At 42.3% G+C, this 288,358-nt stretch overlaps 3 protein-coding genes and 1 long non-coding RNA gene across 7 annotated transcripts in view; 3 read left to right on the top strand and 1 right to left on the bottom strand.

The window, feature by feature from the left end:
- The window catches only part of DYNAP (dynactin associated protein), a 12,915-nt gene extending 6,839 nt beyond the window's left edge, over nt 1-6,076 (top strand). Inside the window, exons 4-9 of the mRNA XM_075932646.2 lie at nt 989-1,222; nt 1,784-1,937; nt 4,028-4,137; nt 4,273-4,386; nt 4,683-4,832; nt 5,722-6,076. Of these exons, the coding sequence (XP_075788761.2) occupies nt 989-1,222; nt 1,784-1,937; nt 4,028-4,137; nt 4,273-4,386; nt 4,683-4,832; nt 5,722-5,856 (897 nt within the window). The 3' untranslated portion in view covers nt 5,857-6,076. The remainder of the gene's footprint in view (nt 1-988; nt 1,223-1,783; nt 1,938-4,027; nt 4,138-4,272; nt 4,387-4,682; nt 4,833-5,721) is intronic.
- Nucleotides 6,077-27,790: 21,714 nt separating this feature from the next.
- On the top strand, nt 27,791-35,640 carry LOC142829985 (uncharacterized). Its single transcript, XR_012904979.2, has 4 exons — nt 27,791-27,987; nt 28,223-28,354; nt 30,899-30,984; nt 35,334-35,640. It is a non-coding gene; the product is annotated as an uncharacterized LOC142829985 (long non-coding RNA).
- Nucleotides 35,641-55,874: 20,234 nt separating this feature from the next.
- On the top strand, nt 55,875-235,090 carry RAB27B (RAB27B, member RAS oncogene family). 4 transcript variants are annotated; one of them, XM_075932644.2, is made up of 7 exons: nt 55,875-56,022; nt 56,151-56,233; nt 211,926-212,097; nt 216,771-216,856; nt 218,819-218,922; nt 221,308-221,431; nt 225,241-235,090. In XM_075932644.2, exons 3-7 carry the CDS (start codon nt 211,945-211,947, stop codon nt 225,428-225,430), a joined length of 657 nt encoding a protein of 218 aa, XP_075788759.1. In that variant the 5' UTR covers nt 55,875-56,022; nt 56,151-56,233; nt 211,926-211,944; the 3' UTR covers nt 225,431-235,090. The 4 variants fall into 4 exon arrangements, with proteins under 4 accessions (XP_075788759.1, XP_006116659.1, XP_006116660.1 ...); XM_006116597.5 differs by lacking the exons at nt 55,875-56,022; nt 56,151-56,233 and adding an exon at nt 183,765-184,007; XM_006116598.5 differs by lacking the exons at nt 55,875-56,022; nt 56,151-56,233 and adding an exon at nt 184,014-184,149.
- Nucleotides 235,091-240,260: 5,170 nt separating this feature from the next.
- CCDC68 (coiled-coil domain containing 68) lies at nt 240,261-264,560 on the bottom strand. Its single transcript, XM_014570231.4, has 11 exons — nt 264,392-264,560; nt 260,809-260,953; nt 260,042-260,074; nt 258,118-258,261; nt 257,382-257,507; nt 257,086-257,214; nt 251,821-251,903; nt 250,635-250,740; nt 246,312-246,395; nt 242,166-242,242; nt 240,261-240,806 (listed from the first exon to the last, which is right to left on the bottom strand). The coding sequence occupies exons 1-11, from the start codon at nt 264,427-264,429 to the stop codon at nt 240,743-240,745; spliced, it is 1,029 nt and encodes a 342-aa protein (XP_014425717.3). The 5' UTR covers nt 264,430-264,560; the 3' UTR covers nt 240,261-240,742.
- Between the last annotated feature and the right edge of the window lie 23,798 nt (nt 264,561-288,358).

Below are 288,358 nucleotides of genomic sequence, written 5' to 3'. Positions count from 1 at the left end.
ATACAGGTTGTGCCTCCTTGAACCAGGACTCTCTGGTCCGGCAACATCCGTTGTCTGGCAGGACCAGGGATGTTCTGGACCACAGAGCTCAGGTATAGGGAGGCAAGGCCGTGGTTGCAGGAGTGCAGTGGAGAGGGTGGCAACTCACCTGGGAGCCCCATGTGGGGTGGGAGACGCAGAGAGACGAGTGGCTCAGCAGAAAGTTCTGCACCCTATAGCCAGGAGGTAGCAGGGGTTGGCAGCAGCTGCAGAGCTCTGGCCCCAACTGCATCCAGGGAGCATCAGACCCAGCCGCAGAGCTTGGGGTCCAGCAGCAGCTGTGAAGCTTTGGCCATGGAGCTCAGTGTCCGGCAGTGGCTGCAGAGCTCCAGCCACAGATCTCAGGGGCTGACTGTGGAGCTCTGGCTATGAATCCCGGGGTCTTGCAGGGACTGCAGCTGCTAGGGAGCTCCAGCCTGGGGATCCACAGCCAGGCAGGCAGCAGCAGTGTTGGACTGGAGCCCTAGCAGGGGGCAGGAGTTCAGCACAGGCCATGTTGGGGAACCTCCCCTGGTATGGCAAATCCCCTTATTCGAGACTGGTCAGGTCCTGAGGGTGCCAGATGAGAGAGGTCCAACTTGTACAGGGGGTAGTGTGAAAATAATTAGAAACTATATCTAATTTTGAAAACAAATTCATATGTACTTTGAAGAATTGACTCTTGAATATACTTAGAATAATAACATTTTTATTATTAAATATTTAATATTTATGTCACATTCAAACTCAAAGGCGCCTTCCAACAATTTATTGCTGAATGCACTGTTCTTGATTTGGTCTCTCAAAAGCAGAGTAAGAGTGGGACTATCACCAGAGTGGCTGCCACAAGTCACATGTATACTTGAATTATTAGAATGTAACCAATATCGTTTATGAGCTGACTATGGAAAAAACTAATGTTTGCTTCTTTCTTTCATGACTAAGTTCTACTACTCTGCCTGTATTTCAGGGTAGTGCCTGGATTGGCATTGTTGATGCTGGTGGTAGCATAGTAACCACATACAATGTTACAGCAGGCCAAGTGATTTTCTTCCCTAAAAACACATTGCATTGGGTAAAGAATGTGGGAGAAGATGACTGTTTGTTCCTTTTGTTTTTCACAACACATGAAGAACTTCAAACCTTGGATGTTGATGATGTATTTTTCTCTACACCAGAAGACATAGCAGCAAGATCATTAAAGGTTTGAACAGTAGCTTACACAACCCTGTCTTGCTGAAAATAATCCCCAGAGGGTCCAACCTTGCCCCTTATCAATTTCTGGTGGATTCCCTCTTTTCCTGGGTCCCCTGTCTCCCACCTGCAAGGATGTGTATGCCCCCAGTGTAGCAGTGTCCTCTCATCCTTAGAACAAGTCCTTGTCACAGTGGGGCAAGGGTCAATGGAGACAGCATATAGGCTCACAGTATCTTCTGGATCCATGGGAATCTTAAGGTTATCCTGGTGGAAACTGCATTCCATAGGGAGGAGGCAAAACCTCCCTCCTTCATGGAACAATTTGTAACATCTACCCAGGAAAGAGAGAACTTGCATTTTGTTTTAGTTTCCAGTCTCTTTAGGATTGGAGTGAAGTATACAATCCACTTACAATATGTATAGAGCTAGGAAGTATAAGGGATAATGCATGACAGATCAGACCTTCAATATGTCTTAAAATCAGAAGCACATTACTTGATCTAGCAGCTCTACTTTTCCTGTTTGCTTCCTGCATTTGCTAACATAACATTTATTGCATGTGTTTTAGCCTCAAGATGGAGTGCATTTCATTAGAACATTCAAGAAACAAACTGAAGATCAGGCCATTAACCTTCCACCAAACTTAGTAGAGCTCGTTCAGAATGCCAGCTATGTGCAGTCTCCAGCCAACCTAGTGTGGCAATACTTCTATAACCTCAAAGGTACAGACCTAAGAGCTTGGTGTATAAGGGTGGGGGGATGTCTCTCTGTTTTGAAGGAAGTACTTCTTCACAAAATGCACAGCCAGTCTGTGGAACTCATTGTCAGGTATGTTGTGAAAGCCAAAACTATCACTAGGGTTCAAAAAAGAATTAGATAAGTTCGTTGAGGATAGGCCCACAAATTGGTTTTAGCCAAGATGATCAGAGATGCAACCCTATGCTCCTAGTATCCCTACCCTTCTGACTGCCAGATGCTGGGACAGGACAACAGGAGGGGTCACTTCATGATTGCCCTGTTTTGTTCATTTCCTTTGAATCCCCTGGCATTTGCCAGTGTTGGAAGACTGAATACTGGGCTAGGGGGATAATTTGTCTAACTTGGTATAGCCATTCGTATGTTCTCATGCTGATAAAATGTAATAAAAATTAAATATGATAGAAAGGAGAAGTAGTAATATAATAGTCTAGAAACAATCTGTACCTTAATAAAAGAGACAGTATTGAGCCGGAATTACTAACATCGTCTTGTACATAAATGATGATATACTCTCTGTAATTGCTGCTGTATGAAGCTGTTTTACTCCATTGATTTTAGTGGTTTACTGTGAAAGGAGAATCAGTAAGTAACAGTGCACCAACTTAGGTACTGTATCCATATAAGACCAGGCAGAAATTTCAAACATAAAGTTCTGTGGGGTTGTCTTTATCCTGAAGTATAACATGCCCAGTGCTACAGTGGGACCTAAGAAATAGCTAACATTTAACCCACCTGTATTTTTCATACAAGAGATAATAAATTCTCATTAAAGGGTCTGTGGCCTTTGAAATACAGGATAGGGTTGTTGAGAGGGAAGGGTATTGTGACTCCGATTTTTAGAATTTTTTGCATAGTTTGCATGTGAATTTGCAGTGAATAAGCACTATACAAACAAATACCTGATAATTCTCTTCATACTCATGAACAAATAGCACAACCTATCCAATGACTATAAACAGAGTTTAGTTGGCTGTCACAAAAATGTTAGCAAGTCACTTTTTTGTGTTAAACAATCAGCGCTATTGCCCAGGCCTATTAATGTCAAAGAGCTAATTGACATAAATGCAAGACTTGAGAAAGTAGATTTCCAGACACAACCTGTTGAGGTGGCCATGGATATTAGAAAGAGGAAGATGTAAGCCCAAATTCTCAGCTACAGGCAATGCAACTCAGAATATTTGTATGTATTGGTGATCTTGGCACTCTCTTGATTCTGTGCCATCTGTTCTTTACTCTAATTCTCTACCATAATTTAGAGCAGCCTAAATTACACCATGTCAACTTCTATGTAATATCTCAAGGGTCTATTATTTCAACTAAGAATTGGCCAGATTTCACAGACACCCCAGACATGAGTATGCACCTTCCATCGACATGGCCTTAGGATTGGCACTCACTGTGAGCTCAAATGAAAAGTAATTGTTCTGGTGGCAATGATTCCAGCTGTCCTGAATTCTGCCAGGTGTTTAATCATCAGGAGTGAAGGGTGCTCAGCATCTCCCAGGAAATGCTCTAGTATTCTACCTTGAGCATACTAAGGGTATGTCTACACTACAGGACAAGGTCGAATTAAGACACGCAACTTCAGCTACATTAATTGTGTAGCTGGAGTTAAAATACCCTAGCTCAAATTTTGACACTGTCCACACTGCAGTAAGTCAAAAGGAGCACAGTTGTCAGTAATATCAATGAATATATTGCTAGTTATTAATCTTAATCTAAAATAAAGTCTGATTTCAAATTTCTTATTATTTGTACAACTGCTGCTTGCATGTGTGAGAGTGGGGTACTATGCAAGTATAAACCACTGGTCAGTCTGTGTTATACATCCCCTACTGGTGACTGTTTCACAAAGGATAGGAGTCTGTTACTGGCTAAAGGTAGATGCTCACGCTCATGCTTTTAGCATCAGATGTCACAAATTCAGTTCCTAGTGAGGATCCATGATCTCAATCAACTATCAGAGTAGCTTTAGTACATCTTCAGGCAATTAATTACTAATCATATATGGGAATATTTTCTAGTAATTTGCATTTAACTGCCATTCATTCAGATTCAACAGAATTCAAACTTCCAGGAGGAGTAATTCAATGGGCTCGCTATCGCAAAAATGGAGCTGGTCTAAATGACAATGAGAAAATCTTCAGTGACTCACTGCAAAGGGTATGTATATTCAGTAGGGCATTCTAGTTGCTGAGACAAAGTAACATGCAAAGCATGTGAGTTCATCATCACTGTCAAACACAGCTAAGATGTTGCCATACGGGAGGTTGTCTGAATGTTGTGCTTACTTTCCAGCATGAAAATACTCTTACCTTAGCAACTATCAGGATATACAGCAATGGACTACGGCAACCTCATTTCCATTTCAATGCTAACGAGATGGGCTATGTCATTAGTGGCTGTGGAAAGGTAATTTGCTAACTCACATATTTCCAAAATGTATTATGTTAATCCTTTCACCAAGGCAAAGAAGTTGAAACTTTTGATGAATCCCTTTTCCCTATATGGCGAGTTGAATAATAGTAGCTACAGTCCTCCCTTGTGGATTCCTGTCTGGTGCTCCACTCAAGCCAGTGGATTTGTGCTAGCAGATCTCAGTGTAGAACAAGGGCCGAAATTCTTATTAATCTGATGATGACTGGGCATGTACTGTTCAGTATTTGAACATTTTCCAGCAAGGAATAACTGATGCATCTCTTGTTTAGGTGGGAATTATTGTTTCATCTAAAATTACCACTGATTTTGACATTGGCATTGGTGATGTTGTATTTTTCCCCATTGGCACACAACATTACATTAAGAGCACATGTGATGAGGATTTGCTTATGATTCTAGCATTCAGCACAGGCAACCAGGTAAGAATTCATAATGGTAAGTACTGTATAAGTAGCGGGAAAAAGAATAAATTGGGCTTATTCCCTGATTGTATAAGCATAAGATAATCACTTACCTTACACATACTAACTTTACATACTCAGTTGCTCTGATTCAGTAATCTACTTGTTGTTTTACCATTAAAAACAATTGTTTTTTAAAGAACACAATCATTCTTAAACAGAAATTTGTCTTTGCCCAGTCCACAAAAAATGGTGTATCTGGAAAAAGAGTTAAGATTTTAATAGCTTTGATGAAAAGTACTATGCAAATGCTAAGTTTTTTATTGTTTATGATATTTTTATGATGTGTGTGCTCATTAATCACGTGGGCTTTGTCTAGACTGGCAAGTTTTTCTGCAAAAGAAAGTGCTTTTGTGGAAAATCTTGCCAGCTGTCTACATTGTCCACTTGAATTTGCACAAGAACACTGACAATCTAGTGTAAGATTGTCAGTGTTCTTGTGCAAATACTATGCTGCTCCCATTCGGGAAAAAGCCCTCTAGCACAAATGTATTTGTGCAAGAGAGCCAGTGCAGACAGCTAAAAAGTGTTTTGCGCAAAAAAGCCCCGATGGCGAAAATGGCAATTGGGGCTTTCTTGCGCAAAACTGTGTCTAGATTGTCACGGACACTTTTCTGCAAAAAGTGCTTTTGTGCAAAAGCATCCATGCCAATCTAGATGCTCTTTTCCGCAAATGCTTTTAACGGAAAAACTTTTCCATTAAAAGCATTTGCGGAAAATCATGCCAGTCTGGACATAGCCATGGTGTTTTACTCAATTTATTTTAATGTTCTGGACTGTTAATAGGCTTACAAAATGATCATTTAATAATTAATTATTTCTATTTGAAATACGTTATTTCCTATAGCTGCAAACCCTTGATATGGATGACTACTTCCATGCCACAGCAGATCATATTCTCGCCCAGCTATTCGTCAAGAAACAACAGGAATTTAAGAAGATCCCAAAGTTTAGTGAGGATCAGGCAATTAACCTGCCATAGCCACTAATATTGTCAAATATAATTACATTTCACTGCCTTTTTTAAAAAAAGTATCTTACCTTTCTTGCTGTTTATCTGGGAGAGCAGTTCAGAAAACAAAGTAATCTCATTTTAATATTTGTATGTAGTTATTTTAGTTGGTATTTGAGACACAGTATTGTTTAAAGTATTTTGCAAGTAAAGGTGAGGCCTGCCCTTCAGATTAAATTTTTAAAATTTGCTTTGTTCCATTTATTAATTCATACACTTTGTCTCACTTTACTTTTCCCATCAAAGTACTTTAATTTACATTGCTGCACACATTCACTGTGTTTAAACTCCACACCATTCATATACAGTGTGGACATCATTCTTTGATCTCTTGATTGAAATTACTCCACAAACGCTAGTCAAACAAACAGGGCACTGGATATGGACTCAGGAGACCTGGCTTTTAATCCTGGTGCTGCCCGCAAACTGCTGTGTGACCTTCATCAAGACACTACATCTTTTTGTGCTTCTATTTCCCCTTTTTCTTCTCTGTCAGTTTAAACTATGGCTCTAAGGCACTGACTGTTTCTTACCATGTGCAGCACCTAGCACAATGCAGTCCATTTCTCAGTTAGATGTTCTCACCTGCTACTAAAATAGAAATAGTCATCTCTGTCTGAATGCAAGTTCATTTGTTCAAGAATTCCTCTTAAATGGTAAGTGCTAGGCCTACAAAATTTGGTATGCAGCTAACCCTTCTCCTTACTTAAAGCAAGGTCAGGGTTTGGTTGTGCCAGGAGAACCGGAAGCCCCAGGAAAGGGACAGTTTTCCATAACATACAGTGGGGGGGACTGCTGTTTGGAGGAACGTGATACAACAGTGGCCACTAGAGGCAGCAAGCCCACATGGGAGACCAACCTGGGGGCAGCTGTAGCACCAAGGGAGTGGCCAGCAGGGTTGGGACTCTGCCATTTTGCCTGCCAGTAGTTCAGGTAAGAGAGGCCCCTCTGCCTGAAAAACAGCTCCCGACAGCTCCCCTGTACCAGGTCGAGCTACTGAGGGGTGGAGAATGAGAGAGCCCCATTGGCCGGCACCAAGCCAAGAAGGGGAAGAGAAAGAGGCCCTGCTGGCTCCCCGGGACAAGCCGGTGGGCGGGCTATGCAGTCCCCATGTCCTGGGCTGCCCCTGGGGGAAGCCGATGGCTACTCCCACCCCCTGCCCTGAGCCCCTCCTCATCCCCTCCTCACTCCTGCAGCCTCCCATGCCTCCTGTCCTGAGCCCCCCCCCCACATCCTCAAGGCTATGCCCTGACTCCTGCACCCCACCAATGCCAGCCCCCTGCTCTGAAAGACCTGGGTAATGCCAGGTAAGTCTCCTAAGTGATGTCTACATTACAGAGAAGATCAAAGCAGCTGCAGTCAATCTTCTGGGGTTCAAATCAGTGGGTTTAGTGAAGACACACTAATTCAAACTGAGAGGGCACTCCCGCCGATGCCGGTGGTCCTGTTCCTACGAGGTGTAGAGGAAGTCGAAGGGAGAATGTGCTCCCTTGATTTCCTGCAGTGTGGACAGCACCAAAATTCAATTTAATATACTTTGATACAAGCTATGCAATTTACATAGCTCAAGTTGTGTATCTTAATTCGAACTTATCCCCTAGCGTAGACTTAGCCCTAGTAATTAATAGTGATAGATGGCTGCTATGATATTTTTTAGAACAATTTGAAAGCTCAAACCACAAATTGATTTTGCAGGACCCCAAATTTTGAGAGGCTACAAAATTTTGCAACATTTACTGTAAATTTTCACTTGATTTTTTCCACGAGTTTTCTGTGGCCTTACTAACTACCCTATGGAGACATATAATGATGGGGTTTATATACACAAATTTTTTTGGGATGTGGATATTTCCATTCTACTTCCTTTGCCTTAGAGTCAGCCTGGCTTAAAATAGTCTCTTTTCGAAGGTATTGTGAACATATTTTGGTGTTAATCCTGTAATGACTATAAATTGAACTGTACTGTTGCCATTTACTGCATTGTAATGAAGTGATCATTGCCTTACATTATGGAGTAAGTGGAATTAACAGCCTGTGAAATGCATTTGTAGGGAAAAAAACGTGATTATCCAGTCAGCTACAGTTGTGTATAGGCAGATGAGTCTTACATGACCTTTTTTTGACTAAATAATTAGCTTATTTCCTGACTTATAATTTTGAATCTGAGTTTAAACAAACTAATATACACAGAGCAAGTCCCCAGTTCAGCAAAAACAAACAACCAACCCCACCCCCAGGAACAATGTATGCATGTGTTCACCTTAAAGCGCATTTGTAGGTCCACTGAAAATAGCAGAATAAAGACAATGGCAAGAAAACAGGGTAGCAAACTGAGATAATTGTTAGGTAAGATCCACTAAGGGGAAAAAACTGTTCAGGACAGTTGGCAATTTTTTAAAGAGACATTATTAAAGGCACAACAACAAACTATCCTAATAAATAGGAAAAATAGGAAGCATGATAGGAGTCCACCTGGCTTAACCAGGAAATCTTCAATGATCTGAAATTCAAAAGAGGCATGCAAGAAGCAGAAATTGGTCAAATTACAAAGGATAAATATTTTAAAAATAAAACAATCATATAGGGAGAAAATTATAAAGACTAAGGCACAAAAAATTAAACTACCTAGTGAGACAAAGGGTAACAAGAAAGCACTTTATAAATACACTAAAAACAAGAGGAAGACAAAAAACAAGGTAGGTATATTAGTGAGGAGGGAAGATAACAACAGGAAACAGCAATGGCAAAAGTGTTAAATGCCTTTTTTGTTTTGGTTTTCCCCCAAATGTTAGTAGTGATCAGACATTAATACAGTGAACATCAGCATAAAGCATAAAACAGGCCAACCTGTTACAGATGAAGAGCCAAAATAGTGGTAGATACAGCACAAAGAGCCGAGAGATAAAAGTTGTTGAGCAAAAAAAAAACCACCGCAACTTTGTCTCTTTCAGACAAACACACTGCCCCTTTAAGAGGTGCGGGTGCGGGAACCACAATTTTTTCTTTGAAGAGCCGCATGTGGCTCGCGAGTCACAGGTTGGCTACCCCAGCATAAAGCATAACAATGCGAGTGTCTACACAGCCATTCCGTTATTGTGAAATAATTTTGAAATAATGGATGGCTTATTCCGAAATCTGTAAACCTCATTCTATGAGGAATAATGCCTATTCAAGAAATAGCTATTTCGAAATAAGGCATATGTAGACGTTCCACTGCTGATATTTCGAAATAGCTCCTCACGAGGGCCATTCTGAGTTATTCCTCCCCTGTGCCTCCTTAGGCTCTAAATCGAGATAGCATGTCTGCATTAAGGAAACCTGCCTCCAACTAATTTTGAGGCTTCCCTGCAGTGTAGATGTGCTCTTTCGAATTAAGCTATTTCGGAATAACTATTCTGGAATAGCTTATTTCATAAGAACATAAAAACGGACATACTGGGTTAGACCAACTGTCCATTCAGCCCAGTATTCTGTCTACCAACAGTGGCCAATATCAGATGCCCCATAGGGAGGGAACACAACAAGTAATCCTCATGTGATCCTTCCCCTGACACACACCTCCAGAGAAACAGTCTAGGGACACCATTTCTACACATCCTGGCTAATAGATTCATGGAGGTTAGGTCCATCAATGGCTAGCTTTCTCTTTTTTGAACCCTGTTAAAGTCCTAGCCTTCACCACATTCTCTGGCAAGGAGTTCCAGAGGCTGACTGTGCACTGAGTGAAGAAAAACGTCTTTTGTTTGTTTTAAACCTGCTGCCTATTATTTTCATTAGTTCTTACATTGTGGGAATAAGTAAATAATTTTTCCTTATTCACTTTTTTCCACACCAGTCATGATTTTATAGACCCCTATCATATCCTCCCTTAGTCTCCTCTTTTCTATGCTGAAAAGCCCATCTTTTTAATCTCTCTTCATATGGGACCCATTCCAAACCCCTAATAATTTTGGTTGCCTTTTCTGAACCTTTTCCAATGGTAATATATGTATTTTTTTAGATGAGGTGACCACATCTGTACGCCGTATTCAACATGTGGGGGTACCATGGTTTTACAGAGAGGCAATAAGATATTTTCTGTCTTATTCTCAATCCCTTTTTTAATGATTCCTAACGTTCTGTTTGCTTTATGACTGCTGCTGCACACTGACTAGATGTTTTTGAAATAAACGTGCAGTGTAGATGTACCTCAGACAAGGTAGGTGTCTTCAAGGTGGCAAAGCCTGACAAAAACCACACTCTAGAACTCTTAAGGAACTAGTTGAAGAGATCCTTACCATTAACAATTACCTTTAAGGAATTATGGTTTATGGAAGAGATACCCAGGGACTTTGAAATGCTGACCCATCCAGGGGCATCAGCAATGGGGACCTTTTGGGCCATGTTAAACTTAATGCATGATCCTCCCCATCTGAGTGAAAAGACACATCTCTCTTCGTCAAAGCTGTAACACACTCATCATCTCTAGTGCCACAGACAGCAGGCATGGGTTACACCTAGAAAAGGGCAAACATATTAGCTATCTATGAAAAGGGGAATAAGAACAACTCAGGGAATTATAGGCCAGCCATCTTAGCTTTGGTACCTAGAAAGATAATGGAATAATTTAATAATTATGGGCATTTTCAGTTTTGGCTTTGTATCATCTGAAGTGCACATATATTGAAATAAAAAATAATTAATGCCTGTTTTCATGCCTTTTACAAATCATACAGGTATTTTTGTTTGATTTGTGTCATCAGTGTGCTGTCCCTAGGCCTATATAAAAATGAAATAGTTCTAATTACATCTAATCAAATTTTATGACAACACTTAAAAGGCACTTCTGCTTATTGAGGGCTGTTTTCAAGCCAGTTTTTTTATTCTTATTCCTAGCTGTTTCAGAAAAGCATTTCTTTCTATTCCTCTTGTACATTTTTTAGAAAAAAAAACACCTTTTAGCTCCGACTTTCAAAGAAAAATTCTTTTTTGACAGACACTGCTGGAGATACAATTAGTTCCCTGTCTTGTCATTACACAGTCTTATTTTTTGCTTGAAAGTATTCCCTTCATGGAAAAAAATCCTTGCTTGTGAGTTGCAGAAGCAACACTCTTCCTATTTAGCTCCTCAGTACAATGTTGCATGTTTTACCTGGATGAGTACTGCATCATACTCTCATACCACAAAAATAATATTCTTACGTTAGATAAAAAAATCAATCTGAGAGTTTGTCTACACTGCAGGGAAAAAGTCAAATTAAGATATGCAACTTCAGTTACGTCAATTGCATAGCTGAAGTGGAAATAGCTTAACTCGGCTTTAGGCGCTGTCTACACAAGCAGGAAGTTGAAGAAAGAACACTCTTCTTTCAACTTCCCTTACTCCTTGTGAAATGAGGGTTACAGGAGTCAGAGTAAGAAGTCCTCCAGCTTGACATATTCTGAAATAACAGCTTGCTGTGCAGACACATACTATGTTATTTCAAAATAACGCTGCTGTGTAGGCTTAACCTGAGATACTGGAGTCTCTAATCAAACCCCTACTTCCTAGAGGCAAATAGAGTAGAGCTAGCCATATTGGTATCCAAAGATTCCCATGTGCAAAGAGCTTTAGTGCAGCTTTCTGAGTGCTTTGCACTGAAGTAAATGGAACAACACCTATTTACTCCTGTAATCAGATCTTTGGCTGTGCGTGTGTGTTCTCTCTCTGCACCATCCCAGCTCTGTGAAGACACCCGGCACAGCAGATCTTGAGTGACTCGCCCAATGACCACAAGATCCATTAAGGTAAGACAGCATCTGGACAGGTTTATTGTTGACAAAGCATAGTAATAGCACCCAGTGGATTTTATGAGGATACTAAGAGATAGGACAATGGACACAAATCAGTGAATGGCAGGACTTTCCATTCCCCCTAAGCTGGCCAAACACACTTCCTTTGAAATTCCATTTTATACGCTGGGTCCTGTGCTTCCTGGCAGTTCTTAAGAAGCCTTAGGGGCTCACAGAGACCCTCCCACTGCCTCTCAGTGTGAGGGTTCCTCAGTTAACAAGCCCTTTTCATCATTGACCAGTCATTAGCTGGGAGGGAAAAGCCTCTTCCATGGTCCAAAAGTTCCCCTTTTCTCCCAGTGGCAGTCCACCAGACATGGGGGAGGGTTGGGCAGAACCTGGGCCCACCCACTTAGTCTGGGTTCTGGCCCAGGGACCTTAGGTAGCAGCTACCAATGGGGTTCTTGCCCCATACCCACCATAGGGGAGCCTTTTCCATGAGCCACTTTCCCCAACCCTTCCCACAATACCTTCTCCCTAATGCCTTGGGAGAAACCTCTCCTGTTTTTGTCTGTCTGTCTTCCTCACCTGCAGTCCATCTCCTCTTTCACCATCCTCACTCCTGTTTGAGAGTAAGCCTTTTATAAGGGACCAGCAGTCTCTAACTGGCTGCAGATATTCCCATGGTCTGCTGCAGGCCAGCCCAAATGAGCTCCAGGGGCCTGCCTGACTTAATTGCTGGGGCAGCAGTCTCCAGAAGTCTATTCCAGAAACAAAAACTGGTTCACCCAACTGCCTGTAAACCTTTCCTCTATCAAACCCCTGTAACCGACAATCTTTGAACTGCCACAATGCTAATACAAACAAGTTACCTATTGCCCTTCAGATGTGGCTAGGTGCAACCCTCTTACATGGCTAGGTGCCACCTATTACCTTGTGCATGTTGGTTGAATTAAAACATCTCTATCCATCATACTGTCATTGTAACCTTATCTTTAAGATGGGTCAGCGTGTTCCTCTTATCTTTGGGGAATGCCTTGGTCGTGAGGTGTGCTGGTATCACTCTTCTGGACAGTGTTTCTATGTGTTCAGTGCTGAGCACTTCTTAGGAATGTGTATTTCTGCTATTTCAGCCCTGTTCATGCCAGATTCTGTGAACAGGGCCTGCCTCTAGTTCACTGTCTGACTTTGCTTTATGTTAGTAAAGCTTTGACCACTGCTTTAGCTCAGGTCTCACACCAGGCCTCTGGCCTCACAGAAGACTTCTGCTTCAAGGCCTTAAGTCTCAGGATTTCTTGCTACTACAACACCAGCTGAGACCAGAGTCCTCCATCTATAGGAGAGTTTGGGGTGGTTGCCCCAGGTCTCGTGCTTTGGGCTGCCTCAACCATCCAATAGATGGGATGGGCCCCCATGTTAGCTGTGGTCTCCACAATGCATGCCAATTCATGGTATTTGGATTCCAAAATAGCTGCTCAAGACATGCACACCAATAATCTGTCAGCTCAGTATATGAATCCTCATAATGTAAAACACATTAATGGAGGGATTAAATTAGAACACGTCAGAACAGTTTGTTTCTCTAGGTACACATGCAGGTGTGATTTTCATTTCAGTGAGAAGTTTTTTTGCTTATCAGCGTATGAAGGATACACACCATCAAGGTATGCACACAGGTTATTTCAAATTGTTAGCAGAAGGGCAATTGGAGAACATTCTAGGGAAATGCTCAAAGTGAAATGGCGAGAGAGAGAGAAATTGTCACTGTTCAGTCTCAGGTCAGATGGTATTTTCCTTGAGTATCAGTTAACTAAGAAGATTATACCCTGTCTTTGTTCAGAGCTGAAAGGAGGACCTGGTGAGCTGGACTATACAGGCAGTCCCCGGGTTACGTACAAGATAGGGACTGTAGGTTTGTTCTTAAGTTGAATTTGTATGTAAGTCGGAACTGATACATATTGTAGGGGAAACTTTAGCCAAACATTTCTCCAGAGCTCAGTTTTATTCTCCCACACCTCACTTCCCTCAGTCCTTTATTCTCAAGCTGAGGTGTCTGCTGAGAAAAGCCGCTCCACGTCTCCCTGGTCTGCGGGGGGGGGGGGCGGGGGGGCGCTAGCTTCGCGTCTCCCTGGTCTGCTCGGGGGAAGCAGCTAGTGCGGGGTTGCCTCACCCCGTTTGTAAGTAGGGATCCGATGTAAGTCGGATCCATGTAACCCGGGGACTGCCTGTAAAGTCAAACTTTATGTGCATAGGTGCTAAAAGTTACTGCTCTGGGTTTTCTAGCCATAAAAGCTCATCAAAGAGCCACAGATAGTACCACAGGTATCAGCCATCTCTTATTGCATTAATCTGTTCTTTATAAATACTTCAGGGGACTAGGGGACTGGACAGTACTTTTTGCAGGCTGAGGTGTGCTGGAGAGGTGTGAAAGGACTGCACTGTACCTGGTTAACTCACTTCTTGTGAGTATCTTGGCAGAAGCTGGGTTTAAAGATGCATTTAGGTTAATTTAGAATGGTGGCCTGGTGAACCAGTCTGGAGAGGTCATTATAGTGTGTAGGGGCATTCTGGAAGATGGTGTGAAGACGGTTGTGGGTGAGGCAGACAAATATAGCATCAAGGCTGGCGGGATGAACTATGTTGGAACTCTCTGGTAAGGGAGGTGTGAAGTAGTAGGCAGGGAATAGAGTTAAGATGTAAGAATGTAAGGACAAGAAGACTGAGATTGATGCAGTGAAGTACAGGGAGCTAGTGAGAGGGATTCAAAGAAAGAATAGGTCATTGAATCATATCAACAGACTAAGAGGAGGACCCTGGCCAGTTGCAGGAGATGTGTTTTGTGCAAGTTATAGTCTGATAGGAGAAAGTTGCATATATCAAAATAGGAGATATGTAATTGGAAGAGAGTTTTGCTGTTGGGACAGTGAGAAAAGGACTTTGAGATATTGCACAGGAAGAAGTAAATGATTTTGAATTCTGTGAGGTTTTAGTAGTATTTAGGAGAGGGAAAAGTTAAAGATAATTAGGGCCTGATTAAAAAAGGGACTTCAGAGGCTGCATACCAGGGCCCCAGACTAGAGAGGCCCTGCAAAAAGATCTCTGGGCTGGCAAAGGTGCAGATCTTTTTGCAGAGCTCCCTTAGCCTGGAGCTGTAGTCACTAAACCTACTGTGTTCCCATTCCCACCTGAATCTCCCCCTGTGCACTTCCCTCGCACATAGGCTCCCCCCTACAGCTCCCATTGGCTGAGAATCAGAGGGCATGCACAACCTATGCTACCAAAGGAGAATTGTTCCAGGGAATCACCCCACATTCCAACTCATAACCCAGCCCTGAGCCCTTCATGCACCCTAATGCCCACCCAGACCTCCTGTACTTTGATTCCCTTATTTTTGGCTATATACCAAATCCAGGCACCCCCACAAAATCTAATCCAGAAGATTTAATCCAACCCTGAAGGTAACCACTGGATTTTTGGACTTACATGTCATGGGGTTTGATAATGACATCAACAGTGACAAGGAAAGGGGAAAAGAGAAGAAATTCTGGAGAAAAAATAGGGAGCTCAGTTTTGGTCTTGTTCAGTTTAAGTTTTCCATGAGCCATCAAGGAAGAAATGTCAGCGACACACTATGAGCTCAGGATTTAGTGCAGGACTGGTTTTGTGCCTATTATTTCAAGAAGAATGATGAAACTAGAATAAATAAAAATATTCTGTCTGTGGACAATGACAGATCAAAACCACAAAGATCCATATGTGTAAGCTATTATTGCCTGATTTTGCAGTTATACTAAGGTTGATTTATACCACTCTGGTAGTGAAGAGAAGTGTCAAAGTGGGTATATATGTAATGTACATCCACATTAAGACCCTTTTACACTGACAAAGCAAAACTCCCATTTAAATAATGGGAGAATGCAAAATCAGATGGTTACTGTACAGTGGCTTTAATTCCCAAACCCTGTAGTACAGTAATATAATTAATTAAAAATAGGAAATATTTTAAACAGAGAGGCAATAAGACCAACCCTTGACTTCCTTAAAAAATTATTGCATTAAAATAGTGATTGAAAAAGGAAACAGGAAATTTAGCTAAAGAGAAAGTCAGCAATGCCCCCCTCTGGTGAATGTAAATTATGGCAGAAAATATGTTTTTAAAATGTAAGTTTATTAAATATTATATAGAATATTAAATAGAAAAGACCCCAGCAGCTACAGTTAATTGTAACTAGAAGCAATAATGAGTTATTGAAATGCTAACTTCATTCAGGGTGTGTGTCATGGGATTTACTGGAAATGTATGATTCATTAAAGGTTTCAAGCCACATGAGAAGAGGAACACTGTTCCCCAATGAGTGAAAGTCACTCTCACAGAAGGGACATGTGCAGATGTTATGTGACACTTAAGGGACTGGTGATTCATGGGGCCAGTGTATAGAGGTGACATTCACCCAAAATAAATTATCTCAGGTCTTATATTAAAGAGACAAATCCTACCCTTGGTAATGTCACCATAAGACCAGGGTAACTCTGGGTGCACAATCTGACCATGTAATGGCATGAGGAAAGTCTCTACTGCAGACATTTAGAAAAGCAGTGTTGTTTGGACTTGATTAGGAGGTCTTTTAAAATAACCAACCAACCAAACTCCAGCTACTTCTGATCTAGCACTACACCAGCACCAGGGCAAGAAAGAGAGGTGTGGCATGAACCTGAACTTATGCTCAGTGTTGCAATGTCTAGATTTTGGGCACCTAGAAAATTACTGAAACAATAAAGGAATGAGCAACCCTTAGCTGGGCACCTACGCATCCTATACAACGCATGGAGAAAGATGGGTGCCTAAAAATAGAATTCACACAAGTCGGCATGCTCAGCCGCCTAAGCTAGCCAATGGGAGATGCTGAGGAAAGGGTTTTGACCTAAGCCCCACCCCTCCCAAAGAATAAGTGCCTAAGTCTAGACATGATCTAGAGCAGTGTTTCTCAACCAATGGTACGAGTACCTTTAGGGGTACTCGAGAGAAGTCTGGGGAGTACGTCAACATAACTGACATTTGGAGAAAACTGAATTTTTACAATGGTTTATTATTTTTGTACTTTTTATACCCAAAAATGTCATCGCCCGTCCGGCTACAATTAAGTTGTTTAAACAAATGTGTTGCAATGGTAGAAAAAAATTGTGTGTGTCTGAAAACTGTAGGTACTGGGGGTACTTTAATTTTTTTTTTTTTAAAATGGGTATTTTATTTTAAAAAAGGTTGAAAAACACTCTTCTAGACCAGTTTTTTGGTGTAAAAAGTACAAAAATAATAAAGCACTGTAAAACTTAAAACAAAAATTCAGTTCTCCAAATTTCAGTTGTGTTGACGTATCCCCCCCAGACTTCTCTCAAGTACCCCTGGTTGAGAAACACTGATCTAGACAATGCTTGGTACTGCCATGAGGGCAAGGAACTGGACTCGATGACTTCTCGAGGTCCCTTCCAGTTCTAGTGTTCTATGATTCTATAAGTCTGGCTGGACAAAGGTGCCCATCTTGCTAAGGACTCTCTTTCTTGCATCAGATGGCTTAGGTGCCTAAGGCATTTCTTGTGAGAATGAATTGGGTACCTGTCTCATTTCATATAAAATGGCTTGAGGGAGGAGACCAAAGCCTTTAGCCCTGTTATTAGAGTGCTCACTCAAGATGTGGAAGAGCACAATTCAGTTCTCTCACTTTCTGATGGGAAGAAAGTATTTCAGCCAGAATTCGCCACCACTCACTTGAGTGCTTTAACCACTGGGCGGAAGAGTCTCATTCTCATTCTCTCTGCCCTGGTACGTAGATTGCTCTGGGTCTTAGGTCTGTGGGGATGCAGCAGTGCACACACCTCAAGACAGAAACAGAAAGAGCCTAAGGAACTTTTACAGCACTAACTGAGTGGAGGTTTAGTGGAACCCTTTGTGGTCTGGCCCACAGAGTTAGGCCATGAAAGAATTTACTAGAGCATAGCTGTAGGAGAGAATCTGAGCATCAGCTGCAACAGCCCATCTATGATAACTCTGCCTCCAACTCTCATTCTGACAAGGGGTCAGTCTTTGATGGCAGCCTACTACCTATTTTGCCCTTCTCCCCTTTTGTAGATAGGCCAATTCCCCCTTCTTTCCATTGTGTGGGGCACTGTTATAGATGTCAGGTGAGACCTTTTCTCTTTCCTTCCTTAGGAGGCGAAAGACGGTCCATTGGTTTGGTTGCTAGTCTGGGAATCTGGAGACACAGTTCAATAGCCTGCTCTATCACAAGCTTCCTCCATGACCTTGGATAAGTCACTTGGTCAGTCTGTAGCTCCTTCCTTGGGTAGGTCATTGTGGCAAAAGTGGTAAGAGTCTGCCCCAGAGTCTAAAAGTACTATAAGTACTAAGAAAATTCCCCCTGCTCCAGCTGTGACATCAGTTGTGGTCAGGGAGTAGAGAACAGTTATACAAGTCTCTGGAGTAGACCAGTGGTGGGAAAACTATGGTCCTAGACCCAGTGATAGGTGGGGGGCAGCACAGGGCTGGTCAATAACTCCGTTACACCCAGTGAACGAAATTCTACAGGAATGAGTTATCACAGAGCTATTATTTAGGCATTGTGTGAGTTTAGGAGCATACAGGATTTAGCAGGAGTTTTGTGGGTTGTAGTGGAGCCTAAATCTGAGATGTAGGCACCTAAACCCCAGAGTTAGATACCTATTCACAATGGTACATATGCCTCTCAGGGGTTTACACAATTAGGGCTGGGCATCAACAGGTGCCTAAAGTTATGCACATGATTAAGACCTTTTGCTGAGTTGTGGCCTTTAAGAGATGAACCCATGAGATATTAAATCAATGCCTATGAGCCTTGCTAAAGAAAAAAAAGCAACTCTACAAACTCTTAAGAACATTAGACATATAAAATTAAAGTTAATATTTAAGTATTCTGCATCAGAAAGACAGGAAGTGAGCATTTAAATACATTTTTCAACAAAGTCCAAAAGGACTCAATTATGAGGAACTGAAGAAACTCACCTAGAAAGAATTTAGCAGGAGCAACTAACAGGCAGGCTCAAATCAAAAGGAGCATTGATTAGGTTCCCTGGAATCAGATAACTTTGCAGGATTTCCTCCAGCAGGTGGCATCAGACATCAATGAATTTAACCGATCAGTCTTGTCAGTAAAATCGCTCATAAAGTAATTGGGTTGAAACAGCCTGAAGAAGTCAAGACTGCAAAAAGTCATGGAAATAATATGAATATATTACCTCCCAGGACAGATCAAAGAGAAAAAATAGTTGGGAACACTCAAATGTTATATAGAAAATCACAGGAACCAATTTGAATCGGTGCCTCAAAGTGCTTTAGAATTCACTCTTTGAACAAAAGCCATGAGATTGGAGCTTGAAAACCACTAGAGGCTGGCAGAAAGGACTTTCACTTAATTTCTTTTCCCAATAGACAGCACTTCAGACAAGGTAGCTCCTTCCCAATCATCAGCAATAGTTCCTAGTGCCGGGATGGGCAATAATTTTTGAGGGAGGACCACACCAAGATTTTGGTAAGTGGTCAACAACTGCACTTTTCTAGGGGGGATGTGCAGGTTCTGGGACAGAGATTGGGTGCAGAAGGGAGCTCAGGGTAGGGGGTTGAGGTGCAGAAGAGAGTGTGAGCTCTGAAAGGGAGTTTGGGTGGAGGAGAGGCACCCTGTACCCAATCCCCTGCTCAAGGTGAAGCTGTGTAGTATAGACATACCCACAGTATTTCAGAATTTTGTGGAAATGCCTTCTCTGTAATTTTAACTATGGTGAAAACTTTCATTTGTATCGCCCCCCCTCCCCCCGCCGCCCCCAAAGTAAAAGTTAGAACTTGCTTTTTGGCTGCATGCATTCCCACCATTCAAGATAGTTGTACTTGTATAGAGTTCCCCTAGTTGGGAGTTGAAGACTCAGCCCTTCAAGGGTCATGCATTTTGCAAGTTCAGATTATTGTCAACAGAACTCAAAGGTTTTTAAAGTGAGAAATTTGTTCGGGGTGTGGGGGGGGGGGGCGGGGAGCGATCCAGCACCACTGAAGACACAGGGAATTTTCCTATGAAATGTGTTGGGAACAGGAATGGGGTCCATTAATTACTGGTTACACATTTATGTCAATCTGTCACCTAGCCAAACCCAACAAAACTTCCTTTTGTGCATGCTCACTATACAGTTTGCAAGCTGTTGCATTTTATACAAAGCTACTGTAGTTCTTTCAAGCCAAATAACTACACTAGTCCTCAGGAACCGCTGTGTCCATGTCCAGTTTCAAACGTCAGCTAGCTTTGCCTAATGGCCATGCGAAAACAGTGTCCTGAGAAAAAGTATGTATCTGTGTCAATATATATAGTTATGAGAAGGTTATATATTTTCCCTGCCCTCTCATAACTCAAAAGCAGTAAAAAGGAATGTGCTCATATTTAAAAAATTACAAAGAACCTTATTTTATGATCAATGTTAAAGCAGAAATTAGAGAAAATTCGTCCAAAAAATCAAGGACATTGTTTGAGTCAATATATAGAGAACTTAAAACCAAAAGATGGAAGCATGTGATGGAATGGGTGTAACTGAAACTGCGTTGCAATCTTAATCATAGTAGTTACTATGATTACTCACTGTAATGTGATGCCATTGTAATGTAAAATACCTGCAATTATGCCAAAGTTTGTCACCCCTTTTTCATAGACCTGTTATAGTCTCACATGCCTCCAGTGTAGATGTAACTAAAGATATTTAAAGTTACTGTGCTTTCAGAGTTAGCTTAAAAAAATCAGAGTTTAGCTACGGTTAGCTTAAAAAAATCAGACTAATGCTTTTTAAGATATTTCCAAAATGACTTGTCCTGAAAAGAGTAAGTTATTTTATTGGTCTCACTAAGAGAAGTGTCAGTTTTGCTTTGATAACACATTTAAAATTAAACATCCTTTGCTATGTTGTGTAAGACCAGCTGTCTAGTAATGTGTACAAAGTGCATTGAAATCTCATTCAAACACTGCTGCAATATACACTTAGCACATTAGGTACATAAGCAGCCCTTAGTAGTTCTTGCTGATTTTGCTTTAGCTGATTAGTAGGTGAATGGATAATGGCAGGTTTGCAATTTGTCAAAGAAAACAATAAAATGATTACTTTTGCACAGAAATGTCATTGAGGCTACATCTACACTGGCAGCTTCTTGTGCAAGAACTCTTTTGCGGAAGAGTTCTTGTCCAAAAACTCTTCCAGAAGAGAGCGTTTACACTGGCATGTGCTTTTGCGCAAGAGAGGTGCTTTTGCGCAAGAGCATCCATGACAGTGTAGACGTTCTCTTGCGCAAGAAAGCTCTGATGGCCATTTTAACCATACGGCTTTCTTGCGCAAGAAATTCATGTTGCCTGTCTACACTACTGGCCTCTTCTGGAAGAGCTCTTGCGCAAGAGGGCTTATTCCTGAGCAGGAGCTTCATAGTTCTTGTGCAAGAAGCACTGATTTTATACAGTAGAACGTCAGTTTACTTGCGCAAGAACACACAGCCAGTGTTGACAGGCATCAAGTTTTTGTGCAAGAGTGACCGCTTTGGCGCAAGATCGCGCCTGTGTAGACACAGCTTGACTGTTTCATGTAGCCTCAGGTGTCCTTGGCTCAGATATTATGGAGATAAGAGGCAGAATAAAACTCTGAGGGTACATCTACACAGCAGCTTTATTTCGAAATAACTTAGTCTGCGTCTACACAGCAGACAGTTATTTCGAAATAATGTTGAAATATTGTCAAGCTGGAGGACTTCTTCCTCCGACTCCTGTAACCCTCATTGTATGGGGAGTAAGGGAAGTCAGAGGAAGAGTGCTCTATTTCAAAATAAGTGCTCTATAGATATTCCATATTTCGAAATAAGGTATTTCAAAATAAGATACACAATTGACATAGCTCAGTTTGCATAGCTTATTTCGAGTTGAGCCCTGCTGTGTAGACATACCCTTTAAGATACAGTCCATGCTCCATATAATGAGCCAAGCAGTATCTGCTGGCTATAAAGCAAAACATGTAATTAGTGACTCTCTCTTTTATTTCTGCTAGGTATTTGGATAAGAATGAGATAGGCACAAGTTCACACAAAACCATTAATGCCAGTAGCATCTCTCAGCATAGGAATACTTAAAATAGGATTTTCAGATGCACTCAGCATTGGTTTACCTCTGGTCCCACTGAAGTCAAAGTAATCAGAGTTAGGCTAATGCTGAGCACTTTTGAAAGTCCCAGTCTTGGTTCACTACATAATCCTCTTTTCCCTCAAATCAAGAAAAAGGGCAAACCCTTGTTCTAAGTTGACAACAGTAATCCACTGATTCACTGGGATGAAGTGTATGTTTGGACAGAAGAGGGCCTAGATTAACTAAAATTCCCATCTCAGTATGTCTACATTACAGAGTTTTTTCAGAAAAATGGCCGCTTTTCTGAAAAAACTTCAATTATGTCCACATTGCAATCATGTTCTTCTGAAAGAAAATCGAAAGAACAGAGGGTTTTTTCCGACATTGGTAATCCTCTTTCGGAAAACAGCATGTGTGGATGGGGAAGAGAGTGTTCTTTTGAAAGAAGAGGAAAGAGGAAAAAGCACAGGTGCTCTGGTCCATAGTAATTACAGCTGAAATATGAGAGAGTGTCCATTCAGTGTGGACACTATCTTTTGAAAAAGCAGACTGCTTTTTCGATGACTTTGGCTGTGTAGACACTCTCTTTTGGAAGAAGTTTTTTCAGAAGATCTCTTCCGGAAAAGCTTCTTCCGAAAGAAGCCTGCAATCTAGACATAGCCTCAGAGCTTTCATATGGAAAGCAAAACCCAGAAAATCTGGGCTTCTTTCCAGTTCCCAAACTGAAAGCCTCTTCACCAAGTTACTTTTCATCTGATGCATTTCTGCTAATTTTCCCTTCAGTGAAATTTAGTTTTTGTGTATGGAGAGCAGATTTTGAATCATACAGCAGGTCAGAAAGGACATGAATATTAGGAAGTAAATTCTGCTCTTACCACTTGTTTCCAGAACTGAATTTTTACTGCTTGATATGCACTGTCAACAATCACACAATGCAGGACTAGGTGCAACCCCCCCGATAAATCCTCAGAATAAACTGCGAACAGCTGCTTAAAATCGCCCACATTCATATTTCTTCCATTTTAATTATACTTTTAAAATATAATTTATAGTGGTCCGAAGGACAGTTAAGTCCTTGGAACACAGAGGTTATATTCTGTAAGTTGATGTGGTTGATGTACAGCACCTATAATCAGGTACTACAGTGATAAGAGCCATATTATTTCCTGAACAGTTATACTTAAATTCTGCCATGATGTGAAACTGGTATCACTATTTTAAATAACTTGATTATAAAGTTCGTATTGTGAACTGCAGATATCTAGTGAGTAGAGAATGTTGAGCAGTGTTCTATGCTGATAGCATCCCTAGTTATTGTTAGCCCTGCTCAGCATGCCTGCAACAAGAACAGAACATATTCCGCTACAGCCTATTCTATTCCCCTCTACTCTGCTATGTCTCATAGGCAGGTCACAGATCAGAAGTGACAATAACATATCCATCCGGTCATTGTCATGCTCACTGGTCTGAGATGATATTGGCAAATGAAGGTTCCTGACTGTGAGTGGGCCTTGGCCCCACAGTGGCCTCTAAAGGGTTAATAGATGGGAGGCAGCCAATTAGAGAGAGGCTGATAGAAGCAGCCAATCAGGACCTGGCACTGGCTCATATAAAAGAGCCCGGGCAGACCAGGGTCAGCTACTTCTTTGAGAATGGAGTTCCTGACAGGTAGAAGGAGCTATCACTCTGGACAGAGCAGTGCTGCTAGCTGGGATGAGGTGGATCTAGAAGGAGCTCCTGGATATCTAGTGGGATTTGCAGGCTGAGGCCCTGGAGGGAAGAGGGTGCTAGTGCCAAGAGGAAATGGCCAGACAATTGGCTGCAGTCACCACTGGGAAAGTGGCAGGACAGTTAGACTGCAATGCTTGCCCTTGGAAGAGGGAAGCATGGATCATGACATGGATGACGGGCTGCATAAGGAAGAGGAGACTGGTCCATGGAGGAATGTGATTCTAGGAGCATAAGTGACGGTGGGTGAGGCACCACCAGGATAGGGCATAATGACTGTAGCATTAATCCTCAAGGTGGCCAGCAGGAGGCACCTGCATGATGAGTGGAGCCCTGTTGCTGACACAGACTTGTGTTTTTATTGCATTGTGTGCTAAATGGTAGTCCTTTATCTGGTGTACAGTCCTGTTCCATAACATTTTTTTCTTGTACCAGGCATAATGTGAGGGATGTGATTCATTTCCTCTCTTCACTAACGTAGTGCTAGCGCAGTTATATCTTTGTTTCTTGAGTCTGTGTGGGTGCTTTTTGTTACACAGTAAACACCATATTGATTTGGTTGGCTTTTCTGTTCAGTACTTGAGGACCAAAGCAGGGTACGGACAATCTGCATTTAGCAACATGTGAGCACAACAGTATGTTCTGTGACAGCTGCCTTTTGCAGATGCTGGTGGTTAGTGCTCAGCTGGAATGTGTGTCCATACAGCTTGAATGTCAAGATCAGGGGCTACATTTTCAGAACTTCTGTACCCAGGCCAGCCAATGTGGGAGGCAGAGGGGGCAGTTGCCCTAGGGTCCAGCGATGCAACGGCCAGAGGCCTGAGCTCTTAAAATTGGGCTCTGAGGGGTGGGGGGCGGGGGCGTGACAACCACAAGGCAGTGTGGAGACCACCAGGCTGACCCAGTCCTGCCCCTTCTACCCAAAGCACCACCTCTCCTGGGAGCGTGGAGCCACTGCTCCCTCACACCTTGCCCAGGGGCTTGTGCAGGCTCTTAGCTCCCCTGTCTGTAGCAGTAACCCTTGGCTTTGAAAATCCCAATGACGTTTTGAGCACTCAGGACTGAATGCTCATGCTCTCTGCTACATAGCCAGTTACCCCCTCTGAAAATTCCTCCCTCCTGTTATATTCTTTTTTTAAAAGTGCCATTTGGTCTTTACTTCCCATCTAAGCACTCACCATCCACAGAGATAGTGGACATTAAATTAACATCTCATCTTAAGGACAATGCTTCTGGCAATACTATATGGTCCTAATACTACCCCATCAGCATGGTTTATTTAGTCAAGTGCAAGTATGGAACTTGAATGTGTGACCTTTGAGTGCTGCCATGACAAAAACATCATTATGTACTTTCTGTATCTGCTGTGATTCATATGTAACATCACTCTAAAAACCACTTTCCATAGAGAAGGATACAATACTATTGTAACCAATTGTCAAAAAGTATCAGTTTTATGATCTCAATAAGCAGTGTATGGTTTTAGTTAGTGCGTAATAAAGACTTGCATACTTCCAGTCATTTAGTTTCGAACCTTTTGCCAGGGAGTGTGTCTAGGTATGCCATTATTAAACAATAACACATCCTCTTTTATTGCTTAAGGAAGTGAAGGTCCCAGGGGAATTTGGGCACAATTCCTTTATGCACCAAATAGCATACCATAGAAAACTGAAGGCTGCAACAAGATTAATACATATTATTATTGAAAATTTTCAAGGCATTTAATAAGTTTCTTCCATCCAGATATCATTGCTCATGCTCTATGGACAGACCGTTAAACTAGCGATGAGAGAAACACAAAGTTTAAAGGTTCCATTTTGTTTAAATATGCAACCAAAAATGGAGATGCAGTGTGTCCAAATTATGTAAGCCCCTTTTGAAAAGGAAGGAAATCTTATGTCCAATCTTGCAACACTCTATTAATGTGAATATTTTTTTTCCTTATGCAAGTAAGGGTTAGTAGGAGTGTGCCAAAGAGGGAGAGGCAGTCACGAGCTTTCTATTGCATTCTGATCTCAGTTGAGGTAGGAATTACCAGCAATATTTTAATTCTGTATTTTACCCAGGAAGAGCAAATTCCCACACAGGTTAGTAATAATAATTTTTTATTATCTAGTCAATTTAAACTCTTTTGAATCCCTAACACGTTTATTTGATTTGTCTTTAGTTTGTTTTGGTTGATGGTTCTTGTTAGTTTGCTCTTTATAATGTTCTTAAAAGTGTAAAAACTACTCATATTCCTATTTATCCATACCTTTTCAAGGAAGTTTCTTAGCTTCTCTTGGGAAGGCACATACCAATCAATGTCTAACAATTAGGACGGGGTAGAGAACTTTTTTTGGGTTGAGGACTGCTGATCCACAAAAAATCAGTTGGGGGCTTCACACAGGTGAGAAACAACTCCTCCCCCCCAAAAAAAATCAACCCTTCCCCCACCCCGATTAACATGGCCCCTGAATGAGGAGAAAGACACTCCTGATATTCCCCTCACACACCAGAGCTTGAGGGGATGGGGGAGCAGGTTAGTAGACAGGGAGGTGCCAGGAGGGCTGGAGCACCAGCATGGGCTCCTATGCTGCGAGGGTTGTGTGGGGGGAGGGCAGCTTGAGGCTGGGAGGCCTGAGATTTCCCATCCCTGAATTAGGAGATGTATTAGTCCTCATTACCTGGGCTAATCAAGAAAGTGTTTCATTCACAACTGCAGGGCTGCAAGGCACTCTTTGCTTTGGTTTAAGATAAGCCAAGGAATCATATTGCTAATACAAGCACTTTAGAATCCATCTGGACATCAGTAATTAGCCACAATAGGTTATATTTTGGAATCACTAAATTGGAATGACAAGCTATCACTTTAAGAGGGGTTTTCCTGGTCCTGCTTTCATGCTGTGGGGATTTGTAGGCCAGCATGCCATTCTGGAGTCAGACAGTCTGGAAAAAGACAGTCCAGACTACTAAGAGCTGCATTGCACGCCTCTGCCTCAGGAAACAGCTTGCCTTGTTTTCAGGTTCTTCTTCATGTTTTTGCTCTTCATTCTAAGGAATAAAAGAGGGTTATGTTGCAACTTTCTAGCTAAAGCATTTATGTGTTTTATCTAACTTTCTTTGAACATAACATAGCTCAAAGGGGAGCATTGCACAGACATGAGATTGAGCCAGCTGAGAAATGTGTTATCCATACAATATGCTGTCACAGACACCAAATACCTCTAGAGACTTAAGTGCATACAGCTAGTAGGATGAAAGCTGGCAAGAATGGGAATGTGGCACTAAGTAGAAAACCCAGATGCAGGAACAATCATAAGACTGTAGTGTCATAGGGTATGTCTACACTACCACCCTAGTTCGAACTAGGGTGGTTAATGTAGTCATATGGAGTTGCAAATGAAGCCCGGGATTTGCACGTAGTCCGCATTAGCGGACATTTAAAAATGGCGGCGCCCGGCTTTATGCAAATGAAGCCCGGGAAATTCAAATCCCGGGCTTCATTTGCAACTCCGTATGACTACATTAACCACCCTAGTTCAAACTAGTTCAAAAATACCCTAAGCTATTAAAGACCCGCTTGCTGCAAATAGTGTTGTGTGATATAAATAGTGTTTAGGATGGAAGGTGATTAGGGAAACCACCTTCTACTACGTTAATGGGGAAGATATTAATGAACTACCAGTTGAACCTCTCTAGTCTGGCACCATTGGAATCTGACCAGTGCTGAACCAGAGAATTTGCTGGACCGCAGGAGGTCAATATCATCTAGCAGCATTACCAACACTTCCACTGCTTACTAGACTCTTAGAAGACATTTAGCGGTAAATTACAGCTAAATAACACTAGAGCAAGGACTGGTGGCTGTAAACAAATTTTATGGAACCATAGGAAACTTGCCCACCCCCACTGTAAGTAGACATCTGGTTAACTAAAATCATGCCGGACCAGAGAGTGCCACAGTAGAGAAATTCGAACTGTAGAAGTTCATGCATAGTGCTAATTAGGCCACATACCTAATAGAGAGATTGTTTTAGAGATCTAGAGAGAAGACAATGGGCCACAGGAATGAGTTGCGCTGAGTCACTGTTGCTCTGTAGATGCAGAATTAGGATTCCATGCCCAGAAGTTTCTGGATTGTGTGTGGTAGTTTTGGGCATGCTTGATAGGCTCCTTGTAGCTGGAGTAAGACTCCACTGAGGTCTAATAGTCAGGAATGATACTTTGAGGACATGCTCAATGTTCCCTCTAACTTTTTCCATCTGTGTGTGGAATACATTTTGTCATGTGCACAAAGGCATGTGCAGATGTGCACCACAAATAGACACACATACTGCCAGCTGTGAGTGCTCTGCTAATCATCTGGGTGGCTTTGAATCTCTCATGGATGATCACCGAAGTGCTTAGCTTACAGGGAACACTGGCCACTTTTCTAGCAACGGGTTGGGAAAAGCTCAGCTATAGGAGTAAAAAGCAGGTTGGTTTTGGCTGCCCCTGAATCTTTTGTGGCAGGTTAATGATATTATTAACTTTCCCAGAGGGAAGCCCGGGCAGTGTTAGTTTATAGAAAGGCGAATTCTATTCCTTGAAAGTTTGACTTTAATGAAATTGTCTTAGTCTGGTGTATGAGCTCTTTTCTCATTTAAATGTGGTGATGAGGAAAGAGTCATTTGTGTTGTGCTTGTCTCAGTTTTATATTTTTCTTGTTACAGAGTTATTTATTTATACAGTTAATTAATTAGCTGAGTGATTTCCACAGTCCAGCAAAGGAGAAAGATTTGTGTGGGTTCCACTTGCAGCAGAGAAGATGGAGCTGATAAACAAAGATTCTAAATGAGACCCAGGTGAACTTCATCTAAGCTTTCAAGTTATTTCTCACTGGGTTTTCTGTGGGGACTGACCTGTTTAGATCTACTTCATTTATACTTCTATATAACTCTGAAGGTAACATGTATGCATTACCAATCTAGTCATATTGTGTCTTTATAATTATAGGACTTTACAAAGTTGATAATTAAGAATTTAGTTAATTCATTTTGGTTTTTTTTTACTTGATCTTGGGGAGGTTCACCCTGTGGAATAGATACTGAAAATCCTTAATCACTGAATGCTGACTCTCTGGTGGTGTTCTATAGGAGTAGTGTTGAAAGGCTAGGAAAGAGGTTTCAGTGCTTAAGTTCTAAGGGATATGTATGTCATCCCTGATCTGGTCCAACATACTTTTCAAGGAAAAAGATAAAGCCCAGAGCTATATTATCTCTTCTGGAAAGCACTATCTCCTCCTTCACAAGGAGTCCTAGAGGCAACTGTAATCAGAGCATGAGATCTACCATGGGACAGAGCAGCTGCAGAAAAATGCATCCTCCTAATGAAATTGTTTGGGAGGAATGATGCAATGGGGCTCTCCAGCAGAATACTTCCAGGGCATGATCCTAGCTCATTGAGTCACTGGCAGTAACAAGGCTAAAATCCCACTGTCATATTTGGAAATGTAGTGTTAAATACAGCAAAGATCTGGGGAGGCCATTGATATTTGGCTTCCCTATAGCCAGAAAAGTGACCTAGTCAGTATTGCAGGAATCTAGAATGCACCCCATAGATTATAAATTTCCAAGACACGTGCATTTAAATCCTCAGTGAAAAATTGAAAATGATACATTATTAATTGGGAACCTTAAACTGTGATTATTTTAAAATGGAAACAAATATTCTTCCTCTCTGCTTTCAAAACTACAGCTTATTAAGAGTCAATTTTTAGTGCAACTATTTGTTATTTGCATAACTGGATTATATTTAGTAGCAAATGCAGCATTGTGTGAAAATGTTTCTTTCATTGTTTCACCCCAGATGTCCAGTGTTTTGCTGCATACATATCACACATGTGCAGTGAGGCTGCCAGTGGAAATCAGTGGAATGCTCATGATCACAATAGGTTGTTATAATGTCCAGAGAATGATAATTGGTGGATAAATCATTTAAGTATTTTCCAGTGCTTTCCTCCCTGGTCACTTTCTGACAATTGCTTTAGCTATCTTCAGCTATGACCTTTTCAAATAAAGACATCTGATTTGTCTTTGCAAGTCTAAAATCTATGTCTTACGATTCTTTAGTTATACTTTAGTGGATGGTTTGAATAGCAGTGGGTTATCTATTCATTGGACTATAATACAATTGTTAGCTATCCTGGTACTTTTCACAAAAATGCCAGTCAAATGTAGGTCAAGAAATGTGGTTAAGAAAATGAGCACATAAAACAAGATTCATCATCTGAACCAGATTAAAGAGTCATGATTTGTTTGCATTCAATCAGAAACCCAATAAACAGACTAGCAATATTGGATTTTAAAATCCATCAGCATTCATCTTTAAAAAATGTTTTTGCTTCTTTTCAATACATTCACCATGGGAAATTCTTACAGAGTTTAATAGGTATTAAACCAATAATGTTATACAGAAATGTATAATGTTCTATTAACTTTATGCCAATGTGTTATGGAGTCCTGCAGCAGAGATGCCATTCTTAAATTCTGTAAGACCTAAATGTCCTGTAGAATAGCTATTCTTCCTCTTTAAGTTTATGTGACTGTCCCAAAAAGTGAGGCTTTTTGAGCAGTGTCCCTTTAAGATACTGTTTTAAAATTAAATCTAAGTCTAGTGAAGAAAAAAAAATTGATACTTAAATACTTAGCCCAGGTGTTCATGACATTGTACATAGAAATGCAGTGGAGATTTTGTTTCGTTTCAGTGGTGTAGATAGTTGTGATTTGTTTTCGGTGAAGTGCATATTTAAGAGTAAGAAGTCTTCCTGCTGTGGGACAGGACCATAAGTGGATTAAAGATGTCTGTTTAACAGAAGGAGAGACGTATTGAAACCATAATGGAGATTTTGCCATTCATTTCAAATGGGCCAATGATTTCACCCTAGTTTTTCTCATGGAGAATTTTTATTTATTTATCCTTTATTAAAGAGATTTGTTTTGCTCTTTGTGCATGGAAAACCATCCCTAATATACTTCATTTATTTTGTGAGGTGTGGGGGGAGGGGTGTTCATTACCTCGTGATGAAGGACAGCTTGTTCTATGCAGCCACATGTCCCTTCAGTCTGATTTTGCTTTATGTGGTACCGAATCTAGTGAGAAATTTCTCTCTCCATATTACAAGCATTTCATGGCTAGTGTTATGCTGTTGCTAAATACATCCAGATATTCATAAAGCCCTCTTTTTGCTTAGTGATAACATGGAGAAGAGATTTGCTCCATCTGCAGCAAGCCTCACCTTACTAAGAAGAACTGAATTTCTCTTTCAGCTGTGCTGGCCTCATGTCATCTACACTGGTTTTCATTGCAGCAGACATACACTAAAAGTTCCCTCATTTTTTTTCCCCAAGTGATATAGAGAAGAAATGTACTGCATAGAGAAGAAGCAGGCATTACTAAGGTCTGGGTGAGAGGGTGTGAGAAGAATACCTAAACGGTGAGTTTTGTTCAATGGTTGAACAATGTGCTCAGTCAAGGAAGATCAGTAATGGAAATTCATGTAGGACCTTTCCAAGAAGCTGATTGAAAGGGAGAATACTTACTAGATAGGTGCATATAAATGTAATAGCTAGTTATGCATATGTGTTATATTTATATATGCAGCATTTCACTTGCTGTGTGGGTCTTAGGATATTTATTAAAGAGAAAAAGTGAGGGAGATAATAGCTTGAAAGCTTGTCTCTCTCATGGTCCAATAAAAGAATAACTTCACCCACCTTGTCTCTTTTATTTATGTGGGATTCTCTTTAATTTGTAACAAAATACAGGAGATCCTTCAGTCTCTTTGCTTAGAGCACAGGATGGCATTAAGCATCAAATGTTTTATAACTGTGCTTCACCATAGAAAAAGATGCTTAATAGTTTCTCTCCCACTTTCCCTAATGCTAGAGTTAGTACCAGGAGACTTGCTTGTGGTGGCATGGAGCAGAAGGCTATAATGCAGCTGCACTCATGTACTTTTGCTATTTGTGCCTGTGATAGCTATTCTAGGCTGGAACTGCATAGAACTTTTCTTTCCTGCTGGGAAGGGCTGAGTGTTCTTGCATCTTTAGGAGAGGGGCATTATCAAAAAATCTGAGAACACAGAGATGTGGGCAGATACACATTTAAGTAGAGATCCAAAAAAACACTAAACCATGTGCTTAAAGTTGTGTTTCTAAACTGGTGCCTGGGGGAGGCATAGCTCAGCGGTTTGAGCATTGGCCTGCTAAACCCAGGGTTGTAAGTTTAATCCTTGAGGGGGCCATTTAGGGATCTGGGGCAAGTCTGTCAGGGATTGTGCTTGGTCCTGCTGTGAGGGTAGAGGGCTGGACTTGATGACCTCTCAAGGTTCCTTCCACTTTATTAGGTAGTTATATCTCCATAGAATAACTGATTTTCATAAGAAAATATGTTTATGAAATTTCACTGTATGATTATGTAAAAATATGTTTCCAAAGACTTTAGGCATAACAAAGGATTTTATATATTAGTAAGGTACTGATTTTGGTGGAGGGTTCTCTGTAAACTAGATAATCAAATAGTCAGAAGTAAAAGGGAAACTCAATTGGCCAGCTATCTGGAAGAAAAGGAATGTTGTCTTGTTAAGAGCGCTCTTCAGCATAGGGGTGAAAGGAAAATAGGGATGGAAAGAAAGGACAGGAAGACTTTAGAAGCAAGTTTTTGTCTATAGCCATGGTTTATCCACTTGCTTCTGAAGCAGTAGCCACTATAGGAGCTACTGCTAAAGCGAACTAGCCACACTCAATGGGCCAAATAGCCAATGGTTTCTTTACAGCCTAATGGTTCTTTCACAGGTTCAGTATTATGTTAATAGATCTGGCAAGCTAGGGGGCTTTCACTTGTAAGTTAACACATCCACTTGAGGGGAAGAGTCACCAGTCTGCCACCAGCAGCAGCCTATTGTGGGAGCCTTCTGGAATGGTCAGAATAGATATAGGAAGAGGGAAGTAGTTGAGTACTAAGACCCAGGGAAGACATTACCTCCTCATGCCTCTTATACCCATCACCCATGACTTAGCCCTACTTAAAAATACTTTTCTTGAGGGAGGAGAAGGTCAGTTTTTATAGGATCTCAATAGTATCAAATAGGAATCAATGCATGTAGGAAGCCCCTTACAGAGAAGTGGTGAATTTTCAGTTGAAAGTAACCGTAAGTACAAATACATTATTTCAAACTCTTAATCTCTTTGGAATTCTGACTGTGGCAGGATCAAAAAACTTTTGCCCATCTGTATTCATTATTGAACCTGCTTATTACTGTTACATGTCAATCAGATTCTTTTCCAAGTAACTGATTGCAGTCACTTTTCACTTCTTTAAAAATAGCTCTGAGTAGTAGTAATATGATGTCAAGGTAGTCATGGTACCCAGTATAGTCAAAGACAACCTCAATGGATGAAGTATATACAAAATGCATGACTCATATTAATCTGAGACTGGAGAGCCAATTCTCATTAAAGGTTAGTGGGAATATTTCAATTGCTATGAATGGGAGCTGGGCCAGATCCCCTAAGGCAGCAATCCACAATCCTTTTCATATACTCTAACTGGGTATTTGTAACAAGTTACTTTTTTTGTAACCACTTCAACCTATGTTTTAATCCATCATTGTACAAAATGGCATTACATGTGAGGGTATTACATGCTGTTCATTTTAACACAAATCCAACAAGGAGGCACCTTAAAGATTAACAAATTTAATTGGGCATAAGCTTTCATGGGCGAGAACTCACTTTGTCAATTGCAGGAAGTTGCAACTGCACTTTAGTGGATATATATATACATGTAACCCCTCCTGTTGGCTAGCCCAGTGTGAGGTTATTCAGCATAGGAGAAGCCTTGTGAGGTCTTACACCACTGTGGGAGGGTAGGCCTGAGTGAGTGTGTGTGTGTGTGTGTGTGTGTGCGCGCGCGCGCACGCGCACCTCAGACCAGACCCACTCACACAAGCCATCAGGAACAGGCTTTATTCTGTAAAAAACATAGAACAGGAAAACAGTTCAGCAGCCCCTCCTCTCAGCATGCAGCCTGTGTGCTGCTTCTAGCACAGTCCTTGCTGAGACCCTTCTGGGGGCCGAGGGCACATCCTGGCAGGAACCAGGAAGTTCTCCCAACATGCCGCAGTTTGTAGTCCACAACTTGTAGTTCCCAGGGCTGCTGCTGAAACACACTGGACCTTGGGCTACACCCACATGCACACATGAGTATGTTATGTCACTATGAGGCGGACTAGTGCTAACAAGGTCAATTCAGTCATGGTGGATGTGGCCCACTCCCAACGTTTGATAAGTGTGAAGACCAAAAAAAGGATAACTATTTTGTTTTGAGCTAGCCACTTTCACTCCCTATTCAGACCCAGTCCAATACTAGCAACTACACACCACACAACAGAAACACTAACCCAGAAATCAATCCCTGCAACAAGCCCTGTTGCCAACTCAGTCCACGTATTTGCTCAAGTGACACCATCATAGACTTAATCACAGCAGTCACATCATCAGAGGATCATTCACCTGCACATCTACTAATGTAATGTATGCTATCATGTGTCAGCAATGCCCCTCTGCCATGTATAATGTCCAAACCAGCCTGTCGCTATGCAAAAGAATAAATGGACACAAATCAGACATCAAGAATGGTAGCATTCAAAAACCAGTAGGAGGGTACTTCAGCCTCCCTGGACACTCAATAACAGACTTGAAAGTTGCTATACTTCAGCAAAAACACCTAACTTCAGCATTAAACTGCAGACCTGGAATTCATATGCAAACTTTTATATATAAAATATGTACTGTCTTGAGGGTTAGGTTAAACCCCTGACGCAAAGTGTAACAACTACCTACATTTGTAAGATGCCATTAAGCTCCTTCATGTAGTTAAAACAAAGAATCCTTCTATTTCAAAAAGGGATTAACTGGCTACAGTTTTGTGAATGTCTGTGACAGAAATAGCAGAAAGATCAGAGACTCTGAGAGAAAGCAGAAAGGAAGCTTTCAGCACATGATAGCATAAATTATATTTCTGGATGCGCAGAAATATGTTTTCTTGATCTTATAACTCACTTGGTTAGGTCCAATAATGGTATCGGCAGAGTGAATATGTGGACAAAGCTGGCAACGAGGTTTGTTGCAAGGGAAGGTACCAGAGACAGACCCATAGTCTCCTGTAGACAACCACCTAACCTCAAGATGATTCTTACCAACAACCACAGGACATACCACACTAATACCAACTCTGGTACCTGGTGTCCGTCTGCTATGTACATTGGACAAACGTCTCAGACACTTCACCAAAGGATCAATGCCCACAAAACAGATATTAGACAGGATCACAAAGAAAAAACAGTTTCTTGCTATTTCAACCAGAAAGGACATTATCTCAACGACTTGATTACCTGCATCCTGCTTCAAAGGCCTTTTAAGACTACACTTGAAAGAGAATCCTCTGAACTGTCATTCATGCTTAAGTTCAACACTTTACACTTAAGTTTGAATAAAGACTCTATCTTACCCATTACAAAGATAGCTTCCCCAATTATCACCTCTAATATCATTAGCTCACAGACATCTACCTCCCCTCCTCCCCCCACCTTCTGTTCTGAAATTTGATTTGTCCTTTTCATATGTATTCATTTTTTTAATTGTATCCTTTGGTATATATGGTTGTGACAATTTTCTTCCACTATTTGATCCAAGGAAGTGGGTCTGGCCCACGAAAGCTCATCACCTAATAAACCATCTTGTTAATCTTTAAAGTGCTGCATAGTCCTGTTTTTTGTTTCAGCTTCTTCTCAGGGCCACACTGTCAGTGCTGCTCTGGCTAAGAGATACTGGACTGAGTGCAGGTTGAAGAAGGCTTGGAACTATGAGCAAAGATTCTGTCTCCTGCTGTTGGATTTCTTCTGTGTTCAGGGAAGCAGGACATTGTACATTCTTTTTAAAATGTCATCAATTTCTCCTCTTGGTGAAAACAACCTGCCAGACCTGTACTTTGACTAACTACTTGGGTAAAATGGGTACAATACTGTAAGATTGTATGGGTATGTGGCACTTCAAGGCCTACTGTAAAGCACCTTTATAGATGAACATGAAAATAAAGCAATCAGTAATAAATAACTTCTGTGTGAACATGATGACTCCTCCAGAAGTTTGTAGGAGGGAATATATATGTATTATGTAGCCATTTGTGCCTGGGAGTAACAAGGCCTAAGGCTATCCATACGACAGGGAGCAGCCCTGGAAGAGCATCAAGCTGTGCACAGCCACTATGCCTCCTTCATTCATTGCTTACCTGGGTGGGCAGGAGGGATAAGAAGGGTGTACATAGTGGCTTTGTGCCTCCAAAACGCAATGCTCCAGCTAGGAGAGCTGTGCTGAACACAGGGGTAACGTGCTCCACCCAGCACAGATTTGACTAATCATCATCCCTCTTGGGATTCTCTAGAGCCAGCATAACAGCACATTGCCCCAAGCCCGGGGAAGATTGTAGTTCCACAGTAGCACTACATGAGGTGGCTGAAGGTCTTTTGAAGAAAATAACCGGAGCCATTTTGGCTGAGTTGAAAAGGCAGCCTTACTAATACAGCCTGTAGATGTCTTTGTTATGCTTTTCCATTGCTTTAGTCCTTCCAGGGTAAAGAGGTTGTGTTCAGGACTGTCCCAGTGCACAGTGAATGTTAATGCTGAAGAGTCAAAGTGTAACTGGAGAAAACGCCAGGAAGTGTCCTAGGTGTGCAAGCCTTTCTTGTTTCTTTAAAGATGTCTGAGAAAGGGAACAAGTGTTAGACAAAGGGCTGGGCTTGACCAGCTGAGTTTGTGCCACTAAGGCTAGGTCTACACTACAGAGTTTTTGTGCCAAAACAGCTTTTTGGTGCAAAAACTCATGGAATGTCCACACCTCAAGCGCATTTTTGTGCAAGTGAAACAAAAGAACGGAGGTTTTTTTTTCCGGTGTAGGTATTCCTCCTTCTATGAGGAATAACTCCTTTTTGCACAAGAACTCTTGCACAAAAAGGTGAGTGTGGATGGGGAACAGGTTTTTTTTTTAACAAAAAGAGGCAATCGAAAAAACACAGGTGCCCTGGTGGCCATTCTGTAAATAGCAATCAGAGTTTCCTTTCAAGAGAACGTCCATGCAGTCTGGATGCTCTCTTTCGCAAAAGCACATCACTTTTTCTATGCGCTTTTGCAGTATGGATGCGCTCTTGTGCAAGAAGTTTTTGCAGAAGATCTCTTCCACAAAAAGCTTCTTGAGCAAGAAGCCTATAGTGTAGATGTAGCTAGAATGTGTGATGAACTGAACCCAGCTGTTTAATTCTGAGGTGTTGGAGGCAAATCAACACTTGGACTATTAGGTTTGATTTAGATAAATTTGAGCTACTAAAACTGCACCTAGCAATTTTTGGGATGTTTTACATTCTTATTCTGCTATCAGTTTAGTCGGTGGTAGCAACTTCAGGATTACCTACTCTCTCAGTGTGTGTTGAATTCTGCCATCTTTGATTAAAGCAATTGGAGCCATCCTTTAGTAGATCTCAATGTTGTAAACTGTAGGTTGAGTGAAGAAACTTAACAAAGAAAACCAATCCTTATTTTATGTTCTCCCTCTCTCTCCCAAAAAAATTCAAGAGGTCTTAATTTCAAACTAAGCCATTTTCTTTATACTAAGAGGTTGTTACTCGTTTGTGTTACGGGAGCACTTGGAGGCTTCATTCAGGGTTAGTGCTACCTCCCATGTGTTACATGCTGTCAAAACATAGAGGAAAATGTCATTCCTTATACTGAGTGCTTTACAAAATAATCTTCGGTTTTCTTCTTCCTTAGCTCTCACTGAATCCTACCAAATAAACTAAGGTTGACTGAAATTTAGTTCTTTTACTCGTACCAAGATTGCTATCCTTCCCATTGCACAAAACCAAATGCCTTTGTCCTGTCCCTTCTTCAAGGCCCCATTCCTGATTGCTGTCTCACATTCTCAGGGAAAACAACAGCTTCTGCGCCTCACTGGACAAGATGTGGGGGGGATCCAGCCCAATGCTCCTGAAAGGGACTGGGGCCTCAGATGGAAGGTATGGGACTAGGAGAAGCCAGGCCTCTGCACCACCTGGACTTCAGCCTTCAGAGCTGCTTGGTATAGTAGTACGGTGCTCATATGGCAATTTAAAGGTCTTGGAGCTCCCGGCCACCACAGCTGTGGCTGGGAACTCTGGGCCCCTTTGAATCACTTTTAACATGCTGGAGCAGAGGGTTGGGGTGTGGGAAAGAGGTTTGGCTCCGACTGGGGGTGCAGGCTCTGGGGCCGAGTTGTTAGGAGTGCAGAAAGGGCTCAGGACTGGGATAGGATGTGTGTGTGCTGGGCTGGCTGAGACAATGGGCTCTGGGGTGGGGCCAGGCAGAGGGATTTGGAGTGCAGCAGGGGTCTCGGGTTGTAACATGGGGCAATGAGGGGTGCAAGCTCTAAGGGAGTTTGGGTGTAGAAGGGGCTTCTGGATTGGTGCCGGGTATGGGGTGCCACACACTGGAAGTGTGAAGTCCTGGCAGTGTTTATTGTAGCTTCCAGGGAGCATCCACCAGATCCTGGCAGTCCATAGGTACAGGGAGGCTCCATCAAAGGTGCCATTTATGGGGAGCTGGGGGCGGGCAGTAGCCCTTCTTCCTGAGTTTGAATCCCTGGATTTCATTCTTGAGGTCTGCTTAAAGCCCATGTCCTGGCTGGAGAGGCAGGTCTTAAATGCAATAAAGTTTGAGCTGCTTGTGGCTTTGCCTTTGGGGCATGGAGTTTGTTTTTGAAAGGAGGAGTCAGGGTGGTTAAGAATAAGAAAAGGCTGGGCATTCAAGCAATTGAAGGCTCATTAGATCAGTATGAAAACAATGCCGGGTACTCCACTTAAAAGATAGGGGGAAAAGAGTAGGAGTGAGTGTTGTGCTGCAGGGATATGAATTTGGGTCGCGGTGTTAAAATTCTCATAAATGTTCTTGAAAAAGGGGTAAACAGTGACTAATCCAAAGCTGACAGCAAAGAGTTACAAAGGGATCTCACAAAACTGGGTGACTGGGCAACACAAGGACAGATGGAATTCGGTGTTGATAAGTGCAAAGTAATGCACATGAACAGGGGCAGATTTACAATGAAACATACTGTGCCCAGGCATGGGTCCCCCCAACGACATGGGCTCCCCAGGGCTGGGCAGTGCAGCACTGGGTCTGGCAACTCCCCCAATCCTGTGCAGGGGATGGCCGTTCTGTGGGGTGAAGCAGTCCCTCAACAGAGAGGGCTGTGGGAGGAGCAAGAGAGCCGGGAGGAACATTTGACAGATTCAGCAATATTGACAACTGAAAGTGCCTCTCTACAAAATATTATTTAAATGTCTTAATTGATTTTGTAAAGAAAAAATGTGGAAAGAAAGCTAGCTAAATTTTTTTTTCTAAATTGAATAACTTCCACTGAAGAAACTTAACTGTTGTTTTTTCCATTCATGTGTTATCTATACATTTTATTTTTACACATTTTTCATGTTGGCTTAATGCAAATACAAGATTTCATCTAGACCAGAAGTTCTCAAACTGTGCTCTGAGAATTCCATTATGGTGGACTGAGGAAAGGTTATGTTTTTTTTATAAAGCACTCTTATCCAAATCACTTTACAATAGTTAGCTAATGGTGTAAACAATATTTGGAAAGATCATTAAGAGGTCCATCGAGACCATCAGCAATTTTCAATTGGTCTGTGAAAGAAGTTAGACAACAAAACAATCAAGGAACCTCACTTTATTTTCATTTATTTCTTATTACTTATTATATAGCAGGAGGATGAAGAAAAAAGAATGAAATATGGGAGGGACAGGACGAGTCCAAGCGGGGGGCAGGACAGCAAAAATGAAGCTGACCACTGGGCCCCATTATCTCTAGATCTGCCACTGCACATGAGAAAATATAATCCTAATGATGGATAAAAAAATGATGGGGTCTAAAATAGCTATTACCACTCAAGAAAGAGTTCTTGGAATTCTTATGGATTTCCCTGAAAACATCTGTTCAATGTGCAGTGGCAGTCTAAAACCTAGAAAGCTAATAGAATATTGGGAATCGCTGGGGGTATGTCTACACTACCCCGCTAGTTCGAACTAGCGGGGTAATGTATGCATACCGCACTTGCTAATGAAGCCCGGGATTTGAATTTCCCGGGCTTCATTAGCATAAGCGGGGAGCCGCCATTTTTAAATCCCCGCTGCTTCGAACCCCGTGTAGCGCGGCTACACGGGGCTCGAACTAGGTAGTTCGGACTAGGGTGCCTATTCCGAACTACCGGTACACCTCGTTTCACGAGGAGTACCGGTAGTTCGGAATAGGACCCTAGTCCGAACTACCTAGTTCGAGCCCCGTGTAGCCGCGCTACACGGGGTTCGAAGCAGCGGGGATTTAAAAATGGCGGCTCCCCGCTTATGCTAATGAAGCCCGGGAAATTCAAATCCCGGGCTTCATTAGCAAGTGCGGTATGCATACATTACCCCGCTAGTTCGAACTAGCGGGGTAGTGTAGACATACCCTGGGAAAGGAATAGAGAATAAGACAAAATACTGTATTGCCTCTATGTAAAGTCATTGTATACCCACATCTTGAATACAGGATGAAGATCTGGTCACCTCATCTAAAAAAAGATAGATTGTATTTGGAAAAGGTATAGAAAGGGCAACAGAAATAATTAGGGAGTAAGGAGCAGCTTCCATATGAGGAGAGATTAACAAGACTTTTCAGCTTGGAAAAAAAAATTACTAAAGACTTGGGGGGAGATGTTAGAGGTCTAGAAAATCATGAATGGTGTGGGGAAATAGAATAAGGAAATGTTATTCATTCCTTCATTAACATAACTCAAGAAACTGACCCAATTATATTTATAGGCAACAGATTTAAAACAAACAAAGTAGGTGACAGAGGATGAATCTTGATGATTGCCTCTTCTGTTTATTCTTTCTGCCCCTATTGGAAGACAGGATACTGGCCTAGATGGACCTTTGGTATGGACATTCTGATGTTCTTATATAGAGCTAAAATGTTTCTGCACCCTGCTGTAACCCACTAGATCACACTCCTCTCCCAAAGATGAGAGAGAGCCCAGAAGTCCTGACAGGGTGTATTCTCCACAGAGTTAGTAACAAAGTAAGAATATACATTAACATTTTAAGACTAACCAGTGTGCCTTAAGTGACTTGCCACAAGATGTCAAAATATATTAGTGTAGAAATCTGATGAGGTTCAACAAGGATAAGTGTAGAGTCCTGCACTTGGGACAGAAGAATCCCAAGCATTGTTACAGGCTGGGGACCGACTGGCTAAGTAGCAGTTCTGGAGAAAAGGACCTGGGGATTACAGTGGATGAGAAGTTGGATATGAGTCAACTGCGTGCCCTTGTAACCAAGAAGGCTAATGGCATATTAAGTTGCATTAGGAGGAGCATTGCCAGCAGATCTAGAGAAGTGATTATTCCCCTTTATTTGGCTCTGGTGAGGCCACATCTGGAGTATTGTGTCCACTTCTGGGCCCCCCACTACAAAAAGGATGTGGACACATTGGAGAGAGTCCAGTGAAGGGCAACCAAAATTATTAGGGGGCTGGAGCACATGACCTATGAGGAGAGGCTGAGGGATTTGGGTTTGTTTAGTCTGCAGAAGAGAAAAGTGAGGGGGGATTTGATAGCAGTCTTCAACTTCCTGAAGGGAGGTTTCAAAGAGGACAGAGAAAGGCTGTTCATTGTAGTAACGGATGGCAGAACAAGGAGCAAGGTCTCAAGTTACAGTGGGGGAGGTCTAGGTTGGATATTAGGAAAAACTATTTCACTAGAAGGGTGGTGAAGCACTGGAATAGGTTACCTAGGGAAGTGGTGGAATCTCCATCCCTAGAGGTTTTAAGTCTCAGTTTGACAAAGTCCTGGATGGGTTTATTTAGTTGGATTGGTCCTGCCTTGGGCAGGGGGCTGGACTTGATGACCTCCTGAGGTCTCTTCCAGTTCTATGATTCTAATATGAGTCTAATATGTATTTAATTTTCTTTCTGATAGGAATTAGATACAGTGCTCCTGTCAGCTAACTACTAAGCTGTCTGCCAAAAACATAGAGTTTTCCAATGCCTTACTAGCCCTTGGATAGAGGTGGTGTGTGGGAGGGTGAATGGGGTTAGGACCGCCCCCCTCCCATCTGGTGTTTGGCTTGTTCTTAGCATGCTCAGTAACATTGATTAAGCCTATGTCTTGGTTTGCCCTCCTCATGCTCTCACTTTCCTTCCCTCATCACGGCATACACAAGTTGTCCCCACACCAAAATCTGAAATGGCACCCCTAGGCTCCATCCATGTGCTGTCCTTTTACCTGCAGGCACTGCCCTGCAGCTCCCATTGATCATGATTCTTGGCAAATGGGAGCTGCAGAGCTGGCACTCAGTACACTGTTTCCACCCCTAAGTGACAGTTCCAGAGTTTCCATTGGCCAGGAAGTATAACAAATGGGTGCGGTGGGGGCAGGGCCTGTAGTCTAGATGACAGTGCCCAAATGGAGCCTCCCTGTGCGTAGGGACCACAAAGTTCTTGGCAGCCATTTCCAGGAGCTGTGTGCAGCCAAGGAAGGTAGGGAACCTGCATTAGCCTTGGACCCCTACTGTGCCACCAACCAGACTTTCAGGGTGTGTCTAAACTACACCCCTCTGTCGGCAGAGGGATGTAAATTAGACACATCGAAAGTGCAAAGAAGCGGGGGTTTAAATATCCCACGCTTCATTTGCATACTGGTGGCTGCCGCTTTTTTTCAAAATGAGGAGTACAGGATCTTTTGAAACGGGGCATTTCTGTCAAAAATGCCCTGTCTAAACTGCTGGGTTTTTTAAAAAAAGCCCCATTTTTTAAAAAAAAAAGCGGCGGCCGCCATTATGCAAATGAAGTGCAGGATATTTAAATCCCCGCTTCATTTGCACTTTCAATGTGTCTAATTTACATCCCTCTGACAACAGAGGGGTGTAGTTTAGACGTAGTCTCAATGGCTTGGTTGGCAGTACCAACCAGAGCAATCAAGAGTGCTTTTCAACCTGGAGTTCCTGGGCACCTGGCAACTGGGCACCTGGCAACCCTAAATTGTATGTGCATGGTGCTTCTGACCAACATTTGGAATTCACACCTTTCTTTTTCTTCTTAGAATTCAAAAATAACTGAGCTAATTTTGCCAAACCTTTTTTTTAAAAAAAAAAAAAAAAAAAAAACTCTGATGGGAGATTTAGCATAGACCAGTTCTGTCCTGAAAAAATTTGATCAGAAAACTACTATACTAAATAAGAAATAAGGTAGAATTACAGGGAATGGTGCATTTTACATTAAACTCTTGGAATTGCTGCTGTAACTTTTGCAGTACTATTGCTACTATCAATTCTAACCAACCCACCTTTATTTACAGTATATAGGTCAGATTTTCCTCAGTCCCAAGATCCACTAAATGCTTCTGTAATTTATATCACCTAGTGTAGCTAGCTCCAAAGGGACCTTATGACATCTGAGAATTGGCAAGGCAGAGCAAAACTCTTCCCGACCTCAATAGTCTCCTTCTGACCCTCAACATAACCTCCCATCACAGGCTGAGAGGCATTTGGCATAACAGCCAGATCCACTGGCTTTGTGCCAGCTGAAAACCCTGCAGACATATTGAAGGAAATTTTAGCTGAACAGCTGTGGTTAGATGCCAGCGCCACTGCACCACTGAGGCAGAAAGAGCCTTGTCTTCTGTATAAACAAATACATCACGAGTCAAATTGATCATTTGACTGTTCAAAATCTGTATCTGAAACAAAGGACAAAGGGGTTTTTTTCTCCATCAAGAGGAAAAGGATAATCTGAGTGGGGAAAAGAAATGTCTATATTTTTAGGCTAGTGACAGCAGAGGGCTGGAAAAAAATAGGAATGGTTATAAAATACTTGGCAATGTCATTCTGAAAACAAATGAGTAAGGACAAAAATCTCAGGGCCGGATTCTGTGACCCCCCCACACCTACCCTCAGTCTGTCAGTAAGAGAAATCACACATTAATTAAATTAGGTGTCTGTTTCTTTTTGGTTAATTACATGAGTCAAGTAAATGATACATATATCTGTTGTTGGGTAACAAGCATGTGACCATAACTCATCATTATAAACTGGAATTTGAAGATCATAGCTCAAAAATTTCTGTTAGAGGCAATACTACTGCAATACTTAACACCTTGTTGTAATGACTGGGCTGGATTAATTTAACCTACTTGTAGTCTACTGATGCATGCTGAATTAGTTATGAATTCTTAGGAAAAAAAGACTAAGGTATCATGATAGATGTCCAGGGGTAATGTCTGCTCAATGTGCAATAGCATTAAGAAATGACGAGGAAAAACCAAGGAAAATACAACCGAATTTTATTTTGGTCACCTGTGCAATCCCAATGAAAGCTTTTCATGCATTATAATTGTAACCCGAAACTTGCACTGAACAACTGCTCTTGTACTGGGCAGCCTGTGCACTCCTCATATGTGTGTGTTCATGTAATTAAATACTGTTATGATGCATATGCACAAGGGGGAAAATTAGATTGCACAACAAAACCTTAATTCTGGCATTTTCCCAACTTCTAAGTGCTTGAATTTATTGAGACAGCAATGTTCTTTTTATTTCGCATTTTTTGTATAACATTGTCATAGCCTCCAGGCAAATGTTTGGACTTCAGGTAAGGGATCCTGGCACCAGTGAGGTTTAATGGTAAAGCTCTCAGGGTATGTCTACACTACCCTCCTAGTTCGAACTAGGAGGGTAATGTATGCATACCGCACTTGCAAATGAAGCCCGGGATTTGAATTTCCCGGGCTTCATTTGCATAAGCGGGGAGCCGCCATTTTTAAAACCCCGCTGGTTTGAACCCCGTGCAGCGCGGCTACACGGGGCTCGAACTAGGTAGTTCGGACTAGGATTCTTATTCCGAACTACCGGTACACCTCGTTCCACTTGCAGAGCGGCCACACTACAAGCCCGTTTTTGTGCAAGAAAAGGTATAGCAGATCGTCAGAAGACAGAGCGTTTTGTGCAAGAGTTATTCCTCTTTCTATGATGAATAAGCCTTTTTGCGCAAGAGCTCTGGCACAAAGAGGCATGTGTCCACGGATAACAGGGGTTTCCTGTGCAAGAAACCCCTATCAGAAAAAGCACAGGTGCTCTGATGGCCATTCTGTGAATTCTGTGGATGTTCTCTTGTACAAGAACCTTTTGGGGAAGATCTCTTCCACAAAAAGTTCTTACACAAGAAGCCTGCAGTGTAGATGTAGCCTTAGAGAGGGTTAGTTTCTCACTTGGAGAGAAGTGAGTAGAGCTAGTTCAAGCATATCTTTTCCTGAATTATTCCTATTTACAGTCAGCATATAGGCTCTGTTATTGACCTATGCAAAAACGGATTATCAACCAAAGCATAAGACAGCAATTCTCAGGCAGAGATGTAGATTTAGAACTTAGGTTACGTCTACACTGCAGGCTTCTTGCGCAAGAACTGTTTTGCGCAAGAGTTCTTGTGCAAAAGGTCTTGCGCAAGAGCATGTCCACGCTGCCATGTGCTTTTGTGCAAGAGATGTGCTTTTGCGCAAGAGCATCCATGGCAGTGTGGACGCTTTCTTGAGTAAGAAAGCTCTGAAATCCCTGTTGCCTGTCCACACTGCCTTCTTGCACAAGAGCTCTTGCGCAAGAGGGCTTATTCCTCGTGGATAAAGGAATAACTCTTGTGCAAGAAGCCCTCTTTTCTGATGCCTTACTGTAAATTTACTTGTGCAAGAATGCATGTGCGGTGTAGACGCTCCGCGAGTTTTTGTGCAAGAACAGCTGTTCTTGAGCAAAAAGCCTGCAGTGTAGATGTAGCCCTGAAGTGTGGGGAAGGAAGAAAGAAGGGAGAATCCAATTGCAATCAGTGAGCCAACTATATCATACAAATACACTATGGCTACGTCCACACTGAAGGCTTTTTGCGCAAGAATGGCTGTTCTTGTGCAAAAACTTGTGAAACATCTACACTGCATGCACAAGTAAAGTTCTTGTGCAAGTAAATTTACAGTTTAGTGTCAGAAAAGAGAGCTTCTTGCACAGGAGTTACTCCTCTACCCATGAGAAATAAGCCCTCTTGTGCAAGAAGGCAGTGTGAACAAGCAACAAGGGTTTCTTGTGCAAGAAACCCCTATGGCTAAATGGCCATCAGAGCTTTCTTGTGCAAGAGAGAATCCACACTGCCATGGACACTCTTGCACAAAAGCACATCTCTTGAGCAAAAGCACATGGCCGTGTGGACACGCTCTTGTGCAAGAATTTTTGCACAAGAACTCTTGCACAAAACAGTTCTTGAGCAAGAAGCCTGCAGTATAGACATAGCATATAGATTTTGTGCTTCAGTACATGTATCTATCTATTTCTCTCTGTGTATACAAACAGCCTCGCAGGAGTAAATACCAAAGTGGGCATTCAGAATTTACAACATACCAACATTTCTCTAATACTTAAATATTTTTGCTGTTTGTTTATTTGTATGGTAAGAGAAGGGTTAACTACCTAGTTAGATCATAGAGTTCTGAAGCTAACAGAGGCATTCCATGATGTGATGCAAGAATTAGGTCAAGTTAATTGTTGATAGGATTCTAGCTTTTCTGTGCTTTCTTTATGTCATTTCATAAGTTGCACTAGCTCTGTATCTATAACAATAAACCAAATAAACCCAGATAATTTTTCTGTCTTTGAAAGCTGTACCAGATTGTCAGATGGCTGGGTGATTCAGGGACAGACTATTTGTGATCTACTCTACAATGAAAGTGCAGTAGAAAGCTAATTAGAAAAAAATAGGACAAATTCCTCCCCATGGGATTGTCTGAGAAATGGAAGTCAAGTGTACCCTTAGACAGATCCAAGCTGTGGGAGAGATGGATGCCAATTGTAAAAAGAAGAAAAAAACAAAATGAATGGCCAAGTTAAGGGAATGTTCATGCAAATGCTGCTCCGAATTGGTTGCATGGCAACTAAAAGTGGAGGAACATCTCCACAGCAACAAGGAGTAGCAACAGCTCTAGAGGTAGATGAATTGTGAGACTGACAAAGTTTTAAAGGGGAAAGAACCAATGATTGAAAACCAAATGAAACCTCCCCCAAATCCAGCCATTACCCAATAGGAACACCATTTCCAGCAACACTAGAATTGTTGCCAAAACAAATTCAGCTTGGACGGGTTAAAAGAGTGATCGCTTATGGATAGCCTCACGTCTTTGACCAGGAAACTCATGAATGAAAGGTAATGCTTTAATTTTGGCAAAACAATGACTGACAACCCTATTGATGTTACAAACAACTATCCTCCACAAAAATGACCAAGTGTATATAAGTTATATAGTAGCTTGTCGGCCTACAAGAGTGGATTATATAAGGGATCCTGAATCTCAATGACGAACCAGTGAGGTTTCTCTCCATAGACCTAATCTGGTCCCTTGCTCTACAGTTCACTTCTGGTTCTGTGCTCCTTTCCCTCCTCTTCATAGGAGAAGTCAAAGCACCTCTCAGCTCAACCCTTAGCACAGCTCCAAGAATCCTCCCACTGTTACTCCTAGCTCATTATCCAGCTTTAGATACTATTCCACCTTTCTAGCTTCCCCAGTGGGAGAGCTCCGTATGCCCAATCTTCCTCCAAAACCTCCCCAGTTCTTTCTGCACAGCCAAATATTTTTCTTCCCATGAATACTGATGAATTTATCTACACAGAGCTGTTGTGTATTATTGCCATTTTTCAGCCGAGGACCTAGAACAAATTCAGACCAAAGTTAGTAGCAATCTCCAAAAGTTCTGGCTTCAGTCACTTGTCCAAGATCTTAGAAACAGCCTCTGGCAGATGCAGAGATAGCAGCTTTTGAGGATACCACTTTGTTGCCTGAAACTTTGGATCCGGCTATTTCTTCTTATAGCTGCCTGCCTCATTCACTGCACAGACGTTCCACTTTATGGAACTATTTGCTAGGCAAATTCATTGATGCACCTCCCATTGCTTTGGAAGAAAACGCTCATTGCACAGAAAGTATGGCACTATGTGGAGATTTCACCTAACCTCTGAGAATTGGTTTTGCTCTATATACAGTAGTACCTTTGTTCTATTCCTGGCTTTTCCGGGAATGCACTGGTGGCCTTTCTCTCAGGCTCCTGATCGATCAATTTCTCAAAAATTGTTGGTTGTTTTTTCCTCCTAGATTTTTAAAGAATATGGCATATTAGAGTTTAAAGTTAACTACAACTTTATTTAAATTCTTTCTTTTGAGCCATAGTGACCTCTGCATTAGCACCTCAGCAGTGTTTGTGAATGAAGAACCTTCAGATTCTCTCCACCTCCTCCATCCTTATAACTAGAAACACAGTTTGTCAAGAGGATATAACAGCTGTATAGACAGCAGTCCACTAGTGGAAATTGGGAATCTGTGTTCTGTTTGGCCTTGGGTTTGGGGATCAGCATCTATTAGTCAATAATGGTAACAGGTTAGCCAAGTCCTTAACTCTGGCATTTTGATTGCCAAAGATAATGTGGTTAAGTGGATAAGAATAGGTTCCTTCATATTAAAACAGTAGTGTTCTATTTCTAGCTCTCAAAGTCATCTTGTGCAACCTCCTCATTTTGTTTTACAGATAAATAATGAGGTGCAGAGAAGGTTGCCTACCCCTGATTTGAGTATGAGGTTTTGGGCAATAATAAAGATTGTAAAGCATTCAGAAATATGAGCAGGAGTTATTTGAAGATGAGTCAGGTGAGCCTAGAACTCATGAGCTTGTGGACTGTAATTCAGTGCATCTTCCTTTATGAAAAAAGGTATTTACTAGGGGAAGGAAAAGGTGGGACAGTCTGGGAAGGTGCTGTATCTTGGGCACATCTTTAGCTATATAGAGGTGATAGCTACTCCATAATGCCTGCACTCCCATTACAGATTAGAACAGAGGAACACAGAGGTTGTGACTTGTTTCAGGACATTCCGGATGCTTGTGGCAAACCAAGGAATAAGAGCAACATCCCTTTATTTTCAGACCACTACTTCAATCACTTCAGTTGTTTTGAGGTTAAATTATTTTAGAGAATATTCTGCACTAGAATATTAGCCCCTTATTATGGTGATCTGTTCATTAACTGATTCTGTGTTGTTGTTTTTTCAAATATTTACTGAACAGTTTAGGCAAACCTTTTTTTAGATTACTGGTCGGTTGTGACTGCTTCACTACAGCTATTGGTTATGCAGTATGTATTTGGTCACATGACAAGGATTTTGTTTCCTGACTGGATGACTGAAATATTTTAAACAGGACAGTAATGAACATGTTTACTCATATGAACATTTGTATAAGAAAAAGATCATCGTACTAGCCATGACGACATTGGTATTTACAAATTCCTTCCCAGCAATTGTTTATAGAGCAAAGCAGCAGGACCTGAACACCAGTGATTTTATTTCTGAAAATATTCATGAGTACATTTGTTTTGAAGCTATTTGACTAACAGCAATTGGAACCCTTTCAAGCAAATCAGATATTGCACATCTCCAGCAAATCCTCTTATGGGTGTTTTCAAGTCTAAGAACTTCTGAGGCTACAATTATGTCTGCTGCTGCTGAAGGCATAGAAAAGAAAGAACCTCGCTGTAGATAAGACATACTCGTGGTAATTTTTGATTTGCTTACAAGACAATAGGCTGTATTCTGTCAGTTACACTAAAATAGTTTCATTGGACATCACTGACTTCCTGTTCTTAATTAAGAAGAAAGAAAATTCTTGAGAAGTGGGTTGGAAAGCTGAAAGGGTTAACAATAAGTAAAAAGCCAGGTAGTTTTCTGGGTCCCTGGCTCAAAAGTGTTCTGGGATGTGGTCTAAAAGTTAGAAATACTAATCCCTACTTTCAGTTACCCTCAGACTATTCTCATATGATCTTGTTCTCCTCATATTTTAGAAACTAGGTGGCTAAGGTAATGTCTATTATTGGTCCAGCTTCTACTAGTGAGGGAGATGAGCTTATGAGCTTCTTCAGGTCTGGGAAATGTACTTAAAGGGCAAGGCAGAACAGATTTTTTAGCATTACTAGTTAACACAGTCCAGGGGAATACTGATGAAAGAACCAGTTGACACATCTCTAGTCATAGATGGAAAGGAGAGAAATACATACACATTTATAATTTGTAGTTCTGACAAATATATTGATGAGAGTCTGGGGGCTTTTATACATTCAACTACTCTTGTGTTTTATTTTAATATTTTGAAAGATTTCTTGTGTATTTTATGTAGTGAGCTATCTATCTCTGGAATGGATTGTCATATTGATTGGAACAGGAGTAGAAGTGGTCAAACTTTATTTACAAATTTTAATGGAAGATAGCTTTAATGAAAACATGAAAATTTTCAAAGAAAATATGACAAAAATGAAAATTTCTTTCATAAAAATTTTCATGAGGGCCAAAGGATAGGAAGAAATAACTGTTCATCTAGAGAGACAGGAGCCATGTGTTTGTACAGTGCTGGGCGTACTGGGGATGCTTAATAAAGAAAAAACAATAATAAGAATTAACAGTAGCCCTATTCATGTCTACATTTAGGGGAAAAAATCTACAGAAATTTCTACTGCCTCTGTTTGTTTAAAAATTTCACTTACTATTCCATTTAACATGTTCTTTTTTTGGAGTAATTCAGTGTTGTTTGTGATACTGAATTCTGCCATTACAATAGTGGCTGAGTAAAGTGGGTAAAATAAAATACAGAAGCCATAAAAATTCCAGTGAGTTTAAATTGAACTCCATAGACTTTAGAGAATCAACATATCTGCGAGGGAGGAAAAAAACAATATATATTTGGGCTTGAATTCCTATGTAGATATTTGTTATCCCTGATCCCCATTTTAAAAAAACAACAGCAAACCATGGCTGGTCTTCTGATTCATTTGCAATTATTTATTTCTGTTGGTTTGTTCTAAATCACATTAGAATAAATAACACAGAGTAAAGTTTTAATGAAGGCCTTCTGGCACGCCTGTATCCACCATCTAACAGTTTACCTCCTCAGATCATCCCTGGCAGAAAGGATTTATCCTTGAGACTCATAAAATGAGTTCTGAAAATCTTAAGAGTGCACTAACTTAAATCAAAAGTCAGGTATTTTAAAATGTTTTCCTCAGAGGGACTTGCCATTTTCCCATTACACAAGCCAAACACTGTGCTCTATCATCAACATATTCTAGTACATTTTTTCAGGAACAAATTCACGCAGAGTGCTCTTAATTTAAATGATGTCAGAACATTCACTATAAGTAGTGGTGTCTCCCTTCTTGCTCAGGGTTATAAGAAAGTGTATTTGTTTGCAGAGTCAATTCAGATCCAAGCCATGAAGGCTCTATCGCATCAGAGCCAAGTGAAAAGATGGTGGAATATTTACTGCACCTCCTTCAGTGCCATGTGGATAGGAGCATGAGGGTATGTCTACACAGCAAAGTTATTTCGAAATAACAGCCATTATTTCAAAATAACTTTACTAGCATCTACACAGCCAAACCCTATTTCAAGATTAAATTGAAATAGCAGAGGTCTTATTTTGAAATTGGTAAACCTCATTCCATGAGGAATAGCGCCAATTTTGAAATGGTTACTTCGACGCACTGCTGGCCACTCTGGCCCCAACCAGGAAAACTCCTCTCCTCCCCCTCCTCCCCAGAGCCCTTAAAGGGGCAGACTCTGGCCACAGTGCCCGTGCTAGCTCTAAGCCTGCCAGCCCAGAGCCAGCAGTAGATGCACCTGACCCAGTCAGTGGCCCCAGCATGAGCTAGGCAGCCAGTGCAAGCCAGCCCGCCACCACTCCCCAGGACCAGTCTGCCAGCTCCCAGGAGTCTGCCAGGGGACGGAAAAGCAGTGAGGTAGTAAAGCTTGTGGATGATACTAAACTGTTCAAGATAGTCAAGATAGAAGCAGACTGAAGAACTTCAAAAAGATCGCACAAAACTAAGTGATTGAGCAACAAAATGGCAAATGAAGTTTAATGTGGATAAGTGTAAAGTAACGCGTTGGAAAAATAACTCCAATTATACATGTAGTATGATGGGGGCTAATTTGGCTATGACAAATCAGGAAAGAGATCTTGGAGTTATCGTGGATAGTTCTCTGAAAACGTCCACACAGTGTGCAGCGGCGGTCAAAAAGGCAAATAGGATGTTAGGAATTATTAAGAAAGGGATAGAAAATAAGACAGAGAATATCTTACTGTCCCTGTATAAAACTGTGGTACGCCCACAACTTGAATACTGTGTACAGATGTGGTTTCCTCACCTCAAAAAGATATTTTGGCCTTGGAAAGGGTTCAGAAAAGGGCAACTAAAATGATTAGGGGTTTGGAACAGGTCCCATATGAAGAGAGGCTAAAGTGACTGGGACTTTTCAGTATGGAAAAGAGGAGACTGAGGGCAGGGCTGGCCCGAGGCATGCATGCACTCTGGGAGTGTGGCACCGCCCACGGGTGTGCGGCGCCACCGGGCGCCTGATGCATGCACGGCCCTATCCCCGGGCACCTGGTGTATGCCCCTGCCTGGTCTGGCAGCCTTGTGCTGCGCCCACTTACAATGGGGCGCCCCGGGCAATAGCCCGGTCAACCCCTGATGTGGTGGTTGGGGGAGGAAAGTCCCGGCGTGCAGCCTTTGGCACACGGAGGAGTTGTGGTAAATCCGCGCATCATGTGCTTTGGGCCAGCTCTGACTGAGGGTGGAATATGATAGAAGTATATAAAATCATGCGTGGTGTGGAGAGGGTGAATAAAGAAAAGTTATACATTAGTTCCCATAATATAAGGACTAGAGGACACCAAATGAAATTAATGGGTAGCAGGTTGAAAACTAATAAGCGAAAGTTCTTCACATAGCGCATAGTCAACCTGTGGAACTCCTTGCCAGAGGAGGCTGTGAAGGCTAGAACTATAACAGAGTTTAAAGAGAAGCTAGATAATTTCATGGAGGTTAGGTCCATAAAAGGCTATTACCCAGGGGGTAGGAATGGTGTCCCTGGCCTCTGTTTGTCAGAGGCTGGAGATGAATGGCATAAGACAAATCACTCGATCATAGTCTTTAGTCCACTTGGCGCTGGCCACCGTTGGCAGACAGGATACTGGGCTAGATGGACCTTTGGTCTGACCCAGTATGGCCATTCTTATGTTCACTAAATGGAGGAACGCAACCGTCTACAGGCAGATGGCTTTCAGCCTGGCCACCAAAGGCCACATGAGAACCCAGGAGCAGGTGAGAATGAAAATAAAGGAGCTGTGGTAGGCCTATGCCAAGACCACAGGGGCAGCTCCAAACCAGGGGCAGACCCAGACCTCTGCCCCTATTTTGATGCCCTGGACCGCATCCTGGGAGGCAGGACGGTCCGTGCCCCCCAGGTGGTCATTGACCCTGGGGCAGAGGGCCCTGAACAGGAAATGGAGGAGGGGCGCCAGGAGCCACAGGAGCCTGGAGGGACTGTGCAGCACACCCAGGACCCCCTGAGGCATTGCAGCGGGCCTGTCACCGATGTCATCTGAGGCTGGGGAGGCAATGACATGTGAGTGCCATCACTGTCCCATTTTGCGGGGGGAGGGTCGGAGGAGAGGGAGACCACGAACCGCACACATGGCTCTTGCTGACCATGGATCATGCAGCAACCTGTGCATGTGCTGTGCCACCCCTGAGCACGTGGCTCCAGCTGGCTGCCACACAGGGGCCTTGGCCTGTTACCCACACACGTGTATGTATCAAGGCACATGCCATCCTCCTGACCCCGGGGTGGGACACTGCACAATACCCTCCCTCCAGAAGCCCCCTCTACACAGAGGTAGCGCACATCTCCCGCCCCCTCCACCCTCACACCATATACAGCATAAGGGCATGGGTGCAGTCCCGACCAGCTCCCATTCCGAGGGATAGCAGGACATGCTGAACGTGGCCTGTGGTCAAGCAGATCAACTCCGATGCTGTGGAGACCTACCATCCTTGCCTTGAAGAGGGGGGCTGGGCTTCACCCACTGTGTCCCCAGGGATAACGGACCACTTCTCTTGTTTTTCCACAGCCGCAGCAGCTTGGAGTGCAGGGTGCACCACCCCACCCAGGATATCCTCCCGCACCCGGGCCAGCAGGCTGACCTGTAACCAGGAGGAGTACTAGCAGCAGCACCTGGGAATCCTGCAAGGCCAGCACCACACCCTGGACTACTGGGTGCATGAAGACCTGCAGCTGACGGGAGCTGCTTGCCCAGAGCCATGCCATGTGCAACCACCTGCAGATCCCGGTGCACAGATTGGTGTCTCCTGCTGCTCCAGCCCCTGCTGCCTCCCCAGCTACCTTTGTTTGTCACTGGGGAAAGTATTTTGGCTCCTTCTCCCACTCCTGCTCCCCCTCCCGCTTCTTCCTCCCCACTCTCTCAATCCTCTAGGAGCAACCCCTTCTGTAATCCTGGCCACCCCGGGCAATCCTTAGTGTGGGCGGGACAGAACAAACCCTCCCAGGGAGGGGACTTTCACCACCTCCCCTCCTTTTCCTTAAGATGTAGCCCATCCCCTTCTTACACCCGCCCCTCCACCCCCGCCTCAGCACAGTTGCCGGTGAGTGGTGTACCTGCATGAGCACTGTACTGAGAGTGGATCTCCCCATGCCAAACTGGTTCACCATGGATCGGTAGCTATCTGGTGTGGAGAGCTTCTGGAGGGCGATGGCCACATGCTTGTGGAGGGGAATGGCGGATCTCATGTTCATGTCCCATCACTGCAGAGCAGGGGCAAGCCACTCACAGAGCTCCATGAAAGTGCCCTTCTTCATCCTAAAGTTCTAGGTCCATTGTTGGTCTCCCCAGCACTCCAGGACAACATGATCCCACCAGTCGCTGCTGGTGTCCAGATGCTGGATGCGGCGGGGCACGCTGGCATCCAGGAGCTGCAGCTGCTCCTCCACATACCCCAGGGGGGTCCGGATGATGGCCTGGGGGTTGGGCTGCAGCTGGTGCTGCGAGGCAGCCTGCAGAAACTACTTCCAGGCTTGCAGAAACTGCTGCCAGGCTTGGAGCAGCACATCCAAAAGAAATACCAGAGTGCCCAGGGTCAGCTCCAGCTCCATGGTGAAGAGTGCTGTGGTGTCCCGAGTGAGGGCAATGAGAGCACACAGAGAAAAAAATGCTTTGCTGTCCTTCAGCGAGGTAGGCAAGCAAACATGGAAACCTGAGAACCAGCTGCCCAGGGAGGTCCCTTTAAGTGACAGGCCTCAGATAGCCTCAGGCAGCAGCTACACAAAGTAACTCCTGACCTGATGCCCTGCCAGAAGTGGTTTCAGCTGCCCTTAAATGCGATTCAGCATCCAATCAGCGTGGATGCACTATTTCAAAATAGCAAAATGCTATTTTGAAATGCATTTTGTGTGTAGACGCCTTATTTCAAAATATCTTATTTCGAATTAACTATTTTGAAATTAGATATTTTGAAATATCACTGTAGTGTAGACGTACCTTCAGCTATTTCCTATGGAGTGAGGGATCCCAGGTGATGAGTGGTGATCCATAAGGAGTCAGGGCACCTTTCATATTATATATGAGCTTGGAGCACTTAACAGGTTCTTTTGTCCTCCTGTTTAACAAGAGCCCCAAATCCACCAGTTCTCTAGTGCGATCACAAACGCATGGAGTAGTTCTGGACACATTCCCTTTTAAGTTATGTCTAGACTGCAAGCTTCTTTCAGAAGAATCCTTTTTACATAAAAGATCCTCCCAAAAAACTTCTTCCGAAAGATAGCGTCCACACACAAAAGCGCACTGAAAAAGTGATCTGCTTTTTTTGAAAGATAGCATCCACACTGAATGGACACTGTCTTGCATTTAAGCTGTGATTACTATGGATGGTACGGCCACCAGGGCACCTGTGCTTTTTCCTCTTTCCTCTTCTTCTGAAAGAACTCCCCTTTCCCTATCTACTCGCTTTTTCTGAAAAAGGTGCTCTTTTGGAAAAAGGCTTCTTCTTTGTAGAAAGAGGATTACCAATGCCGGAAAAAACCCCTCTGTTCTCTTGATTTACTTTCGGAAGAACGCAATTGTAGTGTGGACGTTTTTCCGACAATGTGGACAGCTGTTTTTCCAACAAAACTCTGTATTGTAGACATACCCTTACTCTCCTGTATCTCTCCCACTCCCTCACAGCTTGCGTAGCAGAACAGTTTGGAGCAGGCTGATGTATGGAAGATTCTCATGTACAATACTAGCACCAGGGCTGTGAAACATGAACCTATTTGAATATTACATGGAATAGAAATATCTTGGGTAGGCACTAGGACCCCACGAATGCCTATATGAAATGCTGCCTGGCAGCATGTCAGTGGCACAGAGCTTCCTTAGCTGTTACACAAGACAAGGAGCAGCATTTGGAGCATCATTTTCCTCCTGAAACCTGCAAGGTATTTGTCTACCAGTCATCATTAAGATTCTTAGATTATGAAGGCCTTCGAGCTGCTTAATTCATCCTTAATTACTGCCAGCATCTCAGTCAGTTATGTTCTTGTTACATGTTTTTATGTTTCTGTAGATCAAATGAGAGCAACAGTGCCATAAAGAAATGGGCTAGTTATTTCCAGCTAGCGAGACCTGGGAGTATTGTACACCAGAAGTGTAAGTATGTGTTTTACATCTTTATTAGGCTGCTTTATCAATGCTTATTTCTTTGGTTTACATTGCATTCCCCCTTCAGAGAGGGGAGGGAAGCCGTTGATAGGCTGATCTAGGAAGAGAGAACCTGGATCTTCTGTTTACCCATTGTGGAAAATGTACAGCAAAGACTTGAAAAATCCTAAGTACTGCGGATTTGTGCATCTTCTTCTAGCTTGTGAGATGGTCGATTTTAAGGGGCATAGCCAATTTTTTCCCCATTGTGACTTTCTTCCCTGCCTCGGTTGGAAAATAGATTTTGCTGAATGCTGTGAGCAAAGCTCACAACTGTTTTGTGTGCTCCATCCTCAGGATTGAACTATTATTGTTTTCTTAGCAATTGCTGGCGCGATACAGCATATTTTATTAACATCTTTCTTGTTTTCCAGTTTTAAATAGTCCTGTTAGATGTGTCATTTATTCATTGCTAGAAGGGTATAGAAATATTCATGAATCGTAACTATGAAGCTAATGGAAGCTTCCTGCTTATGAGCTTCACACTCAAAGCTAACAATATTCAAATGTAATATTGGAAACAGATCATAGATAGTTATTCCCTTTTTGTTACAGTCAGCAAGCTATATTTGGTCTAGATGTCCACTTTTTTTGGCCATTAAAAGGTTTATGATAATCTTACAGATTAAATTGCAATTTCCCTTTAACTACACTGTCTGTATACATATTACTATCACACACCTGAGATTACTCAAGGGCATACAGAGTATTGGATTCTAGTTGGAATAAAGTTTCATGAAAGAAGTTTTGACTGCAGCAGTTTGATTGGATGTGACTACTCTTTGTCAAGACACTATGCATATAAGTAAGGAGAGTAAGATTTGGTCCAATCCCAATCTATGCTAGAAACATTAACTTCGTTAAGAGCAAAAATAATTTTATTGGACTTTAGAGAAATGCAAACTGCCAATATGACTTCTAAATAGCATTGCACGCCAAAGGAGAATCAAGTTTTATAACTTTAAATTGATTGATTTATAAAAAGTTTTTAATTGTAATGGGCCAAATTCATATGTAAGTCCAAGGATGTGAAAAGGCTGTAATTTATAACAACTGCTCATCATTGCTAAATTTGGGCCCAAATTTAAACAATATAAAATATATTTTTGCAGAAAGGGGTCAATTAAAGCATTCTCTGCAGAGTGAGGGGAGTGGTGGAATGTTCCATTCCATGGTAATTTCTCTAAGAGTTAGAGCACAATTTAGATGTAACCCACATAGATATGTCATCTTTTTCCAAGCAAAATTCCCATAGATCTAAGAGTAAGATGTCACAATGAGAACTGAAGATTTCTGGCTTTTTATAGTGTTACTGAGAGCCATTTTAAATACAGTGAATAGTTTCCACATGATTTGATTTAATGGCTAGATACAATTCAGATTATGTGCCATTTGGTAATAAAAGTCCATGAGCTAATATTTTCTGCAGAGAGGATGTAGTAAAGTCAGAATGAATGCTCCAGTGTAATACAGTGGAGATGCAATGAAATAATAACCTGTTCAACCTTTCATGTTTGAAATATCTGAACTCCTTGATGCTAGATAATGGATTTCACAGATTAACAAACAGGAAGAAAAAACAGACCTAGAATACTTGTTGACTATACATCATCTATATATTTCTATATTTGATAGTATATTCACTCGGAATTTCTTTATGTGCAAACACGATACACAAATGCACATTGAAGCAGCAGAAAACACCTGGCACTGATGCACAGAACCAAGACTGTTTTGGCTTCTGCACTATTATTCCATCCCCACTTTACTTAGAAAGTGTAGGTATTGCAATTAGAATTGTGCAAATAATGAATTGTTTGGTTCACTGGCAATTCTGAAAAATACAAAAGAAAATAATTGTGGGAAAAGCTGATGACAAAGTTGTTTTGTTTTTTTGCCAAGTAAACTATTTCAGGTCAAACAAGATTTATTTTAAACAAAGTATTTCATTTCAGTGTTGATCATTTTAAAACTTTTGATTCATGTTAACATTTCTTTTCATTTTCTTAAATCATTTTAAAAATCAAACATTTTGAAGGGTTTTTTTCAAAGGATTGTTTTGAGCAAAACTATTTGGTGAAAATGACACAAATTTGCTAAATGTTTTGGTGTCATGGAATCTTTGTTTGTCACTGGGGAAAGTATTTTGGCAGAAAAATATTGCCAAGCATATTTAGGTTAGGCATTGATTAGAACCGTATAGTTTAATCTGGATCTAGATCTCCATTTCAACCCTTGGACTCCAAAAATCCAGGAATGCATGAATCCCAAGGTTTGGCTTTATCTTGTTATAGCCAACACCCTAATGTAAAATTTGGATCTGGGTTCAGATTCTTACCCACTTGCCCCAGCTGCATCAAGAGTCAAGGCCTTGAGTTTTCACTTCAGCCTATGTGTATCTCATCCTATACTTACACTCACATACACACAAACTATGTTCAAAAGAACATTATTAAGGGTGCACTATCACACATTCAAAAGTTAGCACCTTCCGTGTAACTTTAATTCAACCCCTTGTGCATTATCATAATGTCTTATATTATACGTTGCCTCATTGAAAACACAGGATGGAGCTGCTCCGGAGGGAGGAGGGGCATGTCTCAGGGTTGTGCAGTGAAAGAAGCCATTGTCTAGAGCAGGAGTTCTCAACCAAGGGTCAGAGTCCCCGGAGAGGAGGGGGGGAGCACAAGCAGGTTTCAGGGGGTCCCGCCAACAGGACCAGCAATAGATTCTCTGGGACCAGGACAGAAAACTGAAGCCTTGCTGAAGTCAAAACCTGAGTAGCTTCACTTGATGGAGCCCCCTGTGGCATTTGGCTCTGGGCAACTGTGCTTCTTGCTAACCCCGACCCTGACTTTCATATGTGGAAAAACAGTTTTTATATCGGGGTGGGCAAAAAATGGCTTGTGGGTCAGACACCCAGGGTTTGCCACTGGCGGGCCACCGGATGCTTTTTACCTGTGGACATACTGGCAAACAAAGCGTCTGGTGGCCTACCAGTGGCAAACCCTGGCGAACTATGTTTGGGCTACTGATTGCCCACCCCTGTTTTATAGCATGTTTTGAGGGAGTCTCATAAAAAGTTTGAGAATCCCCTAATATGTAGGACCCTTGTTTCGTTTACTGCAGAGGTTGAAATGTGAGCAGCGATAAGGCAGGGGACTGCACGAAGAGAAAGGATAGCCTCCTGGCTGTTTGAATGCTGACCTGGAGAACTGGATTCTATTGCTGCCTCTGCTATGGAGTTCTTGCGTGGTGCTGGGCAAATCACTTAAGCCACATTTTTTAAAGATGCTCACTATCAGTGTGTTCTTTATTTTCTGGGTGCCCAGCTTGAGACCCTGGCATCTGATGTGTGGCAGTGCTAAGTACTCACTGCTACAACTGGACTCAGTGGAAGCTGTCTTTTGGATATATAAAGTGCTATAAAAGTGCTCTAAAAATTCAGGTCCTAATGTGTCCAATGAGGTGCCCAAAGTTAGGGGATACTTTTGACCCTGATCTTTCATTGCCTCAGCACCTCATATATGAAGTAAGTTAATGCCTTCCCACACCCCATCTCTCAGGAGTGTTGTGAAAATAAATGAATGTTTGTGAACCACTCATTTGAATCGCTTGAGAGATATTAGGGGTTTTTTATGTGAATTTATTACTCTGAAATATGCCAGATTAATACTCCCAAAGAGCCTCACTACAAATTACCCATTCCAATAACACTCACATTGCAAAATGTCATAACTTTACATACAGTGATAGCACATACAACCCAACAGAATATTATTGTTCTAAAGATCAAGAGTTTTATAATGATACCTTCCAAAGTATCCTTTTTACAAAACGTATCATTATTATATCACTGTGGTATGTATGGGGTTACCAAAGTATTTCTGTGAGGTACAATGTTTCACAATCAGGCCTCCAAAACAGAGATGTCAACATCTAGCTACAACTAAATCCTCTAGAACAGTAAGGTAGTATTCATCTGCCATTTATTTCTAGTCCTTCATGTTTTCCTTCGCTGATGATGACAAACACAATTTCCAGAGTACTTTTCTTTGTATATGAGATTAGAATCTGAGTGCCAGCTCAGGAAAACATGTAAACATGGTCTTAACTTTTGTCATGTACTGAAATCTCAAAGGATATATGCAGATGCTTAAAATTAAGCACGTGCTTAAATGCTGTCCTTAATAGAGATTTCCTCCTGACAATGGGTGAAAATTTCAGATCAAACTATGTCAATTTATATGAAACTAGAGAACTTTGCTACAAATATCACTGACAATGTGTTTGGGAAATTAGTCAGGATAAGCACTAGATGTTTTAGTGTTCAAGCAAAAGTGGGGAGCAGTATTAAAAAAACCTTCAACAACAAGGAGGAAGAGAGTGATAACACTCTTGTCACCCTTATATTTGCAAGATGTTCTGATGTTGTGATTGTGGGGTCTAAGGACCTAGGTAGGCAAAAGGGGAAAGCATGTTCCCATTGAAATCAATGGGATTTTTTGCCTTCGAGGAGGCCAGGATTTTACCTACTGCCTGAACTTCCTCAATTAATGTTCCCATCACTTATTTATAGGCTCTGATAATAAGATACTACTATTGTTTTGAAAGGAAACACACTCTAAGCAATTTAAACATATCCATTTTTTCCCATAAGATTCACAAAAATAGTACTGCCTTTCCCTTAGGAACAAAAAACAAGTCAAACCTATAACTGGGAGCCATGAAACTGCCCTTTAGTAGTAACAGTTCTTTAGTGGGTTTTATGGATAAGATCTCATTTTTAACGGAAATGATGATTGTTTTTAATGGTAACTTTTATCATTAAGTACAGTTTGCAGGAGGGAAGATTTATTTAAAAAAAATATATATATGTAATAACGAAAGTTATCTTCCTGCAAAATGTATTTAATGAGAAAAATTATCATATAAAATACCACTAAGCTAAAAGCACATGAGTATGAGAAATCATACTTTACAATCTAGCTCCTTAACAAAAAAATATCCATGTGTTTGGTTACATAAATCCCTTTAGTTTCAGGGGGACTACATAACAGGCTTGTGAATTGAGTTAGGACTATTCCCCCATGTCTGCATTCTTAAATTAGTATTCAGGCATAGAGACCCACAGTGCAATAACTTAGCTGATGTTAATTTTAGTTTATTCTCCCATTCCCCAGAATAAAATAATTACCACTGAGATGGCTTTATCACTTAACACCAGAGTTCATTTTTGCTGGAGACACAAAGCTGCTTTAATAATCCACATTCGTCTGTGTTTTTTTTCTCGGACACTTGACAGAGATAGCTAACAGATATACCTAGGCTATGTCTAGACTTCCCCCTCTTGTTCAAGAAAATATGCAAATGAGGCAAAGTGGTGAATATCTCCATGCCTCATTTGCATACTTAATGAACTGCTATTTTTGCACAAGGGGCTTTTGTGCAAGAGCCATTGTGCCTAAAAAAGCGGCAGAATGGCTCTCGAACAAGAGGGGTTTTGTGCAAAAAGGAGCTGTATAGACACAAAAGCCCCTTGCGCAAAATGGCGGCTCATTAAGTATGCAAATGAGGTGCGGCGATATTCACTGCTTCGCCTCATTTGCATATATTCTTGCACAAGAGGGGGAAGTTTAGGCATAGCCCTAGTGTATAACTAGTATTAGATGCTCCAGGGGGTAGCTGAGTTAGTCTGTACAGGATAAACTTAAAAAAGCAACAAATAGTCTGGTAGCACTTTATAGACTAACAGGACACGTAGATGGTATCATGAGCTTTCGTGGGCACAGCCCACGAAAGCTCATACCACCATCTACATGTCCTGTTAGTCTATAAAGTGCTACCAGACTATTTGTTGCTTTTTAAAGTTTATTTAATATTAGATGGTATGGGCCAGATTCTGATCTTACGTAAATTGGATACATCCAAAGTACTTTCAGTTTGACCATCACACCCTGCTACACAGTCTTAAACATTTTTTAGAATTTGTCCTGAGCTTATTCTGTCCATTTCATATGGATTTAGATTCTCAAACTGTTTACAAGCTCTCATGTGCTTGTGTTTATGCACACACATTCTTGAAACCATTTTTGACAGAATGTGGCTACCCTTTGACAGGAAATAGAATTTATAATTTAGCTGGACAGATTAAACTTAATGAGAAGGCTGTCACTTGAATGGGGTGCTCAGAGTTGCTGTAGTTGCTTGGTAAAAATATAGTTTGGCATTAATTGTCTTGTCTATCACAATGAAAGGTGATACAAATTGCTTTCAGAATGCTGCTCTGTGCCATGTCTCATCTGTGCACACACTGTAGCATCCAGGAGTTACCAATCCCTCTTGGCTGAGAGTGTTTGCTATTCTGCTGATTTTCCTTTGCCAAGCCATTCTGGAAACACAGAAGTTCAAGCTGTTCAGATCGGAACTTAAATATGAGTGGCTTTCTGAATGAATGTTATTATGACCGGTGTGGCAATTATGGGGCCAGCCAAGGTTGTTCCTGGCTCAGTGCTTGTACATATACATACTGATGTGCTCACGGTTTATATGGTCACATGGACAGTGAAGCCACAATCTTGCATGTTGCTAATACTCTGAATTTTATTTTAAGGTTGGGTTAGAGGTGATGATGGGTCAGCTGAAAATGTTCAGTCATGGTCACCACATGTGAACTCAGAACTGTAGCATCTAAATGTATACAGTTAGAAACTCCTTCCCTCACTTAAGGCTGAGATACAGAAATCAACTTTCTTGACAGTGTGGCTGCCGACTCTCATCAAATTGGGTTCAGTGATGTTTTCTTGCTGGCTGGGGGCAGGTGGGAGAAATTCACAGACATCAAAGTCATATCTTCCTTGGAGAAGGCTGTTTATTAGTGAACACAACTAATTCAGAACATCTGGCTTGTTCTGGAAGCTATTATTAAAGGCACTTGCACTGTCTACATCTTTGGGTTTTCCTTTCTGAAAGGAAGGCAGACCTCAGACATCGGTTATGTATTGTGACAGGGTCAAGCTGGAGGAATACAGCAGATAGAGAGAAAGGCAGCTCTAAGGCAGCAACAGCCCTGGACAATCAGGAGCAAAGGAGATAGGGCTGCTGTAAATCAATCAGAGCAAGCTGATATCACCTGAGGCTGCTGGTGCAGCCTTTAAAAGGAAGCCCTCCTTGCAGGGAGGGAGGGGAGAGAGAAAGACTGGCCTGAGAGATAGAAAGTGGGGGGTGAGGAGCCCCAAACAGGGTGTTTAAGACTTTCCTTCTCCTTGCAGCCTGAGAGCCCAGCTGGGAGCGGGAAAGGATGATTTTTGCTGCCCAGGCTAACCCTGGGCCCCAATGCCTTTGTGGCTGAGAGGCTAGAGCTTGAACCCTGGTACGGGTTAATAACATAGGACTGAAACTTTTAGAGGAAGGACTGGGCAGGGTACTGGGACCCAGGAGGGGGGGTTACCCTGCCACAGTATTTAAAAGATGTTAATATTTTTGATAATACAGTTTGAGTCTTAGGTTAGTTTGGGTCACTAATCGTCCATTTTCACTGGAAGGCCCCAACTGTTCTACCCAGTTCCAGTGATGCATAATAACAATAAATCTGTTTTTAACAGGGTAATTAACTTGGGTTTTTGGCTGCTTTGAATGACTGGAGCAGCACAATCAGCCAGAAAAGTACTGGTGAATCTCATCCATATAGGTCTGTAATTTAAAAACCACATAATTAGGAAACTCGGGTACACTTACCTTTGTACAAAATATGCAATCATCTCACATAAAAGGGTTCTTCAAAATGGAACCAAGGGCTACGTGTTCCCCAGTTAGCTAATTTTGAGGAGTCGTTTATGTGACATGCTCAATAATAGATTCTCTATATTTAAGGGAAAAACTGCTATTCATGCTATTTATAAAACATGGCCTCATACTCAACTCTCACAAATACTCTAGTCATTACATTAAGGAAACCCAATCATTCTGCTCCGTGTTAATTCAGAAATGGCTATTTTGTAAAACTGTAATCTCGCCAGTATACCAAGCAGGTCTTTGTCATTCACCCACATTACTGGCGCTTCATTGTTGTGGACAAGCAGTAAATTGCTTCAGCTGCGTGCTTGGAGCATTAAGTCTCCATGTCATTTTCATCCATCTCTTGTCTTCTATCCTCTGGAATCTCTCCTTGCTGCCACTAGCACTCTTCATCTGTCAAATCCTCCACTGAGGGCTTGCTGGCATCCATGCTACCAAAATCTGTTAAGTTGTTCTTACTCACAAAGAAGGCTTATGCAGTTAAAATCCACCATTAAGCTGTGCAGTTGTTCAGTTGCTTTGTAGAGTAAAAAAGAGGTGGCTAGATGGCAAGGGAGATTGGCAGAGAGATGAGATGGTGAGAGATAATGGAGGGAAGAATCTCCTTCTTTTCACATGAAAACTAATATTCCTTCCCTGCTGTTGCTGTTTCTCACTGGGTCGCAGTTGAGGATACCGAATTCAGTACAAACTGCTGAGAAATAGGGCAGACTCACCCCAAACTTCTGGCTATTCTATCATTAGCTTATACCAAACCAGTAAACTTCTGTCTCACCACTAGATAACAAGAAGCCAAAAAATGCATATTCAGTAGGGATTTCTCCCCTCTTCCTTATTTGTATTTCCTTCCCTTACTAATGTTAAGGAGTCCACTTATAGGTTAGTACTGGGGATGTAAAATCCCATTTAAAAAACTAACCATTTCAAAAGTGAACTGTTTCACCCCAGCTGGGCCCATGTAGTTACTAAAGTATTCCTCCTTAGATCTCCGGTGCTTCCATTTTCTTTTCAAGACTCTAACGTGTTAACATACCTTTAATTGGTCTTTCACATAGTGAATTTCTCCAGCAGGAAGTCAGTATCTGTGTGATCTAAAAAGCAGAAGGCCAAATGATATGACAGGTGGGCCAAATCAAAATGTTTAGGGCTTTGGTGGGGGGTCAAAATTCAAACATGAATCCAGGTCCAGATTTTGCAAATAGCTCTTGTTTTTATAATGAACTGAACTGAAAGTGCTGTTCTGTCTAACTTCACATTGGGGTGTTCAAAATTCAGATCTAGACCTTCTTTCAGTGGGAACATGTAACAGTTCAAGTTCATCTTTAATATACAGCATATCAAAATCAAAAGGCCTACTTGCATGATATGAAACTGGTTATGTCACTCTTCTCTCATCCCAGTGGAGCTCTGTGACAGCCTCATTGAAATTCTCAAAGTCCATCAGCAACTTGAGGAATAATGTCCTGAAATAGGTCTGAACGCTTATGTAAAATTATCATTTTTATTGGGTTGATTCTGCCAGCATGAAAAAAAGAGAGGAGATGAGTAATCCAGGTCTCCAATTCTAAAGGAAATTGGGTCAACAGCAGCTCAAAATGAAAGTCCTACTCTGCCTATTAAATCAGGAATAATAAGAATCACAAAGTAATAAAAGAAGTTGACCAACCATGAAGCACCCTAGAAAAATGCTATGTGTGACTGAATTGTTTGTGGGCAATAATCCAAGCTATTGTGGTCATGAGAACCATTTTTTGTTCTTGTTGGATTGTGAGCTGGAATGCAAGACCTGCATTATCCTAGAATCTAGGACCTAGGTGCTTGGGGCAGATCTGCATTCCAAAGATCTCCTCTATCCTGCAGGAAAGGAATGTAACCATTGCAGTAACTCAGTGGCATACACCTGGCAAGCAAGAAAATCCTCTACAAGAGCAGTGGAATTTTAACACTCCAGGTTCCTTAAGGATTTATGTTGTTTTGTATTCAGAGCAGGGAGGAAGCCCCTAATGGTTAAGACAATCCCTTCAAATTGTCAGCATTTTATTCAGCAGCACAGATATTTCTTTCCTATTTTGTTCTGCCAGTAAAGGCCAAATTATTATTTTCCTATTGCTAAGCAGAAGGAATTTTTGTGAACAGCTTAATGTTTTTGTGGGCTCCTGTAACTAGTACAGATTTTTAACTGAAGAGCAGAAAAGCAATGCTAAGAAACCAAGCAATACGATTGGTAAGCTTGAAACCAACCCTATACAGAGCATTTGACATTGGTTACTTTTAAAGTGGTAAGAAGTTCTTTACCAAAACTCCTTGCTTCTGTATAACAGGATCACTACCACCATTCTGATTCCTTCTGTTACGATGCCAGCCTTACTCTTGCTACAGCTCCTTGTCTCCCCTCCCTGGACAATGATACAGATTTTAGCAACTTGGTCTCCTTCCAAGCTTGTTCCTTTTTAATGCTGCTCCAGTTCCCCACTGACTCCTCACTGCACAAATCTTTTCTGCACAAATCTCAAGTCCATTCCTGGCCTCCCACTGTCACCCTCCCGGCGACTTGTTGCTTGCTAACCCTTCTGGCTGCAATCCTCTCAGGTCCTTGTGTAGTGCCCAGCAGCAGAATATAAAATGAGTGGAAGCAAGAAAGGAATGACATTATGCGTGGTTATAGAAGTTCTGCTTGACTGATTGTAGAGGTAGTTAGATCCTGGAGAAATGCTTTTTGTTATTTGTGATGTAATTCTTTTGGGAAATTGTGCATACAGTAAAGTCTGTGTCCCATCTTGGAGCCAAGCCAATTCCACTGAAATCAGTTTTGTCTCAGGTTCCTGCTGGGCTGCTGGCTGGGAGCCATTTACTTAAACGCCTCCCAGCCACAGCCTGCCTTTGGCACCCCCTCCCTGCCCAATTACCTGCCCCATGTCACCACCCAAAGCCTCCATATCTCCTCTCCCCCCCCTCCAGGTCACAACTTCCTCCCAGATCCTGCATCCCCTCTTAGAGTCCCTTCCCAGGCCAGAATCCTCTCCTACATCCATACCCCCTCTTAGGCCCTCCTCCTCCCCCAGGTAACAACCCCCTCCTTCACTCAAACTCCTCAGACTCCACACCCCTTTCTGCATCCCAGTCCTCTATCCAAAACTCCCTTCTGTACCCCATGCACAATCCCAGACTCTGTGCCCCCTTCATAGAAGTGTGGCCCTTGACTACTTATGAAAATCTTGGAGTAGCTCCCCATCAAAAACTATTGCCCACCCTTAGTCTAGCCCCAAACATTGAGTGGTCTATTTATCAATATGTAACTCCTATTGAGGCCAATTCTCAGCTAGTGCAAATGGACACATCTTTAAAGTTGTCTCAATGAAATTAGTGGAAATACATTGGCTTACGCCATCTGAGAATCTGTCTGCATGAGATAAAAAAATCAAGCTGTTACTTGAGCACTTGTGGAGGATTACAGGAAGTTTGGAAGGTCCACACATGAGTGTTGCACCTGGTCTTATGGATTTCAGGTAATTGAACATATTTTACTGGTGTCTGATATCATACTAGAGCAGGGTTACTCAACACGTGGGCTGCATGCAGCCCACAGCCTGTTTGTTTGCGACCCATAGTGCAGTTTGGGTTTACGCGGGGCTCAACATGCGGCCCATAGGTGGGATACTTTGAACATGGTCTCCACTGGGAACATACTGGTGTGGTATCTCCCAGGCAGGGTGAGCACTGAAAGACGTACGTGGATGGGCTGGCTGGAACAGACGGCATTTCTAGTCCCCTGGGAAGGAGGTGCCGAGAGCACTGGGGCATTGTGGGAAGTGCTGGCTGCTTAGCCTTATGGGCAGAGCCTGAGAGGTGCTGACTGGCCACGTTTGGGTCCAGCGCCACAGCTTAAGGCTTAATCTTTGTATTCATGCCCATCAGTGTGAAAGAAGCTATTTGCGTATATTTGCATATATATTTACATGTATATGCAACCATACTTAAGTTGTGACCCTCGGCATGCGCTGTGAATATCATTGTGGCACCAAGTATCATTGTGGCTACTCAACTTCCAAAGTTGAGTAGCCCTGTACTAGAGCATATAGCTCAGCTTGCTCCTTGATGCATATGGGCACTGCATATTCATTTTGGTTAACAAAAAGAAAGCATCTTAGCTTACTGAAGTTTGCTGGGATTTTGCAAGTACTGTGATGTCTGAGGTTTACGGGGCTTTTATAAGGAGATGATTATGACACACATTCTACCCTACTGAGGTAATGATGGTTATTAAATGGAACTGAAATCACAGTGGAACTGTGGCACTACTGAGGTCATAACCACTGAGGCTACTGAAGGACATCCCTAGAGAATGATCACTTTATAGTAAACTAATAGTGTGCCTCAAAGTCCATAGTTCTGCAGCTTCCATACATCTTAAGTCTTCTCCTCCCTCCCCCCCCCCCCCCCCAAAAGTAGCTAAAGTGACTATCGGCTTATTTTTATAAGGTTCATCATCTATCCTTAATGCTTCTAGATTTGGATTTCAATAGAAAGGGATATGAATAGGCAATCAATTCAAATTGTATAAAATGTGAACCATTAGTTATTCCTGACTGTCTGTCCCCTTACTTTTCCTTTTTAAGAAAGATACTACAGCCAATCTTCTATAACAATGTTCCAAATGTAATAGTAGCATTTTTTTTTCAAAATATAAGATTTTGAGCCAATTCTATAGTACTTTCCAACAAGCATCAAGGTTGTGCTATTTATGGCCAGTTTTATGCTTTGAATTCTTTAATTTAGGAAATCCCACTGATGTCCCAATGAGTTTTTAATTTGTATTGGGACTGAGCCTGAAGACTTGCAGACCTGAAATAATAATATAATGTGTTGAGCCTTTTTGTATCTCTAATTGTTGGTTAACTTGCCCCTAAACTTGTTGACAGAGTGTGATAATATTTTTTTTAAAGAAAGCTTAAATGCCACAATAACACCTATGGGGATTTTTTTTAACATGGCATGTGTTTTAAATTGCAGTGTTTAGACTTAAACTCAAGTTTACTATAATTTCTGAGGAACAGAAGGTGGAAATTGTGAATTGTGGTGGAGGACAATATGTTATTGTTCCTATTTGTGTTATTAGCACATTTTCTATTGCTCTGAGTTCCTGCTCAGTTCCAATTTAAACAAACTCGTTTTGTAACTCACCTGTGCAAGAGATTAGATAATTAGATATTTTACAGTTTGTTGAGTTTATACATCTAAAACACCACATAAAAGTCTCTTGATTAAGCCATTTCTTTTAAAGGGATAGCAGTTGGTAAGAACCATATTTAAATAAAACATTTCCTTTTCTGATTAGGAATTAGATTATTAGCATTCCTTTTAGGAATATATTTTGAATATTGAGCATTTCTTTTGGTTTAGATTTAAAAAAACATGCAATTTACTTTTCATCATTCGTCTTATTTGTTTAACTGAGCATCAGTAATTTCCAGTGCCTTTTTCTATGCTGTTTCCATGGTTGAAAGAATCTCCTTTTCACATGAAAACTAATATTCCTTCCTTCCTGTTGATGTTGCTCAGTAGGTCACAGCTGAAGATACTGAATTCAGGGCAAACTGCTGAGAAATAGGGCAGACTCATCCTGGCTATTCTATCAAGTAGCTTATATCAAGCCAGTAAACTTCTGTCTCACCACTGGATAACAAGAAGCCAACAAATGCAATCTCTATAGACATCCAGCCTTTGGCTCACCACCCAGACACTGGGCTCTATGATGAATAGTTACTGAAAATCAATTTAGTCAAAGATAGCATCCTTCTAATCTCAAGCAATCAGCAATCAGGTCATATACATACAAATATTGTAGTGTTGGAGTAGGCAATAGTCTGTAAACTCTCTCCTGTAACTTCCAAAAGATAAAAGGTCCTTAGTCCATCATTCAAAATCCTCCCTATAGTTGTAAACTTACAGTCCAGAAAATTAGGGCAGGAGAGACAAAACAGAGATCATCTGCCACTCCTAGAAATAGCCTTGCTTCATCCTCTTTGAACCTCCTCTCCTCCCCCATCCCCTTACACACTTCAGCAAGAAGCATGTAGTGTAGACTTAGCCTAGGTGAGGCCTCACCGGTGCCAAACAGAGGGGACTAATCCCTTCCCTTCTGCTGGTAGGGCTCCTAGTAACAGCAGCCCAATATGCTGTTAGCCTTCTTGGCAACAAGGGTATATTGTTGTCTCCTATCCAGTTTTTCATCTACTGTATTTCTCAGGTCCTTTTCAGAAGAACTGCAACTTATCCAGCCAGCCCCCAGCTGTATCAGTGCATTGGATTCTTCTGTCCGAAGTGCAGGGCTCTGCTCTTGTCCTTGTTGAACCTCATCAGATTTCTTTTGGCCCAATCCTCCAATTTTCTAGGTTACTCTGGGCCCTATCCCTTCCAGCGTTCTTTATCTCTCTCTCTCCCCGCTCCCTCCAGCTTAGTGGCATCCGCAAACTTGGTGAGATGCAATCCATCCCATCAGCCACATCATCAATGAAGAATTTGAACAAAACTGGCCCAGCACTGACCTATGGGGCATTCTGCTTGATACCAGCTGCCAGCTACACATTGAGCCACTTATCACTATTGACTGAGCCTGACAATCTAGCCAGCTTTCTATCTATTCTATAATGCATTCATCCAAGCCATACTTCTTTAACTTGCTGGCAATAATACTGTGGGAGACCATATCAACATCTTTGCTAAAGTCAAGGTATCTAAAAGGGTGTCACAAGGAGAAGGGAGAAAAATTATTCTTCCTGGCCTCTGAGGATAGAACAAGAAGCAATGGGCTTAAACTGCAGCAAGAGAGGTTTAGGTTGGATATTAGGAAAAAGTTCCTAACTGTCAGGGTGGTTAAACACTGGAATAAGTTGCCTAAGGGGGGGTTGTGGAATCCCCATCTCTGGAGATATTTAAGAGTAGGTTAGATAAATGTCTATCAGGAATGATCTGGACACTACTGGGTCTTGCCATGAGGCCAGGGGACTGGACCCGATGACCTCTCGAGGTCCCTTCCACTCCTAGTATTCTATGATTCTAAGGCAGTGGTCTCCAACCTTTTTACACCCAAGATCACTTTTTAAGTCTCAGAACAGGCAAAGATCTACTGCCCCGCCCCTTCCTTGAAGCCCTGCCTACATTACATGAGGCAATCTAATGTAAATGCACTGCACTGGTGCGCAGTTCAGAGAGGGCTCAAGAGCTACTCTTGGAGCCCCTGAAATCTACCGGTAGATCGCGATCTACTGGTTGGTGACCACGGTTCTAAGGTATAGCACATCAACTGGCTCCCTGGATATGGGGAAAGTGGTGATCTCATAATAGAATGCAATTAGGTTGGTCAGGCATGATTTGCCCTTGGTGAATCCCAGTCACCTTCTTGATCACTTTTCTCTCCTTCAAATGTTTCAAAACGGGTTCCTTGGGAATATCTACCATGATTTTTCCAGGGACCGAGGTGAAGCTGACCAATCTGTGGCGAGGAGTCCTGTGGCACCCTGTAGACTAACTGAAGTGTGGGAGCATAAGCTTTCGTGGGCAAAGACCCACTTCGTCAGATGCAATCTGTACTGACCAATCTGTAGTTCCCTGGATCCTCCTCTTTTCCTTTTTTTAAAGATGGGCCCTACATTTGCTTTTTTTTCCAATCATGCAGGACGTCCCCCCCACCCCAGTTGCCATGAATTTTCAAGGATAATAGCCAATGACTCTGCAATCGCATTAGCTAACTCTCCCAGAATCTTCAGATTCATTAAATCTGGCCCCATGGACCTGCTTTTCTAAATAGTTCTTACCCTGTTCTTACACTACTGAAGGTTGCTAATCAACTTCCTATCCTGAGTGTATTAGTCTGGGAACTGACCTTGTCTGTGAAGATGGAGGCAAAAAAGCATTTTTCCACATCATCTGTCACTAGTTTGCTTTCCCGGTTCAGGAAGGGCCCCACACTGTCCCTGACCACCACCTTCTTGCTACCATACCTGTAGAAACCCTTCTTGTTATCCTTCACAGCGCTTGCTAGCTACAACTCCAATTGTGCATTGGCCTTCCTGATCACACTTGTGTATGCTCAAGTTATGTTTTTATACTCCTATCTAAGTCATCTGTTCACATTTCCACTTCTTGTAGGCTTCCTTTTTGTGTTTAAGCTCACCAAAGATTTATCTGTTAAGCCAAGCAGATCTCCTTCCATATTTGCTATTCTTTCTGCACATTTGGATGGTTTGTTTCTGCACCCTCAAAAAGGCTTCTCTAAAATACAATCTATTCAGCAAGATCTCCTTAAAGCTGAGTTTCTTCTATGGCCTATTGTTAAAGAGAAGTGTCCTTAATGGGCCAGTAACATGTAACTGTCTAGCCTTAACGTAAATCTTATCTGGTGAGTATTGCCTCAGAATACAACATGGCTGCATCTAGACTGGCATGATTTTGCGGAAATACTTTTAACGAAAAAGTTTTTCCGTTAAAAGTATTTCCGCAAAAGCGCGTCTAGATTGGCAAGGCTGCTTTTGCGCAAAAAGTGCTTTTGCGCAAAAGCATCCGTGGCCAGTCTAGATGCAATGTTGTGCAAGAAAGCCCCGATCGCCATTTTAGCCATCAGGGCTTTTTTGCGCAAAACAATTCTTCCCTGCCTCTAAATCGAATTAGGTGGTAAACCTCATTCCACGAGGAATACCACCTAATTCGATTTAGAGCTTTATTCCGGAATCCCGTTTCACTGCCACATGTAGACGCGGGCAGTTACTTCGGGCTAGTCAATTTGTTAAATGGCCAACAGCCAGGAACATGCAAATCAAGTACAGGATATTTAAATCCTGGGCTTGATTTGCAATTCCGGTCGCCCTCATTCGTCTCCCTAGATCTATCTAGGGGGCAAGTGTATACGTACCCTATGTGTGCCATATGAGTAAGATCAAAAGGGAGACTGTCCCTTGTGTTACTAATCAGATGCTAGGCAGTCACACTTCCTGGCTGTCATGCACAAACACACTGCTCAACAGTGTGCGTTTCAAATCCTGCAGGGATCAAGCCAAAAAAAAAGATGACTTTTTCAGTTTCAGTTTACAGCTTGAATCTTGGAGTTAAAGTACCTTGCATTCTCTCTTTATTTATTTTTTTAAACTCTGTTGTGTTTATTGCCTCAGACACTTTAAAATACAGTTTTTATTTCTCTATCAGTTTTATTTCATTCTGTTTTAGAATTAGAGAGATGGATGATAACCTATTGAGTCATACTGTAAATCCTCCTCTTCCTTCCCCCACCGGTGCTCAACTGTTCTTTAACAGTACATTTGCCAATATTTCATTTAGTCTAATTTTTAAATGACCTCCACAATGAGGCTTTCATTGTTTTGCTCTTGTCTTTACCCAGATTCCTCTGTCTCCTTGGAGTCCTATCCCCCTGCAGTTCCTTTCCTGGGTGTAGTATAATTCTAATATGGGTACTTGTACATGATTACCATATTCTATCACTCACCCCATGCAGGCTGCAGCTGCACTTGCCCAGTTGACAGGAAACTGAAAGCATAGCTAGGTCAAAGCGGAACCACTAGATTGATTAACATCATAGGTGGCTTGCTTGTTAGCCCAGCAGCTGCAGAGGATCAGCGACTGTGCAGTGCATATGTCTGTGGATTCTCTGTTTCTCTAGGCTTGCCCCATGTCAGCCTTGACCCTGCCTTCCCTGATTCCGTGTCACCTGGTTCTTCCCGAGGTTCCTGGTTCTGCTTCTATCTCAACAATTGGCTCTGGCATTTGGATGCTTCAGTTTCTGACCTTTGGCTCAGACCCCCAGCTCAGACTCTTTTTTAACCTTGAGCTCTGCTATTTGAACTGCGACCAGTAGACCTGATTCATGCTGACTCCCAGGCCTGACAGCACACAGCCTGGTTTCCTGATAGTTATTCTTCAGAATGGTGGGATTTGTAACTGACGTCTTCACGTAGATATGTATCTGGTACTGGAGTGCCCGAAAGAAAGGACTTGATACAAAGTTCATCATAATCAGCAGGAGTTTCTTCAGTTATATTCCAGGATTGTCCTCATTAGTGACTCTCAGTAAGAAAAAACATTAGCTTGTTTGTCAGTGAAGTAAAGCCAAACACTGTATAGGCCATTATAAGCCATAGTGATTTTTTGTGTCGGTGGTTTGTGTCTTTCCATATCACATTTAAAGGTTGAACCTTTCTAATCTGGCACTCTCTGGACCTGACTGGTGCCGAACCAGAGAAGTTGCTAGATCACGGGGAGCCTGCCTCCAAAAGTTTCCTATGGGAACTTTCCACATAGTTCCTCCAACATGAGGATGTGTTGTGAAAAGAGCTCCTTTAGCGTTATTAGAACTTAGTGATTCTTTTACATTGTATGAAATAATGGTCTTTGGATGTTAATAAACCCAAAATATTTCTTCTGTTGACCATGAACGTGTGATTTTCAATATAAGACATGTGAATCAGTGAAGACAAGTGAGTGATATATAGTTGTTTGACTGCCAAAAAATTCCCTTTTGGCAACCTAGGAAAAAAGCAATAATGTATTAACTCATAAAGGATCTTTTCTAATGATGGTAGGGATTTCATCTCTGTGCCTATTAGTTCTCTCTCCTGTGCATAAAATATAATTAAAGGTGGTGGGTGGATGTTTAAAATATCTTCAATGTCTATTTTAACACTTAAGAAAATGCCCCCCCCCTAGTAAAAATTATCTCCTGCAATAATCAATATATACTGTCTGCTGGTTTAGTCCTGTAGTTAATACATTCTGGGTTTTGATTAATATTTGAACAATACACATCCCCTGTTTGGTTCTAGGAAGCTACATTTCACAGTGCCATATCAGTACTCATTCTGTGTTCTTCTAGGTATTGGACTTAAAATCAACCAAGAATGTGCATGTGGACATATATTATGACCATCATGAAATTTAAAAAATTGTGATTAATTGCACTGTTAAATTAAAATGGTATTTTATTATTAATATTTTGGAATGTTTTCTATATTTTCAAATATATAGATTTCAATTATAACAGAATACAATGTGCTCACTTTATATTTTTATTATAATTTTATTATAAATATTCGCACTGTAAAAAACAAAATATATATTTTTCAGTTTATCTCAAACAAGAACTGTAGTGCAATCTCTTTATTGTGAAAGTTGAACTTACAAATATAGAATTGTGCAACAAAAACCCTACTTGCATTCAAACATAAAACAATGTAAAATTTTAGACCTTACTAGTCCACTCAATCCTACTTCTTGTTCAACCAGTCACTCAGACAAACATGTCTGGTTACAATTTGCAGAAGATAATGCTGCCTACTTGCCAGAAAGTGAAATTAGGCATTCACATGGTACTGTTGTAGCTGGCATTGCAAGCTATTTATATGACAGATGAGCTAAAGATTCATATGTTCCTTCATGTTTCACCACCATTCCAGAAGATGTGTCTATACTGATAATGGGTTGGACTTGAATAACAATCCAAATGCATATTCATTTTAATCACCTGAATCAGAAGCTACCAGTAGAAGGTAGATTTTTTTGGGAGTGATTCAGGTTCTGTAGTTTCCACATCAGAGTGTTGCTCTTTAAAGACTTCTGAAAGCACATTCCATACCTTGTCCCTCTTAGATTTTGCATAGCACTTCAGATTCTTAAATCTTGGTCCAATGCTGTAGCTATTTTTAGACAGCTCACATTGGTACCTTCTTTGCATTTTGTCAAATCTGCTGTGAAAGTGTTCTTAAGTCATCACCAAGAATGCTATAACATGAAATATATGGCAAAAGGTGGGTGCAACAGAGCCGGAGACATACAATTCTCTGTCACAAAGTTAAGTAATGCACTATTTTTTTAAAGAGCATCATCCACAGGGAAGTATATCCTCCTGAATGGGGGCCAAAAGCAGGAAGGCGCATACAAATGTTTCCTATCTGGAAGTAAATACCTTGCAATGCTGGTTAGGGTTACCAGATGGCTTAATAAAACCCACTGGACACACTTGATCTCAGATGGGGAAGGGACAGGGGGACCAGCCGGGAGGGGAACGGGGCTGTACAGGAGGAGGTCGGGGCGAGCGGGGCTGGCCAGGAGAGATCGGAGCAGGGAGAAGAGGGAGAACCGGCTGGTGGGAAGCAGGGCTGGACATGAGGGGATCAGGGGGAGCGGGGCTGGCCGGGAGAGATGGGGTACGGGGAGAGAACCAGCCAGCGGGAAGCAGGTCTGGCCCGGAGGTGGTCGGGGGGACCGGGGCTGGCCAGGGAAGAACTGGCTGGCGGGGAGCGGGGCTGGCCAGGGGAGAACCTGTTGGCGGGGAGCGGGGCTGGCCGAGGGGGAGTGAGGGGAGAGAATTGGCCGGCGGGGAGTGGGACTGGCCCGGGTAGATGCAGATCCCAGGGTGCTGCCTGTCCCACACACAGTCCCAGCGAAGCACGAGTGAGTCCGGCCCTGGAGATTCCATCCCGCCACTGCTCCCTCCCCCGTCCCTCCCCCCTTCTCTCTACTGCGTAATTGCGTACTGTCTGCCTGGTAGACACGCTCACACTGCGTGAGCATGTGTACCAGCCAGGCAGTACGCAACTACATACTGATACTCATAATAACTAAAACTTACTTAAATAGAAAATACCGAACATTTATATGTCCAGTGTTTTCTCAATTTATTTCCCAGACAGAAACCTCAAATACCAGACTGTCCAATCAAAACTGGACACCTGGCAACCCTAATGCTGGTTACAAAAGTGCCTTGTGAAAACGTGTTCTCGCTTTCTGGTGACATTGTAAATAAGAAGCAAGTTGCACTAACTCTAGTAAATTTAAACAAACTTGTTTGTCTTAGGCATTGACAGAACAAGAAGTAGGACTGAATAGACTTGTAGACTGTATAAAGTTTTACATTGTTTTCATGTTGAGTGCAGTTAGGTAATAAAAAAAATCTATATTTGTAAATGAATTTTTTATGATGAAGAGATTGCTCTTCAGCACTTGTATGATGTGAACTGAAAAATACTATTGCTTTTGTTCATAATGTCACAGTGCATAAATTTGTAAGCACTGTACATGTTGTATTTTGAGTTGTAATTGAAATCAATATTGAAAATGTAGGAAAAAATCCATAGCTTTAAATGTCAATTGGTATTCTATTGTATAACATTGTGATTAACTGACTAATTTTTTGAGAGAGTTCATTGATTAATCCACAGCCCTGAGATATATGTACACACATACTATACACACCAAATGGGGAGGAGTTGCATACCCTTTGGAAGACAGGATTAGAGTTCAAAATCTCAAGATCTTGACAAGCTGACAAGCTTCTACATATTCTGAAATAACTGGGATGAAATTCAGTAAGGACAAATACAAAGTGCTATAATGAGGACAAAATAATCAATTGAACAAGTACAAAATGAGAAATAACAGCCCAGGAAAGAGTACTACAGAAAAGGATCTGGGAGGGTTAGTTGATCACAAACTAAACATAAGTCAAAAGTATAATACTGTTCAAAACAACAACAACAACAGATGAAAGACAACATTCTGGGATGTATTAGCTATAGTGTTGTAAGCAAGTGACAAGAAAAAATTTCTGCACTCTGCTCAGTACTAATATGGCTTCAGCTGGCACATTGTATACAGTTCTGGATACCACACTTTGTGAAGATGTCAACAAGTTGAAGAAAGCCCAAAAGAGAGCAACAAAAATGATTGAAGATCTAAAAAACATTACCTACAAGGGAAGATTGAAAAATTGTTTGTCTGGATTGAGGGGAAGGGAGAACATGATGTCAGGTTTCAAGTACATGAAAGATTATTACAAGAAGCAGGGTGAAAACTAGTTCTCTGTATCATTTGAGGTCAAGAGGATGTAAAGGGTTTAAATTGCAGCAAGGGAGATTTAGATTAAACTTTTGGAAAAATGTTAACTGTACAGGCAGTGAAGCACTCAGATAACCCAGGGAACATGAACAGGTGAGACCTCCCAGATCTAGCACCCTTGGGACATTACCAGTCCTGAACGAGGGAGTTTGCCAGACTAGGGGAAGTCAATTCTTGCTCTTTGCTGGCAGCCTCCAGGCTCTCCCAAGAGGCCATCAGGTTCCCCTCCTTGCTGCTGGCCCTGGTCACCAGTCCCGGCAACACTCCTGACATTGGTCCCAGCTGCTGGTCCTAGCCTCAGTTCCAGCTACACTCCTGGCCCTGGCCACCAGTCTTGGCTAACTCCCAGCCCTACTCCCGATCCCAACTGTGCTCCTGGCCCTGGCCACTGGCGACTCTGCCACTGGACTCCTGGTTGGCCTTCGCTGCCAGCCATGGGGCCTCTCTGGTCCAGTAATATCCATGGTCCTGCTGGATTACGGATGTTGCCAGACCACAGAGTCCTGGATAAGAGAGGTCCTACTTGTAGAATCGCTATATCTGGAGGTTTTTAAAGAGCAGATTCAACAAATACCTTTCATGCAGAGGTCTTAACTAGATCTTTCAAGGTCCCTTCCAGTCATACAATTCTATGATATAGAGATGTGAATGTATACACACACATTATAAAGTGCTGTGAAATCTTATAAATATTTAATTTCAATTAACTGGTGAATATGTATATAAAGAACATCATGTGGTTACAATGCCATATGTATAAATGATATATAGCAGGAAGGAGTTACTGATATCTCTTGTGGAGTTTTTATAGATTACTCAAAGTTCCTGAAGGAGATGATTCATATAATTTCTGCTAATTTAGGATTATAGGGTTTGTTGCGAAGTCCATCAGCATGTATCAACTATTTTAATGGGCTGAACAACTACAAATTAATATAACCTCCTGAATAGGCTTCATTACAAACCTTATAAAGTCTGTGCAACCTGCGCATAGTTTAACAATTCTTTCTGGAATGTGGAGAGATTTCAGAGCTGTTTGCAAAACTAATGCAGGAGCGTGTGCAGGGGTACAATTCTATAGTCCATCTCAGGCTTGACTGTCTAGGGCAGGCTTGGGCAAAACAGCCTCTGCTGGCTGAATCTGTCCTACCAAGCTATCGGATCTGGCTTGCAGACACAACAGGGAGCCTTAGGCAGACTCCCTGCCTGCCCCGCCCCCTGCAAGCCACTCAGAGAAGCATCGGTTGGGCAGTTTGTGTTTCATAAACTGTGAGCAGGGGGAAGGGGAGAGTGGGGCTTCACATGCTACTCCCGCCTCCAGAACAATCCCATTGGCCGGTTTCTGGCCAATGGGAGTTGCCTGTTTCAAGAATAAGCAGTGCACAAAGCACTACTTTCCCCTTCCCTCCGGCAGGCCCAGACTTAGGGCAAGGGAAGCAAGGCCAGCTGTTCGCTTGCTGCCCTGGCTGGGAGCCATCCGGCATGCGGTGCAACCAATCACAACATGCTGCCTTGGGCCCTGCAAACTCTTTGGCTGGGCCTGCCCTCAGGCTCTTATTCACAGACCCACATGGCCCCTACAGCCTGTTCAGAGGCAGGGCTGGCTCCTGCCTGGGAAACATGCTGGGCTGCTGGCTGGAAGTCTCACAGGTAAATCTCCCAGCTAGAGTCTGCCTCTGGCATTCTAGCCCTCCCCCTTTACTCCACATAACCCAAACCCTCTGCCTCCTGAGCCCATACCCCCTCCCAGACTCTGCCCCCCAGTTCCCTGTCCCAGATCACAATTTCCTCTTCCCCTAGGTAACAACCCAAATCTCTGTGTACCAGTCCCCTGCCCTAGGTAACAACCACCTCCTTCCCTAAGTCACAAGCCAGACCCCTGCACCCCAATCCTGTGTCCCAGATCACAACTGTCTCCTTCACCCAAACTCCCATACCTCACAGGCCCTCCTGCATGACAATCCTTCACCCCAATCTCCCTTCTGCACCCAACCTCCATCCCAGACGTAGTACCTCCTCCATTAATACCATGGAAGAGTGTGGCCCTCAACCACTTTCCAAAATCTTGGTGTGGCCTCCCGTCAAAAATTATTGCCCACCTCTGATCTAGGGTGTGTAAAATCCTTAGTGCAGTTTTGTCAGTCTTTTTAAAGTTCTTGAAAACAAAATACAGATTTCCCCCACCACCACCTCCAATTTAACTGTGTTAGAGCTATTGCTAGCTCATACTTTATTAATAGCATAATGTCTGACAAACTTCATAAAGTATGAAGAAGATACTATAGGAGATTAACAATTGTAAATAAAAATTAAAGTTTACTAAATTCTCACAGACTTTGCAAAGTTCTAGAAAGCACTAATGATCTATATTTAGTTGCTTCTGATGTAGCAAGTATTTAAAATATGTTTCACAGTGATTGACACTGAATAGGAAACATTTATTACACCCATTATAGTATCCCATATACCACAATGAGATCCTACTCTAGGTTAAGTACAAACTGTGGTATCTCAGATATACCATTAACTGCCAGTCATTTATTTTATTATTGATATGTTGTTGGCAAAAATGTCTTATGCTGTGATCTAAATTCTATATAATTTTTAACAGTGCTGGTGATAGGATATTAGGGTGCAGACATGCTGTGAAACTGAGTGGATATTCCTAAGTTCCTTCACATATTAAAAAGTTTATGACAGTGGGGGTAAGATCCTAGGCTGATGGAGGCAAATGGGGTGGAGACAGAACACGGGGGCAGGAGAGCTAGGGCAGAAGGCAGATGGGGGGCAGAAGGTGCAGTTTATCTGCTTTCTACCTATAGGGCAACCTCTTGGGCTTACCCAGCGGCTGCTGGGTTGCCACTGCCAGGACAGAACAGGCATTCCAGTCTCTTGGCCCAGGTTGAGGCCTATGTGCTTGGGTGGTGGGGTGAAAGTAGGGCCTCTAGCCCTGCCCCTTCTACCCATACAGGAGCTAAGCCACTCCTCCCCCCAGAACCATGGGGAGGTGGAGGTGGAGGCCCCCACCTCCTTGGGCCCGGAGCACGAGAATGGAGGAGGGTGCATGGCCTCCACCTCCTCCGTCCCAGAGCATGGGGAGGGCAGGAGCTCAGGAGCAGCAATACTCTGCCCTAGTACACTTCCACATTCTGGCGCAGAGTGTGAGCAAGGCCAGGCTGGCGCTCTGGAAAGCCTGTGCCTTCACCCTCCTAGCATATCAGCCGCCCATGCCTGTGTCAATGTTGTTATTGTGGTGTTACACTCAGTGTATGCCACATGCATCCTCCTGACACACATTAATAATTTCTTAGTTTCAATTTAGTGCTGTTTCAAAAAGGACTAGATCAAAACACATGAAGGAACTGTTAATGCATGTCAGGGTACACATAGACAGTCTGCACGGTGGCAGGCTAATGTTCATCACACCCCACCTTGTTAGGAATCTGCTACCTTAGCCAGTTTCCCCACCCCAAGCAGTTGCTTCACTTGCTTAGGGTGACCTCTGTGTACAATATGCTTGAAAAAGCACCACACAAATGCTCCAAGACTGTTGGGGAAGGGGTTATTGCTTCCTGTTCCCCATTTTGCTCCCCAGCGTGCCAGATTTAGGCACAAGCTAAGTATGCTACAGTTGAGGGCCTCTATGTACAGCATGTCTTAATCCAGCCCTGCTGCCGAGCTTCTGTGAAATGGTCTCTGTCAAGTTGGTAGAGGAAAGGTGTACACCTTGCAAAATTACCGTTCTTGTGGGCAATGGGCACTAATTTGCCCCCTTGTTGGCAGACTCAGCACGGTGTCCCAAGTCTGAAGGCTTAATTCTTCAGGCTTTTACCTCTCACTGCACCTCATTTGCTGGAAAATAAAAGAACAGGTGATAGGTCCTAACTGGGTTTACAGCATTCTGCTGTCACAGAGTAAATATTTAGAGGGTAGAAAAAATTAGACCAGTGTAATTTCTTTGACCTTTAATAGCCAGTCTATGATGAAACACATGTTTGAGTTCTAAGAGATGTTATTCTTGGGATGGTCAGACTTGCTATGGGATAAGTTAGCCAGACACATTTTTATTTCAGAAAAATTGTAAAAGCCTTTGTTGGAAGAAAAGGCATGTTAGCCAATAAATAGTTATCCACCGGCATTTGTGTATGATTTGTGTTTACTTAAATGTATTACTAAATTAAACACAATAACTAACGCTTGTTGAATGACATTTTTTGTTTTGTTTTGTTTAATTGGCAATTCTGAAAAATGAAAAAAATATTTTAGGTCAAACCCGAAACAAATTTTTGACCAGAACTAAAACATTTAGGTTCAATTTGAATTACTTTTTTAATGTTTAAAATACTATTAAAGGACATTTAGAAGTGAGTTTTAAAAAATCAAAATATTTTGATTTTTGGAATATTTTTAGGGATTTTTCAACTAATACAATTTGGCAAAATTGAGATAAATTTGTGAAATGTTTTGGTGTTGCTGAATCTGCAATTTTCAAAGAAAAGAATTAAGCTACTATTATTTCCAGCTTTAGTTGTCACCTAGTTTAGATTTCATTTGCATAGCCAGAATATTACAGTGGAGAGTGTTACATCAATTAAGTTACCCTATAAAGGAATTCTTCATGGTGATAGAGCTGGATGGGGGTGTCAAATTCTCATAATTTATTGGCATTAAACACTTAGATTGACAGATTAAAATATAGAGTGTTATGGCAGTTTGTATATTGAGGATAGATTCCTGGTCATTGAGTTTTGTGTCTTGCTGAAATCTGTGATAACTGTGACCTTTGTTTTTCAAACACATGCCTTTTCCTAGTTATATCGTGATAGTTGATCTTTGCCATAATTTAATATACCAGGTTGTTTGGGGGCACTCCTGAGAGGGTCAAATCAAGGCGAATTGCTTAGAACCAGGGCTACTTACAGTCCAAGACTGGGGTCCTCCCTACAAGGCACCAAACCAGTCACACAAGGCACTTCAGCTGCCTCCCTAACCGTCAAGAAATCCCACAAGCAACTGCCTTAGGTAATGTCTATACTGCACTGCTCTTTCGGGATACTGGAGGTATCCCAAAATAGCTACTCCACATCTACTCAAGCGGCCCGTTATTTCAAAATATTTTTTGAAATAACGGGCATGCTATTTCACCATCCTGGTAAACCTCATTGCACAAGAGATAAGAGATTTTATTTCAAAACACACCAAATTTCAAAATAAGTTATTTCGAAATAGATTCAAAATAAGATACGCAATTTGCATAGCACAAATTGCATATCTAATTTTGAATTTAAGGTGCTGTCTAGACACACCCTTAGACACTCCAGCTTTACCTGTGCCACAGTCAGCACCACACTTTACACAGGTGAGAGACTATAAAACCAATCTTACCTACTCTGAACAGGTTCTCCGGTCCCAAAGGATCAGCCACAATCCCAGGTCAATTTATACCTTGGATCTTACTCAAAAGAGTACACTGTGCCATTTCTTCAAAAATGAAAATCTAAAGCTTTATTATTTAAAAAAAAAGAAAAGGTTGAGAGTAGGATTGTTAAAGAAAGCACATTACATACATCAGTCACCAAGTTCTCGATGCAGGCTCTTAGCAGAGATGTAACAAATGGCCAGCTTAAGTCTCTGGTGTACATCCTATGTTGAGATGGGTCAACGAATTGTTCCCTCTGTCCATAGCAAGGATGCTTCTGAAGTCAAGAGCAGGATTGAAGGCAAAATGAAGGCACCCTCAGGATACTTTTATAAACTTGCCCATTGGAAAGGAAATCCATTGTTCTCCTGGGTGCTGGTGCCTCCCAAAATGGAGCTGATGTCCTTTTTTGGCAAGAAGCCATGGGGTATCCAGATGTAACCTCAGGCAAGGGGCCATTGCATGCTCCTCAGGTATGAATTGGCAACTCTTAAGAGCCATTGTCCATACAGCTTTAAGCATCCGTCCCTCACAGTAGAAAACATTTAAAATATACATATAAAGCCCATATTCATAACTTTACACACCCAGATCACACAAGTACATGAGTAACCCAGACAGAAGTGCCATAGCATAAGCTTTCATCTGACACCTCACATGGCACATCTTACACAGAATTTGGGGCAAACACACACTGGTGGGAGCAAGCAGACCACTGCTGAACACACTAAAATCCAATAATGAGAGTCAGTGTTAGGATCTACATTACTGTTTGCTTACTTTCAACTACTATAAAATATGGTTGGTTTATAGATAGATATTTATAGATAGTTGTGATTCATAGCAAGTTTTCATTGAACTAAAATGAGTCCAGTCTTTCTAGCAGAGCCACACCCACTTATTTAAAGAAAGAAAAAAAAACCGATTCTGCACCATTAGACTGTATAGCGGCTTGCCGTTGCATTTCCTCTGGAGAACTGCCAATTCCTTGTTTTATGTAAGTTGATAAGAGTACAGTAGGTTTTCCACGAATCATTGAATCAGTGTGTGTTTTTTAAATCTGGTAAATGCCCCTAAATGCTATTGGCCTTCTTTTAACAGTTTAGTTTGTAATACAGAGAAATGAATTAAGTGGATGGCTGCATTTTTGTTTCATTTATGACACAGAGGCATTACAGAATACACTCAGATTATTCTAAAATATGACTTCATGTTCTGTTTTCTCAATTATACACTATTTTATATAAATAAAAAGGTGGGGGGAAAAAGGGTAGTCCAAGCATTATGGGAGTTTTTTGTGTGGACCATTCTATAGCATAGCAGCTACACCCTGATAAACATACATGGGAACATGCCTGGTATTTTCAGCAGCCCAGCATTTGCATGCACAGCAAATGAACATGCCTGGCATGTTTATTTCTGAACATGCATGCATGGAACTCAAGCACGGCAGGTGTATGCTACATTGATACACCTGCTTGATACAATTGGAAATAGACAAGAATTAAAACCTAAAATTTTCTGTTCATTTAACTTAGGAGCTCTCTTTCTCTTCCCAGTGCAGCTGCTGGCTGCAACTTAGGAACTTTTCACTCCTACATTGTTCATTTTGTGCTACACTCCCCAGGAGATGACTGGAGACAGAAATCTCTATTTCCCCTCAGGCTGAGTCTTTATCTTCATGAGTCTTTGGAGCAATGATGTGATTTGGTTGCTGACTAGGCTGTTGCAATAGATGGGGATCCAAAATGAAATAAAAGCCAATACTATTTCTACCAGCCTGAGAACGATATTTTATTCACTAGGGAATGCATTTTTCCCTTCAGTTTTTGACCAACCTATTTCCATATCTGAGTATCTCTAGTGGGTGTATAAAGAATCATATTGAAGATTCAGTATGGAAGATATAGTGCACATGTTTCTGTTTTAGAGCAGAACGTGTTTGTTTTATGTGAGGGTACTTCTGTGGTTGGAAGAAGGAGGCTGTTTGATACTGTTCATCTCAGTTCTTTCAAAGATATTTTCCCCAGAGCATTCAGTGCTCCTATGGGGCCAGTCAGGGCCCCTGGGTCCTGTTAATTGCCTGGACTCCTGCGCAAGTGTCTTCTACCCTCACCCCTCCGTTGGCCTGAGAACGATATTTTATTCACTAGGGAATGCATTTTTCCCTTCAGTTTTTGACCAACCTATTTCCATATCTGAGTATCTCTAGTGGGTGTATAAAGAATCATATTGAAGATTCAGTATGGAAGATATAGTGCACATGTTTCTGTTTTAGAGCAGAATGTGTTTGTTTTATGTGAGGGTACTTCTGTGGTTGGAAGAAGGAGGCTGTTTGATACTGTTCATCTCAGTTCTTTCAAAGATATTTTCCCCAGAGCATTCAGTGCTCCTATGGGGCCAGTCAGGGCCCCTGGGTCCTGTTAATTGCCTGGACTCCTGCGCAAGTGTCTTCTACCCTCACCCCTCCGTTGGCCGGCCAGGAGGGATCTAACCATTGCTCTCAGTATGTCAGCTAAACACTTAAGAGATGGCAAGGAAATTCATATTACTAGCAGAGTAGAGGCAGGCTAAGATTTGCCCAGGCAAAGCAGTATAGGCAGTCCCCGAGTTACGCGGATCCGACTTATGTCGGATCCGCAGTTACGAACGGGGACCGTCTCCCTGGTCTCCAGCAGACCAGGGAGAGGAAGCAAAGCGGCAGAGCACGCGGGCAGCTGTCCGCGTGCTTCTTGGCTTTGCTCTGCTTTGCTCCCTGTCTCCCTGGTCTGCAGACCAGGGGGACGGGGAGCAAAGCGGCGGAACACGCAGGCAGCGGACAGCCCAGACACGTCTCGGCTGTCCGCTGCCCGCGTGCTCCGCGGCTTTGCTCTGCTTTGCTCCCCGTCTCCCTGGTCTGCAGACCGGGGGACGGGGAGCAAAGCCGCGGAGCACGCGAGTAGCGGACAGCCCAGACACGTCTGGGCTGTCCACTGCCCGCATGTGCCGTGGCTTTGCTCTGCTTTGCTCCCCGTCTACCTAGTCTACAGACCAGGGGGACGGGGAGCAAAGCCACAGAACACGCGGGCAGCGGACAGCCCAGACACATCTGGGCTGTCCGCTGCCCGCGTGCTCCGCGGCTTTGCTCTGCTTTGCTCCCCGTCTCCCTGGTCTGCAGACCAGGGGGATGGGGAGCAAAGCGGTGGAACATGCGGGCAGTGGACAGCCCAGACGCGTCTCGGCTGTCCGCTGCCCGCGTGCTCCGCGGCTTTGCTCTGCTTTGCTCCCCATCTCCCTGGTCTGCAGACCAGGGGGACGGGGAGCAAAGCAGAGCAAAGCCATGGAGCCTGAAGGCAGCAGGACAGCCATGGCGCGTGTGGGCTGTCCCGCTACCCCTGTGCTCCACGGCTTTGCTCTGGACGCCTGTGGTACAGCAGCTGGGGCGCTGCCTGTTGGTCCCGTAGCGCCGCTCTGGATGCTACTGGACCAACCCGGCAGCACCCCAGCTGCTCTTCCCCAGGCATCCTGATTCAGCCACTGCTGGTCAGTTTCAGCACCGGCTGAATCAGGACGCCTGGGGCAGAGCAGCTTGGGTGCTGCTGGGTTGGTCCAGTAGTGCCGAGGAGCGGCGGCACTACTGGACCAACCCAGCAGCACCCCAGCTGCTCTGCTCCAGGCGTCCCCAAGTCAGCCGCTGCTGAAACTGACCAGTGGCTGACTACAGGAAGCCTCTGCCCGGGGCTTCCTGGAATCAGCCGCTGATCAGTTTCAGCAGCAGCTGACTTGGGGATGCCTGGGGTTCTTAAGTTGAATCTGTATGTAAGTCAGAACTGGCGTCCAGATTCAGCCACTGTTGAAACTGATCAGTTTCAGCAGCGGCTGAATCTGGACGCCAGTTCCGACTTACATACAGATTCAATTTAAGAACAAACCTACAGTTCCTATCTTGTACGTAACCCAGGGACTGCCTGTACAGACTTGCTTAGAGTAGGTATCCCTGTTTACAGGACAAGGAGTTATCTTGGAGAAGGAAATTTCTGCTTGTGGCAATACCAAAGAATGCTTATTGTTGAGGTGCCTCTGGTGAATTTGTTCAGGATTGTATGGGTTACATCTGCAGCAGAGCTTGGAGTGGCAGGCCAGCACATTAAACGTGTCTGTGTTGCATCCAAATGCATACAAAGTTAGAGCTCCCTGTAAAGGAGGATAATTCAGTGTCCTATGTGTCAAATTCTCTGTGTTTATTCCTTTGTTCAGGATCACATGTATGGGCACAGAAGGTCACTATTAGCGAATAATATTGGCATTTGGCTCACAGGTTTGCTTCTGACCCTCAGCAGTAAGATATCTCTGATGGATGGAGAGGCATATCAGGGCTGGGCTTTGGGAATCTTGTATTTGTTTTGGTCAGTTACTTATTTCCAGTCAGAAGACGGGTAGCAGGATTGGAGACAAGCTGTGTTGGGGTACCAGGGAGTCAGGGCCAGGCACCAGGTTACAGTCAACAGGCAAATAGTGGCATCGAGGACAAACAAATGTCAGCAGCTGGAATTAGGTCTGAAGGCAGGCAGTCTGCATCATTGCTCAGACAACTCCCCGTGCACTAGATTGTATGCCCCCTGCAGAACTTGTTTAGAGAAGATCCTGGCAGTCCAATTCTGGAATAAAAAGCGGGGGTACCCGTTACAAATACTCCCTTGATTAATCATGTGATAGTCTACACAGGGGCATAATGCTCTGTCCTTTTCCCCACATGTACCAAAGGACCAATGTCCCTGCTTTTTTTGAGATTTTCCTGGATATACACTCATAATGCCTTTAGCTCTGTTTCAGCCCTAGTGTATATCTGTCCATGGGGCACTTTTGTCCTGAGTTCTAGGTCTATTGTACAGTTGTCCCTGCATGGGAGGTAACAAATCTGCATTTTTTTCTTTTGAAACACATTTAGCTAACCTCAGCCCCTCCAACAAGTCCTGAGACTCTCGTCTGTCCTTGCTCCTTCTGGTTAGTTCCCACCATCTGACTTGTGAGTGGATATGAAGGAATGAATTGGTAAATATCTAGAAATGCAGCGGGGAATGGAGGTAAGCAGCCAAGTGAATTGCTGGCGCCTCCTAGGAGGTTCTTGTTACAAAAGGGAAGCGGTAATTGTATAAAATGGATTGGAAAAGGATTTCAAGTGTAGCATCCCTTAGGGGGCCTGAGGAAGTGGGGGTTGAGTCTTCTACATCAGGTGAAGTGGAGAGCCAACCCCTCTTTCTTTCCTAACCCCTTTCCTTAATCCTCATGAAAGGGATGGGTGTCAGGGTCCCAGAAAGGGGATGCCTGGGACTACGTGGGGAATTATGTAGGAATGATTAAGGAAATGATAATGACCTGCACTGCACAATTTATTGCCAGGTAAAGTTGCTGCCTATAGAAACCACACACATTTCCTGCTTTCTGTCTTCTAGCATGACTGGGCAATAGTCCCTACAGTAAAGCTCCTCGTTCATATCCTGGTCTAGAAAAATAGTTAAGCAAATGCCCTATGCCCATTGCTATTGAAGGCATCACTTAAGCATATGCTTAACTATAAGGACATATGTAAATCCCATTGCCTTCAGAAACAATGGGCTTAAACTTGAGGGATGTGCTTATGTGCTATCCTGAATAGGGATGTCTTCTTCTATTGGGATTCCAATTACAGTACTTCCTTTTTAATCAACTTTGTGTAATCAGAATTGCTCACTGAGAGGTTTTGTTTAGTTGCAAGGCCTTTTGGTCTGAAATGGTTAAAAATCTACACAAAAATGATTTCTTGTTTTGGCTACAATAAACCTTTTCCTAAATTATAAATCAAATACAAATCTTAAATTCAGTTATTTCATACTACTAAAAACTGTTAGTTCCCTTTAAAATTCTAGGCATTCAGATGACAGACCAAAATATTTTGCAGATAATTAAATACATGCATGGACTAGTGCAATTTAACCATATTTATATTGTGCTGAACTGACACTGTATTATGTTTTAACTGCATGTTACTGTTGGTTATTACCAGGCAGCTACTTCATAGGACATGTTAATTATGCCCAATAATGAGTTAATTGCATCCTTTCATGGTTAAATTGGGGAGCAGTGAATAGGAGAAAGAAGGCAATTTTACATCTGTATATTGCATTGGTAAGAACAATACTGCAATACTGCAACCAGTTCTGATGTTGGTAGTTTTTAAAGGACATTGAAAAAGTAGAGAGGATGCAGAAGAGATCCATAAAAATGATTTGAGGGTTGGAGAAAATGCTGTCTAGTGAGAGAATTAAAGAGATCAATCTATTTAGCTTGTCGAAAAGAAGATCAAAAGGGTGTGTAAGTACCTGTATGGGAAGAAAATACTGACTACCACTGATCTAGCAGAGAAAGGCATAAAAAGAACCAATGGTTGGAAATCAAAACCAGACAAGTTCAAATTGGAAAGAGAGCACAGATTTTTAACAGTAACTGTGTAACCACTGCAACAGACTACCAAGGGAAGTGATAGATTCTTCATCCCTTCATGTCAAACGAAGTCTGGGTGTTTTTTGGAAGATATGCTTTAGACAAACTCAAATACAGTAATTGAATTCAGTGCAAGGGGAATTGGGTTACATTCTATAATCTATGCTATATAGGAAGTCAGATGATATGCTCCAATGGTAGCTTCTGTCTTTGTAATCTATTAATGTTGAGCAACAAGGGCTCATTCAATTTAATGACATATCAGAAATCTAGCACTTGATTCTCATTTATTAAGACCCTTTTAGTCTTCTCGGATGGTGTAAATTGATCTCAAGGTGGAAGGAAAGGATCCCTGGATGAAAATCAGGCCCATAAACTATGGGCACATCTTCACTTGCTGCATCAGAGATCGACATTCTGGTGTTTGATTTAGTGGGTGTAGAATAGACCTGTAAATCGAACCTTGAGGACAGACAGCTCCAGCCAGCACTTGTACTCACAGTCACAAGGAGTAAAGGAAGTCAATGGGAGCATTTGCTTCTGTCAGCCTCCTGTTGTGAGGACATTTCCAAGCTCAGGTTAAGATAAGCAGACTCCAGTTATATATTCTACATAGCTGGAGTTGCGTACCTTAAGTTGACCTTCCAGGTTTAGTGTAGACCTGGCTTATATGTCAGTCAGTGATTACGTTAAAATACTGTGAGCCAAATTCTGCCATCCTTGCTGAGGAAAAAACTGCCAATGGTGATAGTTGTTTTCCCTTTGTGATTACTCAATAGAGACAGCAGGGTTACACTTAGTACAGTGGTTTTCAAACTTTTTTCTCATGATCCAGCTGAAGAAAATTTTTGATGCCTGTGACAACATAATTTGCTTAGAGTGTGGGCTCCTGAGCGGAACTGAGGATGAGAGCTTTGGGATGTAGAAGGGGGCTCTGGCTTTGGGGTGTCAGAGGTGTGGCAGGAGGGGATTACCTTGAGCGGTTCCCGGTCAGCGGGACAGCGGTACTAAGGTGGGCTTCCTGCCTCTCCTGCACTGTGGACCATGCTGTGCCCCAGAAGCAACCAGAAGCAGGTTCCCCGCCAATGGAGTGTGTAGCTAGTGCTCAGGGCAGGGGCATGCATGCCCATCCTCTCCCACCTAGGAGCAAGGCCTGTTGCTGGCTACTTCTGGGGCATAGGTCAGTCTGTGGTACCAGCCAGGCAGGTATCTAGATAACTGGCTGGTCACCCTTCAGCAATGAGACCCAGTGCCCGACATTCCATGACCCAGTACTGGGTTGTGACTTGTAATCTGAAAACCACTGGCATAGTATAGGGACATAGTTTTACATTTTAATTGAACAGAAGCAAAGACCTACAGTGCTCTACTTTCCATCAAGTATCACAGCGCACTATAAAGTGGTTTAGGAAAAAAAGGAGCTATCTGAATATTTAATAATATCCAATCTGCTTTCATATCATATAGCAGGATAACTTCCCTGTTACCCTTCCAGCTGAAACATATAACTTCATACACTCTAGGCCTCAGGCACTGCAGTAGTACCCTCTCTCAGGCCTGGGTGGCTATTTATTTAATTAAACTTTGGGCTTGTTCATGCTCCCATTAAAGTTCTTGATAGGATTTCCATTTCTTTCTGTGGGATCAGGCTCCATAGCCCCCATTGGTCAGGAACCATGTGGCACAGGGGTAGCACAAGGAGCTTCCTTGCACCTATGGGCCTCAGGGCTCTGGAGCTGCTTCCAGGAATGATGCAGAGCCACACAACTAGGGAGTCTACCTTAGCCTTGGCCTCCCTCTATACCGCCAAATGGACATTTAATGGCCTGGTCAGTGGTGCTGACCTGAGCCATCACGGTCCCTTTTTGGCCACATGCTCCACCCAGAAACTGGATGCCTGTGTAACCCATGCACTTAATAGGGCTGTCCCTTCAAGAGACCCTTATGGGGGGAGGTAGAAGTGAGTTAAGTGTTACTGTTGCTGGGCAGATTTAGCACTCTACTCAGAAGCTTCTGGAGGTGGGTCCAATAGTTGGGGTCAGACTTCATGAGCAAGCAGGCAGGGCAGATCCTTTGGTAAGGGCTGTGTGAGCTGGAGGAAGCTAAGCCAGGATCAGAGAACTGCTGCTCCTCACTCTGCAGCACTTAGCAGCGGGTAGTGGTGGTGTTAACCTTCTACTGGGGATCACGGGCAATGCTCCTTAGAGCTCGGAGAACCTGGGAGGGGAAATAACTTCTATGTTAATTGTTTGCTTTAAATGCTGTTTTGATTTTAGTCAGACTGTTCTAGTTCACTTTCTCAGTCCATGTGATTTTTCCAGCTCCTCTGTAAATGTGCAATGGGGGAAAGAGTCATTTCTGTTTTGTTGTTCTCAGGTTTTTTGTATTTTCTTGTAATAGGGTTTCTTTAAGTCTGTGAGCTAACTGACTAGTTAAATCAGTGAGCTGCCGGCCTAGCACTGACCATAGCAGAGGAAAAATCTGCCTGGACTCCAGCCGAGGATTCCCTATAAGCAAGTAGAGAGAGACTTCAGACTCAGCATATGGTGCAGAGTTGATATCAGAGGCACAAACTGAGACTTTGGTGAACTAAATCTAAGCTCTTGGAACCTCTCGGTCTTTTCCTACTATGTTTGTGTGGACTGAACTGTTCACCGTTCACTTTTAGTTTTCTCTTTACTTATGTTTAGTGGAATTATAGACTTTATTTGTGGATTGTAAAATAGTTGTGTTCTGTTGTAAGATAGAAATATTAGAATATTTGTTTCTTCATAAAATTGTATAAAGTTATTTAATTTAAATTCATTATGTTAGTTTCTTTTGGAACTTGAATGTAGGGAGGCTAACTCTGGCAATCCTTGCTGAAATTCCTAACAGACTAAACTCTGGGTCTCCAGTACTGCAGTGGAAGTGGGGGTTTCTTTAGACACTGGAGAAAGGCAGTGATGTCTGGCCCACTCCAGGTTACACCTGGAAACCCTCATTGGTCTCATGGTGTTCAGGTTTTCTGTGGCAACTATCTGCACACAAACAGAATACACATGTAGTCAGACATCTAACAATATCCATCAATAGCCTAGAGACTGTTAGTTCTTAGATGTAAGGTCTGTAGCAGAAATATTTTCATGCAAGCTTTCAAATTAAGACAACTCACTCGCATTGAAAAACTTGCAGATATATCCACTACGCCTGCAAATTTTGTCTGTGCAAACAAGCACAGTCTATGAAATATAGTAATTGGACATGCCTGATTTGTGTACATAAGTGCAACTTGGATCTGATCACACAGCAGGTGAAAGCATACCTCCAGCCATTTGAAAATGAATGTAGGAATGATTTGTATCATTCCTACACCCTCTTTTTCAAAAAACCAGCCAAACTAGTAGCTACAGAGGCAACAGTTCCATAATGAGTCAAGCTGATGTGAGACACTTGGACTAATGCAATAAGCAGTGAAAAGATTTTTCAATGTTCTTTTCATTTAAAATGTTTCATAGTTCAGTTCAGTGGCAATAAATTACTCTTTATATTCTTATTGTATTTCGCTGTATCAGACTAAAATTAAGGTCCCAGCATACTCTTCAATTCAATATATGTAGCTATTCCCATTTAAAAATCTGTGCATGTATGTCTAGACTACATGGCTCCATCGACGGAGCCATGTAAACTAGTTTACCCGGCATAGTCAAGCGGGGATTTAAATAATCCCCACTTCATTAAAATAAAAATGGCCGACGTGCTGTGCCGACGATCAGCTGTTCCGGCACAGCGTGGCAGCCTAGATGCGGTGCAGTCGACAAAGGCAGTCGTTTCACGAGGCATACCGGAGCGGTTGACAAAGGCTTCCTTTGTCGACCGTGCCGCATCTAGACTGTCGTGCTGTACCGGATCAGCTGATCGTCGGCACAGTGCAGCGACCATTTTTATTTTAATGAAGTGGGGATTATTTAAATCCCCTTTTCTTTCATTATGCCGAGTAAACTAGTTTACATGGCTCCGTCGACGGAGCCATATAGTCTACATGATGAATTTCTGCTACAGTCCTTTTAGCTCCATGAAAACTAACACTTTAATCACCCCGACATCTGTTGGGAAACCAATATGGCAGTACACAGGCAATCCAGGAAGTTTTTGGAGAATGTTGGGGATAACTTCTTGACACAAATGCTGAAGGATCCAACCAGGTGCTGTGCACAGCTTGACCTTCTGCTCACAAACAGGGAGGGACTAATAGGGGAAGAGGAGGTGGGTGACAACCTGGGAAGCAGTGATCATGAGATGGTAGATTTCAGGATCCTGACCAAAGGAAGAAAAGAGAGTAATAAAATGTACACCTTGGACTTCAAAAAACCAGATTCTGACTCCCTCAGGGTATGTCTACACTACAGCACTAATTCGAACTAACTTAGTTTGAATTAATTAATTCGAACTAAGCTAATTCGAATTAGTGCATCTAGACTTAAAAACTAGTTCGAATTAGCGTTTTGCTAATTCGAACTAGCATGTCCACACTGAGTGGACCCTGAACTGAGGTTAAGGATGGATGGAAGCAGTGCCGGCAGGGCATCAGATTAGGATTTAGAGTGTAGAGCTGCTGCCTCAGGCTAGCCGAGGGCTGTGCTTAAAGGGACCCGACCCCCACCCCGGACAGACAGTTCTCAGGGGTTCCCCGCTTGCAAAGCAGTCCTGGCTTGGAGTGCCCTGAGTGCCCACACTCGGCACATCACAGCACTCGGCCATCAGCCCGGCTGCACTTGCCGCAGGCTGCCATCCGGAGGGGGGGTCAATCAAGGGGCTTCAGGAGAGTTCCACCCCGAGGAGCCCGCAGACCCAGCCCAGTCCTCCCCATTGGGGGCTCGTACCCCATTCCTCCCTCACCTCCTTCCACTTACCCCTTCCTAGCCCCCCTTCCTGATGTTCAAAATAAAGGACACGTGTGTTCAAAAATAAAAACTCTCTTTATTGAACAAAACGCGGGGAGACTGGGAAAAGAAGGTGGGAGAGGGGAAGAGAGAGGGTGGGAGAGGGGAGGGCAACTAAAATGATCAGGGGTTTGGAACAGGTCCCATAGGAAGAGAGGGTTAAAAGACTGGGACTTCTCAGCTTAGAAAAGAGGAGACTGAGGGGGGATATGATAGAGGTCTATAAAAGCATGAGTGGTGTGGAGAGGGTGCATAAAGAAAATTCTTCATTAGTTCCCATAATAGAAAGACTAGAGGACACCAAATGAAATGAATGGGTAGCAGGCTTCAAACTAACAACAGAAAGTTCTTCACAAAGCAAAGAGTCAACCTGTGGAACTCCTTTCTGCAGGAGGCTGTGAAGGCTAGAACTATAACAGAGTTTAAAGAGAAGTGAGATAAAGTCATGGAGGTTGGATCCATGGAGTGCTATTAGCCAGGGGGTAGGAATGGTGTCCCTGGCCTCTGTTTGTGGAAGGCTGGAGATGGATGGCACGAGACAAATGGCTTGGTCATTATCTTCGGTCCATCCCCTCCAGGGTATCTAGTGTTGGCCGCTGTCGGCAGACAGGCTACTGGACTAGATGGACCTTTGGTCTGACCCAGTATGGCCATTCTAAGCTCAGGGCTCAGGGTCGGAGGTCTCAGTGGACCACCTGGATTTTCATGCCAACCTGCTCCTGGGTGGCCAGGCTGGCAGCTATCCTGCCCTAGACGGCCACTTTCCTGTGCCTAGTGCGGAGGTCGTGGATGAGGTCCACGATGTCTGCACTAGACCAGGCGGGCATGCTCCCAGGAGCCGCCAGCCTGGTCCCGGGAAGAGGCGGAGGGCTGGGTGGCAGCGGGTGGCTGGCTCGAGCCGTGCCAGTTGCAGGGTCTGCTGGCTGGCTGGCACCTGGCACGGGCATTGTAGCCAGCCTGTGCCCTTTTAAGGGCTCCGGGGCAGGGAGGGGGGCATACGAGTTTCCCTGGTGGTGCCCAGAGTGGCCACCAGGGAAAGCTGGGGAGGCTAGCCTCCCACTAGTTTGAATTAAGTGGCTACACAGCCCTTAATTCGAACTAGTTAATTCGAACTAGGCGTTAGTCCTCGTAGAATGAGGTTTATCTAGTTCGAATTAAGCGCACCGCTAGTTCGAACTAGCGGTTTGCATGTGTAGCGCCTATCAAAGTTAATTCGAACTAACGTCTGTTAGTTCGAATTAACTTTGTAGTGTAGACATACCCTCAGAGATCTGATGGGCAGAATCCCCTGGGATGCTAACATGAAGGGGAAAGGAGTCCAGGACAGCTGGCAGTATTTTAAAGAAGCCTTATTTAAGGCACAGAAGGAAACCATCCCGACGTATAGCAAGAGAGGCAAACATGGTAGGAGACCGGATTGGCTTACAGGAGAAATCCTTAGTGAACTTAAGCACAAAAAGGAAGCTTACAAAAAATGGAAACTTGGATAAATACCCAGAGAGGGGTTTAAATGTATAGCTGAAGAATGTCGAGGGGAAGGCGAAAGCATCAATGGAATTGCAACTGGCTAAGGATGTGAAGGATAACAAGAAAGGTTTCTACAGGCATGTTAACAAGAAGAAGGTGATCAGAGAGGGTGTGCAGCCCCTACTGGATGAAGGAGGTAATCTAGTGACAGATGATGTGGGGAAAGCTGAAGTACTCAATGCTTATTTTGCCTCTGTATTCACGGACAAGGTCGGCTCCTGGACTTCTGCGCTAAGTGATGCAAGATGAGATGAAGATGGACAGCCCGTGGTGGGTAAAGAACAGGTTAGGAACTATTTAGAAATGCTAAACGTACACAAATCCATGGGTCCGGACTTAATGCATCCGAGGGTACTGAGGGAGTTGGCAAATGTCATTAAGGAGCCTTTGGCCATTATCTTTGAAAAGTCGTGGAGATCGGGAGAAATCCCGGATGATTGGAAAAAGGCAAATGTAGTGTCCATCTTCAAAAAAGGGAAGAAGGACGATCCAGGGAACTATAGGCCGGTTAGTCTTACCTCGGTTCCTGGAAAAATCATGGAAGGGATGCTTAAGGAATCCATTTTGAGGCACTTGGAAGAGAGGAAAGTGATTAGGAATAGTCAGCATGTATTCACAAAGGGCAAGTCGTGCCTGACCAATCTGATTAGCTTCTATGATGAGGTAACAGGCTCTGTGGACGCGGGAAAGTCAGTGGATGTGATATACCTTGACTTTAGCAAGGCTTTTGATACTGTCTCCCACAATATTCTTGCCAGCAAGTTAAGGGAATGTGGCTTGGATAAATAGATGGTAAGATGGATAGAATGATGGCTAGAAGGCCAGGCCCAGCGGGTAGTGATCAACGGCTCGATGTCAGGATGGCGGTCGGTTTCTAGCAGAGTGCCCCAAGGTTCGGTTCTAGGACCGGTTTTGTTCAATATCTTTATTAATGGTCTGGATGAGGGGATGGATTGCAGCCTCAGCAAGTTTGCGGATGACATTAAGCTAGGGGGAGAGGTAGATACGCTTGAGGGCAGAGATAGGGTCCAGAGTGACTTAGACAAATTGGAGGACTGGGCCACAAGAAATCTAATGAGGTTCAACAAGGACAAGTGTAGAGTCCTGCACTTGAGATGGAAGAATCCCAAGCATAATTACAAGCTGGGGACCAACCAGTTAAGTAGTAGTTCTGCAGAAAAGGATTTAGGGATTACAGTGGATGAGAAGCTGGATATGAGTCAACAGTGTGCCCTTGTAGCCAAGAAGGCTAATGGCATATTAGGCTGCATTAAGAGAAGCATTGCCAGCAGATCCAGAGATGTCATTATTTCCCTTTATTCGGCTTTGGTGAGGCCACATCTGGAGTATTGTGTCCAGTTCTGGGCCCCCCTCTACAAAAAGGAGCTGGACACATTGGAGAGGGTCCAGTGAAGGGCAACCAAAATGATTAGGGGGCTGGAGCATATGACTTATGAGGAGAGGCTGAGAGACTTGGGTCTGTTTAGTCTGCAGAAGCGAAGAGTGAGGGGGGATTTGATAGTAGCCTTCAACTTCCTGAAAGGAGGTTCCAAAGAGGATGGAGAGAGGCTGTTCTCAGTAGTGACAGATGACAGAGCAAGGAGCAATGGTCTCAAGTTGTGGTGGGAGAGATCTAGGTTGGATATTAGGAAAAACTATTTCACTAGGAGGGTAGTGAAGCACTGGAATGGGTTACCTAGGGAAGTAGTGGAGTCTCCATCCCTAGAGGTGTTTAAGTCTCAGCTTGACAAAGCCCTGGCTGGGTTGATTTAGTTGGAATTGGTCCTGCCTAGAGCAGGGGGCTGGACTTGATGACCTTCTGAAGTCTCTTCCAGCTCTATGGTTCTATGATTCTACTTTCTAGGCTATTGTTTATGGATTTTGTTAGATGTTTGACTATATGTGTATTCTGTCTGTGTGCTAGCCCAGCTTTGCGCAGATAGTTGGCACAGCAAACTATTTAAGAAATGAGCAAAAGGCACAGCACAGTGAGGAGTCTGATAGATTATGGTCTCCTAATTATTATTTCATGCCTTTACACATTCAAGGAATGGAAAAGGAAAGCTAAATACATTCTCTGTACTGCACTTATACCTAACTAATCCTCATGATACTTTGTGAATTAGAGAAATAAGTGTAGCTATCTTCATTTTACATATTGGGAACCTGAGGCAGAGAAGTGAAGTTATTCACCTCAAGCCACAAATGGATGAGCTGTAAGAATTGGGTTTATTAGGTTCCAGATTTTCAGTGCTATGCTCATACCATTTCAACACACCAACTGATTTCATAAAGGTATTTAGACTCTTAATATTTCCTGTGTTCTTAAAACAAAACTGTAAAGCATTACAGGTAGTTATTTTGGAACTCTCTTAGGATACATGTACACTGCACCACTATTTCAGGATGCCAGGGGAGGGAAAGCTCAGTGGTTTAAGCATTGGCCTGCTAAACCCAAGGGTATGAGCTCAATCTCTGAGGGGGCCATTTAGAGATCTGGGGCAAAATCTGTCAGGGATGGTACTTGGTCCTGCTGTGAAGGCAGAGGACTGGACTTGAGGACCTTTCAGGGTCCCTTGCAGCTCTATGAGATAGGAATAGCTACCCTGTGTCTACACAAGCAGTCAGTTATTTCAAAATATTTTTTAAAATAACGGGTGCACTATTTCGGCATCCTGGTAACTCTCGTTCCGCAAGGGTTAAGGGATGTCTCAAAATAGCATGTTATTTCAAAATTTGGCACTGTGTAGATGCGCCAAATTTCAAAATAAGCTGTTTTAAAATAGATTTGAAATAAAATATGCAATTTGCGTCGCACAAATTGTGTATCTTATTTCGAGTTTAGGGTGCTGTGTAGATGCACCCTTGATAAACAAACTTCTTCTTCAATTAGAGAAATGGCCCCATTCGACAAGTTCTTGTGCCTAAATATACTTTTGGAGGCCATCCTCCCACTGAAATGGGTCAGCTTTTGATACAGTCACCCACAATATTCTTGCCAGCAAGTTAAAGAAGTATGGACTGGATAAATGGACTGCAAGGTAGATAGAAAACTGGCTAGATCATCAGGCTCAACGGGTAGTGATCAATGGTTCTGTCGGGTTGGCTATTAGTATTAAGTGGCGTGCCCCACGGGTTGGTTCTGAGGCCTGTTTTGTTCAACATTTTATTAATGACCTGGATGAGGGGATGGATTGCACCCTCAGCAAGTTCATAGATGACTCTAACTATGGGGATAGGTAGATACCCTTGAGGGTAAAGATAGGGTCCAAAGTGACCTAGACAAATTGGAAGATTGAATCAAAAGAAATCTGAGGTTTGACAGGGACAAGTGCAGAGTTTTGCACTTGGGATGGAAGAATCCCAAGTACTGTTACGGGCTGGGGTCTGACTGGCTAAGCAACAGTTTGGCAGAAAAGGACCTGGGGATTACAGTGGATGAGAAGCTAGATAGGAGTCAGCACTGTGCCCTTGAAGCTAAGAAGACTAATGGCATACTGAGGTGCATTAGAAGGAGTATTGCCAGCAGATCTAGGGAAGTGATTATTGTGATTATTCCCTTTTATTTGACACTGGTGAGGCCACATCTGCAGTATTGCATCCAATTCTGGGCTAACCATTAGAGAGAGAATGCGGATGCATTGGAGAAAGTCCAGTGGAGGGCAGCAAAAATGACTAGGAGGCTGGAGCTCATAATTTATGAGGAGAGGCTATGGGGATTAGGCTTATTTAGTCTACAGAAGAGAAGAGTGAGGGAGGATTTGATAGCAGCCTTCAACAACTGAAAGAGGGATCCAAAGAGGATGGAGAGAGGCTGTTCTCAGTGATGACAAATGACAAAAGTAGGACCAATGGTCTCAACTTGTACTGGGAGAGGTCTAGATTGGATATTAGGAAAAACTATTTCACTAGGAGGGTGGTGAAGCACTGGAATGGGTTACTGAGGGCGTTGGTGGAATCTCCATTCCTATAGATTTTAAGTCCCAGCTTGACCAAGCCTTGGGTGGGATGATTTCGTTTAGAATGGTCCTGTTTTGGGCAGGGGGTTGGACTCCATGACCTCCTGAGGTCTCTTCCAAACATATGATTCTCTGTGTTCATAAGAAACCCTATGCTAGTTATGCATGAACAACAAATATTTTTGCAGAATAGACAGAATTGCTGGCTATTTATTTCATGTGTCTGGCATTCAATGTATTGAAGGCTTGCCCTAAACCAAATGGCACCCCTTGCATTGGTTAAACTTCTGAGTACCATATTTTTTATTGTATTTGTGGCCCATTTCATAGTACTTTGCTTTGCCGAACCACATCAGTACATTCTCAAGACCTTCCTTGCCATATAGTCTGTCAGTTTGTTTGGAGTTGTTTTGCTTCAGTAATGGTCCATAACTAACTACTTGACATGGGTGCTCATGCATGACATCACATTTCCTAAGGCTTTCTACAAAACCAAGGAAATTACCGTTATGCTCAGCAAACAATTTGTCCAACAAGCCCTGGAAAGCCAAATCATTTTTTTCAAGGAAGAGGGTAATTGAGATCAGATGCTCAAACACGTTGCTCCAATTTTGGGTTTCTTCATGAATAACACATTGTTTTTCTGCATCTATGCATTTACTCAGCTTGAGCCTCGACTGAGCCTCCACCCATTTAGAGTAAGCCATAAAATGGCCGGCTGACTTTTCATGTTGCTTCAGAGCATCAGTTAAATTATGCCTGTAATTGTACCCAGAAAGCACAAGGAATGACATGGCATTTTTGTCATATTTTTCACAGTGTGACTTTGAAAAGTGTCACCTCTGCTATTTGCTGATGATATACTCAGTTTTGCCTGGCCCATTCAAAACTGTATGATCAATATTGGCAGAGTTTAAGATCACCAGTCATAAAGGAGGATCAGCTATAGTGATTTGTGGTGTGCAATTTTCCCACTGATGTTTCTGTCATCATGAAAGGCTGATTCTTCTTTACTGTTTCTCTCTTTTTTATGTAAGCCAGATTTTTCTTTATCATTACTCTCCTTTCTATGCAAAACACATCCTTCCTTATCATCACTTTCCTTTATGCCACCGGGAAAACTCAATGATACGCTATCACTTTCCTCACATTTCCACTCCTTATCTTCAGGTAAATCTGCTAATTCCTTAGTAATGGGACTTCCATCATTTAACTTTGCCCCTCAATTTCTTCTGCCATGGGATGATTGCTATTGCCTAAAGCCCAGTCTATGTTGTTCTGTTTCAGATATTTTCCCTTTGCTGCAAACTAGATTGCAGTTAGGCTTTTTGCTTCCTATACGGTTCTTAAGGGCATCTTTTATTTTCTGTGTGAGAAAAAAGACAGCATTAGGGAGAGCAAAAATCTTATGTTCCACAGTCTTAGAAAGTCATCAAACATTACAAGTTAAGTATGACAAAAGAAGTAACAGTATTTATTTTATATTGTTGCACAGATAGGGTTTCAGTAGATATCCCTGGCATTAAATACATCCTTAATTAGTTGCTATGTACACTCTTCAGGGCTTAAAAAACAAGTACACTTTCACAATTACACAATAAAACAGGGTTCGCAGTATTGCCACTGGGCTCTCACTTCACTTGTGTTTGTTCTTATATCTCACTGAGGGTACATTTACACAGCAGTGTTATTTTGGAATAACTGATGTTATTCCGAAATAACATAGGGAACGTGTACACTTGCTCCCTAGTTTGAGCTAGGGATGCAAATGTAGGCGACCAAAATTGCTAATGATGCAGTGATTTAAATATCCCGCACTTCATTAGCATGATCTCACCAGCACATTACTCTGCTCAACAGCTGATTCGAACCTGGAAGTGCGTATCGGGACGCATTAGTGTGGAGCTACTGCCTCAGGCTAGCCGAGGGCTGTGCTTAAAGGGAACCGACCCCCACCCCGGACAGACAGTCCTCAGGGTTCCCCCCTTGCTTGTCTACCTCAATGAGGGACAGCAAAGCAGTCCTGACTTGGAGTGCCCTGAGTGCCCAACTCGGCACATCACAGCACTTGGCCATCAGCCCAGCTGTACTTGGCGCAGGCTGCCATCCAGGTGGGTCAATCAGGGGTTGTCAGGATCCAGGAGGCCCTGCAGGAGAGCTTCCACCCCGAGGAGCCCACAGAGCATGGTGCCATGGGATGATTGCTATTGCCTAAAGCCCAGTCTATGTTGTTCTGTTTCAGATATTTTCCCTTTGCTGCAAATTAGATTGCAGAGTGGCCACCAGGGAAAGCTGGGGAGAGCTAGCCTCCCACTAGTTCAAATTAAGTGGCTACACGGTCTTTAATTCGAACTAGTTAATTCGAACTAGGCATTAGTCCTCGTAGAATGAGGTTTACCTAGTTCGAATTAAGTGCACCGCTAGTTCGAATTAAGTTCGAACTAGCGGTTTGCCTGTGTAGCGCCTATGAAAGTTAATTTGAACTAACGGCTGTTAGTTCGAATTAACTTTGTAATGTAGACATACCCAGGGTCTCCTTATCTCAAAAATATATTTTGGCCTTCGAAAGGGTTCAGAAAAGGGCAACTACAATGATTAGGGGTTTGGAACAGGTCCCATATGAAGAGAGGCTATAGAGACTGGGACTTTTCAGTTTAGAAAAGAGGAGACTTAGGGTGGATATGATAGAGATCTATAAAAGCATGAGTGGTGTGGAGAGGGTGCATAAAGAAAAGTTCTTAATTAGTTCCCATAATAGAAGGACTAGAGGACACCAAATGAAATGAATGGACATCAGGTTTAAAACTAATAAGCGAAAGTTCTTCTTCACACAGCACATAGTCAACCTGTGGAACTCCTTGCTATAGGAGGCTGTGAAGTCTAGAACTATAACAGATTTTAAAGAGAAGTTAGATAAATTCATGGAGGTTGGGTCCATGGAGTGCTATTAGCCAGGGGGTAGGAACGGTGTCCCTGGCCTTTGTTTGTGGAAGGCTGGAGATGGATGGCATGAGAAAATTACTTGGTTATTGTCTTCTGTCCATCCCCTCCGGGGTACCTGGTGTTGGCCGCTGTCGGCAGACAGGCTACTGGGCTAGATGGACCTTTGGGCTGACCCAGTATGGCCATTCTTATGTTCTAAGCTCTGGGTCGGGGGTCTCACTGGACCAACTTAATTTTCATGCAAACCTGCTCCTGGGTTCGCATGTGGCCTTTGGTGGCCAGGCTGGTAGCTATCCTGCCCTAGAAGGCCGCATTCCTGTGCCTAGTGCGGAGGTCGTGGACATTGGAGGCCTCCCTCCAAACCTCAATGAGGTCCACGATCTCCGCACTGGACCAGGCGGGCGCCCGCCTCTTGCTGCCCTGAGAAGGCTCCTGGGAGCCGCCAGCCTGGTCCTGGGAAGAGGTGTCGGGCTGGGTGGCAGCGGGTGGCTGGCTCATGGCGCGCCAGGTGCAGGATCTGCTGGCTGGCATGAGCACTGTAGCCATACTGTGCCCCTTTAAGGGCTCTGGGGCCGGGAGGGGGGCAGAAAAGTTTCCCTGGTTTGGCCCAGAATGGCCATCAGGACAAGCTGGGAAGGGCTAGCCTCCAACTAGTTCAAATTAAGTGGCTACACAGCCCTTAATTCGAACTACTTAATTCGAGCTAAGCATTAGTCCTCTTAGAATGAGGTTTACCTAGTTCGAATTAAGCGCTCCGCTAGTTCGAATTAAGTTCAAACTGGCGGTTTGCATGTATAGACGTTATGAAAGTTAATTCGAACTAATGGCTGTTAGTTCGAATTAACTTTGTGGTGTAGACATACCCTCAGGGTGTATGGTTGGCTGCTCCACATGTGCTGCCCCTTGTAGTTCACTAATGTCCACGATATGCTGCCAGTGTGCGATATGAGGCCTAGAGTGTGGGATGGGTTGGAGGAAGGTCAAATGAGTACAAGAAGGTCAAATGAGTACAAAACTATTTTGTCTTGATTGTTCCATTCTTTATTTTCTTCCTCTTTTTTTCTCTCCAGCCCATTCTATCCATCTATTTACCATTCACCACATTGTATTTCCTTTTACTATCTCCTTTCTCTTCTCTTTGAAACCTCTTTTTCTCTGATTCTTTATCTTTCACATTTAGACCATCTTATACTGTTCACTCACTACTTTCTCTGCTTCATTTTCTTTCTTCTTATTCATTCTTATAGTCTCCTTCTTTGTTTGGTCTCTGCATGTGGACTTTTTTCCTTTTGATCCCTTCTCGTGTTCCACTGTCTCACCATGTTCCTGCCCATCTTTATTAGTTCAACACCTTGTCTATTTAATTTATGGTACCATTTTGAAATATGATCATATACTATCTTTTCCTCGGGGTCTATGCCTCATTCAGTTTATTGCATGAATGGTTGTGTAGTGAGTGTGGCTGTGGTCTGTAGAACCTCGCCTTGTTTGCTGAAGAGGTTAGGAGGTGTATCATTAATGAGGGGGGAAACTACAGGAAGTAAATGGAAGTGTCTGGGTGCTGAGTAGTTTTGAATATCAGGTTATTTATTTCTGGGTCTAAATACAGGCTTATGAGCCTAACTTTAGAAATCAGGTTTTTTTTTTAAATTGAATGTTACTCCCAGCAATAACAGTGACATTAAACCCCTGTAGCGAGTTTATATTGCTTCTCCCTGATCTACGTCTGGGAATCAATAATATCTTGGCTGGGAAGATTAAAAGGTGGCTTAGGGCACAAAAATTCATGGTGATCAGCTTAGTATAAAAACCTGGACAGATTTGATTAGATTGATCTTCCCTAGGTGTTGGAGTGTGTGATTATGTGCTTTTTCATCATATCTAATAAGTGGACTTAGCCCCACTCCCTAAAGACAAATACAGTTAATCCCATTTATTAGTCATTTGAGGTGAGTTGAAACAACACTGGGAAAGGAGTTAGCAATTATGTAAACTATTAACGAGTAAACATGCTAGAAATGGGAAATAATCATCACTGTGGAAAGCAATAAGAAGATTGTACAAGAATATAAATTACCTGCCATTTGTGCCCAGGGAGGCATACGAGCACACAGTGAAAGTATGTGAACAAAGATCAAGTAAGATAATATTAATAATAAAGACTACACTGGCTGAGAAGACAAATCAAACCTGTTATGAATATGTATATGTATGAAAAGTTAAATGAGAGAAGCTATAAAGACCTTAACTCTTAAGGGAATATGACATATATTTGGTAATATCACATGTAAGACTGCTGTGAACCAGAACTGCTGCTTTTCCTCAGACTTCACCAGTGAGACCAAGGGAGAGATACTAGAAATGGGGATACTTATAATTGGAACAAAGGAAAGAGGAGAAGAATTCAGAAAGCTGAATTTCAGAATCATTAAAATGACTGCACCGAAAGTACCCACACTCCTTACTCAGGTTGGGTTCTCATTCAAGTCAGTAGATGAGGAGTGCAGGGTTGGGCTCAGATTATTTAAAAAACCTACAAAAAACAGTTGCTGAAAAGCAGACAGATATCTAAAGATATTAAAATAGATAATATCACACCTATCCATATGGGGAGTGACTCAAGCCATGGACTAGGAACAACTAGGAATAATTAGGTATATTAGAAAGGTAATTAACATTCAGAAAGGATATTTAACAGGAGAGACCAGGACCACACAATAGCAGTCTTAACCATCTAATTAGTTCTCTGAGGAGGCGACAATGAGAGCTATCAAGATAAAGATCCAGTGTCTGGAAGCTAAAACTAGACAAATTCAGACTGTTAACATTTTTCATTTTATGTCCAGTGAGAGTAATTAGCTATTAGAACCACGTACCAGGATTTCTAGTGTATTTTTGATCACTCAGGGTATGTCTACACTACAGTGCTATTTCAAATTAACTTATTTTGAATTAGTTAATTCGAATTAAGCTAATTCGAAGTAACACATCTAGACACAAAAACTCATTCGAAATAGTGCGTCTATATTGAGTGGACCCTGAATCGAAGGTAAGGCTGGCTGGAACCAGTGCCTGCAGGGCATCAGGGTCAGACTTAGTGTGTGGGGCTGCTGCCTCAGGCTATCCGAGGTCTGTGCTTAAAGGGACCTGACCCCCCATCCCGGACAGACAGTTCTCAGGTTTCTCTGCTTGCTGATCTACCTCGCTGAGGGACAGCAAAGCATTTGTGTCTCAGAGTGCTCTGCTTTCCCTCACTCGGGACACCACAGCACTCTGCAGCATGGAACCAGACTTGTCCCTGGGCACACCAGTGCGTCTCATGGAGTTGTTGCCATCAGCTTGGCTGCACTTGTTGCAGGCTGCCATCCGGGAGGTCCATCGGGGGGCTGTCAGGATCCAGGAGGCCCTGCGGGAGAACGTCCACCCAAGGAGCCCTCAGAGCCATCCCGGTCCTCCCCACCGGAGGCTCGTGCCCCATTCCTCCTTCACGTCCTTCCACTTACCCCTCCCTAGCCCTCCTTCCTGATGTCAAATAAAATACATGTTTTTTCATAAACATGAACTATCTTTATTTAACAAAACTGGGGAGGGGGAATGAAACTCTGGGGAGACTGGGGAAAGAAGGTGGGAGAGAGAGTGGGAGAAGGGAGGGGGAAAGCTGGGAGGAGGGAGCTGGAAGGGGGAAGCAAGAGAAAGGGGGAGGGGAAGTTCAGGGGTGGGGATCTTGTTGGGCCACATGTCTCCCAGCACGGTGGGTGTGGGTGCGGGGGCCTCGGCGTCCCCAGGGTGGATCAGGAGGAGGGTGTGGAGGTTGAGGTGGGGGGTGTGGAGATTGAGGAGGAGGTTGAGGAGGGAGAGGTGGGAGGGGGGCAGGAGTGAGAAGAGGAATAGTAGCTGGGGGGTCAGCAGGTGCTGGGGCGGCACGCTCTGCAGCAGGGTCTATAGGTGTGAGCACATGGCACGGTCCTGGGCAAGCTGCTCCCGGTGGGGCTGCAGGTCCTGCACCCAGGTTGGATGGTGCGGTGCAGAGCTCGCAGGGCCCCCAGGTGCTGTTCCTGGTACCCCTGCCACATGCTGGTGGTCCGGAGGAACCCTCAGGTGCAGGAGCATGTCCCAGGCTGGGTGGTGCACCCTGCACGTGCAGCTGGTGTGGCTGTGGAGAGAGAAGGGGAGTGGTCATTTCTCCCTGGGGACGCAGTGGATGATGCCCAGCGCCCCCTGTGAGGTGCGGATAACTGTGCCTGCACCATCAAAGCCAACTTGCTTGCACAGAGGCTATGGTCGGGATGTCTGGCTCTCCCTGGGAGTGGCAGCTGCCCCAAGACTGCACCCATGCCCCTGTGCTGTGTATAGTGCGGCCAAGGCGGGGGGGAGATGTTCCCTGCCTCTGTGTAGAGGAGGCATGTGAAGGGAAGGCGTCCTGCTGGGTCCTGCCCTAGGGTCGGGAGTATGTCAGGTCTCTTCACACACGCATGTGCCTATTGGGCCATGGCCCCTGGATGTCACGCAGCTGGAGCCACCTGCCCAAGGGTGGCATGGCATGTGCTCGCATGTGCACAGGTGGCTGTGTGATCCGTGGGAGACACGGCCCACATGCGCATGGTCCCTGGTCTCCCTCCCCGCCTCCCCCCCAGGTAGGGGACAGTGCTGGCACTTACCTGGTATGGGCTCCCTAAACGACCCTGCCGACTCCAGTGCCGGGGCAGCTGGTGGTGGCTCCTCTGCGGCGCCCGGGTCAGGGTGCTCAGCTCCTGGCTCGCTGACTCCCAGGCTGGCTGGCTCTGCCCCCCAGGATTCGGTCGAGGGCAGGTGTAAGGGATCACTCGCATCTGGGTCCCCTGTTACCCCGCTACACCCCTTCGTGAATATCCGTAGTTATCAGGTTTATTGAGTTTTCCCGCTTCCCAAATCGCTCAAAGAGGATAATCGCTCTTCCTCCGCCGGCTCGGGGCTTGGAGAAAAGAGGAGGGGGGAGAGCTAGGGAAGGGGGTTCGGGCCCACCCTCACTCCGAACCCCGACCCAGGGCTCTAAGGTCAGGACTCATGTCCCTACCTAGTGGAGGGGGTCAGAACACCTAAACTCCCCCGCTCTCGGGGTCCACGCCCCAGCCCTGGGCCGCTACTTCCTTAGTGCCTGCCCTCGGTTAACCAGAGGACCTAGGGTTGAAACTCACCCAGGGTCTCCGGATCACTGGCCACAATTGTCTCCGACCCCGGCCTCCAGCTCCCAGTAGATCCTCCCCCTTTCCCTCTTGCTCAGGGCCCCCTTTTAAATTACCCTCCGGGCCCCGGGTGATGACACCCCCCTGACGTCATCCCCGGGCGTCTTGCTCCGACCCCCGGGGTTGACGTCCTCCCCGACATCATTTCCCCGCGTCGCCTCCGGGCCGCGGGGGGATGACATCACCAGGGACGTCATTCCGGCATGCCCCTGGGCCCCATTGGGATGCCTCCCTGAGCCGCCGCTCGTTAGGAGCGCCACCGCCCCCCACTCGGGGCTCTCCACAGTGCTCTGCCTCCGTGCCACAAAACTTTCGCCTTCATGTCTCGGCGGAGACGCGGATGTTTCAAGGGGGGGCGGGGCCGCCCCACCACAGCGGGGAAGTAGGGACAGGTGACAGCCCCTGCTGCGGCGCTGCCCCTGGTGGCCCTGGCATATGCCTGCAACAGCTCCTTCACTTTTAGGCGCACCTGCTCCTGGGTGTGCCTGTGGCCTTTCCTGGCCATGGTGGCCGCTATGCGGCCGTAGACGGCCGCGTTCCTCCATCTAGTGCGGAGATCATGGACGTTGGGGGCCTTCCCCCAAACCTCAATGAGGTCCATGATCTCCGCCCTAGTCCATGAGGGTGCGTGCCATCTATGGCCCCTGACTGGCCTTCTGGGTGCTAGGGGACTGGGCGGGGGACGGCTGACTGCCATTGTGCGGCCACTGGCTGAGGTTCTGCAGCTGCTGGCAGGCCTGGCTCTCGCACGTGTCCAGTGGCCAGACTCTACCCCTTTAAGGGCCCCGGGGCTGGGGGAGAGAAGAGTTTTCCTGGTTGTGCCCAGAGTGGCCACCAGGGGAAACTGGGAAGGGCTGGAGGCCCCCTAATTCGAAATAAGTGTCTACACAGCATTTATTTTGAATTAGCTATTTCAAATTTGGTGTTATTCCTCGTAGAATGAGGTTTACCAAATTCGAAATAAGTGCTCCACTATTTCGAATTTACTTCGAAATAGCGGTTTGGCTGTGTAGATGCTATTAAAGTTAATTTGAAATAACGGCTGTTATTTCGAATTAACTTTGTAGTGTAGACATACCCTGAATCAATCTATCAATGCATGCTAGATCCATGTATGGCTGACCATAAACATCTGCCATTTTTGGCTTACATATTTGAGGACACCTCATTACTTAGGGAATCTCCCTGTACCCACTTGCCCTTCTCCCAAAAAATTAAAAAAGAATAAAATAGGTTCTTGAGTCTTTTCCTAACTGAGAATAGCTTGGTGAATAATTTCTCCAAATAATTCTGGGGCTTGTTCACAAGAAGCTTGTTAAAAATATTTGAGATTTTAAATTCAAGTAAAACTGTCAAGTGCTCAGCCAGTTGTTCAATTTTTTTTTGCTATACTGTGATCATTTTGCGACCTGATCTTCCAATGTTCACGTATTGAATTTATTTCTGACACCTACACTGAATCACATGTCCAGTTCCCAGAAACATGGGAGTTTTGAGAGGGAGTTCTCTAGGTGTAGGAGGAACTAATACAAGACCCTTGAGGGAAGAGGCTGTCTGTAGTGTGTGTTTGTGTTTGGGGGTTTCTTGCTGTGTGCTGAGCTTGTGTTTGTTTATCTGTGTGTGTGTTCCCCCCCCTTCCTCTCCAAGAAGTGTGTGCTGTGACTGGCAGCTGGAAGCTGTGAACTTGTAATCAAGGTTTGAAATCTAGAAGCCTCTGCTCATTGGTTGAGCCTTAATCAGGGGGTGGTGCTATCAGGGCTTTATAAAGCAATGAGTCAGTGACCAGGGAGCTTACATACAGTGAGTTTTCAGAGGGAGTTTGGAAAGGGAGTGGGAAGGGGGTAAGGTACACTGGCCATTCTTTAAAACATTTACACTAAACCATAATCAAAACTTCCTGAGCTCAGCTTGGCCTTCAGAGGTTGATTGCATCATAGGCAAGGCTTTGAGCTGGGATTAGCCCCAGCCTTATACCAAAGGCAACCATAGTGAATGCAGAGAGCAGCCAACAGGTGAGTTTGTCAGGGAAACGTCCCACAGGAGCTCAGGAGGCATTTAAAAACATCTTAGGAATCTCTCAGCGGGAAGGCAGGTATGGATAGTGATAGGTCTGCTGTTGTTACCTGCACAACATGTGCCATATTCAGGGCTCGACAATCACGGCGAAAACCACTGACCAGCCCCACACTGCATGCGCGAACCGCCAGTGAACGGGACGACCGGCTGAAATCTGCTCACCACGGGTGAGTAGATAAGCAGATAGAAGGGATTTCATCTGCACTAAGTGCAAGCTGATCTCCATTTGGAAGAAAAAATTAGAGGACTTGAGGCCCAACTATCAACCCTACGTTCCGTCAGAGAGGATGAAGACTTCCTCGATAGAAGGCAGCATTTAATCCTGCAGGCACAGCAGGCTGAAGAGCCAGCGAGGGCAGTACAGGACAAGGAAGAGAACTAGCAGCATATAACCTCGAGAAGAAGAAGGCCAACTCAGGTATCCCCCATTCCTGTAGAGGTAAGTAACCGCTTTCAGGCTCTCTCCACAGGCACTGAGGTAGAGAATGCTTTGGCAGACACCTCCAGGGAAGAAATCAGAAGGGAACACCATCTACCAGAAGGCATGGAATGCGTAATCCTAGGAATGGGGGTTCCATGACCACCACCCACCATCTGGGTCTTTACTCCCAAGGACAAAATGCTTCCTTTGCACCCCCACCTCCAAGTTCCCCTGTACCTGTTCCTCTCTCCACCTCTTTCCCCCTTTCTGCCTGGGTCTCCTCCCTTTTACCTGCATCCCCGGGTCTGGCGGGTGACGTCACACTCCCCTCCGTCCTTGCCCCCTCCCCTCTGAGAGTCTCCTGGGGCCCATCTGACATCATGCCCCCCGTGAGTGTGACGTCATCCCTCTCTGACGTGTCTGCGACTTCTTGCCAGGCCCGCGCTCCCCGCACGGCCCCTCCCCCTTCCGCACTCGGGGCTTCTGAAGCCAGCCCCGCCACTTCTCGCTCACTGCGGGTGCCGGTGTCTTTGGCCTCCTGGCCCTCCCTCAGCCCGGGACAGTGGCGGGGTTGCTTCACCCCGCCATAGCAAGTAAAAAACTTTTTTTCATTATTACTTTCATTATTTACTTTCTCCACACTAGTCATGATTTTATAGACCTCTATCATATCTCTAATCCCCCTTAGTCTTCTCTTTTCTAAACTAAAAATCCAGGTCTTATTAATTTCTCCTCGTATGGCAGCTGTTCCATACCCCCTAATCATCTTTGTTGCCCTTTTCTGAATTTTTCCTGGACCTTACAAAAATGCAGGCCTAATTACCATCTTGTAGATAATTGCTTTTCAATTTGATAGACATTCTCCTATTGCAGATTACTCCACACATTTCTCCCTGTTTAGTCCATGCCTTTCCTGTTCTTACTAATTTTTGTTTTAGTTCACCAGTGTCCTATAGCAGTGTTTCTGAAAGTGGGCTGATGGCTATGTCACTTCCTGTGACTTCCCTTGACTGGAAATGGCAAACTGGAACCAATTGGAGCCATGAGAATTTGTGTCTGCAGAGCCATTGGATGAAGAAGCCAGAGCATCCTGTTAGCACCTTTCTCAAAGGAGGGCCGTGGGCCCACTTTGAGAAACACCATCCTAAGGTATCAAACTTGAACTTCTGTGCCTTTGGCTGGCCGTTTTTACTTACAGGCTCGCCTTCCTGCAAAGTCTACAGAGCATATGTGGTTTTTCTTTCTGCTTGTGATGGAATACAACTGCCCTGCAATATGCAGCGAGGGGTTAATGCCAGACTGTGGGCTGAGTATAAAAAGAAGCAGCTCAACTCAGTCTGCCCTGACTGGGGAGAAGAGAGGTCATGTGTTGCAAACTTATGCCTAGAAGCTGTCAGAGCCCCACAGAGCAGAGTCCAGGCCCAGCCAGACACAGGTGAATACGCAGCTGCCCACAGCTGTAAGGGGAAGGAATCATTGGCAGGGACCCAGTGGAATAGAAAGGGCCCAGACTCCTCTACCCTAGCTGCCATTCCACTCCCTCTTTTAGCCACTAGGTTACATTGACCTGCACAGAAACAATCCCATTGATTTTGGCCATTAGGTCATACTGCCCTGTGCTGAAAGGTAATCCTATTTTCTCTGGCCACTAGGCTGAACTACCCAGAGAAGAGGGGCAATCCTTAGGATCCTGGCCATTAGGCTATACCACTGTGCACTAAATGGTGGTCCCATTGACTGTGGCCAGTAGGCCATGCTGCCCTATTGACTCTGGTCACTGGACAACACTGCCTTGCATAGAAGGGCAGCCCTGTTGACTTGAGCAATTGGACCACACTACTCTGGACAGAAAGGCAGCCGTATTGATCCTGGTAATTAAAAAGCCTTATTTCAGCATCAGTCATTAGTTCATACTGCTCTGTACTAAAGGGCAACTCTATTGACTCTGGCCATTAAGCCATGCTAACCTGCATCTAAAGACAGCCCTACTGTCTTTGACTTTTTGGCTTCTCTGCCCAGAGAAAAATGTTATTGGAGCTTGGCTGTGGGACCATAGCACCCAAAAGTGGTGAGTGGGTATATACTGCTGATTTTCATGCCATTTCTTCCCAATGCAGTCTTCTTCCACTTCTTCTATGTTCTTTTCCATGAGCATTATGCCATCCGCCTGAACAAAAGGAGATGTATTGCTAGGCCTTGATGTAGTCCAATGCAGACCAGAAATTGCTAAGTTTCTGCATATGGCTGCAATTGTGGTAACAGCACCACCGGGCATGTCCTAGGTGAGTCTACAATAATTTTCAGCTGTCTGTTTCATTCTCATAGACCACCATATTACTTCTATTGGTATGTGGTCATAAGCCTTCTCCAAAGTGATGACTATATGCAGAGTTGTCCTCATTGTTCTATATTTTTGATAAGCAACCTTTATGCAAAGATCCCATCCATTGTTGACTTGTCTGGCATAAATCCAAACTTATTGACATGAACCTTTATTCTCTTTGTAGTCTCTTTTCAATAACTTTCTCTCAGCTCTTCATCATGTGGCTCATGAGTTTAGTCATGTGGTAGCTATTACAGCCTTTGTGTCTTGAATGGGTAGAACTGAATGTAACTTCATTTTGGATATTCATTCCTGTTGTAATGCATAGAAAGGTTTATTAAACTGATATTGTAAAACATCCCAGAAAGATATTGTGCAGTTTTCAAATAGAAAAAAAGGGTATTGTTTATTTTTATAATGTCAAGAATCTGTCTGCAGACAACTCAAAAGGCAGGAGATATTTCTATAACAGCAATTTGAAATTTGTAGCTTGTACTTTTCTGTGTTCTTATCCAATCAAGCAGCTACCTGATTAACTTTGAACTGTTTGTTCAATGATTTTAAACCCCTTCTCAAGGTTTTTCAGCAAGCATTTAATTTTAGGTGCTGCAAGGTAATTCAGACAGCTCTCTCCTCTTGCTATACAATACTAATTTAAAATATTACATAGAAACACTGAAAATATTGTCATGTACCTTCTATATGGTTTGGGGTTTTATATTGTGTGCTTTATTGGACACCACTCACAGCCTTGTGATAAATATATAATTTTTCATTTTTGTTTTGCTTAGAAAGCCTTTCTTTGATTAGCTTAAACTATGTAGCTTGCCATCACAGTTTAAATGCCTCATCAACATTTGTGTGCTTATTAATTGACTCAGAAGATGTAGGGCATAAACTGAACAGCAAGTTTTAAATAATTCAGTTGCTGCTAATCCTGAAGAAATGTCAGAAAGTCCCCAAGTAATGTTACCTTATATCTGCTTTCTTGCGGACCAGGTAATCAAAGAGATCCTTTTCATTGGAATTAAATGACTTTGTGATGCCATCTATAGAATCATTCTTGAGGGTATGGGGCAGTGAAAGGAAGGGGAAAAAGAGGACTGATTAGAAGAAAAAACCATGGGATTGGAATGTGGTGCTTTAATTTCTCTTATGAAAGTGGTTAGAGTGGTCAAAAGTAGTTAAAAGTATTTGTAGTGTGTATAGAATAGAATAAGTCTGTTCTACTAATAATGGAAAGAAGAACATTCCAAACACTTCAGACAACTTCCTTTATATGTTCCATTGTGGGCAATCAAATTTCACCTTTAGCAGGCAGTAGAAAGGAAAGATGGGCTTGTGGTTAAGTCATTGGACTGTGACTCTAGAGAAGACTTTGATTTAACTCTCAACTCTACTACAGACTTTGTTTGAAGGATGTCATTAGTCCAGTCTCCTGTGTGGAAGTAGGTCCAAGTATACCTAGATCATCCCTGACAGGTGATTGTCTAACTTGTTCCTAAAAACCTCCAGTGATGGGGATTCTATAATCACCTTTGAGAGGCTCTTCTAGTGCTTAGTATGCTTATAGTTAAAAAAATTTTTAGTGTTATTTACCCCAAAGCTCCCTTGCTTCACACCTCTCCTCCTAGCCTTCAGTGGACATATAGAACAATTCATCACCATTGTCTTTTTAAGAGCCCTTAACATTGTGAAAGACCTGCAAGGCTCACCATTCTTTATTCTTCTTTTCTTAAGACTAAACATGCCCAGTATTTTTAACCTTTCCTCACAGATCAGGTTTTCAAACCTTTGATCATTTTTGTTGTCCTACTTTGGACAGTCCAATTCATCTTTCTTCAAGAGTGGCACCCAGAACTGGAAACAGTACTCCATCTGAGTTTTCACAAGCGTGGAGTGGAGAAGGACAAGTATGTCCTGTGTCTTATATACAAAATTCTATCCTGTTAATAAACCCTTAAATGATATTTGACTTTCTTGGAACTGTATCATGTTGTTGACTTCTATTCAATTTATGAGTCACTGTAACCCCATATGCCTTTTAACCTGTGTTACTGCCTAGCCAGCTATTCCCTATTTTATGTTTGTGCATTTGATTTTTCCTTCTTTAGTATAGTACCTTGCACTTTTGTTATTGACTTTATTTGTCTAATTCAGCTCAGTTCTCCAATTTGTCAAGGGTTTTTCATTCAAATTATTTATTTCAAAGTGCTAGAAACCCATCCCAATTTGGTGTGATCTGAAAACTTTATAAAACTCTTCACTCCATTATCCAAATCATAACTGAAAATATTTACTAGTATCTGATGTAGGACAGATACCTGCAGAATCCCATTAGGTATGGCCCCCAGTCTGACAGTGAACCATTGACAACTACTGTTTGAATACTGTTTTTCAATCAGTTTTGCACCCATGTAATATTGATTTAATCTAGATCACATGTTGTTTGCATGATTATGAGAATGTCATGTACCACTGTGTCAAAAGCCTCACTAAAATCAAGATATATCATGTCTACAGCTTTCTCACATCCACTAATAACCTTGTCAAAGAAGAAATTAGGTTGGTTTGGCATTATTTTGATTTTCACAAATCTATTTTGTCTATTATTTATAAAGCATTAATCTCTGTGGCTCAGTTGCCTGTCTCTAAAATGGTGGTGACACTTTCCCACCTCAGCAGGGTATTCTGAAATGCACAGAAACCACGGTGATGAAGACCAGATATGCAGATAGAACAGAGGAGTAGCTTGTTGGAAGTCAATAGGAATACTCGCAATAGGAAGCACTATGTTCACTATGTCTATAGTACTAAATGCTAAATTATTCCCATCTCTGGATTTCACAGGAGGTCCCATCTTCAACCGTGTCCATCTGCAAAGTTCTAAGCTCTCCAGAACAGACACTGCCTTTATTTGTTTACAGTGCCAATCATATTGCTGGTACTAGATTGAATTATGATTGCTGTAATTCTGGTTATTACAATTAATTAAAATATAAAAATATAAAAATAACAGTAATGAGAAATTGGAAAATTTCACAGAAGGTATATTTTGGATTACATATAAAATAAGAATTTGGTGAAAAGAATAACAGATTCCCTCTGAGATACATGTAGTAAGAAAAGAAATAGACATCTCTAAGAAAAATTAGATGGCAAAGCTTCCCTGATGTTTAAATAAGCACATTGAGAATACATGTTGGCTACATCTACACTGGCACCCTTTTCCGGAAATGCTTAAAACGGAGCAGTTTTCCATTATAAGTATTTCCAGAAAAAGCGCGTCTACATTGGCAGGATGCTTTTCCGGAAAAGCACTTTTTCCGGAAAAACGTCCGTGCCACTGTAGACGCGCTTTTCTGCAAAAAAGCCCCGATCGTCATTTTCACGATCGTGGCTTTTTTGCAGAAAAGAAATCTGTGCTGTCTACACTGGCCCTTTTCCGGAACAGTTTTCCGGAAAAGGACTTTTGCCCAAACGGGAGCAGCATAGTTTTTCCAGAAAAGCACTGATGATTTTGCAATAGATCGTCAGTGCTTTTCCAGAAATTCAAGGGGCCAGTGTAGACAGCTGGCAAGTTATTCCAGAAAAGCAGCTGATTTTCCGGAATAAGTGGCCAGTGTGGACACAGCCGTTGGGAACAAACAGAATGTATATTTCCCTGAAGAAATATTGTCAAGACTTTAGTTACTTTAGAGGTATTCAAGAAATTATTGCCAGAAGAATCAGCAAATATCCCCGAAGTAAGTACAGTCCATGTTAGTATTCCAATGAAACTCTTGGGGAAACGTCTACACTGGTGCTTTCAGTGCAAGGCTGTAGCAAAAAGAATCATAGAACACTAGAACTGGAAGGGACCTCGACAGGTCATTGAGTCCAGTTCCCTGCCTTCATGGCAGGACCAAGCACTGTCTAGATAAGGGGTGAACAAAAAGGACTCTGTGGGCCGGATTCAGCATGCTTAGTGGGTTGATCTGGCCCACAGAGGCCCTGCCATTCCCCTGCCCCCAGGCCAATTAGGGCTGGGGAGTAGGGGCAAGTGGATGAACTTTCCTCCACCCTGCCAGGAGCATGCGGCGCTTGCATGCTCCTGGCATTGCAGGAGGAGACTTTGCACGTTCTCCTGCCCCCATGCCTTGACTGGACTGGAGGGCAGAAGGGGGAGTGCGCAGAGTCTCCTCCCAGTGCTGGGGCATGGGTGACTGGGGGAACATCTGGAAGGGGGCAAAGTCTTCACGTGCTCCCCCATTCCCAGACCAATCATAGTCTATAGGTGGGGAAACAGGGAAGAATCCTGGCCCACCCCTTCCGCTTGAGGCCCCGCCTCTTCTGGTGCGGCCTGGGGCCACTTCAAAAATTTCTGAAGTGACCCCTGGTAAAAAAATTATTGCCCACCCCTGGTCTAGATCATCCCTGAAACTTGTCTGTCTAACATGCTCTTAAATATCTCCAGTGATGGAGATTCCACAATCCCCCTAGGCAATTTATTCCAATGTTTAACCACCCTGGCAGAAAGGAAGTTTTTCCTGATGTCCAACCTAATCCACCCTTGCTTGCAGTTTTTTTGCAACTGTTGACTCACATTTAGCTTGTGATCTACTATGACCCCCAGATCCCTTTATGCAATACTCTTTTCTAGGCACTCATTTCCCATTTTGTATGCAAGCAATTTATTGGTCCTTCCTAAATGGAGTACCTTGCATTTGTCCTAATTGAATTTCATCCTGTTTACTTCTGACCATTTCTCCAGTTTGTTCAGAACATTTTGCATTGTCATCCTGTCCTCCAAAGCACTTGAAGTCCCTGTTTGATATTGTCCATACATTTTAAGTGTAATTTCTATGCTATTATCTAAATCATTGTTAAAGATATTGAACCGAACCAGTACCCAGACTGATCCCTACAAGACCCACTCAATATGCCCTTCCAGCTTAACCATGAACCTGAGAACTATTCTCTGGGAATGATTTTCCAACCAGTTATGCATTCACTTGATACAATCTCCATATACATTGTAGTTCCCTAGTTTGTTTGAGATCATGATAGACAGTATCAAAAGCATTACTAATGTCAAGATATTCCATTATCTACTGCTCCCCATGCACAAGGGTTGTCAAAGAAAGCTATTAGGTTGGTTTGACATGATTTGTTCTTGACAAATCCATGCTGACTGCCACTTATCACCTTGCTTTTAGTTTGCAACTGGATTACTTAATTATTTTCACCATTATCTCTTACCTTGATCTGAAGTTAAGATGACTGGTCTGTAATTCCATGGCATGTTCTTATTCCCCTTTTCCTAGACTGGCACTGTATTTACCTTTTTCCAGTCCTATACAATCTCTCATCTTTCAAGAATTTTTAACTTGTTCTTTTCCTATTTTAGCCTCTAGTACTACCTCATTTTCACTGGCACTCACGATGTTAGATGTCCAATCACTACTAACTTTTTTGGTAAAACTAAATTAAAAAAGCATTTAGCCCTTGTGCTATTTCTACATTTTCTTTTATTGCTCTCCCCCCATCCTCCCACACACACTGAGTAATGGGCCTGCCCTGTGCTTGAAGTTTCTTTTTCTTTTAACGTATTTATAGAAAGATTTCTTGTTACCTTTTATGCCTCTAGCTAGTTTAGTCTCCTTTTGTGCCTTGGCCTTTTTATTATTGTCCCTACACACTTGGGCTACGTCTACATTGGCCCCTTCTCCGGAAGAGGCATGTTAATTTCCAACTTCAGAATAGGGAAATCTGCGGGGGATTTAAATATCCCCCGCGGGATTTAAACAAACATGGCCACCGCTTATTTTCCGGCTTGGGGAAAAGCCGGAAAAAAGCGTCTAGACTGGCACGATCCTCCGGAATAAAGCCCTTTTCCGGAGGATCTCTTATTCCTACTTTCAAAGTAACTATATTGGAATAAAAGTAGGAATAAGAGATCCTCCGGAAAAGCGCTTTATTCCGGAGGATCGTGCCAGTCTAGATGCTTTTTTCCGGCTTTTCCCCAAGCCGGAAAAAAGCGGCGGCCATGTTTATTTAAATCCCGCAGGGGATATTTAAATCCCCCGCGGATTTCCCTATTCTGAAGTTGGAAATTAACATGCCTCTTCCGGAGAAGGGGCCAATGTAGACATAGCCATGTGGTTTTTGTTTATATTCATTCTTTATAATTTGACCAAGTTTCCATTTTTTGTAGGACTCTTTCTTGAGTTTCTGATCATTGAAGATCACCTGACTAAGTCAGAGTGGTTTCTTCCATAGTTCCCATCTTTCCAACGCAGTAAAATAGTTTACTCTTGTGCCCTTAATAATCTCTCCTTGAAAAACTGCCAACTCTTCTGAACTGTTTTCCCCTAACACTTTCTTCTCATAGGATCTTATCTACCAGCTTCAGGTAACACAAGAAACTGGGCTCAGTGCTGGGGAAACTAGATATCCTATGACCTGTGTAAATGGATTACAAATAATATCAGAATAAATGTTCGAGTAGGTAACCTTTGATGTTCATTTTGCACTGATGTAAATGGCTAGATGATGTGAAAGGCCATGGAAAAGCTGGTCCAAAGTAAACACATTTGCCAATAAAACAAAAGGAGACTGTTTAATTTTTATTCCAATATAGTTACAAGAGTAATTTTATTTCACTTAAAATTCAGTGTAGCACTTAGATCAAATCAGATTACATTATCATGTAATTGTAATCTGTGTAAAGTATACAAGAAAGCTCTCACTGAATTCCTTACAGCCTAGAACTTACTTTAAAATACAATTTGCATATGGAAAATACTTTTCAATCCTTTCATCTGACAAATACACAGAGGTTATTTTAGGTTGTATTTACGTCAGTGGCATCCCTTTTCAAAAGGAAAAAATGAAAACGTTATTTTTGAGTAAATTCCTATCATTTAAAGGAAGGATGCTGTCACTGTATATTTAATTATAACTGGAACCGAGAGCCCTTCCATCTGCTCAACATGTTAACATTTTGCTTGTAGTTAAAATTACCTTTAAACTACCCCACTTCCCGCTACGTATGTAGTCACTTTGGTGAGAAGAAATAGAAGTGTGTATCTTTTTTTCCCCTTTAATGCAGTTGTTTGAGAAGCTTCTCATTAAATTAGGATTCACAGATGCCAGTTACAAGGGGTTCATGGAAAGCCAGGTTAAGAGACGGAGGGGATGATTTTCTTTGTGTGGTTTTGCCAGTTTTTCTCCTGACAGAAGTCAAGTTTCATCAGCAAATCGTGCTCTTTGGTTGTGGTTTGTGGGGCAAATGTAGTTCCTAGTGCATTTTTATTCAGCAATGGCATTCTTCTCCGAGCAATTAAAGAATGAAACTGTGACGGGGTGGGGTCACAGATGACCCCTTGGGGTGCCACCCGGGGTGCTGACAGGGCCCCTGCCACTCGCCTTCTGGCTCTCTGGGGCTCCTCACTGCCCAGTCCTGCTGGGCCAGCTCCGCTGGTCTCTCCCAGCCAAGGCCCCGAGCTGAGCTCCCTGCCCCCACCGAGAAGCAGTACAGACACTGAAACACTTCAGGTCCAAGGAGAGTACAGTTTAGGGCCCAGCCTCCTGAGAGAGCACTCCCCAGATGGGATCAGACCCCAAAGAATTAGGTAAGCCCCCTTTAACAATGAAAGAGGGAATGTGCACGCTGGTTATCTCCCCCCCCCCCCCATAACAATCATTTACACTGGGCTTGATAGAAAATAATAAAAATGGTTTTATCAAGTTGAAGCAGTAGGATTTAAGAAGTAATAAGTGAAGACAGGCAGAGCAAAGTAGGTTACAAATCAAAAGAAACAAAACCACTTGGCTAATTCTACATTGAAACCTCAGTACAAACTTAACCAAACTCACCCTAAAACCTTTTTTCCAGCTGCCCCTCCAAACCAGGGCTTTCTTCCACAGCCTGGGGTCCCAGGCCCCTTCCTTCAGGTGCAGCCCAGCCAAAAGACCCAGGCCTCTCCTTTCCTATTCCTTTTGCTAAGGAGTTGAGGCCACTCCCTACCAACCACTACTCAGACATAAGGACAAAAGATTATTTAACTGTGGCTCATCTAGAAGTTGCAGGCAACACCCTCCATGTCTCCCATTCACACATTTGAAACTCACAAAGTATTCCCCACTCCATGTGCCTCATTTTACACACACAAATGATATGCACAACAGAGTAAGATAAACAGAACCAGCAGATCATGACATGAAGATCGATGGGTTACATGAAATAATTTGCTCAAACCCCCTTTGAGTTATGTATATTCATGTCCATGAGTCCATCTCATAAAGCATAGGGGACGGGGGGTTCCATCACAGAAACCTTCCCCCAAAGCAATGTAGTAGCCATAGTAATCCTAGTATATTGCCAGACTGGGTATGTCTGCACAACTTCTGGAGTGAGTGTCACAGCCCGGACAGGACATATTTGCATTAGCAGGATTTGGGCTAGTGCTCTAAAAATATATTTGAGTCAGAGCTCAGGCTCTGAAGCCCATTCTCCACCCGAGGCTTAAGAACCAAAGCTGCAACCTGAGCTAGAACATCCACATTGCTATTTTTAGCCCACACGCACAAGCCCTGCTAACACAAGTATGTCCATCTGGGCTGCCATATTTGCTCCCAGCAGCTGTGTAGATGTACCCGAAACAAGAGGGCCTGCTGCATCTCTGCAGTGAAGGTCATGTACTGGCACTATTGTACTCAGTGGCCTCTTTACTGCTGAAATGTTGAATTCTCTCACCATTCAGTGCGGCAGTGGGCAATAATTTTCACAGGAGGGCCAATTTAATGAATTTTGGTACATGATCATGGGCCAGCTCCACTCCAGAAGGGGTGGGGTTAGGGAAGAAGGAGCGGGGCTAGGGACTAGTCTCCTCCCAGAGTTGTCTGGGGCCAGAGGCTTTGAATTAAAAACACAGCAAAGGGCTCATGGCTCCCAGACCTGCCACTACCGTGTTGCTTGGCAGCTGTCTGAGGTAACTGCAGCTATTTAATAGGCTCACAGTTCCAGTCCCTGCTGGGGTAGCACCACGACTGAGAACCATGAGTCATTTAAATAGGATCCTACTTCCTGAGCCACTGCCTAGAAATTCAATGGCACGGGCAGCAGGATATAAATAGAAAGTGGCCAGATGCAGTCCATGGGCCAGATCAAAGTGTTGGGTGGGCCGGATCTGGCCCCTGGGCTGCATCTTTCCCAGCCCTGATTTAATGGCTACCTTGCAGAAGAGGAATGCTTATTACTGACTCCGTTAGTTTATTGTGAAAACAGGAGAGTTTGATGGCCAAATAGATACAAATAATTATTTGTTTGTGTGTTAAATGAAACTACCTGCTCCTTTGGTGATGAAATCAAGTGACACCGCAAATGTTAATAAGAACAAAGGAATACATTCAAAATGAGGAAGTATCATAGAATCACAGAGCAGGAAAGAAACTCAAGATGTCATCAAATCCTGTCCTATGCACTTATGGAAGGATCTGACACTATTTAGACTACCCATGACAGGTGTTTGTGTAATCTGCTCTCTCACAACCTCCGTAGGCAGTTTGTTACAACTTAACCTCCCTGAAAGTTAAGAAAATTTTCCTAATGGCCAACCAGAACCTCTCTTGCTGCAATTTATGCCCATTCCTCTTGTCCTAGGAGAATAATTTTTCTCACTTCTCTTTGTAACAACCTTTTAGGCACTTGAAACTATTATCATGTCCCCTCTGTTTTTTCCAACTAAACAACCCCAACTCTTTCAATTTTCCTTCATAGGCCATGTTTTCGAGACCTTTCATCATTTTTGTTGCTCCTCTCTAGACCTTTTAATGTTACCTTTTTAGTTCATCAGCCTAAAGAGGAACTGGAAAGATATAATAGCCAATGATACAGGTTAAGGGAGAAAGATTTGCCTTGATTACCACTTAGGAACATGTAGAGAAATTGATTATTCATTTATCTGCTTCAGAAACCGTACATGGGAGCCATAATAAAGCTATTCTAGTAAATGACCATATTGTTAAGAGCTCTGTAATCTGGAAGTCATTTGCAATGCACAACAGTAATTTTATTGGCCAAAACATTTATGAACAATTTCTCAGATTCTTATGTGGAACAGAAGGCATTTTCTACATTAACTATACAGTATACATATACAGCTGTATTTCTTTTATAAGCAGTATCCAAAACATACTGCCCATCCTCACCAAGTTTATTTCTAAACATTACTGTATAGAAGCAGGTTTTGAGATTGCACAGAGTAAGCATCCGTAAAACAGATTAGTGGGGATTTGGGAATGTTTGAGAGAGATTAGGCTAACCTAAGACACCAGACAATCTTATTTTAACATTCTGAAGTCTTAAAAGAGAAAGCGCTTTCTTTTGTTTTTCTTCTGTCTTTTGGAAGGGGCCTATTATAAATGTGGTATGAGGCCTGTGCTTACACACAACTGGATAAACAAATAATAGGTTTTATCTCTACATGTCTCATGCAATGTTTAGAAAATCCTCCCAGCAGGTTTTAATAGTTCTTCACAAGGAAGGAAATAGCTGATGCCAGAATTGAGACTGTTTAGCTTCTCTCTCTTAGGAGGAGGTATAGCAATTAGATCCTTGAAATGGGAAATCGGCAGGAGCTTCTGATGTATTGACACTTAGAAACTTAATGAATCTTTAGACAGACCTCTGAAAAACGGCATAATTCCTTGCTGGGGAGAACACTGTCCATAGCTGCATGCTCTCCTTTTTTAATATAAATGGAAAACAGAGAGAGGAGCCATTTCCAGCATCTGAAGGTCTGCAGTTGCATACGTGCATGTAAACAAAACAGTAATTAATAAACTCAATACATTTGTGAAACAGGCTCGGCGGTGTGGGGGACAGAACTTTCAATCTTCCTTAAAAAAAATCCTCTAACCCGTGAATTGTTGAAATAAGACCTGCTATCCTGGGGTGATGAATGACTGTATGTAAAGCTGTGAAAAGAATATGAAAGTAGAAATCACCAAATAGCCTTCAGGACATGGCCATTTTAGTTACTATGCATGCATCTGAATGCACCACCAAAAACTTCAGATGACTGTATGTCAGCTTTCCATAGAGTAAATGAGGAGTACATTTTGCTATTTCCCATCTTAACCGCATAGAAGCCCAGCTGTTATATATGGCACGCCACAGGAGTAGCTTAATCAACAACTATTATTACTATTATTTTTACTATTGTTGTTCTATCATTAGAAATTACTACTAAATAGGAGCTGTATAGCATTTTGGACACAGCTCAACAGACTCCTTAGAAAATAGGGCAATGCTACATGCACAGCTTTAAATATTTTATGCAGCAACAATAAATTATTGCTCAGAAGTTGGAAGTAGCGCAAGAAAATACACTTACACTTTTGGTTAGATTTATGGTAGGTCAGAGTCTGTTTTGTAATGGCTATGTTTTAATACTAACTGATTACTTATTTTGATTAATATCAAATCTCCTATTCGAGGAAAATAAATTAACTAGAAAAAAGTTAAATTATAACTAACAGCATTTTAACATTTAACTTATTTCAGTCTAAGAATTTTGAAAAAAATAACCTGTTATTTACTTCACCCTTCTGATATTAAATGACCCAGCACAAATGACAGCATGTTAGCCGTGTTCATTACATACCACAAAAATGATAATGTTGGCAGTGTCATCCACTATGCCAGGATGATTTGATACTTTTGCTTCAACAAGAAGAGGGCATGAGGAAGCAGTGTCATGTTAGAGGATACAGCCAGTACTGGGGGAGCTAGGAAGTGGCTCAGTTTGCATGTGGTTCATTGCTCTGCATGCTGAACAAAATAAGGCATGAGAGGCTATGCAAAATTAACAGATAGTTTTGAATACGTAGGTTTATTATACACTAGGATCTATGACTATTTTGCATTAATTTGGATGTTATGTCTTGGTATATTTTTTCTGTGCATATATAATTTGCTACATTTCTATATAAAACATATGAAGAAATATGACTAATTATGTAAACTTATTATAAATAAGTGTGATATTCTAATTCTAGCCCTTTGAAATCACTGGAAAGTCTGATTTAATAGGCTTTGGGTCAGGCCCCCCCTAGTTAATACAACGAGCCTGAACAAATATTTTACTCCTTTGCATGTGGGCTCCAGGCTACCTTTTAAAAGGCCTCAAGCAGGTCTCCTCCTTTGCAGGTACATATCACGATGTTCTAAATACATTTATTGATATTCTTTTTATTTATTGTTATCCCTTTTGACCTGAACAGTTACCCAGGATTCAGGATGTGTGTGTTTCTTTTGGAGGAGAAAATAAAGATGGCATTGCTTTCATGTAATGCTGTTTGTTTAAGGAGTATACACAAAGTCCTGTTTCCCTGAACACAACAGGAATCAAACCACTCAGTTCCAAGCCTCTTTTTTTAGCCAGCACTTTATCCAAAGCTCCCTCTGTTTTTTCTTAGTGTAATGCTACAAACACTTCTCTGGCAGTCTTTGGGTTTCCTTTATGCCTTCTCTGTGTATTTCTATGGTATTTCTACTGTTTTTCTTTTTCATAAATACACAACTTCAATCAAATCAATCCTCTGGCCCCTTGTTTGTTACTATGGAACTCCTTGATTAGCAGCAGCCAGATTTCCATGTAGGCTAGTTCATGGATGGTGGTTTTCCATTGTTACAGCTCTCACTAAACAAAGGGTCATTTAATTGTTTCCTCATTTAACCTATTTAGAAGTTGAGCATCCTATCCAACAGCTTCAATGAGGTGAGGTGACTGATTGCACCTACCCTGCAATGTAACAGTAGGCTACGTCTAGACTGGCCCCTATTACAAAATAGCCATGCTAATTTCCAATTTTGGAATAGGGAAATCCGCGGGGGATTTAAATATCCCCCGCGGGATTTAAATAAACATGGCCGCCGCTTTTTTTCCAGCTTGGGGAAAAGCCGGAAAAAAGCATCTAGACTGGCGCGATCCTCTGGAATAAAGCCCTTTTCCGGAGGATCTCTTATTCCTACTTTCAAAGGAATAAAAGTAGGAATAAGAGATCCTCCGGAAAAGGGCTTTATTCCGGAGGATCGTGCCAGTCTAGATGCTTTTTTCTGGCTTTTCCCCAAGCCGGAAAAAAAGCGGTGGACATGTTTATTTAAATCCCGCAGGGGATATTTAAATCCCCCATGGATTTCCCTATTCCAAAGTTGGAAATTAGCATGGCTATTTTGTAATAGGGGCCAGTCTAGACATTGCCGTACTGTCTTGTAGTGGTCAAGCTTTGGAATTTCAGGCCTGAGCAAAATCAAACTATAAAGTATAACACATTACATTTATTGCATTATATTGTATTGGCAAAGGCAATTGCAACTTCAAATTAATGATTGTTTTCTTTATCATAATAAATATAACAATGCTAGTAGTATTTTACACTTTAACATGGGTGAAATTGTTTTTTTTATTTCTTGGTTGTCTGCTTTTGTACTCTTTTACCTTTCAGTATAAGAGACCCATCCAGAATCCACTGAATTCAGTGCAAAGACTACCATTGACTGTAGCAGCTCTCGTCATGTCTTCATATGACTTGGTTTCCAGATTTGGGAGTATTATAATGAAATAGTTTGTGCATGTGTGTATTTTACTGCTTAAAAGAAATTCATTCTTATTGGTTGGTACTGAAGCTAAGATACACCTTATTCAAAGTATCAGCCAAATGTTTGACTTGAATAAGTTCTGGATAGGGCCCAGTATGAGCAGGAACAATGCTAAGAGTAACATCTAAATAGCTGGAGAACTGTTTGTTAGATGTTTGGCTGCACGTGTGTGTTTTCCCTGTGTGCTGCCCTAACTCTGCACAGGCATGCAGCACAGCAGGCCTTGAGTGAACTATCCAATGCTCACAAGGTCCATTAAAGCACAAAGGCATCAAGCCAGGTTTATTGTCGACAAAGTAACAGCACCTGGACAAGTATTCAAAGACATGGATGCCTGTGACAATGGACACAGCTTTAGGTTGTCGGTTACAAAAAACTGCTGTTATGTTGGTTAAGCTCTGGAAAAATTACTTAGGAAGACTGGTAGGCAGAGGAATTTCTATCATTACTTAGGAATTTCTATCATTGGACAATTTTTAGGATAGTTTAGAGAAACATTTGTCAGGGATGGTCTAGATGGTGCTTGATCCTGCCATGAATTTAGGGGACTGAACTAGATGACATCTTAAGGTCTCTTCCAGTCCTCCACATCTGTGATTCTATATACATATGGACCTCCAAAACTGATCAATGAGGTAGTATGATATTGAGTTGTATGTCAAGGACTGAGCTTCCCAGACAGAGTATCAGGATAGAGTACTGTGAAGTTTGTTTTGTATAGCAGCTGGCAGACTTAGCTAATCACACAGGCAAACTACACAGGTGCCTAGGTCCCAAATTCCTGGGGGGGCCCAAAATGGCTATTTTAACTATGAAGATTTATGTGCGTGACAAAAAAACTTCACTCACTTGTATCTGTGGCATTGTGACGTGGTGCATGGGATTGCAATGCCACTAAAATTTGACCTGATTATCCTTCCATCATAACCCTCCACCCTCACATGTTTCATTTTTGAATATAGCTTCAGGAGACGTTAGACCATATATATTTTTGTCCTAAAATAAAAGTTTTGTTTTAACACTAGAGCTAAACTGATCATATAGAAATTCTTTCTGCTTAGTTATATATGGTACTGTTTGTTTCCATTATAAGTCATCTTCTCCATAGGAGATTTTCACTTGGTTAATTGCACTGGACAAGCCAATGATGTCAGGCTGGCTTTCAGATGGTCTTGCTGTTCATTTTCTTCTACTTGATATTGTGGTATTGTAATCTCAAACACATTATACCTACAGATATCCTGATTGGCAATCTGTAGGGCTTTACATTTCTTCATACTAGACCACTGGTAGAGATACCTTCAGGCTCTTTCAATAGATGTTATCTTGCAGGTGACCGACTGAATGGACCACTTCCAGATAATCCTTATTTGGATTGAACATGAATGAGTATGCTATAAATGAGAGTGCAACGGAGTAGACTCACCAATCCGGTGCCTTCAGCTGGTTGACTTGGGGAATTAGCTCATTGTTGTTGGACTCCTTCCTCCAGCTGGTATCTCCCTGTGCTGTTCTTTCATGACAGCATCCTCTTCAGGACACTGCCCGGGGAGAGCGGGGTGTTGTTTACTCCACTCCAGGGTCCTCCCTACTCCCTGTGATCCACAGTTCTTTCTCCCAGGGAACACCCAGTTCCCCAGCACCCCCCTTGCCTCTGTGACCCATTGCCAGTCTTCCTCTTGCCCCTGCCTCTGGGGCAGACTACAATCTGTACTGGCCACTCATCACTGGCAAAGGGTGTGTGGATCTGGTGCCTCTGCCTACCAGGCTGTCTCTCATAGCCTCCGAGGCTTCAGGCCTTACAGCCCGGGGCTTACTTGTCCAGACCCTCCCCAGACAACCATGGCTGCCTCTCGCAGCCCCTAGTAGTTTCAGGCCTTACAGCCTGGGGCTTACTTGGCCAAAGCCTCCCCGGCCCTGCTCTATTTCCAGGAAGCCTCTCGATTCTCTGGCACTCAGGTCCCTACTGCTCTCCAGCCAGAGCAGCAGTCAGGTCTCTCTTTCTCCAGGAGTCCCTCTTATATAGCCCCCAGCTGGGCCCTCATTAGCCAAGCTGCCTCAGCTGGGCTTCACTCTTCCCTTACTCTTCACTCTCAGCCCCTTAAAGGGCCAGTGCAGGGCAAACGCCCTGTCACAGAGAGATACAAGGAACATCATAGGTTGCTATTTTTAAAAATAACATGAGTCATGGTTAGGATGCACTATTGCAGATCCCAAATTTTTAACTACACCGTTTTATATTTTTAAAACTGTGTTAAACATTTAGGTCTCCCTCTTGTATGTCTTTCAATACATTTTGGAAAATACATATTTAAAAGTCGCTAATTATTTACAAAATCTGGAATCTTCCCCAGTACTAAAAACTTGTGAAGAGCTAACAGCATCTAACACACATTCACCATAATCAGAACAAATGATCTTTCTCCATATACTGATTCCTTTCTTGTTTGTTATTTGTACAGGTTGCACCTCTAAAATCTGGGACTCTCTGGTTCAGCAACATCTGTGAACAGGAAGGACCATGGATATTGTTGGACCAGGGAGCCCTGGCTGAACAGGTTCAGGGCCTGGGCTGGTGGTGAGGAGCACAGCCCCGGCAGAAGCCGGGCTTGCATGGCGGGGAAATGAGCTCCCACTGGGGCTGGTGGCAGGAAGCACAGCCCTGGTGGCAGTGGAGCCAGCAAAACGGAAGCTGCCAGAGTAGTCCTTATCCGGCCAGCATAACAGGGAGCATAGCCCCACACAGTCCAGAGGTAGCGGGGATGGTGCCCGTGAGCACAGCCTGAACTGGAGCCTGGGAGCACAGTCTGGGCTGGCAGTGAGAGAACCCCCCCCAGTTGGAGTCAGCATGCTGGGAGTTTAGCCCTAGCCCCAAGTGGGAAGTGCAGCCCCAGCAGGGTTGGAAGCAGCCCTGCAGCAGGGAGCTGGGTGCACCTTTCCTGGTCCTGAAAACTGTCGTTTGGAACTGCTCAGGTCCCCAGCTTGCCAGACCAGGGAGGTCCCACCTGTATTCTATTGGTTAATTTTATTTTAGATCCTTAAGTAACCATGCTATGTAATGTGTACTATAAACTGTTAACCTCTCTTAAATTGCTAAGCCTTGTATTTCTTGCCATACTAGATTAATCACCTTACCGGCTTCTCTTTGAAGATAAGATCAACGTGGGGAAGGGGAGGGTAGTTACCGTACTCAAAGGGGTTGGATTATAAATTCCTGATTCAGAATCCTTTTCAAAATAAAACTCACCGAAGTAATGAAAAGTTTTGGACCAGGTCCTGAGTGCTTTGAAAGTGCTGGATGTCATAGTCACAAAGTCATTTCAGTTATGATCACATGTATATCATGTAAAATCTTAAATTATGTAAAATCTTAAAAAGTCAGACCTAACTTTGGGAAGGAGGGGAGTTGCAATATTTTCACTGCCAACACTGATGTCAACAGGGAACGTGCTTGAATATGTGTAGTGTTGCTGGCAATTGAACATCTAACACCAACCATTTACATGTAAGGATAATGTACTGTTACAGTGTGAAATCCTTAAACAGTGGATTTCAGAAAAATTGTATTTTTCTTCACTTTTGTGGGGCCTCTTTCAACTTAAATATCTACATTCTCTAGACTGCACTGTCTCATCTTAGGGAAACCTGAGGAAAGTAACAGCTACATAAATCTGGGGGTGTAATGAACTACAGTCAACACAAATTAGCTATTAATCATATGGAACTTGTGAATGCTCAACTCCCCTTATGAACAATGAACAATTCAAACCTTGAATGCTTCTCAATCTTGCTGTATGACACATTCTCCAGTACTGTGGCACAGTAAACCAGAAAATGTAGAGGCAGCAAAGCTTTTTCACATGATTGTTCTTTCTGAAAGCTTTAACTTGGTGTTTGCTATTCAGATTAGCAATATTCCTTTCAGACTTGTTCTTCAGGCTTGTCAGTCATAACCACAGGAATGATTTTTTTAACCTGCAATATTTTTTTAACCTTTTAACTGGAGCTAAGAATTTTTGTATTAAATATGATACCTGCTTCCTGTTTTCAAGAATGATATTGAAGCCCAGGGTGAATGAAAAATACAGACATATAGTTGCTACCATAACTGCACCAGTAAATGCAGGTATCTGTTGCCATTGAAATACCAGGACTTTGAAATTTGGTCTTTATTTGTGTGTGTGTGTGTGTGTGTGTGTGTGTGTGTGTGTGTAGGAGAGAGAGAGTGCTTATTAAAATGCCCTAACATTATAAGGGCCATATTCCGTTGTCCTACTCACATTTAGAATTGCCTCCTTCCCTACTTTTCAATATGATTAAATGGTAGCAGAATTCATTCTTAAGAGTGTAGAACAATTTTTTTTATACACAGACATAAGGCAAAATTAGTAACCACTGGAATTCAGTGTATCTTACATATTTTTTATATATGGGCAGTGACTGTGTTTTATTATACTGTGGTCTGGGTACATAATTATTATAATCAGTTACAATAGCTGACTTCAAATACTTGGCAAAAACACAGGTTTATCTCAATATGGCTATGTCTACACTATGAGTTTTGCCGTAAGAGCCTATGCAAATGAAGCGCAGATAAGCATTTTCTCGTACTTCATTTGCATACTCTCTTCTGATCCATTTTTGTGCTAGGGGTTTTTGCGCAAAAACAAGCAGTGTGGACGTTTCCTTTTTGTGCAAAACCCCCTTTTTGCGCAAGATCGGTATACCTCCTTTTTTGAGGCATGCCGCGCTTCATTTGCATAGGCTCTTGCGGCAAAACTCCTAGTGTAGATGTAGCCTATTTGTATTATTTCCTATACTTCCTTTCACTTGCCATAAGTAATATTGCAGAGTATGCGGAGACCTTTGTAATTATCTACAGCTACTTATGTGTTTAAACACAATTTACTTCCACCTTTCTGTTGAGCAAGAATCTTGAAATTTGGTACACTCATTAATTATGGGCCTCTGAGAGGAGAAAAGAATCTCAAAGTGAAATCTGACATATCCATTAGAAATCAGCAATAGGCCATCAGTCATTTTTTTACAAGACTTCATGCATTCAAGTTATTTTTTGTCATTGTTAATGTTACCCATAACATTTACATTGAGAAAACTATTTAAAAATCTTCTGTTAATGTACGTCTACACAGCAGGGCAAAACTGAAATTAAGCTACGCAACTTCAGCTACATCAATTGCATAGCTTATGTTGAAATAGCTTAACTTGGCTTTAGGTGCTGTCTACTCAGCAGTAAGTTGAAGGAAGAACACTTTTCCTTCGACTTTCCTTACTCCTCGTAAAATGAGGGTTTACAGGAGTCGGAGTAAGAAGTCCTCCAGCTTGACATTATTTTGAAATAAAGGCTTGTGGTGTAGACACATACCAGATTATTTTGAAATAACATTAGTTACTCTGAAATAACACTGTTGTGCCTCCTAGCATGCTTATGCCATCAATCATTACAGTTTGCTCTTTGGTAGTTGTGTGTTTGTTTAATTGTGGGCTATTAGTCATATGGCCAATATTACTACTGCCCCAACACTAAAATAGCCTGTGTTCTTGTGATATTAATATAGCCCATCTTACAGCTTTGCACTGTTTTCAAGGACAGTGACTATCCTGGTCCTAAAGTATGCATGCTACTGCTTTATGTAAGAATTATGCACACACCTACTGATTTACCTCATTCAGCTTTTATGCCTTTCCATTTTTTAGACTATATATTCTTTGATACATTTTATAAATCTCTGTACAGCATTTAGACCCAGTGAGGCTCTTAGTTGATGGAGTCCTCAACACAGATATTATGTAATAAATTCCATTTTTACCATACATTAAGAAATGAAATTGCAAGCAGTATTACTCAAAGGCTGGAAATCTTCATATTTATGAATAAATGGCTCCAAGAAACCCCTCCCTTTACTGACTACCATCTGGTCTCTTTGATTAAACGTAAGTGGCATCTCAAAAATTTAGCAAGGGTCAGCAAGTTAACCACAGGGTAGCTAATGATTTTAAGTTCATTATCCATTTATTGTGTGGTATTATGGTTAATCAATATTATATTACAAATATTCATTGTATGTTAGAGTTATGTTGTAGGATCATAAAAGTACAAGATTGATCAGCATTTAGAGGAACCAAGTATAACACAAGAATAAGAATAGCTGGAGGCTTGCGAGATTTTAGCTAAGCTATTTTAGACCTTCGAGACAAGAAATGATGACATAATGTAACCTACACACTTGGGCTATGTCTACACGGCAGGCTCTTTGCACAAGAACTTTTTGCACAAGAGTTCTCGAGCAAAAAGTTCTTGTGCAAGAGCACATCCACACTGCCATGTGCTTTTGTGCAAGAGATGTGCATTTGTGCAAGAGCATCCACGGCAGTGTGGACACTCTCTTGTATAAGAAAGCTCTGATGGCCATTTTAGCCATACATGCCTGTCCACGCATGCCTTTTTGCACAAGAGCTCTTGCGCAAAAAGGCATATGCCTCATAGAGAGAGGAATAACTCTTGTGCAAAAAGCCCTGTGTTCTTACACTTTACTGAACTTTTTCTTGCACAAGAACAGGCTTGTAGTGTGGACACTCCACACATTTTTGCGTAAAAACTCAGTGCTAATGAGAATGAAAGGAACTTACACAGCCTATAGAAAATTGGGGTCTCTTAAGTTTCCAGAGAATGCAGATAAATAAGAGAAAAGAGGGATGACTCTTTTATGGGTATGCGCAGAATGTAAGTATAGAGGGATTCATGTAATACAAAGGGAATGCCCAGAATGATAAAACTGAGCTCCCAATATTAATGTGGGAAGCATGCTGTGTCCCATTTGCCTCCAGACACTTTTCTGTGCAAGGTATAGGGGTAATGTAGCCAATAGCTTTGTCGATTCCTTGACACTCTCTGCCCATTTAACTCATGGGGTACACATTCCCTGATCTTCCTCTTATGGCTGAGGCTGTAAACCAAGTAGATTTATGCAGGCCCATGGGGGGGGGGGGGGGGGAGGGGTTGGGGGTGTGTGTGTGTCTTACCTGCCCAAATAGATTTTCTGCATTGTTTAAGTGATTTTCCCAAACCACACACAATTATGGTTTGGGAAATAGCTTTTGAATAGTTTGGCTGCCTGTCCAGATAACCCATCCCCAACATAGGTGGAATTAATTCCATTCATCTTGCTGGCCGTTGAGCTTTCCCAGAGGGAAGGGGGCCAGAACATTACAATATTTTTAGATGATGATTCTTTGTGCCAGCCATTATTCCCTGCCATTGTATCAATATGCACATCCTGTTTTTTATGCTTGTCTTTGTTTGATGTATCATTATAATGCCTTCCACTGCATGGCCACAAAACCACTCAGCCCCCAGTTTTCATCATTTTCTTAAGCTTGATTTACTGCCATAAGGGAGGAAAAAATACACAATCCCCTCTACCTTCCAGTTTCTTGTAAGAATATGTCTTTAATCTAAACCAAGTAGACTCTCTCTTGCTCTTTGTTTTATTAACCCCGCTTGACTCATGATCTGAGCAGAATAGCTGGAGTTTAAATATTGACTAATATTAAACTATACAGTATTTATTTTTAGGTGGTTCAACAAACCAATGCACTTGTCAGAGTATACTGGGTAAAGTTCAGAAGTATGCAGTCGTCTTAGTCTTTATTAATTCAAGGAGGGAGAAGGGAAAAGTTAGGGCCCAAAATCCTCAGCAGAGTAAACTTGGAGAGGCTTATGTATTCTATTTTGAAAGAAGTGCAGGTAGGTAGCAGATGGTGTGAAAAGTTGTGCATATTGATACAATGGCAGGAAATAATGATACAATGTGACAGGGTGTGGTCACAGAAGACTCCTTGGGGGTGTTTCCCAGAATGCTGACACAGCCACTGACACTCATCCTTTTGTTCTCTGGGCCTTCTCATCACTCTGTCCTGGGCCAGCTCAGCTGATCGGCAGATCGGGGCAGCCATTTAAATTTAAATGAAGCCGCGATTATTTTAATCGCGGCTTCATTTCCCTCTGCCGATCTGGCTAATCTACATTGCCTCCGTCGACGGAGGCATGTAGTCTAGACACACCCATTGTGTAGACAGTGCCAAATTTCAAAATAAACCGCTACTCCGAAAGTCCCTTAACCATCATGGAAAGAGGGTTACAGGGACATCGGAATAGCAAGCCCATTATTTCAAAATCTATTTCAAAATAATGGGCTAGTTTAAAAGATTCTGTAATAGTACCATTGTCTATACGTACCCTAATTTACTGAAGCAAAATTAAATACTTCTTAGAGATGCAGGAATAACAATTTCTTTTCTTTTTTCTTTTCTTTTTTTCTTTTCTGAAATGAATATTTTGGGTTGACTCAAAAACAAAATTTCAACATTTTTGGTGAATTCAAAAGTTGAAGGTTGCTTTGTTTCAGCAGAATAATGCTCATTTAAAGGAGGGTTTATTTAAATTAAATTAAATTAAATTAAATTTCAAAGCAAAGTTATTTTGAACCAAGAATCAAAATGTTTCCCTTAGAAATGTCAATGAAATGTTTTGAGTTTTTCAGATTTTTTTAAACAAACGATTCAGCAAACCCCATACAAATTCACAAAATATTTCAGTGTTGCCAAATCTTCATTATTTTCAGAAGAAACGTTTCAGCTGAAAAATATTGCCCCATGCCAACTCACCTAAGTGTAATTCTCATTCAAATCAGGCTATGTCTATATTGTAGGTTATTTTTGGAAAAATTTGCAAACGGCAATTTGCATACCCTTTTCCGATTCTTTTTTCAGAAGAGGCTTTTCTGGCATTTGACCTATCTACATGGGGCCAAATGTGGGAAAATCCTCCTTTCGGAAGAGCCCTTATTCCTCATAAAAATGAGGAATACAGGGCTTCCAAAAGAGCACACCTGCTTTTTCGGAAACTGATCTGAAAAAGAAGATGCGTTCCTGGACTGGAAATACTATGTAGTGTAGACATAGCCTCAGTCAAGAATTTATGCCTGTGTGAAAGCCCAGGAAGTTTTGCGTCAATGTTTTCAGTGAATGTTAAAAGGAAAAACTTCAGTGAAATGTTTTCTGGTTGAAACATTGGACTTGAATGTATACTTTATAGAATACAAAATAATAATGAAATGAGAATTTGAAACTATATATTTTTTTAAAAACACAGTGGGATAAAGATTTAGTCACATGACTCCCCAGGATGCAACAGCCAGTGTAGCTCTTTAAGGATATCTGAGTTAATATTTTCTGACGTTTTGATTATATTGATGACATACATTATTTTTTTAATGTTAACCTGAGCTAATGCTGTCCAAAATAATGATCTCCATTGGAAATACTGCTGTTTGGTTTGTACTTAAATATGACATATGAGAAGCCCAGCAAGAAATGTGTGTGAAATTAAATCTCTGTACTACCCCAGATAAGCATGTTTCAATTATGAATTTTGATCCTATTATCCATCTCTCTTCTGAGATGCTGTCTGGTTTCTAAAGAATTCCTGTTTTATCTTCACTTACAAAGTTATTCCCAATAGCCTATTTCATACAATAGTTTAAATGAACTATTATGTACATGCAAATCAGATTAGTAAGGATCTAACTAAGTATTCAGATAAAAGTTCCTAGAAGGAAACCTAAACATGTTTCAGCATATTGTGGCTGGGAAGCACAAGAATGTAGCCTGTCTATTCACTGGAAGCCAGTTAGTGAGTTTTATTTTCTCTCTTGCATTATAAAAAAAATCTTTAATGTTACTCTCCCAAATAATGGCAGATTGACAGCCTCTGAGATAGAAGGCTTATGGTATTTATCTACAGAGCAGCACTGGTGGTAACACTGCAAACATCCTTGGCCAACCTGTACGCTTTAGTCATGCTCTGGAGAAACCCCATATTTGGATCAAGTGGGTATGATGGTTCTTGGCTTCACTGGGCACTCTTAAAACTCGACTGCAGAAAACACTCAAAAGTGCACTGCAGGGAACAGCCCTCTTTGGCAGAGAGATCGACTTACCTAGAAAAAAAACATTTTCTATGGTTTTTAACTTAACAGGTGTGGCTTAAAGGGTAATATTTTGTTCAGTGGTAAACTGTGCTCCTATAGTATGATAAATCTGAAATCATAATGAGAAAGATTCCAAAGGTCAGTGGCTACTGCAGTTTTATATGCACCTTATAAATGAAACACCCTAAAATAAACTACATATATAGAATCATAGAACTAAATGATTGGAAACGATCTCAAGAGGTCATGTAGTCCAGTCCTTCACTCAAGGCAGGATTAAGGCCAGGTCTACACTAATGGGAAAGGTCAAATCAAGATACGCAACTTCAGCTACATTAATTACATATCTGGAGTCGACGTACTTTGATTTTGAGTTTCCCTGCTGTCTCCACAGCTTACTCCTCGAGGGGGAACAGGAGTACTGACCGCCAACAGTGTTCTCAGAGTTCAACTTGGTGGATCATACTCCGAAAGATTGATCATGGCTGTGTCAATCTTCAGTTGAGTGAAGACATGGCCTAAGTATTATCTAGACCACTCTGACAGGGGTTTGTCTAAACTGCTCTTTTAAAAAATCTCCAAAGATGGAGATTCCAGTCTCCCTAGACAATTTATTCCAGTTCTTATCTACCCTGACAATTAGCAAGTTTTTCCTAATGTCCAACCTAAACCTCCCTTGCTGCAATTTAAGCCCATTGCTTCTTGTTCTATCCTCAGAGGGTAACAAAAGCAATTTTTCTCCCTTAGCCTTGTAACAATCATTTGTGTGCCCTCTGAGTCTTCTCTTCTCCAGATTAAATAAAGCCACTTTTTCAGTCTTCCCTTATAGGTCATATTTTCTGGACCTTGAATAAATCTTATCACTCTTCTCTGGACTGCCTCAAATTTGTCCACCTCTTTCCTGAAATTTGGTACCCAGAAGTGGACACAGTACTTTAGTTGAGGCCTAGTCAGTGCACAGTAGAGTGGAAAAGTTACTTTTCATACTTTGCTTACAACATTCCAACTAATACTTCCTAGAATGATGTTTGCTTTTTGTACAACAGTGTTATACCATTGACTCCTACTAAGCTTGTGAAATATTTAGCATACACATGCTCTTAGTCGTATTAGGAATACTCACTTTAACTATCAGAAGCATTCATGTTAAATTTGTTCTACTTTATATATATATTTATATATTTGTTCTATCCAAGCACACCAATGGGTGGGTGGGTGGGGAAGGCAGTAGCTGCCCTGGGGCCCAGAGATTTAAAAGGGCCTTAGCTCTGGGCCCTTTAAATTGCCACTGAAACCCCATGTGGGATGGTCTAGGTGGTGCTGAGGGCTGGCTAGTGGAGGCAAAACTCAGTCCAGGAAGTGATGAGGGCTGACTGCCTCTAGCCCCACCCCTCGTGGCAATTTGTTGCTAAGGCAACATATTCCACCAAATTCTGGGATATTTCATGCTGATTTTGTTTGACAACTCTGGTAATGAGGTTAATTTAAAAATTTAGTCTGGTGTGTCACTAGATCCGTTTTAGAAGAACATGCTGGTGACTTGCTTATTAGATAATTTGCAGTACAAGACTGTGAACAGTGGTACTTTAAAAATGAATGGCTTTAACCATAATCCTTTTGTGCTATTATTATGTTTTAGGGGCACTGAAAGACATTTCATTAAGAGTGCAGCAAGAAGTGCACATTAAATATTTTACCTCTAAACCTGCCTCTAAAGCACCTAGCTGATTATTGGTGCTATAAAATAGAGAGATGCAGGATGTTTTGTTTTTCCATTTGGGATAAATTATACTGGGCTTCTTGAAAAAGCATGTTGTGTAAAAACTGATAAAGCTGGCTAGGAAATACAATTTCCATTCTGTGAAAAATGAAGTTTTTTGGGGAAAATGTTCATCCCAAATTAGGGTGAAAATCCAAATAATTAATTTTTTTACAGTAGTGAAATCTCATAAGATTCTGGGAACTGAGGATCTCAGGGAGATGGGTAGGCTGGGAGGAATCCAGATAATTTTTCTTGTTTTGCACAGAAAGTTTAAATGGAATGGAGAGGCTGCTGAGCAATATTTTGAATCTGTTGAATCAGCATTTTCTCATGGGGGGGGGGGGGGGGAATTCCATCCTCTTCTCACACTTGTCCTCATAGTGTAACAACCTTCCAAAGAAAGCTCCACTGTTCATATGGCCTTAACTCACTTAGGTGTTCTACTGGAAACATCCGCTTCCTCATTTCTTCTTTAGGAGTTGCTAAATGTCCTGTTTTCCTGTTCCTAAACTGCACCTTGTTGGGAGCCAGTTGTCTTTGACTCCATTCCAGCAGCTCTTTTTCAGGATTCTAGAGCCTATCTGATGCTCGTCCCACGTTCTTCTAGAGATGTTGGAACTTCAACAATGCACAGTATACTTGAAGATCATGCATTGACACAGCATACCAAGACTGTACAGCTCATAGAGGAGCCTGCCACCCATCTATTGCTACCAAAGATAGAGAACAAACCCACTTCCCTCTTTCTAGAATTTGTTAATGGAGTAACAATTAGACCTTTGAAGTCACTCCCAAAGATTATTTTATACAGTATGCAAATGTGGGGAAACAGGAAGAAGAGCTATAAGTCACATGTGTAAAAAACGAAGTGTGCAAGGGAAAGAAGAGGTTCTGAATCAGGATTGTTCTATTTTCCCAAAATTATCAGTAAGGGTGTCAGTAAGGAAGCTAGCTACAGTGAAACACATACATCGATGTATATTAGTTGGGGAAAAGATGAGAGAAAATATAAGGGAAATCAATTCTAGGAGGTAAGACATGGCTTTCTAAAATACACACTGACACTGTCCATATTTACTAGTTCTCTCTGTAGTCTGGGGACTGCTGTCACTTTGAAAGACACAGGGAAACCAGGGCAGTGAATGTCCAACAGTATGCAAATCAAACACATTTCTAGAGTTGGCAGACACAGAGTTTAAGGGCAGTTATATTGTCATTTTATTGTAGAACAGTACCTTAATGTGTGCTGTCTAGACATAGCCCAAAGAAGCAGGCAGAGTCCATAACTGTGTTAGGGTATGTCTACACTACCCCGCTAGTTCGAACTAGCGGGGTAATGTATGCATACCGCACTTGCTAATGAAGCCCGGGATTTGAATTTCCCGGGCTTCATTAGCATAAGCGGGGAGCCGCCATTTTTAAATCCCCGCTGCTTCGAACCCCGTGTAGCGCGGCTACACGGGGCTCGAACTAGGTAGTTCGGACTAGGGTCCTATTCCGAACTACCGGTACTCCTCGTGAAACGAGGTGTACCGGTAGTTCGGAATAGGCACCCTAGTCCGAACTACCTAGTTCGAGCCCCGTGTAGCCGCGCTACACGGGGTTCGAAGCAGCGGGGATTTAAAAATGGCGGCTCCCCGCTTATGCTAATGAAGCCCGGGAAATTCAAATCCCGGGCTTCATTAGCAAGTGCGGTATGCATACATTACCCCGCTAGTTCGAACTAGCGTAGACATACCCTTAGGGAAGTCTGCTGAAAATTAAGTCATTAAACAAAAGTCTGTTCAAGTGGATAAGATGGAAAGGTTATATTCATAGCCACCCTATTGACAGAGGTAACAGACAACCATGGCGTAAAAGAAATTTAAACTGTAGCTGGATATGCTTTTCTCCTCATACGGATGTTCCTTTGTTTTGTTTTGTGCTTTATTTAATAACTTCCTCCCCAACACTTTATACTCAGTGTCTGAGGAAGACATAGAGTAATATGTTTACAGCACTTTTCTTCTAAAAGCACTGAAGTTGAGTAGGAGGCAGAAATTGCTTACAGTACTACAGATGAGGGATGTTCACTTTTTCTGTGTTTTAATTCTGCAAACTATTCCCAATGGCTTTTCTTTTGCACAGTCAACACTACTTCAGTATCGGTGCGCAGAAGAGATTCCCTCCCTTTAAAATACAGGGTGCGCTGCAACTCTTACTTAAATCTTGAAGCTTCTACACTGTACCCAGTGGAAATAAGATGCATCCACATCAATACTACATTTTCAGGAAACTTTTGAGTCCTACTGTAACTGAAAACTGGGATCCTCAGGCCTTCAGCTGACTCCAGGATCTGATGTTTTAAGGAAAAACACAAAATGTCATGGGGCTGGTAATAAAATCCAAAGAGTTAGCAACAATGTTAAGGACAATGGCAGTCCATGGGGTGCAAATAGCCCTAACTGGGGTAGGTAGAGTGGAAGGAGCTTTGGCTTTCCCCCACTGCATTGACTCACATATCTGGCTCAGTATGCCAGGGGAGCAGGTGTCACTACCATGAGCACCAGGTAGCAGAGGAAGGGAATTAATCCTCCTGAATTACATTCCACTATTGCCCCAGCATCCCCTGGTGCAATGCAGGTCCACACAACCTCAACTCAAAACTTAGCTTTTAGTTTACTACATGGTTTTAAAAAGAAGAGCCCTGCAATATCCTCTTCACTCCCATCAAGTGGGGTTATAAATGCAGGCAACCATGATTTTATACTATTTTTTTCTGGGTAAATTATAGTGCTTCTTAAAAGGGAATAAAAAAGTCCAGAAGGTGTAATATTGTAAGAGATTTAAAATGAACTGCAGAGACATTCTAGCATAGCTGTTCATGCAAACATATATAATCTATGCTGAGCTAATTAAAAGGAATTCTTTCTGAATAAACGGCTAATATATAATTTATAATCATCACATTGTTCATTGGCCATCTACAATATCAATGTTGTCCAAACTAGTTTTATGTAACCGAGAGATGCTTTTCTTGCTTCAATAGTAGTTATACTTTTGGAGATGGGCCCCAAATTATCCCTGAGCAGGGGTATGTCTACACTACTCCGCTAGTTCGAACTAGTGGGGTAATGTATGCATACCGCACTTGCTAATGAAGCCCGGGATTTGAATTTCCCGGGCTTCATTAGCATAAGCGGGGAGCCGCCATTTTTAAATCCCCGCTGCTTCGAACCCCGTGCAGCGCGGCTACACGGGGCTCGAACTAGGTAGTTCGGACTAGGTTCCTATTCCGAACTACCGTTACTCCTCGTGAAACGAGGTGTACCGGTAGTTCGGAATAGGCACCCTAGTCCGAACTACCTAGTTCGAGCCCCGTGTAGCTGTGCTGCACGGGGTTCGAAGCAGCGGGGATTTAAAAATGGCGGCTCCCCGCTTATGCTAATGAAGCCCGGGAAATTCAAATCCCGGGCTTCATTAGCAAGTGCGGTATGCATACATTACCCTCCTAGTTCGAACTAGGAGGGTAGTGTAGACATACCCCAGGAGTTTTGTTTTTAAATCCGTGTCCATTACAAAGTAATATTCTAAATCAGATTTGCATGAATAGTCCTGTAAGCTGATAAAACACATTCAGTTACAAAGTTACACGTAACTAAGCCTAACATGACTAAGCCTTATTCATTTTTATTTCCATGTCATGGTAGGCCCGAGGCCACAACACAAAAAGGAAGTTTCCATTTAATAGAATAATTTCAAAATTCCATTCCTTAGAGGAAAGCTGTACAAGTGGAGTTAGAGAAATTGAATGAGCTGTCACTTTCATTGATTGACCTGGCCAGGGGAGAAGACAGGACTATCGGGCCCCTGAGCAATGTGGGGAGGAGAGAAGTGGCTCCACTTGCCTGGAAGGGGTGGGCCCTCAGGCGGAAGGGGTGGGGCTGGAACAGCCAGTCCCCAGTGCTGCACAGATGGCACAGTGCCCCGCCATCAGCCCTTAGAGCCAGGTGAAGCATGCAGTATAGGGCTCTTGCAACATGCTGTGCTGAACTCCCATGGTGATTCTAAAGGGCCCAGGGCTCCATTTGTTGTGCCAGGCCTTAGGGCAACCCTATCTCTCCCCCTCCCCTACACACACACACACACACATTGGAGGGCCTGAACCTTGCCATTTTAAGACACGTAGCATTCATGGACTAGGCTAAGAGGTAAGGTTGCAGCTGTCCAGGGTCATATTTCTTTTTCTAGTTTGGGCAGTGCAGGACTTGGTCTTCTGTTAAGACATCTCTTTAATCCCTTCCTTTTTAATCAGATGCATTCATATGGTTGAGTAGAAACACATTGATTTGAGTATGGCTGCTTGAGTATTAAATGGCACCAATATTTTGGGCAGAGTTGGTCAAATCATTAGAGAAAAAACAGATTCTCAAATATATTCTTCAATAAACAACTTGAATTTGATTCATTCCTATTCATAGGGTCATCCTATTCATTATTTGCAAGCAAATTGATATTGAGGGGACTCATTAAGATATTTGCAAAATCCAACAATTTTAGAATCCCTACCAGAAGTATTTTGTTTGTTGTTTGTCATTAATTTTTTTCTTGTGTTAAATCCCATCAGGGATCAGAATTAATACCATGTGACTAATCACTCTTGAAACAACAAATAGTGAAAGAGGGCAAATCACAAACAACCTATCATTTGAAAGTGTGTCCAAACTTCTTGCTGAACGCTAACCAATACAGAATTTTTGATTTGGCAAATACTAACATTTATCCTTGCTAGTATCCTCCTCCTTAGCATAAGCACTATGTGCCCGAGGTGGCTCATCATCAGGATTCATGACGAAATTTGGTTCTGATGGTTTCCTGGCCCGGCCGGGTACCAATGGGGAGTGTGACATGAACATTGATCCATGCCCTTCTTTCTAGTATTGAGATTAGATTCTAATCTCATTTATATCAGAGCCAATCTGAAGTGGCTCCATAGTAGCTAATGGGTATATACTGCTTTGATGGGTGTAACAGAGCATAATCAAAAAGAATACAACGTGACTTTCAGTTCTGTGGCTGTTTAGCAAAACCATCTGGCTAATTCTAAATTTAGCCCTAGATGTCCATAAATTACTGAGACACTTACAGAGCCATCTTTACAACTGTTTTGTTCAGAAGAGAATGTGCTTTAATAGCCCTGAGAGAAGACAGGTGATGAGGGGAGAAATAAGTAGACACAAGAAGCTATTAACTACAATTTCTTCTGCCCAAAATAAATAGAAATGGGCCAGAATCAATCCTACTAACCCTCAGGAGATACAGTGCAAAGTGCCCTTTGTCCCCATTGTATAGGACAGGGGTAGGAAACCTAAAGTCAGGAGGCCAGATACGGCCCCGGCTTCCCTGTATTCAGCCCCCATGTCTCAGGGCTCCCCCCCAGCAATGGGGAGCCCACATTGGCACTCCAGACCCCTCACTGTCTTCCTGTGGGACTGGAGCACACAAAATCTACTAGCCTGGGCCCTCCTAGGCACTGGTGTGCGAGGAGAATGTGGGGAGTGTATTTCTTCTTCTCAATCGGGGGCCACATCAGTGAGGGTTTGTTTGGGCTTTTTTGCTTCTCATTTATATTCAGCCCCTGACTGATTTTTCTGTGGGTTAGAGACCCCAAGCCCCCCAAAAGTTCCCCATCCCTGCTGTAAGAGATTTGATTATGTATGAACTGGAGGGTCATTGTGGGCTAGCGTAAGACACCGTCTTCTCAGAGTGTTTCATATATTTATTGCACTGTAAATTAAAATGGGAGTTTTCTAGACTTAAATAGGACTTTGTAAATGATTCAAGTTAGGCTTGTGCTGTACTGATCTCATTAACACCAAACAGATGGCCCATAGAACTTCAAATTATGAAGCTCTAAAAAGAACAGCAGAAACCAGGAGGCTGAAGGCAGAGTTGGCTTAAAGAATGTCGTGGACCAAAGTGTGGGCAGCCTTGCCTAATGGTTGGAATAAGGTGACCTGGCCTAGAGGCCTGATTCCACATCAGATACCAACTTACTAAGCCCAGGCAGTGAGCCAGAGTCAGGGCCAAGAACTAAAAGCCAAGAGTCAGAGCCAAGTCAGTAACTGAACACCAAGTCTAGGCAGCAATTAGGCGCCAAGAGTCAAGGGCAAGTAGTAGGAGACCAGGCACTGAAATAACCAGGAGGAAGCTAGACACAGGAAGTTAGTACAAAGATACACTTACAGGCATGGAATGCTCTTGGACATCTAAACACTTAAGCCTGCTGCATGATTTAAGAATGTGGCTGCTGGAAGCTACAGCCAATCAAAAGGCCAGGTTCATTAGCTGAATCAGCTGAGTGCAAAGAGCCAGATTTTCTACTATGAGTTCCTGGCAAAGAGATTGCTCCTTAAAATCACCAGCAACTTTACCATCTTCATGATGTGGATCTTTAGAAAAAATGGGAGGGGGTTAGGAATGATTTAAGGAGGAGATGCTGGGGTCTTGATGATAGGATTGGGAAGTTGTAAGGTCAGAGTATGAAGGTCAGAGAGGGAGAAGGAGCCCAAAGGACACTGAGGTTGTTCTTGCTGGAGGGAAGGAAATGTGGGGCGAATCCAATAAGAAATAAAATCTGATATTTTAGGATGGTTAGTATGAGGCATTGTAAGGATCTGAGAATAAGGAGGAGAAACTAGTAGGAGATGGAAGACAAGTAGAGGAATTGTGTTTCAATCAATAGCGAGAAAGACATTCTTAGCAACTACACTTTAGATAGATTGTAGGAGAAGGAAATGGATGTCAAAAACTAGAGATGAGGAGAGTGCGTTAAATGAGGTGGAAGGAATACACAGCTGTTTTAGGCATTGGTGCCTTTCATATACTGTGGGAAAATAACTGTCTGAGCTTTATAACAGTCTGGAGGAGGAGTTGAAGTTTAGGGTGATCCTGGGGTTATGAGTCTGAGTGATGATGGTACCCAAGCTGTCAGAAAGGTAAGAAATAGAGAGGGTTTAGAATGAGTATAGCTTGGGCTGAGTGTAGCCTAAACTGGCAGCAGGAGATTCAGGATAACATGTCAGGTGTTTGCAGGCCTGGACAGAAGGAAACAGGAGAAGTGTGGTGAGATAAATATATAAGTCATGAGCATAGAGATCATAACATTGTCTCTCTGAATGGAAAATGGAGAAGGTGCTACATAATCCTGTTTTTTGTTTCACCTCTTTCAAGAGAGGGATGCAAATAAAGACATTCGAAATTGCAAATGAAGCCGGGATTTAAATATCCCGCGCTTCATTTGCACAATCGCATTATGCCGCTATTTCGAAATAGCACTATTTTGAAATAACAGACGCTGTTAAGATGCAGTTATTTCGAGAGAAAACCCTTCTCTTGAAATAACTGGTAAACCTCATTGTATGTGGAATAAGGGTTATTTTGAGAGAAGGGTTTTCTCTCAAAATAAACGGGTCTTAACAACATCTGTTATTTCGAAATAGCGCCTTAATGTGATTATGCAAATGAAGTGCGGGATATTTAAATTTTTATTGGTTGTGGAACAATTTTGGTTTGATGAGGCAGGGACAGTCTGTCAAAGTGTGACATTCTCTCTCTCCCTTCCAAACTTGAATTACAGCATTTGAATATTGTACATTAGTAAATTAATTCAGAAAACACACAAAAAAATGTTGTAAAGAGAACAGCTTGTTCTTGATTTTTCAGAGGGAAGGTTGACTCTAATGTCTTGAAGTATGTATTATACCCTAAGACCCGATATATGTATAATAGGCCATTATTGCTGGAAAGCTGGATTCAGGGTCTTTAGGCAGTATTTCTCAGTGTCTGAGTTGCTTTCCCTGTTATAACTGATGAAAGTTTGATATGGATAATACTTCTGCTCTGGTGCACCCTATAGCTTATCCACAGGCATTTCAGTTACACTGTGGATGGCTTCCTATGCATGCTGAGCTTTTGAGTATGCTGGAGTTCTGATGTTAGGATTTTTTGTTGCTTATTAAAGGTCAGTCACTATCTCTACAGCTACCTAAGCTGGAGAAGCCACTTCCTATTCCAAGGAGGTACTTTTTCACTCAAGAGAAGCTGCATAATACTAATTGCTGCCTTAAAAGTCTGCATAAGTCTGACACCTTCCAGAGTGAGAAATTGAGCCCTCCAAGACTGACATGTTTACAGAGAGTTACCAGGGAATATGTCTCCCTGTGATGGGCCATTCCAGCTGGAGGCTGTGTCTATACTAAAATTAGACACTTCGAATTGAAAATGAAGCCAGGATTTAAATTTCCCACACTTCATTTGCATAATGGCAGCCGCGGTTTTTTCTAAAAGGGGATTTTTGAAAGAAAAACGGCTGTTTAGACGGGGATTTTCGAAAATAAAACCCTTTTTCAAAAGATCCTATACTCCTCAAAAAATGAGGTTTACAGGATCTTTCTAAAAAGGGTTTTATTTTCAAAAGATCCCCATCTAAACAGCCATTTTTCTTTCAAAAAGCCTCTTTTTGAAAAAAAAAACCATGGCTGCCATTATGCAAATGAAGCACGGGAAATTTAAATCCCGGCTTCATTTTCAATTTCAAAGTGTCTAATTTACATCCCTTTTTCGAGAAAAGGAACGTAGTCTAGACACTGCCGAAGAGAGCTGTTACCTCATTCTGGATAGCTGATAATGTTTCAAGGCTCAGTTGTCTAGCCTTGTTGAATTCCAGGACTTTCAATGAAAAACCATGAGAGACAGGTGCTAACAATCTCAACGATATAGAGACAAAAGAGGAACATTATAACAGGCAGCCAATCACCCTGCCGATGAATAAAGACAAAAGGCTGCTTCAGTAGAACACAGAATGGGAAAGGCACTTGCGATTCATTCACATCTTGGGGTGCAGAGATCTTCTCATAAAAAATTGGATCATGGTTTCTCTGAAGCCAGCCAGCTCGGTAACAGATTGAACTTTGGTGAGAAAACCTATTTTATTGGTAAGTAATTACCCAGGTTTGCATTTATGACTTTGTTTCACATTGTAGCCATGTGTTTATATGGCTTATATTTTTTTATAAGTGCTCTATGGTTAACAGGAGGCTTTAAGGTAAAATTAGTAAATTGGAGAACAGGATCAGGGATTTCTATGAATAACCAGCATAAATTGGATATCACAAAGGGACTTGGGAACTGGTGTGCACCTGTTGCTTGACTGCAGGGTAAGAAAAAGGCTGGCATAGCCCAGAGGAAGGTGATGTTAGGTGACACCCAGGTACCACAGGTTAGAATCCCTCTTGCTGGAGGTAGACAGTAATGAAAAGACTCACAGTCTTGGATGCCCTGAGAACTGTCACAGAGAGGCTGGTGAGTAAGTCCATCCCACACTCACCTGGGAGCGGGGGGCTTCTTTCCTGTAGTGCTGGCTCTGCATATTGACCTTAACATGATGGATGGGTATCAGACTAAACTTAATGAGTGATGCTGCAGCGTGGTGAACAGGTCTGCTGAAAATCAGTGGAATGTGCTCTATGATGAGTCCTGAGTCAAGAAGAAATTGCATTCTTAAGTCTGGTTAGCTAATTTGCATTGCATTCAAACTTCGTGTTGAGGGGCGCGCAGGCCCCACCACGCTACCCATCCTGTGCCCAAATACCCTATCTACCGTGCTCCCTATCACACCTCCCTCCCGCCCCGAGTCCAGCAGGGTTGGTCCGTTTAAAATTGCCCACTCCTGTGTGGTGCCGGGCTGGCGAGGAGAGGTTGGGGGGCTCGGGCCCACCCTCACTCCAAGCCCCGACCCAGGGCCCTAAGGACTGGGGCTCGGTGCCCCAGTTCCGGTCGGTGGGGGGAAAGCTCCACCCAGCAACACACTAACTCTCCGGGTTCAATACCCTGCCCTGGGTCGCTTCCTACCTCCGCTGCCGAGTCGCTGTGACGGCCTTGTCTGGAGGCCTCCTTAGGGACGGCTTGTGATGCCTCCGCCAGGCCTCCCGGCAGTTGTCTCCCTCCGGCTCCGCCAATCTCCGCTCCTCGGGGTCCATGCCTGTGTGCCGGTCAGCCCTCCTGGGCTCTCTGTACCTCGGTCTCCTCCCCCCGTCGCTGGTGGCGGCACTCCATTTAACCATCCCGCCACCGCTACGTCTCATGAGTCGGGGGTGGGGACCTCCCCCGTTGCTTGCTCCGCCCCCTCCGAGGGTGCGCCTGCACCGCCACGTGTCGCGGCGGTTTGCCGGCTCCGCGGCTTCCCTGCCCCACCGGGGCCGGGGATGCTTGGACAGTCTCTGCCCGCCCGCATCCTGGGGCCCTCCCTTGCATGCGGCGGAGCAAGCCACGCAGGGCCGGAGCCAACGCGGGACCGCCACTTCTCCCCAACATGCCGGGGACGGCGCTGGGCTCGTGCGGGGTGGGGGTGCTGCCCCGTCACACTTGGGTTAAAATAGCAATGAAGACATAACATCCTGGGTTTTAGCGTGGGTTAGCAGCGTGCATTATAACCAACAGGTGAGCCTGGGGTTGAACTCTAGTTGTTAACCTGAGTTAAAACTGGAGTTATGTCTTCATTGCTGTCAACCTGGGTTAGTTAATATGGGCTAGATAACCTGAGTTATGAATACGTCTTTTACTTACTTCGATGGTTTTGAAAACCTTACCCTCCATCACTCAAGTAAATAATTGCTAATCTCTCTTTTCTGTTTTAATTTTTTCATATATTAATCAAAGTTATACAAACTTCATAATCTTTTCATGTACACAGAACATTTTATTTGTCTTGTAATGTAATATCAAAATCCCATACACTCCATAGGTAGAGTCCAGACAGCTATGACAAACCAACCAACCATAATATATTGGCGGGCACAATTGTAAATTTTACTTTTTTCCCCCTATTGTTTACTGGCACATCCTTGCTTAAAATTGACTTATTCATTATCCTTTAAGTTTTCTGTTTAGTTTAATCTTCCTCAAAGTTCATACCTAAGCTATAGGTGAAGAATATAATTGTGCTGAAGCAAAGTTATAAATGATTTTGGTTGAGGCTTAATCCTATTTTCATTAATTTCATTTAACCATCTCTAGGTACCAGGGTCATTTTGGAATGATGGGAGTACTATTAGATTACCATATGTCAAGTCATTTAGATCTGTGTCAGTCCTGAAGTGGTCTGTACTGTCAAGAGATTCATTGTTTACGTTCAGGGATGTTAGAGACATTTGGCATTTTATTTTAACTTTGGTTTGATGTACAACAGGTAGGTTTATCAGAGGATTGTCTGGTAACGACCCCATCATAGAGCTTGCTGTTAATGCATGCAGACATACTTTTCAGCAAGTGGGTATAGAAGAGATCTCTTGCTTTTTTGCCAATAGAACGATGTGGGGCAGGATAATGAAAAGTATGCAAACCCCTCCCCCTCCACACACACACCTGAATAAAAGGCAAGTGCAAAGAATGGAAGTTCTTCATTAACACTGTTTGGCTTACACTCTGCACTTAGCTACTTTTATTCTGTGTTGTGGAACAGAAGGCTTTCTAGGTCCTGTGGGGCAGAGTCCACAGCATTCAATTTGACATTCCCACTAATTCTGTGATTTAACATTTAATGAGTTTCATTTAAAAGCTTACTCAAGCACTGCTCTTACTTTAAAAAAAACAAACAAACAAAAAAAACAAAAAAAACCCCCCACAACATAGAGCTTGCCAGGCCCATTACTTAGAAAACATCAGCAGACTATTTTTAAGCATTTACAGGTTTTGCTCTAGTTTTAAGGAAGCCAGCTGTCCATCTTTATTAAAAGGCCACTTTCTATAAATTTTAATCAAGATCACTTCATCTAAATGGTCCCCTTATGCTAAATGTTTACAGATTTTTATATTTTTATTTGAGCCTGATCACTTATCCCCCCTCTCCCACGCAGTGTCCCTTATGTTCTGTGTTGTGCTTTTAGATAAAGCTGGAAAATAGATTCTCGGCCTGACTAGTTACACTTACTTAAAATTTCATCACTGAAGAGGGATGCAGTGATGCTTATTTGACATTCACAAAATGACCTTTTTCTATTTAATTGCAACATTCTGAAAGAAAGAGTTGTAGGGTCCTGTCTTTGCAAGATGATAAGAGCTCCAGGAAATAATCAGTGTGCTGCCATTGTGACCCCAGAGGTTGTAAGTTTGCATGCATAAATTGGGGATTTGTGCATGCAAAAGGTTCTGTTTTTTGCACACATTATTGTGCAATCTCTCTGGGAAGGATTTGAGGAATCAAAGGGCTATAGTGTAGACTTGGCGATAGCTTCTCTCTTACCTCTTACACTTTTTTTTTTAAGTTTCCTCTTGGTTAGGAGTTACTTTGGCTCCACAAGAAAGATTTGTTTCTGGATAAGGCACAGGATTGAGACACAAGAGATTCTTACCCTCCCTCCACTCTTTACAAAATGCATGGACAGGAATTATATTTCTCTCCCATCATTTTGAGCATGTCACTGCCTATCCTCTTTGAATCTGTCCATGGGATTCTGTGGTTAAATTGAACTATAGCAAGCTATTTTCTATTTGATAATACTTATGTAGGGCCAGTCATTCAAGGTTCACTTCATAAACTTTGATTAAGCTGCACAGCCCCACTGTGGGGAAGACATGATCTTCATTTTAAAGTTTGAGGCACTGGGCAGTGAAGTCATTTGGGTGCAGGGTGGGACTAGAACCCAGGAATCCTGAATGCCCCTGCTGTAATCATAATGAGTAAAATTTTCAAAAGCACTGAAGTGTGCATATGATTGACTCAGCAGCCTAAGTCACTGAAGAGTTTTGAAAATTAAATGATAAATCCTATCCCCAGGAGCTCATTCTGCTCATTCTTCCTGCCTCTCCAACAGAAAACACTCACTGAATTTTGCTTGACTTATGAAGGAGTCATCTTCACAGGAATTAGCCCATCAATTGTATAGCTCTTTGGCTACATACTTGTGGATTATTAGTTACAAGGAAACTGTCCTAGTTTATATTCCCAGAATATTTATCCACTTAAAGGCAGTAAATTGCAATGCACAAATCCAGAAGGGGCTAAAGTATGCATTTTAATCAAGATTTTTACATCAAACTGAAAATTCTGGGAAAAGCAGTGGTGGCACAAGAATCAAGAACAGGTTCCTATACACCATATATATCAAAGTTATAGTGAATAATGTATTTATTTGTCTTACTGCAGAGCTGGAAACATCACTGCTCTAATGGAACATAGTGTACAGTGTAATCTAGATGCTGCTGAAAATCAACAAGTGATCCTTTTAAACTATTCCAAGCTAAACTATTTGTTCACTGGTGTCTGATCATGTAAATTCTAGTAATTATATTATGTCATGTCCTATGCCTCTGGGATTTAAATCTATAAAAATATTCTGTCTGTGTCAGCTAAGACTACACAAAATTTCCTGGAAGACAACTGTGCTCAGAGTCACTTTGTTAATCATCATTCCCCTCTGGTATCTCACCATGGTGTACTAGGGACTTACCACACACAGAAGAGGGAGTGATTCGTACCTCAGGTGACTCACAGACAGGTAAACAAAGAGACAACAGGGGGAGCAATAAATAAAAGGAACAAATAAATCATACTCAAGTTATTTGACCATCATGACAGTATCCGTTAGCAAGGTTCTTATGGGCACCAGAGGTGAGCTAAAAAGGCAATGACAGCTAAGGAGAATTCAGTAGGAGGAGCAGAGTCATTCATTCACACGGTTGTAAAAATGCACTTAAATCCAACCCGAGAAGCCTCCAAAAAAATCATCTTTTAAAAAATGTCATGTTCTTTTCTCTTTGACAGTGCCTGCTGATCTCTTTGGCTGCAGTAGTTTGCCTGTCCATTCTGAAAGTGCAGCATCACTATAACTGAAGTTCTTTATCTGATATGTTTTTGTCAAATTGGTCTCCAGTTGTGCTGTGAGTAATCTTTGCTGCTTGACAATGGGATAATCTTAGATTGGTTTCTGCAGGCACTAGCATGGACTAGAGCAATGATCTGCAACCTTTTAAAGCACAAGATCACTTTTTCAATTTAAGTCAGTCCAGGATCTACTTCAAACCCAAGTACCTCTGCTCAACCCCTTCTCTGAGGCCCCACCCTCTACACTCTGTGAAGATGGGGTACAGGGGAAGGGAACAGAATGACATCAGTGCCCCTTTGCCTGTCTCCCCCACTCTGCACAACCAGCAGGAGACTCCCAGGGGGCAGCTCTGAGGCTCTGGGCAGGAGCAGCAGGGCAATGGGAGGAGGGGCAGCTGAAGTGCTGGCATTTGATAGCCTTCCAGCCAAACCAGTCAGGATCACCTGTCAGAGGCTCCAAGATCTACTGGTAGATCCTGATCTACTGGTTGGTGACCATTGGACTAGAGACAGACTTCTGAAATTAGTCTATATTTCCTTCCCATCAGGTAGGTCTTAATAAATCCAGGCGTCAAAGCATCAGACAAACTATTCTCCAAGCACAGCAGAGTCACATTTCACAAATAATACCAATTCCTTTTCCTTCTTTTTTATTTTTCAAGACACTTAGCTAATATTAAATAATTAAACTTTAGAAAGCCCCTACAAATTATGTAAGGAATACTAGATGGTCTTTTACTAAGACCATCCCTGACAGGTGTTTGTCTAACCTGCTCTTAAAAATCTCCAATGATGGATATTGCACAACCCCTCAGGTAGTTTATTTCAGGGCTTAACCACTCTGGCCATTAGGAAGTTTTTTCCTAATGTCCCATCATAACCACCCTTTCCGCAGTCAATATTTTCATTCTTCAAGAAGTGTGTGGATGCACATAAGCCAGCGGACATAGTAGTGTTCCTAATGTGAATTACTATACAGGAATACCACACGTCCTCTGTCATCTTTAATGAATTGGGGTATTATTAATATTTATAAAGGTTACATTAATCATATGTGGGCTTACACTCATTTTGGTGTGAAAAATATAACATAACATATGATGGCTATGTCTATACTGGTGCGATTTTGCGCCAGAGCTATGCAAATGAGGCTAAGCGTGGAATATTGCTGAGCCTCATTTGCATACCTAATGAGCCACCATTTTTGCGGAAGAGGCTCTTGCACAAGAAGGAGCTGTCTACACTGCCCCTTCTTGCGCAAGAAAAACCCTCTTGCACAATGCCGTTATTCCTGAAAATAATCAGCGTACCAGCATTGCGCAAGAGGGTTTTTCTTGCGCAAAAAGGGGCAGTGTAGACAGCTCCTTCTTGCGCAAGAGCCTCTTCTGCAAATATGGCAACTCATTAGATATGCAAATGAGGCTCAGCAATATTCCATGCTTAGCCATAGCCATGCATTTTTTGATGTATGCGCAATCGCGCTGAATAGGTTGATACTGTTTAAACATGTTTGCATATTATTTTACCTACGTGCCTTTTATCATGACTTTTTTAATGTGCCCTGAATTTTCAGAGCTACAGAACATGAAGAGGCTGAACCTAAAAAAGCAAGGAATGGGAGGCACCACAAAATTAATAGCCCGTCATAAATGTCAAACTCATTCAGCGCATGTAGCTATGTATAAATTCAGAGATTCAAAGTTCAGAAGGGACCACTCTGTGATCATCTAGCCTGAGCTCCTATAAAACACAGGCCATAGGTTGTTTAGAAAGAAAAACCCTTTTTCAAAAGATCCTGTACTCCTCAAAAAATGAGGTTTACAGGATCTTTCGAAAAAGGGTTTTTCTTTCAAAAGAGCCATGTCTATACAGCAGTTTGACTTTTGAAATACCCTTTTTGAAAGAACACGCAGCCACCATTATGCAAATGAAGCATAGGAAATTCAAATCCCAGCTTCATTTGCAATTTCAGTCTGTCTTATTTACATCCCTCTTTCGAAAGAGGGATGTAGTTTAGATATGCCCTTGGATTGTGCATATGGTCTACCCTGAAGTCTTTCTAGTTTGGGTGGAGTCAGGGCATTCTTAGTAGAGGATCCCAGCTGTATGACCTCTTTTATATACATGCTTTGTAGTTGTTGGCGTGGCTCATGCAGATTCTTTCTTGACTATTTTGGCTTCCTGTTTTCATCAGCTTTTCCTCAGACTTTTGTCCTTATTTGTTTCTTTTTTTGAGTGGCTAATTTCTGAGTGATGTCTCAGTGTTATTTTCCCTTAAAGCTCATGCAGCATATCAGATGGCTTTGATGCACACTTTTCATAACTGTAAAATAAATGTGAGAAGTTGCCATGACAGTCATTCTGCTTCATTTACATACACCTGCACATATTTTTAACATAGGAAGGGGAATTCATTTCTCATTGAAAAGACTGATTTCATTGCTTGCAATTGGGCTGCTGCCTTTCATGTTTTTCATGATGCTACACCTGGTTCATTTATTTAAGCGTGCAGCTTCTTTTGCCATGTCAAAGTCTTTCAGAAGTTGGCATTTGCATTTTCATTTCCTGTCAGAGACCAATTTATGGGCAGTCACACCGAGGGGTTGGAGCAGGAGTCAGTCACTAGGAATAAAAAGCCCAGGGTTTGAGCTGGAGAAGTGACATTAGAATCAGAGCTGGGTTATATGGAGAAAAGCAGGAGTTCTGAGACACGCACAACCTGCTTCTCCTGCTGGTGGTCTTATGAGCTGGTCTGCTGGTTCTTCCTACCAAAAAAGGCAGCGTACTACAGGCCAGCTACACGCATTAGCTGCCCTATTGCACGAAAACTCACAGGTCTCTGGATATTTTTCATTCTTGCATATTTGAATAATCTCAGAGAAATGAATATGCAAATGACTATAGACACCTGTAAAGTTGTGACTTATTATAGCTGCATCTCCTGCCGGTGTCCTCAGGAATTAGCTCTTCAGCTTGGAGCACCTTCTGCCAGCTGCTGTCTCTTGCACTGTCCCTTCCTACTTACGGTGCCCTCTCCTCCCAGAACTACCCTACAGCAATGCCCCTGCTCTCCGGGATCCTCCCCTCCTAAGGCACTCCAGCCCTTATATATACCTTGCCTCAATGACCCACTCAGGGGCAAACTGCAGTGTGAAATGGCCACTCATCATTGGCAAAAGGGTAGACCTGCTGCTGCTCTTGCTGCCTCCCTGCAGCCCTAGAACCCCCAGGCCTTGCCTCAGGTTTGTAGCCTCCTCAGCTCTGCCTGCCTCTCCCTGCTCAAGACACCGCTGTAGCTTCCCTGGCAGCTAGGTCCCTGCCAATCCACAGCTGGAGCAAGAATATGAGCTCTCCTCTCCAGGAGCTCCTATTTGTACATCCCCAACTTGGCCCTAATTGGCTGCTAAATATGCAACTTCTTGCTCCTTAGCCTTCGCCCTCGCTCAGAACTGAATTTAGCCCTTTTTATTCCAGTGCAGAGCAGCTGTCCCATCACATCACCCTAAAACCATTTAATCCTCAATCTTTCATAGTTTCCTAAGACATTTTGTTTTGGCTATTAGAAGTAAACTCTGCTTCTCCTTTCTTCTTTTAGATGTAACAACAAAGTATTCAACCTGGAGGCTGTGTCTACATTGGCATGACCTTGTGCAAACACTCTTTAATGCAAGAGTTCTTGCATTAAAGTATTTGCACAAGAGAGCGTCTACACTGTCATGTGCCTTTGCACAAGAGAGCATCCGTGCCAGTGTAGACACTCAATTGCGCAAGAAAGCTCCGATGGCCATTTTAGCCATAGGGCTTTCTTGCACAAGAAATTCATGTTGTCTTCTACTCTGGCCTCTTGTGCAAGAACAGTTACGCAAGAGGGCTTATTCCTGAGCAGGAGCATCATAGTTCTTGTGTAAGAAGCACTGATTTCACACCTTAGAACGTCAGTGTTCTTGCCAAGAACTCCCCAGTGTAGACAGTAATAGAAATGTAGCCGTGTTAGTCTGGGGTAGTTGAAGCAAAATGCAGGACAACGTAGCACTTTAAAGACTAACAAGATGGTTTATTAGATGATGAGCCAGACCCACTTCCTCAGATCAAAAAAAAAAAAAAAAAAAAACAGGCAGCACGTTTTTTTGCAAAAGCAGCCGCTTTGGCACAAGATCACACCAATGTAGACACAGCCAGAAAGTATAGCCTCCTTTCATTTTTTAATCCTTTTTAATTAGCTGTTTCCTGCATTGATGGATTTTCCTGTCTCCGAACACCTGCTGCCTTGAATCACTCCTGTATGTAGTACCATATAGTAGTGGTTCTCAACCAGGAGCTTATGCATAGCCCATGCAAACTAGAATTTCATATAGACAACAACTTGCTCATACTGCTCTATGTCCTATACACTAAAATGTAAGCACAATATTTATATTTCAATTGATCTATTTTATAATTCTATGGTAAAATGGGAAAGTTAGCAATTTTTCAGTAACAGTGTGCTATGACACTTTTGTATTTTTATGTCTGATTTTGTAAGTAAGTAGTTTGTAAGTGAGCTGAAACTTTGGGATACACAAGGCAAATGAGGCACCTGACAGAGGGACAGACATCTGGAAAGGATGGGGGACACTGCCATACATACACATACATCCCTCTTCCAAGATGGAGGTAGAAATTTCCGGACTGATAAAATCTGCAGCTTGTTTAGTAGAAGCGGTTTGGGCTAAATGGCTGAATAAATGTTGTGCCTATGGTTAATGGTGAGCATCGTTATTTTCATTTGGAACTTGCAGGAGCAAAGGAGAGACACTTTCCAGATCTGTCTTTCAGGATGAGTGAAAGGCAAGTAAGAGCAGCAGAGTACAGTTGGGTAATCAGGAAGCCAGAAGTGGAAATTTCCTTCACTCCAAATAGCAGAGGGACTTTGACTTTTTCTACTCCACATATATGACAAGGAAAATGACAGTTATGCATAAATTATGGGATAGGGTTACTGGAATGGAAACAGAGGGTATGTCTACACTACAACGTTAATTCGAACTAACTTAGTTCAAATTAGTTAATTCGAACTAAGCTAATTCGAACTAACGGATCTAGACTGAAAAACTAGTTCGAATTAGCGTTTTGCTAATTCGAACTAGCATGTCCACATTAAGTGGACCCTGAACCAGGCTTAAGGATGGCCGGAAGCAGTGCCAGCAGAGCATCAGAAGAGGACTTAGAGTGTGGAGATGCTGTCTCAGGCTAGCTGAGGGCTGCGCTTAAAGGGTCCCAAGAACCACCCCGGACAGACAGTTCTCGGGGATGCCCTGCTTACAAAGCAGTCCTGGCTTGGAGTGCCCGGAGTACCCACACTGGGCACATCACACCACTCGGCCATCAGACCGGCTGCACTTGCCGCAGGCTGCCATCTGGGGAGAGCGGGCAATCGGGGGGCTGCAGGAGAGGTTCCACCCCAAAAGCCCGCAGAGCCAGCCCAGTCCTCCCCATCGGGGGCTCGTGCCCCATTCCTCCCTCACCTCCTTCCACTTACCCTTCCCTAGCCCCTTTTCTTGATGTACAAAATAAAGGACAATTGTGTTCAAAAATGGAATCTGTCTTTATTGAACAAAACTGGGGGAGACTGGGAAAAGGAGGTGGGAGAGGGGAGGGCAACTAAAATATCAGGGGTTGGGAACAGGTCCCATATGAAGAGAGGCTAAAGAGACTGGGACTTTGCAGCCTAGAAAAGAGGAGATGGAGGGGGGACAGGATAGAGGTCTCTAAAAGCAGGAGTTGGGTGGAGAGGGTGCATACAGAAAAGTTCTTCATTAGTTCCCATAAAGAAGGACTAGAGGACACCAAAGGAAAGGAATGGGTAGCAGGCTTCAAACTAGTAACAGAAAGTTGTTCTTCACAAAGCAAAGAGTCAACCTGTGGAACTCCTTGCTGCAGGAAGCTGTGAAGGCTACAACTAGAACAGAGTTTAAAGGGAAGTTAGATCAAGTCATGGAGGTTGGGTCCATGGAGTGCTATTAGCCAGGGGGTAGGAGTGGTGTCCCTGCCCAAGGTTTGTGGAAGGCTGGAGAGGGATGGCACGAGACAAATGGCTTGGTCACTGTCTTCGGTCCATCCCCTTCAGGGTCCCTAGGGTTGGCTGCTGCCAGAAGACAGGCTACTGGGCTAGATGGACCTTTGGTCTGACCCAGGACGGCCATTGTAAGCTCAGGGCTCAGGGTCAGGGGTCTCAGTGGACCCCCTTGATTTTCATGCACACCTGCTCCTGGGTGGCCAAGCTGGCATCTCTCCTGCCCTAGCCGGCCACTTTCCTGTGCCTAGTACGGAGATCGTGGACGAGGTCCACGATGTCTGCACTAGCTCAGGTGGGTGCCCGCCTCTTGCGGTCCTGGGAAGAGGGGGAGGGCTGGGGGGCATCGGGTGGGTGGCTCGATCTGTGCCAGGTACAGGGTCTGCTGGCTGGGTGCTGGCAGGCTTGCACCTGGCACGGGCACCGTAGCCAGCCCGTACCCCTTTAAGGGGTCCGGGCCGGGAGGGGAGCAGACGAGTTTCCCTGGTGTTGGCCAGAGTGGCCACCAGGGAAACCCGGGGAGGGCTAGCCTCCCACTAGTTCGAATTAAGGGTCTACACAGCCCTTAATTCGAACTAGTAAGTTCGAACTAGGTTTAATTCTCGTGGAATGAGGATTACCTTGTTCGAACTAAGCGCTCCGTTAGTTTGAATTAAATTCGAACTAACGGAGCGCTAGTGTAGCGCCTATGAAAGTTAGTTCGAACTAACGTCCGTTAGTTCGAACTAACTTTGTAGTGTAGACATACCCAGAGTGGGTGAGTAGAGTTCAGCTCAATCCACCAGGTGTGCTGAAGAGTGAATGAGCAACAGGATCTATCTCAGCTACATATACCAGCTAGTGAAGCACCTACTATGCACTCACCTTGCTGTTCATTTGAGGGACCTGACTACTGTGCACATACCTAGCAACCCATGGTGGGCTTGTGGACTAGTGATACTGGATGGTAAATATAATTTCCAGAGTTGTATGGCAACAGAAATAGTGCAGGTTAAGGCTGCATTAGCAAAGGCAGCAGTCATAGACTAGGGAAGTAGCAGTTCCCTTTCATAAGGCTCTGGTGTCACCCCACATGGACTATTGTCTTCATTGAAGGGCACTGCTGAGCAAGAATAAGTTTGATAATGTAAGGAGAGAGATCAGGAATGAGCAACAAAATAATTAGACGGAGGGAAGGACTGTATGGTAGGAAAGATTTTCCATTAAAAGTATATAACTTGGCTAAGCAGTTACCAAGGGGTACATGATCATCTTCAAATATATGAGGACATTGAGGCTGTGGGAGAATTATTTAGCGTGGTAAGGGACATTGTGATATAACATGGAAGTAATATCAACTGAATAGCATAAAAATTCCTGATAGTGCTATGACAAAATTCACCTGAGAAGTGTTTCAAACCTCATTACCTGGGTACTAATCCTAGGGTGAAAACCCAGTGAAATATGTGTTAGGGAACTGTGGTCATTGACTCTCAGGAGAGGAATGCATTGGTCTATTATGCCTGTTCCTCCTTTGAATCCTGGTTCTATGAACTGAAAGAGATCCCTCAACCAGTGTCAAAATACAGTAATGCTGCATTCTTCTGGAAAGTATAATCCTCACCGTATTACTGGCATGCTTTGACAAATTATAATTATCCCTTCCCTACCACAAGGACAATGATAGCAAAATCCTCCTTTTCCCTCTTGGCTTGGCATAGCTAAATTTTTGAAAGCACTTTGAAATTACAGTGTACATCTATGTACAGAGACTGCAAGTATTTATAGCTGTTCTCTGCACCTTTCTTGAGGTGGCTGAGTATAGCCGAGAAACAAAATTTTTCATGTTTGGATAAAGAAGAATATTAGCCTTCATTTTACTGTGCTTACTATCTGTAGCTATCTTTCTATAGCAAAAGCAGAGGCTCTGATACATCAGTTCTGAATCTGGACAGTTAACAATAAATTACACTTATTGCTTGTTTTTTTTGTTCATATGAACCACCAAGCAATTTCCTCTGTAACTATTGCCTGCCTCCACACACCCAAACAAAAGAACTGTTGATTATTAATAATGATTACTTATTGCATTAAGGCAATGCCTTAAGCTCCAGTCAGGAATTTGAGTTCTGTAAGCTCTCAAAGCACTAGAATAGCTCTGATAGTTGTATTGTAAAACCAGACATAATAATAATAATAATAATAAATTGAGCCAAAGCACTTCATTAGTTAATTAGTTTAAATGGTTAATTCTACAGAATTAGCTGACTTTTTGGCTCAAGCAATGGATCTTACCATATGCATGAAAACAGCTTCAGAATTACAATGCTTATACTGAATTTTCTACTTCTATAGCATTGATTTTGCCAATTAAAAGATTTTTAAAGATTAAGTTTGTGGAATCAATACAAATATGATTTAGGGATCAATGAGAACAGAGTTTAATTCAGTGTGCCATTACCAGAGAGAGATTTTTCTGCAAAATTTAGAACCTGTGTATTCATGGGTGACAGAGGCATGTTCCCAAGTTTATAAAACCATTGCCTTGCAAGTGGGTAGCATGTAATCTAGGAAGGAAAGCTATCTAAACAAACTTTTAAAGGCATTAAAAAGGAGCCTACATATCAAGAAAGCACTTCTGAGTAGAGAAAAGACTCCTGTCACAATAAGTATCTTTCTTATAAACCAAATATTGAATGGCATCATTTGACATATCAAAGTTTATATGTTTCTCTTTTCCTCAGTCTAGAAGATTGATTAACATTCCTTTTGCAGCGATACATCAGAGCACAGGGAGATACCTATTTGATAATTTAGTCTTGACCAAAATGAATTTATTGGCCTGAATACACCACAGGGTCCAAAGACTGTCTATAAATCTTACACTACTGTAAAATATTGGTTCCTCTCTGCTCTAGTAGTAGTGGCTCCCCTAGTAAGAGTCAGTAAAAGAAGGTGCCCGATACCAGCAGTAAGTTTTATCTCTAGAATAAATTGCTGGTTCCCACGCATATGTATGCTAAAGATAGTCAAGACAGTTCATCTCTGGGCATAGATTATGCAGTCTGGTGGATTCTAAAACAAAACCAACTTTTATCTTTTGTTATTGCAAGAGAATGCATAATAGTTGGTATAATTGGTGGAGAGGGAAAGCTTTGTTTGAAAAATCACATTTCAATTTTTTATACACATTGGCTTTGTCTACATTGGTAAGATATTTTGCAAAAGCAGACGCTTTTGCGCAAAATCTTGCCGCCTGTCTACACTGCCCACGAATATTTGCGCAAGAACACTGACGTTGTAATGTACAAAATCAGTGCTTCTTGCACCAATACTCTGACGCTCCCGCTCAGGGATAAGCCCTCTTGCGCAAGAGGCCAGTGTAGACAGGCAACATTAATTTCTTGCGCAAGAAAGCCCAATGGCTAAAATGGCCATTGGAGCTTTCTTGCACAAGAGAGCGTCTACACTGGCACGGATGCTTTTGCGCAAAAGCATATGTCAGTGTAGACACTCTTTTGAGCAAAAACTCTTAATAGAAAAACTTTTCCATTAAAAGTATTTGCGCAAAATCATGCCAGTATAGACGCAGCCATTATGATTTATATTCCCTATTATGCAACCCTTATTTTGATCTTTAGGTGCAAACCCCCTTTGCTTCCTCATACGTTCTTTCCTGTAACTCTCTATTAAGTAATGTAGCTCAAAGCATTTAATGACAATAGGGTAATGATTGGGTTTCTGACTGGAGGGTCTTAAAAATTACAAAACATAGTAATCCTTACTTTGCAGCACTAACTTTTGCTATGATTGATTTTTAGATCAATTTTCAAGTAAGCTGATTGTTTGTATGTTATTGTGCTAGTGACTAGAAGCATCAATCATGGAGTAGATCTGCATTGTGCTAGGTGCTGTACAAAGAGAAAACAGGTATAGCACCTTCCTCCTTAAACACTTAAATAGAAATTTGTTGAAACTTTAGCATGTCTGTCTAGACATCATTTATTTTTCAGTTTTTATCATTGACGTATCTTCTGTGTCAAATCACTCATTAATAATTCATATCTTAATTATGTATTGCAATATACTGTATTAAAATATATTTAATTCTTAGTAATAGATTAGTAACTACTAATTTATAATTTGTTAGTTTGTACAAGACACTGTATAAAACAGATAGCATGAGACAGCCCCATGTCTGAAATCCTTACGGTATGATTTGAGGCACAAGTAATAAATTAAAGGAAATAAGTAGAATGAGGATAATGAAAACAAGATTGTATGGTTACACTGATAACCAGGTTCCTCGTGGCCCCCTTCCTTCAAAGATCTGATTATCTGATTCCTGTTTGCTTCCTTTCTTCTAGATAATAAAATACTGTCCCAAACTCTCCTTCCTGTAGAAAATGTTGGTAGGCACAATTCATAGATTACAAAGCCAAAAGGGACCATGTGATCTTCTAGTCCAATCTCCTATACAACAAACCCTAGAACTTCTCTGTTGTGGCTTATGTAGTTAGGTTCTGTAATAGTGTTGCTTGTATACAGACCTGGCCGAAGAGTTTGTGGGGCCCAAGGCAGCGTGGTGTGGTTGGCTGCACCGAGTGGCCGGATGGCTCCCAGCCAGGGCAGCAAGCGAGTAGCTGGGCGGACAGGCACCGAGCAGCTCAGGGCCCTGAAGGCGCAGGGCCCAAGGCAACTGCCTTGCTCACCTTGCCCTAAGTCTGGACCTGCTTGTATAGATATGTAGACAGAGTTGGCAACAGGGTTTGTTACAAAAATAGGCTCTTGGTTGAGTGTTTGTGTGGTGTGGTAATGTGTGGTGTGTGGCTGATGGTATTTGCTTCAGGTTGTGGGGCTGTCTGTAGGTGAGGACTGGCCTGTCTCCCAAGGTCTGTGAGAATGAGGGATCATTTTCCAGGATAGGTATAAGATTGCCAATGATGCGCTGGAGGAGTTTAATCTGGGGACTGTAGGTGATGACCATTGTTATTCTGTTATTTTCCTTGTTGTGCCTGTTGTGAAGTAGGTGACTTCTGGGTATTCCTCTGGCTCTGTCAATCTGTTTCCTCACTTTCCCCAGGTAGATATTTAAATTTTAAGAATGCCTGTTAAAGATCTTTTAGGTGTTTGTCTCTCTCTATCTCTGGTATTGGAGCAGATCGGTTGGACCTTAGGGTTTTGCTGTAGACAATGGATCATGTGATGTGTCCTGGATGGAAGCTAGAGGCATGTAGGTCAGTGTTCAGGAAGTGGATCTCTTGTGCAGATTGTTCCAGGCTGAGGTTGGTAGTGGGTGAAAATTGTTGAAATCCTTGTGGAATTCTTCAAGGGTCTCCTTCCTGTGGGTCCATATTAGGGAAGTTAAAAATCATATATTAGGGTAACCGTGTAATCACTGAAAATCTCAGCTTTATACTGCAGAGCCCACAGTGAAGCATCCGGAGCAGAGCGGGCAGCCCAGCTCTGCCATGGAATTATGCAGTGTGACCACGAGCATGCCAATTTGTCTGTCTATGCCTCAGTGTACTTTTTATAGAAAGCGGGATATAATAATTGGTGAGATTTAGTTCACTAATGTTGTAGCAATGGAGTGGGCAGCAGTATGATTCCTCCCATCATTCCATTGGGAGCTCAGTTACTCTGGCTTGTCATTCAGATAGCTTTCCCTCGTAAGAGTGGATTTGCTTGGAATGTGTTTTATTTGTCACAGAGATTAAAAGTACATACAGCATGGGAAAAGGTAAATGTTGCCATGAAGACTTGTAGGAGAGACAGTGCCATTTGGTCACTGCTCCTGCTGTCTGCATGTTTTATGTCTGTAATTTTCTGGGTGTTTTCATTTCAACTTCAATAAAAAAATGTTTGATATCTGAATTAAATTGCTGATTTAATACCTATTTCTGCTACTCTGCCCTATACTTTTTATCAGCAGTAACTTAATTAAATTGCAAGAGAGAAGTTGTGAAAATGCAGCTATCACATAGGATTTCTTTCTGAAGTCTTTTCCATCTATTCTTTTGAAATGAAACTGAGAGTACATCTACACAGTAGCGCTATTTCAGAATAACTGACATTATTTCAAAATAACTAAATACGTGTCTGCATAGCAAGCCATTATTTTGAAATAATGCTTGCTATGCAGACACGTATTTTGTTATTTTGAAATAATGTCAAGATGAAGGACTCCTTACTCTTACTCCTGTAACCCTCATTTTACGAAGTCAAAGGAAGAGTGTTCTTTCCTTGACTTCCTATTGTGTAGACAGTGCAAAAAGCTATTAAGCTATTTCAACTTCAGCTACATAATTCACATAGCTGAAGTTGCATATCTTAATTAGACTTTTGCCCTGGTTTGTAGACATGCCCTCAGGTTCAGATGAGCCTTGAGGGTTATTGCTACATTGTCACTTGTACAGATGGGTGAAATATTTTACCATAACTTTTTTGTGAAAAATGCAGATTCAGTAACCCCAGAACATATTGGGAATGTGTGTCAGTTTCACTGAATATTTTCAGTTAAATAAAAACACCTGAAAAAAATCCAAAAAATCTCAACATTTTTAAATGAAGCATTTCAGTTTTTCACTTCAAATCTGCTTTTCATTTCATTTAAAAATTCCTTTTAATTTTATTTAAAAACAAACAAAAATATTAATAATGCTTCAAAATAAACTGTAACGCTTTGTTTCAACTCAAATGAATAATTTTATTTGTGCCAAAATGATGATTTTCATCTTTTTGATAAGATGGAAGTTTCAAAAAAAATTCACTTTGTTTTGACCTGAAAAAATGTGAGTGTGTGTGCGACTTTTTTCTTCTGAATGTTCAGTGAACTTAACAATGCATTAGTTTCATAGCTGTAATCACTCGTATTAGTAATCTTGGTACATGCTCTGTGTACTTTATCATTCAGAAGTTTACAGTCTCATAGTACCTGCCTGTTCATGCAGAAGATGTTAGACCACAGAAACAAACAAACAAAAGCTAGAGACGAACAAACAGAATCACACATACCAAAAATTTCAAGTCAGTGAGAGAGAAAGATGTGAATCAAATTCATACTTGTGTCACTCTGCTGACCTCAGCGGAATGATACCACGTATGATTTTGGCTCATTGTCTTTATCACCTGGCATCCTCAGAATTCATTTGTTCTCAGTGCATAGTGCAGAGATGCACTTTGCTCAGAGCAGTCTCTTCATTTTAGGATACGTCTACACTGTACAGCTTTTAGCAACAAAGCTGTGTCGACATTGCCTTGTTACAAAAAGTCAGCATGCGTGAATGATGTTTGTCAACACTTTTGTCAACAACATAACAACATACTTCCACCCCCTATGATGGAGTTTCGTGTTGTCGATAGGCACTCCTGCTGACAAAGCAGCATTCACACTTTCACTTGGCACAGCAAAACATTTTAATTCATTGGCGTGAGAGAGAGTGTGTGTACATTCAAGAGCATATTGATTGTCTAGTTTTAACATGTGTCCACATTGAAGAGCATAGTTATTGTCTGGTTTCCCCACATAGTGGTTATTGGGACACTGAGTGCCCTAGATGATATGTATTACAGGCAGTCCCCGGGTTACATGGATCCGACTTACATCGGATCCCTACTTACAAATGGGGTGAGTCAACCCCGCACTAGCTGCTTCCCCCCAGCAGACCAGGGAGACACGGAGCGGCTTTTCTCAGCAGACACCTCAGCTTGAGAATAAAGGACTGAGGGAAGTGAGGTGTGGGAGAATAAAACTGAGCTCTGGAGAAATGTTTGGCTAGAGTTTCCCCTACAATATGTACCAGTTCCGACTTACATACAAATTCAACTTAAGAACAAACCTACAGTCCCTATCTTGTACGTAACCCGGGGACTGCCTGTACATGCTGTGATAAGCATGTGTAGGACCCATGGATCTCTCATGGTGTGTAGTAGAGGGGGTGGATCATTTTGAAGAAGTTTTGTCAGTGTATAAATGGACTGAAATGATGACTGCTAAATGTCCTGGCATCATACTGGGTGTGTTAGACTGATCTATGCTTGCCTAACTTTGTACAACTGTGGATGCCCTCAGGCAGCTTCCTGAAAATGAGATCATGAGGCTACTCCAGTGTGCCCATACAAAGTAATCATAATATAAAGAAAAGGTGGCGTATAAAGAGAAATCCAAAGAGGACAGGGAAACAATGACTCAAAATGTACAGTATCCATTGTTACACCCTTCTCTAAGCTCACATTTTTAGCGCTATAAGGCTCACAGGAACACATGGCTAAATCAAGAGAATTCAGCAGTGGTACCGTCGCCCTAGTGTGCAGTTATTTTCCTTGAAGATGGACTAGCAAGGGTGTGAGCACCCTGTAGCTCTCTGAGTATGCCTCTGAGCCTAGAAATAGAAAAAAAACATGGTGCATTTATGAAACTGCTTGCAAGATATTGAGTGAGGAATTCCAGTCCCAGAGCAGGAATAGAAGCATGTTCCACTTGGCTCTTTAAAAGCATCCAGGTACTCTGGGACAAAGAAAACGAAACAGTTTGATCCCAATGTGGGACTGGACAGGGAGAGAGGAGAATATGCTAGCTTTTCAGCAAGAGAATAATAGATTTTATGCCTTGTTTAGAACAGTCTTATCCTAGGTCTGAGAGAAACATTCAAGGGGAGTGGAAACAATGAAAAGGGAATGCAGGGAAACTGGATAAGATGCTGAGTAGGTATGGGGTATATCATTGTGGCTGGATTAGTTTTCAGTCTGAAATATTAGTCACTGTCTATGCTATCCTTTTGGGGTGTAGCTGAGAGGAGGAAGAAAGGGTAAGACATGACTTACTTGTATGGTATTTGATATACTTTTATTTCTAGCAAAGGTCAGTGTGCAAGAACTCATTTTTTTAAATAACAGACCTACTAGAGCCTAGTATATGATCACACACACACATGTCTTTTCACCCCATAAGGACTAGCTTGGAAAAGAAGGGAAAATGGTGGCTCTGTGCGTGTGAATCATCAACAGTGAATCATTGACAGTCAATGAGTTAACACTGTTGGTATCTTAACTTTCTTCATCAGATGCCACAGTCAGTTGCCTACTTAGCTGAGCGGATAAGTCACGCCTTCTTTCCAGCCATGGGGCCTCATTCTGCAATCACTTTCTCCAGTGCAAAGTGAGAGTAACACTGTGTGGGTACAGGAGGCTCCCGCTTTACGATGGCCAGATTTACGACCCCCCCGCACTTACGACCTTTTCCATAAGTGCAGAAGGAGCCAAAATCTCCCAACTTATGATTTATGATGGCGTACGACGCCTGTCAGAAATGTGGGCTCGAGTTACGACGCCCCCCGATTTGCGACATTATCCCCAGAGCCGATCGCATCGCAAGTCAGAGACAGCCTATATACTTACAAAACAACAAATAGCCTAGCAGCACCTTAAAGATTCACAAAACATGTAGATGGTATCATGAGCTTTCGTGGGCACAACCCACTTCTTCAAATGAAACTGTGTAGGTATAACAGGGATCTTCTAGCGTGTAGTAGCTGTCACAAGCTTCTCTGACTCTTTATATATGCAGAAGCTGGGAGTAATGCAGTTAGCCCCCCAGTACTAGTGCTACTCATTGGAATATCAAATCCCAGACCTCCTTTCAAAATTCATAGGAAAATGGCAGAAACTTGTCAAGAAGATTTCTACTATTTTGGTTCAGTTGTTGGTTCCATAATCTGTACCCATGTGACCGAGAGTGGGAAGAAGAAATAGCTGAGTCCCAAATTCTGATTTTGGCATCCAGATATTACTGTGAATGAACAGAAGCTGTTATGTTTGGAAAAGTTCATGCAGCAGAGCTGTCAGATCAGAGGTGCAGCTTTTGGGGGATATTCATGTTTGTTGGTCAGTCTGTTACACTTCTTTTTAATCTCAATACATCAGGTGCTCCCCATAGGTTGGCGCCCTGGGCAGCTGCCCGGCTAGCCCCCCTCCCTTAATCCGGCACTGCTGGTAAGTGGTTCCACACATTTCTATTGCACCCCTTGTAGATGTGACATTGAAGGCACATCCTGCCTCAGATTACAAGGTTTATCAGTTAGTCCAGGGCAGGTCAGTTTGTGTCATTCAATCAGTGGCAGTCCTTACAAGGTTAAACAATAACCAGATCAGAATCTGGCTGCTTGGCCTTCAGACAGAAAAGGTGCCTAGTTGCAGTGCTTTAAGTCCAAGTCCTGATCTGGCCCAGGAGTTCAGGGTTAGCACCGAGGAGCTCCTTCTTGCCTTGGTTTCATCCAACACTACTCTCAAGTAGGTAAGCCATCTTAATTGGCCTGCTGCCTCTCTGTGGATTCATGTCACCTCCTGTCTAGCCCTCTGGTGGGCTAAATCTTTCTGGTAGTCCAGCTTGAGCAGTTTTCCAAAGCCCAGAATATTGGCATCTGTACCAGGGGGCTGAGACTGCCTGATAGATCTTGTAACCATATGTCTGATGTGACTACATTTGGAAAATCATGAATAGTTGTAGTTTCACAATATAGAAACCAGAAACTTGAAAAAAACAGGGGAAGGGAGGGTCAGACGGACAGAAACACACAGAGATATGCACACAAGAGTAAAAAAAAGTCACATAGATAGTAGAGGATGATCTGAGGAAGCTAAATTTACACACATTATCATCCCACACAGTACTTGACATTTAAGAGACTGAAGGCACTAAACCTATAGAAAGATTTCCAAAGGCATGATTAGAGTATGCTCTAAAGAAAAGAAAGGAATTATTCACTGGCACAAGAAAGAAGAAGAAAGAAATAGTTTGAGAGTAAAGAAGGAACTCTTTTATCTAGATTTACAGTAAGAGCAAAGAGGCTGTGTCAGAACTTGAGATTTTTCTGATAAAACAAGACACCATTGGTGCTGATGTCCAAGAACTAGTTGGAAAATATCTCCCTGGGAAGTTAGTGAGCATGACTCTGGTAGCCACCTTGGGACAAGATCCCCATGCCTCAATTCAATACTGTCAAATACAACACTGAAATCAGACTGGGTCACCTATGGGTGAGTATTGTTAAAGATAGGTATTTGAATTATAAGAATGTGTTTAGTTTTTAGACTTTTTGTAAGTTGCTACATGCAGGATTGCGGGAAGGAGGGAGCTCAGGTTGCCATGGGCCCATCACATTATTGCCTTAAGGGTGAGTGACAGAGGGAGGGAGTGAAGAGGAGCGAGTAGGAGATGGAGGTGGGGCTTCAGAGGAAAAGAGGGAGGGGGCAGAGTCTCATGGGAAAGGCAGAGCTGGAGGGGAGAGGCCCATCAACACCAGGCAGACTAGAGTGGTACATTACAGAGATAAAAGATTTTGTTGTCTACTTGCTCCCAATGAAGACGAGTCATGCAAATGCTGCTTTATGATTACTTGGCATAAGCAAAAGATCCCTAGTTCTTAGCCCAAGTTAACCCTTCAGGATATATAGAGCATGCTTATTACAGAAGTGTCTTTTACTTTTTGAAACTTAAGTTTGGAACTCATTTGTGTGTATATATGTTTACCTGCTTTAGCTTTATACATAACTCTCTTATTTCCTTTTCTATGTAGTAAATCGTTGTTTTTAATGTGAACTCTTAAGAGCAATTGACCTGGGGTAAATAATTCGTCCCTTTGGACTGGAAATAATATGAATATTCCTGAAAAAACTTAAAAAACAATGAAGAGTCTAGCAGCACCTTAAAGACTAACAAAACATGTAGATGGTATCATGAGATTTCATGGGTAGAACCCACTGCTTCAGAGGAACTGAACAATGTTGTGATACTTGGTGTAAGAGACCATGTATCACAAAAGTGAGTTTACCTGTATGGCAAGAGAGATCGAAGTACCTCCGGGGGACTGTCTGTGACTCCAAATTAAAGTTGTTTTAGTGCTTATGGGCTACGTCTACACTGGCCCCTTTTTCGGAAGGGGCATGCTAATTTTGAAAGTGGGAATAGGGAAATCCGCGGGGGATATTTAAATATCCCCCGCGGATTTAAATAAACATGTCCGCCGCTTTTTTTTTCCGGCTTGGGGAAAAGCCGGAAAAAAAGTGTCTAGACTGGCCCGATCCTCCGGAATAAAGCCCTACTTCAAATTCCTACTTATTCCTACTTCAAATAGGGCTTCAAATAGGGCTTCAAATAGGGCTTTATTCCGGAGGATCGGGCCAGTCTAGACGCTTTTTTTCCGGCTTTTCCCCAAGCCGGAAAAAAAGCGGCGGACATGTTTATTTAAATCCGCGGGGGATATTTAAATCCCCCGCGGATTTCCCTATTCCCACTTTCAAAATTAGCATGCCCCTTCCGAAAAAGGGGCCAGTGTAGACGTAGCCATGGAGTTTACACTTCATAACCGGTTAGTGAAATCCAAGTATCATACTCAGAACCAATTTGGCATTCATGCCATGGTTCTTGACCATCTGGCCTGAGGTAGGTACTTGTGCTCTTGAGCCACTTCAGTCATATGGGAAACTTACCTGATTGTTTTGTTAATGTTCTTACTACCTGTTAAGCCTTTTAATCTGAAGTGCTACAGGCCATTGTGTGTCAAAAGTTTGCAACTCTCCCACTGCCTTACAGATTCTGTGCTGTGATTTGTTTCTTTTTGGCCAAATCTCCTCCCTCTTTCTACTCACCTTTCCAGCAGCCTTCTTCTGCCATTGTAGCTTGTACTAGGCCTAGGGCCATGTCTATAACACATCTCTGCCCCATCCATATACAGTAGCTCTACATTCTTCTCTCATTTTTATGAGGCTCCCAGGTGGACTGCCTTTTCTATTCCCTCACTAACACTCCTAATTGCTTCATCAACCTCTTTTCCACAGACTTTTTTTCTATATCTGATTCCTCACATTTAGCTCGCAATTTTCCCCATCATTAGAACTTTTCTGGCTGCTATGATGTACCTAATTTTCCATGAATATTGAAAAGGGATCAATAGGTGATTTAAGTATTTACTACTAGGCTTCTTGTTGAGAGTGAAGTCAATACTCATTACGTCCAATTCATAAATACAGGACCTCCACCATATGAATATGCTGAGGAGTAGTTTGGTCTTTTTGTAGAAGTGTTGACAGGTAGGACAAAATTGCCTATTATATTTTGTCACACATTACACTGTAGTCCTTGCTCACAGCAAACGATTATCTAGACTGAGTTAACAACATTATCTCACAGCAGTTTCACAGAATTAGTCATAAATTTATTTAGAGGTTCTTTTAGAGAAAGTGATGATTTTATGACAATCTTGATTAATCTTAACAATGAGTGAAGAGTTCCTCTTGCTCACAACTCTATATACTAAATAGTATTTTCCACTGAGCAGCAACATTTATTAAAAAAACTCTATTTCTACGTATTAGAGATTTAATCTTGTTTAGAGCATTTTAGGTTTTTGTGCCATCAAAAGTGAGAGTAATTGGGCGCAAAGGAGGGATTCATCATGCTTTTACAGTTAAAAGGTATCTATCTGTGTGACATTTCCCAGGGTACAATCTGAACTATTGAGCCATGTCCCCTCAATTCTCCAACCTGGAGAACCCTTTATATTGCTTTGCTGTTAAAGTAGCCACTCCTGGCCTGTTCACACACAGCATGCAAAATCACACAACTAAATGACATAATGACATGAGTGCTTCTAGTCAGCCACTCCTGACTTATATTGCGGAGTAACACAAACAAACTCAGTCCCAAATTTATCCCCAGAAATGTGCTTCTTTTACTGCCCAGTACTCTTCTGGACAATACTAGTCTACTGTTTCCGAAAGTTTTGATCTTTCCATTGGGAAAACAAAACAAAATCTCCCAGGCTCTCCAGGATTTCCAGCTCCCTTGCAACCATTGTTCCCTGTAAGCTGGGCACGTGTGTGGCCATTCAAGAGTGATTTGAATGCAATCCAGCTGATTAGTAGAGCACCCACAGCTAGGTATTTGTTTCTATTGGTGGTGCATATGCCTCAGTACACATACAAATTATTCTGCACATGGATGAAAAAATCCACACATGGATGGAAAAGATTAGAGGGAACATTGATAGCAACCTCCTTGGTGTATCCCCACTTAAATAACAGTGTTGGACAAAATGTTCAAATCTGAGTGCCTAAGTCAGGCACCTGTGATGAAGTATAGAAGTAGCTGGTAAATAAGGGATTGTTAGATTTGTGACTGTTACATGACTGATCTGGGCTGAATTACAAAAGGATGGGGGAAGATGGTAAAAAAAGGCTATCAAAGACATTAGCTATAGAAGATATGCATTAGTCAAACACAAGTTTTGGGCTCAGTAAGAGGAGGAACTGGATGAAACTCTATAGTCTGTATGCCTGGATGATTGTTTCTACTCTAACAATCTATGAATCATAGGGTAATGCTGTGTCCTTTCTTCTCAATGCTGGCAAGGCTTTGGGTAATTATCTCCCACTAGCTTGAGTTGATTGGTTCTGGTTTTGTGTTTGGGTATGTCTACATTGCATTCCTCTTTCGAGAGAGAAATGCAAATGCACCTGAGTGAAATTGCAAATGAAGGGCGGATTTGAATTTCCCACGCTTCATTTGCATAATCGCATCTGGGCGCTATTTTGAAATACCCTATTTTGAAAAAAGTGGTCTTTTTTTCAGAGCTGCTGGGTGCCCCTAACTTACACTGAAGTTAATGTAAGCAGCGGTCTCTGAAAATCAGACCATGTTGCTTTACATGCTGAACTTTAATAACTCAAGTTTTGGTCCTAACTTCTAAGTGTCTTCATTTCCCCTTTAAGGACAGTATTATTTGCCACCATTGCAGCATTGAGATAATTAGGTAATGGACTTGATTCTCCATGGCCTTACTCCTTGTGTAGTCATCTACTCCAGTAAAACATGTATGTAAATTATGTAAACTATCAATTCAGAAAGATATTGTAGGAGTAGGGCAGCCAAGCAGGAAATACTCTTCTGCCGTGGCTAGTGTGTGTCTTGGAGGGGACTGAAGGGTCCATATAAAGTGGTAATCATCCTTGTTTTCCTTGAGAGCTGTGAAAGAAGAGATCAGATCAGAGCTGCATGGGTGTAGGAGCTCTCAGCATTAACCCTGCAACTGGTGTGTGTGTGTTTATGTGCTTAAAGGGGCAACACCCTCTCCCCTTAGAGAGTACCTTTGGGGCGCACTATTCCAAACCATTGCTCTGGGCATGCCTATAAAGGCCTCAAAGGGGATGCTGGTGCGGATTTACAAAACAGCATTCAAGGTGGATGCATGTACATTGCACAAGTATTAATGACACCAAAAGGGTGCAAGCTGGTGGTGAATGGGGACCCAAATGTGTTCCAAGTAACATAAGTGCCTAGCGCCTGTAGACAGTGCTGCTGACTAGGGGAGAAAATGGGGGAGAGGGGCAAGGCAAAGAGGGCAGCTGCCCTGTGGTCTGGCATTTTAAAGGGGCCCAGGGCTCCTAGCTGCTGCAGCTGCTACCTCAACCATAGCAGCGGCCAGAGCCCCATGCCCTTGAAATCACTGCTGAAGTCCTGTGTGGCACTGAAGGGCTGGCTTGGGCAAGCTAGCCTCAGCTCCACCCCTTCTGCCTGAGGCCCCATCCTTTCTGGGGGAACAGAGCTAAGCCCTCTTCCACCCTGCCAAGGAGCCCAGCAAGTCTCTCCTCAGCCCTGCCAGTAGATAAATGATGTAACATTTGAAATACGATATACTGTACTTTGCGCAGATTTTGAACATTTCTCAGGTGTGATAACAAAGTTGCTTCATGGAACCTTTTTTGGTTCTGCATAATTAATCAAAACTGCCTTTATTACAGCAAAGTTCCTAACACATTACATAGCATACACTAGTTCTCATGGCAGTTGCTAGGGTCTGATGATATATTATTCAGTTTCTTTCTCTTTTACTCTGTCTTAATTAACTCAATGGTTTAATCATTAAAAAGTCTCTAATTATGACAGGTACCAATCTGTCTGTAGGCAAAGTTACAAGAAGTCTTGTTTAAATTTGGCAGTGAATAAATATGGGTGATTATTTCTGATGGTATTTGTTGGCTCATATTCTCCATCTGCAAGTATCAGGACAGTCACTGATTTAGTCATGAAAATGTTTATGAATGTCAAATAGTAGCCCAAATGTTTATTCAAAAATGTTTCCTGGCAATGCATTACTAGGGCTGGTTGCAAATTTTACATTTAAACTTTTTTCTGTTGAAAACTTAGGTTTTCTACTAAATGTAAATTTGTCTGGGAAGTGGCTATTTTTCTAAAAGAATGGCTTTTCATTTGAAAATTAAAACACAACCAGTGAGGTGACCATTTTTTGGTTTTTGGCAGCTTTTGGATAAAAAAATTTGGTTTCCAAAAATGTGGCCTATCTAATGTGACTGCTACCCAGAACTGCTGCATTCATCCTAATGTATATTTTCTAATTCAAATAAATCTTGTTTTCAGATAATTGGTCTTCAAATAATGATTGCGAGTGAGGAATTCTTTGTTTCTTCATGTGTTTATTTTTACAGTGTCCTGAAATGTGTTAAATGCTTTACAGGACAAAGAGACTCAGTTCTTGCCTCAAGGTTCTAACAAATGAATTTGAGAGGGGATGAGACGAGGGCACATAGGAAACTATAAGTCATAGGCTAGCATGGTTGAGGACATAAGTTACATCCAGGAGATTATGTCATCACTCAGTATTTAGAGATGTACACTTCCTCCCTGAGGGCAGCTTCACACGATTTACAGATTGGAGGTTCGTCCACGGAGCCCAGATGAACTGCATTCCACTGAACAGGCGCTGTCCACCACAGGAACTGGAACAAGTAAATGCAGGACTGAAGCTATGCCAGCAAGACACTACCCCATATCCTGCATAGTTGCAAGCCCCACTCCAGAGCCTGGCATCTGCTACAAAGTGCCATCCAGAATTGCCTGGGCAGAGCTATCCTGACATCCATGAGGAAGGTGGCCATTACCTGTTTCTGCTTACTCCCTCTGGGGCATCTGGTATTGGCCACTGTCAGCAGACAGGTTACTGGACTTGATGGACCTTAGGTCTGACTGAGTATTGCTGTTCTTATGTTCTTATGAACGCTGCTGTCCCTGGAATGGACAGCCAACTGCAGCTGGACATCGTCATCCCTAATGAGGACAGGAAGAAGATGTTCATGGTGGACATCAGAGTGCTTTTCAAAAACAGGATCCTGGCCTTCTGAGATACTTGATCTTGAAAGCTGTAGAAGTACCGTCTTTTAGCATATATAACCTGTGGGTTATACACATTTTTACAAATCCCGCTCCCCACCCCATGAGCTATACAGGCCCACAGGGTATACAAGTTTATTTTTACTTGCCTGCACTGTGCTTTCCGTTCCCCCTGCCCAGAGAAGCATGGGTTGAGCCTGGCTGCGGCTGTGTGGAGTCTGGGCGTGAGTGCAGCTCCCCTCCTGCAGGCCAGCCAGCTCGCCTGCACTGCGCTCTATGTTCCCCCTGCCTGGAGGAGGGTGGGTTGCGCCTGGCTGTGGCTGTGTGCAGCCTGGGCGTGAGTGCGGCTCCCCTTCTGCAAGCCGGCCAGCTCACCTGTGCTGCGCTCTATGTTTCCCCTGCTGGCAGCAGGTTGGCTACCTAACAGAAGATACAGTTTATCCTGGTATGTGCAATTACCTTAAATTAGCATATATAACCTGCGGGTTATACAGGTCCGCGGTTATCCAAAACATTTTTACACATTCGGGAAAAACTGCAGGTTATGCACTGGTGTGGGTTATATACGCTAATTTACAGTACATCCCTCTGACTGACATCTTGAAAGCTAGAGACTACAAGAGTCAACCCCGCATGCTGATTGTCAGAGCTCTGAGTGCATGGGACCCTAGTAACAAGTGAGTTCTGAGTGAATACAGAGTCAAACACTGCTACACTCAGCTGATGCAGCAGCTCATGGTGCTGGATACCAGCAAGTGCTTGAAGGATATCTACATAGAACATATCACCAGACATCAGGAGAGAAAGAGGAGTGCCAATGAAAATCACAGTCAGGAAGGGACTCAAATACTACTTGATTGTATTTTCCAATGGACAACCTGATTTACCGAGGGACAATCTCCACTTATTGATATATCTGCTTGCCTCAACCAACTCTCCATAAAATTTTCGATGAGTAATGCACTCCAATATTTGATTCAAAGATCTAAATCGTACTGTTAAATGTATGCAGCTACATTTGGGTTGTTGCTGATTGTGTACTGTACGCATCATATGACCTTTAAGCAAAACTTTTATTTGCAGAGCATGACACCCAGTTGTACCAAGTTTTTTAACATTAGCTTTAATATGTTTTTTAAAAACATATGAAGGTAGAGAAATGGCTGCAAACAGTTCTTAGAGAGAAAGAAACATGCTTCAGTCAGCAGTTTCCTGGAGGCATTCATTCAAATATGTGGGTACTGGAAGAGGAGGTATGATAATGTGTTTGTCTTTTAGTGTGGTGTAATTTAACAGTTGCTGCAAATATCCTATTTAGAGGGATGATAAATTCAGACTGAAAGCTCTCTTCTAAGAGAAGATTAATTCAAGAAAAGACACCTATTTTTTATTTTTACTGTAGTCATTTTAGTAGTTGTTTAGTTACTGCTATGTACAGTATAATATTTTTCTGTATCTGGAAAGAACAGGGTCCATACACATTTCCTGCTCTTACAAATAATGCTTAATTTTAATTAGCAGAGTCACTGGCAGGAAACCAAGGTCCTTGAGAGACACTCCTTTTGTCTAAGGGCCCCAAAGAAGATAGAACATATGGCCTGATATATCTACTCTTAGCCAATTCAAACTAAAAGGGAAACGTTATCCAGAAATTAAGAACTTTTTAAAGAGGGTACATGTCTCTAAAGCAGGGGTGGGGAACCTACAGTGCTGCAAGCCAGAAGCCCTGAGCCTTGGAACCTCCCACTGTGGGGGCAAACAATGAGTCTTGGCACCCCATTCCAGTCGGGCTGGAGCATCGTGTGTGCCAAGTTAAGTGTGGAGCCAGGTCTACACTAGAGGAGAAAATCTATGTAAGATATGCAATTCCAGACATGACAATTGTGTAGCAGGAGTTGACATATCTTACATCAACTTTTCTGGGGTAGCCCCACAGCAAAGCTTAATGGAAGAAACTCTCCCATTGACTTCCTTACTCTTCGCAACTGTGAGAAGTTTCAGGGCTGAAGGGGGCTCCCTCAGTGTTTGATTTAGTGGGTCTTTACCAGACCCACTAAATCGAACCCCAAAAGATCGATTGTTGGAACATTGATCCTCTGGTAAGTATAGACAAGGCCTGTGTGAGAGTTGGGTTTCTTGTGTCTAACTTCTACCTTAGGAGTATTGGAAGCAGCTGAATAGCGTAGGGTTTTTTTGTTGTGTTTTTTGCTTGTGTGTGGTCTCTTACTAATTTTTCTGTTTTTCTGTGCGTCAGTGGTCCCTGACCAAAAAAAAGTCCCCTCCCACCCTAAAGTCCAATATAAATGGACTCCTACCCTAAAGTCCAATATAAATGGAACAAGTAATTTGCAAAGTCATTAAGTCTAGATGTGGCAGAACTGAAGTTAAGTCAGCATGGTGAATCTTAAGCCACTTTGGAGGATGCTTGAAGAGATCACAGAGTCTGTTCAGAGGCAGGGAGCCTTAGAGAGATGTTTGCCAACAGAGTTTGATTTCATCTGCTCATAACCACTGGTTGTTATTGGATCAATGAAGACCATAGAGGAAACAGTACCAGAGAGAAGAATGAGGTCTGCCACATTGAATGGAAGTGAACAGCCAAATTTGAATACCCCCAATACCATTTACACAGAACTGTAATGGGCTGGTAATCACTCAGTCCTGGTCACTAGGGTGGGCATTTTGACTAGTTGCCCACAAGGGCTATACAAAGTTATTTGTAGCTATTTCATTTGTGCATGGGTCTCTGGATCCACTCAAGTACAAAAAACCCCAACAAAGTCAGCAGGGGTCCTGCACATTCAAACTGCATCCTAGAATCAGCTATCACAGTATTGTTTGTGCTTCCTACTCCAGCACGAGTGCTCAATTATTTCTCTAGACATTCCCTAACAATGCACTGAAATCCTGCCCCAATCCAATCCAATCCAATGCTACAACCTGCCCCCCTCTCTTTGCTCCACTGCAGGCGAGAGCCTCACCTTCCAGCAGAGACATTTTGTTTCTGTAGCCACATCCCATATCTTTACAAAACAATAGCAACTGCTCCGCACCATTTACCATGTAAATCTATACAGACCCCCTCGCCAAGATCGACCAGGCCTGGGACATAAAGAATAAATGAAGCCTCTCTGGGTATGTCTACACTGCAGCAGGGAGGTGCAATTCCCAGCATGGGAAAACAGACTCTTGCTAACTTTGCTCAAAGTAGCGTACTAAAAAGAACAGTATGGATGTTAACAGCATGATTGGCAGCTCAGGTTAGCTTCCTGAATTGAGGCTTGGAGGAAAGGCAAGCTTGGACTTGTGAGGCTAGGTCCATCCATCTCAGCCTCACATTGCCCCCTACAGCCCTGCTCCAAGCTCAAGGCTACCCTTTGACTATGCCCTATTTCCCTCAACTCTGAGCATTTCATTACCCTCTTTTTCCATTGCATTTCTCTCTCATCTCTTTTCTTTCACATTGTCATTGGTTGGGTCATAGATACCCTAGGAGACTGTCACCTGGGCTATGTCTAGATTGCATTCCTCTCTTGAAAGAGGAATGCAAATGAAGCAGATCAAAAATTCAGATGAAGCGTGGATTTACAAATCTCACACTTCATTTGCATAATCACGTCTGAGTGCTTTTTCGAAAAGTTTTTTTTTGAAAAAAACTCTGCAGTCTAGACGGGGTTCTTTTGGGGAAAAAAACCCTTTTTCAAAAGAACCCATACATCTCATTCTTTCAGGAGTCTGGGTTCTTTCGAAATTTTTTTCAAAAGAACCCTGTCTACACTGCAGAGGTTTGTTTGTTTGTTTGTTTGTTTTTGAAAAACCCTTTTTTGAAAAAGCGCTCGGACACAATTATGCAAATGAAGCATGAGTTTGTAAATCCACGCTTCATTTGAATTTTAGATCTGCTTTATTTGCATTCCTCTTTTGAGAGAGGAATGCAGTCTAGATGAGCCCTTGATGGACTGATCATACCTCTGAACCTGCCTACTTGCCCCCTCCCCCTGCCCTGCTGAGCCAGAAGCTCTGGTGTTCCCTAGCAAAGGTACAGAACTGGGGTTACAACCCACATCAGAGCAATTGAGATCATACACTGAGATCAGCTCAGCTCTGGGAAGACTCAGTCACAGGGACTTGACATAGCCCCGAGATGCACAAAACCAATGGGATCAGAACCTCAGATAAATCCCTCTTACTCTGCATAAAGTTTATACAGAGCAGACTCATAAGTTATTCACCCTCTCTGTCAATGGACTTTACCTAAACTCTATCTATTAGGAACTAGGATAACATGCACATGAGGGACAAATTATCCCACATCTACCTATTACCATGTTTCTTGTCTCTTCCTCTGAAGCAACTTATGTTGACAACTGCCAGAGGCAGGCTACTGGGCTAGATGGACCAACAGTCTGATCCAATATGGCAATTCTTCTTTCCCACTGTTTTTGTTTCTTTGAAGGCCAGGAGGGGATGGTAGAATCTAAGAGACCTCAAAGAATAAAACACCAAAAGACCTTTATAGACATAAAAATATGCCATAGATAACACTCATTCACTGTGAAGTCCAGCATTGTAAATAGAAAAAGCAAAAAGGCAAAATTCTAGTACATCTTCAGTACTAGTGCAGACCAATTTCACCATTGGGCGCATTAATGGACAAACATCAACAAATACCAATAGAGTTTTTCATGGGCAAGTCAGCAGTTAGTTGGCAGTTAGTTATGTGATCTCCCACATACCTTTGAATTATATGTACAATCCTCATCACTTTTGCTAGGTATTTATACTATGCCCATTACCATGCTGTCTGAGCTCCTGATCCATTCTGAGCTCTGAACCCAAACCAAAGATAATATAGACAATTATGTTAGTCTATGGAAGGCTACAGCTTTATCAACAAATTCCAGGAAAACTATAACTCTTAAAAAGTGAAGATTTTTTCATGAAAGCCCAGAGATACAATTATTTCCTTTTATGTATAAAGTACAAAAATAAATAAACAAACAAAGTAAGAGAGAGAGAGAGAGAGAGAGAATCATAACGCTTATTTCTTATTTACTGTTATTGGTTTTCCTTTCCCATAGCTCTGTCTCTCTCTCCTCCTTGTGTTTTTATTTTTTAAATTGGAAACTAACTTTGCCTGGGGTCTCATATGTATCAGTTAGTAGTTGTGTGATGCAAATTTCTTCATCTCACCACCAAACTTCCATGCACAGCATTGCATAAAATACTGATCTACAATACATTTCCCTATATGAGTCCTGGGCTGCTTCATGAGTGGACTAAGTTAATTTTCAGCTGTGCTAGGAGATGGATTTGAACCCAGGCCTCAGAAGTTGAAAAATTAACGTGCCTGGTATTAATGCATAGTGTAAACCAGACTCCCCAATCTCCCTTCCTCTTTTGCTGTTATCCTGTTTCCCAGTGTTTGTCACATACCGTAGTTTTTGGCCACACCACACTGTAACAACTTTATAGCACGGCCTAAAGCAGAATATACTCAGAGGTTTAATGAGTAGAAGAGACCACTGCGATAATGTAATAGTTCCTCAGGACACCCTGCCTTGTTCTGAATGCAATAGTTAATACGTTGATTGATAATAATATAGTGAGGCTAAATAGGGACCTCTTATCTATGCCCTAACTAATGATCTTGATAGTGACTTAGTGGGACAGTATTCCATAAGAATATGCTTTATCCTCCCATATTGACTAGTTTGGAAAGTTAAGCAATGCTTTAAAGCAGTGTTTCTTAAACTTTTTAAGACCGAGGAACAACACAGCGCCAAATTTTGAAATAAAACCCTATTCTGAAACACCCCTTACAGGGACATCAGGTTTACAGGGACATTGGAATAGTGAGCCCGAAATAATGGGCTTACTGTGAAGACACAAGGATAGCTATTTCAGGATACTCTGGTATCCTAAAATAGCATTGCAGTATAGATGTACCCTTAGTAAATAACAATCTGTGTCCCAAAAATCTTATAATCTAAAAGACTGCTATTCCCTAATGGTTTCAGAGACTGATAAGCAGTAGACAAATGAGTGAAATATTTAGGGAAGTGCTTTGTTTTGAATCATCAGCCCTTACTCCTGATGTTCCAGAAATACACCTGTATTACAGAATCCTGCTGCCTACACTCTCCTGAGACATTACAGATCAGTGTTGGAAACCCAGACATGAAAGCTGAGTCTCTCTCAACCTGAGACTAACCATAAAGCTGTGTTGTTTGAGACTAAGGTGTAAGATGTTCTTTTCTGTTTGCATTCTGTCTTATTTCCTTCTAGGATACCACAAAGAACAGGTCAAAGACTTGTGTTTACACGAAGGCCAACTTTTTTTGGGAATCTAAATGAGCTGGAAAAGGGGCTAAACAGTGAGGTGGCAAAACTTCCAGACGATATAAAATTACTCAAGATGGTTAAGTCCAAAGCAGACCACAAAGAATTACAAAACAATCTCACTAAACTGGATGACTAGGCAACAAAATGGCAGATGAAATTCGATGTTGGTAAATGAAAAGTAATGCACATTGGAAAACACAATCCCAACTATACATACAAAATGATGGGGGTCTTAAGTTAGTTGTTACCACTCAGGGATGAGACCTTGGAATCGTTGTGGATATAGATTTAAGAAAAGTTTGTTTAAGTTTCTATAAAATGTTAGGAACCAACCATTAGGGATGGGAAAGATAAGACAATATCATAATAGCACTATATAAATCCATGGTATACCCACACTTTGAATACTGCATGAATCCTATCTCCAAGAAAGATATATTAGAAATGGAACAGGTACAGAGATAGGCAACAAAAACGATTAAGGCTATGAAACATTTTCCATATGTAACATTGACAGGCTGACCCAAACATGGGACTGCTGTAGAGCATGAGTCCCTACAGTTTGAGATAAAAGCTTTCAGCTAATGCTTTAAAGCAAACTCATTCTTTCTCTCTGAAATGGTCTAAATGCCCCTACCTGAGACAGTCCACCACACCCAAAAGGCTTGAATTGTTCATCTTGAAAACAAAAAGAAATGACCAAGAGGGTGTAATATAGAGGTGTAAATATCATGACTAGTGGAGAGAGGGAATAAGGAAGTATTATTTGCCCCTTCCCATAACACAAAAACTGGGAGTCACACATTGTATCTAATCAATGAAATAAGAATTCACCTTTTGCTCTTCTATTATGGACCTTTTGACTGTATTCCTTTTAATGGGCATATAACAGCCCAGGAAAAATGTTTTTTTTTAACTTTACAGTGGCCATTTGAACACCAGCTATGCATATCTCTCAACTTTACTACATTTGGAGAAAAATTACTTATTTTGACCCCAAAATTACCAACAATGCAGACAAATTTGGTACCCCCTTTCTTTTATTATTTAAACTTATTTAAATTAGACAAAGAGTTAGGGACCAGAGGTTATAGGAAGCATCATTAACACTAGAAAGGGGGAGGGGAGGGAGGGTGTCTCCTGGCATTTTAAGGTTTTCTGTTTGAGTAATTTTTGGTGGCCCTTGGGTCTTTGTCACACACCATGTCCCATATTTGGCCTTTGGTGGGCTCAGAGGTCTGGTGATAAAGGAGCAATGCAACAAAGGTATAGCTACATAGAAACAATGGTGGAAAACAACATGGAACATTACAAACATAAAAAAGGTAACCCTGAATGAATCGGTGCAAAAACACCATACAAAAGTATACTAAGTGGTACCTCTATCTAAATTAGGAAAAACTTAAAAAACAACAAATAGACTAGTAGCACCTTAAAGACTAACAAAACCATCTACATGTTTTGTTAGTCTTTCAGGTGCTACTAGTCTATTTGTTGATTTTTAAGTTTTTCCTGTTACAGACTATCTCGGCTTCCCCTCTAAAGCTATCTAAATTAGGTTAGTCAGTGGAACCGCCAATATGCTAAAAAGGGACTTACACTGCTGTAGGTAACCTGCAGCAGCTGATCACATTTGATGAAGCCTGACATTGCTGTCACACAGCTGTTAGAACCCCAAGCAGGGCAGAGCCTTTAACAAAGGGCAGAGTGTGTATTTAGCAGTTAGTGCCTGCTGTTGAGTCACAAGCAAGATTTGCCTGGGGGTTAGTGCCTTACATCCGTGTACAGACGCTCAGGGCACGCCTCTTTCTCATACAAGCCTTGTCAAGCTAGTCTCCCAAAGGTGGTGCTAAAACAGCCCTCTGCTGTCCTGACAGCTGCAGGAACCACATAATCGCGCAGACTATCCGGGTAAGTTGTTTGGCGTGCGCTTTTAAACCTTTCCAAGGAAAACTGGGTTGTTGGGGAAGGGGGGGTCGCTTAGGAGGAGTTAAATGCGGGACGGAAAAGCAAACATCGGTCCCTGAAATCCGACACCAAAGTTCTCAGGCTGGTGAGTGTGGCAGGCAAGGGAGAAAGTGGCTGTGTGTTATTGCTGGAATGTATTCACACCCAGCTAGCGTGTTCATAACTGCTCCCTAACTGCGTGGAAAGGAAGTTAGCAATGCAGGTATGGAGCGCTGGGCCTAAAATGGCAAATATCTGTCTTGAATTTCTGTGCTTCTTCTCTCCTTTTGGTCATTCCAGATTACATTGCAAGGCATGCCGATTTGTATGCCAGTTGGAATACGTCCTCAGTGCAGGTTGCCTGAAAACTGGTGGTTGGTCCCGCTGCTTAATATTTGTGTATCAAAAAGCTGTTTTTTGTTTTGTTTTCAAAGCATCCAGGTGTCAATACTTCCATTTTATTGCTATTATAAATTTCACATGTGCTTTCTGGGGAGCTCCAAGGTAAATAGAGAGGCTAGCACAATATTTTTTCCATTCTTTAAGCTTTCTTTATGAACTTAGTTGTGATGTTTTTTCTTGCCACTTTGCCCCACTTTATTTCACTTTTGTATAAGATTTTAAAAATAACAGCATTCTTCTATTTTCTGAATGCTGATCAGGTTCTGCTCTATTTAATAAGAGGTTACTGGTAATGTTCTCTGAAGCATTCTTACTGTTTCATTTCCAGTTTTAGATAAAAGAATTTGGTGATGATAGACAGTAGTTTTTTCACAGTATCTAAGCTGCTTGTAGTGAAGTTTTATAGCGCTATAAAATCTGGGAAAATCTCTGTCTTGTTGGTAGGATCGTATGACGTGTAAATGGAGTAGAACTAGTCTCCCTGGTTATGAAGTTATTTAAAATGTAGGACAGTTAAGGGCAAGGTCTACTGATGATAGTCCAGTTTTACATCAGATTTAGCTGGAAGATGCTAGTGGATTTATAATTTTTATATTGACATACAAGGGAGCAGAAACCTGCATCTAGTTTGTAATTGCTAGGTTTTGTGTCTAAAATGTGAGCTGTTCAAATTGTGCCTTGCACACTACAATGGACACTGTCTCCCATTCCTGCATTCTAAAACCTTGCTCTGTCCCCATGTTGTCTCTGGAATAAACCCCTGCTGCTGAACTGTGAATATATTAAGAGGTTTTCCTGGGGAGCTGAGAATTCCTTGCAATCAATAGCAACTTGCTTCACAATAATGGAAAGGTTATATTGATCCTGCTGCGCTGCTGGGCTATTTGAGCTTCACCATTACTGCTCATGAAGGGACCATGAAGACTTTCAACAGCAACTGGCTTATTCTGCTCTCCTAGATGTCAGTAAATGGACAAAGTCAAAGCTGACACATACAAAATGTTTTGTTCCCCCTACTCCCATTTTTTTCCCCTCAATTAGCTTTTGAAATAAAAAGCCCACACTTTCGTGATCCACTTAGAATAATCTTAGCGTGTTTGGGGGTGTTACTGTGGATGCACTAATCTCCTTGGTAGATGGGAGTGGAAGGTCATAATCTTAGTGTGGGATGGTCAGGATTGAGTGTTATGGGGTTTTAGTAAGGGATGTTGGACCAGTCTGAATGTTTGGATCAAATCTCTCTTCTAGAGGCAGGAGTGGACATGTTCATATATGTCTAAATCAGTTAAATATCATGCCAGCTGTCCACTCTACTGAAAATCTGTTCTTGAGGAAGGAGCTATGTGAAACTGATAAGTGATCTCTAGAGAATTCTTCCCTGTTTCAGTCTCAGCTGGCTCACAAGGAGCAAAACAGCCAGGAGTATAGGATGAGGTGAAAATCCACCTTGGCAAGTCAGCCATATCACTTTGAACTGGCATTTTAACACTGTTGTAGTTTGGTAGCTTTTAATTAAAAATGAGTGATCTAGGATATATTGAATCTGTCTATATAGATGGATAAATTTGTGGGATGTTTTGAATGGCTCAATTTATATTGAAGCAGCTGACCTCTAAAAGCCACCCCTGCCCCCCTCAAAAAAAGGATGCTTGCGTCTTTTTAAGAAGCAATTTCCTGTTCTGCTGAGATGAAACCTGTAACATTTACTTGGAGAGACTCAGAGTCCTTCTGAATCAGGGGCAAGAAAGAGTATAGCTACCAAACTGGAACACAGTACTTTGATTTAGCAACAAATAGTTGGGTAGCACTTTATAGACTAACAAAACATGTAAATGATATCATGAACTTTCATGGGTACAACCCACTTCAGATGACTGGAGTGTTGGAAGTCCAGATCATAGGATAAATAAGGGAAGGAGCGAGGGGAGGGGGGAGAAGGAACAAAAATTGAAGGGGAGGAAGAAAAAAAGACAGAGTAGATAAGCTTCAGAGGGATAGCCAAGTGAGTGTGTAACAGGGAAAACTTCAACAACAAACAGTCTGCTGCATCTTAAAGACTGAGTAGTTATAGAGGTTGATAAGAACTAATGGTTCTTATTAGCCTCTTATAACTACTCCATCTTTAAGGTGCTACTAGACTGTTTGTTGTTTGAGGTTTTTCCTGTTACACACTCACCTCTGAAGCTTTTGATTTAACAGTTATTCCAGAATAGCTATTTTGAATAACTCCCGCTATACCCATAAAATACGAAATACCGCTGTCATTAATGTTTCTACTCTCCCATCACTGGGAGAACGAGTGAGGCTGAAACATGGTGTGATATGTACAGGAAAATCAGCCAATCTAGAAGTAAAATACACTGCTGTTTGTTAGCAATTTAGCTAATCCAGAAATATTATTGCCCCAATGCATCAATTTAGAGAGTGTTTTATGTACTTGCAGCCAGTACAAAACCTGTTTAGTCTTTTCAATGGTGACGAACTAGAATGTCCAGATATAACCTCGTTCTGCAGGCTATTTTCTGACTGTGTGTGAAGGTGTAGAATGAGCTCATTTATTTTATATCCCTCCCAAATTCAATGTTACAAGGTCTTTTAAACTAATTTTGTACATCAGTCTATGGAGACGAAAAGCATTCACTCAAGGGTAAAATAAATCACATGCTTTCAGGCATGTGGAAAGAAAGGGCTGGACTCTGGAACTATGCCCATTTACAACAGGAAAGGATCTTCCCCCAAACATTTGTAATTCTTGATCCAGACTTTTTTAAAAACAAGACCATTTTCCCAAGTCACAAACACTCAAGTGAGCAAAAATGGTAAATGTCACTGTACTGCAATGCTCTCAAAATTCAAAGGTTGTGCGTGAATCCTCCAGAACCCAGTCTTGGTAACATTTTGCATACAAAGCTACCAAGTCCAGTTCAGCAGTGATGTTGAGATAAGTGATAGCTCTCAGGGGAGTGCATTTGTGGTGTTTCTCTGAAGGCAAACATTATAATGCACCTGCTGACACATCTGCATCAGGGTGTAGCAGTCCATTTAGAATGCCTTCATAAACCCTCCCTTAGTATACCTTGAAACTCTGAGGGTGGACATTCCAGGACACGCCATATGCTTGCTTCCAGAGTACATGAATTGAGGTGTAGATATTGCTGTTTAGCAAATGGAATGATTAAGAACTGCTAGTAAAAAAATATTGCCCCTGAGAGATTACAATTATACCCTATATGGTGCATCATATGCTTTTGAATAACCATTATTTCTATATGCTATTAATGTGGCCTTTGGACAGAGAGTGAAATTGATTCCAGATGCAAGAATCTCTACCGTTTTAGTGTGTTGAACCATTAAATTTTTGAGCTCACTCAGTGAATACACAAACAGCTATGTTTTGGTCTCAGATTTGCCATAGAGAATACACACTGTGCTCTGTCTCATGGAGACTTTTTTGTGTTGATTTCTTTTTGGACTTTCCCCCTGGCAATCTAATACAGCCATTTTGCACTCTGTACATGGAAACTTAATGCAATAGCATTCACTTCAGTGAATTTATAACAAAGATCAGTTTGGCCCTCAGTGTGAAGAAGAGCTTGAGTCTGATTTGCTTCTCAATGTCCTCTATCCCTTTGAATATAGCTTGGTATCCTCATATTGTAGTACAAATAATCTTCAAAGTGTCTTTATTTTAACTAATGGTCAGCAATACAATCCTGTCTCCTCATACTGTGGCTGAAACCACAGCTAATTCAGAATGTAGTAAGTGATTTGTTGGAGGAGCGATAGTCCATTATCTATTGTTCTGTAAACTTGTTAATCTTATAGAGTTCACATAGGAAACTACATATTCTGTGCCAAAAGAGTGTCTGAGATATTGGCTTCATTTAAACCTTAAGGAACTGCCTAGTTCCCAAATATTTGATAATGATCAAGTGGCTGTGTCACAAGGGTTCTGGCGAAGAGGTAGATGTGAGGAAGGGTTTGGCAGTGCAGAGCTGGAGCCAAATTGCTTATCTTCCCTGAGACAGGCCCTGACTCACTTCACCTCCCTGCAGTCAGAACCTTCACTGATCTCAAATTTGCCTGTCCCAAGGAACTTGTATCTCCACCCTCAGGCTGGCAATTAGCTGAGTGAGACCAGAAATGAGTGTTTCTGGAGGTCAGAGAGAGAGCAACTGGATGTAAACTTTAAGAGCCTGGTTTTCTTCTCATTGATATTAGTATATCTCTCTGGTAGGTTTGCTGAAGTTATGAATTTGAGGGGTGTACAATTGGCAAAAGTGAAAATGAGGCACAGGATCTGCTTGGCAGCAGGTTGGAGATGGGGTGTGGTATGGAGTTTGTGCTCTTCTGCACTGGAGAAAGATGGTGAATGTGTTAAGGATCATTTCTAGGATGAGATGCTGAAAGTTGAATCTTCACTGCCTCTGTGTAGCTTGCTAAGAAGGTGCTTTTCTCTCTAAGCACTATAACAGTTAAGCATTCTAGTATAGTCATTTTGTGTCTTCAGAATGAAATATGTTCTAATTCGTAAGAATTTTACACTGACTAATCAAACTGCTTTAATATTCCTGTGGGTCTCCCAAGGAATGGAGAAATAATTGACTACTGTATTTCAAGAGTGATGCTTTAAAGCTAGAAAAGACATGAATGCTTTAGAGTTCACTCATTACTAATGTGCCACTGCCAATAAGAAACCTTCTTTGTGTGCAGTTTTAAGTCATGCTAAATGGGAGAAGATTATTTTGCAAACCAAAATAATTTTGATCTCTATTGTACATTTGTATTTAAACAGAACAATACAGGAAATGTAAATCAACCTGAAGAAATTGTGGGAGAGGGACATCAATTATTAACATGATTTATCTTAGTTATTAATATTCTTATTTGTTTGTGGTAGCACCTACAATGTACTAGGTGTTTTCCAAACATCAAAAAATGTTTCTTACCCCACAGAACTTATAGCCTGAAATGAAGGACCCAACTTTCAGTTATTCTAAGGCCTTTTATTGCCTTTCTGGTAACAAAGGCTTTGTCTACATTACAAGGTTTTTGCAGAAGAAGCCTTTTGCGCAAAAGCTTCTTGTGCAAAAGTGTATCCAGACTTCAAAGTTCATCGCAAAAGCATCCACATTGCATGGACATTCTTGTGCAAGAAAGCTCTGATGGCCATTCACAGAATGGCCGTCAGAGCACCTGTGCTTTTTCCGATAGGAGTTTCTTGCACAAGAAACCCCTGCGGAGCGTCCACACCTGCCTTTTTGCTCAAAAGCTGTAGCACAAAAAGCAATTATTCCTCATGGGTAGAGGAATAACTCTACTGGCAAAAGCCTTCTTTTCTGTCTTTTTTCTGTCTTTTTTTTTTTTTCTTTTTTCTTTTTCCTTGTGCAAAAGCGCACTTGAGGTGTGGGTGTTCTGCCAGTTTTGCGTAAAAATGGCCTTGTAGTGTATACCTAGCCTCGGGGCCTTGGCATGGATCTAAACCAGCGGTTCCCAATCTTTTCACTAGTGTGGACCTGCAATTACCTCCCCAACCATTCGCAGACTCCCATCAAAGCCAATTCTAGTCGCAATTCTAGTAGTCAGTGGAGTATTTTCTCACTTTTAATTTATTTATGTCTGTTTGATTAGACGTTCCACTTGTGGATGCTTCACTCTGCTTATCAGTCTCCTTTCTCTTCAGCGAGCCTGATTTCAGCCACAGATGCATGTGGAATGTATGGCTAACGTTTGTATGCTTCTAACTGTCGCAATCGTTTCATCACAGAAAGACACCACAACATACTTTCTGGGACAGCAATTAATAACATTATTGGAAGATATTTAATTTAAAAATAATAATTGACGTAGAACTAACATAAGAATGTTGCATTGACCTTGCTCCCAACCTCCATATGGGATCAGATCGAGGACATGGTCAATGTACTAAGACCATTTCCAGCTTCCCCAGATGCCATGCAAAGCAGAGCATGAATTGGAGTAATCCTGAGGTTCTTCTAATTTACATAACAGCCTGGATGGCGTCCCTGCCTAGGTCCCAAATATTGAAAGTGAGTTTTTGTAGTTTCCTTTTCCCCTTTCTTTCTCTGCCCTAAGCTCAAGAATGGAGGAACTGAAAATCCGGCCAAAAAGTAGGGGGGAAGAATTACAGGAAGTCCCCAGTTTACAAAGGGATTGTTCCAAAAGTTCATTTGTAGGTCAGATGTTCAGAACCGGGAATGTATTTTCACATACCAACAAAATTATAAATGGTAGTTAGGCTAGCCCACAAAACCCTATCTAACCCATTATATAGCTGAAATACTGTACAATTTGCAATGAAAAAGTAGAAAGGGGTGGGTGGGAGTGTGTCTGTGTTTTTATTATTATTATTATTATTATTTTTATTTTTAACATTCAGTGCTGGTGCCTGAAGCTCCTCTCTGCCTGCAGGCTCTGCACTGGCCCAATGGCCATCCTCGGCCACTGCCCCTCCCCCAGGTTGTATCCAGCCTCCCACTCACTAGGAGGTGATGAGCAGCGCCAGAGGACTCTGGAGGAGCAGGGGGCAGCCTTGCACCTATAGAGAAGCAACTGTTTGCCCTTCGAGGAACTGCTTCTCTCTGGCTTCTGGCTGTGCAACCACCCTCTGCTCCTGAGTCCTCCAGCCAGCACTTGTACTGTTTGCCACCACTTATGCATCTTGCCTGCTCCTCTGAGGCTGCAGGTGAGCTTTTGTTTGTAAGCTGGATGTTCGTAACTCAAGGAGTGCCAGTGTAACGTATCAGTGCAATGGGTCAAGCTGGCAGTTGGCCTTGGCTTGGTAGTACAATATTTCTGCAACAGAAGGCTGTTTTGTTAATCTGTAATCTATTTTATTTTTAAGAATTGCAGCCAAAAATTCAAATATTACTATAGATTTTCAGGAGGCACTCCAAATTCAGGCCAGGGTGACAAATGACAACTCCAAAATGAGTGGTTACTTAATTCATCTCCAATTGCCCACAGCCAAACAACACAATAAAATTTATACACCGTATTTCTAAGAATTATCTTGCTTCCGTGCTTAAAAAATTATAGACCATCCCTGAGACTGATGCCAACATTTATTTGTCTGAGTGATCAGAATTGTGACATTACCTAGAAAAAAAATGGCTGCCTACGTGTTGTGGCTAGAGCCCTGTGCGGATACAAAATTTGTATCCATAGCTGCAAAAATGAGCTTCAGATAACTAGAGCCCTGCAAATATCTGCGGGTTATGGAATAGGAGTGTCAATTGGAAGCAACTCCTTTAAAATCAATGGAATTACACCCGTGTAAAATTGGTATGAGTAAGATTAGAACCACATACAAGAAATATAATTCAGCAATGAAGCTGAGCGTCTTGAAAACGTGTATTTTAGCAGCTTGTTGTATGGATGTGAGACATGAGTGATAATGAAAGATTCGAAGAGAAGGATATTGGGGTTCAAGAGGAGTTGTTATAGAAAGATCCTGAGAATAGGATGAATGTAGACGGTCACCAACAAGGAATTATATAGGAAGATACAGCTGAAAGAGAACCTACTGCAAAAGGTTGTACAATGGAAGTTACAGCTATTTGGGTATATCTGCAGAATGAACAACGAGCAAAAAGTTAAGACCCTGGTATTTGGCATAATGGATAGTCCGAATAGGAGAGGTAGACCCCACAGAGAATGGATAGATGGTACAGTAGATTGACGTGGAGCTAGTCTACGGAAACTAAGACACTACCGCACTGGACAGGGAAAGATGGAAGGAAATTGTGAGGGAGGCATCGGACATGAATGGGCGTTGAGCCCATGGTGGTGGTTGATGATGAATAGAGTGATTCTTAAAATGAAAATTTTGTTATCCTTTATATTCCCTAAACCAAATGTCAATATGCTTTCCAATTCCTCCCCCCCCTCCCCCCACCTTTATTTGTTTTTTGTTTGTTCGTTTTTGTTTTGTTTTGGAACTAGGTAGTAATTAAGGTAAACAGGTCTAGAAAACTTTCACAAACACCTTCTCGCTCAAGCCTGCCTAGAGCAATTGGTCCTGCCTAGAGCAGGGGGCTGGACTTGATGACCTTCTGAGGTCTCTTCCAGTTCTATGATTCTATGATAAGCCTATTAAGCAGGTGAACAAGGACACTTCCAAAACCTTACCAACTCTGCACACCTGTGGATGTTTAACTTCCATTACTGGATATTCTTCCCTTCCGTTCTAGTCATTTCTGTCTATTTCCAGTCCAAATATATCTCTTTCCAGTCAGTTCTGCCTCCCTACTCAATCAAATCAGTTCTTCTAAATCAATAATTATTTCCGTCTCAGCTACCATGTAATGCTACTCAATTTATTTGGAGCTCTGATTATGCTGTTGATACCTGGGTTGGTTGGTTGGTTTTGTTTTCCCCCGGGCACACACACAGGCCTTGATATGTCAGATTTCCAGTGTGGGCCTTTCCCCTGCTTCATCTCTCAGCTGGAACAGCTTCTGCTCATGTTCCTCACTTCCTTTTTCTAAAAGTAGGAACATAGGCAGATAAAAATATCTAAATAGCATGGACCAAATTGGAACCTCAAATAGCTAGGAGAAATTCCTATTGAAGTCAAAAGGAACTGTGCACAAATGCTGTATATGTACAAGAGGTAGCTTTTTGGCCATGACTGGACAGCACAATGTAGTCTGACACTGAAGGGATCTATTCCAGTCTAAAATATAGTGATTCTGCATTTAGAATTCTGGTATGAAGTCCTAGTTTCTTATGTATAGAATTCACTATTTATCCCTAGACATGTAACAGAGGTCAACATATTTTATTTCCATTGGTTGAGCACAATGTGGTCAGTAACCAGAGATGTTTCAAATGCAGAATTACCAGATGATGGGGGAGAGGGAGAATGTCTAAATAACAAAAGCTTCCAAAACCTGAAAACCCTTCCACTGCCAAAGATGCTCTTTCACATACTAAACTTGTTCCCACCTGCTGCATGAAATTCACATTTTTGTCGGTGTCACTGCTGCAATTAGGAAGAAGTAAAACCGGACTGTGATTCAAAGTTTGTTTGGATCCATCTTGCTTTCACAAGACATGCCAGTTTCAGACCTGAAATTTTCCAATTCAATGAAGGCTTGTGGTCCAAATCGCAACGTCCCATTTGCCAAATGTCAATGCCAGTGTGGGCTCTTGTGCACTTCAAAGCCACAGTTCCCTCATGGAGACTGGGATCAGTGGGAGACTCCCCGGTTGACCCCGGGTTCCATGCAGCATTTCAGCAGAACGCGGGATCAGCTGGGGACTCCACTTTGGGGTTTCAAAGTGGCAGCGATGCACAGCTGAGCCAGGAATCAGCTGTGCAGTGCGGTGCTGCCGCTTTAAAGTACTTCTTCTCTCCTCCCCCCCCCCCCTTTCCCTCACCCCTTGGCTGCCTTTATCTGATAGAGACAGCAAGCGGGGGTGGGGGGGGGGGGGTTAACTAGTCCTATTGGCTATTTGATAAACACTTGCTTAGTCAACTAGTCCTTAACATCCTTAGTAGGAAGTGCTTGTTTCAGCTGCCCTTTCCGTGGTCTCTGGTAGAATGGTTTCTACAGGTATCTCCCCAGAACTGAACAAATTTGGGGCAACACGTGCTATGGAATGTTCTTTCTAATTGGCTAGCTGGACCCAGCCTCATGGGAGGGGTGGTATAGAGGAAACTGCTTTAGGTGCATGCACACCTGGTTGTATGGCCTTGACAAGCACTTTGGGTGTGGTGGAGGGACAAGCAGGGTGGGGTGGTAGCTGTTTGTGCAGTGCAGCATGAACGGAGGGGAATGCGTTCACACCCTTTGCACACATTCTCCCGCATACGGACCTGGTGAAGCCCAGTGTTTTCCTGCTGCACTCTTGGCCAGGGTTTGCTAGACACAGATGGATCTAGCAGCTTGTGCAGTGTTGTTGAGGAAGAAATGTAGTCTCACAGAACTGCACAGACCCAGAAGTGGCGATAAAGGATCAACAGGTTTTAAAAATGCCAAACCAGGAAACTTATAATGCAGGTGGAGAGGAGCAGGTAGCTAGAGAATGTATACATGATCAGGCATTAACAACTGGAAAAAGTAGAGACTGGGCTGGAGAAGGGATGAGCTGACTCCTCAAGCCCTCAGATATACTTCTCTCCTGTCATAAAACCAAACTCACTTCCTCCCATTCCCCTACTTCCCAGACCCCTACTTCACCAGCCTCTTTGGCCTCCATTACAAGCTTCAAGCCCTGTCTACCTTCATTGGTCTTGTTGCTGCTGATGTGCATGCATGTAGTGAGGCTACAGTGTGATGGATTGTAGGGTAAGTCAGTGGACCTGTGACTGACAGAGATAGGCCCCAAATAGATGAAGTATGGTCTGGGACTGTTAAGACATAATATTGGGAGATGGTTTGACAGGCCAGGAGCAGGTGAGGAGAAGGTGGCCAAAACATTGAAACTGAGGGAGGTGGGGAGGAAAGGGCTGCTGATAGGACTAGCCAGGACACTGAAATGATACAAGACAATGGGGTGAACCTGGAGCACTAAGCACTACTGAATAGAAAATAATAATTGATAACCGTGCCACTCTCAGGTCTCACTGTGAGGAGGGGGAGCAGTCGAATCCCTACCTTGGTGGATCACTAGGCCTGTATTCAGTTCTTTATTCCTACCTCTGTACTTTAGCGGCTTCCAAAACACTGTTTAAGAAGATAATTAAAAAAACAAAACAGGCCTTAAGATTTTTTTGGGGGGGCGGGGGAGTAATGAAATTGATTTATACTTTGAGCTGGTTCCTAGGTTAGTATAAAACTAGTTCCTTGTACTTATTCTAGCTGAAGATCTGTCCCCCAAAAGTGTTTAATTTCAATAACCAATTCTAGGAGTTTGAGTGTATTCCTTTTATCTGTCTGTAACCCTTGATTACAGCCAGGCACTAATTTTACTGGAAGAGGTGGGAAGATTATAACAACAAAACAGAAGTTGGCAAATGTTCAGGTTTGGATTCTTTACTTTAAAACAAAAGTTTTGAATTACCGTATTTTTCTCGACTGTCTGTTTGTTGTTGTTGTTGTCAGCATTCCTTTAAAATGTGGTATAACCAGTGTGCTCAGACTTAATCACAGGATTTTGTCTTGACAAAGAAGTCCTATAGCGAGCTATATGGTAGATTTCAGATTTAAAATCATGGTTATGGTCAGACAATGAAATACTGCATATACATATATCAGCTATAACAAAGGAAGTCTAACCCAGTTCCTGTCTTTCAGAAAACTTCACTAGCTCTTAAGATTGAACAGAATTGCTACTTTTTCCTGGCACTCTGGCAGATAAGTACCAAAATTAAGAGTAGTTTTCACTTTGATAGCAAGGGATTTCAAGGTTTTGATTAGCAATCAAGTTACCAGTGAGTGAAAAGCAACTTCAATGGTATTTTGAAAGGCTTCCATTGACTTCACAGTGAGTTGGATTCATCTCATGAGGCAAAATCACATCTACACTAGGTCTAATTACTCCTTGCTGTTTTTTATTTTTTTATTGTTTAGTCCTTACACAGCGTTTAGTCTTAGACGATATAGGACTGCCTGTGAAGTAGTAGGATTCTGAGTCCCTTCCCTCCTTTTTGTTTTCCTCTCAATAATATTTACAAAATTCTGTTCTTCCTTCCTTCCTTCTTTCTGCAGTATGGACGAAAAACTAGAAATACTTACCACTTTTCAGTAGCCGTTTGCTTCTGATATTGACATATCCTAGCATTTCTATATTTTTATTGTTGGTAATCAGTTACACTAGTCAATCAGTCACGTGACAGAATGGATTGCCTATTAGAAGCAGGCATACACTGGATGACTGAAACTCAGATCTCAATCATATACTTACCGAACAGGTTTTTTTTGAAACAGAGAATTGATATGGTCCTTTGGGGTATAACTAATCCTTTGCTATGCACTCATCTTGGAACTTTTTATTCCATGCTGATTTCTAAATAACCTTAAGAAACAATCCACTATTTTCTTCTTTCAGTTTCTATACTGTTTGTTTAATGGAATAGTTACTTTTCAGTACTAATCAGACTTTCTTTGCATGAGAGGTGCATATATGACTGTGTGAATGTAAAGTGAGGGAACCAGTGCTACATGGAACTTTAGTCTAGGGGAATTGGGGAAGGAATTTGGTGTTGCTTCAACACTATTTAAGGCTGGCTGAGGTTGTAAAGAAGACTGTTTATAAGCAAGGGTTTAAGAAGCTACAGGTATGTGGTTGAGAAACACTGCTTTGCTTGGGTGATTCAGAAATCATTTTGTAGTACATTATGAATGACCTTTAGAATAAAAGTGGATTTGAATGGGTAACTTGCATTTTTTCCTTGTTTTTAGCTGATACATTTAAAAGTGATGTTTGTAGTTTTGTTAACATGTCTGAATTTAGAGCCAAATCCTGGTTGTCTTTCTTGCATTAATAGAGCCTTGTGGGGCTCTCGCATGAGTAATGTGACCAAGATTTGAATGTTCAGATCTGCTGGATTCTTTTCAGGTCTTGTGTATTCTTATTGTATGAATTCTAAAATAATGAACTGACCCTTGTATATATTGGCATGTGTTGTTGAAAGACACTAATACAGGTTGTATTTTTAGTGACTAGCTTTTGGTTATTAGTGAGCTGTCAAAGTGTAGTCAAACTTTTGAATGTTGATAGCATGTAATGTTAAAGGGACACTTTCAACTGAATGTGTATATACATTTATATATGTTTTATAAATAAAATTTTGGCATATTAATCCAGAAGGAGTGAGAATTCTATGCACCTGACCCTAAAAAGCTTTTCATGTGCACAGACTTAGATGCTGCACCCTTGAAATCAACATGTGCTGAGTTTCTGCCTGAAAGGTCCTCACTGTTCCCAAATGAACCAGACTTACTGCTTTGTACTATTTTTGTCTTTTGAGCTTGAAAAATGACAAGAGATTCATTTCACTTTCATATTGGAAGGCACTGGAATGGAGTTGACATATTAGGATGCTCCATATAGAGAGTGTGTGTGGTTTAGGGGTCTTTTTTTCTGGTTTTCTTCTTTATGTGGTGGGGGGGGAGAAGGGCCCTGATGACTAAGTGAAACTCCAGGGATTTGAGTATTCCTTCAGAAAGGATGAAGATATGATCTCACATGACCACCTTATCAATAAACTAGGGAAATACAACCTAGATGAGGCTACTATAAGGTGGGTGCAGAATTGGCTGGATAACTGTTCTCATGGAGTAGTTATTAATGGTTCCCAGTCATGTTGGAAGGACACAACAAATGGTGTTGCACAGGGGTCTGTTTTGGGATTGGGTTCTATTTCAATATCTTCATAAATGATTTAGACATTGGTACAGAGAGTATGCTCATTAAGTTTGCAGATGACACCAAGCTGGGAGGCAAGTTGCAAGGTTTGGAGGATAGGGTCATAATTCAAAATGACCTGGACAAACTGCAGAAATGGTCTGAGGTAAATAGGATGAAGTTTAATACGGACAAATGCAAAGTACTCCACCAAGAAAAGAATGATCAGTTTCACACACACAATGGGAAGCGACTGTCTAGGAAGGAGTATTACTGAAAGGGATTTAGGAGTCCTAGTGGACCACAAGCTAAATGAGTCAACAGTGTGATACTGTTGCAAAAAAAGCAAACATGATTCTGGGATGCATTAATAGGAGTGTTGTGAGCAAGACATGATATGGCTGATTGGGCTTCAGTTGGAGTATTGTGTCCAGTTCTGGGCACCACATTTCAAAAAAGAAGTGAAAAATTGGAGAAGGTCCAGAGAAGAGCAACAAACATGATTAAAGGTCTAGAAAACATGAGGTATGAGGGAAGACTGAAGGAATTGGGCTTCTTTTGTTTAGAAAAGAGAAACCTGAGAGGGGACATGCTAGCAGTTTTCAAGTATCTAAAATGGTGTTATGAGGAAGATGGAGGAAAATTTTTCTCCTTGGCCTCTGGAGTGTGGTAGGGGCTCCAGGCTTAGCCCAGGGCAGAGGGCTGAGGTCCCAGAGAGGTTTCAGGCTGTAAGCTGTGGAAAGGAGTTTAGGTGCAGGGAGGTAGACCAGTGGAGTTAAGTCAGGCTGAGTCCTGCCCTGGCCCTGCACCACTCCTGAAAGCAGCTGGCATGTACAGCAATAGCTTCTTGGTGTCATGTGCTGCACCTCATCTACCAGCACTGAGCCTACAGCTTCCACTGGCCCTAGACCAGAGCCTGCTCCTCAACACCGTACTCCAGTCTGGTGACAGTGAGTGAGGAAGGGGATGCAGTGAGCAAGGTGAGGCCTTGGAGAAGGGGTGGAGCAGGGGCAGGGCCTCAAAGAAGAGACAGGAAGGAAGTGGGGCAAGGGTATTTGGGTTTGAGGTAGATCTTACATTGCACTTAAATTGAAAAAGTGATCGGTGATTAAAAAGATTGGAGATCACTGATCTAGACAGTACTTGGTCCTGTCATGAGGATGGGACTTGATGCTCTGTTGAGGTCCCTTCCAGTTCTAGTATTCTATGATTCTAAGATGGTGATTCATCAAAAGTTTTTGTTTTTAATAGTTTTTTGGGGGGTGGGATGATCTTCTGTTTCCTTTTTGGCTGTACAATTCCAGTTGATGTACTATGATTGGTGGAAAAATGTTTTGTCATGAGTCCCTGTTGCTCACTATTCTGTCTAGTTATTCCCCATTTCAGGAAGCAGGCCCAAGGCTATCCAGGAGTAACTCAGACTCTTGACATCTGGATTCTGCACCCTCATTCTGATCTGCAACTGTGATTTCACCCTCCCTCTCTTACTGGGAAAACATGCTTCCAAACAGGAGCAGAGAACTTGGGAGTGGGGCGGGGGAGAGGAGAGTCAATGTATTCTAAAGTTCAGGTTTCTACATTTGCTGCTCAAAACTGTCTGGAAACTCCACTCTAGACACTGGGGACTCAGACCATTTGAATGATGTTATGGGACAATCCTAATAACCTAGCAAACGAGCGTCAACAACTATTAAGGCAGTATAGGTGTGTCTAGACTACAGGTTTTTTTTTTTTTTTTTTTTAAAGCAGCCTTTTTTTTGAAAAAAACTTCCCCTGCATCAAAAGAACACGGCAGCTGTCTAGAAAGTAAATCAAAAGAATGTGGCAGGTTTTTTTTATGGTGAAAAACCTCGTTTTACAAGGAATAACACCTTTTTTCGAAAGTGCTCTTTTGAAAAAAGATGCTATGTAATGCAAACTGTGCTTTTTCGAAACTGAGCATCCAGACTGCCTGGGTACTCTTTTGAAAAAGCAGCTTGGGAAAGGAAAGAGGGGGAGGAGGGGGTTGTATGGCTTTTACTGTGGCTTACGGTCACTGGGTGGCTGAACAAAAAAATCAGTCATGTAGCACTTTAAAGACTAACAAGATGTTTTATTAGGTGATGAGCTTTCGTGGGGCAGACCCACTTCAGATCATATTCTGAAAGTGAATAGGCATGACTATTATGCAACAGATGTAATTATTCTTAATTATATCAAAGGCAAAGAATTGGGCCACCTCTTACTTTGAGGGACAATAGAATCATTAATGAACTTTCTGACAGTTGGTAGTACTTGCCTTGTTAAGTCTTTTAAAGCTCTACATGGTACCAGGTCACGTTGTTTAAACAATGTAGTTTTATTCTAGGAAGTAGGGTACCAGATTCAATACCCTGGCATTGCATATTGTATTTTCATGACAGTGGCACCTATGTTGCCCAGCAGGATTGAAGCTACTTATTGTACAAAGGCATGTAAGACTTTTCCTTTGGTAAATAGCTTAGTCTGAAATGGGTAACACTGGAAAGGATGGGCTACAGCTTACAAGTGTTGGCTGGCAGAGATAGTATTACTTTGGGGAGGTGGGGAAAAAACTGTATAAAACAGCCAAAGTTATTGAAGGGATGAGAAGAGCAGGGTGGAAAAGGTGGTGAGACGTATAGGGCCTGGGACAATTACATTAAAAACCAGAGCTGCAGCTTTCATTTTGTTTGATCTCAAACTGAAAAAAGGTAGAATTTCAAATACTGCCAAATCCTTGTAACATTTTTGGCTACCTTCCCAAACCTAGACATAGTGTTTGATCACAAACTGACTCTCTTTATTTGTTTTATGGTTGGTTTGTTTAAATCTTGAAATGAATAGGGAATCTGACCCCCTTCACCTAAATTGTATAGTTTGATTCAACTTAGTTTCCAATTTTCTATAGAGCATTGGGCTCAGAAAACATTAGCATACATGAATTAATCAAGATGCCAGTTTGTCACACTGAAGAAAGTAAAATGCACGACTAACAGGAAATGTTAACTGCATTGAAACAGATATTTGAAAGGCAGTTAGCTCCGTGTACTCTGCTTCAGAGTTACAATGATGGATCAGTGCATGAAAGCCGCAAATACCCTCCCAGTTGGAATTTTATTACCCAGGCTCCAGAACATTCAATTGACTTTAGTTGAAGCAGTATCCTCTATGCACCATAAGTAATCACGATTCCAGGCAACTACTCTGGAAGATCTGCTGACGAGTGACAGATTTTCAATTATCTGCCACACTATATAGTAAGAGGAATATTAGCTAAAGATAGAGGGGAAAAGTCAGTAATCAAGATGGGAGAGAATGATAGGTTAAAAGAAAGCCTTAGCTGTCTGCAGAAAAAAAAAGCGCTCTGATTTCTTCCCTCCCTCTGCACCTTCAATAAGACCTAGTCTTTGTGGGGCTTGGCTGGGAGGAGGGAAGATTAAAAGAAGAATGTCAAAAATGATACCTACATCCCTCCTTGGATATTGGTCTGACAGGAGGATTTTGGAGAGAAAGGTGGGGGGTCAGTTTTGAGGCATATTTAACTTTTTTTTTTTTTTTTTTTTTTTTTTTTTTTTTTTTAATTGACAGTATACCATCTGGGAGGAGATATCAGGGTGACAGTCTGAGATAAGGAATTGGCTAGACAGAAATTACTCGATAAGAAGTTGATTCATCTATACATAGGTGTTAGTAGAAAGCTAAACAGGATGTAAGGAAAGTGGTTTATGAACCACTGGGGGTGAGGAAAAGTGGACAACGTCTCAGTTATTTGAGGAGGGAAAGGGCAATTAGAGAAATGTTAGGAAAGCCAGAAGAGCATGGTCTGATACCCGTTTCATTAGAAGAACAGGATACGCAAGATACCTCTGTCAGCCATCATTTACAACGCCCCTTATTTCGAGATAACAAGTGGAGTGTCCACACTACCAAGCCCATTATTTCAAAATAATGGGCTGGTTGCTTTGAAATCTGTACTCCTGCTTTCCGTGAGGAATAATGCTTACTTTGAAAAAAAATAACATTAGTGTGGATGCTTAGCTACTTCTGTTTTGCAATAATTGGCCTCCAGAGGCCTCGCACAACTGCACTTGTGGCTGCTCTGGCCACACCTGCCAGCCCCACTGCCAAGTTTTTAAAGGACAAGGCTGCAGGAGACGGGCTTGTGGTACCAGGATAGCCTTGGCAGCCCCAAGCCACACCACAACCGCATAAGAGCCAGGGCTGACCCCAGCGCTCCCTCTGAACCCCCCACAGCTTCCAGCATGCCTTCGCTGCAAGTGGCCAGGCATGCAAGTGAGCTCTGGCCTGGACTAGTGCAGAGATCCTGAATCACATTGAGGTCTGGGGTGAGGAGACCAACCTCCAGGGTCTCCACACCAGAAGGCACAACTCGGATGTGTACAGCCGGATGGCCGCCAGCCTGGCCATGAAGGGGCACATGCAGACCCTCAGCTAGGACAGCATGAAAATTAAGGAGCAGGCCAGGGAGCAAAATGGATGCTCTGGGGTGGCGCCACACATGTGCTGGTACTACTACCAGCTCAATGCTATCTTGTCCGGGGGGCCAGTCACCTCCCCCCTCTCCCCCTATCATCGTCGAGTCCGCCAGGACATGCCCGGCATCAGCCTCCACAAGGGCGGGGTTGTGGAGTAGGAGGAGCAGGCAACCATGCCCGCCATCCAGGAGCTGCTTCTCACCCCAGAGCCAGTTCTCCTCCCCCCGGAGGATGTCTCTCAGGCACCAGACAAACCTGAGGAAGCACTTCAGGTCAGTTCTATAACTCCCTATATACATGCGGGGGCATGCAGCAGGCTGCAAGGTGCTACACACTCCTCTCTTGGCCTACTTGGCCTGGAGGTCTCACAGCAGCCTGTGCTCGTGTATGCACAAGGAGTGCCAGTCTGGAGCGCTCAGCCCCATGACCCTTTGACTCAGGAACCCCAAATTCCTTCTCACGAGGTTCCTGGAGAGGCCTGTCTTATTCCAGCCTCTGTAGTGGGATACCGTAGCAGTGATTTGGCATGGAAAGTAGTCTTGGTGCACATGCCCCAGGGCCATGCCTGCACTCAGTCAAGTGTAATGATGCGACGGAGACTGATCCCCTGCATGGAGAGGGGAGGCAGAGAGGAAGAGGACTGGGGAAAGAACCTCGAAAGAGGGAAGGGGTTGAGGGCCAGCCACGAGCGTGGTGCATCCCCCGCCTCCCACGCCATCCTCCTGATTCCACGGGATCCACTGGAGGAAATGCACCCAGGAAGATCTGCTGCAGGAGCAGATCGATTACCACCAGTCTCTCATCTGAGGGCTCAATGACATGTGCCGGGAGGAGCACTGGGCTGACTGGGAGCAGTGGAAGACTGCCTGGAACTAGCTGTCAAGCCAGCACAAGTACATGTACTCCTCCCTCACCTCGGTGATGGAGCGCATGGCCTCATGCATGGAGCAGGCCACCAGCCACCTCCCCATCCTCGTGTCTTCCCGATCACCTTCCCCAGGGACCCCCAGGACCTCCGACCATTGGGCAGTGGGACCTCAAGGGCAACCAAAGCCTCCCGATCACCCGGAGGCAGGTGCCAGTCCCAGCCCCATTCCTGAGCCACCCTCCTACCCCCTTCCCCTTTCCTGGTTCTTTCCCCAGTTCTTCCCCTGATTTATATTCTCCAAATGAAAACACTTGTTTGTTTAAAACCCTCCCTCCCAAAAAAACAGGCTTTTTAAATTTGCTCTGCGAGGGATGGGGGAAGGAAGGACACAAGGCAATGCAGGGTGTCCCACGCGGGGGTAGGCAGTGGAAGAGTGACATGTGAGATGCGGCTGTAGAGAGGCGCTCCTGAAAGCATGCATCTTAGCTTGCCTGACCAAGCATCCACAGGAAGTGTCCGCCATCCTGATGCCCTCCCTGGAGTTCTAAGTCCAAGGCAGGCTCCAATCAGTGTAGACATGCTATTACAATTTAGTTATTTCAAGAGTTATTTTGATTTTACTTATTTCGAAATTATTTCCTAGTTCAGAGAAGGAGTCGCAGTGAATCTTGTTGATCTCTTCTTGTGTGAGTAAAAGAGAAGGGGAACAGGCCCTGGAGGTTTTTCGCCTTCCTCTGTAGCATGGGGTACAGATCACAGCTGAAGGATTCTCTGCATGTTGGGGCCTTCAAAGTATTTGAGGGCTTCAATATCTGAGATCTAGGTGAGAGGATTATTCTGGGAGGGGTGGGTGAGATTCTGTGGCCTGCACTGTGCAGGGGGTCAGACTAGATGATCATAATGGTCCCTTCTGACCTTAAAGTCTATGAGGATTAGGAGGGAATTAGCAAGTAAGTGAACATTCGGCTGCGTTAGTTACATGGCTCTCATAGCTATGGGTTTTAAATGCTGCAGTTGTGATACTAGAACGGTGCTACTGGCATTACTGTAATGAGCTCACTGAGGTTGAAATGCTGTGATTCTTGTACCATTCTTTGTAATAGACAAACAAAATTCCATTCTGCTGTAACAGAGGTGTGCCATACTCATTTATCACAAGTCAGGGAGATATGTCTGAATCGTGATTACCGAGTTATAAGTTCATACCTCTTCCAAGTTACTCATGAATTACCAGTGGAAGCCTACTGGCAATTACTTCTCTCTAAATACTATTCAACAAAAAAACTCATTTTTCTGATGCGTTTTTTTTTTTTTTTTTTTTTTTAAGTTCAGGGGAAAACAAGTCATTCAGGTGCACCATTTAATACAGGTGACCTTCTGTGTCATCTAGCATTGCTTTTGGGGTCATAACATTATTGGCTGTCAACTTTAAAAAAGACCTTTCCCCATATGAACCATTTCATAGGTTGATTTATACTGGATAATATCAAAATACAAACCATGTACATTGCTTGTTCTGAGTGCACTCGAGATAAATGGATGGTAGCAGTGCACTTGTGGTTGTGTGCTAAATCTTCTTGTTAGGACTAGAGCTATTGCACATTTTTTTTTCTTGTGCTCTTGCAGCACCTGTGTCTTCAATCAATACAGCTTCTAGTGTACTTATTAGTAGACTTCCTTAATGGGGATGACTTGTTAGTAGTGGTCTTCCATATTCATTAATGTCAGTAGACTCATTAACTTATTATTGGCTGAACCTCCAAAATCCAGGATTCTCTGGTCCAGCAACATCCGTGACCCAGCAGGACCACAGATATTCTTGGATCAGAGAGCCCTGGCATCCGGGAGTGTGAACCCCGTCCATAGGGAGCTCTGGCGAGCCCAGTCCCCAGCAAGGATCCATGGTCGGGTGGGGGAAGAGAGGGGCCACAGAGGCTGGGGAGCTCTCTCTCCGGGGAGCCCCGGTCAGGCAGGGCAGCAACAGGACTGGCGAGCCCAGTCCCTGGTGGGGATCCCTGGTCGAGTGCGGGGAGAAGCGGAGCCATAGAGGTTGGGGAGCTCTGTTCTGGGGAGCTCCAGCAGGCCAGAGCCCAAGTTCGAGCCCTGAGGCTGGAGCCCAATGGCAGTGGGGCCGGAGCAGAGCCAACTGCAGGGAGGGGGAGCGTCCTGGGAGTGGGGATGTAAGTGACTAGTCAACTAACTAATAAGTAAATGCTTATCAAATAGTTGAGTAGGAACTCAACTAGTCACTCCCCTTTTTTCCCCCCCTCCTTGATGCCTCAGAGAGAGGCAGCAAGGCGGAGGAGTAGGAGCTGGTGCTGGGGGGAGTCAGCTTAAGAGCTGGTTTTCCCCCTAGCACCGCCTCGGCACGGGAGGCAGAGGGGAAACGGCGTGAGCGGGGATTGAAACGCTCCTGCTGGTCCCGACTTCTGCTCCTTTCCCATTGAAATGTACAAGAGCTGCCTGAGGCTCTTATACATTTCAAAGGAAGAGGCCCAGAGAGAAACCTGTGCCAGCTTCTGTCCCTGCTGACACAGGTTCCCACTGCCTCTCTCCCTTTGAAATTTACAGGAGCTGTCTGTGGCTTCTGTACATTTCAAAGGGAAAGAGGCAGCGGGATAGTGAGCGCCCCAGCCTTTATCAACTAATCGATGGAAATTCCATCAACTATTCAGTTAGTTGATTAATCAAAATTTAACAGCCCTACCTGGGAGGCCAGAGGCAGGAGCCCCCATGTCCAGCAAATTCTCTCATTTGGGACTGGTCAGGTCCCGAGGATATCAGACAAGGAAGGTCCAACCTGTACCAAATTAACAACTTTGTGTGGAAAAGCATCTGTCCAACAGCTGTAAAGCCAGTGCATTCTGATGAACGTAGTAGTGGTGGTGATAGGTTATAGTTCCATCCCTGTACATTTTAACCATTCACTTTGTACTCTGAAACCTTTCTATTTGATAGAGAAGTTTAAAACACAGCAACATGAAACTGGGGACTAATGCTTAGTTCACACGTTATGATAAGGGAACTAGAGATGGTGAACCATCAATGGCCACTCCCAAGAACCCTTTTCTTTGCTTCATCTAATGGGTGTCACAAGACATTATGGCTGTAAAGTAGAGGACTGGAGGCCATGTAATTCTAGTGCTTCAAAACATGAAGCAGAATGATCCAGTGAATTTTCTGTCTTTTCTCTGCCATGTACAGCACAAAGGAGAACGCAAGCTGTCTGTGACTAGTCCGTCACAAAAGCCAATGTGCTACACATTTTAAAATGCTTTTGATCTTTCCCAAGTCAGAAGATGCCATATAGCCTCTTGCAGTTGCTGGGGCTGCTGCGTATTTGTCAGAGCACGTATGTAAGTGAAACTGTATTATATTCAAGAAGCTTTCTCAGCCATGCAGATAACAAATCAAATTTTAGGTTGGACAAAATTTGTTATTGAAACCAAGCTGGCATGCACTTACTCCTGTGCCAAGGAGGATAGACTCCGTTATTGGAATTACAGTGGTGCAAATAGGAGTTTCCGAGAGCAGAATTTGACCCAGAGAAGCCAGCTCAGGTGCCATTGTGATGTTCACAAGAATTTGAATAAAATAGAATCTTTTATACACAAAGGATTCTCTAGACCCTGTTCATAAGTCTGCAAAAGCTTTTATGTATTAAGATTGAGGGGCAGTGTGAAATAGCTTTTACATACATAGTTTTGTTTCATCTTATGATCTCAAAGCATTTTACAAAACTAGACTATCTGTTATATTTTTTTTAAAGTGTTTAAGCATCTTCAGTTGACAAGCCCTTATTTTCAAAATTTAAAAAAAAAAAATCATGACTGCATTGTAGGGAAGTTAAATTTAGTTTAATCAACTAGGCAATGGATTTTTCCATTGATTAGTTGATAAGCAAGGGTGTTGCAGCAGGCTAACCCCACTGCAGCTCTGCCTTTTAAATGCATTAAGAGCCTTTTGGCTCTTAATGCATTAAAAAAGCTGAAGCACAGCAGGAGGGACCCAGCACGAGCTGGGACAGCAGACTGGCTTGTGCAGGGTTCTCTTCCCCCCCCCCCCCCCCCCCCCCGCTGCTCTTTTTATTTTTAAATGTATTAAGAGCCAGTAGGCTCTTAATACATTTAAAAAGCAGAGGTGCAGTGCCCAGGCCCTGCTACCTCCCTTCCCCCCCCCCCCCCCAGAGATGGTACTGGGGAGGGGCGGAGTGGAGGGGGAGCCGGATATTAAGCCAGCTGTTCCTCTACAACCGACTTCTGTTTCCCCGTCCCTTGCCGCCTCTGATAGAGACAGTAAGTGGGGAGGTGACTAGTCGACTATCCACTAAGCTTTTGCTTATTGGATAGTCAACCAGTAACTTACATCCGTACCGCATTGCGTTTACTACAAAACTGAGAATAAAACACCTAGGATAAATGAATTATATGGGCCTATTTATGGGTGTGTTTAGAGAGGTAAACAGAGTTCAGCACAGGGAGTCAGAAGTGAGACTGTTTTTATTTTAGATTGTAACAAGATTTTCAGGGCCTCATGACGACTCCTACTCCCCCCACTTGTCTTCTGGGTCCCCTTGTGACCTTAGAGTTGATGAACGCTTACAGACTCCTTTAGTATTTAAAGCACCAGGGAAGCTAACATAACTCATCCTGTACAGAGCTTGGAATGAAACCACTGACTTTCACTTCACTCCTGATTTCCCTGATAAACTATGGTGCCTCAAATTTGTAACTGTTCCTCATTTGAAGATCTTGGTTTTTAATTTTGTCAGACTGGGGACAATAGCCAGCATCTAAACTTTAAGTGCTTCTTTAGAAAAACTGATGCAAAAATGTCGTTTCTTTAGCTGTCAGGCATATGCTAGAGTAGCATTGACCTATTAAGAGATCACTGCCTGGGTGCAATCTGGACTTGTATTCGGCAAGTCAACCACAACAGAGGGCTACTGAGGACCTCATTTGGTTAGAACTACTGTTAAGAACCATGATCATCTCTTTCCCAAACCAGCAGGAACCATGACTACTGATAAATGACCCTTCATCTTTGTATGCTATTCTTATGCTTTTCTGCGCCATATCTTTCTGATCTGGACCTGCTGTGGTCATTCCTCAGTGTAGAAAGACATTAAACCTCATAGCGTGTACCTGCATTGCTCACGCAGGAACCAGTATTACCAGATGCTGCCTCTTTCCCTATTGCTGAAGGGAATGATTGCTGGTATTGACAATGCCATTTAGCATAAGGAAAGCAAAGAATTGACTAAAAGTGGCAGGGAGAAAAAGAATGAAGTAACTAACATACCTCCAAGTTCTGGTCAACATGGTCCAGCAACTGAAATTGCTGCAAATTAAGCAGAAGGGCATGTGCTGCCCTTTAAGTAATTAGCCTTAAGGACAATTTACCAAGGGGCAGGGTGGATTCTCCATCACTGGCCACTTTTTAAATGAAAACTGGATTTTCTCTCTCTTTTTTTTTTTTTTTTCCCCCCCCCCCCCCCCCCCCCTCTACTGTAGGAATTATTTTTGGGACGTTCTATGTAGGGATGTAATAGTGAAGCTGATCAATCGATAAGCAAAAGATTATTGACTTAATGCTATAGACTACATGCATTTCTCTCCTCCTGGCCTCTCTGCCAGTAAACTTTTTAGCAGGCTGGCCAGCAGCCTGGATCAGTCCTGGCTCATGCCAGGTCTAGGAGCTCAAACCTCCTTCCCCTGAACAGAGGCTGCTGCCATCCGGTGCTGATACCTCTGTATCAGAAGCAGCAGCATGGGGGACAGGTAGGCAGTCTGCAAGGGGAGCTTGGTTTTTAAACTGTCTCTGCTCGCGGACCAGATCCTGCCTGGCAACCCATGATGCTGCCTCTGAAACTGAGGCAGCAGTGCAGAGTGGCAGGGGCCGCTCAGGAGCGGGGCTGGATTGCACAGGCTGCCAGCTCCACCCAGGGGACTATAGAATAATCAAGTAACTGATAAGAATTCATGAGGTTACTCGATTATTCGATTAACCAATATTTAACATCTCCAGTTCTCTGCTGTTATACAGATGATTGGACTAGGTAATCACAATGGTCCCTTCTGTGCATGGAAAGAAAGAGGGGAATCAGTGAGCTTCTGTGAATAGTTGGGGGGGGGGGGGAATTGTACATGTGTGTTTCTTTCTTTCTAAGAATACAAAGGTGCCTACATTTGTATTAATCAGATTCCAAGTCTGTATTTGAGGATTGGTCTCTTTCTAGAACTAAAGATGTACAAAGCTAGCCCTTTGGAGGTATGCTATACCACTTTCATGGTAATTACTGACCTATTTCACTCTGTTATGGTTTAATAGAATAATATTTTTATGGGGGGGATGTATCCCAGCAAATACTGATTAGGGTGGCTGAATGGCAGAGGGGAGAAGCGAAATAAAATATGCATTTAATGGATGGGGCTTCAGAGCCATCCTTTCCTTTTTCTTTTCTTTCTGTTTAAGCTGTATCTGGGTTCCCCTGAGTAAATTCTGCCAACCTACACAGCAGAGTCTTTGCAAAGTAACAGGATTAGACAGCTGTTGTGTGGGGCAAGGGAAGTCCTTCAGAAGTGTTACTATTGCAGCTATTTAGGTCTAAGAACATATGCTCACTGCAAGCAAAAGAGGTCTGGCAGATCTTGTCCATTGTTTCTCACTGCATGAGACTCACATGAGTCAGGCTAGCACAAATTTAATGATTTACATATTCGTAGTAGAGATGTCTGATCATGCAGCCTTGCACTGATGTGGTCCATTTGCTCTCTTTAGAGATAGAAATAGACTTTTATAAATGGGAGCGGGGGGTTTTGTTCTTTTGTTAACATTACCTGTTAGAATTGTGAATTACCTGTGAGAATGAGTGAATTATTTTTATTTTAAATTTGTTTGGGGACTGGACACAGACCCACGACACACAAAAAATCCGCAAAACATTTAATTTACTTTGAACCAAAATCTTGTTCTTAATTTTTTCCCCTTCAGGTCTATTCAAAATGAAGTATTCACAAATTTTTACTGTAAAACAGTTCAGGTTTTACATGTTGGTTTGGTTTGATTTTTAGGGTGCTGCTTTAATTTTTAGGTTGGCCAAATTCCAAACTAGAATGTCACTTTGAAATGAAATATTTTGACACTTTTTAATTCCTCTTTTTTTTTTTTTTTTTTTTTTTTTTTTTTTTAAATCAGCCAAAACTATTTGGTGAATTCAGTGCAATTCCAAGCAACACTTGGTTGATCTAATCTATGTTTTTAAACTTAAAAACCCACCTCTAATAGGTACTATTGTAAATCCACCTGAGACTTTGTCCATCTAACCATGCCAAATACTAACCTTGGCTTTAGACCTGTTCTTATAATCAGCCATTTACTCAAACTTATTTTAGGAAAACTTTAATCGTGGAGTAGCAAAATATACCACCATGTATGTAAGTCTAATACTGAGTGTGTCAGTTGAAATCAGAGATGGAGTCTTTCCTGTTGACTGTTTCCTTTTACTCTTGAAAAAAATACTTTCTTTTTCCATATTGGAACATGAAGGTAAATTAGTTTTTTAAACTAAGATGGATTGCCCCACACACTCTCCCCTGAAGCATCTGTAGAACAGGCTATACAACTTGTACACTACAGATGAGGTTACAAAGCCATTTGTTGGAATAATTCCACAATCCACAGGAATGTTTCATTATACCCTGTAAAACCTACGCCATAACAACAAATCATCAGTGCCATTTTTCCTGTTTCCCAAATATATTCTATATCCGGTGGAAAAGACTTACAATGTGAGTTTCACTTTACTACAGTGTTGACTTTTAAACAGTGAAGATCTTAGCAGATGGAAGTTTCTTCATTGTGAACAATTAATTACTAGGATTACTATAGTCTATGGAATTACAGGAACTTAAAGAACATGCAACTACATCTGCATTAGTTTCTCTTTTTAAAAAATCACAATAAAATGATGAGTAGGTTATGTCCTGGAGTTTTGGTGTGATCCTGGGGTACCTTCTGGTGCCCCCTATTCACTCTCTCTCTCTCTCTCTCTCTCTCTGGCACTTAACAGTTTAGTCTCTTGTGGGCTGTGATATTTTGGTGGTTGAGTTTAGTGGGTGGGTGGTAGGTAAGAGTAGCAGTCTGTAATGTTCAGGAGCTCAGACTAGCTCTGGTAGTCCTTTTGGCCTTAAATTCTGACTATTGAGGTGTTTGAAAGTATAATTGAAATCTTTATTCCAGCCTCTATCAACTCACAAGACTTACCAATTAGACCAGACTTGGCCATGCCTAAAGCTTTGAAACTAGCATTTGAGTTCTCATGTTACATGAGCTAAAACAAATCTTAAAAGTAAAGCATTCTTCCTTGGTCTATTCTCTTCCATTGTAAACTTTTTAAGCAGACAATCTTGAGTACAGACAATAGCAATTAATTCAGTCAAATGAACAAAAATTGTTTTAAATTGAATTGTTGGCATATTTGACTGAATCCAGTTATACTTTTGGTCTTAAAGAATTAGCCAGCTTCATAGAGAGGTCCATCAGTGGCAATTGGCCAAGATGGTCAGGGATACAGCCCCATGTTCTATAAGTCTCTAATTCTTCTGACTGTTAGAAGGTGGGACTAGATGACAGAGGATGGATCAGTCAAAATTGCCCTATTCTGTTCATTCCCTCTGAAGAATTTGGCATTGACCTCCTGTCAGAGACCAGATACTGGGGTAGTTGGCTCATTGGTCAGACTCAGTCTGTCTGTTTTGGTGTTCATCATTTTTAAACCAGTTGTTCCTCTCTCTGCAGGTTCATAAAGATCAGCACTATGACTGATGGGGACTATGATTATCTGATCAAACTCCTGGCCCTGGGGGATTCTGGGGTTGGGAAGACAACATTCCTTTACAGATACACGGACAACAAATTTAACCCAAAATTCATCACAACAGTAGGAATAGACTTTCGGGAAAAACGTGTGGTAAGTTTCTCAAATCTTCCATGTCTGTGCTTTTTCCTGTTTGCAACAGGGCTGAGATCATGCTTTATATAAATATATACAATTCCTCTTACTGAAAGGTTTAAGGTTTGTTGAGACTACTTCTCTTAAGTTTGACCGGACTCAAGCTAGAAACCCTCATGTGCCCACCCCCCCAGCACTTGCGGAAACGTTGGCACACCATGAGGGAGGGGTGAAAGTGGCATGGGTCCCCCTGGGGATGCGCGCAGACACAGCTGGGAAACATAAAGGGCAAGGCCAGGGACACCTCTCTCCCTTCCCCCTCTCCACCCCCCCCCTTCAAATCTCTGAGCCGGGGCAGGCGAGGCCCCCTCCAGCAGTTCCTCGGTGTCAGACCAACCAGATTGGGCTGAAAAGTAGCTCTCCCCTCCCCCTAGCCTAGGCACCTCTGCTTGAATCATCCTGGCCTGGGCAGGGCCTTCCTTCTGCCTGGCTCCACCAAGGCTGCAGCTCTCTCCTCCCTCTGTGACCAGCACTGAAGTAGAGAAAAGGGGGAGAGAGTCGCCCTCTATTTGCCAATGTGAACTCCTCCCCCTCTCCCCCCTCCCCTCCCACTTCTGCAAACTCCTTGGCCAAGGGTGCCCGCTCCGGCTAGAGGGGTCACCAGTAAGCGCAAGGCAGGCGGCGCGTTGACCAAAGGCACCTGGCTCGTAGCGTGGTCCCTGGCTGCAGTGACCCAGGCAGCCCCTTTCACGGCTCTAGATCCTTCTGTGCAACCTGCCCCGCACAGTCCACAGAGAGCGGCTTGCCCACCAGGGCTGTAGCGCTCCGGCGCCGCTGCTGTTCTCAAAGCCCATGGTGCACCCCCTTGCACGTTGGGCTGCACTGGCTGGTGCCAGTCAGAGGAGCGCGAACTATCCCCGGGTGCCAGAGTCTGCTTCATGGATGGGAAGCTCCCTCAGGCATTTCCCGCTCCGCTGCCGCTGGGTGCTGGATAGCGGCAGTTACACCGAGAAGGCGACTGGAGCGGTGCGTAGCCAGCGCTCCAGCCGGGGCCTCCCTGCCGTGACATCCCCTCATGCCAACTAGAGGGTGCACTTTTCTCCCTGGTTCCGAGGGGAGGCAGTCCCAGAACCGTGATGACATGGTGCCTCAGCCAATCACGGCGAGGCTACGAGCGGGACTTGCTGCACGCACCCCTCCCCTCCCATTGCCTTGGATGGCCACAGGGAGGCCCACGTCGGGTGGTAAGGGCTAGGAGTTCTCTGGCCAGTGTGCCTCAGGGTTGGCCGGAATGCCACCCCTGGCAATGTGCCGCCCCAAGCACGTGCTTGGTTTGCTGGTGCCTAGAGCCGGCACTTGGCGGGCGCGCACAAGTGCCTCGGCGGGTGCCATGGCGCCCGCGGACACTGCATTGGGGACCACTGCTATAGCACAAACTAGTCACTACCTTGACTCACTTTAGTAATGAGGCTGTGATTTGAACCAGCCTTATATCTCTGTAGGTGGCCCTTTCAAGCTACAGTTCTACTCTTATAGTACAGTGTGAGCTAGCTGGAACTGGGGCATATTGATTCCTTAATATTAAATAAGATGATTATCTTCTGTACTGTCAACCTGATTCCTTTCATGGGTTCTGGGACTGCCTCCCCTCGGAACCAGGGAGAAAAGTGCACCCTCTAGTTAGCATGAGGGGACGTCACGGCAGGGAGGCCCCGGCTGGAGCGCTGGCTACACACCGCTCCAGTCGCCTTCCCGGTGTAACTGCCGCTACTCCTGTACCCTACTCCTAGTTCTACAACTGATTTGCTGTGTCTACATTGCACACTTACTTTAAAATAACTCATGTTATTTTGAAATAACAGAATGCACATCTACACAGCAAGCCCGTTATTTTGAAATAATTTCAAAATAACGGGCTTCTAACGCCAACTTCTGTAATGCTGATTTCACAAGGAGTAAGGGAAGTTGAAGGAAGAGTGTGTGATCAGTGTCTGTGTCAGTGCTAAAACCAGGGAGGTACATTCTTTAAAATTTGCAATGCTAAAAGTATTAAGGAGGCAATCCTAGGAATTTTAGAAGAAGAAAGATAAATGTATGCTTCCTATGAGAAGGCATATTGCGGTTGCAATCTCACAAATGATTGTCCTCCTTTTAAGAGTATTGAGGCCACAAAATAAAAGCCCTTTTGTATACAAGCAAAAAACTCTGTGGCTTACTGGGTGATGTATTTATTTAAAAAAACAAAAAAAACCTCCAACTCCTGCTTATTGCCTATTACTAAATCTGTAAATTCAGTTTTTAAACGAATTAGAACTGTTAATTAAAGAGGCTATTAAAACTGACCAGCCTCACTGTGGTTTGCAGCTAGTTTAGTGTGTTTTGAAGTTCCATATTTGTTGACATCCACTGATAAATAAAAAGCTACCATTGCTAACTGTTGGCAGTACACAATAAAATTGGGTTCGTTCTTATTTGTGCACTTCAATCATATATTGATCCCTTATTCCTTGTGGCATAAGGTACTATCCAGAATGAGTCCCACTATGGAGTAAGCTACTATGCAAGAAGAATAAGAGTATCAAATTCTGATCATGTGTATATCTACATACAAATATGCACAGAAGTAACTCATTATTTTATTTCAGTGCAAGTTTGTGCATAGACAGTCCTCGATCAATACGTCCACAGTGAAAGCTGAAGTATTACACTTCATTCTCCCAGAGTTTTGTTAGCTTTACAGCGCCAACCAGAGTAAAGCGCTTATTTATCTGGGCTGGTGAAATAAGCAGAAATTATTATTCTGAACACACAGATGACACAGATCTCTGAAATAAGCTGCCATTTTTGCACATTTTCTTTTACAGTAAATTAACCTTCATGTTAAGATCAAAATGGATCACTGTGACATCTAGTCTAACCTGTATAACAGGCCATGGGGCATCCTGAATTCCATTTCAAACTAGAGCGATGGGTAACTTGCGGTCCAGCCCACTGGAGCTCCACCTGCAACCTCCTGGCTTCCTGCTTTTCCCACACGCCTCTTTTGCACTGGGGCACCAGAACTCTGCACTTCCTATGCCTCCCTTCCACCATCTCTCAAAGCGCATGAATCGCCTGACTTACGCTCCATCCCTGCTCCTCCCTCTTCCTCCAAGAGCTGGAATGCTAAGAGTCAACTGTTTCGAATAAAAGGGGGAGGAGCAAGTGAGGGAATTCAGACATGGGGGCCACAAGGCTTCAGAGGCAACCCACTGAGATGGAGGGCCACTTGTGGTCCACTCACTATTCGTGATTGCTCATCCCCTGAACATATGGCTTGGCATACATATAGAGAACTCATTCAAAAGGGCTTCCCGAAAGCTTAACTCCAAATTCTAATAGGCTTATCCTGACATGGAAACTGAAGTTTATTTTGTTTGGGATGGGAAAGTTGTGCCCCAGTTGGAGTCTTATTGGCCTTCAGAGTCTTCCTTTTTAGGTCTGTCTGACCGAATCCTTTTTCAGTGAGGCACTTACTAAAAAGTTAAATGTAATGTGTCATTTATGTGTAGTTCTAGTCTTAAAGCCAATTTGTAGAAATAAAATGGCACTGTAGGTTCCATGTCTGTGTGGCTACATCTACATACAATGTGATTGCTTACAAGCGATTGTTTTAGTGTCTTGGCTCTTCTTTACCTGCTGAACCTACAAACTTAAGCTGGATTTAGTGACAAGCCACGTTGTACTAATTGTTTTTCAGGTATAATCACCAGTAATGGCAGTTTTGGTGGCTATATTCTGCCCTCGGTGTCGTGTTGTCAATCTTGCTGCCCTCCATGACTTACAAATATGTCACTAAGCACATAATCTGTTCTGAAGAACTTGATGGTGTGGGTTGATGCATAGGGTTCTAGTTAGGTTTTTGTACGATAATCATCAACATGGTTACCTACCATGAAGGAAATAAGTGCCATATGATAAAGGACTACATGCAAATTGTTTTATTGGTTGTGCATGCATATATTTTAACTCAAAGGCTATATAAAAATGACTTTGCAGACACTGTTTCTGAACATTCTGATGCTGAATCAGTAAAGCTACCCTAGACAACAGAAATAGACCTTATGTGCTTGCCTTAATGTCTCTTGTTGTATCACTTAATTGAAAATAAATGTAGTGACCATTGAAAACAGATGTGGCAAAGGGGCACAATGCTTTCTATGTGCAAAATACTTTGTAGTGCCACTTAATAAACATAGCCAATAACTGTCTAACACTATTTTTTTTAAATGCCTGTTTCTTTGAGTAGCAAGGTTCATTTCGCCAACCTGTTGTAACTGTTCACAAGAACACACAAATTAAATTGAGATGGTCATTTCAGCACTTTCATATACTGAGATGAGCAGAATCAGTGTCTAAATAAGAGTATTAAATACGCACCAGTCCTCTTCAGAAGACAGTATTGTCTTGGGTTTTGAAATATTGTTTGCCAGAGGCCCTTTGAAGTAGAATATTAGTGAATGTGAATTTCTGGAGCAGGAATAAGCTATTGTTGATAACATCCCAACTTATTCTCTGTTTTTGTTCTTGAATGTGTTTTCAGTTCAGCACTGTGTGAAATTTTTAGCAATGGTAAAGACATTCATAAGCTAAGCAAAAGACTGTATAGTCAATAAAAAAGCAGTCTTCTGATTCTGCTCTGTATTTGTTAGATATACAATAGCAGAGGACCAAATGGATCTTCAGGAAAAGCCTTTAAGGTTCATCTACAGCTCTGGGACACCGCTGGGCAGGAAAGGTAATGCAAAGACTTCAGTATCTCATATGCAGTTATTCAGAATCCAGTGCAACTTTCTAAAATTTAAACCTCCTATTCAAGTGAGTTAGGGAAAATCACTGACCTTCTTATACAGACTTTGGTTGTCACAGCAAGTAAAAACTTACCACATGCTCAGGAAGGATGCTTTTAAATTGTTGCTGCTTTGCTGTGATCATACTGAATAAATTTCTTTTGTATTGTACTAGAGCAGCAGTAAAGTTCGTGGTGGTTTGCTAGCATACAGTATATGGTTGGACTTATTCTTGAGTAAATACTGACTGTGCCAACACACAGAAATGTGTGCGTTGGGGGAGGGGAGAAATCTGTCTTATAGCAGGAAATAGTGTTGAGACACTGAGCTGGGAAACAGCAGTCTAAGTTCATTAACGGGAATATGAAAGCATTGCAGGAAAAAATGCTTACTGCAAAATGGAGTGGAGAGGAGAAGAGAACAAAATCAGACCAGTAGTAAACAAGAGCAGCTGCATTGTCTGTGCCTTTTTTGTCACCTTTTTGTGTGGCTTCTGTGTGCCTGGAAAGACTAATTTTGGCTTGAACCACCATGATTCCATGCTCCTATTTCAAGTCTTCCTGAAGACACAGGCTCTGTATATCCTAGTCATCCCTGAGCGAAGTCCATAAATGTCTGGCAAACAAGGAACTGGACTCGTATCATAGCTCAAGCACTCTGCCACACACCCATCCAGTCTGTGTTGTCTAAATTATAAATCCCTCAAGATAGAGGTTCTGGTTTTGTGTTTTTTGTATACAGTGAACATACTTACTATGGTGCTATATTAATATTCATCTACTAAAACACCTATTTTTGTTTGAGTCTATCCCATTATCTCTTTGATAGCTACATTTAGCCATCCCGTATAAAAATTCTTCAAAAGAGAACTTGTGAGGCTTTCCAATGACAAGAATGTGGTTGCTTCTGTAGCTGCAGTTCGTTTTAATTTTGAGGCATGTGCTCTTGGGTATCTTATCTACCACATCTGCTACTGACAGATGTGCCGGATTATGTGGTGGCTTTTGTGGTGGTAAATCCTCATGTACACAAGACAGAGCATTGAACTCCATTTTGTAGTTCTCTAGCTCTGTATGAAAGTATTTCTCATTAAGAAACTGGCTTGTAGTTCTGTGCCAGAAAATTGAGGCTGTGTTTTGACTTCTGGGTCCATTGCTTTGTGGAGAACCTGCAAAATGTCATTTGTGAATACAGTCTAACATCAGTTTGAGCTCAGCTTGTAAACTACAGATAAATCAAGGCCTCGCTAGATGAAACTAGCCCACCTCTCAACTAAGGTCTTTTTTCTAAACAGTGATTAAATGGCCAGAGAATTTTTTCATATCCATCATATTAGGTGGTGGTTACCCATCATGTAACAGTTTCCTTGCAATATTCTCTTCCTGTGGTCATTATTTGAATGATTTCTGCCCCAATGATTAGGGGTGCACTCAGTGCATCTGTATCGTGATTAAATAAGCAACATACTAATTTTTAGGCTAGTCCAAAGGACAGAGAATTTGAATTAATGGAGTTGTCATTGACCACATACATTCTTGAACATCTAGGCATCCTCTGGTAAATTACATGAATTCTGTTTTGATAAATAACTCATGATGGCTATACTGAATCTAGCCAAAAGGATGCCACAGGCTTTTTGACCATTATGAGAACATTTGGTTGATAAACTGGGCTACTTGTCTGGGTTTGATATATATATTTTCTAAATGGTCTCTTGCAAAAGAGATTTGGTAAAATGCGTGGTGTGGGTTTTTTTGTTTGGGGTGGTTCTTTTTTTTTTTTTTTTTGGTCTCTTGAAGTATTACTACTTTTTTTTTTTTCCCCCCCTTCAATACACTTGCATTAGAAAATGATTACCTAGTAATTTCAGAGGTCCGTCTGTTAACAGAACTGCTTATTTGTTCCTTCAGATTTCGAAGTCTTACCACAGCATTTTTCAGAGATGCCATGGGCTTTTTATTAATGTTTGATCTCACCAGTCAACAGAGCTTCTTAAATGTCAGAAACTGGATGAGTAAGTAAAAGAAAACAGCTTGCATGTATCTGATAGCTAGAAGCTTTTTGTATTCTCGAGGTTACTGCATATTGTCCCCTTTATATACATTTCAAACACTAGTCCTCTGTTTTCAAGTCACACCTACCCAAGCCCCTGGGATCATGAACCACCTGGCTTGGGTAGGTGAGCTCTGAAGTCCAAGCTCTGGAAAATGTACATGGACTTGTTAACGTTCAGAGCCTTCTGCAAAATACTTTTTATCCCTCTAGCCTTTTATCCCTCTAGCCTTTTCTAGGTTGGGTTGGTGTTTATATGGAGGGGTTTGTGGTGGTCAGTTTTGGGGATTGTAAAACAAAATCAGTCAAAGTATATACGTGCTTATGTACTGATCATGGATGGTTACATTTTGATGATCACTATTTGGGCTGTGTTGCATTATCCTGATTTTATTACTTGTATTTTTATCTTCGGGTATTTATCTGTCTTTGATACTGTACTGTGCCTAAGGTTAATCAGGCTTTTAAAGACAGTCTGCCAAATAAAAGAAAGATACTTCAATAGTCTTTTGCTTTGCATTTGGCGTAACCTATTAAGAAATCTAGTTCCATCAGCATCCAAGAGGCAGCAGTGTATGCTGACTAGAATAAATTTCGGAGAGGTGACACTAAGGACATGTCTACACAGCAGGGCTAAAGTTGAATTAAGCTACACAACTTCAGCTATGTCAATTGCATAGCTTAAGTTGAAATAGCTTAACTTGGCTTTTGGTGCGGCCTACACTGCAGGAAGTCCAAGGGAAAACACACTTCCTTTGACATCCCTTACTCCTCATGAAATGATGGTTACCATGAGTCAGAGAAGAAGTCCTCAAACTCGACATTATTTCAGCATTATTTAGAAATAAAGGCCTACAGTGTAGATGCGCACTGTTATTTCAGAATAATGCTGCTGTGTAGATATACTGTAAAGGAGTTCAGGCTTCTGTTCCAAGAGATATTGTTTTAGTTGTGACCATGATCATGCCATTGAACTTTGGTGCTTCATTTTTTTCCCCCCCCCCCATCCCTAAAATGGGATATTCTTGGAAGTTTTAATAATGTTGAAGTTTGAGGCTTCTGAAAGGCAGTGTTAGTGCAGTGCATGTTTATAACTCCTAACGATTGACTATATTTATTCTGAATCTTAACAATAAACCTGCCACTTAATTCTGTATTTTGAATATGGTTACTTCTTGCATCTTCTGCCAGTTGACCTCTGACTTCAGAAAGACCAGGATTTAGACATTGAATTGAAGGGCTTTTTTGCAAGGCAAGAATATCTGATGCAGAAACATGTGAAGTAACCTGAAGAGAGGGTTAAAATGAAATTGCTAGCATGAATCATCATGATTTAAAATAACTGTTAAAATCAGGGTGTATACTTATTCTTGTCCGGTACACTGTGGATAAGCTATTATACTGAAGAAAAAAACAACATACAAAAGATAACTAGATTTCATTTCAGATTCTCCATAATTAGGACTTGCTGTTAGTTGGCTAACAAACTTCTGCTTAAACTTAAACAACAAATAGTCTTTTAGCACCTTGGAGACTAACAAAAAATGTAGATGGTATCATGAGCTTTCGTGGACACAACCCACTTCTTCAGATTAACAAGCAGAAGTGTTTCGTTGGGAGTATACAAACAAGCCAGTACAAGAAGAACACTGTACAGGGCAACGTGGGAATACAGATAAATCCCTTCGCAGCAAGCTAAAGCTTTATTTAACAGAAATAACAAAAGCCATGCTCCGACTTGATTTCACTGTTGGTTACTAAAATGTTAATGCATTAGACTCTAGCTACTTCATTTATTCCTTTGCATCACCCCTCCTCTGAAATTCTTCCACATTCGTATGTCTTCTGCACTTCTCATCACTTCTTAGCTCAAAATTGGGGTAAGCATAAGGAAATTACTTAAATATTTTGTTTAAAACACCTGGAATAAAATTGCCTAGCTCCACTGATTCAGTGAATCTACGTAGTTCTATCCCAAGTGAAGATTAGGCTTCAAATATCTAAACAATTGCTTGCAAAAAGCATTTGGATTTGCCTTTATTTCTATGATCTCCTAATGGGTTTCTTTGAATAAGCAAAATTGTACTAATATCTACTCATAGACTGAAGCTCTATATGTAAACACCTCTTGCTAGGTTGTATGGAGGGAAAATAAATAATTTACTGGAAATAAATTCCTAATTGCATCTGTTCCATTTTCCTCTATAGAAAAATCATTTTAATGAGCCAATGCATTATGAAAAGTCCATATGGTACAAAAAAATTGGTCTTCCCAATATTGGCCCTTAAAAGTATTGAAATGCCCTTAACCCCTAGGTTTGTCTTTTTTTTTTTTTTTTTTTTTAAGGTCAACTGCAAGCCAATGCATATTGTGAGAATCCTGATATAGTATTACTTGGTAACAAGGCTGACTTATCAGATCAGAGGGAAGTCAATGAGAGACAAGCAAGAGACCTTGCAGATAAATATGGGTAAGTGACTTTGTGATAGAAAATCATTTTAGCTAATCTCTGTCAATGTAATTTGGCTTTATTAACCTAAATTGCAAGCATGGAGCTTTGAATTTTGGGGAACCAGTTAAATTGATTAGCATATTTGCAAATCTCTATAGAAATTACTCTGGCATGCAAATCTTCAGTGCTGTCCACCTTGCCATACTGTGAAATTAGTGGGCCATGTGTTTCAAAGTGTGACAAGTTTGATAGTGTAGAAGGTGAAAATGTTATACGGTATTGATCCTTAAGCAAAATATAATTACTATAGAGCTACATTCTAATTCAGCTGGTCAGTACTGAGACAAATTACGGTGAGTTTTAGAGTATACGAAGGTCTGCCTGGCTAGAGACTGGTAACATGCTCTATCATGTCTGCATCTACTGGCCACAAGACCTTACAAGCAGAGGATTTTCAGTAGACAGAGTAATGCACTGATGATCTCAACTCCTCCTTCTGTAGTATACAATTCCAAATCCTGCCCTGTACACTTTTAAAATGAGCAATGCCTGATACAACAAATACCCTCTTCTAATTACAATTTGTTTAGATATATGGGGATTCATCGTATGAACATCTAACAAAACTTACTCTTATGTTTGAATTACCTATTAGAACTAGTGTTTATTTTATGAGCTTAGCTCATTAAATTTATAGAGTTTAAAAAAAAGCATCATTCTCCTCTACCCCTCACCAATCTTATTTGCTAGGACAAGGGTTTAATGTAATAGGAATCTGTGCCAAGAAAAGCTGAGGCTACCACAAGCATTCAGCCAAAATATTCATATTTAGATATCAGAAGTAGAAAACCTAAGAATTGTTCTTAATAGTTTAATAAATAAAGTAACTACATTCACTTGCATAAGAGTATTTGGGGGAGATCCGTGAGGTTGTAACAAAGATTTGAGGGATCAAAAGAGAAGTCACTGGAGCAAATGGATGACTTTGACTTTTGCTTTGCCTAACAAGAACTAAGAGGCATTTTTCTGAATTCTAGGTTGGCATTTAAGGATGAGGAGGCTAAGGTGTGAACTTAAACAGGCAATCTCTCCCTGGCATTAGTGGTGATTTCAAAAGGACTGACAAATAGTGAATGTTGTACTTGATTTTATTTTTTAAAGCATTGTTCATATTTAGGATCAGTATTGCTTACTATACAACCAGTGAAACTGGTTGACACTAATCAAAAGCAGTAGAATTGTAAAATCTCTAGAACCTAATGCAATGCAGCCTGGCTTCTGTAAAGAAACTGTCTCATATCTATAAAGATTCTACATTTGTCCACAAAGCAGTGAAGAACCAGTTGAACTGAAACTTTTTTTTTTTCAAAATGCCTTTTGACAAAGACCCTTCAAAGAGGCTATTAAGGAAACTAAATGGCCAGAGTGACAGGTCTCACTTGTGACCGTCCTGGATCTCACTTGTGACTGGCAGAATGAATAGTATTCTTGAATTATAGCAAAATGCCAAGAGTAGTGTTACCGAATATTCCATAATAGGGTGGCACTGTTTAATTGATTCAGCAGCAAGTGGAATGACATGTTATGAAATGCACTGAAAGGGATAATTTGAACTATTCGTTTATGTTGCTGCATTCCAAATGGACGATAGCAACTCAAAAGTGAGCTGTTAATCTTGGGTGGCCACTCAGGTTACGTCTAGACTACAAGCTTCTTTGGAAGAAACTTTTTCCGGAAGAGATCTTTTTTGCATCCACACTGCAAAAGTGTATCGAAAAAGCAGTCTGCTTTTTCAAAAGAGAGCATCCACACTGACTGGACATGCTCTTGCATGTAAGCTGTGATTGCTATGAACGGAATGGCCACCAGAGCACCTGTGCTTTTCCTCTTCTTCCGAAAGAACTCCCTCTTCCACGTCCACACACGCCTTTTTGCAAAAGAGTTCTTTCACAAAAAGGCTTTTTCCTCATAGAATGAGGATTACCAATGCTGGAAAAAATCCACAGTTCTTTCAATTTTCTTGTGGAAGAATGCAATTGCAGTGTGGACGTTTCTCCAGTCTTGTTGGGAAAATGGCTGTTTTTCTGACAGAACTCTGTAGTGTAAACATACCCTCAGTGGGAACTGCTGCTTTCTTTTGCTGTTTGATGGCTGATGCACAATCCTAGCATGAATAAAGAATGAGATGAAAGCAGTACTGAAACTATACATAAATGAGCTGTGTGACTCCACATCACAGAACTGTATTCCATTCTGTTCACTCATCTCAAAAAGGAAACGGAGTTTGAATTGGACACCAATGATCAGAAACATGGAAACACTTCCATGTGACGAGACACAACTTTTCTCTGAAAAGGTTAGATAGGAGAGTACCCTGAAGAGCTGTAGTGGGCAATCTGCAGCCCAACAGGATAATCTGATCTGCAGGTGTAGTTAGTCAGGAGGGGGTCAGGATGTACTGCTGCAGTGTCCTCACAGGTCTCTGGCTCTGATGGATGATTGTTGATGATGATGATAACCAGAAGTGTGCTCAGTTGTGTGTCCCATGTTGACATGTGCACTTATTCTCCACCACAGACTCAGAGAGCCCCCAAAGACCACAAATTGGATAAGGATTGAAGATGCCAGGCTAGGTTATTGTTAAGCGAAGCTCAGTAATAGTTGTCAGTAGACTCTCTACTGAACCACAATACATATACAATTCATAACAATGGAATGACTCAATGGAAAATTTCCATTGCCCCTTAGGTCATCCAAAGACTGTCTCTTTCTCCCCCTCCCCCTCCGCCCTCCCCAAAGAAACCACAATATATACAGATACTAACAACTTACATGTCAGGTTGCCACCCTCTGACGTTGTCAGTTTACTGCCCTTTGACACTACTTGGATATCACCCTGTACCTGGTGGTTTGATTAATTCATCTCTCCATCATGCTGTCCTTAGACCCTTTCCTGAACCTGGGTCTGGGTCTGGGTCGTCTCTCTTTTTTTTTTTTTTTTTTTTTTTTTTTTTTTTTTAATGAGCTGGTGGTACTGTGTGTTATCCACAGCTACTAGTGGCTGTGGCTTTCTGTTCTTGGCCAATGGGAACAGAAAGGCACTTAGAGGTGAAGGGGCTTCTGGGCTGGGATGGCTGCTACTTTCCACAGCAATCTATGTTTTTGGCCAGTAGGAGCTGTGAAAAATGATATCCAAAAATGCTTCTGTTGGAATAGACCACAGGTCTACATTTGTATGGCATTTTCCACGTTCCTGGAGAGTTATTGTAGATGTTGTCTTTACTTTTCCACCTGGTGACATAAAATGGACTGTCTGTGAAATACTGCCCTTCTGAAGCCTGTAAATCCGCGTTGCCAAATATTAGGGAGTGCGACTCTAGAAATATAACTGAAAATACTCTTTTATCCACTAAATAAGTGATGTTCAATGCAGCTCTGCTTCCTGTTCCAACTCTCTGTGAGCAGGTATTACATTTCTTCCTTAGTGAACCATGGAAAAAGTAAGCTTTTTATTAAGGCCTGTTTCTTTCCGCTATAGTTTGTGTAAGTGCTGCCATTCTGGTTTAAAGCCAGAACCTCCAAGTTAATTAAACTGATCAGTTTGTCCAAGATGCAGTGCTTGCCTTAATATATTTTGTTAAGATCTGGGGTTTTATTCAGCCCACTAAAGGCAGCAAAAGCCAGCCAGATTTGAATTCCTATTCCCCAACAATAAAGTTGTTCAAGGATATTTTGATTCTGAGTTAGCTCAGGTGTTCAGTTCTCATTTTTAAACCCTTTCTAATGGGCCTTTCTCCTCTTCTCTTCCCCCATATCCAACATATCAGCATACCCTACTTTGAAACAAGTGCGGCCACTGGGCAAAATGTGGATAAAGCTGTGGAAACGCTCCTGGACTTGATAATGAAGCGCATGGAACAGTGTGTTGACAAGACACAAGTATCTGATACAGCCAATGGAGGAAGCTCGGGCAAGCTAGATTCAGCAAAACCAGAGGAGAAAAGGTGTGCCTGCTAGATTTCACCTCTAAACTGTGAGAACCAATACGAATATTTGATCTGAAAAAATTGCTACTCTACCACTAAATTCAAACCTGGCCATGCACAGTAAGAAAGTTGTCTTGTTTGGGTTTATGTTCTTCTCCGAAGAAGAGCTTTCAGAGAAGCTTCTGTGCTGGAACAAGTATTCCTGTTATGGTGCCATGGAAGATTTAAAAAAGCTTTCATCCTTATCCTAATGTAATCAGGCTAGAAAATGTCGGAGTGATGTTCCCTCCTTCCTTGGAAGGAGCAAAACTTGTTTGTATGTGGGGGTAAATAATTAAATTGGATATTGTGAGAACTAAAAGGGGGCATTTTGTAGGTCTCTGCTATGTCTTAATTGTATCTTGCTTCTTTATACTACTTTTTATTTACATTGGAGACCATGCATCTGCTAAAGAGGAGATACAAGTAAAGAGTTATGTGATATATGAAGAATAACCTTACTTCTTGCTCCAAGCAAGTAGTGGTGTGAAGCTCTCTTGACTGGCTGAATTACTAATAAGCTAATGTATGAGGAGAAAAGGGTGGAGGCTGCTATTTAAAAATAGAACCAGGGCAACATGCAACATTATTTGTTTGATGGGTGAGGGTATAGAGAGAAGATGCTTTAATTTGCAGAACTATAAGAAAAGTGGCAAATCTTGATGTTTAAGGTCAGCAGAATTCATGTCATGGAGTGTCTTGCAGATTTCACCATCTGCAAAAGCACACTTTGCTAGTCAGAATAATTCCGTATTCAACACCAGAAAAAGGCAGAGTTCATCAGATAGGATGTGCAAGGGGAATTATGAAAATGGTGTCGCAAGCTAAAAGTTGCAAAAATTGTATAGCACTTATTCTCTAAAGTTAGTCAGTAGTTGACAGGGAACTTGCCACCTGCCGTGGTTTTGTGATGTCGCCAGTATGCTTTGCTTTCAAATGAGCACAACTTTCTCTCATACAAAATAGACTAGAGTGCAACCCCCCGCTGTCCCCATGAAATACTTCGAGTGAGGATTTGGAATTCCAACATACAAATGTAGTTTAACACTAGATATAAATGTATTCTATGGAGCCTATAGAGGTGGGATGTTTGGCAGGTAACGAGAAGACGCCACCAGATACATTAAAACAAAGCAGGAAGGTGGTAAATAAACCTCTTAAGTGCTCTATATATATGAGAGAGAGAGAATGAGATTTTTATTACAGCAGCATATGTATCTCATCACTGGCTTCTCCATTTGAAAACAAAGAATACAAGGAAATATGTGATGTTTCCTTATATTAAGTAGGTAAGGGTTTATCAGTATGTTCAAAGAACTCCATGAATTTGTACTTTCAGACAATTTTTTTAAAAATCACTCCAGGGAAAATATTTCACAAAAGAGCTCAGCAAAACTTAATTGGTTGGGAGGTGGAAAGAGGAAATGATGGAAGGGAGGCAGACTTCTGTTGTTTTCAAATTAAACACATGTGAGACTTTCTATATTTGGAGCACTGTGATTCTGAATTAATTGAACTTACTAGTTTGTGGACTATCTGAATAATTTTTTATTAATTAAAAAAACATTGAGGGTTTACCAGCTGGTTTGTTAGTGCTGTCCCATTATTTCAATGATGATTACTGAAAAATTTGTCCTGTAGAAGGGCTATGGTATAGTAGTTTGTGTAGGGTTTTGTATAGCCACTATAAACAAACAGGAGAGAAAAATCCAGTTTTTCCAAGTGTCTAAAGAGACCCTGTACTTCAAGTTCTAAAATACCTGCTGCCCTTTTGTGACCCATACAAAAACATGTTACGTATGAACTTCAGTGAATGCAAGAGAGCCACAGTTATTATTGGTAGCTATTACCTAGGCCAAAAATATAAAACATTGAAGTAGTCTGTCTCAAACTTCAAATACAGTCCCAGGAAATGGAGTTTCTCTTCCTTTTAAATACTAAACATTACTCTGATTATCTTTGGGGCTGCTCAGAGCTGATTGATTGAAATGTAGTTACAAATATTAACAGTGTGTTTAAGTCCTCCTAATTGAGGATTTCCTGCCTCATTTTTTTTTGTTCATATTCCTAATCAAGTGGAACCAGTACTTATTTTGTAGTATGTTTTTTCACCATTCAAACAGGGTGAGGAACCTTGTTCAAAATACCTCGTTCATTTACTTTCAGTATGAATTAATTTCCTAAAGTGACATAAGTTTATTATTAGATTCCACTAGGACTAAACATTATCAGCTATTACTAGCCTAGCCGAAGAGTGAGACAGGGAGACTGTTGCATGCAAAGCTGTGAAGAGATCCTATCCCAAATTACAAAGCTGCCTAAAAATGCAAAAGTCCATCACAATTTTAACACCTTCCCTTGATAGGAGAACATGGCTTTTGCCCTCATGCTAAGTAGATTGGTCTATAACAGGACCTTACCCTCCACATTTAACTCCAATGCCTAATAATTCACAAGAGAGAGAGAACAGTTTCAGAATGGGTGTTCCTACTACATTTAACTCTTTTTTTTTTTTTTTTTTTAAATGTGTAACACAGCTTGCAAGTGGGGTTTCAGTAGGCAGTAAGTATGGTATAATTTCTGTTTCCTTAATGTATTACTCCTCCAAAAAGCTCAAATCAATAACTTAAAATACTTTATGATGGTAGAAAAACACTGATAATTACAAATTGAAGTGGATGGGCTCTTGGCCAACAAACCGTAGTAAGGAGGGCAGGAGAGAACAGTGAATCTATCTTATCACCTTATAGATACACTACTCTGCAAAACTTCGTGTTCAACTTTTTAAAAAATAAACTCCAATCAGCTACTTTGTAGACCTCCTAGATTAATCTTCCTCACAAGAAACTAACTTTAACACATACTCATTTCTTTGGCCTCTTCAAGCTTGCATCAGTTTTCCCAAAGCTTTCTTGTTCCTCCAAGCTACTGTTTTTAGGATCACATTCTAGTGGAGAGAAGGCTGCTGTAGTAGCCTTTTGGACTTGATCCTAAGTCCACAGCAGGTGTAATCCCCATTCACCTCCGAGGGTGATTTGAGATGCTGAGCAGCTCATTTGGATCATGCCTTTGTGGCAGTGAAGATGTCTCTAGCTCTGCAAGAGGTGGAAGTGTGAAAGGTTTCCTGCATGAAGTAGTTTACAGATTTCTCATGGGAGTTGCCCTGATAGTAAAAGGACACTGTTTAAGCTGCCCTGAAATGTTTATCCTGAGAGCAGTGTGCTACACTCTTGGAATGCGTGTATGCAGTGGAACTCTAGTGACGTCTTAACCTATTGCCCTATCGCCTTCCTTTAACCACTCCCTGTAAGAAAAGGATGGCGTGAAGCATTTTTCTCCCATTTTACATTAACAGGAGGTTCACTGTACACACATACAACTATATAATTTTTCCATAACTGGTCACTTATTGAGCTGACAATATCAAGTGACACGACTGGATGTGACTAATTGTTCGTGTACCTGTTAGTTTCCAATTTCCACATTGCAGCTGAGATGTGGCTAGGACAGTTCATTTTCTGTACAGATGTGGTAATGGACGTGGAGAGTGCTCAATCCCTTGCCTAGGGTTGTCAGGTGTCTGGCTTTTGACTGGAATGCCTGGTCAAAAAAGGACCCTGGCATATCTGGCCATCACTGACCAGGCTATTAAAAGCCCCACTATAATGGGGCTGATAGGCTCCCTATCTGGCTCCATGTGCTCCACAGAAGTGGCAACATGTCCCTCAGCTCCTAGCTGGAGGGATGGCCACAGGGGAGTCCTGTGCTTCCCCTTTTCTGTTCTGAGTGCTGGTTCCCATTATCCAGAAGCCCATTGCCACGCTCCAAATCCCTTGATCCCAGTCTGGAGCCCCCTCTTCCTTTCCAAACCATTCCTGGCCCCCATGCCAAAACCTGCACCCCCAGTGAAGCCCTAACCCTCTCCTGTACCACAGCCCTCTACCCCAGGCTCCTTCCGGCACACTAACCCCTCATTTTTGGCCCTACCATGAAGCATGCACCCTCAGCCCAGAGCCTGTACTTCCCCAACTCCCTGTCTCAGCTCTGACCCTCTCCCACACTCTGAACCCCTCATCTCTGGCCCCGTGAATGAGGGTGGGGGAGAGCAAGTGATGGAGGAAGGGGAATGGAGTGAGTGGGGGTGGAGCCTTGGTCAAGGGTGGGGCAGGAGTGTGGCCTTGGAAGGGGGCGGAGACGGGGCAAGTTGTGTGTAGTTAGAAAATTGGCAACCTTATTCTTGCTATGATGTCCTATTTGCCAGTTTACATATCTAGGTTTACCTTCTGAACAGAGGGTAGCAGCTGCAAAACATCTCTTTATACCAATAATCTTTAGAGCACTGCACTTGAGTATAGTCTTTCCTTCCAACACCCCAAAGACTACATGAGCCTAAAACAAATTCATTTTTCTGTACCATTTCCAGCAAGAAGTGACCACACTCTCATTTTCAAGTAATCTAGATTCAGCATTTCAATTTTTGCTATTGCATAAGTTTTGTGTGATATATTGAGCTTTTGGTGTGTGTGTGTGTGTGTGGGTGTGTGTGTGTGTGGGTGTGTGTGTGTGTGTGTGTGTGTGTGTGTACAAACACAACCTAGCTACATGCTAGTCAACTATCCCAAGGGCACTGGAATAATAACTCCTACAGTTATACATGTGTATACAAAAGTACTTAATATGTAGTGTAAACCTTCTGCTCCTGCCAACCTTGTTTTTAAATTTAGTTCACACATGGAGCCTTGTGTCCTGCTGGCTTATGTATCTTCTCTTACAAATGTGCATGGTCCTCCAAATTTCCCCTCCTTAATCTCCTTGTTGCAGCTCTTCTAGGCAGTGCTCATTTCTGAGTTTGGCTTACGCATTGTACCACATAACTGCAAACTTGAGCATGGTAGTTCCTTAAGCTGTGACATGCAGCGCCTAAAATGACAATACTCCTAAACCTAATTAATGCTGATTTTCAGTGACTCTTGCTGGGTTTAATGTGCTGTTTTTCTTGAGGGTTTGTTTGTTTGTTTTTTGTTTTCTTGACTCAACTGTCTAAGGTTTATTGTTGCTTTTATAAAAAGCCTCCAGGCTTTGCACAAATCAAAGGCCTGTAGATTTTTGTCTTTCATTAATCATCTTATCTCCTTCCATGCTCAATTAACTTTTGATCTGCTGTAGGGTCAGAATCGTTTCTTAATTCCAGGTACAAAACCATTATTTCTTCCTGATCTACAAGTATTTTGTCTGGCTAATCTCAAGCATGAATGTAAAAATGGGACCATATAATAAAAATGTATTTTCCTGTAACTTTCACCCCAACCTTCAGTTCTATCTGAGGTGGAAGAGTGGGTAACAAATACCAGGGCAGATAGGTGCAGACACTTGTGTTAGTTATTGTTTTAAATTTCTGAAATAAGGAGTGCTCTGCTGTATAGACTGCCATCCTCAGAGCCCACAGAACTCACACAGGAAACTTTTTTGACAAGTTTTCCTTCCCAGGTGTGCCCCAAAGCTGAAAATCCTTAGCTAAAACTGATCTTTGCCTCCTGATTCTCAATTTCCACATCCTTTATTTGTTCTAAATTAGTCTTATTTTCTACTCTAGCCTAAATTTTAAGGGTGTTTCAAATGCATCTGTGGAAAAACAAAGTCATGCTGATACAGTGGCACTTGATTAAAAAACTTTTCAAATTTGGAAACCATTTCTGCAGTGAGTTTACACTGGCCATATTTACATTGCTCTAAAATGATATATCAGCCACTTTGGAGAACAAAATCTTCTTAAACTTTTACTGTTTCCTATGTAGTCTTAAAGTCACTCATAGAGGATGTCTCGTATCTTAAGTACTGGAGACTAAACATGGGCCAGTATACCACGTAAATCTCAAAAGTTCAAAGGCTCAAGAAAGGTGCATGTGATGCAAACATTCTCTTTGTGGGTTGATTCTGTCTGAGATGACTCCCAGATTATAGTCCTGCCAGAAAATGTTCTCCAGCTCAGTGAAATGCTTAAGAACATGCAAAAGTGCTTCATTGAGCTGGAGAACATTTTCTTTCAGGATGATAATCTGGGACTAATCTTAGAAGCAGGAGCTAGAACAGCCTTATAGGGAGAGAAGTAATACTGCCAGAGTAGAATAACTGTAGTCCGAGTAACCCTTAAAAATGCAACTGTATAGAAAATAATTTTTTTAAGTGACAGAAGCTTGTAAACAGGCTTTACTGTAACCATCCAGTGATTTGAAAAACTATTAAATCAGCAATTGGGGAAGGCTAAAAGTATTTTTTTCATTCTTACCTTAAAAATTGGTTGCAGCCTTAAACATGATTTCTACTGATGGCTAGGTAGAGTAGAACCAGTTACCTGTTTGGGTGGAAGCAGCAATGCCAATCCTGATCTGTTCTGGGATTAAACTCTTACTCAAGGTGACAGCAAAACCACATTGAACTTAAAATACTTTTCTGCATTTTTGAGGTTTATATACTTTTTATCATTATGAAACCTAATATTAGCCTCCCATTTTGCCTGTAAAATACATCAATCGGCCTAATTTTCTATACTAAATGTTTCATTTTTATTCCTGATCTTTCCTCCCAAAATTAGAATGAAAAACAAACCACCTTAATTCTTTACTCTGGGCAGTTTTACTGCAGTGGTCACTCTCAATTTATGTAAGCCCCACATCCGAACTTCCTTGTTTGTTTGGGTTTTTCCTCTTTTTAGATCATATCCTTTTATATATAAAAGCAGGGCTGGGCAAAATACAGCCAGGGACCTGGATCCGGCCTGTAGACTGCCCTGCCAGGACACTCAGAAATGCAGCAGCTGCGTTTTAAAGTGCAGTCCCTGAAGCAATCTGATCTTCAGGGAGGAGGCGACTGTGTGATCCCTCAGCCCAATCCTCAGATCCCATAGGCTGGAAACAGGCCAATCTCTCAGCTTCTATTGGCCTGGGGGCTGGGGGCAGCACAAGCCTCTTTCCCTTCCCAGAACTGAGAGCCACATGGAAGGAACAAGCCTGCAGTTTGAAGTGATCTGGGGCTACAGCAGGCAGGGAGCCCAGCCTGCCACGAGGGTGCTGCAGGGCTGCTGGTTTAGGTAAACGCCCCCCAGTCAGAGCCTCTGGTACCCTGCCCCTCCTGCACCCCAACTCTCTCCCCCAGGTCACCATCCAAACCCTCTGCACCCTCCTGCCCCAAGTCACAACTCCCGCCCAGACTCTGTACCCCCTCCTGCACTCCTCTCCAGGCCAGAATCCTCTCCTGCACCCAAACACCCTCAAGACCCTGTACCCCAATCCCTTGTCCAAGGTCACCACCCAAACCCTCTGCAGTCTGCACTCCCTTCTCCCAGGTAACAATTCCCTCCCAGACTTTGCACCTCCTCCTCGAGCCCCTCCCCCAGGCCAGAATCCTTTCCTGCACCCCTACTCCCTCCCTGACCCTACACCCCAATCCTCTGACTTGGGTCACAACTAGGATTGCCAGATGGTTTCAGGAAATAATACCAAACCAAAAAAAAATAAAATAAAAAAAGACCCCGAGAGGAGTTAAGCAAAAAAAAAAAAAACCCCAAACTAAAAAAAAAAACACCAAACAAACCAGCATGGCCCCTTTAAAAAACATGTGGTGAGGCTAAGCCCTAGGGTTGCCAGGCTGCCTCCATATTGAGCTGGACAGCCTGGGATTTTCATCTCCTGGCCGGGAAAAAAATCAGAAAGTACCGGACATTTTAGGTGTCTGGTATTTTCTGAATTTTTTTTACCGGACAGGAAACGAAAATACCGAACTGTCTGGTTCAATACCGGATACCTGGCAACCCTAGTCACAACCCTCTTTCACCCAAACTCCCTCTCAGACCTCACACTGTCTCTTGTACCCCAGTTCCTTGCCCCGTGCACCCTTCTGCATCCAACCTCCACCCTGGACCCCTGCATCTCCTCCACAGGAAAGTGCAACCCTTAACCACTTTTCAAAATCTTGGCGTGGCCACCCACCAGAAATTATTGCCCATCCCTGTATAAAAGGATACTGTTATCTTTGCAAATGTATTGGGTCTCCAAAGATATACTTGAGTTCCTAATAGTTTAAATAAATCTTGCCTACATACCTATATAAAATTCCTTGTGTATGGTACCATAGCTGCTGAAGGCAAGAAAGCACTTTTCTGGAGTGTGAAATAAAGACTGTCTCTTTAAAAAATATGAAAAGGAATGTAGATGCTCCATTTTTCTTGTGGGTCAAAGGTTCCTCTTCAGCTGTTTCCAAATTGCAACAACCAGATAGATGAGACTGATGTTGAATATACTGTACCAAAAATCCACAATTAATTCACTTCTTACAATTTAAAGAGCAACTGCCATTTGCTAACATTTTGTAAAATCTGCTGCCTTAGAAATATTTTGTGAAGGATAAATCTAGGTTGAAACTTTGAATATGTAAAAAGTTATCAAATATTTGTTTAGACTTTAGGTGACACTTGGCCACATGACTACTTTAATAAAATATATTTAATAGAGATATTTTGATACCTGCTTGATAGCAACTATTTCAAAACCTGTTTCACTCAAAGTGGAGAGTTCATCTCCTAAAATTAATCCTGTAAGGCTTACAAATAAATCCCTTGATCAGTATCCTGCCTCTAGGGACAAATATCCAGCTTAAACTGGACTTCCAGTATTAACCAAGCCTAGCTGTGAACTAAAGTTTAAGACACTTGCTTTCTTTGATGGAGCTAATTGTGTCAGTGCTGTCTGTAGTTGGACTGGAAACAACTTAGCAACCAATACTGTAGCACAGGAACAAAACATGAGACAGATACCAGGCCCCATTCTGATTTGACTCAAATGCCATTTTTACACAGCTGTAATGCCAAATATGTGTATCTGAATCAAATAAGACCATGCTTGCAGTATCCTTTTGGGTGTATTTTCAACAGGAAACTCAGTTTCCATAGCTGCTTTCCTCTCCTCAATAGCATCTAAAACATCTACTCTACACTGCTCCCTTCATACATGGAGCAGTTTTTGGACAGGAGACCAGGCAATCAGCTGAGAACCATTCCTCTGGATGCTGGACAGATCTGTTTTTAGGCCTCCCCACTCCCCCCCTTCTATATTCTCTAGTTCAGGGAAATACAGACGATGACTCTTCATTGTGTGCTTTTTCACATGGGAACTTAAAAATCACATTATTTGGAAGCCTCCTTGCTCAATAGGGCTTTTAATGTACATACTGTATACTCAGATAACAAGTGTATCTTACTGGACCCTTATTTATGGATATTAAATTGTTCTATGATTTTTGTTGTTGTTGTTGAAGGTAACCAGCTGATGACACGCTAACAATGTTTCTGTTACCTTTTAAATGTTATGTTACCTTAAGCATGTTTTCTGTTTTGTCTTTGCAACAGATCTGTAAGCGTTATGCCTAGTGCTATGAATGTGATTTTTAAACTCTTGAACATAATATTTTTATTATATATGCCCCTTGATGGACTGTGGTGCCTGCATAACACTATATTTTGTTGTACCAACTACTGGTGGCTTCAAACTATATTGTCAAATGATTCTCTGGTGTCTGGATTTGTACAATTATGGTCAAGGAATGTAATCCTGTGATTAAATTTCTGCACTGTTATTTTCACAATAAAAATGCATTTTTAGTCTGTTGTGGTGGTGGGGCTGGTGGAGGGAGAAAATAATAAAGCGTCTCTATAACTGTCCAAGCTGGCTAGTGCTTTGCACCAAACAATTCCAAGTTTAGAGTGACTGACCAAGTGGACAGAAAAAGGAACAATTCAATATTTACTAGCTGTTTCCATGTAGCAGATCCTAATTTAACTCCAACAGTTAGACCAGATCAAGTTCCTCTGTCTGTGCATTGTTAGGGACAATGCAAATGATTGTCACTATAGAGCCTGCCCCATTTTGAAACAACGTGTTGTGGCATTGCAGGTATGCTTAATAACAGTATACCCTCTGGAGAGTTCAGATTGCCAGGTCCTTTTTCTAAGCAAACATTTTCCTCTTGAGTGGACTAGCCATTTACTAAATGAAAAAGGAGTCACAGGGTGAGTCCTCCAATGGGATGGAAACTAGCTTAGAATTTGGTCAAATTATAAGGTACAGACACGCAGGGGATGCTGCTTTAAGCTTTATTTAAATACATCTGTTTACTAATAGCAGAAGTATACACTTCAATCACAATCTCTTTTAGAAGAAATCATAGAATACTAGGACTGGAAGGGCCCTCAAGAGGTCATTGAGTCCAATCCCCTGCCCCCATGGCAGGGCCAAATACTGTCTAGACCATCCCTGATAGATTTATCTAACCTACTCTTAAATATCTCCAGAGATGGAGATTCCACAGCCTCCCTAGGCAATTTATTCCAGTGTTTGACTACCCTGACCGTTAAGAACTTTTTCCTAATGTCCAACCTAAACCTCCCTTGCTGCAGTTTAAGCCCATTGCTTCTTGTTCTATCCTCAGAGGCCAAGATGAACATGTTTTCTCCCTCCTCCTTATGACACCCTTTTAGATACCTGAAAATGGCTATCATGTCCCCCCAATGGGAAATGGAAGAGAAAATGCTACCTGATTGACATGCAGTGGGCAGAGCAAGTAGTGGGATGTGGTTTACAATGCTAGCATTCATGCAGAGAGTCAACTTTTTTTCCCCTAAACTAAGCCTGTTCAAACATTTAATCATCCTCAGCACTGTAAGCCACTGTATGAATTAATTACCAGACTAGCCACAAGGTAAACTTCATTTGCACCTTACAGTGGGCTAATTCTAAAGTGACAAACTACTTGAATGCGGAGTCTGCTCTCAGTTCTGCATGGAGTTAATAAAGTGATATTTCACTGGCTCCTACATTTGAGTTTCTAATCATTTATAAGTCCGTAGTGCATCCAGCACTAAATGATCAGGTTGAAGTTAATTTTCAAGGTATATGACTAAAGGGTGGGTTTTCCCCCAAAAGTGACTATGGGACATTCCACTCAAATAGCAACACACACCTGGCTACGTCTAGACTGGCATGATTTTCTGGAAATGCTTTTAACGGAAAAGTTTTCCATTAAAAGCATTTGCGGAAAAGAGCATCTAGATTGGCACGGACGCTTTTCCGCAAAAGCACTTTTTGCGGAAAAGCGTCCGTGCAAATCTAGATGCGCTTTTCTGCAAAAAAGCCATGATTGCCATTTTCGCGATCGGGGTTTTATTGCGCAAAGCAAATCTGAGTTGTCTACACTGGCCCTTTTGCACAAAAGCTTTGCACAAAAGGATTTTTGCCCAAATGGGAGCAGCATAGTATTTCCGCAAGAAGCACTGATTTCAGACAGTAGGAACTCAGTGTTCTTGTGGAAATTCAAGTGGCCAGTGTAGACAGCTGGCAGGTTCTGCTTTTGTGGAAAAACTTACCAGTCTAGACACAGCCAATGAGTGTATTTTTCCCCTCTACCAGATTAGAGTTGCCTGGAGCAATAATACTATAAAGACTGAAATAAAGAGCTTGTACTGGACAATTTATTTTCTGTAATACAAGAGGTAGCTAGAGTAGGAAAACAGTATTTTATAGCCTTCTGAGCAGTCACAGCCCTGCCTTCCACAAGGGATGGTAATCTGAGCTGTGCCACAGTTTTCCCATTAATACAATGCTTTATAACATGGCCTGTAGCCCAGGAAATGACCTTGTCTTCATCTTGGCGTTAAATGTTGAAGGCTACACTGCAGCAATATCTTGCTGTATTTCTGAGGATTTATCTGCACTTCAGATTGTTGGCCTAATTTATGTTGCTTGGGGGGTATAAATAAACTCTCTGGCTGAAGTAAAGTCATAACAGCTGTGGAAGGGCACTATGGCAGTAGGAGAGCATCTCCTGTCAATCTAGCTACCACCTCTCACAAAAGTGGTTTTATAATGCCATGGGGAGAATACCACTGTAGCGCTTCTGTAACCCACAGACCTTCCACATCTAATGGCACTGAGACCACTTAGAGAATGAGCTTGCTCTACAGCCTCACTTTCTAATAGCCAGGTGGCTTTTAGCTCATGCACTAAACTCCATTAATCCCAAGCTCAGTTCTGCCCACAGATGCCTGGGGTCTGTCAGAGTTACACTTCCAGTGCAGACTAATCCCTGAGTTTGTGCTTCTCTGTTATACTACAGCATTCTAATCAACAGCTGAGAGACTGTCAACCACCCAACAATCCACTGCCGATTACCATGTATCAGTTGCTTAAATTTGTATCCTGTATGTACCACAACTCTTCAGCTCCTCTGCTGAAATTCTACTGCCTTATAAATTAGGTCTGGAAATAATATCCCTTAATTCTTCCACACTGAGTAACAAGAATGAAGCCTTCCCCTTGTCATATTTGGACTAAATATCAGGAAAATCAGCTCCTTGCAGAAAGTACAAGTGCCAAAATTCATATAAAGACATCCAGGCCAAATGTAATTTAGGTATAAGTTAGTCTCTGCACTGTTTTCTGCTGGCTTGCCCCATAATATACATTCCTCATGCTGCATAAAATTAGCCTATCAGTACAAGTTGATTAAAGATTTTTTTAAATATTACAATACAATTTGCAGTGATCATATAGCAAAGTTAATATTTTGTTGTCCCCTTCCTTTAAATATATGGGTTTCTAATAATTTTCTTTAAGGTTGTATACTGCATCCAGCATTAGTATAAGCAACTTCTCCCATGTGAAAATCAACAAGTTGACCAGCTGCTTCAGGGCTGTCAAACTACCCTATCATACTTCCAATTACAACATGATGAAGAGCTGTGAGGGAGTACACAGGTGCACTGCATCAGAGCATCTAGGTCAGTAGTTTCAATTAGGGATGTTAAGTAGCAGTTAATTAGCTAATGAAGTAGTCGAATTTCCATCGACTACTCAGTTAGTCATGGGGGGTACTCGCTACCCCCATTGTGGCTCTGCGGTTTAAATATAGTAAGAGGCCACCAGGCTCTTTCTACATTTAAAATGCAGAGCCGTAGCAGGGTTAGCTCCTGGCTCACACTGGCTCTGGGACCACTGCAGCTCTGCCTCCCCCCACACATTGTGGAGACGGTGCCGGGGGGAACCAGCTTTTAAGCCAGCTTCCTCCAGCAACTGCTCCTGCTTTCTCCCCGACTTGCTGCCTCCAATACAGAGGCAGTAAGGGGAAGAGCAAGTAGTGACTTGACTACCCCATAAGTCTAAACTTATTGGGTAGTCGACTACTCAAGTAGTTTCTTCCATCCCTAGTTTGAATTTAGTCAGTGTGGTAGTGGATTCTGGTCACTGCCCACTAAGGCTACATCTACACTGCAAAACTATTTCAGGATATCGGAGTATCCCAAAATAGCTATCCTGCGTCCTAACAGCAAGCCCATTATTTTGGGCTCACTATTCCAATGTCCCTTGTGGCAGGATCCTTGCCCAGACCCCTTGCCCTGCGACCCCTTCTTCAACCACAAATCACTCGGAGATCCTCTATTGTGGAATCACCTGTGTCTTTTCATTGCTTGTGCCAACTTCCCACCACCTTCTATTTACAGAGTTTTGTTTTCCCAGCAGTTAACTTAGCTACCTTCTCCTTCTGGATGGGGCACGCACACACACTCAGCCACTCTCTGGCTCCTTCCCCTCTGACTGCCTAAATTAGCCCTCTGGCGAATGAGGCCCACAGCTGCTTCTATTAGCCCTTTAGGCATGGGCTTGCTCAGCTGGCTGTAATTGGCCTTTTCAGCCAGGCTGTAGTGGCAGAGCTCTGTCTTAGCCAGCAGTCAAACCCTGTAAACCTCATTCAACAAAGAGCAAGGGACATTTCGGAATAGTGCTTTATTTCAAAATAGTATTGAAATAAGATATGCAATTTGCATAGCTCAAATTGCGCATCTTATTTTGAGTTATGGTGCAGTGTAGACACACCCTAACAGCAAATATGAAAGTAGCTCAGTTCTGTTACAGGTCCTAGGATGTTTATTCCCTCCCAAACAACAGCCAGGGAGACTCACTCAGGAGTGAAAGGGTACAGAAACAATTACTCTGGCTCCTTACAGTAGTAGCTTAGTTAAGACTTAGTGGCAGGCTCTAGAAAGAAAGTTCACTTTGGAAAAGCTTCAAAATACAAACAAACAGCTGGATTACAACATTCTGACAAGTCAGGTAAGAATTTTAAACTACATATGGTTATTGCAAAACTTAAAACAACTGATTTATTTTCCTAGACAGATGATGATAAAGTGCCATAGAAAGTAAGCTTTTACTTTGCCTAAAACTATTTAGAGCAGTCATGAGGCTTTTCCCAAAGTCTGAGAATGCTGCAAACATGCATAGAATGTCATCATCTGTACGACCATTAGAAGAACCTATCCAATGCTTGTATAAAAACCAAAATAACCTATACTGTATTAAGAACATAAGAATGGCCGTACTGGGTCAGACCAAAGGTCCATCTAGCTCAGTATCCTGTCTGCCGACAGTGGCCAGCACCAGGTGCCCCAGATAGGGTGGACAGAAGACAATGATCAAGCGATTTGTCTCCTGCCATCCCTCTCCAGCCTCTGACAAACAGAGGCCATTTATCCCCTGGCTAATAGCCTTTTATGGACCTAAGCTCCATGAAATTATCTAGCTTCTCTTTAAACTATATTATAGTCCTAGCCTTCACAGCCTCCTCTGGCAAGGAGTTCCACAGGTTGACTACACGCTGTGTGAAGAAGAACTTTCTTTTATTAGTTTTTACATTCTGACAGCTACACATCCCTCGTTGACACACATACTATAGCTTTTAGAAAAGACAAGTTTAAAAACTAACATGGAAAGTTTGAAAAGATTAAATATAATTTATTAAACAGCCCTTTACAATTAACTTCTCAATTTTAAAAAGTTCTTAATTTATATTATCATATTGTCTTAACTTGACAAACACCACAGTCTCTTTTACATATAATTATGAACATTTTAGATTGAATATGTTTGAGGTATCTCGTGGCCCATAAAATGCTTGTTGAAGATGAACTCTTTCATAGGTGAAAAGATGTTACAATAACATATATTGCAACATCCCTAGGATGCTGCTCTAAATTGGCTATACATTAAAGACCATAATGTCTTCAGTTCTCGCATTAAATCCAGATTTATTTAGTGAATCTTCTTTCATCCAAGCACGATTCCTGGTTGCCAACCCTGTCAAGTGTTATATTGCTGTGTTATAACAAGGTATATAAAAGGGCTGAATGGAGGGTCATTAGCAGAGACAAACAGAGCTTCTTTATGAGGAAGCTGGAAACAGACATCAGTGATGGACTCATCTACCCATTTTGCTTCCGTAGCCTAGCTAGCAGTGCATAAGGAGACACTCCATCAAACCTGGAACTAAAAAAGAGAAGATAATTACCAGCCAGAATATGAAGCATGCCAAAATGAAACAAATTTAGTATAGAGAACTAGACATTTCTACTGTACTCAGACACTAGTGTGAAATATCTGTCCTCATCCCCATTCTTCCCCTTACAGTCTCTCATGAGAGACTTAGGTCATGGCTGCCTTTCCTCTGTGGTAATGACTCCCCTCTCCAGAGCCCACCAATGCTGATCCTTGGGTGAACAATTCGCTTCCTCTAATGGAATTGTTGATCCCACTCAAGACCTAAGGGTTTTCTGAAAGAGTCTTATGCTCTTCTTGCATAAGAAAAACCCTCTTGCGCAATGCCACTATGCCGATTATTTCCCAGAATAACGACATTGCGCAAGAGGGGTTTTCTTGCGCAAAAAGGGTCAGTGTAGACCGCTCCTTCTGGCACAAGAGCTTCTTTTGCAAAAATGGTGGCTCATTAGGTATGCAAATGAGGCCCAGCGATATTCCACGCTTAGCCTCATTTGCATATTTCTTGTGCAAGAAGCTACAAGTGTAGACATAGCCTTAATGTTTTTCTTTCCTTTTTTTTGTGAATGTGTAATTTTATCTCCCAATGAATACCACACATCATTAAAGTAGCATTAATGGAAATGGCAATCCTCTACTGTAAGAGGTTTTTACAGTTGAAATGGTGAGACTAATCCCAATCTAATACTAATCACAGTATTCTGCATCTTCTTTATCAATTACTAAAAGCTAGTTTTCATATTTAGTGTTGATCTGACTTACAATTTTGTGCAGATGCTAACTAGTTGGTGCAGCTATATGATTTTAACTGCACAAGCGTTTCAGCTGTAATGTTTGTCCTATTTACTCTCCAGACTGAAGGCACTCCTATTTGCAAGTCAGAATACAACACGAGATTTAGGAAGAATGAAGCAGCATTGATGGATTTATTTCCCAGTGGGACAATTAAGATCCCTGTTCTTTAGAATGCTGATTACTTAACTTCTCTCATACGCGGAGGTTTTGGTTTATTTTTTTATAAAAACACTACAGTATAAAAAAAACCATGACCATCTCCAACAAGACCAAAATAGAATGATTCAAGCAATTTGGAATAAGTTTGATATTAACAACACACAGCACCCATTAATAATTCAATATGATTTGTTATGCTTAACATCTGCAGTGTAAGGGATAGAACTGAAAACTCTGGTAATCTGAAGAAGTGGGCTGTGCCCACGAGCCACATGTTTTATTAGTCTATAAAGTGCTACCAGGCCATTTGTTGTTTTTTAAGTGTATCCTATACAGACTAATTCAGCTACCCCCTGAAGCTTCAGATATATGGTAATAACTTCAAATGAATCTTACATTGTTGAGACGCCTTTTGAAACTTTCATCGTGGGTTGGCCAGACCAGAATTCCACCTTGAATTTAAGTTCTTTTTTCTGCAATTGAGACACTAAAATTAATTGCATTTCTACCAACATTTTATTCACATTTAAGGAAGTCAAAAATACAGTTTGTGGGTGAGCGCTCAGCTGGCATAAATCAATACATGAACTGAAGCATGTCCAATTAGTACATTGACTTCAACAGAGCTACTCAGTTCACACCATTTTAGGATTTGGCCATTTGGGGCATCCAGAATGTCAGTACAGTTTGCAGGCACTAAGGGATATCATGCAGTCACTTTTGAAAATCTTGGCATGCTGACCAGTCCTCAAAAACTGAAGAAATTTCAGGTTCCTGCACCCAGCATTATTGTCAATGTTTGTCTCTTGCTCTATTGAAAGAAAATTCCACATAGCTATTTTGACTTTTGAGAGTATTTTTGTTAGTTGAAAAGTATGATTGACATTCTCCATCAAATCTGTTTTTCCGATAGAAAAAGAAGGTTTTGACTACACTATTTTTTATGCACAGGTTGAACCTTTCTAATCTGGCACCCTTGAGATCTGACCGGTGCCAAACCAGAATTTGCTGGACCCATGAGGAGTCAATATTGTACAGCAGCATTACCAAAACTTCCACTGCTTTTTGGGCTCTTAGAAGACATTTAGGGGTAAATTAGAGCTAAATAACAGCACAGAAAACTGAGAGCCAGGACTGATAGCTGTAAACAAAATTTACCGGACAGTAGGAAACATAGCCACACCCAAGATAAATGGACATTCAGCAAATGAAAATCATGCCAGACCACAGATGTTGCCAGATAAGAGAGTGCCATACTAGAGAGGTTCAACCTAAAGTCATTTATTTATCCAATTAAAAAAAAAGTGCCTCCCTTGTTTTGGCTCTTCTGCTGCAGTGCCTCAAGCTCCCAGTCTCTTTGAGGCCTGGATGCTTCAGCTATTCAATGTCTCACATGAAGCATTGGTTTCCCCTTCTAATCTATCTGAAAAGTGGCAATAATATCCTTTGATCTGTCTTGTTTATTTAGATTGAGATCCATCCACTGTATGTAAGGACAGGGATGGCCTTATATACAGTATCTAGCTGGGATGCTGTAAAATTGATTAGCCTCTACAAGTCATTTTGAAGATGTGTAGTTCTATATAATGAGAATTATAATTAATATAACAAATATATGTTTTACTGTATATGGATGTATTGCATATAATCCCCCACAATACTTGAATTCGAATGAATTCACTGGATTTGCTATGACTGAAATTGAGATTCTGAATAGCAGAAAAGCATTTTATTTGTGATACAGTTAATGTACTAATGTTAATGTAAATTCCAGGATTATAGACTAGTGTTTACAATGGGATGTCAGGAACTATATTGCTGCAATTCTTCATTATACAAGATTCTTATAAAATCTGTAAAATGCTGCCAAAACTCTACACAAAAACAAACAACAATATTGCTACTGATTACTATGTAGAATTGACAAGATACTAGTTTCTATGCAATCCTGGAAAAAAATATATATAATGAACTTTTAAAAAAGAATCTTTCTAAAAGTGCACCAAAAAGTGAAAAATAAAAGTTTTAAGCTAGCAATTTAAGAGAAATATTGGATGGCTAAGTACGATTCAAGCTAGTTACTAATTGTTAGCTATCCAATCTTTGTCCTAAATTGCCAGCTTAAAATTTTATTTTTGACTTTTTGGTGCACTTTTTTTATTATTTTTAGTCTTTTGGTGCGCTTTTAGAAAGATTGTCTTTTTTAAAAGTTTATAATTTTTGTCTTTTTGGTCTTAAATCTAGTGTGTTTCAAGTAATAAAAACTCCAAGGTTCATTTTGATATGCTTCTATATTTTGAGCTAGATTTTTTTACAAAATGTTTTTGCACTAAGTATTTACATTTGTAATGAAAAATAGTTGTGTGTAAGGCAACGATAAAGTAATGGAGGTGATTGATCAATTGTTTTGTTGGTGAAAAGGAGGAAGGCTTTGAAGATGCTGTAATTCTTCTAAGGTGTCTTTATGACAAACATTGTCGCCCATTAATTTGTTTGGATCGATTTTGTCGATCTCTACACCTAAAGAACGTACTCGAGTGAGAGGCACAAATGGTTGAGCTGGTGCAGAGTATTGAGAGCTAAGGTACACAACTGCTCTTTCTACCGTGGTCCCTTGTAATTTGTGGACACTGACAGCATAAGCGTGGATGATTGGAAGCATTCACCGCTCCACCAAGCAGTATCCAAAATTTGGTTGAAACTGACATGTGATTGGCTCGATGATGTGCTTTCTGACATTGCTTTTGAATTCAATTTCAACTTTAGGGATATTGGTTTAGTGAATTTTGTTGCAGCATAAGTAGGGCTATATTATATTGATGATGGTGCCAATTTTGCCATTGACTACACCTTTTGCTTGGTCAACATTGTACTGAAGTATAACTTTAGCACCCAGATGCATTCCAATTCTCTTTGGAATGCCTGCCATTCAATTACGGTAATCTTTGGGGGCTAGCTTGATAAAGGTTAGGCACTCGTCTTCTCTGCTCAATGAGCATATCTTGCACTGTGATTGTGAACATTTGGCAGTTTGCATGGTCTAAACTGGACAAAACTTGATTATTGTGATCATCTACCATTTTACAAGTCAGCATGATTCTCAAACTTTTCTGGGTGAAAAGTCGCCTTGTTGTTTGCTTTCCTCACATTTACGCAGCAAAATATGTAGTTGTTCTCGTGGGAGTTTTTCCTCTGGAAGATTATTTAAAATGTCGATAAATGTTGTATCCCCTCACTGTCACATGTTTTCAGTCAATTCACAAAAGCGAAAGAGGCACCAGAGATGCACAGCGGGTCTAACTAAAACAGGTTGCTTATAAATGGGACTGGCTGATATTGATGGAAGTTGAAGGAGATCACCGAAGAGCAAGACGTTCAAGCCTCCAGCTGTTCCCAGAGTGGCTGGTCTTATACATACTACCCTGTGCTCCCCAGGTAAATTCTCTATCCCCTAAGGCACTCCAGAACTTTGCAGAAGCCTTTCTAACTCTTGCAATACAAATACAATGCACACCCATATGTTTGTATATGTATATGCATGTACGTCTGAAAACTGAAAATCCCATAACAGACAGACAAACGGTGGCCATTTAATAGAAAGATTGTCTAATAATAATAATAATAAGGGATAATTATGTTGAAAGAATGCACAGTTCTTCACTATAGCCTAATGGTTTCCAAACTACCAAGCCTTAGTATTTCCTCAGAAGCTGAAAGTGAGCAAGAGGCGTTAGAAAAGCCAAATATGCACATTTTGATAGGACCAATGCTGAGAATATTTACACACGTACTTCATTTCATGTGGGTGCAAGGTTTGCTGTGTAGGTGTTTGTAGGATCAGGGCCTCGATTATATTCTTACTGTTACAATTTTCATTCAGGCATTCATTTCATATCTGCAGCCTCCTCCTCTCTAGTCATTCCCAAATACACATTGCTTCCCTTCAGTCCCTATGAAATGCAAAACCCACTTCCAGCCTTTGACCTACAAAGAATTAACATTAAGCAGAAGGGTGGCTGAGGAAAGTGGGTACAAAAAAGTGATTATTCTTTCTTCTCTCACCTTAATATCTTTACACATTGATTGTGTTCTCAGGTGGTGCACTTTGGGGTAGGCACATATTTGGAAAGTGCCTGGCAGGTAGTGCAAGTAATAATTTTTAAACAGAAACTAGCAGTTTTGACGTTTTTCCTTCCAAACTTACCAGTCCTGTATATGAATAGAAATAGTTCTAGGGATATATGAAGTGAGAGACCCCAAAAGCATTCCAGATTTGATGAAATGTACTGTTTTACTCAGTAGCAGAGCTTGATCTTTGCTAGTGCTTTTGAAAAACTCACCTGCACTATACTAAATATTCCCACTTCTCTGTCCATAGAAAAAAGTTTAAAGAATCTTACTGTACCATACAGTTGGCTGTAGAAGATATAAATTTCTTGATGAGTACTTAGGCAAGAAAAAAAAGACTCAAAACTATGCAGATTTTAAATAGTTTTGGGCTCACAATTGTAGAATTTGTTAGGATATCACCTTTCCCTTTACCTGAGCTTCAAGCACATTTATCTTTTCTTCCATAATCTTAATTTGTTTATCTTGGTTTTGTAGTTCGCTGTTCAGTTCTTCGATCTAAGAGTTAGAAAGTAAAGTTAGCAATGGTTTTCCAATCTTGTACAGGTTGAACCTCTCTAGACTGGAACCCTCAGGACCTGACCGGTTCCAAATGAGAGAATTTTCTGGACCACGGGAAGTCAGTATTATCTCGCAGCATTACCAACACTTTCCCTGTTTACTGTGCTCTTAGAAGACATTTAGGGGTAAATTAGAGCTAAATAACAGCACAGAACACTGAGAGCAGACTGGTGGCTGTAAACAAACTTTATGGGATCACGGGAAATTTGTCACACCCATGAAAAGTGGACATCTAGCTAACTAAAATCATTCTGGACGACGGATGTGTCTGGATGAGAGAGTTCTGGATTAAAGACATTCAACCTAGAATATATTAGATACACTTTAAATAGAGGGGAAATAAGCATGGGGTTTAAGAAAGTAAATATAGTCTGAACTTTTAAACTAGGTTCAACGGGGACAGGTGACCAAAGCCTACAGGTAAGTGAAGAACATGGAAACCTGGAAGATGGGTTGGAAATGGGAGGGAGTGTGGGCTATATTAGCAGAGAGAAAGAAGGGACAAGGCAGAATTGGGAGGCAAGATCAAATCAGGATCTTAGATGCTTATATACAAATGCAAGAAATATGGATAATAAGCAGGAAGAACTAGAAGTGCTAATAAATAAATACAACTATGACATTGTTGGCATCACAGAGACTCGGTGGGATAATGCACACAATTGGAATATCGGTATAGAAGGGTACAGCTTACTCAGGAAGGACAGGCGGGGATAAAAGGGAGAAGGTGTTGCCTTATATATTAAAAATGAACACTCTTGGACTGAGGTAGAGATGGACATAGGAGACGGACGTGCTGAGAGTCTCTGCGTTAGGCTAAAAGGGGTAAAAAACAAGGGTGATGTCATGCTAGGGGTCTACTACAGGCCACCTACCCAGGCGGAAGAGGTGGATGAGACTTTTTTTAAACAACCAACAAAATTATCCAAAGCACAGGATTTGGTGGTGATGGGGTATTTGAACTATCCAGATGTATGTTGGGAAACTAACACAGCGGGACAGACTATCCAAGTTCTTGGACTGTATTGAAGACAACTTTTTATTTCAGAAGGTTGAAAAAGCTAGTAGGGGGGAATCTGTTCTAGATTTGATTTTATCAAATAGGGAGGAACTGGTTGAGAATTTGAAAGTGGAAGGCACCTTAGGTGAAAGTGATCATGAAATCATAAAGTTTATGATTCTAAGGTATGGTAGAAGGTTGAACAGCAAATTAGAGACAATGGATTTCAGGAAGGCAGATTTTGGTAAGTTCGGAGATCTGGTAGGTAAGGTCCCATGGGAAGCAAGACGGAGGGGGAAAACAACTGAAGAGGGTTAGCAGTTTTTCAAAAGGACATTATTAAGGGCCCAAAAGCAAGCTATTCCAGTGCGTAGGAAAGATAGAAAATATGGCAAAAGACCACCTTGGATCAACCAGGAGATCTTGCATGATCTAAGAATAAAAAAGGAGTCATATAAAAAATGGAAACTAGGACAAATTACAAAGGATGAATATAGGCAAACAATACAGAAATGCAGGGGCAAGATTAGAAAGGCACAAAACGAGCTCAAACTAGCTCCAGGCATAAAGGGAAACAAGAAGATATTCTATAAATATATTAGAAGCAAGAGGAAGACAAAGGACAGGGTAGGCCCATTGCTCAGTGAGGAGGGAGAAACAGTAACAGGAAACTTAGAAATGGCAGAGATGCTTAATGACTTCTTTGTTTCGGTCTTCACCGAGAAGTCTGATGAAGGAATGCCTAACTTAGTGAATGCTAGTAGGAAGGGGGTAGGTTTAGAAGATAAAATACAAAAAGAACAAGTAAAAAAAACACTTAGAAAAGTTAGATGTCTGCAACTCACCAGGGCCTGATGAAATGCATTCTAGAATACTCAAGGAGCTGATAGAGGAGGTATCTAAGCCTTTAGCTATCATCTTTGCAAAATCATGGAAGACAGGAGAGATTCCAGAAGACTGGAAAAGGGCAAATATAGTGCAATCTATAAAAAGGGAAATAAGAACAACTCAGGAAATTACAGACCAGTCCATTTAACTTCTGTGCCAGGAAAGATAATGGAGCAAGTAATTAAGAAAATCATCTGCAAACACTTGGAAGATAATAAGGTGATAGGGAACAGCCAGCATAGATTTGTAAAGAACAAATCGTGTCAAACCAATCTGATAGCTTTCTTTGATAGGATAACGAGTCTTGTGGATAAGGGAGAAGCGGTGGACGTGGTATACCTACACTTTAGTAAGGCATTTGATACGGTCTTGCATGATATTCTTATCAATAAACCAGGCAAATACAACTTAGATGGGGCTACTATAAGGTGGGTGCATAACTGGCTGGATAACTGTTCTCAGAGAGTAGTTATTAACGGTTCACAATCCTGCTGGAAAGGTATAACAAGTGGGGTTATGGAAGAGAAACCTGAGAGGGGACATGCTAGCAGTTTTCAAGTATCTAAAATAGTGTTATAAGGAGGATGGAGAAAAACATTTCTCCTTGGCTTCTGGGAGGGGCTCCAGGCTTAGCCCAGGGAAGAGGACTGAGATCCCAGAGTGGTTTCAGGGTGTAAGCTGTGGGAAGGAGTTTAAGTGCAGGGTGGTAGACCAGTGGAGCTAAGTCAGGCTTACTCTTGCCCTGGCCCTGCACCACTCCTGAAAGCAACTGGCACGTATAGTAATGGTTCCTTGTCGCCATATGCTGCCCCTCATCTACCAGCACTGAGCCTACAGCTTCCACTGCCCCAAGACCAGAGCCTGCTCCTCAACTCCATACCCCAGTCTGGTGAAAGTGAGTGAGGAAGGGGATGAAGTGAGCAGGGTGAGGCCTTGGAGAAGGAATGGAGCAGGGGCACGTATCTAAAAGGGTGTCACAAAGAGGCCTGTGAGGATAGAACAAAAAGCAATGGGCTTAAACTGCAGTAAGGGAGGTTTAGGTTGAACATTAGGAAAATGTTCCTAACTGTCAGGGTGGTTAAACTTTGGAATAAATTGCCTAGCGAGGTTGTGGAATATCTGTGGAGATATTAAGAGTAGGTTAGATAAATGTCTATCAGGGATGGCCTAGTCAGTACTGGGTCCTGCCATGAGGGCAGGGAACTGGACTTGATGACCTCTTGAGGTCCCTTCTAGTCCTGGTATTCTATGAAGTCTAAATGATAAAGAAAATGCTCTAGAGAAAGTGTGATGACATGGCTGGCTGTCTTAAAAAAAAACCAAAGAATGAAGTCACACTTCCACTTAGGGTAACACATTTGCCTTCTTCATTCGTAAAACACACATCTATTCCCCACTTGAAGCTTTCTTGGGCTAAACTATCTAAGGCTGATGAGAGATGCTTGAATCTTATGAGAATTCACAAAATGTGAATTACATTTTGCACAAATAGTTTAGCTGAGCTCAAAATAATACTTATCATGAAAACAGCTCATATTAGTTCCCTCTTTAAAAGAAATGTCAAGTCATAAATGGCTTCAAATTTTGTTCCCACTTTATCTGGGACCAAATATTTTGCTTCACTAGGATTACACCTGGCAAGCAGGATTTGAGCCTCTAGTGAGACAGTTTATAGATTTCTAGACACCTGTTTATTTTATTGAATGTTACACAGTGTCAAACTGCAGCAACAAAGCATTATTAGAAATTCAATGTTCCCCATAAAAAGGCAGATCATTTTGTGAAACATACACTTGTATTCATTGCTGCCTCTGCAGCAGTAGCTACTCAAACTCTATTTCGGAAGCTACATTAAGCCATGTCCCAGTGATTGAGTATCCATGGTCTGTCACACTCCACATATTAGGGATATTCCTAAAGTACCTTAAATTGGTTGGGGATTCAGCAGCTCCTGATGTAGTCCCTATGGTAAAGGCCTATTTTCTTATGCTACCTGGGCAGCTACTTCAAGCCTTCCATCACGCTTGCAGGAAACAAAACCCTTCCTTCCTCCCTTGAAGCATTCTATTTCAAACTGTCACCCTGGGTGATAGAATTTCCATTCCCACCATTTTAATGTTATGTCACTTTTCCATTATATATAAAATATTACATAAAATCTATTTCTAACTGTTGATACATGTCCTGAGATGGAGACATAAATAATAAACTTCACAAAATGAGGGAAGCACTAAAACAAGTGTCTTATGTTTGTTCCCTGAACACTAAGAGCACTTGATTAATCTGACCTCTTGTATCGCACTGCGTAGGCTTTGATGCTGCATCTGGATCACATGTTGCAAGTGAGAAATCTGCTCTCGTAGAGTGGAAATCTCCATCAGAAGATCAAGATAGCTGGTGAGGAAGACAAATTACCGGTAACTTTTTCAACTGTTATTGAAGGTATATATTATTCTCATAGGACCTAATAAATGGCCTGACTTACGTTCTCTAAGACAAGAATATACAAACTAGCTATCCAACCACTAATCTTTTGGTTTTGGCCAAAGTTGTATTTATATATGAATTATAAATATAGGCATTAAGCTTCCTTTAGTGACCATTTCCATGGGATTCCAACTCATTGTTTCAGCTTCGACTCATCAGCTGTACGTGAACTAATTTAATTCATGGTTAATAAACGTAATCAGATATAAAGAGGGAAAAGTTGTAATTGATTTCTTATATTATCTGTAATGACTATATTAAATTATAGGAAAAATGGCTCCATTCATGCTTCATACTGGAAGAATAAAGTTTGAGCATAATATAGTGGAGTAATTCTTCAAGAGTGCATCATGGAAGACAGTGTACCACTACTTTGGCAGTATAGCATGGGTACGTCTACACAGCCTTGGCAATAAGTCTCCCAGCCTGGACTAACAGATTTAGGTTTGAGCTAGCTACATTGACAGTGCTTTGAAATTGCAACTTTGGCTGGAGCTCAGGTTTTGAGCTAGGGAGGAAGGTAGGCTTCAGAGGAAATTGCACTGTATTTAAGACAGAAAATTAATAAAACGTACTGTTTGTGAGAGGCCCCCCAGAAGCATTAAGATATTAATGTTGTTTAACAGGATGGGGGCTGAGATGGATAGAATGGTTTCCTCTCTGAAGGCCAATCTGTAATTTGTTTTTATTCAGATTTCCTGTTAATTGAACTAAGGGTTGTTCCAGAGTAAGGACAGCAAGATCTGATTGTGTGCCTTCACATGTTATAGTAGCAGTATTTATTCTCTAAATAAACCCAGATCTGGAAAACCTACTGATCATGCCACAGGAAAGCTTAATATTTTACTTTAAAATGTAAAGACAGTGAGGGCATTAGGCCTAATACCACGTATATACACCCTACTTGGAAGAACTTAGCCAAGTTATTGTTAGGTACGTCACTTGAAATAATCCTGTTGAACAGAAAAAGCATTTCTTCATGCTCACCTCTTAGTATCTTCAGAATTTGATGATATCTCCAGAAGCTTCTCTTCACATGATTGCTTTTTTCCTATTAATGTTTTCTTTTCCTTGGGAATAATGAAATAGTGATAATGTGCATATACAAAAAATATTTGAAATGATTAACTATTTTTTTCTATTACTATCCAAAAAACATATAAAGCCACCAGATATTTGTCAGCCGTACATACAGATACACCCTCCCTCACCGTGTGAAGATCAGAAGCATCTGCCATCATTCTGAATTTGGGTCAGAAAAGGCAGATTTACCAGGGAGCAGCTGTGTACAGCCCTTCCCTGAGTTGCGAATGGTCGAGTTACAACCGTTCACATTTACGAACAAAGTTCCCATGGAGCAGTTGTAAAGGCGATCCCCGAGTTACGAACACAACCCGCGCTTAAGAACAGCGCAGTTGCTATGTAACTCAATGGGGTCCGAGTTACGAACAAATTGAGTTACAACCAAGTGTTTGGTCCGTAACTCGTTTGTAACTCGGGGAGAGGCTGTATTGATTTACAGTGAAAAATTTGTAACTGTAAATCTTATTTTTTTAAAATAGGAAAGCTTGTCAGAAAAAAAGATTAGCTTATTGACTGTGTTCAAAGACACTTTCTGTTCCAGGAACTATACTAAAAGGGCAGTGGTTCTTTGCATTGCAAAAATGGATCCAAAGGTCAAGAGATTTCTAGTTAAATCAATTTTAATCCTCTTAAGTTACAAATTTTGGTAACCCACATCTAACTATTTAGTGACCCAAGTATAATAATCCTTAGTTGTAAATGTAAAGAGTACACTAATACATAATGCCATCCCATGATGGATCATCTTAGCCTATAGGGGTGAAATCCTGACCTTAATGAAGTCAAAGACTTTTACAAATGACTTCAATAAGGCAAACTCTTTTTAGGAGTAAGAGATCTGAGTCAGACAAGGTTTATATGTTGATGTGTTAACCTTTGGAGCTGAGTGTAAGGACTCCTAGCTGTGGTGCATGTAGCCATGAAAATGGAGATTTCTGTATTCTACCCACAGAACCTTTCCTCAGCCAGTTCCACAGTGAAACAACAGTCTAGTTTGCATTACAACGCTGCACATGCACAGTGCTCAGACCCACTGATAGGAATTCTGGGCGGCAGGACAGCACAATCAATGAGGGCCCTTGCCCCCTCCCTCAGACACAGCCACAAGGTACACCCTCCCCCGCCGCCCATGCCAAGAGAAACCATGAGCACCACCCATCAGGCACAAGATTCCCTGATTGGTCACAGCTCCAACCCCCACCTGTCCAGCGGTGCCCTTAACTTGTCCAGAGGATGCCTGCAGTTCCATCCCCCACCTGCCCAGAGGAGCCTCATGTCAGCTGGAGCGGCACCTTCCCTCCCTTCCCCAGACCCATCATATGGTATTTAATAGAATCAGAGGACTGGAAGGGATGGAAAGGTCATCAAGTCCCATCCTCTGCACTCATGGCAGGTCCAAGCACCATCTAGATTATCCCTATCTGTCTAACCTGCTTTTAAAAACAGCGGCGGATATAAGGCGTTAGCCCGTGGCATGCACGTGGCGGCGGCTCGTTGCCATGGAGGCTAAGGGGGACACCTGCCCATGGTGTCCGGGTATCCCGCTGCTCTACCCTCCTGCCCCACCCAGAGAGAGGCTGGGGGTGGCGCGGTCTTTCCCCCGGAGGGAGCCCAGATCTCTTTCCCACCGCGCCCGGGGGCAGAGCAGCCCGCCTGCCAGGGAGACCCTGTCTCCTCCCGCCGGTCCCCACCTCCCCCCACTCGTGGGCGCAGCACGATCCAGCTCCACAGACAGTGCCCCCCCCACACACACACAGACACACACGTCCCTGGGAGCAGGGGGAGTTGCCAGCTGCCCCGCCCAGCCAGGAGATTTTTGAGAGGCTGGAATGGTAATTTTGGCCTGTCTGATGAGTCAGACACCCCTGCCCGCTGGTCCTCCCTATGGCCCATCTGTGCGCCATCCTCCACATAGCCACACCCTGCCTGCCCCCCAAATCCCAGCACCCACACACTGCCTGTCCCCCCCAAATCCCAACGCCTAATGCTGCCTGGCCCCCCAAGTCCCAACAGCCATATGCTGCCTCTCCCCAACGCTGCCTGCCCCCCAAGCCCCAACACCCACACGCTCCCTGCGGCCCCCCCCCCAGTCTCAACACCCACACTCCACCTGGTACCCGCAAGTCCCAATGCTGCCTGGCTGCGGAACAACCAATGCTGCTTGGCAAATACCAGCCATGGGCAGCAAAGAGAATCTACAGTGAGCCAGGAGCATTTTGTAGGTCTTTTGATTATATCGATTGAAAACGACCTGTGTAAAGAAATGGACTTTACTGACATAATTGAAGAATGTGCTACCAAAAGAGCTAGACAGCTATAATAGACTAAATACAAATGAAAATTTTTAATTATTAATGCAGAATTTTGTTTAAGAATGAATTACAATATAATTAAAATAAAAAATATCCAACTAAATTAAATTTCTATCAAATTTACCCAATTCACATTTAATATGAAAAATAGCCTTCAATTTGCGCATTTGACACCTTTTTTCTATTTTGTCTCCAAAGGGGGGCCCCCGCGAAATTGTGCTGCCCTGGGCACCGCAAAACTCTCATCTGCCCCTGTTTAAACATCTCCAATGATGGAGATTCCACAACCTCTGTAGACTTAAAAAAAACCCTCAGAAATAACACTTTATAGAATTTCTTAGTGTCCAAACTAGTGAGTTGTCACAGGATGTTTAACATGGAGAAGCTAACACTTAACCATTTGTAACAGAAACCAATCAGAAAATTGGCTTCAACATAAGTTTCCCTGAAACAAGTCCAGACGCCCATAAGCCTGGGATCAGAGAAGGTGAACAAACAAAAACAGTTTGGTTTGCATTCCAAAACAGGAAAATAATTCTCAAACTGACTGAATGTAAAATCTGAAAAAAAGGAGAAATCAGAAGTTCAGAGTAAAGTACAGTCAAAGAATACACCATGAAGTAAGTAACCCAGAAAGGACAGGGTCAGTGTATCACATGATGGTGTCTCTTATTGTTAAATTAAACAGATAGGCTTTATGGAGAACTGGCAAAAATCAGCCTATTACTGGATTATAGCTGTGTTTGAAATTTCATCATTTGAGAAATTAAAAACATTCTTTAACACCACACTTTTTTCTTCTTCGGCTTAATACATTTGTTTTCTTCTACAAAATCCCCCTCCCAGATAGAGACTAAAAGAAAATTCAGAATATCAGGAAACCCACTTGTAAAATATATGGAGACACTGGTGCTGATCCAGCAAGAGTAAGAAAAACTACACATACTGCCACCCTATTAAATTACATGGCAGCAGTCACTGAGGAATGAGCTCTCTCACCCAGTTATTTCCAGTCACTCAGAATTGTTGGGAGAATACTCCAGTGCTACTGAACTTTTCTGCTTCCCCATCACAGGTTATAGTTGAGCTGTGGTAGGAGCATATCAGAGTTTGGCACAACTGTTGTGAAAGCACATTGCCCCCAATGTGATATTCTCACACAGTTGTATAAGCGACATGTAAGCTTGCTGTATTCTTAACTCCTCCAGAACAGACTAAATTTTTTACTACAATTGGAAAGTTATTCTCTAACCCCGTGGTCCCCAACACGGTGCCCGCGGGCGCCATGGCACCCGCGGGGGCATTTCAATGCGCCCGCCAGGTGCTCGGGGCTGGCCTAGCCCCGGGCACATGGCGCACGGGCGCTTGCGGGGGGAGCGCGCTTGGCGGGGGGAGCGCCGGGCGCGCGGCACTCGGCGGGAGGGGGGGGGGCGAGCGCCGGCCCCGGGCACGCGGCGGGGGGGAGCGCTGGCCCCGGGGGCGGTGCGGGGGGGGCGCTCGGCGGGGGGGGGGCCCCGGGGGCGCGGCCGGGCGGGGGGGGAGCGCCGGCCCCGGGCACGCGGCCCTTGGAGGGGGCCCTGCCCCCGGGCGCGCAGCTATGGGGGGCCCCCCCCCCGGGCACGTGGCTGGGGGGGGCCCGCCCCCGGGCACGCGGTTGGGGGGGCCCGCCCCCGGGCGTGCAAGTGTCCCTGCCCCCTGGCGCCCGGCGGGCAAATGGCCACGCCCCCTGGCGCCCGACAACCTCAAAAGGTTGGGGACCACTGCTCTAACCCTCACTGCTGCTAAATCAACTAAGAACTTGGGAAGCATTTGGGGAAGAAAAATGCACTACAAAAGGGAGGAAATAGCTTGTTGTTATGCACTGTACTTTGACAATACAAGAACAGTAGCTGAAGATGTTTCCTCGTAGAGTGCGTCTACACTGCACCGTTTTTCCAGAATAACGGATGTTAATCTGAAAAATACTAGCATCCACACAGCAATTGCATTATTTTGAAAGATAATCAAAATAACAGAGTTTTTTTCCGATGCTGGTAAACCTCATTCCATAAGGAATAATGCCTTTTCCGAAAAAGCTCTTTCGGAAGGAGGTGTGTGTGGATGTTCCACTGCTGCTATATCAAAACAACTCCTCTCCAGGGCCATTCTGAAGTTATTCCTCCCCAGTGCCTTCTGAGGCTCTAAATTGAGATAGCGTGTCCACATTAGGGGAGCCTGCCTTAGACTAATTTTGAGGCTTTTGTGTAGTATATCTTCCAGAATAGCTTTTTCCAAAATAAACTTGTATAGGTATACCCTTAGAAACCAGGATATTTCAAGTCTCGGAAATTAATTGCAGTTAGGTTAAGTAAGTTAACTGAGTTTTTAATATAACTGAAAGAAAAAAAACCAGACCTCTCATTTCAGTTACAAATTACATTTAAAAGGACCGATGCTCACCTGATGTAAATTGAGGTAGCCTCATTGAAATCAAAGGGGACGCTTATACTAGTTGAGGATCTTGTTCAAAAAATTTTCAAAGTAACGGAACTCTTTTTTTATAGGTAGATTGCTTAGAATACCCTTCACACTGTGTTCTATTACTCAAGAGGTAGGAGTTAATACAATGGAAATTCATGTTTACTGTAGTTTCAAAGAGCTTTACACTTTTACTAACAGGACATGTTCTAGATCAAGAGGAATATACAAGTGAGCAAGGAATGTCCCAATGGCTATTAGCCTGCAAGGCCAGGCCTCAGTACTGTGCAAATAAAAAAAAAACACCTAATAGCCTCATAGTCAGTGATCATGATCCTTGCATAGGGAAGACTCCTATAGCCTATCCAGGAACTGCATAGCTGGGCTCTTACGAGCATACCTCTTCCATTCGTTGCAGTAGTTTCTCCATGTCTGCAATCCGGCTGTACTTTTCTTCAAGTCTTTGAGTTACACAATTGACATTTCCCAGATTTTGTTTGAATTTTTGTTCTTGTTCAAGTTTGTAGGCCTGTGGTTAGAGGGAAAAAAAAGGGGGTGGAGAATGAAGATGATTTCCATTTTAGCAAAACCATTTTGCTGCTATTCTTCAGTATGTTGTTAGTCCCACAACTGACCACAGACGTATTCCTATATACTCCAAAGTTTGCCTTTTTCACACATAGGAGAGTGCTGTACCTGCATCAGCTGTTTATCATCTTCATGCTTTTTCTTAAGTGCTTCTGACCGACTGTAGTAATTCTCATATAGATTTTTTGAGGCATGTCTGAGAGACTGTGCACCTGCTTCTCTTGTTGCATCCAGCTGGAAAAGGCATTTACAATAGGATTAATAACTTATGTCATGCTTTAAGAGCTTGATGTAGAAATCACGTAGCACAAAAATGATGCAGTTGCTATCCTGTTTGAACATCTGTTAGCATCAATTATTGCAGTGGCAGAAGAAAACCCTACAAGCTGATTAAAAGAATATGGCAAATAACATTTAAATTCTAATTTTTTAATAAAGGGTGCAGATTTGCTCTGTGATACAACAGCCCTTCCTCACCTGAGATGAAGGTTGAAAGTTTTCTTTGACTAATACATTTCTGACTGGTTACAAGTATACCTACTCTGGACCACTGGCTGAGCCAGGAGCCACTGCAAGAAAATGCATGGTCAAGAGCACAATTCAACAAGCAGTAGTTCCCAGAATGAATTCTACCATCATCTACTTACAAAAAATCTATTTCGTACTAATAAGAAAACCTGATGAGACTCTGCAAGGTTAGTGCACTAGTTACAGAGGGCAAAACCACAATGAACTATTGCTTTCTTGTTGCTACTGGGATGGAATTTTAATCCAGGTAAAACTGAATCTTCTCTTAGGCTGAAAAGCTGATATATGCGTTAGAGAAGGCTAAAATGGAATGCACCTTGATCTTTAGCATTTCATTCTCCTTGTTGATAAGCAAGAGCTGCTGGTCAATATCTTTCAGCTTTCCCATGGTTAGATTGTGGCTGGAGTTAAGTGCATCCTTTTCAGCCTCCAAACCATTTCTGGGCACTCGGAAAGGCTGCTAAAATAAATAAACAGGAAAATAATTTGTAAAACAGACAAGCTTTGGCAGACTGGGTTCATGAAGTTAACTCTGTACTCCTCTATCTACCTATCTCAGGCCCCCACCCTGCCATGAACTCTATGCACCCAAACCTGATGAAGGTCATTACATGGGCTGAAGTAATTACAGAGCAACAGTCACCACAGCTTCCAGGTAATGACTAATTCCCCACCTTCAATATTAAATAAAACAGTGTCCTATTTGTGCAGCTCTCCAGGGTTTTACATTTGAAAGCATTAGCATGTCATTACCAATAAATCACTGCTTTTGATTCTCCGGAGTGTTACTTCGTGCATGAGATTAATTAACATTTAGAATATTGCAGCATATGGCATATTATAGCATTGGGACTGGCAGCAATGCCCATTACGAAGGTTGCTGACACATCCCATTACAAAGCCCTCTTAGTTGCTTATGCTTGCCATATTTTAACCATTTGGACTAAACTTTTTTTGTGCCAGGTGTTTCCTTCAGGGTATTTTTGGAATGCTTCTGTCCAGATAGTTCAACCATTTCAGAATGATGCTAGAGAAAGCCCCTGCTTTGGAGCACAGACTGGAACTTTGGCTACAGGGTGCCCTGTTTGCCTGTGTGGTGCCTTTTGATATTCCTGGTAATACTCAAAGTTTGATCAAGTTTATAAGTCTTTAAATCAGGATAAAGGAACCTCTTTTTGGTTCCAGTGCCTCTGACCCATAGTTTGGGGCCACACACAAATGAGGAAAAAAAAACCCCACTGCCTTGGCCAACAAGTGAGGAGAAAATTAAAGAGATGCTCACCTCACTCATACAGCTCAGGATGCCAGCCCCCCCCCCCCCCCCAAGGCCAAAGCAACTCTTCTGGAGGCCTAGGCTAGTAGATTTGTGGGACCCCTCTAGGCTGGGCTTCAGTGTGCTGGAGAGCTATTGGGGAGTGGCTGAGGATGCGGGTGAGGGATCTGGGCAGGAGGTAGGGTGCAGGAGAGGACTATAGGGGTCAGGGAGCGTCCTGGGTGGGAGGTAGGGTGCAGGAGGAGACAGGAAATTGGGGTGCTTACCTGGTGCAGCACTTATTTGATGGGGAGGGCACAGATGGCGCCACACTGCCATGCCCCTCTCTCATTGGCCGCAAGTCCTAGCCAATGGGAGTGATGGGGGTGGAGACTGCAGGCAGGCACGGGCATAGAGCCAATTTCTCCCCCTCCCTCCTGCCAGGCACGAGCTTCCTCCCCTCCCACCAGACAGAGGATTTAGGTCTAGCTTCCCACTGCTCACACTCCAGCCATGCAGGAGGGTGCCAAGGCTCAGAGACTTGCTGCGGTGTTAGAGCGCTACTGCCAGCCCTGCTGCATAGGGGAAGCCCCAAGCCTCGCTGTGAGCCAGATCAAGGCAAGCCAGGAGCTGGATCTGGCCTGCAGGCTGTAAATTCCCCTCCCTGCTTTAAACAATCTCAGTTTTCTCATGCACTGTAGAAATATTAGATCTGGCTAAATTCGCCAACATTCCATCCTCATTGAGCATGCTCCAGCCCCTCTCAAACTCCTTGTGCCAATAAAACCAAGCATGATCTCAGGACAGACTGGCGGGAGTTTAGAATGTGAAGAGGCGGGGGTGGGGGGTTAGAAGTAATGAAGGTAGGGAGTGGTGGTGAGAGCCAAAAGGGAGAAAGTGATTGGCTGTGCAGAAAGACTGGGACCAACAGCTGGTGACAGTCTGATTTGTCCTTTGCAATTCTGTGGTTTGCTGCTTCTTTCCATACCTGATTTTGAATCTTTGCTAATGTGGATTGGACCTGCAGGAGAAGATTAGAAATAGGTCACAAAGCTATTTTTATTTAAGATTATTTCTTCCTGTCAATCTGCCTGGTTAGTTATTACAAGATGTTCTCTTAAAGTCAGCAGCAATGCAGAAAAGGTGCTTTTTGAACTCCATCACCATTGTGCTCTTTTGCTTGGCTATGAGAAATAAGCCATCAGTTCTTAACCAGCTAAACCTTGTTGTTCAAGAAATCACTGATACAGAAATGGATGCATGGAATTTAAGCTATTAGTATGCTGATCCGAATGCTATTTTCTTTGTCCCAGAAGAGGGCCTATGTTATAAGTCTCTCATAAGGTTAAAAAATTCATCCCTTCCTTGGGCATTGCATCATGAATATGACTTAGATCATGGAGTGCTTGAAAACTTTTGATTAAAAATTCTGAGAGTGATCTTCTGACAAGCATTTGATCTATTCCCTAATACGACTAGTTATGAAGACAGGTGTACATATTGCAATTAAATCCTTGTCTCAAACTTTTGGGTTCAACTCCATTATAATAGTATGAGGCCAGAAAGAATTTAAGGAACAGTGAACTGTGACCTTCCCCAGTAAGTCAACACACACTTGTTTAGGTTGGAAAATTTAGACTGTGCAGGATTCACATTTTTTTAAATTTCTTACTTGCAATGAGTTGTATTGCAATAGGCTGTGCTCTCTTCAGGATCAGAGGACAAGAATAATAAAAATAATAAAAAGAACTGTACCTTTTTAATGTATTCTGTTTCTTCAATGATTTGGGCACAAGAGGATCCATAAAGTACATAATTTCCTTCTTTCTCTTGGTCATCTTCTGTTACATGTTCCGTTACCCTCAGGGTGGTAGTCATTATGTATGCGTGCTCTGTATAGCTGGGACAAAAATATATGGCCTTTTATTTATCCACATATCCATAGAGAATGAATTTAGTTTTGTATGTGCATCTACCCGTCTATTGCATCACTAACAATATATACAGTAGGCACATATTATACAGTAAAATGACTAAGAAGGCAGCTGAAAAATATGACCTTGTGCATAATCCTGATATTCTAAAGGCCCTCTCAAATCTTCAAAAAGGAGTTCCCACCCTCCAAATTTACTTACAGAGTCCCCTTTCCAATTGTTGCAACTGAATATACATTCAAATGAGCTGCAGCATACCAGAAGTCAGTAATTTTTTATCGGCAATTAAATAATTTTAGTTTACGTATTTGCTTTTCAAAAGTATTGTTCCACCTGTCACTTCATTCCAGACCCTATACCTGATCATATCCAATGTTATACAAGTTCCTGTCTATGTCATCTTACCCAGACTGAGTAGTTGCATTGATTTCACCAAGATGAAGTAGAACAAAATCCACTGAAATTAAAAGAACTATTCACCCTGCAAGACAACTGCTCATTTTGAATAAGAGTGGCAAGACAGGACTCCGGTTTATAGCATTCCACCACATTTGGCTTTTCACTGACATAAACTAAAACACTTTTTTTCTAACGCACAGGAAAGCTGGCTTCACACACCAAGAATAAGATCCGGACCTGCTTTCAGTTATGTTTCGGTGGTACAATGGTGACATCCAGTGTTAGTTGCATTAATCTCAAGTGAACATGTATTTCTACATACACCAGGGCTGTGTCTAGGCTGGCATGATTTTCCGGAAATGCTTTTAACGGAAAAGTTTTCTGTTAAAAGCATTTTCGGAACAGAGCATCTAGATTGGCACGGACGCTTTTCCGCAAAAAGTGCTTTTGCGGAAAAGCGTCCGTGCCAATCTAGATGCGCTTTTCTGCAAAAAAGCCATGATTGCCATTTCGCGATCGGGGCTTTATTGCGCAAAACAAATCTGAGCTGTCTACACTGGCCCTTTTGCGCAAAAGGGACTTTTGCCCGAATGGGAGCAGCATAGTATTTCCGCAAAAAGTACTGATTTCTTACAGTAGGAAGTCAGTGCTTTTGCAGAAATTCAAGCGGACAGTGTAAACAGCTGGCAAGTTTTCTGGAAAAGCAGTTGATTTTCCGGAAAAACTGGCCAGTCTAGACACAGCCCAGATCTCAGAAAATATGCATCTATTGCACTCTATTTGCCATATATAGAATCAGGTTAAGGTATATATTTTTAAAAGTCAGGTTGTCAAATGTCTGAAATTAAATTAACAATTATCATCACAACAATAAGATTGAATTGTACTGTGCAATGTTTTATTCAGGTTTAAAATATTAGTGGAGGAAGAGGAAGCCATAGATAGTTAGAATTTCAGCTTATTCTGTGGTGGAGTGGATTGTACTTTTAAAATCTTATTTAAAATATGATCATTTAAGCACAGAATGTCAATGTAATAAGAACTTATAGTTGCTTCCATTTAAGTCAGTGACAACAACTTGATTCCTGTGCTACACGAGGCTTTGGCATAGAGCATCAGCACTTATTTATTCATCCTAGACTGAAATTATTGCCTTACTAAACAGGAAGTACCATCAAGTCAGCACATTTAATTAAGGGCTCTCATAAAACCCAATTAGCCCATTTGAAACTCTTAACACTGTAATAAATGAGAGATGTCACCAACACCACAAGCAGCATGGACAAGGCTTGCATATTTTCCTAAATGAAACATCAACAACTCACCCCAGCTACAGATGTTTTAAGTTCTACAGACTTCAAGCACACATCTCTGGTAGAAAACAAAATGAAGAGACGTGGCAATGTCTTTTAACATATGAGCTTTAAGTGCTCTTTACAAATATTTAAGAGTGAAGTTTTAAAAAAGTTTACAAATTTAGCAATTTCAACTCACTCTCTTGCCAAAAGTCAAAGTAAGTAAACAAAGAACTCACCGTGACCAGGTCACAAATTCCCCCTGCTGACCCAAAAGTTGGGATCAGAGACAAACATTGCCCTGAAAAATCAAGGGATCTGGACTGTTTGGACAAGAGTCAGGGAGTGAGTCACAAAACTGAGGAGTCCTTAATAAAAAAGACCCACCAGTAGCCCCTTTTTTTTATAAATCAAGATCTCCAACATCTCTGCTAACCATCACTGCAACAGTACTACAGGGTGGAAGATAATTATTCAGACAGATGGGTTATAACCACTTGATTGCTTTAGACCAGAAGAACAGCATAGAATTTCATTTGGAGGCTACTAAGCAGTCAGTGAAGATCATGGCAAGAGACAACACTTTGTAGCAAAAATGTATATTTTAGTATTGGTTAGTATTGGTTATTAGATTATAAGTATGGTGCATAATGATTTCATGTATAATGACTTGCTTATAAGTTCTGTATGCTTCTATTTTTCTGTGTGATTTCATGATTAGATGTTCACTGTAAGCCCTTGTTCCCTGTTAGCATTACAAATTAAGTTGTACCTCATGTCTGCATCACAAACTAAGTTGTGTCTTCTAATAACTATTAATCTTGTCTGAAATTGCACAACTGTGTGGTGTGAGTGGAGGATGTGTGTAAGTGTGACAGCCATCACAGATGCCCAGGTGATCAAGAAAAAGTGGAAATGTTGAAGATAATGAAGAAACATGCTTTGTGTCTTGAGGATGAATTAAATTAACAGCACTGATAACACTGGAGAAAGGCAGAGAACCCCCCCATCACCGCCACCCAAGAGGGAGAGACAACAATGGAAAGCCTGACAATCCCATCAAGGATAACTCCCACAACTTAAACCTCTCTAACACATTATCAACAATCTACAATCTATTCTGGAAAATTACCCCTCACTCTCAGGGTATGTCTAGACTACATGGCTCCGTCGACGGAGCCATGTAGGTTTGTTTTTTTGGCAAAGGCAAATGAAGCCGCAATTTAAATTTACATATTTTACATTAAATTTACATTTAAATTTACATGGCTGCCGCGCTGAGCCGACAAACAGCTGATCAGCTGTTTGTCCGCTCAGCGTGCTAGTCTGAACGCTCCCCTGCCGACATCAAAGCCCTTTGTCGGCAGCCCCGGTAAACCTCATCCCACGAGGAATAACGGGGCTGCCGACAAAGGGCTTTGATGTCGGCAGGGGAGCGTCCAGACTAGCGCGCTGAGCGGACAAACAGCTGATCAGCTGTTTGTCGGCTCAGCGCGGCAGCCATGTAAATTTAAATGAAGCCGCGATCATTTAAATTGCGGCTTCATTTGCCTTTTGCCTTGCCTATCGATGGAGCCATGTAGTCTAGACACAGCCTCACAGGCCTTGGGGGAAAGGCCAATCCTCGCCTACAGACAACCTCCTAACCTCAAACAAATTATTTTCAGTAATCATGCAGCACACCTGCATCATAATCATCCAGGAACTCACCCTTGCAAGCATCCCCAGTGCCAACTCTGTTCACACATATCATCACTGGACCCAGCCACATCAGAGGCTCATTTTACTGCACATCCACTAAAGTGATTTATGCCATCAAATGCCAGCAATGCCCCTCTGCCATGTATATTGGCCAAACTCAACAGTCTACAGGAAAGAATTAATAGACACAAACCAGCTATATGAAAAGAAATCACCATTTAAACCCGTTGGAAAACAATTTAATCTGCCTGGGTACCCATCCCCTATTTATTTTGGAATTGGACTCTTAATACTCCATTCATCTGAAGAAGTGGGCTGTACCGGAGAAAGCTCATGATACCATCTGCATATTTTGTTAGTCTTTAAGGTGCTGCTAGACCAGGGGTAGCCAACCCATTTAACAAAGAGAGCCAAAACAGTGGAGGAAACAATGCAAAGAACCATACAAGAATTGTTGAGCGAAAAAAAGAAGCCAGGCCCCCCCCAGAATTATCAAGAAAAATAAGGAGGCTGCCCCTTTTAGAACAAGCTTAGGCTTTTTGGCCGTATCAGGCTCCCCTTGACGGCCGCCATCGTGGGCGCCATTTTGAATCAGCGCCCCGAAGAGCACAGGAGAACCGGAGTCGGGCCATTTGGGAGGATACAGGAGTGGCTTCGCAAGCCACACTTTTGAGGGAGAGGAGCCGCATCCAGCTCGCGAGCCATGGGTTGGCCACCTCTGTGCTACATTATTCATTGTTTTTTAAGTTTTTTCAGTTACAGACTAACTCGACTACCCCTCTGAAACTTCTGGAAAACACAGATTAACACCTTTTAAGGATGGATAATTGAAGCATGACACTCAGAGATAAAGAGCAAGCTGATGCCCTTGCCATATGTAAAAAAGGCTGATAGACCATTACCTGCAAAGTGATCCTTCTTTGTTAGGAAACAGAAGTAAAAAAACAGAATGCCTATCACCTTGCTCCAAGCAGGAAATAATTTTCAACAGAAGGACTGAAATTATGCTTTAAAAACCACAAAAACAAAAACCAGGGACAAACAGCAAGACACTCCTTTTTCTCTCTGCCCATCACATTCTCTGCACCTGAAAAGACAAATGAAGCAACCACTGGACTCTGGAGAAGGGCCTGACATAAAGAGTTTGGTCAGCAAGACCACTGGAAGCACATGGTGATAAAACGTTGCAAGACACCTGTAAGGAGTATCTTTATTTTTCTTATAAACATTTCTTGACATTTATGCCTCATTACTTAAATTCACTGGATCCCAGCTGACCCCAGGGTCAGTGAGGCACTGCTGCTTTGAAATGCCGGGTGGAGCCCGGGATCAGCTGGGGACTCCCCAGCTGACCCTGGACTCTTGAGTGGCATTTCAAAGCAGCAGCGCCACTTGGAGCCCAGGATCAGACAAGGATCAGCCACCCCTGGTCTAGCTGACTCTTGGCTGCACATAGGCTTACCAGCTATGAAATGTACAAGAGTCCCCAGCAGGGGCTCTTGTGCATTTCAAAAAGAAAGCGCAGCATGGAGCCTAGGGCCAGCGCGGGAATCTGAGTCCCCCACTGACCCCAGGATCCATGCAGGCACTTCCGCTTTGAAATGCACAAGAGCCCCCAGTGAGAAATCCTATCAACTACTCGAATAGTAAATTAATCGCTTGTTAACAGCCTAAGTTGAAGTGTCCAGGTAATTCCATTTGAGGTAACAAATTATATACTTATTATTCCCTTAAAGGAAAAACAGACTGAATGTATTTGTACTGTTCAGGAGAGGTCCTGGCAGTACAGGACATATACTTCTAGGGGAAAATCTGAGATGGGAGTTTGGATCGCCTTATGATAATCTTCATGCCTGGTAAGAGTCAAAGTGTGGCTGGCCTACTTGTGAAATTGCCACTTGTGAAGTACATTACATTTTCTCTGTCAGCTTTGCAGCTGCCAGATGTGACAATCTGGGAAACATCTGTGTTATAGTTTGTGAATAAGGTGCATGAATGACTTACTACAGAATTAGATCCAAAGGGTTGGTAGGGGAACCAAACAGAAAGGCAACAAAATGGCCCAAGATAAAGAGGATCCTAACACTCAAACTCTACCACCAGGTTTAATTACAGCATGGTGAAGCAATTCCATGGCCCCAATCCTGGCAACAAGAGCTGTTTTGCCAAAGCTGAGAAGCGAGCTCAATGGAAACACTAAATCATTGCATGTCCCTGGAGTGAAAGGGTATAAAGGAGCCAAAATAAGGCAAATAAAGAAGTGACAGCCAGAGACCCAGTTACAGAATGGGTGAACTGCAGTGCAAGGTACAGCAAAGCCCAGCCTGTGACTTAATAGTCCACTTGAGAAGGACTAAAAGGGTGTGTCTAGACTACATGCCTCCATCGACGGAGGCATGTAGATTAGCCAGATCGGCAGAGGGAAATGAAGCCGCGATTAAAATAATCACGGCTTCATTTAAATTTAAATGGCTGCCCCGCTCTGCCGATCAGCTGTTTGTCGGCAGATCGGGGCAGTCTGCACGCGACGCGCCGACAAAGAAGCCTTTCTTGATTGGCACAGGTAAACCTGGTTTCACGAGGCATACCTGTGCCGATCAAGAAAGGCTTCTTTGTCGGCGCGTCGCGTCCAGACTGCCCCGATCTGCCGACAAACAGCCGATCGGCAGAGCGGGGCAGCCATTTAAATTTAAATGAAGCCGCGATTATTTTAATCGCGGCTTCATTTCCCTCTGCCGATCTGGCTAATCTACATGCCTCCGTCGACGGAGGCATGTAGTTTAGACATACCCAAAGAGTCCAAAGCACCATTCGCCCTATAAGCATGACAATGAGCTATAAACAGCTTTTCAGAATAGGTCCCACTGAAGTTTACCTATTTTGCTTCATAGTTTGATTATCCTTTTCACATTCTGCTATTAACTGCTTATTGAAATCTCTCTTACATGACTAGCTTTAGAGTCTAGGGGCTGTCTGCTTTGTAGTTATTTTAAATGGCAGCAATGAATTTGATTATCCAAATTGGATCATTCAGAGTTAATCTTTAGACAACCAGCATGACACAGACACTTTTTCCCCTTGGTTGTAAACTTTTTTTCAGTACAGAATACATCTCAATGCTACAGGTTAGAATTGGGTGATAACTGCAACACAGTTCTCAAACATTCATTTCAACTATGAGTAGCTATTTAAGTCAATTATATCCAGTATACATTTAATTGCCTTTTTAATTGTGATTCATTAACATCTTCAGAAAGTTTATAGGGGTATTTTGTTCTCATGAATGTTTCAGCAAGTTTGTTTGAATCCTGTATTTACATGTGAACACTGCTATTTGTGCTCCTGTTTTTACATGTGACAGAGGCAGCAAGGGGAGTGGGAAGTGACTAGAGCTTATGCTTATCGGATAGTCAACTAGTCGCTTACATCCCTAATACAAATATTTACTCTGTCTTTGCGTGCAATAAGGATGTTTATAGTCACAGAGAGCAAAGTTCCTCATATCAAAAGGCAATTATCTGTCTTACCTGTAACTACAAGAAATGACACAGTAACAAGCTCTGAAATAAATCTTTATATTAAGTAAAGATTATGAAAAAAGCTAAAATAACAGTTATGGCTGAGATGTTTATTTCAGATTTTTTGAAGTTATCAGTTTAGTTCCTTTAGTAGAAATAACTTGAATGAGGCATTTACTTTTACTGTTAAGCACACGTGGTATTTTCCCCTACAGGGTTCTAAGTGCCTGAAAATAAAGAATTATAATAAAAGTATCATCAGCCCTAGATACAGCAGCAAAACATAATTATAACTGTCAAGGTTCCTCTCACTCTCCAGAGCTTGTAAATGTCCTGGACATCACCACTGATGGACTTGGCTCACAATTGCATGAGGCTCCTCTGACTTTTATCTCTATTAAGATTGTTAGAGAGAAGATACACAGCTGAATTAGGCTCTGATGCGGTAAAGCTTTATGCACGTACTTAGGTTTACATACTCTGAATAACGCCACTGACATCTATGAGTAAAGCTAAGCACATATGTAAATCTTTGCAGGACTGATGCCCTAGTTTGTACATCTAAGTAATCCTCATGCTAAGGAAATCACCATTAGGCAACACTTCATTGCTAGAGATGCACTGCAAACATAGTGGGTGTGTCTAGACTGGCAAGATTTTGCGCAAAAACTTGCCAGCTGTCTACACTGGCCGCTTGAATTTGCGCAAGAGCACTGACTTTGTAATGTACAAATCTGAGCTGTCTACACTGGCCCTTTTGCGTAAAAGGGACTTTTGCCTGAACGGGAGCAGAATAGTATTTCTGCAAGTAACACTGATTTCTTACAGTAGGAAGTCAGTGCTTTTGCGGAAATTCAAGCGGCCAGTGTAGACAACTGGCAAGTTTTTCCGAAAAAGCAGCTGATTTTCTGGAAAAACTGGCCAGTCTAGACACAGCCTAAGCCTATATCTCCACAACAGTGTTATTTCAGAATACACTACAAGCCTTTATTTCAAAATAATGTCAAACTGGGCGACTTCTTACCCTGACTCCTGTGACTCATTTCACAGGAGTGTAAGGGAAGTTGACTTCCTGCTGTATAGATGGTGCCTAAGGCCGAGTTAAGCTTTTTCGGACTTCAGCCACACAGTTGACGTGGCTGAAGTTGCCTAGCTTAATTCGACTTTAGCCCTGCTGCGTGGAGGGGAAAAAATCAAACACTCCTCGCTCTCCGTCTCCACCACCAAGAGCTGCTAAATCTCCCTACCAGCATGGCTCTGTTACCAGTCTCACCCACTGCAAGTCTCCCCTGTAAGCACCCGCAGCATCCCTGCCAAGGAGTGGGCAGACCCTTTTCCTTTCTGACACTTGTGCTAGTCGCTGGCATCCACGCCAGAGGCTTCGCATCCCACGGGAGGGGAAGGGAAGTCAGCCTCCACCCTGGAGAGCCGGCATAAGCAGCTCCCACACCTGCGTACTGAAGGCCTCCAGGGATCAGTCCCGGGACGGCGAGAGGCAGCTGCTGCCTTTTGACCTGGGGCAGGAAGGGGCGAGCAGCCCCCGTGCAGGGGAACAAGTCGCCCTGAAATGCCCCTGTCTGCTCCCCAGCTGGCTGAGCGCGCGGCTCCTTACCCGCTCAGCCGCCGGCTCCCCTCGGCTCGGGGCAGGCGCTCTCCGCTCCCTTGCTCCTCTCCGGGCACTGAAGTCCGGGCAGGATGCAGCCCGGAGCTGGCCCCTCCCTGCTCCCCGCCCTCGCTGCGCGAAGCTGGGAGCAGGCGTACAGCGCCCCGCGGGGCTGATCGCACCGAGACCTTCTTACCCTACTTCCGCCGCTTCTCCCGGGGTCAGAACTTCCCATTCCCCCCAAACCTTTGGGGAACGCTTGGGTGCGCTCCGATTCCATACATTTCCCCTTCTCCCCACTCCCAAGGCTCCTGCCATCCCAATGCTGCAGGCAAGTCTGAGGAATTTCAGAGCGCCTCTTCCCAGGCGATAGAGAAGCTCGCACCCAGCAATAAGATCCTATAAACTGCTCCTCTGCGTTTCTCTCTCTCTCTCTCTCAGATCCTCCCAATGTGCCCTTAACTCGTGCCTATGGGAGACTGCTCACGACGGGTGCTCTGGCCTCAATTCCTTCAGGAATGTAGAGCCAGACGCTCCTGTAAGGTATTTACACTCCAATTTTCCATTGATCGCAAATACCTGTGAGGGTGTGGGCCTTAAAAGACCCAGAAGGGATAAAAATGAAAGGAATAGTGAGAAGAGAAAATGAGCCAGACAAGATAGTAGGTAAAAATAGGAGGGAGGAGAAAGGCTTGGTCAGAGAAACATCTTGAAGAAGCAGGGGTGCAGAGAGAAACGTTAAAATTGAAATGAGGCTGGGAAAGTTGGACAGACATACTTTAAGAGAAACAGGGATGTAAAATAATGCTGTATAGATGGGAGGCAAAATGAAGACTGGGAAGAAGAAAATAAGAGAAGGGCTGTGTCTAGACTGGCCAGTTTTTCCAGAAAATCAGCCGCTTTTCCTGAAAAACTTGCCAGCTGTCTACACTGGCCGCTTGAATTTCTGCAAAAGCACTGACGATCTCATGTAAGATTGTCAGTGTTTTTGCGGAAATACTATGCTTCTCCCGTTCGGGCAAAAGTCCTTTTGCACAAAACTTTTGCGCAAAAGGGCCAGTGTAGACAGTTCAGATTTGTTTTCCGCAAAAAAGCCCCGATCGCGAAAATGGTGATTGGGGCTTTTTTGCGGAAAAGAGCGTCTAGATTGGCAAGGACGCTTTTCCGCAAAAAGTGCTTTTGCGGAAAAGCGTCCGTGCCAATCTAGACACTCTGTTCCGAAAATGCTTTTAACAGAAAACTTTTCCGTTAAAAACATTTCCGGAAAATCATGCCAGTCTAGACATAGCCAAGTTGTTTAATGGCCTCTTTTCATGGGTGCTGGAAGTAGGGAAGTGGGGGAGTAGGGGGGGAAGGTGCTGCAGCGTGCCATGTTTTGAAATTATTTCTATCATAGGCAGGGTTTACAGTTTTGTTCCATGGCTTTCAGCCTCAGCAACCCCACTGTACAAATTGTTTCAGCACAACTGCATCTTTGAATCTGTCAGAATTCTACTTTTTTTTCTAGCACATGCAACAAAATCTGCGATTTCCAGCTTAAATGCTATATAAGAGCCCATCAGTTGCACACCACCTGTGATTTTACTCAAGTGGTCCCAGTAAAATGGAGCATGTCTGTATCTGTTTGCATGATCAAAACCCCAGTGATTAGAATCATTCATGTTGCTAATAATGCCAGTACTGGGTAAAGATGTATTTTTAAACAGGAAGCAGGGAGCTGCCTTCCTGATAGAAATTTATGATGGTTGTAACATACTTTTGTTTTTAACAGGTGTATGAGTGGATATAAAAGGCTTGTCTGACTAATTTTTAATAAAAACATGTCTTGGATATGTGCCCTCTTTCTGTACGCAGTTGTGGTTTGGTTTTTTCTTTTGTAGCTTTCGGTCTGCACCACTCCCTTCTCTCCTCCTAGGCACAGAGGCTGAGTTCCACCACAGAGAGAAACCGTGCCCAGTTCCCTTTTGTGTTTGGCATGTAAATACAGGAAAGGCAGGGCAGTTTCAAAGTCTATTGTCACTGAGTTAACCAGGTGAGAGTGTAACAGCAGTGAGAAAAACCACTGGTTTTTAAATATTCAACTCTTCCCCTTTCCAAGATTATCTATTGGCAAATATAATGGTGGGCAGGGCGATTTATTTTTCACTAACAGCAATCCTACAGCTCTGGAGTGACAAATAGTCTTATTTTGTTAACATTGCTTTGTCAAGCATATATAAATAATTGAAGAAGAATAATCAAGATGCAGTGCATTTCTAGGGAATGTATTTAAAATATTTTTACCCCAAATCTATATTTAAAATATTTGAGGTGGCTGACAAAATTTTAAAAACACAATATATATATATATATACAGGCAGTCCCCGAGTTACGCGGATCCGACTTATGTCGGATCCACAGTTACGAACGGGGCCGTTCCTCTCCCTGGTCTCCAGCAGACCAGGGAGAGGAAGCAAAGCGGCGGAACACGTGGGCAGCGGACAGGGCTGTCCGCTGCCCACGCGCTCCGCGGCTTGGCTCTGCTTTGCCCTTCCCCCCCGTCCCCCTGGTCTGCAGACCAGGGGGACGGGGGATGGGGCAAAGCAGAGCCAAGCCGCGGAGCGCCCGGCCAGCTGACAGCCCAGACGAGTCTGGGCTGTCAGCTGATCGCGCGCTCCGCGGCTTGGCTCTGCTTGGCTCTGCTTTGCCCCCCCCCCGTCCCCCTGGTCTGCAGACCAGGGGCACGGGGGGGGGGGGTAAAGCAGAGCCAAGCCGCGGAGCGCGCGGTCAGCTGACAGCTGTCAGCTGGCCGCGTCCTCCGCGGCTTGGCTCTGCTTTGCCCCCCCCCATCCTCCTGGTCTGCAGACCAGGGGGACGGGGGGGGCAAAGCAGAGCAAAGCGGCGCTGCCCGCGTGTTCCGCCGCTTTGCTCCCCGTCCCCCTGGTCTGCAGACCAGGGGGATGGGGAGCAAAGCAGAGCAAAGCCACGGAGCCCGAGGGCAGCAGGACAGCCACGGCGCGTCTGGGCTGTCCCGCTGCCCCCGTGCTCCATGGCTTTGCTCCGGACACCTGTGGTACAGCAGCTGGGGCGCTGCCAGTTGGTCCCGTAGCGCCGCTCTGGGCGCTACTGGACCAACCGGGCAGCACCCCAGCTGTTCTGCCCCAGGCGTCCTGATTCAGCCACTGCTGGTCAGATTCAGCAGCGGCTGAATCAGGACACCTGGGGCAGAGCAGCTTGTGTGCTGCTGGGTTGGTCCAGTAGCACCGAGGAGCGGCGGCGCTACTGGACCAACCCAGCAGCACCCTAGCTGCTCTGCCCCAGGCGTCCCCAAGTCAGCCGCTGCTGAAACTGACCAGTGGCTGACTACAGGAAGCCCCTGCCCCGGGCTTCCTGGAATCAGCCGCTGATCAGTTTCAGCAGCAGCTGACTTGGGGATGCCTGGGGTTCTTAAGTTGAATCTGTATGTAAGTCAGAACTGGCGTCCAGATTCAGCCGCTGTTGAAACTGATCAGTTTCAGCAGCGGCTGAATCTGGAAGCCAGTTCCGACTTACATACAGATTCAACTTAAGAACAAACCTACAGTCCCTATCTTGTACGTAACCCGGGGACTGCCTGTATATATATATATATATATATATATATATATACAAGTAAAATACAAGACCCTAGGGGGGGCATAATTAATAACCATCTTAGATGAAAGTGATGGCTCCAGTGTGCCCATGCGAAAAATCATTAACTCCAGTTGTCATAACTACTTCATTGCTGCCTAATATGTTAGTGAGTTGGGGCAAAATGTGATTCTATGTCCCTTTAAAGTGGTACTTAAGACTGTGACAGTTTAGTTGCATTCCACTGCAAGGAGGTCTTGCAGTGACATGAGATTAGTACTGTGTGTCTTGCTGTAGCTGAGTGCTGGGATAGGGGAAGGAGTCCAAATCTCTTTTATTGGTAGAGGTGGTTTTAATTGATCTTTATGGGGATTTTTTTTATTGCGTGGGCCCCAGCCCTCCAGTGTGCTCCACGTAGCATAAGACCCTACCCACACACAGCTCTCGTTGCAGCATTGGCACTTGAGATTTTAAGTAACTTTCAAAGAGTTGTGTTTCAGTCTAAGCCAAGAGTGTGCATGAATACACACACCGGAAATTGTAGGATTTAATGTCTTACACATCATCCAGTCAGATGGCTTCAGTCATTTTTCCACACTCCATTTAGCTAAGAATGGGATATCTAACCAAACAGCAAAGAGGCTCTAGCATAATATTTGAAATATTTTGTGAGGATTTCTGCCTTAGGTATAATTGGATCAGTCTAGAATTGGAGGACTGTGGTAGGATCATCTAATGAATCAATATTTTAAGTCTCGAGGACTCCCACAATTTTTGAACATGACTCTTCTTAAAAGACAGCTCCTTTAAACACAAAAATATCCAGAGCAATCTTTTGTGTCCCATGTGCAGCTACTTTGGAACACATATTTCAACAGAAGCTGTAATGTAATAACTACAGCTCACACAACAAACAAGAGGCAAACACAGGAGGACTGTGAAATCCTCTAAATTAGGCTAAGAGCTCAAACTCATCTAGTGATCTTCTAGTCTGATCTCCTGAATAACAGAGGTTATAGAACTTCCCAAAAATAATTCTCAGAGCACATATTTTAGAAAAGCAGCCAATCTGGATTTGAAAATTGTCAGTGGTGTAGAATCCACCATGGCCCATGGTAAATTGTTTCAATTATTAATTACTTTTACCACTAAAAATGTATGAAATTCCAAATTCAGGCCTCAATTTGTCTAGCTTCAACTTCCAGCCATTGGATTGTGTTATACTTTTCTCTTTAAATTAGTGAATCCATTATTAAATATTTGTTTCCCATGTAGCTGTTTTTAGAATGAAATCAAGTCATTCCTAAACTGTCTCTTTGTTAAGGTAAATATATTGAGTTTCTTCAGTCTGTCATCATAAGGCTCATTTTCTAATACTCTAAGGTTTCAACCTTGTGTTGCTTTTTAAATCTAGCTGTCCAAAACATTCATTTCCATCTATATAAGCTATAAAATATCAGTCAAGCCCATAAATCCATTAAAAGAGGATTGAGAAATTTATATTTTGGACTGTGGCCTTCCCATCCCTTTTTATTCTACACTATTTTGATTTATTTTGCATTTTGCACAATGGACCCCAAAGAGACTTCGACTTAATTCAGTAAGATTTTACAAGGAACTTACTATATTCTTACTATATTCTCTTGCAATTAGTAACTAACATCCTCTTAAAAAAATCATATGCAAGTTACTAGAGCAATTTATAGAAATGCAAGTGAATTATAGGTGAACGTATTTATTGCACAGAAGAGCTCTTTGAACTAGAACTATATGGATTAATCACTAGGGGAACATATATGGAAGTGGACAAAATATTCTTTTTTCAATGAAAACTTTGGGGCTACGTCTACATTGGCAAGATTTTGCGCAAATACTTTTAACGCAAGAGTTTTTGCGTTAAAGTATTTGCGCAAGAGAGCATCTACACTGGCATGTGCTTTTGCGCAAGAGATGTGCTTTTGCGCAAAAGCATCCGTGCCAGTGTAGACGCTTTCTTGCGCAAGAAAGTTCCGATGGCCATTTTAGCCATCGGGCTTTTTTGCGCAAGAAATTCACATTGCCTGTCTACACTGGACTCTTGCGGGAGCGTCATAGTTCTTGCGCAAGAAGTACTGATTTCTTCCATTAGAACATCAGTGTTCTTGCACAAGAACTCGCGACCAGCGTAGACAGGCGGCAAGTTTTTGCGCAAAAGCAATTGCTTTTGCACAAAATCTTGCCAATGTAGACGTAGCCCAGGGGTAAAAGATTATGACAACGAAGTAGGCATGTTTTGGAGAAGAAGGGATCAAGAATGTAGCCTTGGCATTCAGTGTAAACTTCAGAAGAATATTGAAATGCCTATGATACACACAAATTTAATTTCCTTTCCCTGCAGTCTGTTTCTGCCTGTTAGCTCAGTCTGATCACATGACCATGTCCGTCTGTCTTCTGGGTTTAACTGGATACCACCTGAGTATAGTCTATTGGCTTTGGTAGTTCAGATTTAAGTCTTAATTAACATTTGGTGTTACACCACTTTTCAGTTCAAACCAAGGCAGTAATTTCCTTGATGGAAAGTACACCTGTTAAAACAAAATACATTCCTTTTTGAAAACCTGTTTTCAAATGTATATCTAGTCATATTTTTATTCTTCAAATATCATAGATAATCTCATCATTTAACTATAGGTATGCGCCAAATAGCAAAGCTGAAGCCAGCCTTTGTGAATATCTTAAAAGAATGGTTCCTCCCAGCAGAGTTCTCTGCACAATAGTTAAATAGCCATTCTTATTTACCCACACAGCCACAAAAAAGTGCTATTTAGCTAAAGGGGATTTATTTAAGAATGATTTTGATAACAGATAGCCGACATTTTGGCAAACAGTTCACTTGCTTTGAATCCAAAGGGCAAAAGAAGGCATGAGAGAGAACAAATACATTGTATGGCCTTGGGCTCTGTCTAACCACTCTTCCACCCAATTAAATCCTTAATGAAAAAAAGGGGGAAGAGTACTATAGAATAAACTTCACTGTGGTACAAAAATTTTTTTTTCATTAAATGCTGCTCAGAGACACATTAAAAGATTTAATTCTGCACATGCACGCACACACACACACACACACACAGGGATCTGGCATCCTCCCTGCTATCAGTGCTAGCCTTCTAAAAGGAGCCATGGCATAGCAGGTTGGGTATAAGGAGGAGCACCTAATCACTCTTTCCAAGGGTGGAGTTACCCAGCTTTATCATGCATCCCAGAAAGGACTCTAGCTGACTCAGCTAGGATTGCTCCTAATGTTCCCAATACAGCTTTATATTGAGCTATGGTTTAAAGGCACATGTCATTATGCTATGTCCAGAGCTGATGAATGTGTCCACTGCTGCAGCATTTTGCCAAACTCCAGATTAATATTCAGACACTTGAATGTGAGTGTCGAATGTCAGAGCTACTGGAGGGAAAATGTATTTTGGCAGTTGCTCTTGCACGCACACACACACGCACACACACATACACACAAAAATAATGTTTGGTGCCTACCCATCTGCAACAGAGGAAGGTAACCTACATTATTAAAACCTGTTGAAACTAAATAGTAATAATCCTTCAACAAGGAGTAATAGACAGCAATTTTGCCTCAAGTGTTTAATAGGGAAGCCTGGTGATTAATTTATTGCTTTAATTACACAGTACTGTCACTGTTAATATCTTTTTTTAAGATAAGAATTTTGTTGCATGACTAGCTTGGGTGAGACCAAAAAGGCTAGAGACTTCTTCTGATCTTGCCTACACTGAAATCATAATGCTAACAGAAGAATGAAGCCCAGATTCTTCCTGTACTGTATAAAGGGTATCCCACTTTAAAATGCCATTAACCATTGTTAGAAAAAGTCTACTTACTCCTGAGTAAGTGGGCACTTCTCCTCATCGAGAAATGGGGAAATATCTGTGCTTTGCATAAGTGACTGCTTACTTCACTGTATAAGTTGCTCTGTATGAATGCTTAGAGCAGGGGTGGGCAATAATATTGGAAGGGGGACCACTTCAGAAAAGCAGACTTTGACTCCCTCAGAGAAAAGACGGGTAGGGTCCCCTGGGATGCTAACATGAGTAGGAAAGGAGACCAGGAGAACTGGCAGTATTTTAAAGATGTCTTATTGAAGGCATATGAACAAGCTATCCCGATGTGCAGAAAGAAAAGCAAATACGGTAGGCAACCAGCTTGGCTTAACGGTGAAATCCTTGGTGAGCTTAAACACAAAAAGGAAGCTTACAAGAAATGGAAATTTGGACAGATGACTAGGGAGGAGTATAAATATATTACTCGAGCATGCAGGTATGTAATCAGGAAGGCCAAAGTGCAACTGGAATTGCAGCTAGCAAGAGATGTGAAAGATAACAAGAAAGGTTTCTACAGGCAGGTTAGCAATAAAAGGGTGATCCAGCAAGGTGTGGGACCCTTACTGGATGAGGGAGGTAACCTAGTGACAGATGATGTGAGAAAAGCTGAAGTACTCAATGCTTTCTTTGCCTCTGTCTTCACAGACAAAGTCAGCTCCTAGACCACTGCACTGGGTATCGCAGTATGGGAAGGAGTGGGCAGCCCTCGGTGGAGAAAGAACAGTTTAATAACTATTTAGAAAAGTTAGACATACACAAATTCACGGGGCTGGATTTAATGCATCCAAGGGTGCTGAGGGAGTTGGCTGATATGATTGCAGAGCCATTGGCCATTATCTCTGAAAACTTGTGGAGATTGGGAGAGGTCCCAGATGACTGGAAAAAGGCAAATGTAGTGCCTATCTTTAAAAAGGGAAAGAAGGACAATCCAGGGAACTATAGGTGGTTCAGCCTCATCTCAGTCCCTGGAAAAATCATGGAGGGGATCCTCAAGGAATCCATTTTGAAGCACTTGGAAGAGGGGAAACTGATCAGGAATAGTCAACATGGATTCACCAAGGGCAAGCCATGCCTGACCAACCTGATTGCCTTCTATGAGGTAACTGGCTCTGTGGACATGGGGAAGTCAGTGGATGTGATATAACTTGATTTTAGTAAAGCTTTTGATTCAGTCCCCCATATAATTCTTGCCAGCAAGTTAAGGAAGTATGGATTGCATAAATGGACTGTAAGCTGACAGAAAGCTGGATAGATTGTTAGGCTCAATGGGTAGTGACTGATCAATGGCTCGATGTCTGGTTGGCAGTTGGTTTCAAGTGAGGTGCCCCAAGGATCAGTTCTAGGTCTGGTTTTGTTCAACATCTTTATTAATGACCTGGATGAGGGGATGGATTGAATCTGCAGTAAGTTTGCAGATGACTTTAAGTTACGGGGGAGAAATAGGTACTTTGGAGGGCAGAGATAGGGTCCAAAGTGACCTAGACAAATTGGAGGATTTGGCCAAAAGAAATTTCATGAGGTTCAACAAGGACAAGTACAGAGTTCTGCACTTGGAATGGAAGAATCCTAAGCACTGTTAAAGTCTGGGAACTGACTGGCTAAGCAGCAGTTCAGCAGAACTGGAAATTACATGAGTCAACAGTGTGCCCTTGTACCCAAGAAGGCTAATGGCATATTAGGGTGCATTCGAAGGAGCATTTCCAGCAGATCTGGCAGTAATCATTCCCCTTTATTCGGTGCTGGTGAAGCCACACCTGGAGGATTGCATCCAGTTCTGGGACCACCATTACAGAAAGGATGTGGACATATTGGAGATAATCCTGTGGAGGGTAACCAAAATGATTAGGGGTCAGGAGAACTTGATTTATGAGGAGAGACTGAGGGATTTGGGTTTATTTAGTTTACCGAAGAAAAGAATGAGAGGGGATTTGATAGCAGCCTTCAACTATCTGAAGGGAGGTTCCAAAGAGGATGGAGAGAGGCTGTCTCAATAGTGACAGGTGATAGAATAATGAGCAATGGTCTCAAATTGCAGTGGGGAAGGTTAGGTTGGATATTAGGAAAAATTATTTCACTAAGATGGTGGTGAAGCACTGGAATGGGTTACTTGGGGAGGCAGTAGAATCTCCATCCCTCGAGGTTTTTAAGTCCTGGCTTGACAAAGTCCTACCTGGGATGACTTAGTTAGGGTTGGTTCTGCTTTGGGCTGGATTCAATGACCTCCTGAGATCTTTTCCAGCCCTAGGATTCTATGATTCTATGATTTAAACTGAGATTAAAGTCAAAGGATTACAGCAGGGATGAATTTGCCCTATTGCTATAAAACAGACAATCTTACAAAAATTATTTTTATTTTTCAGACTATTCCCATAGTATTACACCAATGGATGTTTGAAATGTTGAAATTATTTACAGGTTTGATCTTCCTGGGCCATCACCCTTGGATCAGGGAAATTTGCTGGACCAGTGGAGGTCCCCTGCCACTGCTGCATTGGAATGGTATTAACACTCCAAAAGATCAACAACATCAGTCCAAAGAATCTTTGCTATGGCTTCCAGCCCCAGCCAGCTTCCTCCTCCTCTCCCTACCCCCAGGCCTCCAGAGAATCCTGATTTAGGGAGGTGCAACTTGTATCTGCTTCTTTGTCTAGGCAAACATAATCCAAAGAGTTAACACCTCTGTGACACATTGCTCTAATGGTTAGGGTACCTGTCCTTTCCAATTATCTTTCATTGGGATGACAGAATCCAAGGATTTGCATGAAAGCTAGCTGGGTGTAGCTCAGTCCGAATCACACACCATCCGTTGATGGCTTATGACCATTGTGTCTGTATCTCCAGGTGCAGACCCTACACTGGTGCTAAATGTGGCTTAGCAGCCAGGGCCGGAAGACACAATATTTCTTCCTTTCCTCCTTAGCATGCCTAGAGTCATGGGGCCTGGTTTTCTGCTGTGCCCTATATATGCTGGACAGTGGGAAATAGGTGCTACAGCTCTTTGATTCTGGAACCTTTCCCGTGCCAGCCCTTAGATATTTTGGAGCAGTCTAGTGGCTCTCTAAAATATACCCACTGGTTATGGCCCTTTCACCAGTGGAGAATATCTGAAGCAACATGCTCCATTATGCAGGATTGGCTCCTGACACTCAGCATTAACTTCTTCCACTGATTTGTACTTGAAAGGTCCCCATTAACTTTACACAGAGCTATGAATAAAAGATGGAGTATGAGACATGCTAAGTATCAAATGTTTTCAGTCAATGAAAAATGTTTGCAGCAATTTATCCAGTCAAAACAATTATGGAATTATCTCATAATATATTTTAAACTATTTATATAAAACAGCTGTAAAGTATAATGAAACAAAACATTCACAGCACTGTGAGGGAAAAGAAAAACTTGAGAGGGATTCAAGTGCACATTAATTTGTAGCAGATCGTGGTGCAAAACCAAAGAAGTGCCAAATACGAGTCACCCCAGGACTGATGTCCATGCATAGTGAAGAATATGGCAGCTATGCTGCATATGTGCCTTGCAGAAAGAATTCAATCAATAATCTATGTAGGAGACTATGAGAGCTGAAATATTACTCACATGTAACCAGTGATTTTGGGTGCCCTCAGGACTGTGGAGAGACTTGCTGGGCCTCTGGGCAAGGTGGGAGGGGACCCACCTGCATACCCATGGAAAAGCAGAGCTTTGGGTGAAGAGACTGGGCTGGGAGTAGTCTCCCTGAGCCAACTCTTCAGAGGTGCCTGTACAGGGCTCCAGCAGCAATTTAAAGTAGCTGTTGCTGCTTGATAACAGCCAGAAGCCCTGGGCCCTTTTAAATGGTCAAACTGCAGGGCAGATGTCCCCTTTGCCTAACTTAGCAAGATGCTCTAAATATTCTAAAGAAATTAGCAGCATTATCTCCTGTAATTTGTAACCAAACTTGTTTGTCTGAGTAATTAACTGAACAAGAAGTAGGACTGAGTGGACTTGTAGACTCTAAGGCTGTGTCTAGACTGGTCAGTTTTTCAGAAAATCAGCCACTTTTCCGGAAAAAATTGCCAGCTGTCTACACTGGCCACTTGAATTTCCGCAAAAGCACTGATGATCTCATGTTAGATTGTCAGTGTTCTTGCGGAAATACTATGCTGCTCCGGTTCAGGCAAAAGTTCTTTTGTGCAAAACTTTTGTGCAAAAGGGCCAGTGTAGACAGCCCAGATTTGTTTTCCGCAAAAAAGCCCCAATTGCAAAAATGGCTATCGGGGCTTTTTTGCAGAAAAGCGCGTCTAGATTGGCACGGACGCTTTTCCGCAAAAAGTGCTTTTGCAGAAAAGCTTCCATGCCAATCTAGACGCTCTTTTCCGCAAATTCTTTTAACAGAAAACTTTTCAGTTAAAAGCTTTTGCAGAAAATCATGCTAATCTAGACGTAGCCTAAAGTTCTACATTTGTTTTGTTGTTGAATTAAGTTATTCTTTTGTACATAATTCTACATTTGTAAGTCCAACTATTATGATAGAGATTACACTACAGTACTTGTATTAGGTTAATTGAAAATACTATTTCTTCTGGTTTTTACAGTACAAGGATTTGTAATAAAAAATAAAGTGAGCGCTATGCCCTTTGGATTCCACACTGTAACTGAAATCAGTATGTTTGAAAATATATGAAATATCCATAAATATTTAAATAAATGGTATTTTATTATTAACAGCATGATTAATCACAATTCATTTTAATCACTTGACAGCCCTAATTTATAATATTCTTAGTAAAAGTTGAAACAAAAATATAGGATCCTAATCGGAGATGGGTTCATCAACTCAGAAAAAAAAATCTCCCCTATGAAGTTTTACTTAGAACTGAAATGTGGGTTTTCTTCTTTTCCATGTAGGAAATCATTCAGGCTTGTTGATGTTAATGAATATAATAGATATATAAATCTTAAAGGTACTACACAGAAACCCAGTAGTCCTCAGGGAAAAGTTGCTATATAGAGAGAGAAGCTGTGGAATCAAGATCTGGTTTGATAAGTTATGATTATAGAATTAATTCAGTTATTTCATTGTGGGCTGTCGCCTGTTTAGGAGTCCAATCCTGCAAGCCATGATTTTACTCATGTAAATATAGTTATTCCCCTGTATATTTATACTGTTGGTCCCTAGATGACAATAATTCAATTCTAATCAGAAGAAAACTTTCAAGCATGGGATTCCCATTGAAATCAATGGGAATTTTGCCTTTTGATCTTAGTGGGGCAAGGTTTTTGCCTGTGATACAGATAAAGATACAGATCTTGGCCCAAGTGACACAACCAGAGCTGCATGGGCAGACCCCTCCATGTGACCAGTGCCCACTTTAACTTTGATAGGGCTCCACGCAGATGAACTCCTCCACCCATATAGGCTTTAGCAAAGCCTATGGAGCTGTCCCTGGCTCAAGTAGGCTGTATATGTCAGCTTGCAGGATCAGGGTCATAGATGTTTAAGTGACACAGTCTTGCATTCAAAGTCTTACTGGGATAGTATCTAATGTCTAACCTTGAATTTTTAGATAAAATAAAACTCGAAAGTGAAACGTACTTATAAAGTCTGTTGGATTTGATGAAATTATATCCAAAGGTGTTCTATCTCACAGAGCTGTTAATATACATGAATAATGAATTCCCCAAATCAATCATTCACCAACAACTTGCTTGAGTGGTTTCGGTGAGCTGATGATCTGTGTGTGGAATAGTTGCTAAATTCCCTTCTGTTCATTTGCTTCCCACTGGATTGATCCACAATCCATGTCAATCTCTTTGCCCCCTTCTTACAGCTGCTGCTTTCGAGATTGATTTGGAAAAAATCAAGCTGTTAATTCAAAATTGATTCCTGAGTTACTGTGGCTAAGATAAGTGCATTCTACTTTTTAGAAAGCTAGGGTTATAAAACTGTGTTGTAAATATGACAAAAAAGAATCCTGATCAACCTGGATTCTTTTGTAGTATCCTGAAAATGTAACATTTTCCATTAATTCTGTATTTCTGAAGACACTACTTTTCTGCCATCTAATCTTTTGTTGTGCCATTGCTTCCAACTATTTGAACAGTATCTAACTGGGGTCTGGGACATAACATCAAAAAAGTAACATGATACAAAACATTGTGTGGTTTAGCCAGGCAAGAGGTCAAATTTCTAAATGCCATGGCTCTGCTTCTATAGAGCCCAAGGGTCCCATTCTGATCTCAGAAAAAATATGCTATTTTTACATTGTATTTCCATTAACTTCAATCCAATAACGCTTAAATATACTGCTGCTCCTGAAAGCAGAATCAGGCTTTTAGGGTAAAAAAAACAGCCCTGTGTCAGCAAAATAGTATCCACTTACAGCAGTGTTGAGTTTGGGAAACTTCATAGAAAGTAGTCACTAACTTTGAGTGCCTCCATCTGTGGGTGTTTAGCTCTTGGACTTCATTTTCAGAAGTGAGGAGCACCTGCAGCTCCTATTGATATCATTTGGAATTGTGAGTGTTCAGTGACTCTGCAGATCAAACCCAAAGCGGGCCGCAACACTCAAAGAATCCCAAAATAATAGCCAGTTTTGAATAGTTTGTCATTTGCTCTTATGTCTAATTGTGGAAGGGAAAGTTTTTTGCCCAGTTTCTGATGCACAAAGACTTGCAGCTTTTGCCATAATCAATTAAGCAAGTAATGGACATTTATAGTTCTGGCTTTTGATGGCTTCCCTCACGGTCTATTGACTAACCCGAAGTAACTGCCCGCATCTACATGCGGCAGTGAAACGGGATTCCGATTTTAAGCCATAACTCAAATTAGTTGGTATTCCTCCTGCAATGAGGTTTACCAGCTAATTTGAATTAGGGGCTTTAAATCGGAATCCCGTTTCACTGCCGCGTGTAGACCCGGGCAGTTACTTCGGGCTAGTCAATTTCTAAAATGGTGACCGGCCGGGAACATGAAAATCAAGCGTGGGATATTTAAATCCTGGGCTTGATTTGCAATTCCAGTTGCCCTCATTAGCCTCCCTAGATCAATCTAGGGGACTAGTGTAAATGTACCCAAAGTTACTGATCCATACATTAATGCTTGGATGGTGGGTGAAGATAGGGCTGGGGGAAGCAAGCCCCCAGTCTTTTTCCCAGCCCCACCCCTTCTTCCCAAGTCCCTCCTCCCCCACAGAAATCAAGCTGTACCTCCCCCCCAGCAACACTGAGGTGGGGTCACAGGTCCCAGTCTCCCCAGGTCCAAAGCACTGAGGAGGGCAGGTGCATGGGGGCAGCAACACTGCATCCAGTATGCCTGCAAGTAGGCATTATGGGAGCGGAGTGTGGGCAGGTTTGGGAAGGAAATACCTTCCACCAGCTAGCATACCCACTGCCCGTGAATAGGTAGTAATTGTTCATCTTTTACCAGAGTGAAAAGATGATAAATAATAATTTATATGAATGGCAACCCTTGTGCTAAAAATAGAATCCTACTATTGCAGATGAAAGCTATTGGTAAATATGTTTGAAATGGCTGTGTAACCACTTTATTTTTAAAATAAAAAATGTGATGCATGTCCAGGCATATGGACTAGATGTATTTCCCAGCTCTTATGGCAAATACACAGTTACAATAATATAAAAGAGCTGAACATGACTCTGTGGGGAATTGTTCCTTTCCCAACATTTTCAGCAGACAGATGCATGGTAGTAGGACGGCTGTGTAATTAGAAAGGAGTTTACCTATGGGACATGACACAGTTGTAATTCACCCATGGGTAACATGGAGGTAGCAGCATGCTGCATGCCATTACTATAACCCAGGTGGAGCTTTTCTTTCTGTGCACTAGCACCCAGCAATGCAAAAATTGAACTAAACAACCTAAGGTTCAGTTTAATCATATTTTCTCTATAGACAGCACGGACGTATTCTTTTCTCCGTGGACTTCATGGTCCTATAGTCCAGTGGTTTTCAAACTTTTTTTCTCATGACCCAGTTGAAGAAAATTGTTGCCTGTGACCCAACATAATTTGACTAGAGTGTGGGTTCGAGGATGGGAGCTTTGGGGTGTTGGAGGAGACTCTGGCTTTGGAAGGGTCAGGGCTGGAGTAGGAGGGACTTACCTTGAGTGGCTCTTGGTCAGCGGTGCAGCGGTGGTGCTAAGATAGGATTCCTGCCTCTCTTGACACCACAGACCATGCTGAAACAGTCAGCAGCAGGTTCCCAGCCAGTGGGAATGTGGAGCTAGTACTCAGCGCAGTACCCTGTGTACTCTTCCCCCTACACATACTTTGGAGCCAGGACTGTTGCTGGCTGCTTCTGGGGTGCAGCGCAGTCTGTGGTGCCAGGACAGGCAGGTAGCTTGCCATAGCACCTCCATTGGTCACCTGACCCCCCTTGCAGCAATGAGATCCAGTGCCTGACATTCCATGTCCCAATCCTGAGTCACAACCCATAGTTTGAAGACTGCTGATATAGTGTACCTTGCCCTGGGCCGCTTCTGTAACCAGAGTGTGAAATCAAATACTAGATCCTTCGATAATAACTGGCAAAGTAAGGACCTGATAAACCTCAAAGGCTTGGGATCAGGCCCTACATCTTTTTGGCATAGTGTTATGCTGTGTTAATTTGGAAGGTAATATGGCTGCACTGAATTCTTATTCCATATGTATACGTGCAAGTATAAATTAAGATATTTTAAAACGGTAACAAATTTTAATGCATTTTCATTGTTTTTCACCTGCCACTCTAACGGACACACCTTTGATTTCAGGCTGGGGCATTTCTATAGGCTCAAAATAATCACCTTTCACACCCTTGGAATGTGAAATAAAGGAAAAGATCGAGAATTTTATTGAGGAAGGTGAGGAAGTAATAAATCCAAAAATACCAATAATTTGGGGCAGTGTCAAAGACTGAAGAAGCTAGAGAAAAGGGGAATAGAACAATATCTGAGTCTGTTTAAGATGTACATCAAGGATATAATATTTACTACTTCTAAAAATAATTACTTGTGACTATGGCTGTTAAGTTTAGATGAATTGGTTAATCAAATAGTTGAGTGCACCTCTGCTTTTGTACCGTAGCAACAGCCCATGAAGTGGCAGTGGGAATATCAACGGTCTTCTTACCCACTGTTTAACTCCATTGAGCAAGTGTCATACTTGCCCCCAAATGAATATTTTCAGGTAAGGCAAATACACAGAGTGAGAAAGAAATATTTGTACCAGAATTCCAAAGACAAGAATTGTGCTCGTCCAGCCATGTAACAGCAACATACATTGTATATGGCCTGTCCAGATATAGCTTCCATTTCAAATACCAGATACTGGTAATAAACTGCACATAATTGATCTGCAAGCAAAAGAACTGACACATACCTATTTGACAAGTAGTTGGGAAAAAAATCCAAATACGCACAGAAAATTACTGAGCACAAGAGGGAAACTACTTTAACAGGAGTGTTGTGAGCAAGACATGAGAAGTAATTCTTCCCCTCTACTCTGTGCTGATTAGGCTTTAGCTAGAGTATCGTGTCCAGTTCTGGGCACCACATTTCAAGAAAGATGTGGACAAATTGGAGAAGGTCCAGAGAATAACAACAAAAATAATTAAAGTTCTAGAAAACAGAATTGGGTTTGTTTAGTTTGGAGAAGAGAAGACTGAGCGAGGACATGATAACAGCTTTCAAGTATCTCAAAGGGTGTCACAAGGAGGAGGGAGAAAATTATTCAACTTAATCTCCGATGATGAAATAAGAGGCAATGGGTTTAAATTGTAAGGAAGGTTTAGGTTGGCCATTAGGAAAAAAGTTCCTAAATGTCAGGGTGGTTAAGCACTGAAATAAATTGGCTAAGAAGGTTGTGGACCTGCCATCAGTGGAGATATTTAAGAACAGGTTAGACAGACATCTGTCAGGGATGATCTGGTGCTTGATTCTTTCATGAGGGCAGGGGACTGGATTTGATGACCTCTCAAGGTCTCTTCCAGCTTTAGTATTCTATGATGCTACACTGGCTGTACATTATTTTTTCAGCTCTCAAAAAGAGTTTACACAAGTTTTTGTTAAATATGAAAATAATTTTTTCCATTTAGAAATCTTATCAGTAAATACATTAACACAGAAGTCAGGAGTTTCTGAAATGCAGAAATCTAGAACCTGCAAAAATAGTGTTAGATGTATTGTGGCATCCCATTAACCCATCATAACTATAGTTGAGTAATATAACATTGATCATAGGACTCAAAAGGACCAACTAATTTTGCCTTAGAAAATGGATTCAGTCTCTGTGCAATTTATCTCTAGGATCCTGTAAGACAAAGAGCAGCTGCTAAACATTGTTAGCTGGCTTGTGGTCTGATATGATTTCTGAAAGGATTCTTCATTTTTAGCTGATGATCAGTGTTCAATTAAAATTCTTTTTCCAGAGGTCGAACTCAATCTAGTAAAATTGACAGTTACTTAGAATTTATATGTGATTTTAATGGGAGGCAGTCAAAGCCAGTCTGTTGTTACCTCCCAGTATGTCATCATGTAATTCATTGTAATTGAAAGTGAATTGAAATAAATGGTGTGCTGTGTATCTTTGCTTGCACGACCCCTCCAAGGTCCAACAAAATCAGTTCTGCTTCTAATCAGGAGCGGCCCGAGGCCGGCTGCGGCAACTGGCATCCCAGGCGGAAGGCATGATCGCGCCCCCACCTGCACGGCCGTCAATGGCCGTGACGTAATCATCGGGTGCCCCAGGCCAGTGGTGCTCTGCCTGTGCTCACGAGCCACCCCTGCTTCTAATAGGAACAGAATTGTATTCACTGGATAAAATCCTGGGCCCATTGAAGTCAATGGGAGTTTTGCCACTGAGTTTAATGGAGCCACGAGTTCACTTAATAGATTTTGATATATACCTTGTGTTTCTTGAGGCTTGATTCATAAAATCATAGAATCATAGGGCTGGAAGAGACCTCATCGAGTCCATCCTCCTTCCCAAAGCAGGACCAACCCTAACTAAATCATCCCAGCCAGGGCTTTATCAAGCCAAGACTTAAAAACCTCTAGGGATGGAGATTCCACCACCTCCCTAGGGAACCCATTCCAGTGCTTCACCACCCTGCTAGTGAAATAGTTTTCCCTAAAACTATTCAAAGCTCATTGAAATCAGTGCAAGTCAGCTGGCCTGAGGGATGAGAGCAATCCATATTGGTGATTCAGACCAATTTTTAAACCATTTTCTGCTGTGATCTTGCATCGTTGTGATCTGTGGTTTTTACCTAGAAAGAAACAGGTCCAAATACAGTGAGGTAAAAATAAATGACTATTCATGGATAAAAAGACAGGACTATGCAGCACTTTAAAGACTAACGAGATGGTTTATTAGGTGATGCGCTTTCGTGGGCCAGACCACCCA

This window comes from Pelodiscus sinensis, chromosome 6, assembly GCF_052426305.1.
Source record: "Pelodiscus sinensis isolate ZL-2025 chromosome 6, ASM5242630v1, whole genome shotgun sequence".
NCBI lineage: Eukaryota > Metazoa > Chordata > Testudines > Trionychidae > Pelodiscus > Pelodiscus sinensis.
Note: the sequence above shows the minus strand (reverse complement) of the source record. Positions and strands in the feature narration are given on the sequence as shown.

Coding starts and splice junctions, on each gene's coding strand:
- RAB27B (XM_075932644.2), top strand. CDS start 211,945: ATGACTGATGGGGACTATGATTATCTGATCAAACTCCTGGCCCTGGGG. Junction 212,098..216,770: donor ACTTTCGGGAAAAACGTGTG/GTAAGTTTCTCA, acceptor TGTATTTGTTAG/ATATACAATAGCAGAGGACC. Junction 218,923..221,307: donor AAATGTCAGAAACTGGATGA/GTAAGTAAAAGA, acceptor TTTTTTTTTAAG/GTCAACTGCAAGCCAATGCA.
- CCDC68 (XM_014570231.4), bottom strand. CDS start 264,429: ATGTGTGAACAGAGTTGGCACTGGGGATGCTTGCAAGG. Junction 258,262..260,041: donor TAGCAAAGATTCAAAATCAG/GTATGGAAAGAA, acceptor TATTTATTTTAG/CAGCCTTTCCGAGTGCCCAG. Junction 257,508..258,117: donor ATGAAATGCTAAAGATCAAG/GTGCATTCCATT, acceptor TGCCTTTTCCAG/CTGGATGCAACAAGAGAAGC.